This window comes from Coccidioides posadasii, chromosome 3 (assembly GCF_018416015.2).
Source record: "Coccidioides posadasii str. Silveira chromosome 3, complete sequence".
NCBI lineage: Eukaryota > Fungi > Ascomycota > Eurotiomycetes > Onygenales > Onygenaceae > Coccidioides > Coccidioides posadasii.
The window spans coordinates 1854845-2119384 of record NC_089409.1 but is presented as its reverse complement, the minus strand read 5'-3'; the positions used below and the strand labels follow the sequence as shown (position 1 = coordinate 2119384).

Sequence of the window (264540 nt, the reverse complement as noted above, 5' to 3'; positions counted from 1 at the left end):
GCATGAGAAACATGTTAGACTAGTTATAAAGTGTCTAAGGAAATACCAGTTATTTGCAAAGCTTGCTAAGTGCACTTTCAAAAGATGAATGATCTCATATCTTGAATATATTATTAATAATGAAGGTATTAAGATGGACCCAAAGCAGATACAGATAATTATAGAGTGGCTCTTGCCACAAAGTTTTCATAATATTCAGATATTTCTGGGTTTTGCAAACTTTTATTGAAGATTTATATGAAAGTACTTGATTATTGTAGTGCTGTTAACAGATCTCTTGAAGAGCAGTAAAAAAAGAAGAAAGAAAGAATCTTTCTTTCTGATGCCTGCTGTCAGAAAAGTATTTTATAAGTTGCAGACAGTCTTCTTCAGAGAGTCTGTCATCCAGCATTATGATTCAGAATATAGAATATGTCTGGAGATGGATGCTTCAGAACATGCTACAGATATAATATTACTACAGCTGTTTGAAGATAGGTGACATCCAGTTACCTACTGATTATTCAAGTTTGACCAGATTCAATAAGTCTATAGCATGCTGGATAAGAAGATGTTGATCATTGTCTGAGTGTTTGTTCATTAATGGCAGTACTTAGAAGAAATAAAGTACTCTATAGAGATTATTATAAACCATGCAAATCTTCATTCATTTATGAAGTCCATAAACAAGATGGCACAACAATGACATGTAAGATGAATAAAGGTTCTTAAGATGTATGACTTTGAGATCCTCTACTGCTCTGGAAAGCATAACCCAGCTGATACATTATCACAAAGACCAGATTATATTAAACTAGAAGAAGACATTAGTCTGCTGATGTATACACTCAAACAATATTATGTGAATAATGTTTCAGAGTGGGACCTATTTGAAGAAACTTTCTTTAATAAAGAAGATATTCAAGTACATGCTGCTTGTGCTGTTCAAAGCAGTGAGATAGAGATAGTGCAGGGGAGATCTGGTGGCATTAAGATAATTAAGTCAGTTCAGGAAGCACCAGCCAAAGATGCTGGGGAGACTTAATAAAGAAATTGCAGGAGATTCTGGATTCCCTGTATGTGTGTGAACACAGTGATAAAAAATAAAAAAATCTATAATAAACTAACTGTGAGTGTGTTAAATCTGCTGCTAGAAGTACAGAAAGATAATCCCTCTGTATAAGTGAGATTCACCAAGACAGAATCTCAGCAGTCAGAGTAAAAAATAGATGAATAAGATCTTTTGACAAAAAGCAGCAGAATCTACATCTCTAATAATTTAGCTCTAAGACAGGAACTACTACAAGTCCACTATAATGACCCATTCACAGATTACTTTAGCATGGTGAAGACATTTGCCTTGCTCCAGCAAAAATACAATTGGCAATTGATAAGACAAGATGTCCAGATGTACATACATGAATGCCAAACCTGCCAACAAGGGAAGACTCCAACTGTTACAAACATAGACCTAGACCAATCAAGCATCAGATGATGTTGGATGTTCAGGGGTATTCACATGACCTCAACACTAAACATATAAGGATCATATGATTTGTATAGATTATGGGAACCCCAGTGTTCAGTCTTCAAGTGAGAGAACTTCTATATTTTACACACAACTCTCTTTCATCAGTTACAGGCATTGTACCTACTTAGCTCTTTCATACCTCTAATTCTAAGAAAATCTATATGATCTACAACCAGTTCATCTAACATTCTGAACACTCTAACATACAATTATCTAAGTTAGTACAATGCCACCAAGACCCATGAGATGAACCACAACAACACTCCACATTGCAGACCCAACAGAGATAGACACTAATATGAAGAAGATGAATATTAATAAAGATACTGGTAGCAGTGGAGCCACCACCAGTAAGACACCAGCAGATGATATGAACAACAGAGATATATCTCTTAATACATTAAATGAAACCTGAAGAGAGAAGATCTTTGAAGAAAAGAAAACATGTCTGCAAAAGAATCTAGCAGACATATATGAACAAAACAAGATATGCAGGCTGCAGAAGCAGATAGAATACAAATAGAGAATAGTAAATGATGATTTTTCTTTAGAGTTTCTCTTACATACAAGATCAATAGAGGAGTCAGATGATTTCAATAATGTAAAGTCACCAAAAGCACCTTACTATCATGGCAAATCACTTGATGAGTGCAAATTGTGGTTAGCTTTAATAAGACAGCAGTTTTGCCTGAGGAAATCATTACAAAAGACACCAGATGTGGTCAGAATTAATTGGGTGTCCAGCTATTTTTATAATAAATCTCAGATGTATTGGCAGATGTTGGAAATAGAGAGAGAACAACTATCTATATTATGGAACAAATTCAAGATATAGTGTAAGAACAACATTGAATCTGAGATAACTTGTAGTTGAGGCACAATACAGCATTATTATAACACCATCCAACAAGAGAATCAACCCATACTCTCATTTTTTATGTATATTGCCAAACTCAAACAGAATCTGAACAGTTTATCAGATAAATTCTTTTGTATACTCTTTCTACAGATAAAGCTCAGATCAATCATCCAGGCTGAACTGGATAAACTGCAACATCAATCAAAAATAGTTGCAGAATTACAAGAACAAGCAACACTTATTAAGTTTATTCTAGAAAAGAAGAAGCAAAGTCAGTGAGACAAGAATCAAAATAAGAAGAAACAGAAAATCTCAATCTCTCAAGAGAAAGATACATTCCAACAAGATAATGAAAGAGATTATCTATAAATAAAGAAGACACCAGTAAAACTACTTCCAAAAATATCAGAAGAGAAATACAAACAATAAATGAATAAAGAGCTCTGTCTAAGATGTAGCTAATTAGATTATAGAGCAAAGTTCTGTATAAACAGCTTCAACAAGTTCCAGCAGACAGACAAAAAGAACAAGAATCAGACAAAGACTAGGGCTGCAAAGCCCATGCAAGACCCAGGTCAAATATTAGAAAGACAGGATGTTAATTCAATAAAGAAGGCAAGCAGATACAGTATATGTCTGTCAGTTATACTGACTATATTATCAGATAGTCTTACAGAGCAAGCTGCACTGTTGGACTCAGATATTACAGTGAACAGTATCTTCTACAAACTGGTGTCCCAATTGAACTGGAATCAACCAGAGACACCCATGAAAGTTATTAAGATATTGAACAGAGCTGAGACTGATTGGTACAGTATCTATAAGACTCAACTCACTATAACAGACTTCATGGGGACCACAAAGATGGTAAAACATACATTCATGATGATCAACATGGTTGATGTGAATATAGTTCTAGGCATGCTGTGGTTAGAAGATTTCAATCTGAATATAGACTGGAAGAACAAGATATAATGTTATCAATCCTCAGAGAAAACAGTGGAACTTCTGAATGCAGATAGATTTCTTCAAGTAATGTGTATCAAGAACAAACTCTTTTATATTATTTTTACATCAGACAACAATCAAGTCCTGACAGAAGTATCTGAGTAGTTGAGAAACTACAAAGATATTTTCTTCAAAGAAAAAGCAGCAGAGTTGCTGGAATTAATAAAGATCAGTTACTTAATTATTCTTAAAAACAGTCACAAGCCTCTGTACATGCCAATCTATAAACTATCACCCAAGCAGACAGAGATTCTACAAGAGTACATCAAGAATAAGTTATGCAAGGGTTGGATACATCCATCACAAAGTCTGGCAGGGGCTTCAGTGTTGTTTGCACTCAAAGCTGATGAAGAACTCAGACTCTGTGTTGATTATTATAATCTTAACACAATCACAGTGAAGAACCATTACTTCTTGCTGTTGATAGACAAGATGTTAAGCTGATTGGCAGGAGCACACTACTTTTCCAAGATAGATCTACATGATGCCTACCATCAGATTAGAATCAAAGAAGAAGACAAATGAAAGACCACATTTTATATAAAGTTTGAGAGTTTTGAGTATCTTGTCATGCCTTTCAGATTATTAAACACACCAGCAATCTTTCAGTTCTATATCAATAGAGCACTGGCAGGCCTGGTTGACATATGCTGTGTAGTTTATCTAGATGATATTCTTATTTTCTCAGTCTCAGAAGAAGAGCATAAGAAATATGTTAGACTAGTTATAAAGCATCTAAGAGAATACTAGTTATTTGTAAAGCTTGCTAAGTGTGCTTTCAAAAGACAAATAATCTCATATCTTGGATATATCATTAATAATGAAGGTATTAAGATGGACCCAAAGCAGGTACAGATAATCATGAAGTGGCTCTTGCCATGAAGTTTTCATGATATCCAGGTATTTCTGGGTTTTGTGAACTTCTATCAGAGGTTCATACAAAAGTACTCAGTTATTATGATATTATTAACAGATCTCTTGAAGAGTAGTGAAAAGAGAAAAAAGAAAGAATCTTTTCTTCTGATATCTGCTGTTAGAGAAGCATTTCATAAGTTGCAGGTGGTCTTCTTCAGAAAGTCTGTTATCTGGCACTATAATCCAGAATGTAGAATACATCTGGAGACAGATACTTTAAAACATGCTGCAGGTACAATATTGCTACAGCTGTTTAAAGATGGGTGACATCCAGTTGTCTACTGATTATTCAAGTTTAACCAGACTCAATGAGTCTATGGCACACTGAATAAGAAGATGTTGGTCATTGTCTGAGTGTTTGTTTATTGGCAGCAGTACTTAGAAGAAATGAAGTACTCTGTAGAGATTATCATGGACTATACAAATCTTTGTTCATTTGTGAAGTCCACAAACAAGATGACACAATAATGATACATAAGATGGATAGAGATTCTCAGAGCATATAACTTTGAGATTCTCTACTGCTCTGAGAAGCATAACCCAGCTGATGCATTATCACAAAGACCAGATTATGTTAAACTAGAAGAAGATATTAGTCTGCTAATGTATATGCTCAAACAATGTTATGTTGTAGTGGGGATTCCGGTACCTCATTAGGACAAAGGTTGTTCCGGTCCAAGGCACAAACCACCCCAAAGCTACTATCCTTGAGCTATATAAACCATCTGTAGCCCCTGCATCTTGCTTATTACCTTCACGCACAATGGCTCTTTTCTACACACTCATTCCTTACTACCAGTTCAGTTATTAGTTAGCAAATATGAAGATTTCTTGTTTATGAAACTTGCTACTGTTCCTCATTAGAGCTGCCTGTGTTAGTATGGGGCTCTTTAGTACTATTACTCCTTGCAAGCTTAGGCATCTGTTAGGACATATCTATCTCTACACTTACTACTCAACCATACCCTTACTATGTGGTGATTTTTCACCTTTCTTGAGCTCTCACCATATCAATCAACTTGCCTACTTTGATGAGGCATCCCATCATACCCTGCTCCATTTGGTGACCAAGCTGAGACCTGAAGATGATGATGTGGTGATTTGGTGACTGCCAAGAAAGAGAAAAACAAATTCTGAGACACATGAAGTGATACACTATTTCAAGGTAAGATCTTATAGACTAGGAACACAGTACTAATCAGTTTTTTTTATTTAGGAATAAGGTTAGAGAGCTTAGATTTGAATGCCTCTTATCTAGAGCTTGCCCAATAAACAGATTTTTGGAAGATATTGACTAATAGACAGAACATACTGTGTGACATAATCAAAGATCAAGAAACCAAGAAATTGGAATCAGAATCAACTATGGCTGAAGGTACTACAGGATCATATGCAACTATGTTACTGGGTGAGAACAAGAGAATTGTGGTTCATTCTCACATTCCTATGCCTTCCCCTGGCATGGCAAATGCACCTTGGTTTGACAGCAGAGATGCTACCCTGTTTATTGAAAGATTTTATCAGATGTGCAAGAATCATGGGGTAATTGACTCTAAAAACATTATTGAATGGTTGGCTAGGTACTGTGTTACATGAATTGGAGAATGGATGAAGACCTTGGAAGACTACAAAGAAGATAATTGGGAAGTATTCTCCAAAGAGATTATTCATGAATTTTGTGATCAAGATATTACTTACAAGATTCACCATCAGAATTACCTCTGGGCAATTACAAAGAAACTGTGTGCTTGGGATGGCAACATTCACACCTATGTTCAAGAATACACTACTATTGCCAGTACAGTTCAAGCAAATGGAAGGCTTGATAAATTCACTAAGGTGTCTTGGTTTCTTCAGGGGCTACCTGAGAAGCTCCAGAATAAGATTATTGACAAGGCCAAGCTCAATCTTTCAGACAATATGTTGCCTATTGATTTTGGGAAAGTTGTTCAGGTGACCATGGATTTGATTGACCAGTATAAAGGGAATAAGAAGATCTTTAAAGAAGATGAAATGAAACAAAAGAAAATGGAGAAGCTTGGTGAGCAATATCAATTGGCTAACAAGCCCCCTACAGTTGAAGCTCCAAAGAAAACAGCTAGTTTTGCAAAGACTGAAGAATCTGAATCAAAAGCCAAAGTCAAGAGCTCTGACAGCATCAATATTGAAGCTGCTATTGAAAAGATGACCAACAAGTTCACAAATTTGGCATTGGCCATGAGAGTACAATCAAATCAGATACAAGGGAATTCTGATCAGTATTATATGCTGCAGAGAGAAGGACCTCCAAAACCTATACCAAATTATCCAACAAATATGACTGTTAATTCTACAACTGTACAAGAGAATACTCAACTGCCAGTCAACCCCTATTTGGCTTGAAATGGCTCTTCTATAACAAGCTATAGTAGTGCTTGTGGATGAGGAGAAGCTCAAACTGGAGGAATTTCAACATGTCCCTCATGCTTCTACTGTGGAAAACCTGGACATTGTCAATCTCAGTGTTATGAATACCAATCTGATATTGTAGTGGGGATTCTGGTACCTCATTAGGACAAAGGTTGTTCCGGTCCGAGGCGCAAACCACCCCAAAGCTACTATCCTTGAGCTATATAAACCACCTGTAGCCCCTGCATCTTGCTTATTACCTTCACGCACAATGGCTCTTTTCTACACACTCGTTCCTTACTACCAGTTTGGTTATTAGTTAGTGAATATGAAGATTCCTTGTTCATGAAACTTGCTACTGTTCCTCATTAGAGCTGCCTGTGTTAGTACAGGGCTCTTTAGTACTATTACTCCTTGCAAGCTTAGGTGTCTGTTAGAACATATCTATCTCTACACTTACTACTCGACCATACCCTTACTATGTGGTGATTTTTCACCTTTCTTGTGCTCTCACCATATCAACCAACTTGTCTACTTTGATGAGGCATCCCATTGTACCCTGCTCCATTTGGTGACCAAGCTGAGACCTGAAGATGATGATGCGGTGATTTGGTGACTGCCAAGGAAGAGAAAAACAAATTCTGAGACACATGAAGTGATACACTATTTCAAGGTAAGATCTTATGGACTAGGAACACAGTACTAATCAGGTTTTTTATTTAGGAATAAGATTAGGGAGCTTAGATTTGAATGCCTCTTATCTAGAGCTTGCCTGATAAACAGGTTTTTGGAAGATATTGACTAATAGACAGAACATACTGTGTGACATGACCAAAGATCAAGAAACCAAGAAATTGGAATCAGAATCAACTATGGCTGAAGGTACTACAGGATCATATGCAACTATGTCACAGGGTGAGGACAAGAGAATTGTGGTTCATTCCCACATTCCTATGCCTTCTCCTGGCACGGCAAATGCACCTTGGTTTGACGGCAGAGATGCTACCCTGTTTATTGAAAGGTTTTATTAGATGTGCAAGGATCATGGGGTAATTGACCCTAAAAACATTATTGAATGGTTGGCTAGGTACTGTGTTACATGGATTGGAGAATGGATGAAGACCTTGGAAGGCTACAAAGAAGGTAATTGGGAAGTATTCTCCAAAGAGATTATTCATGAATTTTGTGATCAAGACATTACTTACAAGATTCACTGTCGGGATTACCTCCGGGCAATTACAAAGAAACCGCGTGCTTGGGATGGCAACATTCACGCCTATGTTTGAGAATACACTACTATTGCCAGTACAGTTCAAGCAAATGGAAGGCTTGATGAATTCACTAAGGTGTCTTGGTTTCTTCAGGGGCTACCTGAGAAGCTCTGGAATAAGGTTATTGACAAGGCCAAGCTCAATCTTTCAGATGATATGTTGCCTATTGATTTTAGGAAAGTTGTTCGGGTGACCATGGATTTGATTGACCAGTATGAAGGGAATAAGAAGGTTTTTGAAGAAGATGAAATGAAACAAAAGGAAATGGAGAAGCTTGGTGAGCAATATCAATTGGCTAACAAGCCCCCTACAGTTGAAGCTCCAAAGAAAACAGCTAGTTTTGCGAAGACTGAAGAATCCAAATTGAAAGCCAAAGCCAAGAGCTCTGACAGCACCAATATTGAAGCTGCTATTGAAAAGATGACCAACGAGTTCACAAATTTGGCATTGGCCATGAGAGTACAATCAAATTAGATACAAGGGAATTCTGATCAGTATTATATGCTGCAGAGAGAAGGATCTCCAAAACCTATACCAAATTATCCAACAAATGTGACTGTTAATCCTACAACTGTACAAGAGAATACTCAACTGCCAGTCAACCCCTATTTGGCTCGAAATGGCTCTCCTATGACAGGCTATAGTAGTGCTCGTGGACGAGGAGGAGCTTGAACTGGAGGAATTTTGACATGTCCCTCATGCTTCTACTGTGGAAAACCTGGACATTGTCAATCTCAGTGTTATGAATACCAATCCGATTTGAGTAATGGATACTGCCATATTGATGACAAAGGGAACTTATGCATGGGCTCTAAGGGTCAAAACTATCAAGCTGTCACTCCTAAACCTGGAATCCCGAACATGTATATTGTATGGTCTATGGGAGAGGATGAATGGGTGATTCTGGAGTTGACAAGCTCTAAAAAGGAGACCAATCAGCAAGAAGAGACACCTCCCGCAAATTCAACCAGTGTGAAGGTCCAAGCAGGATGGCTTGCATACCTAATGTCTGATGGAGAATCTGATTTGGATAAGGAATATGAACCATTGGAAGAAAGGACATCAGTCAATGTTGGAACAGTTGGAGAAGCTAAGAACAATCAAAGAGCTAAGATTGCAATGCCCCATACTCAGTGTACTGGACAGTTTATTACTTACTGGGATAATCAGGCTAGTGTTGATGATGATGTCATGGAAGATGTGGAACCGATCAATCAGAAGAAGCCTGAAATTCAGAACAAGTCCACAGAGAAACAAAGACCAAGATATTCTGCAACAGATTGCTTATCCTCTCAGATCTGTGATTCAACAGATGCCAATGAATTAATGGGTCGAATTCTCAATGGAAAGGTTGAATTGTCAGTCAAGGAGCTTATAGGTGTATCACCAAAGCTTCATCAAGCATTCTTCAGATCAGGCTGGAATAACAGTACTAGCAAAAGCCATGCAAGGGTTGGAGTCTCTGAACCAGTTCAGCCTGAGCTAAAGATCAATTCCAGTCAACTTACTTCAAAGCCCATGGTGCCAAAATCCAAAACAGTATATGGAATGCATTTGTTATATGCACCAGTCACTATAAACCAACAAGAATTAATGGCATTGATTGATACTGGTTCAGAAATCAATTTGTTGTCTTGGAAGTATGCTGAAATGTTGAAATTGCCAATGGAAAATAAGCCACAAGTGACCATGGTTGTTCAAATGGGAGAAGTCGCTCCTTTTTACGCGTTTTGTGACGAAGTGCCTGTTCAAATTGGAGATATTGTTACACATACCCCTTTCCTTATATTTGAGGGAGGGGATCAGCAACTTATTCTTGGAAGACCTTGGCAATTTGCTGCCTGTTGGGGGTGCAACACCTCAGAAGACAGCAGAGTGAACTGTGAAATTTATAACAAGGAACAAATGTGTTGCCTAGTTTTTGAAGGCTTTAAGCCAAACTCGAGCAACATGAGATATGTGACTGATAAATCGAACAGTGATCATTTAAATGATTCAACGGGCATTTAATCAGGCGGGTGCCCGTGGATACAAGGCCTGAGGGGGATGAAGAAGATGTGATGAAGATGATGGGTATAAGAATTAATGATGAGAAGGTTGAAGGTCAGGAGATTGAAAAGAATAGGGAAGTCGGGAGTGTTGGCAGCATTGCTGGTGTTGGTGCTTATGGCGATGAGGAGAAACATAATTCTGGTGTTGGTGAATCCAAAAGCGCGCTAAGCCTAATCAGATTGACCAGCGCGCTGGTGAATCAAATGGACCAATCAGAAGACAAGGATAATTTTGCATCAGGAGTTTGGATTTTCTGATCTCTGCTTCCTGATCCAGACAGTGTCACGGCTCACTGCAAACATTACACACGCGATATAAATTCCAGTTTAATTCGCAAACCTATTTCATGAAGTGCTTGATCAATTTATGCATCTCTGAACAAAAATCATGATTTTGTCATGAAGAAATCGCGTCAGATAGACATTTTCAATAGTGGATGGGACATTGGGCTGCCTTCTTCAGAGGTCTGAAGAGTGTGCACTGCTTATAAGTGGAAAGCTGATAAGATAAGGCCATTAGCACCTGGAAAATCTGATGGAAGCAAACCGGAAGGCCTAGATAATTGGGTGGATGTTTGTTTGGATAAGTATTACTCTGAGGAGAAATGTGTTGTGTTTAATTGTGAATTTGATGACCATATTAGGCCTAGGATCGCGCTCTTTCCTGTTGGAGAACAGCTAACAAATGAGAGAATTGAGAAACTCAAAATTAGATTTGAACTGACAAGTTGGGAGAAAGAATTTTTCATATCAGTCCTTTATAAACATGAAGGGGCATTGGCTTGGTCATTCAAAGACCTATGTGGCATTCATCCTGAATGCTTGCCTCCCCAGGTTATTCGGACAGAGCCCCATGAGGCTTGGCAGACTAAGACTTACTGAATTCCTCATGCTCTACATGATAAGCTAATTAAAATCATTCAGGACAGGTTAGAAGCTAAAACATTGGAGCCTTGCCATGGTTCATATACTAATTCCTATTTTCTGGTTGCAAAGAAACAGAAAGGTGAATATCATTTAGTTGACACAGCACATATGTACAACAAAGTTACTATTTGGGACACTTTTATTCCTCCTAATGTTGACAAATACACTGAAGACTTCAGCAGACTTGTTATGGCTAGCCTATGCAACTTATTCTCTGGATACAATAATTTTCCATTAGCTGAAGAAAGCAGAGATATGACAGCCATTGCAACCCCTATTGGGCTCTTTCGCCATACAACTTTAGTCCAAGGGGCAACGAATTCGCCAGCTCAAGCCCAATGTGGGATAATGAAGATAATATGTGAGGTTTTTCCAGAGATTGCTTGAGCCTTTATGGATGACCTTGGGGTAAAAGAATCACATGTCAAAGATGAAACTGAAGTCCTCCCAGGAATAAGAAGATTTGTTTATGACCATCTGCAGAACCTGGACTACATTCTATGGCTTGTTGAAATCTCTGGGGCCAGGATCTCTGGCGCCAAATCTCAATTCTGCATGTCTGGAGTCAATGTCGTTGGATGGGTCTGTGACTATGATGGATGACAACCTGAGGAAGCCAAGATGGCTAAAATTGCAAATTGGTCTACTCCTACAAGTGTTACAGAATTACAAGGATTCCTAGGGCTTGCTGGATATTTCCAAATACTTATAGAGCATTATAGTTGGATAACTGAACCTTTACACTATCTGCTTCAACAAAATGTTACATGGACATGAACTGAAGAGCAAAATGATGTCTTTATGCTTTTGAAAGAAAAGTTATGTTCATTCCCTATCATTCTTCCAATCAATTATGAACAGGATCCTTTGCTTATCACTGTGGCTGTTGATGCCAGTGGATTAGAATGGGGAGGATGCATTATTCAGGAGCAACAAGGAGCTTGACATCCCACACAATACAAATCTGGAGTATGGAGTGATTCAGAGAAAACATATGATGCTGGCAAACAAGAATGCAGAGCTGTTTTGAAAGCCTTCAAGAAATTCTGACACCATATCTATGGAGTGCTCTTTACCTTGGAAATTGATGCAAAAACTCTTGTTGCCCAACTTAATAAGACTGCTACAGATGTTCCAGGAGCTTTGGTTACCAATTGGATAGCTTGGATACACCTCTTCAACTTTACTGTTAAACATGTTCCTGGGACAAAACACACAGCTGCTGACAGACTATCTCACCAAGGACTAGGTATTGGGGAACAGCCTGAATCTGAAGAAGATGAAGATCTGTTTGCCTTTATGGATCCTATAAGAGTTTTAGCTGGCTGAGCTCTCAATAGTGAAGACCTTAGGATACTGGACTCCACATATTCAGAAGAATCAGAGAAAATTGCATGATACCTAACCACCCTATCAAAACCATTGGGCATGGAAGGAAAAGAGTACGTGAGATTCCGAAGAAAAGCAATTAAATATGTGGTGGAGGCTGATCAACTATTTAGGTGAGTGGGATCTGGTGTGCCTCTAAGACATGTTGTGGACAACAAAGATCAGCGCGAACAAATTTTACACATGATGCATGATGAATTTGGCTATAAAGGGTGAGAGGGAACATACTCTGCCCTACAAGCTTGATACTGGTGGTCAGGGATGTATAAAGATGTGTCTGCTTATGTGAAGCACTGTTCTCAATGTCAATAAAGAGATTCACAAAGGTTGAGTGAAGAGCTTCATCCTACCTGGGCCCCTACCTGTTGGGAGAAAGTTGGGGTGGATATCAAGCACATGCCTTCCTGTTGAGGACGAAATTATTTGGTTGTTGCCAGATGTGACTTCACTGGATGGGTGGAAGCTAGAGCCTTGAAAAAGGCAACAGCTGAAGCTGTGGCCAAATTTCTTTATGAGGATATCATCTGTCAATGGGGCCTGCCTGCCAAATTTGTTATGGATGGAGGACCAGAAAATAAGGACATTGTGGAGACCTTACTGAAGAAATTCAACATTAAACACATTGTTATTTCGCCCTATAACCCTCCTGCGAATGGTATGGTGGAAGTTGGCCATAAGCCTTTGGCTGATGGGCTAGCTAAAGCTACCAATGGCACTGGGAGGGATTGGATTAAACATCTTCCTGTGATTCTGATGGTGGATTGAATGATGACTAAGGCTAGTACTGGTGTCTCCCCTTATAGATTGCTAATGGGCCAGGAGGCAGTTCTTCTGATTGAACTTGAGATTTCTACTTGGCAAACAATTCCCTGGTGAAAGGTTTGAACAACTGAAGACCTGCTTCTGATGTGAGCACAGCAAATCAAAAGACAAGATGAGGATGTCCTGGAAGCAGCTCATCATCAGTTCCAAATGTGTGCTAGGAATAAGGAATACTTTGATGATACCCATAATATTCAGACCAACCCTCTTCTACCTGGAGACCTTGTCTTGCTTCACAATACCAAAGGAGAACAGAATATGTCTAGAAATAACACCCTGCACTTTCAATGGCTAGGACCCTATAGGGTTAAGTCCGCCAATCAAGAACTAGATGCCTATCATCTTGAAGAGTTAGACAGCACTGAACTCAAAGAATCTATTGCAGGAAACAGATTAAAGAAGTACCTTATGAAACCTGGAATGAAGCCATTCAATAATAGCCCAGCAGATTCTGATGTAGAGATGGAGAACATCTCTCAAAGATATACCACCAGAAGTCAACCTAACATTCTCTCTAGCAGTTCCTCAGATGTTAGCTTCTTGGATCAGAGTGAAAATGAAAATGATCAAGGAGAAATGGAGCAAACACAATTTCCAACTGTTATACCAGATGACTGGAGCTTTGCTGTTGTTATACCTTCACAAGATGTTTAATTTGTTGTGTTTTGTTTGCAAAAGTGAAGTTTTTTGCTTGCTTATTTGGGAAGTTTCTTTTATTTGCCTGCAAAGTGAAGTTTTTGCTTGCTCTTTCAGGAAGTTTCTCTTTCTTTGTTATTTGCTTAGCATTCACTTTTTCTGGAGATATTTAAAGGTCAATTTTTCTTTGCTGGAGCTTTTACTTTCTTTTACATTCAAGCTTGATTCTTTTTACAGATTCAACATTTCCTTCTATTCTGTTATTCTGACATTTGCAAATTTTTTGATCTCTGATATTCTTCAAAAATGGCTGGATGAAGCAACCTGCCTCCTTTAGCACCAGCAACTGAAAACCAAGGCCTGGTTGTTACCAGAGACAGTGGAGTCAACTTGGATGGCCATTTCTTCAATAACCTAACAGCAGCTATGGAATACATTGATAACCAAGCTCCGCACTGTTGATATGATCTACAAGTCGAGCTGATGAACACACTTATGTGAGTGACTGATGTAGTCACTGACTTAGTGGCCCATTTCTATCAATATGTTGAAAGATCCAGAGCTTGGCAACATGTTATGCACACCAATTTTGAAGCCAATTTTCATGATGCTTGAAAGGTTACCCTGGATGTTGAATGATGTTGCATTGATATGCAAAAGATCAAGAATAGGCTTGTTGCTACATGAGGGATAGACAGGATTGATGCCATATGGCCAAAAGTGGAGAGCCTGTGGGCCACACAAAAGCTTTGCCATACCCTAAATGTCTACAAGGATTGGGATAAGTTCGCCAACAATATTAACAGTGCAGTGCTCTGAAGACTAGATACTACAGGAGCTGGACATTGCTGGAGCTTAGCTATATTGCCAGGTGATTATACTACAGCTGACAAAGAAGTTGATTGTGCTTGTGAACTTTCTTCAAGAGATGCCCTATGCTGATGAGGACTTACTATTGGGAACTATGGTCTTCTACAGCTGTTGGCTCTTCCACAGTCATCTAGCTCTCAATGTTCAATTCAGGATATTGCTAGGAGCCCTCCCACTGCAAGCAGCCCCTGAGGTCTACTAGAAGGACCACAGTCACCAAGATCATCAAGAGATGTTCCAATGGGTGGGATGTCGATGCCACATAGCTGCAATGTATCGGGAGCCTCTATATATAGTACAATGTTGATTAGATCGCGTGGATTGGAAACTGGCCAATCACAGCCGCCATTTGGATTCACCAGTGCACTGGCCAATCCACCCAGCCAATCAGAAGCTCCGAAGCGCCGCAGTGAAAGAATCACAGCCATGTCAGCACACCAAACCCTCCAAGGCCTAGGCAACAAAGATGAGTTCATTATTTCTCCTGAAAGTGATGAGGAAATACCCCAACATGAACAAGAAGAATCTGTCATGGCAGTATGCTCTGGTACTTGCCATTGCCATGGTTTCAAACAGCAGCTTCTCCAAAAGATAAAGAGTACTAAAATGTGTTTGGAGTTGGAGCTTATTTGCATCCTGGAGCAGTTAGGAAAGGCCTTTAGCAATAAGAAAGCTGACATCTATCTATACTATGACCATGCTAAACTAATGGCTTCAAAACTTGGTTTACAGACTCGCACACTTAATAGGGAGGAGCTTCTCAACTGTTTGGCTTACATCTATAGAAATTGTTGCAACATTGGCTCAGTCAAGACTAATGACAGCACCTACCTCTGGTTCTGTTTGGCAAATAGACCAGCTAGAGCTGAAGATGCTTTAGGCATTTACAAATTCAAACATCAGCCAATTATCCCTCTGGTTGCAAACATGAGAACATTCAACTTCAACCAATACATGTGAATAACTGGAGTTAACAAGTTCACCACCAGTGATCTTCAGAAGGAATGGGAAATAACTGGGTCTGTTGTCATTCCCCAGCTAATGCACTGGTGGAATGATAAGTTACAAGGTGCCACCACCACAGTACTCACCCGGGTCAACAGCAAATACAACATGTACTACCATCATCAGCAAATGATGGGAGGTCGCAACAATTACAGATGGTTGAGAACAATGTATCACAGTATTGGCCAACAACTTATGCGCCAGGACCCTGCATACTACCTATGGTACATACTGACAAGACCCGACCATGCTTGGAAATTAATCTCCTATTCATACTATGCCAAGTATGCTAAGCCAGGGGATAAAACTGGGTTTCGCCATATTGATGTCAATGTTCCAGATGCTATTATTACTGGAAGGGGCGTTAACATGATACAAGGATTCTTGACCTTAACTGCAGAAGAGCCCGGCAACTGTACAGAAATCTTGCCAGGAATGCATAACCATCTAGAGAATTGGTGGGGATTAGTTGAAGAACAAGGCTTATCCACTGATGGCTATGTTCACTGCATTAAAGATACAATGTATACCAAAGATGATGAAAGAAAATTTGGTATTAGGTGGACTGACATCATTTGCAAGCCTGGTGATATCCAAATTACAAGCCCTCTGCTACTCCATGGAGCTCATGGTCCATGCAAAAAGGTCCGACGCACTATGCTACCCTGGTATGTGGCAATCCAAGAGGACCATGAACATCTAGAAGTCAATGAAGCTGGTACATGGTTCCAGCTCTCCACTGCACATAGAGATCTAGTTCCAGGGCCTTCATCTCCATCCAGCCATTCAAATTGTTACACATCAGTTCCATATCAATTCCCTACCGCTATTCAATTACAAGGCTTAGGAGCTATATTGGATGCCCTGGTAGGATGAATTAGGTGGGACAACCCCATGATAATTGAGGAACTTGATATTTTCTTTGGCCCTGATGACAAAAAGGCTCAGGACTTCATTAATAACTGGCGCCTAAAGGCCACGTGAATTGCTCTGGATACCATTGTCAAGACTTACCAAATTGAAAAGAAAGCTTTTGGTAATAAATCCTATTGGCATTACATGCACAACAACATTGACCCAGTGTCAGTTCGGCCTTCTCCTCCTCCCGAGAACTTGATGGAAGAAGAGGATCATGGTGATCACTATTAGGGATTGCTGCTATCACTCTCCTTATTCTTATTTCCTATGTTTTTCCTTACCAGACTGCTCATTACTATTTATTATTCTCTTATTTTACTAAATTGGTTTTGTTTTATTTTATATGTTGTTTGTTGTCAGGGGATGCCAACATTGAAGGCCAGGAGGAAATGTAGTGGGGATTCTGGTACCTCATTAGGACAAAGGTTGTTCCGGTCCAAGGCGCAAACCACCCCAAAGCTACTATCCTTGAGCTATATAAACCACCTGTAGCCCCTGCATCTTGCTTATTACCTTCACGCACAATGGCTCTTTTCTACACACTTGTTCCTTACTACCAGTTTGGTTATTAGTTAGTGAATATGAAGATTCCTTGTTCATGAAACTTGCTACTGTTCCTCATTAGAGCTGCCTGTGTTAGTATGGGGCTCTTTAGTACTATTACTCCTTGCAAGCTTAGGCGTCTGTTAGAACATATCTATCTCTACACTTACTACTTGACCATACCCTTACTATGTGGTGATTTTTCACCTTTCTTGTGCTCTCACCATATCAACCAACTCGCCTACTTTGACGAGGCATCCCATCGTACCCCGCTCCAATATGAGTAATGGATACTGCCATATTGATGATGAAGGGAACTTACACATGAGCTCTAAGAGTCAAAACTATTGAGCTGTCACTCCTAAACCTGGAATCCTGAACATGTATATTGTGCAGTCTATGGGAGAGGATGAATGGGTGATTCCAGAGTCAACAAGCCCTAAAAAGAAGATCAATCAGCAAGAAGAGACACCTTTTGCAAATTCAACCAGTGTGAAGATCCAAGCAGGATGGCTTGCATACCTAATGTCTGATGGAGAATCTGATTTGGATAAGGAATATGAACCATTGGAAGAAAGGACATCAGTTAATGTTGGAACAGTTAGAGAAGCTAAGAACAATCAAAGAGCTAAGATTGTGATGCCCCATACTCAGTGTACTGGACAGTTTATTACTTACCAGGATAATCAGGCTAGTGTTGATGATGATGTCATGGAAGACATGGAATCAATCAATCAGAAGAAGCCTGAAATTCAGAACAAGTCTGCAGAGAAACAAAGATCAAGATATTCTGCAACAGATTGCTTATCCTCTCAGATCTGTGATTCAACAGATGCCAATGAATTAATGGGTTGAATTCTCAATGGAAAAGTTGAATTGTCAGTCAAGAAGCTTATAGATGTATCACCAAAGCTTCATTGAGTGTTCTTCAGATCAGGCTGGAATAACAGTACTAGCAAAAGCCATGCAAGAGTTGGAGTCTCCAAACCAGTTCAGCCTGAGCTAAAGATCAATTCTGGTTGACTTACTTCAAAGCCCATGGTGCCAAAATCCAAAACAGCATATGGAATGCATTTGTTATATGCGCCAGTCACTATAAACCAACAAGAATTAATGGTGTTGATTGATACTGGTTCAGAAATCAATTTGTTGTCTTAGAAGTATGCTGAAATGTTGAATCTGCCAATGGAAAATAAGCTGTGAGTGACCATAGTTGTTCAAACAGGAGAAGTTGCTCCTTTTTATGTGTTTTGTGATGAAGTGCCTGTTCAAATTGGAGATATTGTTACACATACCCCTTTCCTTATATTTGAAGGAGAGGATCAGCAACTTATTCTTGGAAGATCTTGGCAATTTACTGCCTGTTGGGGATGCAACACCTCAGAAGATGGTGGAGTGAACTGTAAAATTTATAATGAAGAATGAATGTGTTACCTAGTTTTTGAAGGCTTTAAGCCAAACTTGAGCAACATGAGAACATTCAACTTCAACCAATACACACAAATAACTGGAGTTAACAAGTTCACCACCAGTGATCTTCAGAAGGAATGGAAAACAACTGGATCTGTTATCATTCCCCAGCTAATGCACTGGTGGAACAATAAGTTACAAGGCACCACCACCACAGTACTCACCTGGGTCAACAGCAAATACAACATGTACTACCATCATCAGTGAATAATGGGAGATCACAACAATTATGGATGGTTGAGAATAATGTATCACAGTATCAGCCAACAACTTATGTGCCAGGACACTGTGTATGTAAGGATTCGCCGCGAACCCCTTACACAGACAAACAGCACCTGTGAGGGCCAGAGGCCTCAGCTCGCGAGCTGCTGGGAGTTGCATGTGTCCTCACAAGGCACTAAGTCATGTGCTCACAAGCACACATAAAAGGCCATTACTGTGTGAACCCCTTGCTGGGAGCCAGTGGCAATCTTGTTTACAAGTTGTACATAGTTGCCAGAATACAGACCTTTTATCTTGTGTACTCTTTTTCCATGTATATTCCTCCTAGAGATTCATTGTCATGCTGATCCACATGTACAATCCTCACATTTTGCCACTCTTCTTTGGTGACGCCCAACAATAGTATCAACATGAAGAAGCCAACCCCCTGAAACTCACAAACCTGGGACACCAGCCAAAAACCTACCTGAAGAACAAACCCAAGTTCACAAAGAGACAACTAATCTTGACACCTCACCTCTCTCAACTGTCAATGAAACAAGCACTGTGAACTCAGAGAGAGAGTCTACCCCAACACCAAAAGACAAAATTCAACAGCTTTGTGAGGAGACCAAACTACTAAAGAAAATGGTGAAATGGCAAGAGAAGTTGAATGCTCTCCAGAACACCCAAAAGCACTTGCAAAGTGAATTTCTTGATATGGCCACCTCCAACCCAACACCTGTGAAGTATCTGTCAATCTTGAGACCACCACAATACATAAAGTGCTACCAGACTGGAATCTACACAGAATATCACCAGTTCATCTCAGATATTGAATCCATTCACAACACAAGCAAACTGAATGATGAGGATACCCTCATGTATGCCCTCACAGAACTTGGTTATATTGAGAAAGACCTTTGGGAGACCCACTGTGAAGGCAATCCATCAAAAAACAACTGGACTGGCCTTAAAGAATTTCTATGTGTGAGGCTAGAAGACCCAGCAAACCACATGCAAAACTCTTGGTGAGCAATCTTTGGCCTTCACAAAAGTTTGGATGAAACTGATTATGCCTATCATCAATAATTCCTAGAGCTCACAACAGAGATTGGTGAAGAATTTGAAGATTCCATGAAAATGAAGAAGAACCTATTTATATGGGGCTTGGATAAGCTCATGTGAACCAAACTGAATGAACAGCTGGAGATACCAGATAACATTGATAACATAATAGCACTGGCCACCTGGCTCCAACCAAGTGTGTCAGTAGTCTATGTGAAGAATGTCTCACACACAAAGTCTACCAATCCAGTTGGAAGTGCTTACAGAGGTATGAAGATCAATGACTCAAGGCTGTAAATGAATAAGAGGAGTCAACCCCAGAGGCCTGCTCAGGAAATGGGGAAGGACCTTACCAAGAATCACAAAGCCTTGAAAAAGAATGGGAGGTGCTTTGAGTGTGGCCAAAAGGGCCACCTTGCAAAAGACTGTCCCAAGAAGAAGAAGAGTAGCAAATAGAAAGTTGAGGGGCTGTGAGTAGATAGAATCAATATAATGAAGTTGTCCAAGAACAGTCTCCTTGCTCTCCCCCCTATTATTCTAGGTGCATGAAGCCCAACTGACAGAAGTATTACCTGATCAGCACTAATAAATTCAGGCTGTCAATCTCTAGTGATCAGTTCACAATTGGCCGCAAAGCTAGACCTAGAGGTGCACAAGATGTCTATAGAGATCAAAACTGCTATGGATCATGAGAATGTCACCCTTGCAGAAGGAATTGTGAATATATTCTTTAAAGTCTGTGACTCTCAGGAAAACTGGCAGTTGTTCCATGAACAAGTGATGGTCACAAACATAAGAGATGAGATGCTAGTGAGTTTGAGCTGGCTGCAGTGACACAATCCCAAGATGTGTTTCAAGAAACTAAGACTAGAGTTTCAAACTGTGTGTTGTGACCCACTCACAAAGATTAAACCAGTTAACCTCTCAGAGCTTGTGGAAGAAGGGAAGCCCATCTATATGATGACCCTCTATGAATCAGAACAGGTGGTGACAGTGGATCTAGATCTCCAGATACCAGAAGCCTACCACAAACTTGCAGAAGTATTTAGTAACAAGAGAGCTTGGGAGCTGCCACCACACTGCAAAGATGATTTGGCCATAGATCTTGAACCAGAGAAGCAGCCAGGATTTGGAAGAACATACAGACTTTCACAAGCTGAGCAAGAGACTCTTTGTGAATATCTGAGCAGTGCTCTAACCCATGGGTTCATCTGGCCTTCCAAGTCATCTGCAGGAGCACCCATCCTGTTCACATTCAAGAAGAATGGTGGACTAAGAATGTGTATGGACTATTGCAACCTGAATTCAAAAACAGTCAAGAATAGATATCTCCTATCACTGATTGAAGATGTGTTGTATAAGCTTGCAGGAGCTGCAATATTCACTCAGTTGGATGTCAAGAACACCTACCATAGACTGAGAATTTGTGAAGGGGATGAGTGGAAGACTGCATTTCAGACTCCACAGAAGCTATTTGAGTACTTGATAGTGTTCTTTGGACTTGTGAATGCACTGGCAGCTTTCCAATCATATATCACAAAGGCACTTAGTGAATATCTGGATGTGTTTGTGGTGGCCTACCTTGATGATGTGGTTGTGTACTTGGCTTGCAAGAAGGACCATAAGCAGCATGTGAAATTGGTACTTAAGGCACTCAAGGATGCAGGCCTTTATTGCAAGCTGGCAAAGTGCAAGTTCAATGCTTGTGAGATTGACTATCTTGGGTATGTTATAACACCAGAGGGTGTTCTTATGGAGAAGAGCTGTGTGGACACTATTCTTGACTGGCCAGAGCCAACCAGTAAGAAAGAGGTTCAGGTCTTTTTAGAATTCATGAACTTTTACAGATGCTTCATCCCAAGATTCTCTAAGATAGCCTGCAGCCTGACTGCTCTCCTAAAGAGAGGAGAAGCAAAGCTAAGCAGATGTGTGTAAAGAGAGATGAGGAGAGAAGCTAACACTTTTATGACTAAGAAAGGTCACAAAGCCTTCATAAGTCTGAAAAGAGCATTCACAGAAGCTGTTATGCTTCACTATTTTGATATGGAATGGAAGACCAGATTGGAAACAGATGCATCTGGCTTTACAGTGTGTGGTATTCTATCACAGCTGGTGAAGAATGACATCTGGGTTCCAGTTGGGTTTTATTTGCAGAAGATGCAACCTGTGGAGATGAACTACAGCATTCATGATCAGGAACTGCTTGTGATTGTGGAGTTATTTAGATATTGGTGCTGCTGGTTGGAAGGCTTGTGAACATCAGTTCAAGTTCTTACAGATTATGATAGCTTGCACTACTTTTAGACTGCTCAAGATCTCTCATGAAGACAGGTCTGCTGGGTGCAAAGGCTGACAGTCTTTTGGTTCACAGTTGACTATGTGAAAGAAACTAAGAACCCAGCAGATGGATTCTTGTGAAGATCTGACTATGCCAAGAAGGCTGGTCTAGATGATAAGAAGAGTTGCAAGACTGCAAACCAACTAAGAGTAATGCTTGCAAAGGAGCAAGAGACCACAGAAAAATTGAGACTGACAGTTCAAGTTTCTCTGAACCAGAGAGGGAAGAAAGAAGATGAGAATGCACAACTCATCTCTGTGAAGCTTCAGGCTGAGACCAAGAAACTACTTGTGAAGATTGTCTTGAGAGGCACATGTAAAGTGAAGAAGATCACAACACAGGTCCAGAAGACCAAAGACCTGGTCCACAAGAAGAATTCTTATGAAAAGAGCAGCTCCAACCTGTTGGCATCACTGCCAAATCTACTGCAAAGTGATGACTATGCAGCTGAGGTCCACAAAGACATTAAGACAGGCACAAAGAAATTCACAATGTGGAAAGAGGAGAAGAGTATCCTCTATAGGGATAGTTGTGTGTACATCTCTCAGAATGAGGCTCTGTGAATAGAGCTGATTAGATGTTATCATGACCTACCTCTTGCAGGGCATTTTGCTACAGCAAGAATGTACAAGCTTATAGCTTGCAAATACTTTTGGTCAAGAATGAGAGAACTGGTGAAGGAGTGTTGCAAAGCCTGTGGGGTCTGCCAGGGCTCAAGAAGAGTTTGTGGGAAGTCCCAAGAAGAACTATCACTCTTACCAATCCCAAATTATTCTTGGAAATCCATTAGCATGGATGTTATTACAGATCTCCCTGCAAGCCTGAATTTTGAGAAGGTGCAGTTTGACTGTATTCTGGTTGTAGTGGACCAGTTCACAAAGATGGCTCACTTTATTCCTACAACAAAGAAGCTGACATCAGAGAAATTGGCCCATCTCTTTATTCACAAGATAGTGAGATTGCATGGATTACCTGCAAGTATAGTAACAGATTGAGGATCTCTGTTCACAAGTGAATTTTAGGGTGATTTGACTCACATCTTGAAGATCACAAGGGCAATGAGCACAGCATTCCACCTGCAAACTGATGGTCAGACTGAGAGACTGAATAGTGTGCTGGAGTAGTATCTGCAAAGCTATGTTAATTATAATCAAGATGACTGGGTGATGTGGTTGCCAATGGCTGAGTTTGTGTACAATAACTCACAACAGGCTTCCACACAGAAATCATCTTTCCAGCTGACATATGGATTGAATCCACAAACAGAATTCTTGAACCCTGATGAGTATGGCTATGTGTGCAAGAATTCAAGGGATCAGGCAGAGGCAATGAGATTGCTCTGTGAAGAGGCCAAGGAATCACTCACAAAGGCACAAGCCTATCAGAAGAAGTACTATAACCAGAAGCACACCATAAAGATCTTCCAGATGGAAGACAAGATGTGGCTTGATCTTTGCAATATCAAGATCACACAGCCTAACAAAAAACTGGATTTGTTGAGGCATGGGCCTTGTAGAATTGTGGAGAAGATAGGCTTGCAAGCCTACAGACTGGAACTACCTTCAGGTCTGTAAACTCATAATATCTTTCATGTATCCCTGCTCTGTGAACACAAGACCCACAAAGAAATTGATAGCTCACCTCATCACAAAGTTTGTGAGGCAGATGAGGATGAAAAGGAGTACTGGGTCTGTAAGATAATTAACTTGAAGAGAGAGGATCACAAGCTGTGATACAGAGTACATTAGGAAGAATATGATGATAAGAAGAATAAGACATGGGTTTCTGTGAGCAATGTCTGTCCACTGAGAAAGCTACTCCAACAATTCCATAGTAGAAACCCAAACAAGCCTGGTTCACAAAAGAGATGGATGGAGGTAGTGGAACTAGAAAATAGGTTAGGGAGAGAAAAGACATAGTCAAACTGAACTAAATTCAATTGATTTCAAAACAAAAGAAGAAAAAACTAAACTAAGACTATGTAATTAGAGTCTCCAGCTCCTCTCACAAAGACCTGTAACAACTACCCATAATCTCACTGCTGGAAAGAGCAAGCAAGGTGCCCATGGTATAGGCAGTTGTTATATTTTTGATCCAAGCCTGTGGAGATGCACTCTGTAAAGACTATATTGCTATAGTCTTGCTGAGCTCTCTTGCAGACAGAGCACTTCTGTCCAGATGGTGGCTGGGCCCCAGTCTGAGTTATGAGAATTCTCTTGTGAAGCTGAGCACACACAGCTAACTGGTTTGAATTATCCAAACCAGCAATAAGTACAGGTCTTTGAATAGGCTTGCAACACCATGCTCTTTTGCAGACAGACAAAGCTTGTGCCCCTGTGTGGGGGGGGAGGCCTGAGAGAACCACTGGATTGGCCTGTGATGCACCAGCAAAAGTAGCAGCTGGTGGCATTTGGGTGAAGGTGGTCTGGGACCACTATTGTTGATCTTGTGGGGGGGGTACTGGGCAGTCTCAAGCACCCTGTGGGACTACAGCACTCACAAACTCTGCTGGTGCAGAGGAAACAACAACAACAATCTAAAGAAGATTAGCTGTGAACTGAAATATGATAGAGAATACTTATATTTCTGGCTGAGACCAGAGCAATAACTGTGGGGGGGGGAGGCAGAGCAGCAGAACTCTAACTTTATCAGCACATGAATCAATATTAGCTTGTGAGAAGCACTTACAGCTTGAGCTGGTGCAGAGGAGGCAGCAACAACTGGTGGAGGGAGAGAAGAGGAAACAATAATGCTCTAGAACTATCAGTTACAAACACTTTCCAAACTTCTTGCAACTACTCACCAAAGGCCCAATCTCATCTGTAAAAGAGAAGATGGGGGTCCTCCCAAGAGAGAAAAGTGAAGATGAGTTGTGAGAGGGGGGGAGAGAGGACTGCACACCAGCAGCAACTGCTAGCAAGCATCAGTCTCTTCACAAATCAAACCCCACATGAAGACAAAACCTAATGGCCATGTGAAGCAAAGGCACAACCAGGGGTGAACTCACCAGCTTGTGGTCTTTCAGCCAATTATGTGGAATGTTGAAGTGAAGTTATTTTTCTTCCAGAACATTAGAGATCTTCTGCAAGCCTGCCTCCCATGTGAAGCAGTGCTTGAAGGGTTCACTTACCTTGATAATGGTGATATAGACTAGAGAAGAAAGAGAAGAAAAGAAGAGAAAGAGAAAGCAAGAGAAAGCTCTCTCTTAAGCTAGTGTTCATTATCTAATAGTGACACAGGGCTAGCAAGAATAATAGAGACTCTCTACATATTGTTGTGTTATTGGGTTCTGTTGTGTTATTAGAGTTGTGTTGATATCACATCTCTAGTGAGGCTGTACTCTTTTCCTTATGAGGAAATTTTTATTTTTCCCAAGAGGTTTTTTGTTTTTCTACTCATGAAGATTTTTAATAAGACAGCTGCCTTGAGGGACCAAGGCTTACAAGAGAGGGGAATCTGTAAGGATTTGCTGTGAACCCCTTACACAGACAAACAGCATCTGTAAAGGCCAGAGGCCTCAGCTTGCAAGCTGTTGAGAGTTGCATATGTTCTTATAAGACACTAAGTCATGTGCTTGTGAGCACACATAAAAGGCCATCACTGTGCAAATCTCTTGCTGAGAGTCAGTGGCAATCTTGTTTACAAGTCATACATAGTTGCCAGAATACAGACCTTTTACCTCACATACTCTTTTTCCATGTATATTCCTCCTAGAGATTCATTGTCACGCTGATCCACACATACGATCCTCACACACTGAGGTAGGTGATAGATTCACTATCATGGAGACTGTGGCAAGAGCTTTGCCCCATAACTCATTGGGTAGTCCTGAGTCTATAAGTACACTTCTTGTTCACTCACAAAGAAGTCATATTCCTTGTTCACTTGTTCCATCTTGTTGAGGTGTATATGGGCATATAATCTCCTGTTGTATACCCTTGCTCCTGTAGAATTCAGCCAGTTGTTGGCTTGTCAATTCAGAAGCTCCATCAGACAGTATAGTGCCAATCTTTTGTTTGGTGGATGCTTCAATCATGTTGATCCAGTTCTTTAAGGTTTCTGGAGCTTCTACCTGCTCCTTCAGGAGGTAGATCCACCTGTATCATGTGGCATCATCCATTATAAGTAGGAAATACTTCACTCCACTGTAGCTTGGAGGATCGGAGTCTGTGGATAGGGTACGGCCGCCACCTGCAATATCAATAAAAATTTTAGCTCCAGGCTTTGTAGAGCGTGTTCTAGGTTTGAATGGATTGCGAGCTTGCTTAGCTTTAGCACAGGTTTCACAGAATCCTAGCTTCTTTACATTGACTCCTGTTGCCTTTGCATCATCTCCTGTTGATTCAGCATCATTCTGCGCAACATTTGGAGTTCACTCTCCTCCCTAGGCTCCTGCTTGTTGTTTGGCGGGCTGCCTCTGAGCCTACTCAACCACCTAAGCTCAGTTTGGGGTGTAGGGAGGTTTGTTGGAGCTTTCCAGTCAGGAGTTCAGTGCTCCAGTTCATCTGTATGGTTCACCATGGCTTTGGCATTGCCAGGTGCTCAATTTGCTTGCTAGGTACATTTAGCAGGCATTTCACTCACTCTCTGGTTGTGTGCCAGAAAGCTACAGGGTTCAACTCACTCTCCAGCTCAGTGCTAGAAAGCTACAGGGATTTGCACATATAGAAGACATCTATCTCAACATACACTCTCTTTAGTGCTCATAAAACCTCATTATCCACAAGGATAACCATTCAGGGTGTTGATCATAAGCTTCAATAACCAATTGAGCTGTAAATCAACCTTATATGCTTGCTCTTCAGCGCAAAGGGCTATAACCTGATGGAGGACTTGTATGCTTGTTCTTCACTAAGCTACCTAAAGGGGAATCTCGGCTAATCTATGTGGGTCACGTGAGCGAGGTGCTGGTTGGATTACCTAACACATACAAGTCCTCCATCAGTTTGGTTTTGCTGGATCTATGTTGCTCCGAAGCGCCGAAGCGGGGTGATCACTGTCCACGTCCACGTTTTACTTCGGGCCCCTCCATGGTCACTCCGTACTTGCGAGTCTCAGGGCGGTTCTGGAAAGCTATCCATATCTAACGCGCGGCAAAATCCATGTCCAATTCTGGGTCGCTGCACTCCCTCTAACCAGCGAAAGCTTTAAACTTTTGGATATCGAGCGATACAAATCTGTGTATCAGTTGTGATAGTCGATATGGTTGGTCAGGCCGTTCGCCAGTTCAAAATCACTCCTCAAACACGAAAGTATTGGTTGATAACAAACTGGATAAGGCGTTGAATATGGAAGCCGAAAACACGACATTCCCCGACCTGCATATTGTTGAGCCCCAAGCTCCACACACGCATACTGCTATCTTCCTGCACGGCCGGGGGAGTAATGGACCGGAGTTCACTGAAGACCTTTTCTCCTCTAAAACATCTGGAGGGCAGGATCTTCCATCCCTGTTTCCTAGCTGGCGATGGGTCTTTCCATCCTCCGGTAGTCGCTGGAACGCTACCTTTATGGAACATCAATCCGCATGGTTTGACATAGCTTCATTGGCCGATACCAATAGGCGACAGGATCTTCAAATACAAGGCTTGAAAGAATCTAGCCAATATGTCCTAGGCGTTATTGAGCGGGAAATCGAGTTGTTAGGCGGCAGGTCGGACAATATTATCTTTGGTGGGTTGAGCCAGGGAATGGCTACCGCATTGTGGACGCTACTTTGTTCCCCCGGGCGCGTCAAGGGAAGGATTGGCGCATTCGTAGGATGTTGCGGGTGGATACCTTTCACTCTGCATATCGACCAGGCAATTCAGCTTTATCGATCGAAGTATGCCTCTGAGCTCGGGACATCCATGTGCCTAATAATGCCTGCCTTTCTCCTTGGAACAACGGGGTGCCCTCCATTCGACTCAAAGCCCGAGGAGGTAAAGGCTGTGCTGTCTACGCCTGTACTATTGCTCCACGGGACCGACGATGCTGTTGTGGATATTTCTCTGGGACAACAGGCGTGTCAGCTTTTAAAGGAGATGGGGATGGATGTGAAATTTTACGAATATTCCAGGGCTGAAAATGAAGGACACTGGATTAAAGAGCCTGATGGCTTTGACCAAATTGCTGCTTTTTTGGAAAGTAAGACAAGCTAAAAGTAAAGACCATGTCGAGCGATATTCCGTGCTCGTCTAAAGAGCGGGGGGTTGGACAAACGATTGCCCAAACTGCATGGCTCTTCGAAAAGGACAGCTATCAAATCAGGTTTCTTTATCTACAGACATACCGCTAAGTGATGGTTTCAGTGTCTGGTTGCGAGACACATCGTGCAAGAAATGTGTCAAGTGCACTACTAGATTTTTTTTTACAAGTATCCGAAGCGACGGGCAAGATGTAGTTGGTCTTCTTTTTTTTTGAGTTCAAACTGCAGTTTTGCCTGTCTCATGCAAAAAAGAAACCACCGCGCGGGACAAACACGCTGGACGGCTTTCAGTACTGGTGTCAATGGGAGAATGCATCCGGTTAAACTTGGCCCCCATCGTCATTCAAGGCTCGAAAGCACCCCGTTAAAAAGTGAGAAAATCACTGGTTATCTTCCCCGTTCATAGTCCGTAGCTAATAATTCCCAAAAATTTCTTTTGCGCCTTTGGTCCGGAGTATCCTTTCTACGAACTACGGCACCAACCGTAGCCCGGAGGATGGGGCTGCATTTGTCAGTGGAAGCCCGGAGCGATGTTACTAAATGGAGGGCGAGCCGATGCAGCGACGGACATCATGGCTCACAAGCTGGGGTCGACCAGGCAGGTGACTGCCGATTGGCGCCAAACTTGACTGGGTTAGGAGGGTGGTGACAAGCCAATTAGTAATCTGGATACGTATGCATACGCAAAGGACGAGGGGATGCCCACGAGACAGCCAATGGAAGGCGGGTAATTTGAAACTGGTATGTACAGGCTAGTATCAGCTAGTATTTGTTAGCGGGCGATCGAATGCGGAAGGGGGCCAATTGCGTAAACACCACAGGGAAGGCCGGACCCGCCCGAATCGAATACGAGGCTAGCGGTAATCTAAGGCGTAACCGCGCAGCGTCCGTGACCAACACCCTTTATTTAAAACAGGTATCTGACCGGTCCGGCAGTTGATCCGGCGTATTCGAAATGTCATATTTTTCCGCGTTTTCCCCCTTCAGGACTCGGCTCCCTTCCTAATTCACTTCCCTTTTCTTTTCCCATTTCCCCCCCCCAAATTCTTGATCCATCGCGACCTTACCCAAACCTGACATCCCCAACTGCCAACGCGTTACTCAATTCGGCGTGCCCTCATCCTCGCAAACATCATACCTCTTTGGGTATCACTGTTCACTGGATCAACCACGAACATCCATCTTCGACCTTTTATTTTTAATTCCACCCACATTTTCTTCAATTATGACTGACATCACCGCTGTCGCCGATGAGAACCCTTCTCCAACCCAGGAAGACCTCGTTCCAGGTGGCAACGGAGCTGTCGAAAATCGAGGCACCAAGCGTCCCCGTCTCAGTACCGCTGAGGACGACGACGACGATGAGGACAAGCCGGGACGTGAGCGTCGCAAGATCGAAATCAAATTCATCCAGGACAAGTCCCGTCGCCACATCACGTTCTCAAAGCGAAAGGCTGGAATCATGAAGAAGGTGAGTTTAAATCGGATTTGATACCGGCTAAGCTCCAATCCACGGAACTTTACCACCTTTAGCGCCCAGTCCTTCTCATTGATACATTGTTGATAGTCGCTGATTGCTTCTTATTGTTGCGTTATAGGCATATGAATTGTCGGTCCTCACCGGTACCCAAGTACTCCTACTAGTAGTCTCCGAGACTGGCCTTGTATACACCTTCACAACTCCCAAACTACAGCCTCTCGTCACCAAGGCGGAGGGGAAGAACCTAATTCAAGTACGTTTTTCACCATTTCGCCATACATATTATTGCACTTTTTTTGATGTATACTCTAATTCGGTGATACTATAGTCCTGTTTGAATGCTCCGGAGCCTACCAGCGCCGAAAATGGCGTTGAGGCGCCCGAAGTTCCCTCAGAGACGGCCGACGATGTCTCCCACGCTAGTGTTAGCGCTCAGCAGGCGCAAATCCCGCGGCCTGGCCCCATGCATCCAGGCTATATGACCGCCGACCAGCAGCAACAGATGGCCTACTATCAAAATCTCCAACAACAACAGCAACAAGCACAGGCTGGAGGTCAGTATCCGGGGATGCCAGTTGGTGGTCGTATACCTCCGCAGCACCAACCCACAGCTTAATGTGTTTCTTTACGCTATCCCCCTCACTGCTGTTTCTATCTTCTGGCCATTGAATACTTGACCCATATGTTTATGTTCATCCCCTTACTCAATCCTGCCCCCTTTTAGCACACTTCCATGAACACTCTCCTTCATCATCGTCTCCCAACACTATCGAGATCTTTTTTAAAAACCCCCATCCCCTCCCGAATAGGCCAATTCTGTTTTGGATCGCATTTACCTGTCCTTATGCCCAATTCCTATACACTATTTGTTTGATCCCTTTTGCATTTGTTCGTGGCTTTTGTGTTTCTTGTCTAGCTTTCCGCCCTACCACCACTGGCACTAACTGGCCTCGCAGAATACTGAAGGACAAAAGACACAAATCACTCTAGCCTGTTCCGAGTATTTTACCTCTGGTTTCCTTTTGCGGGTGTTTAGACCTCCAGAGACTTGGGTGTTACTGGTGTATTCGTGGTGGGAATTCTGTTTTCATTTGCTTTTGCAATATGTGGTACACTTGCGTCATAATTATATTTCGCATCTTATTTCCTCGGGTACTTTGCTCGATGCTGCGGTTTTGCACTAGTTACCCCTAAATATTTTATGACCACCTCTGCTCCCGGCTGTCTTCAATGATCTCGGTTGAGCTGGGTAAATCTTGCCTTGATATTCATCCCGCACTGGTAAGCAACCCACGTGGGATTCCCTTCCAAATCCGTTTTTCCCCTTTTATGATATCTGTGTTTTACCCATGGAAAATGGGAAATATTTTTCTGCGACGACATGGGGGTGGAGTTATGCATCTCAGTTTTGTTTCTTTCTGCTATTCTGTTGTATCATGTGTTCTATAGGGCTTTATCTTCCTACCTTTTAGCTTTCTATGCTTCAACATTGCCTTCCGATGATGGCTTGCAGAATGTCATAGGGATTCTGTTCAAAAACTCTTTTTTACTCTCTCTCTACTTGAGCCACAACAATATCGGATCCTCCTTTGGGGGTGTGTTGATGGCGCCTATCAACATTGTCCCCGGTGCAGCATGCCTTCCGAAAGTGTTCTTGGCCTTTAATTTCTCTATCGTTGATGGTCTACGACTTCGAGGTTTAATGAAATAATATCTGGTAATAGGAAAAATTATTATTCGGGGTGTAATACTATCAGTGGATACAGAAGAAAAAAAAAGGTCTAATACAACCTTTATCGGCGCCGACGAAATAGCCGACCAAACCACGTTTCCTTGGACATAACTTCCTCCCCATCGTCGTGCTCGGTTTGTTGTGTCTCGTCCAGAGAAGCTCGTATCGCCTCCAGAGATCCATTTGGTATATCCGTGCGAGCCGTCGTCCTCGCATTCGCACTTACATCTCTCTGTATGATCGTCCTCCGACCCTCGTGGTTCTCTTCTGCCACCACAGGAGTGGATGCACGACGCCACATGTTGCCGTTGCGATGTTGGCGGGAGCGACTGCTTGGACTTGCTTTGAATATGCTTTTCCACTTTATGGATCTCTCTCTTCCGGTGACGGGGGACGATGGTTGAGGTGTGCTGATGTCATTGGGCGGAAAGGGCGCAGCGCTGCTCTTGCTGCGTTGGCTTTTGTGATGAGAATGTCGGTGACGGTGGAAGGGAGTTGGAGATGTTGGGACGCGGTCCTGTTCTTGCGTGGTGATGTTGTTGCTCTCGTCGTGGAGTTCGGCCCATATCTGGGCTGCTTCGTTGGTTATATTGATGCTGTGCCGCTGTTGAGGTGATATTCGAGAAAAGGTGGGCGTGTAACGGCGCGACGGGGTGGTTTGTTGGGTCGGTGAATGTAATAGTAGTGGCTGTCGCTCCGCAGGATATGATTCTTCGTCGGATGGGTAGATAAAATCAGTGTATGTAGGAGAAGTGGCTTGTTCTTCCAAAATGCCGAGTCCTGGAACTAGGGCGGCGGCTGCAGGGCCAGCCTCTGGCTGCGTCGTGACTTCTTCCAATCTCCACGAGAGACAAAGAACACCCGAGAGCAAAATGACCGTCCCCAACGCTATAAGCCCGGCATGCAATCCTGACAATCGTGATGCTTGGTGGAAATATATCAATCCATCCAGAATGGCGATAATGTTATAGACGCAAAATACGAATGGGTAAAGGATGCTGGTGCTACAGAGCTTGAGGCCGCGGTGCATGTAGTATAACTGGGTAAGGGCGAGTACTACCAGGCCGAGGAGGATAATCCACGACTGCCACCGATTAAATTGGTTCACTCGATCGAGAATGGTGCGAACGAGCAGCTCAACTGCCGTTTTCGCTACAAGAAGTGAATGCGCAGAAAGTATTCCACTCACAGCGCCAAAGAGGACTCCTCGAAGCGTCTTCAAACGTGGGCTGTGGTGGTGATGATGGTGATACGGAGAGTGCGATCTTGAGAGCTTCAAAAGAGTCCAGCCACTGGTCCTGCCAGGGGTTGAGACGTTTTTCAGCAAACGGGCGCCGAGGAGTGTCACCACGACAATCACAGCAGTTCCCGCTATCCATCGAAGGAACGGTGGGCGACTCAGAAGTTCAAGAAGCTGGTCCAGAGTATGCGCCGGTTCGCCGATAGCTCCAAATATTGCAATCAATACTGCCCCGACGCATACGAGAACGGTGCCGCCGAAAGAGTAACGAGTGAATGGCTCTCCCAGTATCAACGTTGCAAAGATCGTGTTGAAGACAAGCCCTGCCTGTAGTTTGTAAGCTTCTTGCCCACGAGCATATTTCATGGAATCCTGGGAGATACCGCCTGGAGAGTGGAAAGGACCGGGAGAGGTAGGGTCGTGATCTGGATCGTGCTCCCGACGATATTGGAGAGAACAAACATAAACATCCCGAGCTATTGTTTCCGATTAGTACACATGTCCTAAGGGTGACCATATGTCCATATCCATACCTGCCATCTTGCGCGTTTATACGGTGGTCTGCGATTATCGTATGGATATTTTTCATCTTCGAGGATGTGTGATTTGCGTTGGAGCGTCAGTCCGATGGCTTGAAGGCTCGTCGAGATTAGGCCAACCAAAACACCAATCTGCTTAGAAGCATAGATCAGTAAATATCCTACTAGAAACTCGAATGCTTTTGTTCGCGTACCGCAATGCTGCCCTGGGGTGATAAGCCACCGAGCTCGCCCATCTCGAGCGTTCCTTATGCATGGGGTTCCCGATTCTTGTACATACGAAACAAGAGCTGCATCCCGTTACGAGACGGACATCATAAGTATAGAATGTGGTAGAGTCATATAATGCAAGAGAAATGTGCCAGCTGAAGAGCACCTGGATGAAAGGGGACCATGTTGGATGAAGACGGCGTAGCCTGCGCTGGTCGGTGGTCTGGGTCCGCTGTACTCCGTAGTTCCCACATGGTGCGCCAGAGTTGACATCAGCGTCTCAGCATGGTGGTTTTAAAATGTTGGCAGCTCAACAATGATGTGCCATACAACTTTGCTAAGCTATTTACGGACTTTGCTATAAGGCGCCTCCTTGGTAACGACTAGATATTATCGACCCGTCTCGACGGAGTCTTCCGTACTTTCCAGAGGCCTTTCTGCGAAAACAAAACAAACAAGACAAACTAACCCAATGACGAAGCAGTCACTCTTATCAAGGCATCTTATCAGATCTCACCCAAATTACGTAAACATGATGCCAAGGCCCGAGTTGCATTCATCGATGGCGGCCCATAGTTATTGGGGTACCTGGAACTGCGTGATGAACGTCGAAGCTATCATCTGACCTATCCAGCCAACATCAATAGCTGTATAAGTGGCAGAAGTTCATTGATAGGCTCATTTTCGCATCTGGATTTGCCCCTACTGGTTTCCGTTGTTTCACTGCACAAAGTCAAGGTCACCAGCACCTCCAACCTCCCTCCTTCCGGCTCTTCTGCGCTTATTCCTCCGGTCCACGCCTACTAATTCCATCGGATACATCGTCATTCAAAATGTCACAAAGCCATGCACTATCCGACGACCAGGTATGCCTTTGTCCACCAACCCAGTCCCCCCCGACGGCCGTTCCATTCTCCCAACCGCCGACTAACCACAACCTCCCCTCAGGTCGCGGGCGAGCTCCGCAAAATGACCGCGTTCATAAAACAAGAAGCCCTAGAAAAGGCCCGTGAGATCCAAATCAAAGCCGACGAAGAATTTGCCATTGAAAAGTCCAAGCTCGTCCGCCAGGAGACTGCCGCCATCGACACCCTCTACGAAAAGAAGTTCAAACAGGCCGCTATGTCTCAGCAGATCACTCGCTCGACGCTCGCGAATAAGAGTCGCCTGCGTGTTTTGTCTGCGAAACAGGCTGTGCTGGATGAGCTGTTTGAGCGAGCGAGAGAGAGCCTGAGTGTTGTCTTGGAGGAGGGCCAAAGAAACAAGGCCAAGGAAAAGGAGAGGAAAGAGTACGGGGAGGTTTTGAAGGGCTTGGTGCTCGAAGGACTGTATGCATTGAACGAGAATAAGATTCAGGTTCGGGCGCGAAAGAAAGATTATGACGCGGTCAAGAAGGCTGGCAAGGAGGCGGCCAAAGAGTTCGAAGAGAAAGTTGGCAAGGAGGTTTCTGTGGAACTTGACGAGAGTGAGCCACTTCCGGAAGCATCGTAAGTCTCCTTTTCCCTTTTTCCTTTTTTATTTCTCTTGGTAGTTGAGAGGATTCTAATCTGCATGTTGCTTTAGCGCGGGTGGTGTTATCATCGTCGGCGGCGGGGGCAAGATCGAGATCATCAATACTTTCGAAGAGCGGCTTAGGCTCCTTGAATCAGACGCGCTTCCGGTGGTTCGAGAATTGCTGTTCGGCAAGAACGAAAACCGGAAATTCTACGATTGAAGCTTTGTGCGGAGTACGCACGCTTTCTTGCTGCTAGGGCTTTTCTTCCTTTCTTTTTTTGGTCTTTCGCTAGAGCTGAGCCACATTATATGTGATATTACGCTTTTGTTTGGCTATGTTCTAATCTTATAGCGTCTTTTTCCTACGTAGAGGCTTTCTACTGGTAGTTTTGGGATAAGAACGGGCGGGCTTATACTAGTGCCGATATTATTTCAAACATATTTTAAATACATAATATCCAGGGAATTGCTTCCTCCGCTGGGAGTTGGGGCGACGGCATTGAGTAAATCGTCAAGGTCATTACGTTATGGCTGTCTCTGGGGAGATCGCTCATAGTCGCATATCAGTAGCCTGGTCGGAGAGGTCGCCATCATTGGAATCGTTATCTTTCCCGCGGGACAAAAACCTGTCCATTAGATTTCCACTCTTCTTAATTCCACTCCAGGACTCGTCAGCCACACCTCCACTCTTGGAGGGCACAAACCAAGAAACCTTTGGACGTGGCTTTGTTCGAACGCCATATATCAGACGATAATGAAGGGCCTGCAGATACTCTTTTGCTTCCGTCCGTTTTAGATGTGAAGCTCCTGTGTCCTTGATCGCCGTGAATATGACTTTAATTTGCTCTGCTAGCTTGTCCACATCTCGATTGAATTTGGCTTCGCTCTCTTTGTTCGGAAAAGACTTCTCGGCTGTCCCGGAGCCAATTGCAACATCTAGGATGGATGTGATAGCACTAAGCTCCCAGTAGTCCAGCGGTTCTTGTCCTGTGGGCGTTGAACGGTGTATTTTGAACCGGTCGTCCTGCAACCGGATCGTCATTCGCTTTAAATCGAATACTAGCTCCGCTGGCTTATCAAGGAAGGCTTTATCTTCAAAAAAGAACGCAGCTGCTAAACGGCATCGCAACAGCGCTACCTTTGGCGTCGCTGGGGATATGTGCTTTAATAGTTGGCTTTGGAGTGCGGGGTCTTTAATTGTGTTATACAGGACAACAGAGAGTTCGTAAAGCTTTACTTGCAATTAGTATTTGTACTGCCACAGTGGGCTGGGTGACTAACAGCTAAATCTGTAAGTAAGACACCCTCTCCTAGAAGAGATGTTATTGCCCGTTGAGTTGCTGCGGACACAAAGCAATCGCGCATAGAGGTTTCATCAAGTGTGAGGCGCAGAGCGACTTTCAAAGCATAATCGCGCGCATCGTTATTTAGCCTATAGCATATCGAGTGTTGGTTTGATTTTAAAGAAAGCACAGGCAGGTGATCTTACTTTGATGCTATACCGTCTATAACATCGAGAGCAGACAAGAGATATTTATAGTCCTTCGGCTTGGGACCTAAGGAAATTAGAGACCACGGGATGAATGGGTGCATAAGATGACTTACGGCTTAAAGCATGGAAATCGGGCATGACGACATCTTGAATTGAGAGAGCATCTTGCCGGGCTCCTAGATTGCGGAACAACTGTTCAATATGAGTGGAATGTATAAGAGACGATACGCGTTTTGCCGGCGCCACCTGAGAGAGTTAGTTCATGAATCCAGTAGGAGGGAAAAAAAAAAAAAAAAAAAAAAATTAGGATACAAACTTTGATGGCACTGCAGTAAGCGAATCGGACCTCATTGCGAGGTTCCGTTGTACCTAGAAATCACGTTAATCTCAACTCAGTCTGCCAAAAAAGGGAGAACTATACAGGCATGAAAGATCCAGATAAAAATTTCGTCAGGAAGCGTGTTGCCGGATAATGATTCTCCGACTAAACCGGAGAAAAACGCCCTCTCGCGCGTCTCAGGGACTACGTAATTTGGTTAGAACAACAAAGGGAACCTTGGTGGAGGATACGATACTCGCCTGTTAGAACGGACTCCCAGGAGCCTGGAGCAACTGACTTTTCAGGAAATTTCGGTGGAGGCACAGACGAGATTGTGTCCTCGAAAAAAGACCAGGTCTTCCCTTGGTCGACTGCTTCTGTCCTATCAACTGCGGCTTTTAGCCGTTGCATTGTCTCCGTGTTTGTATCTTCGCCGACGGCCGACGCCAAAATACTATCGCGAAACATCCTGCTTCGTTGCTTTGGGGTTCTATTGACCTTGCTTGGGCCACTGTTCTCTCCCGGGCCTTTAAAAGAGAGTCTCAATCTTGATATATTGGCTTCAGTTTCCCTATCGTCTACGGCGTGGGTAACCAAATCTTCTAGGGAGAACTTATATCCGGGCGGTGTCGTAGGTATTTGGCTGGTTCCCTTCTTTTCAGACGGACGCAACGGACTTCCCGAGCCCAGAAGTTTTCGGCAGAGGTCATCATCAGACCCGAAGGAATAGATGGATTCAGTATCTTCTCCATCAGTACCGGTCACAACAACCTGACCATCCTTGACCACTCGCTGAGAGCTCCCGAAGCTTGTCCCAGAGGACGTGTGCTGTGATGAAGGGGGTGGTTTTGGGTTGCAGATAGTGGGCCCATCGTTTGAGAGTGAAAGCCGCGAGGTAAGTGTATTCTTCAGCGGACTTTGCCGTGGCGGCGGCTTTGTGGGCGACGAGAAGGTCTGTGAGGAGATATTCGATGGACAAGGGCTGAGCGGGGAGGAGGGTGGGCTTGGAGTGTTATCGGCAGCTTTGGATGCACCTGTGGAGGTCGTGAAGTAGCTGGCAATCGTCCGCTCTTTTGCCATTTTACATAGAGTCTCCCATGGAAGTTGTGCACAGTGCGACAAGCATCTTTTCCACCCTGATCGAGACGCAGCTCCAGTCGATAAGCCAACGTTCTGCGTCGCGACCGCGTTCCACACAAGCCGTCGCGAGTCCACGTGACTGAGGCGCTATTAATAATCCACCAATATATCCTTTTCTGGATATCGGTATGGCCGACGACTCGCCCGACGCCACACGACGTCTGGACGACATAAGGTTCCGTCACGGCGCACGGAGGATTGGTTCGCGTCAAAAGTGTCCTCTTCTGGCTTCCATCGCCCTATGACGCCGCAGTTTCAGCTTCTGCGATACGGAGCACAAGGCGCAGTTTACAGAGTTATAAATCGACAGACTCATTCATATAGAGTTCTTCTTCCGCACGATTCGTGAGAGCCCTGTTGTTGGGGGCCTACCTACAGGGTGGTTACTCCGTAGCGAGTTACACAGGATGAATTAATTTGCGGTTTGGGCGAAGCCAGACACTCATTGATCCAATTCAGTGGACCGTGCTCAGCCTTGCTTTGTGGGTTTTTCAGTAACTAAGACAGCAGCCACATCAAATGCTTAACTATTCTGTACATACGGAGTACTTGCTCTACAACATCATATCCTTGCTGCTCCAAACTACTTCAAATGGTCGACTCCAATGTGTAACTACTCCTGGGGGTTTATATGGCCAGTATGCAGCACAGAGTTCTCCGTACGGGGTACCAGTTGCGCCGGAAGGCCCCAGCCCCCTGGCGACTGGTCCGCTTCTGCCGGGTTGAATCCGCTCACAAAAAGTTATGTATGTCTGCACCGGCTCCACATAACCGCAGTGCCAAGTCCCGCTCGTACGTAGGCCCGGAGGCGGTTAAAAATCTGCAAGGGAGGAGCCGATCTATCCACGGGCTTCAAACGATGCCTTTGTCCAGCCGGGAAGTACGGTAACACGCAGCAGGGAACTCTTTGGGGGGGGGCAAGGTAAGGCTCGATGTCGGCGATTCGATAAGTTAAGCTTTTCTTTCGCCGCCAGCCTTGATTCCATTGAAGGATCTCCGTATTCAGCCTCAAGAAACCTTTTCTTTGGATGACGAAACACCTGCAAAGCCAATGCTGCGGTCCCGCCCGGATCAAACCGGGGCCTGATTAACGTTGTTCCGCATTAAATTAGGTGTGTTCCAACTCGTCAACGCCAGCGACCGCCTGAACAGGGCTAATACCCCGACGGCCAAACTGTGTCCTTTTTTCGGCTTCCATTTCTTCCCCCTTGATCAACGCAAACATAGGCGGCAAAGGGCGCGAATCTCCGCTTCCACAGCCTAAGAACAGCTCGCCGGCGATTATTATCGTTCGTCGTCACCTCCCAAACTGCCCGTTGTCGTTATCACTCCGCTCCCTCGATATTTCACTCGCATCGCGGAAAGAAGCCAAACTGGCAGTCGACACTTTTTTTTTTTTTGCCTCGAGGTAGACTTATGGTTGACGTGGTTCCTTTCATCCTGTCGGTTCCGGTAATTCGCTTGTCGAGATTGCCCGTGCCACTCGGCCACATCGCTCCTTTCACCTTCTCCCGCTCGTTCTCCCCAGAAAGTTCGCCCTGGATGTCAATTTCCACTCCTTTCCCTCGTTCCTAGGACCTGTAGGAGACAGTCGTCCATATAGCCCCTGATGGCGGTGGTTCAGTTCGGGAACGATGGTGAAGCAAACGTCTCGAAGCCGGTCCGCCGAATGCGATGGGCAACACAGCGACATGCGGGTTCCAGAGGAATTAAGAAGCGGGTGTCCATCATAGATAGATTTCACCGCAGACTGAACTCTAAGGAAGAGAAGCGCAAATCCGCTGCAAATGGTTTGCCCAACGGCAGGCACTCTCCGACAGGAAGCGAGTCGGAAGAGGGCCAGCGGAGGATATATTTCAACACACCGATACCGCCGGAAGATAGGGACGAAGACGGCAATCTAGTGGCCGATTATGCTAGGAACAAAATCAGAACTGCAAAGTACACGCCCCTAACCTTTATTCCCAAGAACTTATGGTTTCAGTTCCACAATATCGCCAATGTTTACTTTCTATTCATTATCATCCTCAGTGTGAGTATTCCCAAATCGCCAACTTATCCGCTCAATAAGTAACTGATCTTCTGGCGTTCCTAGTTTTTTCCGATTTTCGGTGCTTCGAATCCGGGGCTGGGTGCTGTTCCCCTAATTGCTATCTTAACAATCACTGGCATCAAAGACGCGATCGAAGACTGGCGTCGAACCGTTTTGGACAATGAGTTAAACAATTCGCCAATCCATCGGTTGCTGGATTGGAATAATGTGAATTCTACTGAGGACAATATCTCTCTCTGGCGTCGAATAAAGAAAGCGTCCACCAGGGGCGTAAAGCGAACGTGGAAGTCCATTAAACGCTTGCGACATGGCGAGCCTCACGAACTCGTTGACGAGACGCCCGACAGGCGTGGTTCTATCGCGACCACACGGCGAGGTTCCGTATATTCAACCAGGACTTCTTTCCAATCCACGCGTGCTGAAGAGGCCGACGATGGGATACCAATGACGCCCATTCAGTCGCCTTCTTTGAATAGGCGACAGACTCAATCAAGCGCATGGGGCTCAGAAGAAACTACTCAACTCGAGGACGAGTCTTCGTTGCCTCTCTCAAGTGGAAATCCATCGTTAGCTACGCATCTCGCCCCCGAATCCTTGGGTTTCGAGGGTATACCCATCGCCCCTAAAAGCTACGGCAATGTCTTGGACAAAACAAAACAGACCCCGGGGACGGCTAGGTTTGCGCGAGACTATTGGAAGAATGTCCAGGTTGGAGATTTTGTCCGTATCTATAACGAGGAGCAAATTCCTGCTGATGTTGTTATCCTGTCTACCTCCGATCCCGATGGTGCTTGTTACGTGGAGACAAAGAATCTGGATGGCGAGACGAATCTTAAAGTTAGACAGGCTCTTCATTGTGGGCGCGCCGTCAAACATGCAAGGGACTGCGAAAAGGCAACTTTCGTCATCGAGAGCGAGTTGCCACATGCCAACCTCTACCAATATAATGGTGCCGTTAAATGGAATCAACGCAACCCGAAAGACCGGGATGCACCGGTGAAGGAAATGGTCGAACCTATCACCATTAACAACATGCTTCTTCGTGGCTGCAGCTTGCGAAATACTGAATGGGTTCTCGGTGTGGTTGTCTTCACTGGTTTACAAACTAAAATCATGCTCAATTCTGGCGAGACACCACGAAAACGTGCCAGGTTAGCGAAGGACCTCAATTGGAACGTCATATACAATTTCATTCTTTTGTTTTTCATGTGCCTTGTCGCCGGCATTGTCCAAGGGGTGACCTGGGCTCATGGTAATAATTCACTGGACTGGTTTGAATTCGGTTCTTACGGAGGTTCACCGTCCGTCGATGGTTTCATCACATTCTGGGCAGGTGTCATTCTATTTCAGAACCTTGTCCCAATTTCCCTTTATATCTCTCTCGAAATCGTGAGAACTATCCAGGCCATCTTTATCCACAGTGACAATTTTATGTTCTACGAAAAGCTACAGTATCCATGCACGCCAAAGTCGTGGAACATATCCGACGATCTTGGCCAGATCGAGTACATATTTTCGGACAAAACGGGCACTTTAACCCAGAACGTCATGGAATTCAGAAAGTGTACAATCAACGGCGTTTCTTATGGAGAAGCCTACACTGAAGCACAAGCTGGCATGCAACGGCGGGAGGGAATCGACGTAGAAGAAGTATCTAGAAAGGCTAAAGAAAACATCGCCAAATCGCGGGTGTTGATGGTTCAGCAGCTTCGGTCCATCCACGACAATCCCTATCTCCATGATGATAACCTTACTTTTGTATCACCGGATTTTGTTTCTGACCTTTCTGGTGAGTCCGGAGATGAACAACGAAAAGCTAATGAGCACTTCATGCTAGCTCTAGCTTTGTGTCATACCGTTATCACGGAGCGAACGCCTGGCGATCCTCCCAAAATTGATTTCAAAGCTCAGTCACCGGATGAGGCAGCCTTGGTTGCTACAGCCCGCGATTGCGGTTTCACCGTTCTTGGGCGGTCCGGTGATGATATCAAGGTGAATGTTATGGGTGAAGAACGCTCCTATACTGTCCTTAATACCCTGGAATTCAATTCTTCCAGGAAAAGAATGAGCGCTATTGTGCGAATGCCTGATGGGAAGATTAGATTGTTTTGTAAAGGTGCAGACAGTATAATCTATTCACGATTGGCTCGTGGTGAGCAGCAAGAACTTAGAAAAAAGACGGCAGAACACCTGGAGATATTTGCAAGAGAAGGACTACGAACGCTTTGCATTGCTAACCGTGTCCTCAGCGAAGAGGAGTACCAGACTTGGAATAAAGCACATGAGCTTGCAGCCGCCGCATTAGTAGATCGTGATGCGAAGCTCGAAGAAGTTTCCTCCGCCATTGAGCGAGAGCTCACGCTGCTTGGCGGCACTGCTATTGAGGATAGGCTTCAGGAAGGGGTGCCCGATACTATCGCTCTGTTGGCCACTGCTGGAATCAAGCTCTGGGTCTTAACAGGAGATAAAGTGGAAACCGCAATCAACATTGGCTTTTCATGCAATCTATTGACGAATGAGATGGAGTTGATCATCTTCAATATCGATAGCGACGACCCGAGTTCCGCGTCGAAAGAGTTGGACAGTCATTTGGCTGATTTTGGCCTCACTGGGTCAGATGAAGAACTTGCTGCGGCTCGGGAAAATCACGAACCACCAGACCCAACCCACGCTGTGGTTGTTGACGGTGATACCCTGAAACTCATGCTGGGACCTGAGCTGAAACAAAAATTCCTTTTGTTGTGCAAACAGTGCAGGGCTGTTCTTTGTTGTCGAGTCAGCCCTGGCCAGAAGGCTAGCGTCGTTCAGATGGTCAAGGATGGCCTGAACGTGATGGCTCTCTCTATTGGTGACGGGGCCAACGATGTTGCTATGATCCAAGAAGCAGACGTTGGCGTGGGTATTGCGGGTGAAGAGGGTCGACAAGCTGTTATGTCCTCCGACTATGCTATTGGACAATTCCGATTCCTACAGAGGCTGGTTCTAGTTCATGGAAGATGGTCTTATCGCCGCTTGGGTGAAACGATTGCCAACTTTTTCTACAAGGTATGATCCCATTTCAGACAAATGTGTAAGCTAATGCTGATTCATGCTCTTTAGAACCTTGTGTGGACATTCGCTCTCTTTTGGTACTGCATATACAACAATTTCGATTTGTCCTACCTCTTCGATTACACTTATATCATCTTAGTCAACTTGGCTTTTACATCTCTGCCTGTGATTTTGATGGGTGTTCTTGACCAAGATGTGGATGATAAGGTGTCCTTGGCTGTTCCGCAGCTCTACAAGAGAGGTATTGAACGTAAAGAATGGACTCAACGCAAATTCTGGTACTATTCCTTTCCCTATACCGTGGATATCTCCTGTTCACTAACAATTCATAGGCTGTATATGCTCGATGGCTTCTATCAGTCGGTTATATGCTTTTATATGACATACCTACTTTACCAGCCGGCTCAAAACGTGACAGAAAACGGTTTAGATCTTAATGACCGCATGCGAATGGGAATTTTTGTTGGCTGTAGTGCTGTGGTTGCCAGCAACGTCTATATTTTACTCAACACTTACCGTTGGGATTGGCTTACCGTTTTAATTAACGCCATAAGCTCACTCCTCATTTGGTTTTGGACCGGTGTCTACTCATCGGTTCTTGCCTCTGGGCAATTTTACAAGTCTGGAGCTGAAGTTTTTGGGAGCCTTTCTTTCTGGGCTTTGACATTACTGACGGTGACGATATGTCTGGCGCCAAGATTTGCGATCAAATCCTTCCAGAAGATATACTTCCCGCGTGACGTGGATATTATTCGTGAACAGGTGATAATGGGCCGTTTCAAACATCTCGAGAACTTCGAGGCCTATGTTCCTCCTACGGCTAGAGCTCCCTCATTCCCAGATTCAGATCTAGGTAAACCGGTTGAGGTGACAGCGAACAAAGGAACCACAGATATACCTGAAGACGAGCGACCTATCTATCCTCCGTCGGTAGCGCCTACAGCACACACACACAACCCACGTAGTCAAAATGGCAGCGATGGCACCGGGTATACGGCAAGCCTCGACTTCAGACATCAACCTCAGCATTCACTTGATCGTAACACACGGCAGTCGCTGGATTTCCGACATTATCCACGGCATTCGATCGATAGAACGCGACAATCATTTGAACAAGGCCGGTCCTCGATGGAACGAGCTCGATCTAGCTTTGAAGCGAGCAATGACTTCACGTCGGCTGCAATGCTAGCACGTATGGAATCTACCCATGGCAGATATGATCGCCAAGGGCACAAGTCGATACCCGAACATTGAAAGTCGTCGCTCGTACATTCTGTACCCACTTTTACTACTTTGTCTGTGATTCACGATCTTTGCTGCGACCATTTAATTGTGTTAGGTTTCCCCCAACTCTTCCTTCACCACATATTCCGTTTTTGTGTTTACGCGCCCTCGAGATATCTATGAGCTACATGTGCCATTTTCCTTGCTTTCTACCTCCTAACGAGGACCCTTTTCCATCCAATTTTTTCTCTTTTTCTTTTCTATTAATCGTGTAATCATTAGAGGCGTTCTGTGACTCGTTTCGTTTTACTTGTCGAGCTGTGTCTGGTGTCTTTTCCCCCACAAAATATTGAGCCTCAGATTCTTGTCCTTTCTTCCCCCCTTCCTGAAAAGAACAGTTGGGCATGGATGGACAGCCAATTTTCTGCCCACGGTATATATGTTATTATTAATTGTTTTCCCTATTTTGACGAACCATGGTGTATAAAATTTTCCTCATCGACTGCGGATTGCTTTGTCTACTTTTCCATACCCTTCCATGGTTTCTTACTTCAATCCGCTCCTTCAAGGATGTCATTTTCATTTCACTTTGCATACCCCTTGTCTCTATGTAGTCTTTTTTTCTTCTTCTTTTTTGTTTTTCCCCTTGGGATTGGCCATTTCTTTTTCTTGTTGCTGGGAATGATATTTTGTGGCTTGGCTTGTTAACAGGAGGACATGCATATACAATTTTAAGTGAAGCTTTTTTCTCCGTATTTCGCTTATTGCCAGAATACCTTAGTCCTGTAGCTGCTGTAGCAAGATCTGATTAGCATCCATCGATATAGTAGTTCAAGAACGGCGCGTTAGAGTGGGGCCTGGAATTGCGAGACAGAGGTTGGTATCATGAGCCACCTAATCCCAATGTCAATAAAGAATTAACATGTACTCTGTATATACCTCATACTCCATAGCTGAGTACATCCCATGAATATAGACAGGACTTTACTTGGCTGCTCAAGTGATGATTGAAGTGGCATTGCGGCGGAAGCCATTCCAAAAAACTGATTTGATGGTAATATGACTATTTTTCGGATTCCGTAGTTAACCCAACTTAATCTCTGGTTAGTCATTTGCGCTGTACGGCAGACTCCGTACTCTTGTACAGAATAGTTACTACAGAGTACGCTCGTTGGTTAAGTAATAATCTTACTAGTCAGAACTGCGAGGAGCTGCATCAACACACATCACTCCGCGCAACAGCCAATTTTTTTTTTTTTATTATTTTTTTTTTTCCCTGACATATGAGAACAGTAGACTGTTGAGGCCTGTGTGGTCTTCACTTCTCTCCTACATTCCTATTCCTATTTCTCTTCTTTATCAGCTGGTGAATGCCTGCTTCTCCCAACAGCGCTCTGTGGTCGATTACTCCACTGCTGTTCACAAAGTGATCGACTAGTTAGTGTTGTTGTGCAATCATGGATGCTTCATGGGGCTTTTAAAAGGTTGCTCTTTAGAAGGATATTTTCATTCTCTTCAAAAAGGTTTCCCCTGCCGACGATTTCAGGAGGTTTGATTGAACAGTTCTTACACGCGTGAGGGCGCCTATGATATGGCAGAGTTGCTAGGAACTCTCGGGTATGATATTGCGTGAAAGTTCTATTTTCTTCTGGAAACTGACTAGCTTCTCCGCCAATGTTTTATTGATTGGATGACCAACTGTCATATAATATTCGCGCTGACGATGATGTTCTTCCATATTTAGAGAGCTTAAAGCCCTGTCGAATGAACTCCACCTACTCTGCCCGCGTCAAAACGATGATGACAGGTCGCAATACAAGGAGAAACATGTCGATAGGGAGAAATGCAAGAGAAATGACGAGGACGCGTGCAAGCGACTCGCAGAAATTCGAAAAGCGCGGGAAGAGGCGAGGATACGCCGCGAGAAATTCCTGTCATGTATGCCGCTATTGGCTTTTCACGAGGCAGAATTGATCGAGCATCAGACTTGGATATGGAATCGTCTTCAGCAAAGTCTTGAGAGCTGTGAGCTTTGCATTATAGAATATTACAAGGGCAAATCGTGGTTATGGGAGACACTTAGAGAGCACTACGAAGAAAGTGAGGTTGCGCAGTTTGGCAAGATGCTGGATGATTGGGATATAGGCCGCATTTTGAACCATTTGGATTCAGCTGCCCAGACATTAAGCAGCCTCGACCCTAGTCAGAGGTGCCCTGAGATTTTGGACAGGTCAGGCTTGTGTTCAATTTTTGAAGCACTGAACTGTCAAGCGTTGATGAAGCAAGAGGACAAATTCCGTCAGCATTTCGATGAACCATTTAAATTGGTCCAAACTCATCAGCGCCTACGAATTATGGAGTATGTCCCTGGATTGACTCGATTTATCTTTGATCCGGACCCTCTTCGAAGCAAATGGGCTGAGCTTGCTTGGGAAAAAGTGCCCGAACCCCTTACCAAAGAAGACTTCGAACAAGCAGTCAAGGAGCCACTTATGCCAGCGTTGTTTCAAGCTACCTATCAGCCTTATCAGCCGGATATCGTCGAGAGATTATGGCGGGGATTGTATCTCATTGTTCAAAGATGCGATGAGGGAATCATTACTCATAATTTAAGAGGACTTGAAATCGACATCTGCCGCCTGTCTGTCGAACACCTTGAGATTCAGGGCCCTTGCCTCCGGCCACTATTGAACACGATCCGTGTTCTTGTCGAAAAGGCGCCAAGAGTATTCTGGGATGCGATGCAAACAATTCCACCACAGGCTATTCTCGAACGCATCTTTCACAATCCACAACTCGACAAGCTTTTCCGTGAAATGGTGGAGGAGGAGCCTTTTGAGATGTCCGCCTTGAGAGGCGTATTGTTGTTTCTGCACTCTTTTGTGAGATCGCTTTTGGATGCACACCGACCGCAAACATGTCGATATTTGACGTATCAGCTACTTACTCGCATCCAAGAGTCTGAATTTCCAGAAGTAGTGAAGTTTTACTGCATAAACGCCGGCTTGTCGGTTATAATTATGCTTCTTCGAAGCTTCACAGAAGATTCCACCTCCAGGGGCTCTGTGGCGACCGTCGTTTTATCCGAGACGCTGGAAATAGTCACCAAGCATATTAACATAATATTCAACCCCCCAAAATTCGTCATTAATGGCAAACCCATGGACCTTGTACCTCTCTGTACCGATGTTGTGCGGAATGTTTTGTCTTTCGAATGCGAATCGCTGAAAGCCGACTACGGGATGATCCTAGAGAACAAGAACCTGCAACAAAATGTGAGTACTTACACTCCGGTTATTTGGGATGAGGTTGTCAGGCATCTCCACGAAGGTAATATTGCGCTGTCACGCTCCGCGTTGATCGGTTTATATCCTCTTCCGGGCTTGGAAAAATTCCCGACTAAAGGAGAAAATAATCCGGAAAAGACACATTACAATACGATGTATGGCCATATTACGCATTGTTTTTGCCTGATACTGGAAAGACTGGCGGATTTCAAGCCAGAGAAACTTGACGAGCTATTCCAGGATCCCTCAGCGCCTTTGGCCCCTATCTCTGCTCTTTTCTCCGCAGATTTGAATACCTACCAGGCGGCTATTGATCTTATCAAAACAGTCAGCGGGCAATCCGGTCGCAGAGAGGCGATTTCACACCTGTTTCAAGCCTTTTGGACATCTACACTGTATGCCTTTAGCTGGTCCTATCGTCGGATTGCCAAGATGAAAACGTTCGCTTCTGCACCGAGGATGGTAAAAACGGGAACCGATATCATTGACGTCCTTTGCGACTCTCAAACAGGAATTCTTAGAAGTCGTAAATTGGCCGACGATGCGGAGACCGCTTCTCTTCAAAAGCTCTGGGAGTATCAGTGGGTTGGGCTGACCACGATATTTAACCAGACGGAGGCATGGCACAGGACAGGAGTTGATAGGACCACTATGATGGAATTCTGCCGAGATACGATGCAATTCGCCGATCTGCTTTTTGATCAGTTCCCTATTTTTGTGACCGCCATTGTCGAGTCGAACTCCAGTATCTCTAAATCCGCCAGTGAAATTCTTCTAAAAGCGCCAACTAAGACAATGAGTGGAATGGTGAAGTGGCTTCGCCTGAAGGACGAATACCTTGCTACCACCTTGGGAGGTTTGGTGGTGAAACTCTTACGCCGCCTGGGAGAATTAAATGTAGAGTTGCCCGAGGACGCAATAAACTTCATACGGGGCGTAGCGGTGACATCGGAAGTCAAGACAATCCTCACGCAACGAGAGAAGGCAGAGCTTGTTAGGGCGCTGGAAGCTTACTATGGAGAGCCTTTAGCACCCACACAAGCTACATTACCTATCATTAAGAAGCAGACAACGATCAGGGACTTTGCGAAACCTGTCGACAGATCCGCGGTATCTACCCCGAAAGAGTCTACGGAGGAAGAACTCAGTGAGGATATTCCGGATGAAACACTCATGCAGCTTTCTTCGGCCGTTGAGCTAAACAAGGCAAGATTAGCTGCCATGTCTAAAAAGACAGAAAAGCGGATATCTGTGGCTCCCAAGCCTCTACTGAAACCGTCGCCACTAACGCAGAGTGTCCAGTCTTTCCGTGAAAAGCGAGAAAGAGAAAGAGAAGAGAAGAAAAGACGGGATAAACTGGAGGCAGATCGCCGAAAAAAGAACTCAGCTTTTCTTGGTGTTGCCGAACAGACGATGTCTCAGGGCTCTGGTCTTGATTCCATCAGTGTTAATATCACCGAGCCGAAGCCGGTCGACAGTATGATGGTTTCCCAAACTAGCTCCGAATCTGAGAGTGATGATGAAGACCAAGGAACGCTTGGACGGAAAACGCCTATGAAACCAGATGCGGTCAGAGCATATGAAGAAAGTAAGAAGATGCGATTACAACAACGTATGCCCGTCAAGAAGATCAAGGTAGCTCGCTCCGCCAAGGACATGAGGGCAAGACTCTCACCGGATTTGACTACGCTTCATAAGACAATACTGAGTTGGGATTTTTTTGCGACCGGCGACCTTCCACCTAATTGCGGTCGAACAGATTATACTCTTGTCTCAAATACCTTTACGAATGCCTTGGAGTACCAACGAACTTTCGAACCGCTTTTGATCCTAGAAGCGTGGCAGGGATTTCAATCTGCCAAAGAGGACGGTACATTCAAGCCGTTTGAGATAACAGTCGCCAACCGAGTTTCGGTCGATAATTTTGTAGAAGTTAGCACTTCTATGGCACCACAGACAGTGAAGGATCTTGGACTAGGCGAGGCAGATATGATTCTCATCTCTAAAGGCAGTAACCCAACGACAGACTCCAAAGCGCATCATTGCTTGGCTCGTGTAAGTGGCCTCATCAAGAAAAAGGGGCAGATGGAGATAACGTATCGTGTAAACCCCATGAACCCACTAATAAACACCATTTCACCCGGAGCGAGCTTATACGGCGTACGGATCTCTTCGCTTACGCCTCTGGAGCGAGAATATGGTGCTCTGATGGCGCTGAAGTACTATGACCTGAGCGATGAGATCATAAGGGCCAAGCCATCTCCCATCCTCAACTATAGCACAGAATCTGTAAAACATATTCTCGGCACGTATGATCTGAATCTGGCTCAGGCAAAAGCGGTAAAGTCTGCAATGGATAATGATGCCTTTACGTTGATACAGGGGTAAGGCCACGCACTTTCTTGGTTGCCATTCCGTGTGCCTTCAGCTAATGCCGTATTCTTTGTAGTCCGCCGGGTTCAGGAAAGACGAAAACGATCGTCGCACTTGTGGGTGCTCTATTAACTCCCACCCTGTCTGAACATCGAATTGCCCCCCCTCGTCCTGGTGATAAAACCGCGCGGACATTGGCGAAGAAGCTGCTCGTCTGTGCGCCTAGTAACGCTGCTGTGGACGAATTAGTTATGCGATTCAAAGAGGGCGTCAAAACACTACAGGGAAGAGCCCAAAAGATCTCGGTCCTTCGACTCGGTCGAAGTGATGCTATCAATACGAACGTCTTGGATGTTACGCTAGATGAACGTGTGAATGCGAAACTCAGTGAGATTGGCCAGAAAAATGGGAGTGAAAGGGATCTTCACAGCCTTTACACGGAGCATAAAGATTCGTCGAACAAGTTCAACGAAATTCGAGAGCGGATGGACCAATGTCGAGCAAAGGCCCAAGGTCTTCCAGCTGAACTCGAGAGGGAATTTGATTTACTAAAGAAAAAGAAAGCACAGCTCAGTCAAGCAATTGATTCTGCTCGAGATAAAAGCCAAGCAGCTGCTCGTAACGCAGAGCTAACACGCAGAAAAATACAGCAAGAAATTATCGATGAAGCTCATGTTATTTGCGCTACACTTAGCGGCAGTGGCCACGAGATGTTCCAGACTTTGAGCATTGAATTTGAAACGGTCATTATTGATGAAGCCGCTCAATCTATTGAACTCAGTGCACTCATTCCACTAAAGTACGGCTGTTCCAAGTGTATTTTAGTTGGTGATCCGAAGCAATTACCGCCGACTGTTTTGTCGAAAGAAGCGTCACGATTCCAGTACGAGCAAAGTTTGTTTGTTAGAATGCAGGCGAACCATCCACAGGATGTCCACTTGTTGGATACCCAGTATCGTATGCATCCGGAGATAAGCCGATTCCCAAGTGCTGCGTTTTATGATGGGCGACTTCAAGATGGCCCTTCTATGGCTAAGCTGCGGATTCGACCTTGGCATAGTACTGAGTTACTTGGTCCATACCGCTTCTTCGATGTTCAAGGAATGCATGCGAGTGCACCAAAAGGCCACTCACTCGTTAATATGGCGGAACTCAGAGTGGCAATGCGGCTGTATGATCGATTGGTCCAAGACTTTCCCACTTACGATTTTGCAGGAAAGATTGGAATTATTACTCCATATAAAGGTCAGCTAAGAGAACTCAAGCAACATTTTGCTAATAAATATGGGAATGCCATCTTTAAGGCTGTTGAATTTAATACAACCGATGCTTTCCAAGGCAGGGAGTGTGAAGTGATCATTTTCTCCTGCGTCAGAGCTTCCAACCATGGCATTGGTTTCTTGGCCGATATCCGTCGTATGAACGTGGGTTTAACTCGTGCCAAATCATCTCTTTGGGTTCTGGGCAATTCGCAATCTCTTGCTCGTGGAGAATTCTGGAGAGGGCTAATTAATGACGCGCGGGAACGACAATTGTATACCGATGGTGATGTGTACAAAATATTACAGTCACCACAAAGGAGCTTGGTGCCGAATGATATTGAAATGACTGATGGTTCAATGGATCCCATTGTTTCGGAGCCATCTTCAAGACCTGGTTCCTCCGTGACAGGGGGCAACGGGAGCAGCAGGCCTGCCTCAAGGCTTTCGAATGATACCACCAACGGCCTATCGATAGACGACGTTCCCTCCCGCAGTGGCATGCTTACACCAGCGCGGCTTCTTGATGTAGCTGGTGGCGGAGGAAATGGTTTGAATGAGAAGTTGGCTTGTGGATATTGTGGGAGTCTTTTGCACATAGCACAAAACTGCGACAATTATGAAGCGAAAACCGTCAGTCAAGGAACATGTTTTCGATGTCGCGAGGAAGGTCATTCAAAGAGAGACTGCACCGCAATGCGGTGTATGGTGTGCGGAATGTTTGGCCATGTTGCTGAAATATGCAAATCTAACCGAGTTCTAACAAAGACGGAGAAGGATAGGATCATGAGAGAAGAGCATCAATTTCGAACGCTTCAAAAAAGAAAAGCCGATATTAGAAAAGAGAAGCAGCTGGGAGACCACGACCCGAAAGTTCCTACCATCCAGGTACCAGGGACAACCCCTCGCCCGAGCGATTCCCGTCAAGGCCAACCGAATGCAGCCACGAAGATGGCTGGAAAGCGGAAACACATGGACTCGGATGGTCCTGATAGAAAGGATTCCAAAATTCCGAGATCCGGTCACAATGCTCAGCCAGCCAATGCACCCAAAGGCTTGAAGGGTAGGAAATTTGATCCACATTCAGTGGCACCACCAGCGGGTGTAAGTAACCCAATGACAGCGTAGACTACGGGTCTATCGCATACCGGAGCTAGTTAAACTGATACGCTTTGCCTTTTCCCATAGGATCTCGTGATACCTTCCAAGGACAGCCCTGGACATCGTCCAATTGATGCAAAAGGCCAGGATAAACCTACAGCGGTGGCCCCAAGCGGAAATGTATGTTGTTATCGGCGCTGATGTCCATTTCACTTTGTGCAATCGCTCTTTATAGCCCTGAACTGACCGATAAAACGTAGGGTGTGTCTGCGGTTCGAAACGGGCCGATGAAACGGCCTCCAATCCGCAGGAAGAAACCAGTAGATCCGTTCATTCGTCCTAAACGAAGGTGAACAGGCCATTTCCGCAACGACGTTACTTTTTGACATCTTGATACTTCTCTGTTCACACGTGCTTTTGGGCTTTACCAGTACATATTTATCCTGTATCATTAGGGAATTCTGGTTGGCAGGTCCTCTTTTCCTCTACTTTGCTTAAATATCCCGGATGGCGTCATTTGCGGTGGGATGGGCTTCTACTGCGGTTACTGATCGATATACTGGTTCCGGCAACGTGTTACATTCCTGACAAACACATTGATGGTTGTATTATTATAGTTGAAAAGGGGTGCATTTTTCTTTTTAAGGAGCGGCCTTGACACGAAACGGGCATGGTTGATATGAGGTCTTTGCATCTGCAGGATAGCATGGCGGTGTCGAGGGCCCTGGCGGAATTATTCCTTGCATATGCTCTCGCAGACGAACACGAGGAGCATTTCTTGTTTCTTTTTTTGCTTTCTCTTCAACGGCCCTATGCATAAAACATCTTATTCTCGACTGCCTGGTACGTAATGTAAACACCAATACTTTTCTCTGATGGCTCCTTTGGTTGAAAGGAGCAGCCCCCTCGAGTATTGCCCAGCCAGACCTTCTACTTTTTTCCGGGCGTACTACGGGGTATTCCGTGCCAATCTCAAGAATCCGGAGCCTCCGAAAAGGGTTTTCAAGGCCGGCTAGATGCAGATTCCCATTTCGCAACTTCGAATAGAACATGGGACAGGGGGCAAAGATGTATGGTTCGCGGTTACACAGTCGAATTGCAGCAACATTTCATCTCCTGAAGTAACTTACTCTTGACCAACCGTCCAGCTCCTGATAGTTTGAGGGTTTGAAAGTGAAGTATTTATTTGTACAGCAAGCACAGGCCATATTAGTAGGAGATGTGATTCTGCGCAGCAGCCTCACATAATGATACGGAATATACCGAGTATACTCACTTCAATGCATTCACAAAATTTTAACTCGTATGACAGATATCATAAATCCTCAACAATTCTAAAATTAAACATTTTAAACAACAGAAAAGAAGACTAGTAGTGCAGTGATAACTGAATGTATCCTGAGGAAAAGTTCTCCTCACAGCTTGGCCATCCTGTAGCTTCAGTGGCCACAGAGATCGGCCACAAACCAATCTTGATGAACTCATCATTTCAGGGGCCAGTGTTAATAATGAAAATCGCTGTTGTGATGGTCCCCGAAAAGGTATCAAAACAGAAACGCCATATACTGTAACTGTATCTTATTTGTTAGAATCATCCTCATGGTCTTTACCTCTACTAGTATTAATTCCCTCACACTGGTTGCTGTACGTTAGCTCTGAATGGTTGTCGAACCTCTGAAATATTCTGTGGCGTTTGAAAATTTCTGAGCCATTGTATGTGACAATGATTCAATTGCATCAAGCAGGATACTAATGACTAGGAACACACTGACAAAATTGTTGCGCATGGCCCATAAAAGCGTTATGATTATTTTGCTTTGTATTCGCACGCAGAGCAACAAAACAGAAGAATTTATAGTCTGTTAAGACTTAAAAGACTGCTCTGCTGTCTTTCGTTACTTTTGTCTGTGAACCCTGGACATATAGATACACAAAGAAGAGCTATGTTGTTATCCAGGACGAAATCAGGCTTTTGGAGTGTTCATATATCCCAAGGCGAGGTGCACTCTGCCAGATATCACTCCACCGTCCTATCTTTGTTTGATTACAGCATTCGTTAGCACCTAAACCAGTTGCTGGTCAGTTTTGGAGTCTTCCTAGTGATTCAGGTTTGTAGGCAAAATGTCAAGCAATGTTGGGACGGATGGCTCGCGATGGAACTTTGACAGACCACATGCAGCATTAGCCTTCTATACTATCGCAATAGCTGGGAGACAATACAAAACCTGAGTTCTCCCAGCTGATCGAGGTCCAATTTACTATCCCAGATATAGAACGGTTTCCGAGCACGCTGTCCCAGTTGGTTGTCTTTTTTGAGTTCACATGTCTCTATGCTTGTCATCCCCAAAGTTGATGCGCAGCTTGTAAGTCACTCATATAGGTTGAGCCCCCTGACGGCGTGTAGGAAGGCTTAGAAGCGGACATGAATGCTGCTGCCGCGGAAATGGACCCCAGACATGGCTACAACAACGTCCCCCGTTCTGAGGAACGGTCTTCTTAAGATTCCGCTCAATAACTCAAGCAATCCCGGAAAGCGTATTTGAGAATCCATGAGCACAAAGGAGACGCGAGACGCGTGTGCTGTAGTTACCGTCGTTTTGCTGGTTGGGCCGCTGCTGCTGCAGCCGAAGTTTTTAGGCGAGTCGTACGGAGTACGGAGGAGAGAGATTTTGCAAGACTGCAGTGCCGACAACGGAAATTCCTGGTTGTTATGTAGTTACTTGTAGCTCCTGGAAGGGGGCGTCGACGGCGTGGCGCTGGGTGGTTGACCTAATAGGCCTTGCTAGTTATACCGGAAGAGGAAATTCGGCGAGGTTTGAGAGTGCGTACAAGGTCGAGACAACTGCTCGGTACTTTGGGCGCACTATGGATATGCTGCAGCAACATGGTCGCGAGCCTGGCACTGAAAAGGGGCTGAGGTGCAGACGAAGCAGGGCACTTCACATCGTCACCATGCAGCAAACCAATGATGGCCCCTGGCTGCGTGCATCGACACCCATGCTCCCGACAGCGAAGGCCAAGGTCGATTCTTCCACTCCTTGTTGAAAGCCCCCTCATTCCGGGCATGTTGCGCTCCTATTTTGACAACCGTGAACTCCCATCAAGAAGTTATCGGAAAAGCGGGTTCGCAGTTGTCCATCGAAGCCGATCCGACGCCATTATTACGCCCAATTTAAGCCCCAAAGGTTTGGCGTTTGTGGGAAGATTTTGAACAAGGTTCGATGGTGTCACTGCAGCTCAGATCAGGGGCAACTTGGGCGAACCACAATCGTTTGGGACCTAGGTTTCTGTCGACAACTCCTTGAAGGTACAAATCTGAAATCCACGAAAGCATCGTACAAACGGAGTCCTCCAGACATTCGCATCCATGCATAGTAAGTCGCCCAATTCTATGGTAACCAAAGATCTCGGCCGATTTCGACATCAGATTTACGACTGGTCGCTCAAGAAACGTAGCGAAGCTGGAAGATCCCACGATTTCTCTGAGGAAAGAAGCTTAACTCTAACCTGAGCAGTTGAGTCGTAAATTTTGGTTTCAAAGCGGACCGGTTGACTGCAGAATCCTTGCTAAAATCGCCTGGGAGCTTTCTTTTCTGTTTATCTTTCCTCCGTATGCCGAGTGAACCTTTGTGACCTATCCTCCCTCATGACGTCGTTGATCCCGCGATGGAGACAGGAAGGGTTAGCAAATGACCAAAAGACACCTTATTCCTCGTTATGTACTCCGTACGGAGTACGGAGTATGGAGGACTCTGTCGTTATTGAGCTCCCCGAAGGAGGCGTCAAAGCGGCGAATTCGAGCGGCTGACGAGGATGGACTAAATTATCGCCTGTCGTCTACGGAGTATTAACTATTAGGTTATCCGAACGGCGGAGAAGCTAGAGTTGATTTCGGCTTTGGAGTCAAGCGCTCATTATTCGCGGCTTTTGGAGTCCGTCAGGAGCTTTTACATCTTCGGAGTATTTTCAAGCATCAATTTTTCCTTGCACAGACGCAAAATGTCCAGGATCTTCAGCAATATAATTCAATAAACCCATCGGCCTTTAGGTGGCAGGAAACCGGGTAACGGGAGCCTTTCCGACAAGCGGCGATCAGATCTTCGCCCTGGCTTGGTTTTGCTTTTGTCGTTATTTCTTTTTTTTATTTTCTTTTTTCTGGACTCGCCAGCCCAAGCCATGGAGGGGGAAAAAGATTCCTGAGCTTCCTGCAGAGGCTTAAAATAATACATATATATGCGGCAACCCGTGTCTTGTGCCCGGTGAAACTAGAGAGATGCAACGTAATTGTTGAACGTGTCCTTGAGTTCGTTGTCGCGATCATTTCTGGATTCGCTTTTGGGCCTTCTCTTGAGGCTTCATATTTAGGATTCGGTGCTCGTATCTCTGATCCACAACGATTATGTGCAGCTCTGCAGCTCTGTGAGCTCTTCCCATGCATTGGCACGGATTCACCTGAACGTGCCCCAAAGCCTTGTCTCGGTGGGTCGTGCGTTCCAATTGCGTGTGAGCCCTTGAGGGTTATGGTATGTGAGATTTCTATGAGTGGTTCGTCTCGAGCGACTGCTTGATGCATGGGACCGCTTTACATACGCTTCTGCATAATGCCCCTGTTTCTCACCGCTGCTAGTTGGTTCTTTTTCACTCATGTGATATCGAGCAGGGAAGCGGCTCTTGTCGGTCAAAAGGCCTGGTGAAAGGAACCGTTCTTGCTCTCTGGAATTGCCAAATTCATTTGGTTTCTGCTGTGCTCTGTATCTCCTCCCTCTGTTCCTGTCCGGCCTGCGACCTCTGCTGCGGGTATATAAAGAAGGGCGGCCTTGACGGCGGTGTTGGTCGGAGAGATGGAGACTTTCGGCGAGGAATTGGTATCGCTAGGAGAGCTATTTTCGCACGAGACATTAAAGGCGAGAGACAGAGACAATTGCAAATACACCCCCAGATCAGCAGGGTCTGTGCAGAGACCTCAGAGATCGGAAGGCCTACTGGAGTTAGTTCGATTCTTCACTGACCACAATACGCCTTTTCCAGAGGACAACTGTATGGATCTTGGTAGCGGGAGCGTCTCTGACTCTTGGGCCTCAAAAGGGCTCCATACGGCAAAGAGATGGAAGTCACACGAGGATCTTGCCGGTCAGAGAGAGTGGCAGAAACCTGGGGTTAAGTGGAAGAAAGATAGAAGCAAGCATTCTACCTCCAGCTCGGCGCCCGACGAAAAGCCCCCGCCGCCGATTTCCAAAGATATCAAAGTGCCCGACATGCTGCCGGTGCCAGCTGCCCGTTCAAAATGTATGCTTGGTGATGTTGACTGAATGCTTTTATGCTGGTGTAGGAACATTACGTCCCACCAAAGCTCTGTCTGATGATATGTCTATAATTTTAGGTCACGCAACCTCGATGTGGACGCCGCCAACTCTAGAGCTACCGCCCACGCCCTCGTCCTCTGAGTTCAGCCCGGCGACAGAGAACCGAGAATATAAGCATACCAAGGCCGACGACCTTGATACCACGAGGAAAGAAGCTCAAGGCCGCCTGTCGGCGGAACCAAAACTAGAAGAAAGGAATATCGAGATTGGAAATAGCAGTGCAGTTCAAAAACCATGTCCTCCACTACCTGGTGAGACATCAGAAGGCCTGCAGGTTAAGCTATCACAACACCATAGCAACTCTTTTTCTAACAATCATGATTCTCCTAGAAAGGAGTCTGAGTGTGTGAGCAAGATCAGGGAGGTACCGAGCAGGATGTCTGAACCTCACAAACGAGATGGCATTTGTGTTGCTGGCTCTCACCAAGCACACCTTGATACAGCAGCTCTGCTCCCTGTCTCTCAAAAGTCACCCTACATTGATGTACAGTATCTCCCAAGACGGACATCAAGCAAGAGGAATCATCCACGTGAACAAACTGACACTGGTTACCTCTCACGACCACTCTCTCCAGAAGATCTTATATCCTGTTTCCAGAAACCACCAAATGTGAACACTCCAACCTCAGACACAGAGACCTCCCCTCCATTGGTTCGCTTGCAAACAAAGAAACGTCCTATCCACCAGCCTGCACCTCTCATATTATCTCCAGATTTCCAAAACGAAAGCTTTATGGAAACCTTGCCACCAACGCCAGCAACACCATCGTGCACCATGGCCGAATCACAAACTAAATTCGCTCCCTCATATGCCAATATTCCGAGAGCCCCTCTTCCGCCAACACCTTCTGAGCCTTCTCCACGAAGCAAGGGTACTGGAAGCAAGAAAGCACGCAAACTAGCTTCAAAAGCCTCATCTCTGTGGCCTCCAAGGCTTAATCTCTACCCGTCACGCGAAAGAGTCACCAAAACCGATATTATGAGTCCGTGGCGAGGGAATGCTTTTGCACAGCTGAGTAGTTTGCCATCTTCTCCGACAGTCCCACTGGATCCGTCAGCTAAGCTCCAAGAATTGGAACGCCGCGCTAGCGAGGCACAAAATTTGCCGTCGCGAGGAAACGATACGATGACTACAACGAGTTCGGTATCGGATTCGACTATCGAGAATAAAGCGAACGAGGACATCGCTACTAAGGACGGTGAAAGTAGTGCAAATCCAAGCCCGAAGCGTCAGAGCGAAGCTACAACTATTACTGCTCGTCTAACATCACCAGATCTACGAAAACACCCTGGAGAGCCTCCGAAAATTCCACTGCCAGCAAGTCCCCCGAAATTCCGTAACCAGTCCTCCTCCCCAAACAAGGGAAGCGTCGATAAGCTCGAATTTGCAGCAAGTCAGCGACAACCACAGGTTCCTGCCACCCCGACAGTGGACGACAAGAACTCCGAACGTATCCTAAGTCCCAAAACACCCAACTCAACGAAAGCAGGGCATTCTGAGGCAACCATTCATAGACACTCCGAATCATCCTCTTATAACACCCGCGCTGCCAAAGTCCACATTCCACGTTCATCCTGGGACATGGTCGACATTGGTATCACTTCTCGCCCGGTCACTCCATCGTTGCCCTCATCTGACGATGAAAAAGGAGTTTATGCATACTGCGGCAGTGCGTCTCGTTCTAGAAAATCTCGCAGACGGCATGATAATGACACCCAGAGTCCCGATCGGTGTATCATGTCTCCTATTTCACGGAAGAAAGACAGGGATGGTCAGGGAAGTGACAATCATCTTATCACTTCACGGCCTTCGACACGTGGCTCATTCGGCTCCTCGTCTCCTCGAGCAGAATCGCTTTTGGTTCAGCAGCTCCAGGAGAAGATTGTCATTCTTGAACGACAGAATAAAATGCTTCATGCCGCTCTGTCTGCTGCACTTGATATTGGGGGTACATATGATATGAACCTTTCACGTAATACAAACTTTACACACACTGAGGCGACGCCAGCTGGTGTGGGTAGCGGGGGTAGATTGCCAATGGGTAATCACGTCTCTCCAAGTACAGATACTGGTACCTTTAATGTTGGAACTGCGGAGTGTCACTAGTAACTGTGGTGTGAGTATGGCATATCAACAGTGGTTCGCATGATGACTAGGATAATGGGTCCACAGCTTGTCAAAAAAGAAAAAAAAAAGAACAAAAAAGAGAAAAAGAGAAAATATTCCTTGTTTGAATGATGTATGTACCTAAGCGGGCTGAATCACCTGAAAATGCTGTTTCATCCACTTTGAGAATTGGTGGTGGCAGAGCCACAAATAAAGCAGCGAGGCGACAATCGGGAGCAACCTCTGTAAACCACCTTGGATGCTAATAGCACTGAATACACAATGGATAATTTTATGGCCTTGTCACATCAGGAGTCTCGAATGACCTGAAGCATGTTCGCTTTTTATGTAGCATAGTAATTTTAATTACCCTGGATAGGGATCACAACTACACAGAGCTATCCTCGGACTATAATATCGTAAAGCCTCTCTGGATTGCTCAGCTTGAAACATGGCTAAACAAGGACACGAGCAACACACTGGAGCTAATGATATGCGCGGTGCAATTACAAGATAGTCAGACACACTCCTTCATGTAAGTAGGGACTGTAGAAAGTAAATGATAGTTAAAATAGCAAAGTCTTTCCTTTAATGTGGGACATGTAACATCTCTACTCTGTAGACTTTCCTCTATTGAATGAACCTTGTATCGAATACCCTCTATTTTTGCCCATGCTGTGCACACCAGAACACTCCAGGCTAACCAAACAGAAACTCAAAAATATCGCCTGGATATTAGTCGGGCCCCAACAAAAAAATTCAATCATCAGGTGAATAATACTGAACCCATGATGAGTGGAGTATTTCGAGTAACAAACGCCTCAAAAGCGAATGATAAGAAACGGCAACATTAGCGAGACGCACCCAAGGCAGCGCCACCCATCGTGGGTTCCTCGAACTCGTCTTTCTCGGGTTCAGACTGCCTTTGCTTCTGGGTTTGGTTTTTATTCGACACATTTCCTGATTGCGTTGCATTGACCGGCGACGTTTTGACGCTGAGTTTCGGTTTTGCGGCCGCATGGCTTGATAGAGGCATCGAAGGTTGCGACGCCGCCGTCCCTATAGCACCTCTTACCCTTCTCATCCTCTGAGCACGCCCTTCGACAGGAAGACCCGTCCAGGCCGGATCGATGGCATCTGAGCGCCAGTTTCCACGGCTTGGTAATGGCGTGGAACCGCGAAGGCCCAAGCCGCCCATGTAAGGATCTTGAATGCCACCTTCGCCCCACATTCTTACACGCTGCACCCTGCGTAGCTTCAAAAGTCCGTATATACAGACAAACGCAGAGGACGCGAAGCAGACGGCAGAAACTGCTCCGAATCCAAGATCCGATTCCTCGATGAAGTTCTTTAAGTTCATTCCGTAGAGCGCTGATAGTAACGTGCCTACTGCCAAACCGAGAGTCCCTATACTGACTTTGAGTTCTAAGAGCATAAGAGAGTTACGATTGGCATCGAGAATCGCTTTCACACTGTCCTACTTGTTAGCATAAGCCAGTGAGCAGAGAGAAAAGGAGCATACATTTCTTCAGTATTGCGAATATTCGTGACCAAGTTCCCACTAGCCTGGACTATTTCATCGCACACTTTATGGTACGATTCTAGTAGCATTTCAATCTCCTGATGGTCATGCTCATCCCTGCGTACGCCCCCGGATCGCTCGGAGAGATACATTGCAGTGAGATCGTCGTCTGCTTCCAACAGATCTTCGATCGCATCACGAACCAATCTAGCTTTTTGCTCAAATGTGCCTAGCCGTTTCGAGTAGATGAGCAGATGTCTCAACTTATCACGATCGATATCTTCTTCAAGGGCACGAAGAACCCGCACAACTGGCTCTCGGACACCCTCAAATTCGGCCTCGAGCCCGCTGGTTACACTGACTAGAACTGCCTCAAGTGCTCGAAACTCATATGGTAACGCCCCCAACGCCGCTGCCTGTCTTGAAGAAGCTGGTTCCTTTTGACGTAACTTCCCTTCGAGATCGTACATAAAAAGAGATTGGGTATAAGTATCGGCCGAGCCGTAAGCATCAAAGACGAGAACGCGATTCGCCTTGATTAGCACGCGGAGATGGAGCAAACTGAGAAGGATAGCACTATGACGAACAAGAATGTGTGGTATCACCGAAGAATCGATTTTCCGAAGATCCCGAGGAAGAAGACCGTACTGCACCAGTTAAACTTCATTCTCAAGAGGCAATAAGCGCGAACATTTCTCAAAATCATGAGTACTCACTTTTGCGATTAATTCACTTTTCTTAAACTCCTCGCTTATAAGCGTAACATTCCCATTCTCATCGAACTCAGTGCATCGCAGACGAGGCTCATTTGAAGCCTTCAAAGCCAGCTTTCTCCCAGTGGTAAATGGATTGCACTCCTGGCCATCCTCGAAGGCTCCACTAGAAGGAAGATCATCCGGTTTCAAATGGGCCGGCGGACGGGGAACTTGAAGACCCAAAAGTCGCCGAAGGAAGTTCCGGTTTCTTTTGGAGGTGCCGCTGAACCAGGATATTTGCTGACTCGCTGGATGCCTTGTGGCACTGCCACGGAGGTGAGGGGGGCGTGCAGAAGAGACTTTCAGCAAAGACGAATATTTCCTCGGCTTCGGACGAATGAATGACAGAAGAGACGCTTGAAGGGTCGACGGGCATCGGACCGCGGATGATATCAGCCCGCCGCATCCAAGCTGATCACTAGTAAGTCGAAAATTCCGATAGAATCCATAATTCCCATGAGAGACGCGCGGGCGGGGGTGGTCAACGTTCTGTTTGAAGCAGCAAATATCGGATTGCGAACGAAGGAAGCGGAGCAGACGAAGGGATGGAGCGGATGGTTTGACAAAAGACGGTGACACCATCTCTCATCCTCACCCAGGGTCTACAATGTCTAGACCAGGACGGTACACCTTGAATGGCTTTGAGCGCGCTGACATGGTCAACCCCCATGCGAGCTGCAACGCCCAAACGATGGAAACAATTTTCACGTCATTGTCGGATCCGGATCAATATTGTTCCCGAACACCAGCAGACTCGGGCGGAAATTTGTCGGTCCCGCGTAGCCCCCTTCCAGTTTCTCCTGAATCTCCACAATCCAGGGGGATTCATACATATCAAACAAATATGTTGATTATGACTCGCGAGAAATAAAGATTTAGCATGGATAAGAATTTCTTCAAAAATACTTTCTACGGAGTAGGTAGCCGTTCGTATCATTAACATTTCTCCTAGAAGCCTCAAGCGGTTGGACATGGCAAATCGCGCACTCGGGCCATGTTGCATAGCACGCCTGGGTGAATGTCCGCAACCTTTGACATTGTCAGGCAAGCTTACATTACAAACTTCATATATACATAGCATGGCTTAAAACTGGGGAAATGTTGGCAAATCAACCCATATTTATAAGAGAAAATAAGCCCCATGATAATACCACTATCGACTACCCTATGGAACATGTGAAGCTCAATTTGGGGCATTACATAGCTGAACAGATCATTCCGCACTAGCAGCTTAACTTCTTTTCTTACTCTACACGCTCACAGCCTTCAATGCTATTCTGGTAGCAACCATATATTCTGCGGCTTCTTAAATCAGGGTAGTCGAGGAGCTGCTTGGGAGGCATGGAGCTGACGGTTCGTATGGGATTCCATCACCAGTCATCATCAGACTTCTCATCGTCTATGAAACCATCAGCTTTAGATCAGGAAAATCAATAGGTGCAAAGCGCGGTCCGAAACGTAAAAGAATGTTGATACTCACCGCTTCCACTGACTTTCTGTTTCCGCTTAGCCAGAGCTTCTTGAAGAGCTCCCATCATCCCACCTGCCGGAGGAGCAGCTGATGGAGCGGCTGGGGTTTCGGTTGATGCGCCTGGTAGTACTACTGCACTTCTGTCGCGTTTTTCTGAATCTTTAACCTTCCGTAGACCTCCCCCACCAGCAGCGCGAATAGAAGCCATTAGGTCATCTTTGCCGGGAACGGGCTTGGGCATAGCCGCACTACCTGGGCGTGGTGGATGAGCCGGAGGAGCTGGAGGAGCGGCACCACTACTTGGAAGTGGAGGTGGAGGAGGTGGGCCGGAGCTTGACGGCATAGGGGGCGGCGGAGGAGGGGGTGGGGCCGGAGCCGCACTTGGAGGTGGAGGAGGAGGCGGAGGGGGCGGTGGTCCAGGAGCGGGCGGTCCTGAACTAGACGGAGGTGGAGGTGGAGGTGGAGGGGGTTGTGGTGTAGTGGCGGTCGAAAATGGCGGTTGAGCCTGTCGGGGAGGCGGGGGCGGAGGCGGTGTGGCAGCTGCCCGTGGGGGTGGAGGAGGAGGGACGAGTGATGGGCTGGTCGCATGGGGAGTTTTTGGTGGCAAGGGCGGTGGTTGCAGTCGAGATGGGCCATCTTCAGGTGTCTTGGGAGGTCTTGGTGGAGGTATAGGTGCAGCTCCTGCAGTGTGCGAACCGGAAGCGGCCCGGTTCCTTGCAGCCGGCGCATTTGTATAAGCATACTTACCAGCATCTACGATCGGCGGGGGAGCTCGGAATCTTGGCCGCAGAGGGGATGGGTCTCTCTTTGGAGGAGATGCTGGTGGGGACTCGCGAGGCGGGGAAGGAGGAGTAGTATCTGCAGGAGGTTTTCGGGGCGGTGGAGGTGGCGGAGGCGGGCCGCGAGTGTTTGTGCCGCCGGTGTTTTGTGGAGTTGACGAAGCTTTGGAGGGAGGGACTGTTGGTGGAGCTGGGGGTGCCGCCTTTGGTTTTCGGACAAGCTCTTGGGAAGGGTTCTCCGCGGACTGTTGCTGGTCGTCATTTTGTTTTGATTCTATGTATGATTTGATAAAGTCGGCGTTATTCGCAATTTGTTCCTCCGTTATTCCCATCGCTAGAAGCTCATCTAGCAACCCCTTCCAAGATGGATCAACGGTATCCATGGGGGAAGCCTTTCCGTCGGGACCTGTATGATGCACAGGAGCAGGGACAAGCTCTGATGGCGCCGGTTTGGGTGGTATGATGGATTCTGCTGCTGCTGATGGTGGCGGTGGTGGTGTGGGAGCGGATGATGATCGATGTCCCAGAAGGCTTCCGAGTCCGAAACGGTGATGGGTTTTCCCGTTTGCTACAGGAGCAGGGCCCTGACCCCGCGCTGAAGCGAATGGAGTTGCTTTTGTCTCTTTGCTGGCATGCTTTTCCCGTTCTGAAACTTTCTTGAGGAATGTCTTCGCCTCCTTCTCGTCGGCGAAGGACAGTCCTGCAAGGCATTCTTCTAATTCGAATGTATGGAAAAAAGTTCTGTCTTGGTTGTATGAAAACCCATCGTAAAGCTCTTGGTCCCACAAGACACCTCTGCCGGAGGGCTATAGCGTAAGTGTACCTTGTCAGCTCCAAAAAGAAAAGTAGAGATGTGGGTAAGATAAGGGGCTTACCGAAATATCAACCAACTTGATCCAGAATGTGTGTCCGACCAGGTCGTTCGCGATGACCGCCGCACCTTGCAATCCAGTATATGTCCATTTATGCCGGTCCGGATACGCCACATATAAGCGTGCAACGGCGGCAGTAAGGATCTTATTTGAGGGCTTCGGAACTGTGCGTCTCACGGTTTCCTTGTCCGCATCGGATAGGATCGAGGGCATCGTCGGGAATTATGGGTCAAGAAGAGGATCAGAATCGGTGGCGGTCGAAAAAAGGGAGATTTGACGATTACACTGTAGCTTTGAGCATCACTGGGGCCATCGAGCAAACAGGCAGCCAAGTAGTCGGACGGCAGCTTGGTGAAGCCGAGCCAGATATGAGCCACAAGCGGCAATAAAGGGTGAGATTGGGAATAGAGGGCGCGGGTAATCGACCAACCACGAAAAGAGTCAAAATATGGCGTTAAGAGAAGGTAGGATGCGGCGATGTTTGGGTGTTGGTGGTCTTGTGCTTGAGCTACGCTGCGAAACGACGTAACGCACGAAGTTGGATCATATCAAATATTGCAGATGCCAAGAACGCCGACCCATCGGGTTGAGCGCCAGGCTTGGGTACGCAGCAACAAGAAGTCGACTCTGTGTGAAGCAGGGATTAGTTCGCATTTGAGCCCTGAGTGGAATTGATGATACAGTGAGATGTGGCTGGATCGTCCAAACTGCAACAGTGAATGGACAGGCTGTTGAACAACCCCTTGCTTCACTGGCTGACAGGATGACGACAAGGTGGAATCGACTACGGAGTACTCCGTAGTTGCATGACCTTTTACCCAACACGAGTGAGAGGAGCACAACAATCCGGATCAATATCTCCTTGCAAAACTACACGGTTTTCCTCAGCGATACTTTTTAGAGCAGATAGTAGAACACTCGAAATTTTCACTCCATCATACTTTCACTGTCTGTGCTGTCTTGACATCTTCAACGCTCTCCTCGTACTCCGCGCCACTGCAAAGTGGGCAAGGTACGGAGTAGACGTTTCTTGCCACTTTTAGCACTCTGACATAAGCGACAGTTGTTTGGCGCTGGATCCGGACAGAAAACCTTAATTGCGCCAGGGTGGCAAGGGAAATGCTGAGCTAATCCAGCCCAGATCCCCCACCAACTCTTTAACGATTCATCGGTATAAAGAGCCTTAACTGTGACAACAGCACCAGACAACGAAGACAAACTTCTTTTCTCCAACAGGACCAGCATATCGCTGTGATTTACAGGTACTTTCATCCGAGAACCCGTTGCCTCGAAGAAGCACACTCTGAGTTGCTGTTAAAATGCCGAAGAATAAGGGAAAGGTAAGGATCTTCCCCTCTGATTTTAACCCCGCGTTGCCACAATGGATGCATGCGACCACGACATCGCGAGTCTCCCAGCCATGAAGGCCAGGGATGTCTAGAGGCGAGGAGATATTCGTGATAGTTATCCACCGCCTTCTTGTGGGACGCATTCCGATTCCCATCGTGGGAAAAAAAAAGAAGAAGAAGAAGAAGAAGAAGAAGAGAATATCAGAAGCTGACCCCCTCCTTCCGTTCACAGGGTGGTAAAAACCGACGTCGTGGAAAGAACGAGAACGACAATGAAAAGCGAGAGTTGACCTTCAAGGAAGAAGGCCAGGAATACGCCCAGGTGGTTAAGATGTTGGGCAACGGGCGCCTGGAGGCTCTTTGCTTCGACGGCGAGAAACGACTGGCACATATCCGTGGCAAACTCCGCAAGAAGGTCTGGATCAACCAGGGTGATATCATCCTTCTGTCCCTGCGAGATTACCAGGACGAGAAGGGAGATGTCATCCTCAAGTACAGCGCCGACGAGGCCAGAAGCTTGAAGGCCTATGGAGAGTTGCCAGAGAGCGCGAAGATCAACGAGACTGATACGTATGTTTCGCCTTCAATAGTCTTTCACTGTTATGTTTTACTGACGAAGACTTTCATCTACAGATACGGCCATGAGGGTCTTGATGACAATGTCGAATTCGATGAAGACCGCGAGAGCGCCGACGAGAAGGACATCGACATCGACGAGATCTGAGCGATCTCACCCTTTAATTTCCGATACCGGTGGGGTCATATTCTTACCTGCGCGTATCTGGCTACTTATGTCGCCGAAAAAGCAGACGATTCCCCTGCCTGTCATACTACGGGTTGTCGTTGCATGATGGAAAAAGAAAATAAGTGTTACCCATTCCCATCACCAAAAAAAAAGTCAAGCGGCGAATTTAGACAGCCCTTGCGCCAGGGCTGGGAGTCGGACAATTTTTCGCGAAAAAAATGGCTACCATGTAAATATGAGCTCAGCCGGCTATTGCCCCCTTTCTCACCACTCGATTCGTCCCTCGCCATGCCTCGCTCCCTACTCGCATTTGCGGTGTCTCATGCCCGAAAGCTTCGCAGGTACTACGTCATCCCAGAATGACTGATCTAAAGTCCTCCTGCTCCATTCCGCCGATTTCATGTCCGTTTCATATATTCTTTTAACGCTACTTATGATGAGTTTCGTTTGATGGCCTTATTTCTGGTTTGCTCCTTCCCTTTGGTTTGCTTGTCATGATGTGGTGTTATGCTTTTCTTAAGTTGCTAGAATGAAGCATAGATAATGTGAGCACTGAAATCGAATGGAGCGAAGATCACGTAAAAGCAGCATGTTTCATATATCATTTTCCTCGTGAGTTGCCTTTAACAACACTTGTTTGCAATGTTCTTTGGGGGTATTTGCGGGTATACTTCACAGCTTCTCCCCTGGCTCGTCATCAAAAACACTTCGCCGAAAGAATTTGACAATCATCTTGGCCTCTTGTAAGCCAACTATCTCTTTCAGCTCCTCCACCTCCATATTAGCAATTTCGTGGATATTACTCGTTCTTAGCATCAAACCCTCCACTCCATGAGGTGTTAACCCAGGCACCGTTTCCAGCATGTCTTGTGGTAATTGATTGAACATTCGATACTCGACCCCGGCTGCAGCCATCAGTGCTTTGGGTCCTGAGGCGGATGGATCGCCGGAAATATCAAAATCCAACCCGATTTGGACCGCTCGAATGGGATCTGGCTCCGGATCGTTCTTTTTCAGCTCAGTGAATATCTCCGCGGTCTGATGAGGGGAGGAGGACCAAATCACTTTCAAGCGGGGAAAGGCAAGAGTAAGGAGAACGAGGAGATGTTGAGTGGATCTTGGGTTGGTGGGGTTGATAATGTTTCCAGATGAGAAAGAGGGCGCGGAGAACGAGGTGGGATTGTCAGCAACGAAAGCACTGGGCGCTGTTGATGACGTAAAAGCATCAAATGTGAATGACTTGTTTTGATCGAATTCAATTAGGAGTACGGGGGTTTTGTAGTACTGAAGCATAGTTTCAGCTTGGTTGTATAGTCGGCCGGTTTTCAACGAGCTAATCAAGTCGCGAATAGATTTTCGTTCAACGCAGATGTCTGGACTGAGGATGTAGTCGCCGACGGTCAACTGGCAGGGAACTAAGACCATGCTATGGCCATGAAGCAGTGATGCGAGCGGGCTCCTGAATTCTCGAACATCAACGACAACCGTCGGTGGAGCCGCAGTAGCAGCCAGGCGACCGCCACCAGCAATACGGGTATTCACGGTGCGAAGAAATTGTTCCTGGGGATCTTCAAGGTTTTTATCGTGTGTGAGGCTCATGGCCATAGACTATCACCAAAGTTAGCTAAATTTTGGGACGGCAAGTAAGGGTACATACCCCTTTTTCCTTGATGAGTTTTGTAAAAGCATCCTTCTCACGCCTCACAGCACTTAAATAACGTTGCTCTTCGACAGAGCCCCCATAATACATGAAGTATACCCGTACATTTCTGTCCGTGTGGGAACTGCGATATACTTCTACTCTGCGAATGAACGCTGCATCCGGTTCATACATGACGATATACCTCGGCCTCGCTTCTTCCAGGATATGCTCATCCATGTCTCCATCATACGCGTGGATGATGACTAAATCCTCCATGTCGAGAAGCTCGTAATAGTCATCCATGTCATGCAGCTCATCAACGACAGTATCCTCTTTCTCAGCTTCTTCGGGCTTAGTAGGCTGAAGAGCCCCATCAAGAAGGGTGGATACCTGGGTTGTATCATCCGTTTCTTCTTGGACTGTAGAGTTCGGAGCTCTGCCAGAGTTTGAGGCTGCAGTGCTGCTGCCCCTTACCCTTCGTCTTTTGTTTCGTGGTGCTCTTTCAGGTTTCCTGTCTTTGGTGGCAGAAGTATACCCTGGCACTTCTATTGGCTGGCTTTGTTTCGCGTTTATGCCGTAAAGACTATTCCGGACTTTGGCAAAATCCCTCTTCCATGATATGTAGTCACGAAGCTTTCTTCGCATCATGAATTCGGCTGATGGACAGCTTTCCATATCTTCTGGAGAATCCTCAACCCTGGATTGATCTTCTTTCGCTGCGTAGACTCTAACATACATGGTATGAAGATACTCACGTACTTGCCGGCATGCCTTGCGATCACTACACATGATGAGAATCGTACGATTTGAATCATCGCTCGGTCTTGGGTCTAGGTATAAATCACGATCAATTTCGTTTAGCACATCCACAAGAACTGACCATTTTGGCTGCTCTTCAAGAACAGGTTCTAAAGAAGCGGGTATCTTTGACAACGGATCTGAAAGTTTAGCTCGGGTATCAAATTTGCCACGATAAACTCGAGATCTGGCGGTTTGAAGGAGGACATGGGCAGCTTCAAGATAAAGCCATGGAGAATACGTCTGCTTCGTATACCCAGGCGGAGGGGAATGAGCTGCTATCACGGTGTCAATATACTTGATAAGTGACACGGCGTCATCCGTGAGAAGAAGACTAGCCAGCAAATCAGATTCTTGTCCACAAGAAAGATAAGACGGGAGTCCCACTGCAAGATATTCTTCAAAATGGTTAAATCACTAACGATCTGCTTGGTCTTTACGCTGACGCGATGCCAATTTGGGTCCAACTGCCGTTGGATCACAACATCAAAATTCTTTTGCAAGGCACTTTCTACATTCCAATCGTCGATGTCGAGAACTGGATTAGACTTTTTAAGTTCTCTTATGCTGACTTCAACACATTCTAGAACCGCATTTTGAATCTCTCTCATCTTGTCTGTCATTGGAATCTCGAGTTCAATAACTTCCGCTCTTTTGCGGCCCTCAAGCGATTCAGCAACGGTAACCTGAAAGCGAGGCCACAGAGAAGATTTTTGAAGAAACAAATTCCGGAGCATGTTAGCCAATGGTGAGAACCCAGTTGTGAAAGGCTCAGGAGTGTCTGAAAATGCCTTTAAAAACCCAGCTTTATTGAACTGGCGATACACTCTGATAATAAAAGCTTCCAGAGAAGTTGAAATTACCCTGACATCATGTTTTAGCAAGTTACTTAAGTAGATGCTATTTAGAGTCGCACCTTTCCGCATGTAGGATGACCATTCCTGTAATGGTTTCCGGGTCCAGGAGTTCTGAATCATATTAACAATGAGCTTGCACTAACATGCAAGAGACATACTTGATAGCAAGTCAACAATCAAAATCCGTGAGGTCACACTCAATATACCACCTTGAGCATAAAGCTTCTGTCTTTGGTGTAATTAGCACCAGGTGGCAGGACACCTATCACTCCACACATACCTCATAGAAACCGTGGCTTTGTCTGTATTGATGACCTTGAGACCTCTTGCCAATGGAGTCTTACTGACTGCATAATGTTCTGCCAGGGCTGCATGTATGGATTGAAACAGATCAGTGTTGTTTTGGAAGCGCTGTAATGCGAGTGCACTAACAGACCTTCACCAATCCACTCATTTTCACGGTCGTTTGCACCAATCACGAGAACTAAGTTGTTCCCTGCAGCATCATATGCATGCAAAAGATTTGTCACAATGCGCAAGAGCCCCAGTCCCTGAGCCAGGATGACCAGCTTGTCTTCCGCCCGAAGCTCCTGGAAGACATCTTGTTGATATTGCTTTGCGTGGGAGTCAGAGACTAACTGCCGATACACTAATGAACAAGAATGCCAGATCAGCTCATACTTACCAAAGGTAGTGATAATTTCACCAATGGACTGGTGTTTCCCGACGACATCAGGTTAGTGTGTCACCATGGTGAACGTGGTGCAGCTTGAAGGTTGACGCTGGTCACTGGCGGCGCTGACATCAACCAGGAAGGTTGTGCAAGGAAGCCACGTGAAGGATGACTAACGCCAAGCCACGTTTTCATAAAGCAGCATTGTCTCAGTTCCCCTTTTAGATAAGGGCGGCTGGCGTCAGTGCATTGGCGTAAGCAACGACCTGTGTAGCTGTGAAGGGAGGCAGGCAGGCAGGCAGGAGTCTCAGATGACAACACACTGAATCCCACCCTTTTCATTTGATGACAGCTGCAGCTCTTTGAGCCCCTAGTTAATTGGCAGATGTGCTTTGATCCTACTTTGTAATTTTTGAAAGGATATTCAGCCCAGCTCCCCAAAGATGCTGGTGTCCCTGACTGTTGGGAAGGTTGACGCAGGCGTCGCAGTCCTCCTAACCCAAGACAACCGACTTGTGCGTGCCCAATTTCACAACCATTCAGCCAGTCAGGCCCCAATACAGCTCTATTCCCGTCTTCTGCTTTCTTTTCTTCTTGGGCATCTTGCTAACCCCTGAGATTTAGATTGAGTTTCCATCCGTCCTCTTGCCTAGCGACATCACCTCTGGCAGCATTGTTGATATCACTGTATCGCGAAACCTAGCCGCCGAAGCTTCCAGTGTGTCGGCGTTCCAATCTCTTCAAAAGCGCATTCTTCACACCTATGGGATCAATACGCCATCAGCCCCCGTACTACGACTTAAAAATGCGACACAGACATCGCTTGTCCTTGAATGGGATCCTATCAACCTAGCCACAGCCTCGCTCAAGTCCCTATCCCTGTATCGCAATGATTCTAAGGCAGGATCTATCCCTCGACCGTTGGAAATGCGCAGCACAAAGATTAGCGGACTTGCCATTGACACTGAATACACCTTTCACCTTGTCCTGCGCACGTCCGCCGGCACATTTAGTTCTCAGAAATTAGTGTGCCGAACGCACAAAATGACAGATCTATCTGGAATCACTGTCACTCCGGGTATTATGCCGCCAGAGATGAGAACCTCACTTGAGAACGCGGTCGAACGAATTGGTGCGAAAATCGTGGATTCGATACAAATAGACACCACACACTTTGTCTGTACGGAAGGCAGAGGCCCTTCATGGGAGAAAGCTGTTGAGATGAACATTCCAGTTGTGCGACCAGAGTGGGTCGATGGCTGCGAGCGAGAGGGCACCATTGTCAGTGTTCGGGGATATTACTTAAATGCGGATCCGAAATTGAGGCAGATAGGGCCTGGTGTCGGTGCTCATCAAAACCGACAGCATGCTATTTTGAATTCATCCGGTGGTGCGAGTGTAAAGAGTCAGAACCGCGGGAGTATATCTCAATCGCCGCCTGAACTCAAACCAGAGCACCGTGAGCCTCCAGTAACCCCTTTCCCGGGCGGTCCACAGAATAAAATGCCGCACAACGGTACCGATTCGGACGAAGATGAACCTCCTCCGGCTCCTCCAAAAGACAACGAAGACAAAATGCGCACCCCTTCGTCTGATGCCGATAAACGTACAGCGGAAGGTAATGATGATGATGATGATAATAATGATACCGAGAAAGTCGAAGAGAATGGAATCAGTGAAGTGATCACCAACGGCAATGAAGCACCTAAATCACCTGAGCCCCTGTCCTCAAAGCCGCAGCCAGAAGAGGACCAAGGAAAGCCCCCTGAACCGTCAGACAACCGCCCTGGCTCAGCGAAGGGTAAAGACAGCAGCGCGAAAAGAAACGGAAATGGGTCAGAAGGAGAAATGGATGACGTTCCCTTATAAAATGACAATCCATAGATTTTTGTTATCTTCTCTTGTATCGCTTTCCAACATTACGCTTTTGAATCTGATTTTATGGGACGTTGTTATTAACGCAGCGACATTGGCAAGCTCCTCAGTATCGTATTCTTTAATTTATCTCTGATTCGTCCTTTGTTATTTCTTCTCCGCCTTTGTATACACATGTTCCCTTTTTGTTTATCGAGACCCTGAATAGCACCTTGTCACAGCAGATGTATTATGAACTCTTAAGCTATTCTAATATACTTATCTTTGTTTCTGTATCTAGTGGAAATGCTATCGAGAAGTAGACCAACCCCCTGCATCTGTGCATTCCCCACTTATATAACATTGCTTTGGTTGATTACTGAAGCCTTCAGCATCCTTCTTTGCCCACTCTCTTAGCAACCTCCGTATAATCTTTCCGCTAGGCAATCTTGGTACTGCTTCTATAAACGTAACTCCACCCATGAGCTGCTTATGCTTGGCGACCCGTGCTTTTATGAAAGCTTGAATATCAGCTGGTGCTATCTTGCGTTGTGCACCGGGTTTCAGGTGCACATATGCGCGGGGATATTCCTCCTCGTTCCTAAATTCGACAGGTCTGAGTTGGCTTCGACCGAACAGATAAAATCTACAGTAGAGACCGGAACTTACAACATGATTCCGACGACTCCGCCATCTTCGACATCATCATGCTCGAGGATGATTGCTTCGAGTTCTGCGGGAGCGACTTGTAGACCATTCACCTATAAGTTCCTGGATCAAACGTCTCATTAATAGATTAATTTTTGGATTCTCCGCGTCAATCCAAATTGGTGCATCGGATGCAATTGTGCCTTGGGGAAACAAGTAAGTGAGAAAGTCCGTTTTTGGTATATCGAGCGGCGGAAATTGGGGTGAAAGAGGCATTTTCAAATCAGTATTATCCCAAAGAAAGAAATACGGGGAATTTAATTCGTGAGTTTTCGAGGTGATGAAAGACCTGAAGGAGGAACTGTGCCGCTGGCACCGACGAAGATCGATCGCTCTTCGACTCACCCATCCCGAGGCAAACATGGCTCAGCTCCGGGGATATGATAATGTCAAAATGGGGCTCGAACGACCGCCTTTTCATTATTTACCAATCCAGGCTCTCAGCTGAGGATGCGAGCATTTCTCCCTAAATTTTAGTTGATAGATTGGGCCAAGTGCTTTGTAGCTGGGTTCCGCCTTGATGGCAAGGCCGCCATCAACGAAGATGTGGATTTATACCCGAATAACCGTAGGGGTCGGCGGATTCACGCCGCACGGAGGGACTACGTTCCTCATACCAACAACGGAGGGGTAACTATCCCCGCATGAGAACGGGATAGCCCTTAACCAGAGAAGTTAGAGTCCCAACTTGGCCTATTGACCTAGCGCATAAGTTATTGAAACATCAGCAAATACTAAAAGATAGGATAGAAAATAAAAGGGAGATACTCTACCCGGCATAGAGCCTTTGCCTTGGACAGGGGTAGCATTTAGTTTGGAGTAAACTGTAGCAATGAATTTCAGATATGATAAAACTTTTCTGTGTACTCCGTATGGGGGTGGGTGAGTCCACATCAAAGAAAAGCGCCTGGGGAAATGATGGTGACCCAAGAGGTACACAAACGAGAATTATCAAAAAGGAGCAAAAAATCAAGGCCAGAGAGCGTAAAGCCAAAAAAGTAAAAAAGATGATTTCTCCCCGACAGGGAGTCGAACCCTGGTCTCCCGCGCTTGTTAATTGCTAACAAATGACAAGCGGAAATCATAACCGTTAGACCATCGAGGATTTGTTGGTACACAATTAAGTTCCCTCGCTTACTTAAGGAGTTTGAAACAGTGCCCCTCATTCAGGAGGGAAGGGAAATATTTCCGTGTTCACATAGTTTGAAATCCGAGTAAACCGGCACGAATTGGCTCTAATGATGAAGCCGAAGACTAGAATTCGAGAACTCGCAAGGGCCCTCGTCTTCATGCCCGTTGCTTTCAGTGGTTTTCCTGGTGAAATTCGGGACATCCCCGCCGCTCCGCCATGAAGATCCCCCGGTCCATGCAGCCACCAACACAGAACCCGTTCCAATATTCTCCACCCAGCCCGACCTGCCTTCTTGGGCTGGAGCCCTCGATCCAATCCAATGAGCAGGGTCTCTTGGGTTGCATGGCTGATTCTATCCCGCAGCCTGGGAGGTTCTCCCAGACGGCTGATGTGTTGTTTTCCAGGCCACCACCACAGAAATAAAACGGTGAGTTAAATTAATTCATCTCAACTGTAGTTCCCATATATCCATCTTTAGAGATATAGCAAGCGGCTTTCCCACCTCGTTAGTACAGAAATTTCTCATCTTTTCTTGTTACTTCGATGCAATGGTGATTTCTGTGCGCTCTCTGCTGCAATGCATTGCATCCGGACTCTTCCTGATTCCGCTGCCTGCAACCGTTTGTGCAGGTATGTGACAAGCTAAATGCTTCGAATAAAGCATTAATTTAAATCTCACATAGTTGGTTTGGAAGGTCAGTCGTGCAAATACCCGTCATTGATTGACGCGACCGCCGAGGAGCTCCAGGATGGCTTGTCCCGCAAATGTTTTACCAGCGTTGACTTGGTCAATGTCAGTGTTAATTTTGAGACCTCATTCAATGATAGTCACTAAATGACTGGTGTATCCCGTAGGCGTATTCTATGAGAATTAAGGAAGTGAACGACACCTTGCATGTCGTCTCGGAGTTGAACCCGGATGCCGTTGAGACCGCTAAAGAGCTTGACCGAGAGCGACACAGAGAGAATATCAGAGGGTGTGTATAAATTAACAGCAGACGTTCATTTCGGTCTAACATGCAAGTTTAGTCCTTTGCATGGTTTGCCGATTCTACTAAAGGGTAACATCGGTACTCGTGACAAACTCCAAACCAGTGGTAAGTAGCGCGTGCTGACATATGTGTCCTCCACATACACTGGGTTAAACGACTAGGTGCTAATTTCTGTAAATATAGCTGGCTCTTATGCTCTTCTGAATACGAAACTCCCCGAGGATTCAACCGTGGCAAAGAAATTACGAGATGCCGGTGCAATCATTTTGGGAAAAGTAGGGCTTTCTGAATGGGCGAATTTCCGGTCTACCAACAGCACCAATGGATGGAATGCATATGGAGGTCAGGTCACTGGCGCTTATTACCCTAATCAGGACCCCAGCGGAAGCTCAAGCGGTAGTGGAGTGGCATCCGATCTTGGTTTAGCCTGGGCGACTCTGGGCACAGAAGTATGTTCTCCTGTTTCGATTTTACACCCGTATGGCTTTGTGGATCAGTTATATTAACTTTTGATAAGACAAGCGGAAGCATAGTGTCTCCAGGCTCATCTAACAATATCGTCGGGCTTAAGCCAACAGTCGGCCTGACCTCACGGTACCTTGTCATTCCAATCAGCGCCCATCAGGACACGATTGGGCCTATGACGAGAACGGTCAAAGATACAGCTGTGCTTCTCCAAGCCATTGCAGGGAAAGACAGAAATGATAATTACACCTCTGCTATCCCGTTCTCCAATCTACCAGATTATGTTTCGGCATGCAAACTCACTGCGCTAGAGGGAAAGCGTATCGGCGTTCCATCTAATGTTCTAGAATCATTCGGCAAAAACCCTACAAACAAACCTGTTCTAGATGCTTTTCGCTCTGCGCTTTCAATCATGGAGAGCGCAGGGGCTATAATTGTTAAGGATACTAATTTCACTGCCTATCAAGAATTCGTGACTAGTGACATCCCTGGCAGTGTCCTTAATGCAGATTTTATCAGCGATCTCGCACGCTACTTCTCCCAGCTGGAAGCTAACCCGCAAAACATACACAGTCTGGCTGACGCTCGCAAGTTTACTCAGTCCTCGCCCTTCGAGCAATACCCAAACCGCAACACTGAGATTTGGGACCTCGCCCTCGAGCAAGGATTCAACAACACCTCCCCTGAATTTTGGCCTTTGTATCAGAAGAACCTCTACTTCGGTGGCGAAGGCGGCCTCCTTGGTGCTCTTGAGCGACATAACCTTGATGCTACGGTGCTTCCAACTGATGCTGCCTACCCGGTTCCCGGTGTCATTGGTACCCCAGTGATCAGTGTGCCGCTTGGCGCGTATCCCGAAGATCAGAAAGTTGAGCACGAACCGCGTAGAGAACTCGTTACAGTTAGCCCTGGCTTTCCGTTCGGAATTGGTTTTATGGGAAAGCATTGGAGCGAGCAGGAATTGATTGGCATGGCGTATGCGTTCGAACAGAAAACCAAGGCCCGGGCTGAGTTGAAGAGGTACATTGAGCCCAAGTTCGAGCTGAACCATAACTAAAATTACAAAATATTCTTGGTTGTCTGGGGGCTTGCTTTCACTTCTTTCAGGCATCCCCAACCTTCTGTATACTTTGGCTTCCATGCACTGAATATACAAACACATGATATGATCTTAGATGATTTTGGTAGTTTAGATTTCTAACAGCCCCGACCTGGACTGTTTCTCTAGTTATTTAAGCAAGGGACATCAAAAGAAACAACTTTCCCCAGATGCACTCATGCATCTCTTGCCAATTTTCCCTGGTGCGCGCAACCAAACAAACAACAGAGATGGTCAGTCGCGACAAGGTTTTCGACCATGAACAACAGATCTAGAAATGTGTTAATCGCATACCAGTGTCAAACATGCAGAGGAACTCACATCTCACAGTATGAATGGATTGCATTATCCCGTAATCCTTTTCTCATTCTGTCTTGGATATCTTTGACTTGTTCCGTACTCCACTACATTCATCAATAATTTGATACTTGTGTCAAAACAATCCACTCCACAAGAAAAGAAACCATATGATGCCAAATTCTAGCATGACACCTACCATTAATACCTCTGGCAGTAGCCTTGCCGAGCAATCTTCCACCCCTTCCTCTAAATATAAGCGCATAACCTTCCCCAGCTCTTTCAACCTCGGATTCTCCGGCCATTCGCCAATCGGACACTTGAATCGATGCTCAGTAACGTCCTCAAAACCGGCAGCAATGATTTTTGACTTCGCCTCGTCAACTGTGCGGAATGATTTACAAAGAGCATCACCGGCGTCAAAGAAGGCGCGGGCCCACTCTTCCATGACAGTTCCGTCGGTAGAATGGTCATCTGATTTTGCATTGACGCTCAGTTCGGCTTGTTCGATGTATCCGCCGGGCTTTAAGTGGCTATTGAGAAGAAAACATGTCAGCACTCTTAGAAAGAGCACGGCTTTATCCATGAAGCGACCTTTTTAGGTAGAACACATACTTTATTGCTCGCATATAGAACTCATCCCAGTCTGACACGGAGCCGTACAAGCCTCGAACATGGATAAAGTCGAAGCTTTCTAGAGCATACAGCCATTCGTCGCAACAGTCGTCAATTTCGAAAGACAAATTTGGCGGGACTAGAGTTGGTTGGATTGGAGAGAGATCTGTGCCGGTTACTGCTGCGGATGGATGTCTATCGGCGAATTCTCTAACACAAAATAAAAATAAAAAAAATCAGAGCTCCTTTGTACTATGGTGTCAGCAGTAGATACGAACATGGCCCATATTCCTGAAAGGCTATTAGCTTGTAAATTAAAATCGATCTTAAAAAACTATGTGAGAGGACACACCAGTTCCAGTACCAATGTCAATTACACGCTGTGATTAAAGCATCAACACCTAGTTTTGAGTGGTGTTACGGTGTGGTTTCCCTTACTTGTGGGTTCTTCGGTATCGGAGCGAGGTATAACTTTCCACGAAGGAGAAGTTTGTAGAGATAGTGACTTATGGCGCATAGAATTAGGTATCAATTCCATTCCTACAAAAAGCAGAATTCAGCGGCATACCCGAGATCTGCGTGCCATTTGGCTTTCTCGTCGTTGGGTCCCCTGATCAATCACTCAGCCACAAGTGGATTCATTGATCTCCAGGAAGTGCCACAGAAAGGTATCTGGAACTCACCAGTATGATCCAGAATGATACGCGTGATATCTTCTTCCGTTCTCGTATTGATAGTCCATGATACTCGAACGAAGCGTTTCAGTCTCTCTTTTTAAAAGCAAGGACTAATTAGTTTGTACAATTTTTAGTCTCAAAGCACGCCAACAGCCATACGGGTATATATCCTCGCCTAGGGTGGAATCTCTGTCATCGTCGTAACTCTTGAAAAGGGACATTGTCAGCAAAAGCTATAGGTGGTGGATCCTGAGGAAAGGAAGTTTCACAATTGCGATATCCTCGTCAATTTCTGCCATCACGATCAAGTGGATGGGTGAGCATCTTCGATTCCTACATCTCTTGAAGATCGCCGTTTAACAAGCAGCGATTTTTGCCTCTTTCCTCGGTAGATTTACACACTGAAAACAATACTGCCGATGGGTGGGTGATTAAGGATTTGAATGCCAGGTGATGATGTAAGTGACACCGACGGCGTGGTTAAGCGCAGCGCCCAAGTGGGGAGGCCCGAGCTTATTCTGACAATTCCCCGCGTTGCCTGTCGGCCAACGAGAGCTTCCGTCCAGACTTTTTGCGAAAATGAAGTCCTCGCGACTTCCTCGGTGAACTCCGCATCCTGAGTTTTAATTGTATGGTACACTAATAAATGCACAAGAAAAAGAAAGTAAAAGGTAAATTTCATGGGACGATCCGTCACTCGCTGCCTTAGCTTACCGCTGTACCGGTTATCCCGAGGAAAATTCGAGAAACTGGAAAACTAACTCGCCGAGTCTCTGGTAGCGCTTTAAGCTCATCAGAAGGTTGAATCCTTGACAAATTTACTCCAAGAACACCAACTTTTCTTCAACAACTCCCTTCCTGAACCTTTAAATCTTTATGACTTCACTTCATTTATCAAAGTTTCACAGTACTCCGCACTCCGAACAAATCACAGCTCCTTAATTCTGGCCGTTGCTGACAGCAAGTTGGAGCTTCTAGAAACTCCCACAGATGGATCAACTGAAAGTTTCAGCATGAATTAACCCCAAGGGCAGTCCTTAGGCATTAGGCGGGCTTCATTGTGTGCAGAATTAATCTAGTTTGGATATGTGTAGATATAGGGTCTAGATACATTCTAACTCTTATAAAATACTATACAGCTTTATGATTCATACAGTTATACATATACCTCACGCAACGCCATCGCGGATGTGATAATACAAAATGAATGAAACCAAAGAAAAACTTTGTTCGTGAAGCTTTTCATGAAAAGCAACATTTCAGACCAGAATACGTAATATGCACATGAAATGGGAATGTAGATATATCTAGGGATGGTATCAATCAAGAGCAAAGCAGAGGAGATTATAGACACATGCCTGATCAATATGCACAACGAACAAAGATGGGATAATAAGGCAAAAAGAAGAAGGGTGCGGGAAAAAGCGACTAAAATGTCATCTGGAATCGTTTACTCGTCCGTATTCTCTCCCCGTAACGGAAAAATATTACCGGAAGCGGGACAAGGGCCAATGCAATAAATGCGAGGAGCGAGTTACCCCAACCTAGACCGAGAGTCTCATACATCCTCAGCCCACCAAGCGGCAGAACAGCGCCGATAACGGAACGAAGGAGAGTGTTGGCTGCCATTGCGCTGGCAGCATGGATGGTATATGCATCAACAAGATAGGTGGACGTCGCCATCTATACCTTGTTAGATGCTTTTCTTCATTGTTATGGATAAATCTGGGGACTTACCATGGTGACAATCATGCCCACTCCAACGAAGAAGGTGCCGATAATAGGGACGATATAATGTACCCCGTATTCAGCTGTCCAGCCATACCAGAAGAGCCCAACTGGGATGAACAAGCCGCCTGGGATAAGCGGGGGAAGACGGTATTCCGGCTTCATCTCGCCACTCTTTGCGGATAGCTTTTTGAGAAGCCGATCCGAAACTATAGAGATAAATCCCAAACCGCCCACGCTTCCGATGCCAATACCGAGGAAAGCAAGGCCGACGTTTCCTAGACAATCCATATTAGCTATGCTCGACGAACTGTGGTCTCGTGTTAGATTCACCTTGCGAAAAGTTATATTGGTCGTGAAAGACCGATGATATAGTAGTGAAGAGGAGGTAGAGGTAGCCATATACAACGGCAACATAGAGTGAAAGTAGAAACACAATAGGCGAGCAAAAGAGCATTTTTGTGGGGCGAATGATGGACTGGAGGATAAGCTGCTTGGGTTCGATTCCCCTGTCTAGAGCTGATCTTAGATTCTGATTTCCGGTCTCCTTGATGAGCCGTTTCGTCTTGCGGGCCAAAAGAATGGGGTGGTAGGATTCTCGCATGAATATGAATGTATTGATTGTGATCGCACCAGACTGTCAGAAAGTCAGCACCAATCCATATAAATCAGCCTTTGGGGGCATTCCGTTTGGACTTACAACAATCGCAAGGACCCAGAAAGTCCATCGCCATCCTTTAGCCTCAGTCAGGTATCCTCCAGCAATAGGTCCGATGACAGGACCCAACAACGGACCCAAGGCCCACGCTGCCATCGCTGCTCCACGTTTCTCTTGCCTGATCATATCCGCCATGGAACCTGCACCAATAGTTAAAGGTGCAGAACCAGCGACACCGGCAAAGAATCGGAACACGATAAGAGAATCAAGGCTGTTCGCGACAGCGCAGGCAACATTGAACACAACGAAAAAGACATTGCAGACGTGATAAACCGGTGATCGGCCGTATAACTCGGACATAGGCGCGAGAATTAGCGGACCAAACGCGTATCCCAACAGATACACTGAGACGACAAAAGAGGCGAGTTCTGGACTGTGGCTTTGGAATTCCCTCATCACATCTGCAACACCCGGCGCAAACATGGACGATCCGAGAGGCCTGGCAGATTGGGTTAGAGCTGTAATCGAAACGAACCTAGGGTGAATGCGCCAGGGGGGAAAGAACTTACGTGATGAATGTGATTATCGCTATTGAAGAGACAATCATGACCTTCTTCTTAATCGTCCAGTTTAAGGGGTTTTGAGGGTCGTCTGGGCCATCCCAGTCGACGATATTTGGATCTCGGGATTCTTCTGGTACCTTCACATCTTTATCTCCAACATCAGAGATGGCAAGCTCAAGATCAACGGTGTTATCGCTGGATTTCTCTCCTCGGTGCACTGAGGGGCTTCTGCTACTCGATTTCGGCTGTTGATCTGTCCCGCCTGCTTCGACCATTGTCGAAGCTCCTATATCGGACGAAAGTCCGTGATTTTTAGCAATAAGTTATAAACCAGCATTTAAGAAGAAAACCCATACTGCTATCCGCCATTATAGTGGCTCCTGCTGATCAGCCCTATTTCTTTCTGTGTTTTGGGAAGGCCTTATGATGAGACTGAGAACTTGCAAGTTACTGCACGAAATATCACAGATCACAGCTTAGACTGCCATCATAATGATACCAATATGGGAATAAGTTTGTTGGTTCGGTTTCCAATGTCAAAAATGGGAAAAGACGCCCAGATTTGAGCCGACAAAACGACCTGGTTTCGGGTGCATCCAAGGTAGATATAGTGCAGGTAACCCCGTCAAGGAGCAAAAGAAAATAAGAGGTGCAGGAAAATAATTTTCTTTGCATAATGTGGAATATTATGACGGATTTTATAAATTAGCCCCTAACTCCGTACTCCGGCGAAGCTATGTACCGCACTCCTGCGAGCCTAAGAAAAAGCCGTCTTCGACGCCGCAGACCGGCCGGTCCCGAACTCCCGAGAAAGCCCAAGGGGATGGCAGCCACCGCGAGTTAAGCGTTTGCATTTTCTGTCCTGAAAGCTTAGCGGGCCCCCTAGCTGCCTCGGATCCTCGCACTCTCCGGGGCTCTCTGCGCCTTTAAGATTTGGTCGATTCATTGCGGATATTCCTGTCCATTTTGCGGGAGGATATGACACCTGTCAAACTGGCGTCGCGAAATAACAATTTATCCACCTATCGCAGGGGAGCAGACCCCGGGTGGACGGTCTCCATCGGGCTCGGAAGGGCCCCTCCCCCCTCAAATCCCCAATCATTCCTTTCAGCTCGCGAGAAGCTTTAACCACGGGAGCGAGTTTGGGCTGGAGGAGCGAGAATAGGCTTTGGATGTTATTGGTAACTAGCTCATTTAACATTCAATGACAAAGCAGCTCCCCGCACTAGCCGAAGGCAGTATGGGCGTGTGTTCGTGTTATGCCGAGTTGCCGTCGGGTTCCCCCAGTTATGCAGCTGAATACTGCACATCTCGACGACTCGACACGCACATTCATCCATATTTTCCAGCCTGCATGTGGTCGGGTTCGAAGGAGGTATCGGAATTAGTGAGTCGAACTCCGGACCTGGCAACGCATATGAAGCGTGAGGGTTTCAAATCCAGAAACTTCTGTCTACAGAACCTGTGTCGTCGTGTTGGCGGTTCCTATCAAGCGGGACAAACATTCCAGACGCAATGCTAGCCGTCTCGCTTTCTGCTCATGCGAATGGGTGCACAGAGCACGAGGCAGCGGACGGCCATTTGGTGCAGTAACGCCGCATCCGAAGCCCCAAACATAGCACAGCCCCACTTGTCTCGGGTTGGCGTTGTGCAAGTTATGCATTGATTATTCATGAAAATGGCTGGGGCATAAAATGTGTACAAAAGTCGGCCGCCCCAGACTTTTTTGTGTCCTTTTTACGAACCTCCTCCCCTACCCCTGCCCCTGTCTGGCCTGCTCGACCCCTTGAGTCTTGACGATATTTATATCAGAACACGAGAGAACCGGATGTGCCTGCTGCGACTCGGTGCCTGAAGGGTCCTCGTTTGCTACTTGGTCCGCCAAGGTGCTTGAAATTCCTCCCCCCCTTCTCTGACGTTAGGGGGAGAAGACACGGGAAGCCGTCATCATTGATCGAGCGTTTGCATATTCCAATATCCAATACTTGCAAGCAAAAGCAACAGACAAGATCATTCAACCTTTCATACCCCGTACAGCTGCATCTAAGGGCAGTCTAAAACACCGTTCCTTTAGCCCGCTTCACATTCTTCAGCTGTATATCCCTCCACATTAAAATCCACACCATTGCCAGGGGCAGCACACATAGTCCCACAATCAGCATCCGTCGCTGACCTACTTCATAGGCAGACATTATTGCCTGGCGCTCTGGGGAGTCCATCGGGTATGACAGCTGTTCCTCCAGAGAGTCGTATATCTCCATTGCCTTCCACTTTGCGGATTCGGGTAGGTACATCTGCAAGTATTGCGGAATCGTATGGGTCCAGATGGCACCAGCGATCGTCTGTCCTATCGCGCTTCCAACGCTGCTGAAAAGCCCAAGAAGAGCGAGAGCGACGGCCACTTCTCCGTGGCTGACTGCTGCCATAATCGCAATCTGTTCGCAGATTACCATCGTACCACCGGAGAGGGCAATGAGAACTTGACATAGGATAATAAACCCTATGTCTGTCCCCGGTTTCCGAAACCGGATCATCAAACTGACTCCAATCATCTGCAATGGGATCGCAGCCAGAGCAAGATACTTGAATCTGCCGGTGGCACGGATTATCCTGTGAACCTCTTTTTAAGCCGCTGTCTTTCCGCAGGTTGAGGATATCTGAGCAACTTACGCCCCAGTCGCAAGGGACCAAACACAGGTCCCGATGCTGTAGATATTTCCTATGTATCCTGCGTTCTGGATTGTTTGACGGTGCACCACCTGCAGATAAGACAGGAAGTACACGTCCCAGCAGCTACAAGGTGGATTGTCAGCGCCCAGATTTTGTTCAAGCAAATGGAAGATTTGGAGCATTACATACTAGAAACTGAGAAACACGGTTCCGGTAACCAAACACGCTCCGACGACCGTTCTATCGACAAGAAGATGGAATGGCGCGAGACACACCCGAGCACCAAACCGCTCCCAGAGAACAAAGGCGGCAAGAGAGCATCCTCCGATGACTAACATTGATATCACCGCTGGTGACTTCCAGTTTGCACTTTGATAAGTGGAGATGCTAAATGGAAGCAAAATTAATGCGAAGGCAGCGATGAGCAATATCATCCCGATAACTATTTTAGTTTTTGGTTGGTTACTGGCTTTAGTACAGGGGATACTCTGGCTACCTACCATCAAACTCGGCGAAGTAATGCTTTACTGATTGTATTAGGGTTCGACCGCTCCTCTTCTTGGCCAGGTATCCTAGCTCCATCGCCTTTCTCCGGCTCTGAAAAAAGATGCCGGCTACTGGGGCGGAAGCAAGGGGTAATACGATCGAGAAAGTCCCGAAAGCCCATCTCCAACTGCTGAAGCGATAAAACGCATGAGCAGCTGCCGGCCCGGCAAACGTGGTTGCAATATAAGGGCTGGTCGAGAAGGCGAACAGCCAGCCTCGGTTCTTCAAACTCGAAGTGTCTGCCAGAAAAATATCGAGGACATACGCCATGCCGTTATGTCCGACCCAGTAAAATACCTATCAACCTCCAGTCAGAGAAACCTATTTCTTTCAAGACTGGTGAGTTATCTTTTGTAACGCACCTGTGCTGCGGCGTACATCTCCACAGAGTTGCAAGAGGCCATCATGACTAAACCTATCGGTAAAGGTCGGTTGCGTTCGTTATATGGATTTTTTTGGCAATGAGTTGCTTACCCAGAGTGCAGCACGAAACCATCAGCAAGTACCCTTCAACCCTACCCCAGATATCCATGATCTTTGCCACTGGAAGTCTGACGGCCGCGCTAATGATGCTGGAGATTACGGTCGTTGTGGCCAACAGGGTGTGCTTGGAAAAGGCGCTTGTCACATATGCGGTCAAATTCCCCGTGATCTGTTGCTGCAAAGAAAGGACGAAAAACACCAGGAAGATCCTTCACATTCAAGTTAGGCATCCAGCTTATGCGAGGCAACGTGACTCGAGGGCTCATACCCAACGTACGCTCCCACGAGAGCAGTCTTGGTCCATGCTGCCGCCACAGCCTTGGCCTGCTTCACGCCATCTTGTAGTTTTCCGAATCAGTGTCGCTACTACCGCTGAGCTTCTCCTCTCCTTGCGGATGGGCAGTTTCTGTCTCGACTTTCTCACTCATTGGGACAACGCCTTTCTCATGTGGAAGACCTTGGAGAAATCGCTGGAAAGATTGGCGAAACGCATGTCGGTGCTAATATATTCTGTGTGGAGACAAAAGAAAAAAAGGGGGTGAAATGAAAATAATGTGTGGCTCACGGGACAGAATATGTCTATCGTCATATTGAGTCCCAATCAGACGGTTCCTGCCGCAAGAGCCATGGTACGATTCGATATCCGGCTGACTCCTTGATGAAGCTTTACGATAAACCCTGCCCAAAGTTGAGAGCCGCAGACACTCTTTTTCAACGCTATTGCAACGACATTCCTTCCTTTTGGCCCGCACAGTTGACGTCAATATCACGTATTCGTTTAGAGGAGCCAAATGCAAGTCAGAACCTCGAGTAGCTCGCGCTCCTGTTAGCTATCCATAGTGTACAGCCGACGTTTGTCAACGTCCCAACATAAAGTCTATTTCATGAAGATTCTGGCAGGGAAAAAAGGAAGGAGAAAGGTGCTCTTTATCTCTGGGACTTTGTGCAGAGCGCCTGGCAGGGCAAAGTGCGCTACAGACAAAATCCCTACACGCCTCAAAGTCATATACTATCCCCACCCAAAAAAAAAAAAAAAAAAAAAAAAAAAAAAAAAGGGAGAGAGGGGGGGGCGTGCACATCAAGCTACTTCCCAAAACAAGAGGGTCCATTATATCTGATCAAAACCGCTTGAATGAACCGTAACACACACTGTGCTTTTGAAGGGTGTGCTTCAAGACTGCTGGGCCAGGGGAGAATGTGTTCGATGTACCTGCGTCGAGTTGGTGCCAATCAAAATTGGCGTGCGACTTTAAATTCCGCTGCTTCTTTGCTAGAATCTGCTCAGGTTCCCACCTGGCATGCCCGTCCATGTACATGAAGTCAAGCCTAATGCTCACCCAAATTGTCCTTAGCCTTGGGTTCAAGCTGGGTCAAGGACGACTTTATATATCCACAGTGTTGATGGATTGGGATTATTTTACCAAGACTAGTGTCAGCCAGTGTGATAAATTAAATTAGTGGCAGAGACGCACGTTCTTTCAGATGTATGTGTATATACACACATACATACATACATCCTGCTAGGTCTGAGCTAGACCCCTCAAGGCCCAACGTCACTGGCGCATGAATCAGCGTCCTCCATCTCATAGCATGGTGATTCGAATTTGAGGCGTTCGGTCTCCTCCACTTCCAGGAAACTACGGCGTCCTTGGACCATTCATCTACATTTGAGAGGTCGATATAACTCACCTCATTCTGTGCTGGGTTAGTTAGCTTTGTTGGCTGCTAGTGGGAGAACTTGGGGCGTGACTGGGTTGGGATATATATGCATTTCTGAGGTGAACCATTCAAAGGGTTTGCGGCTCTTCCGTTAAAAGAGCCGGCGAATGAAAGCCTTTATGCGCGTTGCGTACATTTTGCGAATGCCGGATTGGGTATTCAGATCGCCGACAGGTGAAGCTCCGGGAAGTCCAGGAGACGAACAGAGGAGAGACGGTGGCTATTTGTACGGGCGGCTGCTTACCTCACTTCTATGTCAGCGCAACTGAGTTACAGAAAGAAGTGACTCCGATGCACTTCCCGTTGGGGCAGTCACGATGGCGTCATGGTGATAGATTGATGAAAGGGGCATCCCAGGAGTCGCTTCTGACCGACTTGCCACCCACTCACTCGCTTCCGACAGCCCGATCGTCTGACCGTCTCTCTCGACATTTCTATCTTCCATCTGGCTCATCATGACGCCTAGAATCCCGCAGCCCGTTCTCAATTCAAAAAATCACCTTAGCTAATGTCGCCAACTTGGCTCCAGGCGACTACCCAGGTTTTAGCTCCCCGTGCTTCGCAGAGCATATCATCAGTGACAAGCTACGCGCTGGACAAGTTAATACTGATATCACTGTCGATCAACGATCTGTGCTCGCGACTTGGGTTAAAGCTTTTATCTGGCTGTCAATCCCCATGATCGAGCCAGCCCGGCCTTTTCTCCGATCTCTCGGCCACTGGGTGGCGATTCACGTTAAAAGGTTTGGGAGCACGCTAGGCAAAGCGTAAGTTCCCCCTCTCCCCAAAAGGATTGAACATAGCCAGTGGAAATAGCATTCCACGTACAGCCAATCCATCTCTCCAAGCCATTCCTTTCGCTGGATTGGCTAGTTCTTTGTCCTCGAGATTACACAGCGCTTGTTCACTGCGCCAAGGCAGATTATCTGCTCTGTTTTATTTTTCCAAATCCAATGAGCTTCATTCCTCACCCATCAGTGCTTTGCCTGGGGATCATACCAAAAAAATTTATTGCTCATCGCTAGTGACATAGCACAGTACGTACCACATGAAATGGAGCACCGGAACGGTTTGCAGGAATTAGCCTAACCCATAGTTAGCTCCTCTTGTTGTTTCCTCAACGAAATCAGTACTAGATGGTCTGAATGATACTACCCCATCTCCGAAAGAACGACGCACGCCCCCTGACTTACCTCGCCGCCAGTGTCTTGCAAGGACCACCCCCAGAACCGGTGCTCCGTGATCCTCCGCGGATAACAGAGGTTCTAGCCCTATCATTCAGTATATTTTACTCCATAAGAGACCGCCGGACTTAGCCGGTGTGAAGTCCATTGCACGAGACGGATACTAGCATTTACCAGCCTTTTCCGTCCGATGCGGGTGAGATACGTATTTATGTACGTTCCCAACTTTGGGTGTCTCCTGCAGCAAAGCCCATACATACATATACATATGCATGCGTCTGTCTTTGCGGTGAAAATCAGACCGTCTTTCCTCACCACCAAAGCGGCCTTTGTAGAGCGAAAATCTAAAGGCGAGACTTGACCGCCTGGGATTTTGTGCGGTCAGGTAAGTTAAGTATTTGTTAGGTTTAACCACTTGTTACCTATAGTTTTCGAGAGGAAAAATGAAGAAAAGGAAATTAAAAAGAGCCTTGCGACACACCCGTTACAGGGACACCGTGTACTACAGATCAACCTTATTTGTGTTTAGGGGACGATTTCTGACCTAACTAATATTGCGGATTCGCAAACAAAACGCGGAATGTAGCCGTCTCTAAACTACCAACAGGTGAGAATCTATTTCAACATTCTGATTATTGGATCAGGTCCTCTTCGCCCTAGGGCATCCATTAGACAACCCCGTGGAAAATAAAATAAAACAAATAAAATAAAATAAAAGCCAAAGATAAAGGGGGAAAAGGGAGGAATAGAAGAAAGGAAAGAGATAAAGCCCTTTATCTCTAGAAGCCGTTTTGCAGCCAACGCACACGAACACCAAGATTGAAATCCGTAGCACCTAAACCTCCTTTCACGAAACGCCATTATACAAGGAGAGCCATATTATCCGAAAACATAGCAAGCCCCAGTCCCCCACCGAAAGAGGTATCAAGGAAAAAAATATATCAAATATTTCAAAACTCATTTTGGAGACATCCAACCGCCTCCTGGCACAGGTATCCCATCAATCGGATTCACCAATTCGCACGACGGGCCGGTCGATGAGGCCGTGCCGGTGCTCACGTCTTCCCTGGCATCTAATGGCTCACTTGTAATTTCAATCGTGGTTTTCTGATATACTTTTCCCATTCCGAAACCCAGCATCTCTAGGTCCGGCTGCTCTTGTATGATATTATCTGCCGAGCCTCGACGGTGTGTACGCTCCGTATCCCGTCGTCTATGGTGCTGGTAGGACCGACGCGAAAGCGCACGGGATGCCCGATTTTCCGCCGTCACGGTCGCGATGTGGTTGTGGTTTTGTTGGTGTCGAGCCGAGGCGTACGTTCTGTCGATATTGGACGGTTGGAAGTCCACAATGAGCGCTCGACGAGTCATCGCGTACATGACTACGTCAACAAACCCGGAGCTGGCGATCAGGGCCCCCGCGACGCAGAAGTAGACGACGCTTAGCTTGTCTCCACGGGCCATTGCCATGCGGCCGGCTGCGAGCGGAAGGGACAGGACGATGTATGCGAGCGGATAGAGAACCATGTAGCCTGTGACGCGGCGGAGACGGCGTAAGTGTTCTTTTTGCCCTCCGCTTATGAGTGGAGAAGCGGAAAGTTGTCGTCGTAGGTAGAAAAAAAGGATGGAATACATCGCTATAGAGCCAAATTCAGCAACAAAAATCCATAGATAGTGTCCCCAGAGACGGGCTGCCTCGAATTCTTCGTCGATCCAGCACTAAAAGTCGGGGTTAATACCGATTTTAGGATGGTAGGTTGTCAGGGAACCCATACCCAGGCACCACTTGGAGCAAACGTTTTCCTCCCATACATTGCCGTAGGAGTCAAGACGAGGAGGAGGCAAAACGCCCAAAGGCCAACCACAAAGAAAATAAAGGTCCGATGGGACATCTTCCTTCCCATAACAACAAGTAAGAAGGTATGAACGGCAATCGCCGTGACAAATATCCCACTTGCTGGGTCACCAATCTGCAACAGCCAACCTTGAGCGGGGCATGTCGGGGATTCGACGCTGATATGATTCCGGGCAATCCATTCTATAGAAAGAAGGAATCCGAGGGCTTCTTGAAAATCAGCGATGAGAAGGTTATAGATCAGAATGATGTATTGGTTGAAGCCGATATAGTTGGGGTGCTGCTTGCGCCAGAAAACCAGACGATATGTGATGAAGAGGAATAGCCCTACTGTCGAGATGGCTGACAACAACGATGTGACGCCAACGGCGATGAGTCCCCGACGGTGAGAGACAGGAAGAGGGTCAATGACTTTTGGGGTCATTCGTCGCTGGATAATGGCATGTCCATCGTTAATACGCCTCTGCTCAAGGATGAAATGGAGAGCGGTTCGTAAAATCATGGTATATTGGTTTGTGTCGTGCTCGTTACATCTGAACTCACACAGTCGAAGATGGTCCGGGGACAATTAAGGTGGCCTCCGGGGGGGGGTTAGGTAGGGGTCAAAATAAAAGCAGGTGTAGATTGTGGTACTTAGGTACCAAAGAGAAAACGGGTCCTCTTTTTTTTTTTGCAAGGGCAATAATGGGATTACATACGTGAGGAGCTCTTCCAAATGCAGAATATAGAGCTTTCTGCCTTATTCCCCCTCTGCCCTAAGGACAATGAATCTAATTGTCCGGTAAAACAGGGATTTACATCCCAAAATATGTCACAATCCGGGGTGTTGATGCTGAGTGGTGGCTCTAAGAATTAGAATTTAGAGCCTGGGTAACCCAGCGGAGAGGATCTGAAGGGCTGCTTGCACAGGGACTGGGAAAGGAGCATGGTCCTAAGCATCGGTCAAGGGACTATATCTCCAACATCCACTATCGGGGCCCCGTAACTGCCCAGATCCGGACATATTGACATCCCCAATGCAGTCCACTTTTGTCGGAAAAGTCTCCCGTTCTTCCACGACGGACAAAAGTCAAAAGAGTGCCTTGAAGCTAAGACGGAATCCGCTTTCTGAATCCCTGTTCCCGCGTTCAGATAGAATCTGGTTAAACTGAAGCCCACGTCCTTGTCTAACAGCCGCATGCATGCGAAACGTTTGACAGCTCAACGATCAGGCCTCTTTGTCTGAAGAGAGGCGATAAGAAGAAAAACAAGGCTCATGCCAAACGTTCTCTAAGCTTACGTTGAATCGACCTGGGGTAGTCACCATGTAACTGGGAGCTCCGAGCAGACAAAATCCAGCCTCAGGTCTCTGGCCAGATGGCCGGGGTGGACCGACTCAACTTGGCGCGGTTCCGAGATCCATTCGTCACGGTTTTTACCTGTGAGCCAAGGGTGACACAAGTCTCTGTCGCAGTCAGACGGTGACCAACCAACATAATCAGTTACTGTCGGTCAGAGCTCTCACTGATTTCTCCAGGCGAAGAATGAAGTGAATTTGCGCTGAGAGGAGGGCTGTGTGGGGGCCGGCCATTTCTTTCAAAAACCAACGGTCGGGAGCCTTCATCCAGCGCGATCAAAGTTTGCCTAGAAACGCACTTGCCGGGTTTTAAAGTGGAAGTTTGTGGCGTTGATTGCTGAGGGACAAGATCACTTGATTATGTTTCAGTGCCCGTGTCACGAATAACAGCTGACCGCGAGCAGCCAGATTGAAAACTCGCTGGATCGTCTTTTAAGCAATCTGTCTATCAGATTAATCCATACAGAACTGATAGAGTGGAGTGGATGCTCTTGTGTGGGGAGGATCTGACCAGAACCCCCTTGCGGATTGGGCCTCCTCCTTGGGGACGAGGACGAGGACGAGGATGAGCATCCGCTCTGATATCGTGCAGTCTGGCCAGGCAACTTCGCCAATCCTTCTCGAAAAGATCGAAAACCAGCCTGCGTGGAGTGGCTAGTTGCTGAAGGAAACATCCCCAAAACAGTGATCATTGGCGGCTGGTTAGTTGATTGTGGTCAATAACCCCCTGAATTTCGTGGTTTAGTGGTACAAAACAAACCCACAGGTTGGGCTCTTGGGCTAAAGTCGTATGATTGATCGGCCACACCAATAGCTCTCCGAATTGCGACTTTTGATATGAGATCGGCAATTGTACTTGCAGCATCGGCCATCAATATGTTTGGCTGTTGATACTTGGATAGTTATGACGGAATACTCCGTATACGGCCACGGAAAGCTCGCTTCAACCCTCCTATCAAGCGAAATTATGACGCCGAAGGCCGAGAGAAATATCATCTTAAGCTTTGCAATATTCGGAATACCTTCTGACCTTTCGGTTGAGCAATGCTGTCAGTTGGATCTCCCGCGGAGATGTCCTTGCCATAGATAAAACAGCAGAAAAATCAGGCACGCGTCGATTAGCTCTTTTAGGAGATCTCATCATTCCACCATCTCGGAGATTATAGATCCCATACAGTGTAACTGCTGTGAGTTTTGGTCATCACGGCTTTCCGCTCGCCTTCTTGCAGTTGCACTCCCTTTCATACGCACAAAGCGCTTATCCTGCCGGTCATCTAGCTTTTGAAACATGTACGGAGTACCGTAAAAATATTTGAAGAGCTCCTGGCTAGTTGCATCGAGGTAGATCCTCATTGTTCAAAAAAGGTCCGTATGCTTATGCCTCTTATTCCGGAAATGTTATTAAGGCGTAGCATGCCTCTTGGGCCCACTGGGGATGTTGATCTCTACGAAGTGTGTAGTGGACTATATTGCTTCTATACGTATTCCCAAAGAACCTGCAATTAACACAATTGCATAGCATATCGAAATCCCTGTGGCCGGCCATAAAATCCAGTCTTATTCGTAAGATAACTAAACATGGCACGCTTCGTCGCCGAAATAAGCATCTGAGACATTTTCTCAGGAATAAAGCAAGATCTATAATGGAGCCACTATCTCCCAGCTAGGTGTACCCGCGTGTCTGCTTCCTGTAGATGTGGTGCGCGAGCCCGCGTAGCTAGTTAATTTTACCTTAAGCGCAGCAATACCTCACGTGCACGTCAAACTCATTTGAATGCATCATTCTCTACTACCAGGCATCAAATGGGGGCGCTCTCAGGGTCGTGAGTCTGGAATATTATTTATAACACAGTTCCATCCCTTCGATGAACTGCCGCCGGTAGATTGGAGCCAACCTAGATTAGTGGCAGAGGAGATCCTCGAAGATGGGGAAGCTCCAAAAAGCCCGTTCGGATGATGGAAGCTTCATCTTCGCCATTCATAATCTGTTAATTTTTCGGACATGCATTGTAGCTGTCCCAGTTAGTTGCGTGGTTGACAGTGATACAATAGATATTGCATCCAGCTTGACTAGGTTACAACCGCACGTTGAGCATCACTCCCAATATTTTACCCTTAAACTTATCTAACGAAGTCGGTTCTATCTTCCCACCATGTCCACTGAACCAGCGTTCAAGGAGATCTCGCGCCAGAAGCTAGCCCAGCTCGACTCAAAGATACCCAAAGAATGGCGCCTTCCAGCCAAATGGATCCCTGCTGGGATGCATTCGCCTGAAGAGTCGGTTGCAAACACGAAATATGATGCCATTAATGTCATGGATATCCCGAGACAGTGCGGGCTTTTAAGCACAAAGCAATTGGAAATCACTGAGAAGTGGGATGTCAAAGGGCTATTGGGGGAGATGGCCTCTGGACGACTGACGGTCACGGAGGTGTGCGAGGCCTTTTGTAAGGTAGGTAGAAGACGATGAGCTATATAGACTCTATGCCAGTCGCTGGCATCCATTGGCATTATAATATACCTTCCCGAATTTTGGAACTATACAGATATGGTCTAATGTTCGATGACAGCGTGCGGCCATAGCTCACCAACTCACGCGGTGCCTCACCGAGCCTCTCTTCGACTCTGCCCTGAAACGTGCATCTTTCCTTGACGCTCATCTCAAGCGAACCGGAAAGCCTTATGGCCCTTTGCATGGCCTTGTTGTTTCAGTCAAAGACACATTTGATGTTGAGGGAGTTGACTCCACCACCGGCTTGGCCAGTCTTGCATTCAAGCCTGCTAAGAAGAATGCACCTTTGGTGGACCTTTTATACTCTCTTGGAGCAGTTATCATTACGAAAACCAACATTCCCCAAACTCTTGCGGCTTTGGACAGCGTAAACAATCTTTTTGGCCGAACCCTGAACCCGTTGAATCGCCAACTTACGGCAGGAGGAAGCTCGGGTGGTGAAGGTGCCCTCGTAGCCATGCGAGGCTCTATGATTGGAATGGGCACTGATATTGGCGGCAGTATCCGCATTCCGGCAATGTGTAACGGAATATATGGATTCAAACCTAGCAATGGACGAGTTCCTTTTGGCGGCCAAGAAAGTGCCATGGTGCTAGGCAGAGGGAGGACCTCGATCCAAGCCGTGGCTGGGCCGATTGCACGATCCATGTCCGACATCAACGTTGTGATGAAAGAGATTGTTCCACGATCAGAATTATGGGGTGTAGATTGTATCCCCGGGAAATGGGCGAGTGAAACGCCTGCATTAGGAGAAGGCGAGCCGCGGAAATTCACCATTGGAATTCTGCGTTCTGATGGCCGTATTCCTCCGCTTCCACCAATTGCTAAATTACTTGATGAAGTCGCCCAGAAGCTTGCCGGCGTTCAAGGCGTTGAAGTCGTGGAAATTCCAGTTCCAAAAGCACTTGGTGACTGCCAAAGCCTCGCCAATGCGCTGATGGCGGTTGACGGAGGCGGTTTCATGGTCGACCTTATCGAGAATACAGGCGAGAGTCTCATTCCTTGGCTCCAGGGCAAAACCAAACGAGGAAAACCGAAGACGTTGGCACAGGTATTCGACCTCCAAGCCAAGAGAGAAGAAATCGAGAAAGCCATGATGGAGATGTGGACGAGGGGTGCAGATCAGACAAGAAAGGTCGATGCGATCATCCATCCCGTAGCTCCGCATCCAGTCCCAGAGCTGGACAGATATAACGCTGTCGGTTATACATCGAGCTGGGTTCTGTTGGACTATCCGGCTGGTACAATTCCGGTGCGGAATTTCAACGAAGCAGACCTGGACCTGGGAAAGGAGATGGACTCTAAGATTTTGACAAGTTGGGATAAGAGAAACAGAGAGCTGTGTATGTTCTTGAAGCCTCCTGTCTCTCTTAGCTCTTGTCCGTATCCTAACAATCTTTTCAATTCCAGGGAATTCAAATACCGTGAACCGACGCGTCTACCTTAATTCACCACTCAGCATTCAGGTATTGACGCCCAAATTGCATGACTACGACTTATATCATGCCATGGATTTGATTGACAAGGCCCTGAATGGTTCGAAATCTAGCCCGGTAAAGCTGTGAAACCCGGCACCTATGACACCTCGTGACAGCTGAGGTTTATCAAATATTTATATATAACCGTATCTAAGATGCGATTCAATCTTACTAGTATATATACGTCTATACCGATGGGAGGGCAGCGGATAGCCTCGAGATATAGGGTATTCGTCTAATCTACTTCCAAATAGTAATGGGTGTATATACCTAAAGATATCAAGACGGTATTCGTCCTATATTTACATCCGCCCCTTCAAATGCGCGCCACCATCCGTCGTAATACAGGCTCCGTTAATATGGCTGGCTGCTCTGCTCGACAAGAATACCACTAGGCCGGCAATATCCTCAGGCTCGCCCAACTTCTTATTAGGGCTATGCTCTGCCAATTTATCCTTTCCCCCCTGGATCTTCATGAGTTCGTTGGCCATTTTGGACGGATAAAACCCCGGTGCAATTGCATTTGACAGGATGTGCCGCGGTCCCAGGGCGACAGCAAGGTTCTTGGCGAGATGGATGGCGGCGGCCTTGGAAACGGAGTAACTGAAGGTGGCGTTATTCCCCATGCTACCGACCATTATTCCGGCCACGGAGGCTGTAATGATGACACGGGAGGGATCTTCAATAGTGGCACGAGCCTCGAGGAGAGGAGCGAATCTAGGATCCTTGTTAGTTCAACCAAGGAGATAAGGCCGGGGATCAGAGAGGCCTACTTCTGCACACAGTAGAAAACGCTCTTGACGTTCAGATCCATGACCTTCTGGAACGCTGGCTCGGGATGTGTCTCGAACTTCTCTCCCCAAGTGGCTCCGGCGTTGGCAAACAGGATGTCGACATGGTCAGTTGTTTTCTTTACTTCGGCAACTAGTCGCTCGATCTCTGATAACTTGGAGCTGTCTGCAGGGATCGAGATGGCCCGGGCACCCGGACGCTTGTTTGGCAGGGCATTCAAAGCGGCAACAGCTTCTTCGCATGCCTTCGCTTTGCGTGAAGTAATGTAGACTTTGGAGCAGCCCGCTTGGAGGAGACTTAACGCGAATCAGTATGAAAAGAGCTACAGACGGGAGGGAAAGAGCTCTGTATGGAGATAGCAACAAACCCGCTCGCAGAGTGTAATCCCAAACCTCGAGAGCCACCGGTGACGACTGCAACCTTGCCCTCAAGGGAAAAGATGCTGTCAAAGTTTCGGAGTTTGACTTCTTGCTGTGCTGCTGCCATTGTGAAACTCAAGGGTAGCTCTATTCGGAACTGTACACTGAGTCTATAAGATCGTTTGAGAAACTGGGAATACAGCAAAAGGATTCGTAAGTCAACGGGGAGGGAGAATGTGATAAAAGTCTGGTGCTCGGGCAAGGCATCGTGGAACAAGCTCGGCCTAGCAGCTCTCAAGAAGAGTCGAGCCATTCGGCTTGCGGGGTCAACCTTGACCCGTTCATTATGCTCTGGAGGCGTTGCCGAATTTACGGCTCGGATATGTCGTAAAACTGTATCTTCCTCGGGATAATATACAGTCAGGATGGGAGGCTTCACGGACAGTCAAACGGGCGCAAACTACATAGTAAAGGCAATTGCCATTTGCACCTATCACGAAGAGCATAGTGAAAGATCAAAGAGCAGTTTGCAGAAGCGCTCCCAGCGTCCTGTCAAGGCTGCTCTGGCGGTTTTCGGTGATGCCGAGGTTCAGCCTCAGGGCCAGCCCGGCGGATTCGCGCCAAGGCCAGTATTAGTCAGTTTTCGGGCCGTGGTTATTCCGCTGAAACCAAACCTTGGAAACCAAACCTCTTAGACCATATTGGGCAAAAAAGGCCAACCGCCTGGGGGGTGTGTTCGGTTATCCATAATACGTCCTCACCTCCAAACTCGGCCTCTCGGGTGTCTTTTTCTGCTTTCAGGCCAAGGATAGTTGGTGTCGGTGGCTATGACAGTCATGCAGTGACGGTTTACGAGACCGTCACCCCTCCGCCTCAGAACGGAGTTCAATTCCTTGCCGCTGCTACTGGCGTCAGTATATCGCCGGACTGCAGTGGCCCGCACCACCCATAATTATCACAGCGACATTGGTTGTATTGTGGACAGCTGTTGATTTGATGAGTTAACAGCCCTGGTTATGAGTCGATGTTGATGTCGATGGGACAGACTCTCAGGGACGAGGGAAGCTGATGTACTTACTAAATAGCCTCCATGCCGAAGACGATATGCCACACTTTCTCCATCACCCAACCTACACCAAAATCATCTGTTGTCTGCGTCTCTGCAACCCATCTCAGCATCCGTTCATAGTCCCTTCTTGGCCTCCTCAGAATTTGTTTCCGACTAACGGCGAACTGTGCACAGCAGACTCCACCAATATGTTTCGGCACATTTTCGCGAGGAACCGCAAACAAGTCCATATAGATCTCCGCCAGATGCGCCCGCACATCGTCTCGACTAATATCGTTCTGTGTGGGATTCAGTGGATTTGCGCTGATTGGGCATCCGGGATTTTCCATGCAGCGCAGATTAACATATCCTTGAGCATCGACAGCCTCATAGCGGAGATGTCGGAGAACGTCTCGGGTTCTGGGTCCAAAGAGGTCATTGTGCCATTGCTCTTGATTGGCGTGAATGAAGATCGAATATGCAGGGAGTTCGTGGTAATAATCAATGATGAAAGATAGGTAAGCGGCTGCCTCGCGGCCTCTAGCCGATCGCGGGATCAATAAGTCACTCTCGGGCGGCGTCTCGGTCGTATAGATAAACGCTGTGTGGTTTCTAGTGATATAAGCTAGGTAAGCAAAAGGAGAGAATGGGGATATTGGCGCTGGAGGCATGAACGTACAATTCTGAGCAGGTATCATGGATCCACCGTATGTCTTCTGCCTTCGTCTTTGCTGCTATCAAAGCCTTGTGGATATTACTCTCTCTATAGCTGGGTGTATCTAGAAAGCCATTTCCAAACAGGGCTGTTAGCTTAGATATCTTAAATCTGCATAACCGCCCCACGGAGAACCACCTTTCATAAATTTCCAGTGGCACAATGTGTATGTGAGGAATAGCATGATGCATGCCACAAGAATGGACCTGATCAGTTTCATCGTGAGTGCATAGAATGTCATTTTCCATTGAAATGCATCTATGTACATCTAAATTGAATCCACTTGCCTCTCTTTCTATTCGTGTTGAGTATTGCCTGAGTTAGCTAGCTGGAAAGATCTCTGACGTAGTTGAACTTGAGGAACGGCAATGTAGGGTAACCTCGGATGGTTGCAAGTCAGAGTTCACAATTATAATTAACCGGCCGCTTCCAGGCACAAAGAAAACTCAAAAACGGAAGAGAAGCAAGGCTTTTGCTTTCAAGCAATATGGATATGCGAGGGTTGAAGGTATGAAGCCAGGAAGAGAATACAAGCCTGGGTATCCAAAATGCGGCAGCGCCTTGCTACCTACGTGGGCCCGTCGAAACCCCAAACTTCAGACCTCATTCTTTCCTTGCGCCAACTATTTTTCAGCCTTCTAAGGTAGAAATTGTGGCATGATGCATGGAAATGATATACCGATCCCCGTGGTTCCGGTCGCGACTTCAAGGTTAGATATAAGCTTCTTTCAAAGTTGGTTCCTATATTCGGTTCTCCACTCTTGACTGTGGAGCTTCAACTTGGGATCATCGTCAGGGCCTAAATAGCTGCAGGAAACAGGCTCTCATCTTACGGAGTGCTCTTGATATGCTTATCCTTTCTTCTTTAGCTTCTTCCTGGACCACTGGCATCAGCCCCCTCCTATTTCAATTTTTCCTTCTAAAGCTACGTTAAGGCGGATTGATCAATTTCTTCCTTTCCAACGTCAATCCATATGCAGTTTTCCCGTCTTTCAGCAAGCTCGATGGGGTTTCCTCCGAAATCTCTTAATTCTAAGAATCCTGGATGGATAATATTATGTAGTCAAAGATCGGTAACCCCGAAATAAGTGCCGTAGTTCCGGGAATCCTTCCCATGTAGCTCCAGCCCCGGCTGAGTTCGGAGAGATCGCCCGTTAGAACACGGCGAGAGCTATGGTCATATGCCGATTAACGAGATAAATCGGCATTGCGGCTATTTGCTGAAGTGGGATTTTGCCGATTCCCTAGTTTTGAACTGTTGCTGCGGAGTAAACTACCTGGTTAGTCCACTTCGCGGACGCCGGCATATGGACTAAGCTCATCTGAGGACCCGTTCCGGGTTCCTGCCCCAAGCACATCTGTGTGGATAAGATAATCAAGAACATCTTAGAGGCGGTGATGCTCCGAGCGCATATGGGACATCCCATAAGTCTACCCTACAAGTCGGGATTGTAGTGGAAATATCAAGAATCCTACGGAGGCTGTTGTTCTTTTGTCTACAATTTCAGAACACAGCGCGGCTTGCCGGCTCAGCCCTCATCACCCGGGGCTAAACTCCGGGCCGAGTTGTTGCGTCACACGACGTTGATTCGTATTTGTCAAGTTTGGTGCGAGCAGTACTTAATTGTGCCATATTCATCTCATCTCATATTGAAACCCCGACCGCATGGCATTTTGGTATATATAGGAACCCGGAATTACACAAACAAGGATACAAGGGGAAAAGCATAACGCCAAACTAAGAGTAAAGGAAAGGAAAACCACAAACAAAGGAACAAGATGGCTCCCTCCGTCGTTGAGGCACCTGCAGCATCCCCCGTGCCCCAAAAGCAGGGCCACGCCGATGACGCCAACCCTACTCAGAGCAGTGAGCACGGACAAGTAATCGAGCAAGTTCAGATGAACAACCGGACAGTCGCGGGCAAACAGCTCCGTATCAGAACCTATCCCAAGTTCGACACCCTCGAAGACGAGCGTCTATATCGCAAGCAGCATCTAGCAGCTGCATTTCGAGTATTCGCAGATCGCGGTTTCGACGAGGGTGTGGCAGGGCATATTTCAGTGCGAGATCCAATACTGACGGATCATTTTTGTATGCGATTTGTCTCTTTTCCCCATGGCGTCCTTAGGCAGAGAAGTAAGTCGCATAATAACCGCATCGAGCTGTAGGGTTGAATCCGCTTTCACAGCACTTTTCCCAAATATGCGTCTCTGATCTCATTTTGGTCAACGAAGACGGAGAGGTTGTCATCGGCGATGAGCCCATCAACTCGGCAGCATTCTCTATCCACTCCGAGATCCATAAGGCGCGGCCAAATGTCAATGCTGCCTGTCACGCCCACAGTGTGCATGGAAAGGCATTTTCGGTGTTTGGAAGGGAGTTGGATATGATGACACAAGATGCTCTCCGCTTCTATAAATCCCACGCAGTGTACGACAATTTTGGAGGCGTAGTGCTCGATCGAGAGGAGGGAATTCGTATTGCGAAGGCGTTGGGTGACGGGAAGGCCGTGATTTTGCAGAATCACGGACTGTTGACTGTTGGAGAGAGTGTGGATGAGGCGGCATTTTGGTTCATCAGCTTGGATAAGACTTGCCACGCACAATTGTTGGCAGATGCGGCGGCAAATGGATCTGGGTATAAGAAGATCATGATCAATAAAGAGGAGGCTGAAATTACAGCAAAACAAGTCGGGGGGCCAGAGAAAGGTTGGCTGGCGTTCCAAGGGTACTATGATGAGCAGATCGCAAAAACGAACGGTGCATTCTTGAAGTAAGCACCTTTGTACACCGGTCGTGCGAATGGAAAAAGCATCAACCCCTATTGTGCATAAGCATATCATAGTACACAATGACTGATGAATTAAACAATGCTCCTGGCTCCCGTAAGTTGGACCCCAGAAAAAATTAAAATCTGTGGGGTACTGTTGTAAAGAATTCCCACAATGTCTTATTTAGGTTTTGTGCTGTTGACAGTTAAACAGACGCAATTCATATCCCATAAATGGCGGAAAGCCAGATGCCCAAAAATTCATAAACAGGTTAAGAATCCTGTTTCTGCACAAGTTGGTCAATAAGCAGTTATACATCGGATCCACATGCCTCCAGGCTCCGAGCACCGCTGGTAAAATCAATCCTAAATATCTAGAAACTATGAACCGAACAAATACCGGCTGGCCTCTTTATATATTATTATCAATGTTTAAGGGAATCCGCCCCGCAGCAATGAAAAAAAAATGGAAGTGCTCAAGTTTCACAAGACCCAGCATTAAGCTGTTAGAGGTCGCCCAATTCGGCAATTGGATATTTGGGTTGGCGGGACTGATCCGAGTCGACAGGGCTGTATTTCTTCACGCTGTCGGGAGTAGATGAACGAATGGACGATATGGTATGCCTCTTTAGGTTATAGCTGGTTGTTGGAAGTGGCCGTGCGAGGGGAAATTCGGATGGTTGCTGCGGCATGGCGTTTGATTCTTCATCCCTCTCAACGGTAGGATCAGGAATATCAATCCTGAAGGTGTTTTGAGTCACATCTGGACTGGGTGCTCGATCAGAGTTCTTCGAGAGCAGTTTGAGCAGTTGTCGTCTCTGCAGCTCGGTGTCATCGAGGCGGTGGTCTCTGCGCCGTCGCCGCTTCCTTTTGAGTCCGGACGCTGAGAACTCATCACGCCAATGATAGAGGACGGCTATAGCGCATCCGACTGTGAAAATGGAGCATATAACGATGGCGGCGATGGCCAAAGTGTCGAGGGGTAGACTTCGAAGGACGGTATTCAAGACGAGATTTAACAGACCGGTGATACTTGAGCCGAGGTAAGCCCTGGGAAAAATCAAGTTAAATGTCACTTTCCAGATGAAGCAGCATGGGTAGGGGGTGCATACAAAAAGATAGAATCCACGAGCTCATAGGCCTTTCTCCATCTCACACAATATATTACGCAGTTAATCGATGCGACGACAACCAGCGCCAGAGATACCGCAATCAATGCTTGTCTATTTCCTCCTAAATCCGAATTCTCGTAATCCATAGAAAGAGGGAAAATCAGGAACCTGAAAGGTCGGTAAGCAATGGCCCATCAGAGGTGTCTTGCTGTCCGCAATTACGCTGAATCCTTTGGAACACGTACCCAGCCAAAAGCAGCCACGCTGAACCGCTTGCGAAGAGCTTCCAGTACCATGGCAGCTGGTCACCAAATATTCCCAGGCTGCGTCCAAGTTCTGAATAACGATGGGAGCCCATCTTTGTTCAGCGTCACGGCATTGGCATCTGAACGAAACGAGAGACGATGGGAGCGTCCTGGGTGGATGGAGGTACAGAAGTTGCGAAGCGGGGCTAACGAGCGAATCTTTGAGTAACTGAGGCGGATCAATCAGTGATAAGGGATGCCCATCGTCAGGAGAAAGAGAGGGGGGACGGGAGTTCAACAGGCGAGAGAGGGTGTCTCTTCCATTCCAGCCGTGAGGAAAGGAAAACGTCCCTGGATCTGACGGGCAACGCAAAGGCTTATGACCGCCTTAGTCATGGAAACGGATCGCAGTTGGCAGGCAGCGTCGCTTCTGCTGCAGCCGACAGGGTTCTGCGAGGTTGGCAAGCTAACCGATTAACCAACTAGTGGACTGCCAGCCCGTCAAGGATGCAGCTGAGCCCGTCGGGTGGCGTAGTGCGTCGTCACGACAGGCACAGAAACGGAGCACATACATACATACATACATGCATGCATACTTTTTGTAGGTATGCAGATAATAATAACCGTGTGAACCTGGGCAAATTTGGGGAGGGGGAAAAGAAGAATAGTAGCGCGAGAACGACGAGTCCTTCACCAAAGCGCCATTCAGCGGGACCGGTCTGGAGCCGCTGAATGGCGCTAGTTATTTGAAGGCTACTGTACTCCGTACGGAGTACTCCGCACTGCGATTCAAATAGCGCCTATCTTTGCGATGCCATAGGCCGGGCTGCCAACAGCGGTTTCACACCCGACAGCTGGACGACGAAGCGTCGAGGGACGGTGAGCCCGATCAGCCCGCGAACTTTGCAGCTATCCATGTAGCGTGGCTCGGGATGGACCCTCTTTTCTCCTCTCATCGACATCGTCAGCGTGTTTGAGTTTTCCATACTCACTAACTCGTTAACTCTTCGTAAGGCTGACGAATGGTGAGTTCTGTGAGCGAGAGTCTGTTGGTCACTGGCACAGCGAGGGCTCCACGCACCTGAGCCCCTCGCTGAACCTTTCCCAGCAGTGCCTTTGACTGTCGAAACACCGGGATATACTCCGTACACGCAGTACATTCATACGGTTACATCATTCCACCAAGTTCACACCACTCCAGCCATCGTCGCAAATGATGCTAATAATGAGATACGAGAAAGGACTTCCCCGATTTTGGCGCTGTATTCCACCTGCAGACGTCTAACGATGGCTCGCAGAGAGAGCTCCGTGATTCCGGGGAAAGGCAGTCAATGAAACTGCAGGCGGCCTGCAATATATGTGGTTATGTACATAGCACATGCCGGTCAGCCTTGCATCCCGAGCTCCTCTCTTTATGACGTTTTATTGGTAGGGGTTCCCGCTTTTAAAGTCTAATCGTGAAGCCCTTGACATGAATGCCGCGGATTCTGCACCCTCACACCAACAGCGTCCGCCAGCCCGCTTGAAATCATCGGTTCAGCCCTCGAGGATTTAAAGGCAGTCAATCCTCCCACATCCTCGGGATTGAAGCAGGGACGTGACCAATCTGATAGGCTTCCAGACTGCGATGCTCTCATTAGGCTTTGTCTTGCCGTAAAATGCAAGGCAGCTGCCACCACCCGCCAGCCTGGATGGCCTCAATTCCCGTATAGCCGGAGGACCGCGGAACCTGCAGCGGAGGCGTAATTCCGGAGAATTGCGATGCGTGCGGAGCTTCCAGGCTAACTTTATAATTGTGATACACCATCCGACGGGGGTCGTTCTCAGTTTTCTTTCTTCGTTGTGGCCAGCAGAGGGGATTCGGCATGGTTGCGCTCGCTACATATTTTTCAAGCTGCAACTCGACAGATTCCCACATGTGGATGCATTACAGGCCCGTTCTCTCGTTCCCAGCTAAGATTGGATTTTTCGCTGGGTCACCCAGTTTTGGTCGGGTAACGTTATGCACAATATTTCATTGCCCCAAGAGTTCATTCACCTTAATGGAAATCAATATAGGAAATGGGCTTCTATGGAGTGCTTTTCAATATCTAATTGATTAAGACAGCCCGGATGGAGAAAAGAACTAATTTTTTTTTTTTTTTCCCATCAAGGGGAACAGTGAAAAGCGGCGACTTAGCTTCTGAGCAAAGCAGTTTGAGCCTGCATCCGTTACACCGTGTTGAAACTTTCGTGCGATATATCCGCACACAGATTAACCTCTGCTCGCATATTGTATCAACAGTCTGAGCTTGACAACTCCATAAGCAAGTTCCTAGTTTTCAGAAACAGTGTTGGACAGCTAGAGTCTAACTTTCAATTACCAAAATGCTGCTCTATATTGTGTTACACAGCCTGAAATTCAGAACTACCCTGTGAGATGTCAGAGGACTTCACCCTGGACACAGGAGTCATCGAGACCTTTGTAGATCGTCATATGGGATACGGGCGATAACGAGGCCCTACGCCTGGAACAGGTGCTCCCCTGCCCTTCCGCTCTCCGCTACCCCTTCTCCAATTACGGCCTCCTCCGGGAGTCCTGGAGACCGCGGGTTGAATATAAAAGGCGCAATGGTGCCGCAATCTGCACCGCATATCTTTGAATCTTCTCGCTGGTTTGCTACAACGCTTCCTTTGGTGTCTTTCTTTAGCTGGCATTATGACGGTAAATGCCGCAGACGTTGAAACAGGATCTCATCCCCAGACTTCCCATGGAAGTGAAATAACCTCAGAAATAGCAGCGCAAGAGTCTTTGCAGACAACTCCTGAAAAATCCAATATTGTTGACTGGGATGGACCAGATGACCCCCAAAATCCCATAAACTGGTCTTCCGTTCGAAGATGGATGACGATTACAATAGTTTCTGTCGTTACCTTTCTCAAGTACGTGAAAAATTTGCCTAGAAGCGGAATTCTCAATAACCCATCTCGGTAGCGCTTTTGGATCAACGGTCTTCGCACCCAGCGTCCCCGAGGTGATGCATGAATTCAACATAGACAGCGGTGCTCTCTCCAGCTTCACTGTCTCTGTTTTTGCCATTGGTTGGGCTGTTGGTCCGCTGGTCTTGCCCCCATTAAGCGAGTTGTATGGGAGGAATCCACTATACCACGCTTCCAACTTATTTCTTACCCTCTCCTCAATGGCTTGCGCTCTCAGTAGCAATTTGACCATGCTAATTGTATTTCGGTTTTTTATGGGACTAGCTGGATGTCCATCGCTTTCTCTGAGCGGTGGAACAATAGCTGATCTGATCCCGTTGGAAAGGCGGGGAGTCGCTTTGAGTGTGTGGGGTATGGGGCCCTTGATGGTGCGTATATTTTACTCTGAGTTATTTGGGTCCTGTCTAATAAAATGAGCGAACTCTATGCTTTTATCTGCTGATCGATACTGTAGGGCCCGGTAGTTGGTGCGAAGTCAACCATGATGTGAAACGCTGTGCTCGTAAGCTGACTCCTTGTTTCAGGGCCAATTGTAGGCGGCTTTATGACTGATAGCACTGGATGGCGTTGGGTATTTTGGATGATGACAATTGCAGTATGTTCTAATAGCCCCCGACGCTGAAACCGTGTGCTGTCATTGATGATGACAAGAGTGGAACACTCACCATTATATCACTATTGCTACTGCGCGAAACCTATGCTCCGGTCATCTTGGGCCGCAAAGCCTCCCAGCTAAGACAAGAAACTGGAAATATGGAGCTGACCACGAAATATGATAAAGGCGAAACCCCTGGGTATCTCTTTAAGATGGCAATCCTCCGCCCTACCAAGCTACTTCTCTTCTCGCCGATTGTCTTTCTCATGGCACTCAAAATTACCATCTCATATGGTTATAGCTACTTTCTTTTCACGACTTTTCCCTTCGTCTTTGGAAAGCAATACGGCTTTAAGCCGTCTTCGATCGGTCTGGTATATATAGGCATCGGCATAGGATACGTGGTAACACAAATCATTGCAGCATTATTTTCTGACCGATACATCGCTCGAATGAAAAGGGCCAATGCCAATGGTCCTCCAAAGCCAGAATGGCGTCTTCCGCCGCTCGCGTTGGGTGCCATAGTCTTGCCACTGGGCTACTTATTTTATGGCTGGACCGCGATGTACCGTTTGCATTGGCTCGTTCCAATCTTTGGCACGGCGCTCATCGGGGCCGGAACGTTATGCTACTTTTTTTCGATTATGGCATATCTGATCGATACATACACAATCTACTCCGCAAGTGCCATCTCCGCCAACATCGTTCTTCGATCCATCGTCGCCGCGACGCTACCCCTAGCGGGGACCAGGTTGTATGAAACCTTGGGCATAGGGTGGGGAACGAGTTTGCTAGCGTTCATTGCGTTAGCCCTGGCCCCGATCCCCTTTTTTCTGCTTAAATATGGGGAGAGAATCAGAACCCATCCTCGATTCCAGGTGAAGCTTTGAGTTTTTGGTGTGTGGGGGGGGGGGGGGGGGGGGGTGGTAGCCTGTCTAGGGCTGAGTGACACATCACGTTGACGGGATATAGTAAAACCTCACGGTCTACGGAGTCCTCCGTTCTTATATTGTATCTTATGGTGTTGAAATATCCGCCGCGGGAGAGAGGTTACGCGGATCGAGAATTAGCCAGGATTTTCCGCTCCTTATGCTGTGCTTATCTATGCCAATGGAAGCCATGCGGCAACCCAGGTGGCGGGGGGTTCAAAAAAGGGTTTCATCTCACAATGTATGTATGTACTGTACAGGCATACTCCGTACGGAGGACATACATTATATATGTGACTTATGAGACCAATGGAATTTCCCGGTCAACTTCGTCTAGATTTGATATTTCTTTCCAATGACTTCGTAGGCATGAAAAGACACGAGGTTCTCCCAACGGCTCCTTCTGAGGCTGTGTATGCTTTTAACATCAGGATCTAACCCCGCTCCCCCAGCGGGCCGTTTATATTTGATTCCCGTTGTATGTAGGGAGTATGTGCACATGGATGTGTGTGCAATGTGTGCTGTGGAATCTTTTCGGCTACTTTTGACGCGTACACACACGAGGATATCATAAGGGAAGATTGCAGTCAAATGGGAAGCAATCGAAGGAAAATAGGAAATTTCATGCCGTCGAATACCCTTCAACAAGAGCGTCGAATGAAGGATCGGGATCCCGGGAGAAAACTTAAGGCAGGGTCCCCCAGCGAGCTTACGCCAAAGTGGCGTGGATTGAAGCGTGAGCGGGATGATTCCGTTGTTTCACAGTTCTCATGCTTGTTGTTCTGGCAGGCCTAACCCAGGTATTCTCGCGCACCTTTCATATGCGTGATTGAAAGCTTGGTGGTGTCCTTGGTCACCTTGGTCCTTATAAGCTCTCAAAACCAACTGCTTGTCGCGCACTGGATCAGATGATGAATGTGGAAGATCAGCAGCCAATTCCCAAGGAACGAGATCGAGCTAAAGCTAATTCAGCAGCTGAAACGTCCGATTGACCACGAAAATCCGATCGCCGTTGTTTTGAGCCAAAGACAAGTGGCTAGATGCGGAGGAGGCATGCTCGTTTTTCTATCCTGTGAAGAGAAATAATTCGCCTTTTGGAAACACCTACCAACGGCCTGAAACTCATAATCGACCTACGTATCTTCTCTCTTCACATACTCCCGACTGACGAATACTTCCTATGTCAAGGGGTGAAAAACGAGGGAAAGATGTTTAGACAGCATGACTAAGGAGTCCAAGTTCTAGGGCACTATCCGTTTCTAGTTAGCGCCAACTTGGGGAAGACTCGGCGTCACGTGTTAACCTCAACGTCGCCCTTCACCAAACAAGTCAACGATAAACATCCGTCGCAGCGATCGTCAGAGGTTACTAGCCCCTGTAAGGGCGATCTGTTGATTAGGCGAGATTTAAGGATACAGAACACGCGAAGCAAAGAAAGGTACTTTGCATTCTCTCTCCGGGCAGGGAAATAATTAACCCGAAAAGCAATTTTGCTCCGCAGGCTGGGCGCATCACTGCTGACAACATATCCAGAGGGCATCAGCACTGTTTCATGTTGAAGTCGAGAGCGATAGGATGACCTGGTGCCATTCGTTTCAAATCATTGGTTTCCCTGAAGACATTCAATCATGATCCCAGAAGAACAATGTTTCGCGTGCTCTTCAGCACCTCAATTGAATGTCGATTTCCCCATTGCTTTGATATCCTTGATCGACATTTGGTAGGGCCTAATGGGAAGAGAAGCTTGCATTCGTCACCATCAAGCCTATGGGATCAGGGGTATGAAGCTCGCAATGGGTCTTTCAAGCGCGTTAACAAGACCTAGAGTTGGCTTCGACTATTCCATCTTTGATGGATGAGAGGGGTTGAAGCCAACCCCGCAGGCAGAGTCATGGCCTGATCACCTCTTAACCAGCATTCAACCTCATTTATCTTTGAATGCTAGCAAGGACATCCTTGTTTCACTGCCATCTGATTTCCCTCCTCTCAACTCCGAAGCGCTGTCGAAACTCATATAAGGAGCCTTCTTTCTCCCTCCAACTTGAGCCTGCCAGGACGAAACAACCAAGCAAACGATAGTGCATGAGGACGGCCTAAATACATTTGCTTCTCTTTCTTCTTTGCCATTATCCTTTGATCTTTTAGCTGCGGCTCTTTTTCCATCATGCAGTTTCAACTTGTTGTGATGGCCCTGCTGGCTATCGGGGCCATCTCGGCACCTACTTCGCACACTTCTTCAGATTACAGCCTTGTCAGACGAGTCGCTCAGGGTACGCCTCCTCCAGATTGCCCTCCATGTGGCCCTCCCGACGGTCCACCCGATGGTCCCCCAGAGTGTCCTCCATGTGGTCCTCCAGATGGGCCTCCAGACGGACCTCCCGATGGTCCCCCAGAATGTCCTCCATGTGGCCCTCCTGATGGTCCTGGTGGCCCAGGCGGTCCTCCAGATGGGCCTCCAGAATGTCCTCCATGTGGCCCTCCTGATGGTCCTGGTGGCCCAGGCGGTCCTCCCGGTGGTCCTGGTGGTCCAGGTGGTCCTCCCGGCGGTCCTGGCGGTCCCGGTGGTCCAGGTGGTCCTCCCGGCGGTCCTGGTGGCCCAGGCGGTCCTCCCGGCGGTCCTGGTGGCCCAGGCGGTCCTCCCGGCGGTCCTGGCGGTCCCGGTGGTCCTCCCGGTGGTCCTGGTGGTCCAGGTGGTCCTCCCGGCGGTCCTGGCGGTCCTGGTGGCCCAGGCGGTCCTCCAGATGGGCCTCCAGAATGTCCTCCATGTGGCCCTCCTGATGGTCCTGGTGGCCCAGGCGGTCCTCCCGGTGGTCCTGGTGGTCCAGGCGGTCCTCCCGGCGGTCCTGGCGGTCCCGGTGGTCCTCCCGGTGGTCCTGGTGGTCCAGGTGGTCATCCCGGCGGTCCAGGTGGTCCTGGTGGTCCTCCCGGTGGTCCTCCCAGTGGTCCTCCCAGTGGTCCTCCCGGCGGTTCTGGCGGTCCTGGTGGTCCCCCCGGCGGTTCCAGTCGCCGTAGGGTCCCCATTGCATTCTAAACGCATACCAGCTTCGAAGCCTTCCAAACTGTGTCGAAAGTGAGTTTTTCCTATCTCTTTCATTTCTGTGATTTGTTCTTACCTCCGTCCACCTAAGAATTAGGAAAACCCGGATAGGGCCAAAGTTATGCTCGAGACTTCGAACCGATTGCTTGAACGGGGCCTTAGCTCGGCTTCAAGGTCATGGAATATCCAGGAAGGCAAAGCAATAACATATATTCTTTTCTGAGTTGTTTTCAATGTGCCATATGCAAGCATGTTTTCTTTTTAGTCTTATTGAATATGACCTTGCTCTTATTGTCTTTTAAGGGTTCACCTGGCTGCATGTTTCTTACATTTTTTTGCCTTGAAACTTTTCTTCGTGTGAATATTGCATTGTGGACATCTGAATGAGTCCATCTACAGTGAAGAATACCCTGACTAATGGATTTCATCCTTTACAACTTTCTTATCATCAAGCACCAGGTCATCACTCCACCCTTTTGGCCTAGCCGAATTTATCCTAACAATATGACTGAATTCTTCGAACATCATGCCGAATTACACACAGCTCCATTTTTCACTGACTGGCGAGCAACTTGGCTCTCTTTCCCTCATCTCGACTGCTTTCATACCTTACTTCGTATTCCCTAGTTTGAATAATACCATTGTCAGTCAAATTTTCCGCGCTGGGGCTCCTCGGTTCATTATTCCCCCTACTCATTAACCCTGTCTTCCGCCGGTCCTTCGGCTTTCTCGGGTTGTTTATCTTACTATTGTGACCGTATGAAGCATATTTCCCGATCCGCGAGTCGTCGTTTGCAAAGTGAAGGAGATTTTCACAGGGATGTTCCCTTTTGACACCGGTTCTAGGGTTTGAGCTTCCACTGTGGGTGCCGGAAGTATAACTCTCGCCTGCACCACCGGAGACGGAGAGTTCATAGAATTCGGGGACGGCACCGGCCATAAGTCCCGTTCGGAGATCAGCAAGGACGCGTTTGAGGCCAGGAATACTGGCGGTGACGATGGAGAGGCACAGGTTGACTTGAAGCCATATCGATGGTGTGACAGCGTGCCATGGTTGATCGGTAGGGTTAGACTTGAAAAAAGGTTGTATTTTGGCCAAGGATATTGCAGTGAATACTGCGACACTGTTTGGGATGGTAAGCAGGGTGGTGTACGTCTCCCAGGGAGTGACGAGGGCAATCCATACAATATTCGGGTCCCGAAAAGAGCAGCGACTGTCATGCGTTTCTTAAAGGAAAGCTGCACTCTCCATACAATGAAACAGGGCAAGATGACTGTCGCAACGTCGATGATGATGCTGCCAACACCAAGGCTAACATGTAGGGCTTGTTGATTCAAACACCGGCCTGGTGTAAAGTCCCAGGGCCTTGGCCGATCACATTGGAATGAAAGGGTGAAAACGCCAATAATGCCCCAAAGGTAGATAAACCCCAACACCCCATAGCATGCGAGGAGAAATTTATGGAATGGCTTGATGGAGATGATAAGAACGACCATAGACAGCTTGGTGCATGTCAAGGAGACATGTGCGAGAATCTGACTGGCATAAAGATGCTACTTTCTCCCAATGAGCCGCTGGACAGGTATCCAAAAGGGGGCAATTGAGAATACTTTACTGTACTGTTCAAAGGAAGCGCCACTAAGAGCGTTCCTATGGCGCCCAAGTCCATTCAAGCAGGCATATCTCATACATACACCTTCGACAAGAAATATTATCTAGCTCAATAATAGTGATTAGTCGATACCACCGATGGTTAAAAGCAAAAGGAAGGCATCGTACTGTCGCCAGGAACAGGAGCCAGTCACTCATCAAAAGCCGGCCGACAATTTTGGTTCGTGAAACAAACGCTACTCCGACCACCAGCAGGGTCAATATTATGAGAAGAACGCTTGTAACGACAACATATCCGCTATTATCGTTAGGAGTGATGGGCAAAAGAGGTGGCAGTAGGATATCCTGATCACTGTTTGACATCACGATGCCATGAGCAAGAGAAACTCAATTTTCAGGATTTGCACCAATTTTAGATAAAAGAATCGCAGGAAACGGATGGAGTCGAAGAGTAAATTCACGAGACTCCATCTTCACATCCACTCTGGATCAATTCAAGACCAGAGGGATATATAACCGGATATAATCTGACAAAAAGTTCACTTGCCACGATACCCATGAACGACTGGGTTTATTTTATTGAAAACTTTCTCCGAAGCTCCATATTTCTTCAACTTCTCTCATGACTTCATCCAACAGTTGGAGCCACCCGTATCCCACCCGCAGGAACGACAGACATATGAGTTAGTCACAAACTTCCCCGAGCAAGGGAGCTGTCGAGAGATTGTCGGGACTGGGACGATTGAAATTGCATGAGTGACGAATCGGAAGCTCGACTCAGACACTGTGATACCCAGGATAAGATCGCAATCCTGCAACTCCTAGGATCCCGAAACAAAATCCAATTTCTTCAGGGCCCGTGGAACTGGATATCCCAAGTCTCCCGACGCTGTACGAAGTAAGGCGTCTCAATAATCATAGGAGCTGCGAAGGCCGAAAGGGATGCCAAGGAGCGGCGTCTCGGAACGCGGATCCGAGTCCCACTCGCAGCCAATTCTGGCGCTGCACTAGCCGCACTCGGAATAGCGTTAACTGCCGCAGCTCGAGGCTTGTCCGCTAAGTCTGAAAAGGGCCTGTTGGTGCCAGCCCCAAGGTCCCTACGCACCTTGGAAACCACCAGCAGTCTCGTCACTCAATGGGAGCTCTATGAGTTGATTTCTTCCGGATTTATCACAAAAAGAAGCAAAAACAGAACAGCTCGCGTTCGGTGGATCAAGCAGCAAGGAATATTTCATGCACGGGATGATAAGCGGGCATGGATGCAACATCCCAGGATCCTGTGCGCGGGCGACACTGGAGCAACCAAAAAATTGAAATCTAACCAGTCATCCTTCGAATTACGCGGGTGTGGTGTGACCTTTCCCAGATTGGACGTGAGGAGAAGGGAATATGTCTTTAGTTCGATGACTGGCCGCGACCTTTCCAGTCGGTTAACAAATCTCTCCTCAATCCCAGTCCAGCATTTTCCCGCCACAATTATTTTTGCATGGTTGTGCCACAGTCTTTCTGAATCATGAATGGGTGACACTATTCCTCCGCAGGGTTTTCATATTGCCGGTACCCTTGCTCATGCGACTGACTGACCGTCGACCATTCTGTGGGATGCACAGCGAGAACCATCGTCAATTGACTGAGGGGTTCTGCACACCGGTTTGACTTCTTCATCATTCCTCTTTCTTCCAGCTTCATTACCGCGCTTTGCTTGGGAGGGATCGCCGTAAATAAGGCATTTGGAATTTATTTCTGTTCCAATCCTCATTTACATTGTGTCAATCCTTGCACGACATCATTCGTCTCATGAAGACTGGTCAAGTTTCATGAACCGTCATTATGGAAGATGCTGAATGCTACAAGCTGGATGTCCATTCCCGTATCCAGAGCATAGACTCTCCAAAGGAGAATGAAAAGGTCTCCTCCGGAGGCTATGGCTCGAAGATCGTGGAAGACCAGACGAGGATAAAGGTATGACGTGTATAGCGACGATAATCGAGTGATCTCTAATGCGGCGTTTATAGAGGCTGTTTAATTTTACTCAAATATTCTTTTTTGCCTTGACCTTTATGTCCAGTTGGGAGACAATGGCTCTGTATGGACATGATATCAACCAACTATGCAAAATATCAACTACTAATATTAGCTGTAGCAATTTGACGGCTGTGTTCACAAATGGAGGTCCGCAAGCGTTGGCTTGGGGTATCCTCGTTGTGGTTTCCGGAGCTCTAGCGCAATCTGCTTCTCTCGCGGAAATGGCTGCCATGCAACCAATTGCCGGTGCACAGTATCACTGGACTCACCACTTGGCGCCACCGCGTCAAAGAAGGTTCATCACCTGGATGCAAGGTAATTATTACCCAGATGAAACTGCAGCTGTCGAAGAGTTTTTCCTTTTGCTTATATTCGCATTACAGGCTGGATTACGTGGTTCGCCTGGGTCTCTCTCCTCGCTGGCGTCGCAAACACTACAGCAAACATGATCCAGGGTTTAGCCATCATCAACTACCCGAACTATCAACCAGAGAGATGGCATCTTACCATGATCATGTTTGCGATGCTTATCATCGAGGGGTTGATGAATATGTACACTTTCTGGCTTATTCCGTGGGTTGAATTGCTGGCTGGTATATTGCATATCGTCCTTTTTATCGTCTTCGTCGTCGTCCTGGTGTGTCTTGCACCCCGTCATACAGCCGACTTCGTATTCGCCAAGGGAGCGTCAGCTTCGGGATGGAATAACAGATACGTTTCGTGGAACCTGGGACTTCTCACTCCAACCTGGGGCTTTGTTGGTATGCTATGTTATATTTTCTAAAATTTCATGTCCCTAGGGAGATGTTGACTCGCTTAGGTTTCGATGGCGCCGTCCATATGAGTGAAGAAGTCCGACGTGCCAAGAAAGCCATGCCACGGTCCATCTTCTGGACTGTTGCGACAAACGGGGTCCTCGCTTATGCCATTATCATCGTGATCCTGTTTACTATGGGTCCCCTGGAAAACGCATTGCAATCAAGCTTCCCTATCATTGAGATCTGCCGCCAGGCGACAGGCTCTGTCAGGGCCGCCACCGCTATGGTGTGTGGGCTATTGGTTATATCGCTAGCTGTTAACCTTGCTAGCATTGCATCCGCATCACGGTTAACATGGGCATGGTCTCGAGACGGTGCCCTCCCGAGTTGGTTCTCATATGTAAGTACTCGTGGGGCTGCAACTTTCCCGGAAACCCTTTTTCTAATACTCTACTTTTGAGATTGATCGCAAACACTGCGTTCCCGTTCGAGCGGTCTGGCTCCCGATTGCCATTGTGATGGTTCTCGCGTGCCTAAATATTGCCAGCGTAACCGCTTTCGGTGCGTTTATTGCCCTATCCTCTATAGGCCTATTCACTTCCTACCTAATTGCTATTGGATGCATGGTCCACGCACGGTTCTTCCAAACACACACGCTGCAATTTGGCGAGTGGAATATGGGCAGGCTTGGATTACCAGTGAATATCTTTGCTATATGTTACACCATCTACGTCATCATCTGGCTTCCGTTCCCATCCCTCCTGCCGGTCACCGGGGAAAATATGAATTACTGTCTCCCAATTTTTGCTGCAAGCACGCTTTTTGCATTGTCGCTATGGTTTTTGCGGGCTAAGAAGCATTGGGGAGGACTAAATAAAGAGGTTATCCGCCTTGTGGTTGAAGGAGGGGAACTCAACCTTAAATGAGCCACCTTTTTTTCACTGCCGTTTTCGGCTCAGACTGAAATAGCTTTTTTTGAAAGTGTTTAAATTTGTCGCCTCAGGAGCAGGAAAAAAGAGGGAAAACAGGACAAGAAAAGCTCCGAGAGTAAATAAAATAGGTTAACAACTCCTCCGCACATAGAACAATGGTTTTATATGGTTCTTATCTGGAAGAACACGCTCTCTATCAAGGAGAGCTCGGCGTCTTCAAAAAGGAAGTAAGAAGATTATATCAAAAGCTAATTTGTATCATATGAGAGACCTAACATTCATTCAACTACTGACTAATTTATTAGGTTGACACTGGCATCTGCGACTCTCAGTTTGTCTATTCAGTAGGGGATGGTCCGACAGGTTGAGATGGAAGACTTGCTGCCAAGATGCTCCTTGCTTCAAGGACGAGGATTACGCTCTGTGCCCAGTCAATCTCCACGTGGATAAATACATTCTTTTGGATCGATTCAGTCGCAAGCGAAAAAATTCAACTCATAAGGAATAAAACAGTGTCCATGGAGCGCTTAAAAGTTTTGAACACGGACAATCAGTTCAATCGGAAAAATGCAGATGGACCAAAAAACAAGATATGATTTGCATATATCTCCTGTTTGAAAGAATGCAGGTGCTCGCAGCCGGTAATAACTAGCATGACTTGAAACAATGTTGTTTCGAAAGCAGGGTGTTACTCCTGCAGACAGGATATGATGAAAAAGTTGCTCCCATGCATTAGTTTCCCAGTGACTATTGAGGCAGTCGTCTTTTATCTTATGCGCCTGGTACCATGGGGACCTACGGATGTCGGCTTACAGTAATGGGTGTGCCGGCTTAAAAGCTGTATAGAGAGAGTGTTCAAAGAGATGATAAATTGATGGAGCAAATTGAAAATGAAGAGGAGTAAGGGTGTAAACTATGGCCAACCCAACGCCCTGCCGGGTTGGGCTCCGGGGAAAATCCAAAAGACGCGCAGTCTGCGTAGACCTCTCTGAAACAGCCAACCTGATTAAAGCTTCACATGATGATAACGGGCTTCTGCCCAGCCCAGTTAACCTATGTATGGGGTGGGTATGTGATCCCGATTGAGAAAAGATTCGATGGTTCGAATCGCAACAGCTTTCAGAGCAGAGAAAGATATTCTCGAAACCAATAACGTCCCCATTGGCCCTAGCGGCGACAGAATCTCAACAATCTTCCCGCCTCCCTTACGAGGATCCTAATAATATGAAAGAGACGCATCGCAAGACGTCCATCCATGGCTTTGTTCCGAGCGGACTTGGCGCTGGGGTGGAAAGGGGGATGAACACGTGACTGTAGTGGAAAATGACGCAATATGTATTAATCAGCGCGGAATTGGGCCCCACTGCGGGGTTATTTCCATCCCGACTGTCCGCCAGCGCCGCGTCGGCAGTCTTGGGGCAGTCCAGCTGGGAGGGAGGAGACTGTTGACCCAAGATAGGACCCTGGCAATTGAGCTTTGCCTCGGGGCTCAACAGCTTCATCAACTCAGCAAAACACTGCTGAATCCCTCGACACTTCGCTCCCAGCCGTAGTTAAACCACATCACGAACTGACACAGCCATGGGAGATACAATGCGAGCTGTTGGTATGATCGATCTTCCAGATATCCCTAATTAACAATTACTTGCATTCGAATATTCGCTGACAGACATATTCTCCTTAGACGTCAAGGGTGGTACGGGCCCAGCCTCTGCCCTCTTCATCAATCCTTCTGTTCCCAAACCGAAACCTTCCGCTACGGAATGCCTCGTTCGTGTCAAGGCGTTTGGCCTAAACAGAGCCGATACGCTTCAACGACAAGGCAATTATCCGCCCCTGCCTGGTATTACTAATATCCTAGGTTTGGAGGTCAGTGGTGTTGTAGAAGAAGTCGGCGCTGGGCAAGGAGAGGATGCTCCAGTGTGGAACGCGGGAGACGAGGTGTTTGGCCTACTGTACGGCGGTGGATATGCGGAGTATGTGGTCGTTGATAAAAAGATGCTGATTAAAAAGCCAAAAGATTGGAATTGGGAATACGCTGCGGGGTTGTGTGAAGTGTGGTTCACGGCCCTTCAAGCGCTCTATCTCGTCGGTGGTTACGATTCTCAGCGGACGCGCTCCATCTTATGGCACGCGGGCGCCTCCTCTGTTTCTATCGCAGGCATCCAGCTCTCCAGAAACGCTAACCATAGCTTGGACAGCGCGACTACGGCTCAGAATCTGCCATCGGCACCAAAAGTGTTCGCTACATCCCGGACGGATGCCAAATGCACTTTCTGCATTGAAAATCTACACTGCACCGGTGCAGTGAACACCAACAATCCCAACTGGGTTGAAGAGATCAAGAAACAAAACGACGGTAACGGTATCGATCTTGTGATAGACTTTGTGGGAGCCTCGTATTTTCAATCAAATCTTGACGTCTTGGGTCAAGATGGTCGAGTCGTCATACTCGGACTTATGGGCGGTGTGATTCTGCCAGACAAAGTTAACATCGCCCCGCTCTTGAGGAAGAGGGCTAGGGTTGAAGGAAGCACCCTTCGATCAAGAGATTTGGAATATCAGGTTCGATTGAGAGATTTATTTGTGGAAAAGGTCATGCCAGGCCTCATCGATGGGACATACACACATCATACGGAGAAAGTGTTTGACTGGGCCGATGTCGGGCTTGCGCATCAGATGATGGAGCGGAATGAAACAAAGGGAAAGCTGATTTGTATTATTGGGTCGACCTGATACAGCTGCCAGGTTGTCTTGATTCGGCCGTCCGTACTCTACATCCAAGGTACTGAAGTGCGTACATGAAGGAGACGTGTATATGACCATGTCATCGCATCGAAATACTGAATATATATATTTTTCCGGAACATGCTATGCTTTAATGCCTTAACAAATGCAAGAGATTGCGCCGAAATCAATGCATAACAACCCCACGATTCTATCCTCATGAACCGGCCTCTGTGTACTCCTTATTCATTCGGACATTCCATAGCGCGACCAAAACAAACGGCCTGACTAACCAATGGCTAGAGGGTCCCACACAGAGAGCTATAGTACTTTCTCCACTGCATCCAACGACAAAGCTTTCTCGTCATTTTTGGCCCTGTCACATCTTGCTTCATCCTCCTCTTCTCTTCTCCGCTGCTCCTTTAACTCCTTCAGATGCTGACAAAACTTGCTATTCGCTCGAATCCGCGTCCCATATTTGATATACGTAAACGGAATCACCGACATCACCAGGCTACAGAACGCCAACAGGCTACATGACCAGTTGGGGCCCAGCTTGTTGAACATCGGGACGGCTGCGATAGGAAGAGCGGCGCCAAATATGCTCCGGGTACAGCTCGCTGCAGACTGTGCACTGGCAGAAAAGGTTTCGTACGCGTCAGAGATATAATTCAGAATCGCCATGAAGATCAGCAGAAAGCCCATGCCAAAAGGGATGCCGGACAGTGCCGGAACAACCCAGTGAATCTCTGGCTTTGCTGTCCAGCCGAGCCAAAATAGGGCGATGACATATAATGGTCCGCCTAGGCATGCTAGCGGAAGACGTCTATATTCTTCGACTGCGGCCCAGCTCGCACCTCGGGCCTTTGCTTTATAAAGAATACTATCCCACCACAGAAAGATACCCAGAGAAATAAAAGCGCCTCCACCAACTACCAATCTGTTAGCTCTAAGACCATAATCTTCATCTGGTCGATGACTCACTCATCAGATACATCAATCCAGATTCACCAGGGGACATGTGATAAATTCCTTGAGTATTTAAGCATTAGCGATTGATGTACGGCAATTGAAAGGTATTCAACAACGGGTAAAAGCCATACCTTGAAATATTACCGGATATGCCTGGAAGAAAAGGAAAAAAATAGCATATACCATCGCAAGATACAAACAACTAAATAGAACAATGGATTCGTAGACTAGCATCCGTATCGGGCGTGTTAAGGTTACCGTTAGCGTGGCTTTCAAGTCTCGCTTTTCGAGGTCAATTGGGGCAACGATGTTATTGTTTCCAGTCTCTTGACGCAATTTCTTCGCTCTTCTTTGAAGTAATATCGGAGCATATGTTTCAGGCATGAATACCACGAACGGAAGAGTGATCCCCGCGAATATTAGCCCTACCCAGAAAGCCCACCTCCAACTAACCACGGCGACATATCCGCTGATAAACGGAGCGGCAACAGGTCCAATCGTCGTCGCCTAAGGTGGTTAACGTGGTTATGGGATATAATTAGGGGGAATAGGCTGACTTACAGCCATGAAATATGCCATTACTCGCCCGCGCTCCCTCGGATCATCGTGTATATCGGCAAACAAGCCGCCAACCACGGCCACTGGGGCGGATGCCACCACCCCGACAAGGAGCCTCAACACCAAAAGTGAAGCCCAATTCTGGCACACGGCGCACGCAAGTGTGAATGCCATGAAGCCCATGAATCCACCGACAATAATCGGCTTTCGTCCATAAGCTTCAGATAACGAGCCACATATGATAGGACCAACAACGTAACCAATGAGGAACATAGAGATGGGCAGGGCCAGTTGCTCACTACCTTCGATCCCGAAGTCCCGTGCGATATAGAGCACTGCGCCACTGGGGAGAGAGCTCCCCAGGGTACTGTTAAGGACCCCCAAGACTCCAGATGTCAGAACAAACAGTTTCTTTCTCTGTATCAGATGCATATTCTTTAGCAAACATGTACACGCAGGCATAGTTCAGAGCAGGGAATCCCATATAATATTACCATTGACCAATTGACAGGATTCTCCGGGTCCTGGGAGCTAAATGAAACCACCATCTTCGAGGCCACTCGCCGGAACTTATAGCCTCCAGATTCTCCTCCATCCACAGGAGAGCAAATTCTTCCATTCACGCCGTCGATTGAAGTCCCGGACGAACTTTGCGAAAGAATAGTTTCTACATCTGCTAGTTAACTCCAGGCCCCGAAGATCTTAATGTCTGCCACTTTCTGTGCTGCATTTCAATTCACAAACCTGTGGCTGCCACCATACTCGCTCCCATTTCCTTGTGTCCACCAACAGTTCTAACCCCAATGCCTGACATCGCATCATGCGACGCACAAGATGATCGCGCACAGGCAACTGCGCATCCCAAGAACAGCCGATGAACGGTCTCTGGGCGAGAGAGAAGAGGATTAAGGGGGAAAAAAAAAAAAAAGGGAGTGGAGAGACAGGTCTCACGGAAGCGTGGCAAGGAATATTCTCAAGTTTTCCGGAGGTGGCGATGCTCCCACCTATTTATTGCACAAAAGTAAATAATAAAAATGTTCGACAGAGGCGAGAGAAGAGCCATGTTTCCTTTTGTGCTCTGCCCCACAGCGCGAGTTGGGGGGATGGCATGGAGAGAGCAGAACTCGGCCAAAAAAGAACATTCTTGGCCTTGCTGCTCGAGACGGGACAGCGAAGCACCGCTCTTCTTCGAGGCCAAAGGAAATGAGGACTCGACCCGGGCTAAGGTCAGTGCTCCATATACCCCGGCTTCCCGGTGCCAGTAATGAGCGTGGGGAAAGCCAGCTAACGTGGTTAATGGGGTAAGAGAAATAGGTGAGCGTCCGGATAACACGGCTTCAGGTGTGAAAGTCAATTCCTGACTCGCTAGCGCCCCAGTTAACGGTGCTTCGGGATGGCTGCCGACGAAAACGTGAGAGCTCCGAAAGGACTTTTTTTAGACGCTCCGTGATCAGCAAAGTTGGCGAAAACGTAAAGAGGGTTGCGCCACATAAAGTGTGCTGTTTTCGAGATTACATAGTAGGATCTCTAGGTTTTCCTTTCTTGCATTTTTTCACATACTCCGTACGTGGATGCATGTTCAAGAGTGACCGACAGAGCGTCGGCTTCACCAGACCCAGCATCCTCTCATAGATGGTGAAATGCAATTCTACCCGAGTTTATGTCGGCTGGAAACCTTCTCGAGATTTGATATCGTGCGTGAACCTTGACGCACGTGTTGTGTGCAACCAAGCAAGCTGGTTTGGATCGCAATCCCGCTTCGTCGTGGTCGAAGAACCTTTTCTCTTTCAAGAGCGACTCGACAATCTACAATGAACTAATAAGTGATTCCATACCTGGCTCCGCGTGGATCCCATAAGATACTGCACATTATATTATCTTATCCCAATTGCTATCGGCCAATAAAAGCTTTAGATCATATTCGCGGATACAGATATCCTTGAAGAGGCTCCTGCTCAATAACTGACTTTGCGTTAAACATGCTGCTTTAGACCTAAGTCGCCTTTCTGAAGCTGGCTAATACCAAGTAGGGTGTTGAGGGGCATGATCGTCTCGTCTTGTCTTTAAAAACAAGACAACACGTTCTACCTGAATTGATGCGCATTTTTGACAGGGAATTTGTCCCTGCCTTGGGCCTCTGAACTAACCCAAATGCTCACACTCTTGGGCATAACTCCAAAGCTACCGTAACCCAGGCGGTTGATCTTAACGGAACCACCATATTGCCCATAGATCTCGGTCCACTTTTCCCCCGCATGATTTCTTCCGACGTACATGAATTTAAACGAGCGCCTCGTGCTGCTCATAACGCAAGCAAGACCGGATGGGTGATCAGCATCCCCGTATCTTACGAAACCTGGGTTGCCGTTTATTACTCATTAGCCATCAACTGATTTAACGCGGAATCAGAAGGCCAAGGCAAGGAGTCAAACCAATGCAGTGCTTTTGAAAAAAGTAGTCACGTTGCGATCCGTAAGCGTAAAGGCTGCGCCCAAGTGCCAGAGACCCCAAGTTGGGCAACGGGCCTTCAGCCGCATTTAGAAAACCAGCGTTGATACCATAAAGGTCGCCATAGAAAAGACACGGATACCCTTCTTTGCGGAGGAGTATCAATGCATAAGCAAGGGGCTTAAACCATTGCTCCACTGGAAGCTATGATGTCGAGAACGGGCGGGCGAAGAATTAGCATGGACACTAGCTAGGGCGAAAATAGAAGGGCGCCGCCCTTACCTCCAATGACTGCCCTAGTTGCTAAACAGGAGTTAGCCAACTTATCACAACACAATGTCGTCGTAGGGGCGTACGACATACCGTGTCATGGTTCGTCACAAACGTCTGTCGACGGTCAGCACATCGGATATCGACAGAGTATCAGTATTACTTACTACGGCATACTCGGGCCGCTTTTTCAGCAAGGTTTCGTGGAATACCTTCCTGAGGTCGGGTTTCCTCGCCCGGGAAAGTCTAGAAATATTGTGGGCCAACGGCACATCGAAGAGGGATACCAAATTCTTCGTCTGTTCCAAATAGGTCAAGAGCTCATTTATGTCATTTTTCCAATACTCGGCGACGAAAAACCAGTCCAGTCCAACTCGATTCTTTATGTGGAGGATAAACTCGATAAGAAAAGACCGTGAGTAGTGTTTCACAGCATCAAGCCTAAGCCCGCCGATGGGAACCTGCTCACTGAGCCACTGAATCCAATTCTTAACATCATCTTTGACATCCTCATTAGAAAAGTCGATATTTGCAAACATGAGATAATCGAAGTTCCCTCGTTCTTTGCTCACGTCTGAGGCCCAGTTTTTCCGGCCGTCGCCAATAATTTTATAGATACCTCTAATTCCCGTTTTAAGGTTGTGGTCGATACCGTTAAAATGGTACCAATGATATTTCATCGAACTGTAGACATTGCCGCGCCCGGGAAACTCGAATCCAAGCCAAGATTCGATTTCTATCGGCTTGTTCCCATGGGTGCAATTTCGATCTATAGCGGAACGCTGAGTCAGATGAAGCGGTAAATTTCTAAAGGAACCAGCAGGAAGCATAGAGGACACTACCATCTGAATCCACCCTAACCGCCTGGCATGTCTCTGTCCTGTCTGCGCCGGCCTTGTGGTTGAGCACTGCATCCCACAGGATCTTTATATTCATTTCCTCGGCCTTGTTGGCCAAGTCCTGCAGCTCCTCCTTTGATCCCCATTTCGTGGGCACTGAGCCTTTCTGGTCAAACTCGCCGATGTCGTAAAGATCATAGATGTCGTAGCCATTACGGGCAGGAGCCATTCCCTTGCAACCCGGAGGAATCCATATAGCGGTAACACCAATCTCTTTGAACCAGTCAAGAGCCGCAGTCAGACGCTTCCAGTGCTGGTGATCAGCCGGAGTGTTCCACTCGAATGCTTGGAGCATCAACTGGTTCTGGTTCGACTGAGTTGTGGCTTTTTTTCGTTTTGAAGAATAGGATGAGCAGCAGTCAGCAAACACTCACGCCTATAAACCTACAGCAGGAAAGCGGGGTCAGCTAACTCTCTGCTTGTTTATCAGTCATGCTGTTTTGTAGCTGGCTGGTCAATATAGGATATCAATGCAGCTGTGTCGAAAGACCAGGTGTTTGGTTCAACAAATCAACAATCAAAAAGCTAGGATGGAAGCGTAGTGGTTAAGCCTGCACAAGAGACGTTTGACAGAGACAGTTGACCGTGTCCTGAGCAGCAGACAACAGATCCTGTGCGTCCATAACACAATGAATAGTGGGCATGGAAGGGATGCAGGAAGCATCCCTTGCTGAGGAAATGAGGCATGTCACGAGGAAAGGAAAGACGGGTTCACTCCATCGTTGCTGGCACGCGAGCCACAACGCAGCAGTTGGTTCCAGGGGAAGCACGACTATCTCAAAAAGCCTGCGGACTGCAATTCCGAAGGAGCTCCTTGGATCTGTGCGACGAGAACTCCGTGCCCTTGTACGGAGTATGTACATCGATATTATCAGCATGCATACGGAGTACATGCTCTGTACAAGCAGAGTTCCAAGCAAACAGGGCAAACACACCCCGAACTTACTCGCCCCAGCAGCCGCACCACGTGACCGACGCCGCGACGCTTGGACCGTGACGCCCCATGTCACCTAGCCACATCCAATGAAGATTCGGCAGTGCCCTGGCTTGATGGAAGTCTGAAGAGCTCACCATCCGCCGCTTTTCGCGCCCGTCAATGACTCTGGGCCATCTCCTCCGTACTCCGCAAGATTGATGTTCGGCTTGCATCATCCGGGCACACTTCGTCAGCACACGCTGCTTCACCGTGGCTTTTGCCCGCCCATCAACCCAGACTTAGCTTCCGTCATCGGCTGTTAGGTCACTCCGTCGTCACTCCTCCGTTCCGCCACCTCTTCAAAGGAATGCAGCGCTTTTCAACCTCTTTGGTCCCTTTCACCCTTCCGGAATCCCATTTTGTCAAGTCCATGGAGCCGTTGTTGTGCTAATCTGTGCTGGGACCTGTGCAATGGCTTCGGCGGGCAAACCGAACATCGACGATGGCAGACGGGGCACCAGTTCTCCGAAGCTTAAAGGACGCGGTAGGCGCACACGACCACTCCGTCGAAAAGTTTTCATCACCTTTCCCTGGATGGAGCGGCTAATCGTCTGCATGGCGCGATAGATCACGCGAAAGACACACTATGTCGAAATGTGACCATATACGGCCGCTGTCGTTACGAAGATAAAGGTCCTGGGAGATCCCCCCCTTGCTTTTACTCAAGATGTGTCTCGACGCTGAACTGACAGCTATGAATTCAAAGGCTGCGTATTCAACCATGATCCGTCACGGGTCAATGAGGCCCAGCATCCGGAAAGGTGAGATGCCCCACCTGCCTGCATGATATGCCCCGGTACACCTCTGAACTCGACCAAATACCTGACTGAGATGGCTTTTCTTCGTCGCAGTAGAAGTAGCAGCAAGAAGCGCTTTAATGTGGACTCACCCAGCTTCACACCATCCGCTACTCCCCTCAATGGCTCCTCCGGCTTAAAGAAGTCCGCTACCATCTCTCCAAAGGCCGCCAATGCTGCGCCGTTTCTTCCCAAAGGGGTTCTTTCGAGTATGTTCATCTGTTCGCTTCGGACTATAAATTATGAGATGTTGATCAGATTCGTTAGGATCAAATGCTGCTACGCCTCAGAGCCAACCGGAGACCTCTACACCTGAGTGGTCCATAGGCGAGATCCAAGATTTCGTTCCGCAAGGGTTCGACTCTTCGCATGTTGTGAGTTCATCTCTTTATTTGGCGGGGCTTGAGATTCTAGCCTTGCTTTGTCTGTTGGTCATAGCTATTGCACTAGCCCCGCTGGAACGTATCTGAAACTTAATCTAATCGCATGTGATGTAGGAAACCATACATGGACACGGCAATGGAGTCCTTTCAACTCCTGCTTATGATCCGTTTGTCTCTTCTTCCACACCGTTGGGAGCTTCTGGTGCTGTCACCCATCAGGTGCAGCCTAACCCATACTCCCACGATCCATCTGCGATCGGCGGGGCGGCCTTTTTTGGAGCCCAAAACGCGTTCCAGCAGCCGGTATGAAAAGGATCCTCCATTCAAATTTCCTATGCTAATGAATTGCTTAGGTTCAATACCACTTGTATGCCCCAATTGGACCACATAATCAAAATATTTTAGGTTACCAAAGGAACATCCATGACCTGTTTCTTCCCAATTCCTTTCGAGAGGAATTGCAAAAGAAAGCTGCAGCTACCCTTCAGACACTACCTAGTGAGTTCTACCCTAAAGCAGGAGGCTTTACTTGCTTTCCCAATTATTGATCGTCTCCAAGATTCGCAGCTCCCTACCCAGATAGATTACTTTCACTCTCTTGTCCCGCTTGATCTCTCCCATCAGAAGAACGCTGCCATTTTTGGGTACCCGAGTTGGGTTTATAAGGCTCAATCCAGCAAAGATGGAAACTTTTACGCTCTCAGGCGTCTGGAAGGTACGCTTTAAACCACTGATATCTCCGAACCATAAGCTCAGCTGCTACCCTGCAGGTTTCCGTTTGACAAATGAAAAAGCGATCCGATCAGTGCAGAACTGGAAAAGAGTGAGCTGTGGCAGCGTGGTCACTGTGCACGATGCCTTTACCAATCGAAGTTTCCAAGATAGCTCCTTGATCTTCGTTACTGACTACCATCCGTTATCTAAAACCCTGGCGGAGCAGCATTTAGCCGATGGGCAAGGTCGCTACCAGGGTCGTCATACCTCCGGGCATATTCCAGAGCAAATTCTTTGGAGCTATGTGACGCAAATTGCGAATGCCCTGAAAGCGATTCATAGCGCGGGTCTTGCTGCTCGCGTCATCGAACCAAGCAAAATTCTGCTTACCGGGAAGAATCGAATTAGATTGAATGCGTGCGGCATTTTGGACGTTGTGCAATTCGATTCTCAGCGACCCCTGGCTGATTTGCAACATCAAGACCTCGTTAACTTCGGACAATTAATCCTCACACTCGGGGCCAACTCGCCTTCACTAATGCATAACCCAACGAAAGCCACGGAGCATTTCAACCGCAGTTACAGCGCTCAGCTCAACAATTCCGTCTACTGGCTGCTCAGTGGTATGCAAAAAGATCAAGAACGGACTATCGATATATTTATCTCCGGTATATCTTCACAACTTATGTCGACCTTTGATTCGTCGCTTCATCTTGACGACCAACTTATTTCCGATCTAAGCCGGGAATTAGAAAATGCCCGGCTCGTCCGCTTGCTCTCCAAACTCAACTTCATCAACGAACGACCAGAATACGAACACGATCGTCAATGGTCAGAAAATGGAGAACGTTATTTCCTAAAATTATTCCGCGATTATGTGTTCCACCAAGTCGATGCGCAGAATGTACCTGTGGTGGATCTAGGTCACGTATTGACCTGTTTGAATAAATTGGATGCGGGAACCGATGAGAAAGTTACCTTAATCAGCCGCGATGAGCAGTCGTGTTTCATTGTGTCGTACAAGGAGCTGAAGAAAGCTGTAGAAGCGTCTTTCCAGGCGCTTCTCAAACCAGCGCGGAGAATCTGATGATAGACGTACCTCGAATGCTCTCTTGGCAGGACCTAGACATCCCTTTGTTAGTAGTGAAACTGTTGTGGAATGAATTGGCAGTGTTTGAAAAGCTGCAAACCATATGAGGTGCTTATTTATTAAGCATCTACGTTGTTCTGTCTCTCTAGCTATATGCGTTTTGAGAATGTCTTTCTATATTATACCATGCAAGACAAGAGAAACCTGGGGTCGGAACCTTTTTTTTCTTTTTTTTCCTGATTTATGCAGGAACCATGCAAAATTTTGGAAGATTGCAGATGTTCAGGAGGGATGATTTATAGTATGTTAGGAAAAAAATTGAGAAAATATAGTATAAATGTTTCTTATCTTCTCTTTCGATACTTTCGCAGACCCCACTATCATAGATGCAATGCTTCGTCATTGCAGTGGCTTCATCGAGAAGTGTAGAATAGGGCTTACGTCGACTCCAAGGCAAAAGTATCGTGCGAGCGTCGTAGGCGCTTAACAGAAGTATGCGTATCCTACCACAAGAGGATGGCCAGTGCACAGAATCTCCAAATTTCCCGCTTCCCCTCTTTGCTGCAAGGGAAAGGCACAAAGGTTATCAGTGCAGGGCAAACTCTGCTGTAAAAGCTTTTGGCTTGCTGTGTGCCGGGCGGGTAGAATTAGTAAAACTTTCCTGGAGTGTGTCTCGATGCAAGCTACGTGGCAGAGGTTCTGGTAACAGAGGCTGTTTAATTTTTTCTGAAGTAGAGGATATCAGGCACATCTTGTGGAAAGGAGGTTGATATTATGAAATTTTGGCCAGTTGTGGCTTGATTCGGCCGGCGGTAAAGGCGGGATTCACCCCGGAGAAATTGTGAGCTGAAGATCGACGTGGCCCTGGGCTTGAAACCTGCATCCTGTCACAGGTGTCACATTAACTAACTACACAGTTACCTTTGTGGTCTATGCACAATTCGACTTGGATGCCGGAGAAAACCTCCTCATCATCAGATATACATTGTACTTCTACAGTTTGACGCAGAAACAGAGAACACTTATGCTCCAGCCTTCACAGCAAACAATCAGTTACATTGCATTTAGAATCCAAACCATCCAGCTGATGGCGAAGAACTCTGCCCCAAAGTTTGATGTTGTAATACTTCACGGCGTGTCTGCTAAAAGGCTCCCAATCGAAGGACTGGAGGATGGTTTGGTGGATTTCCAGCCATCTGAAGACAATGGCTCTGTGATGCTCTGGAGTAGTCTGAGTTAATAATAGTGTTTACTGAGCACAGTTCACCCCAATGATATCGATCCCGACCAGCCATTCGGCATGCCGCATCGAGCGCCAAGCTCATTCCGCCCCGCCACTAAAGTAGATCTAGGCCAATAGGACCTGACAATGGGAACTCGGTCAATTTCTATTGATAGGAAGCTGCAAATGACTAAGGATAATTGGTCACTTTATTGGCTCTCGAGCTGCTGCGTTTCTTCAGTCCGGCGGTTCGACACCGATGATACAGACCACGCGAGAGCATGCATGCTACCATCTCAAGACGGGAGAGAGATGTGATGATCACATATAAGGCCGTCCTGGTATGGGTTTCAGGATGTGGACTTCATATCAATTTACCCGTATTTCTCTTCACTTTAATATTTCCTTTGTTGGCAATTTGTTCTTCGCATCTCCTTATATAAGTATTAATCCTTCCGGGAGCTGGTCTTCCTGCTGATATATATAACTATCAACATTGAGACTGTGATTCACGATTGCAAACGATGGGCCGTTTGATGTTGATTCTTCTGGCTCTCACCTTGTCAGTGCTTTCCCTACCTATCGACCGGCCCCAAGATGAAGCCAAATTCCGCTCTGGCGTTAGCAAAGAAATCCAAAATTTTCCAAAACGCGCCGAACTTGCCCCAACCCCACGATGCGACCTCTCTCATGTAAAGCTTCCACAGAGCTCTGAGCCTTTTCCAGATATCCCTCAAGGACAGAAGCTTCTTGCTGTGGCTGTTGGTCGAGGAACCCAGGTAATATTGAGACCCCTATCGCTTGTTATTAACTCGTGGGCACTGTGGATATGCATTTGCCACGAACTGTGATTCACTTGAGGCCAGGCTGACAAATCGTGATGGGCATAGAATTACACATGCGAGTCTGAGTCCGGAAACACGAAGCCAAAGGGGGCTCTTGCAACCCTGTTCGACGCTTCTTGTATAGCGGCAAACTCTCCACCTCGTCTAAGGGCTCTTGTGAATACCGCTCTTACCCAGCAGCACCATCCAGAGCCCATTTCCAAGACCCCAATGGGCGAAATGCCGTTTCTGGGTCGCCATTTCTTCAGTGATGACACAACGGCAGTATTCGATATCGGCGACCTAGGCTCCTCACTAGTCAGAAAGGAGGGGACAGTTGATGCCCCTAAAACTGCGCTGAAAGGAGTGGGCGGCCAGATGGATGGTGCGGTCGCATGGTTATGGCTCAAATCAATCCCAGCGAGCACTGGCAAAGCAAAAACCATATATAGGGTGAATACTGCGGGAGGAATGCCCCCTAAAAATTGTGCAGGCCAGCCAAAGGAGATGGCAGTCCAGTACTCGAGCGAATACTGGTTCTATGGCTGAATCAAGGGTTCATGATCTCTGATTTGACGGGTATATATGTATGCGGGGCCTTAGAATGGAAGTTTTGAGTAAAGAAAGAGGGCGGCCTCATGTATCAATGTATTTGCCGATAATCGGTTGCACAGAGTAACGTGACATAAAGCTTTTAAGGTTCAATTCCGAACTGCGGAGGTTTGAAATGCGTAGTCGAGACTCTGGAGGAAAGCAGCGCCGCAAACGGAAATTAGGGCAAACGCAGCTCACGTGCGCCAAAAAAGGTACAATCACGTGATATGGTGTTTTGACCATATGGAAAAACGCCAGTCTAACGATATTGGGCTAGCGCAGAAAATCGATCTCATAGAAAGCTCCAAAATTTCATTTTTTGCTTGGGATGAAGGGACTCGTCAAACCATTCTTCCTAACTCAACACAACCTGTTGTGAGCCCTCATTGCCACTCAAAAATAGCATCTTAGGGCTCATAAGTCGGATCTGCATCTCCGACCCCGCCATCTTGCGTTTTTGACTGCGGCTTCCAGCTCCTCTTAGTCGATTATCGAAGCACTTCGTTCTGTGGGTGATTTCCCGGTGCGAGTTTGTCTTGGACAATATCTTCCAAACTGAGGCCCCGCGCTATTATATTAATTGCGATTGTATAAAATGGCTTTCGGAGGTTCGCGTGGTGGACGTGGAGGACCCCCCCATGGAGGCCGCGGAGGTCCTCGCGGAGGTGGACGAGGTGGTGCCAGAGGTGTGTACTGTGATACCCATCGTCATACTTTATCCTTTGAATGGCATTACACCATGGTTGAAGGGATGAATGGCTCTCATTTGGGCCCTAGCCCTGCGAATGGCTTGCGCGGGATAGTAGAATCTTTGCTAACAAGCTTCTCTTCCAACCAAAAGGCGGATTAGGCTCTAGAGGTGGCCGTGGAGGTGGCCGTGGAGCTCCAAGAGGTGGCAGAGGCGGCAGGGGTGCTCGCGGTGGTGGTCGCGGTGGAAAGCCTGGTGCTAAGGGTGGTGCTAAGGTCATCATTGTGGGTTGTCTTGAATTCCCTCCACACGGCGATGCGATATCGCCGGTTTGTGGGATCACATTTGACTGGACGCTTACCCGAAATTCGAAAGGAACCCCATCGTCATGCCGGTGTCTTCGTTGCGAGAGGTGGTAAGGAGGATCTCTTGGTTACAAAGAACTTGACCCCCGGCGAAGCTGTCTATGGCGAGAAGCGCATCTCCGTCGAAGCTCCGGCCACAGTGGACGGCGACAACACCACGACTAAGGTCGAATACCGCGTGTGGAATCCTTTCCGTAGCAAGTTGGCTGCTGGTATTCTCGGTGGTCTGGACGAAATTTACATCAAACCTGGCGCCAAAGTTCTCTACCTCGGCGCTGCCAGCGGCACATCAGTCAGTCATGTTGCCGATATTGTTGGCCCTACTGGAACCGTATACGCCGTTGAGTTCTCTCACCGTTCAGGACGTGATTTGATCGGCATGGCCACCCACCGTACAAACGTCATTCCGATCGTCGACGATGCGAGACACCCACTCCGCTACAGAATGCTTGTTGGAATGGTAGATGCTATATTCGCCGACGTTGCGCAGCCCGATCAAGCCCGTATTGTTGGTCTGAACGCTCACTTGTTCTTGAAAGCTGGTGGCGGAATCCTTGTCAGTATCAAAGCCAACTGTATTGACAGCACGGCGAAGCCCGAAGTTGTTTTCGCCAGAGAAGTCCAGAAATTGAGAGAGGAGAGAATAAAACCAAAGGAACAACTGACACTCGGTAAGAACCTTTTATGGATATATTTCCCAGCAAAAAAAAAAAAAAAGAAAAAAGAAAAAAAAAAGAAAAACTCAAGAGCTAACGCGTAATTTCTCAGAACCGTTTGAGCGTGATCACTGCATAGTCGTTGGCGTCTACAGACCATCTTGATTGGATTAATGCTTGGATGTCTCTTGTATGGTGTTTTTTGATTCTTGTTTAGTACAGGCGTTCTATGTGTGGATCCTTTTGGTTGCAATTTACTTCATACACTTTTCTCTGATGATGGGCCGACTAAAATATACGTATTAGATTCAGCATCTGTGCGCTTCCATATCCATGCATCTACTCCGTTCATCTTGCTACATCAGTTGAATGCATGATTCATATCTGCACTCACGACCCCAACTCCTAATAGGCTATCCAGCCTGTAATGCCATGGGATCCGCGGCAGAAATGCGTACATACATTGATAACTGCAGAACAGAGTTCCCTCGGGATGCTTTTTCCGAAATAGACATCATTTCCAACCCCGCAGATCCGCCGCGGGATTTCTGGAGTAAAACACTTGTCAGCGCTACCAACCTGCCACCAACTTATAACAGATATGCAGGCAATATATTAAAAGGCCTGCAAATATATAGAGACACTTGCCTGGCGAAATGAGATCTATTGCTCTTGAGAGTCGTGTCCATTTTGGCCACTGTGGGACTATTGAGCCTTAGTTATCTGTTGAAACAATGTCCATTCTTATTACTGGAGCGGCAGGTTTCATCGGTCAAGAGCTGACTACAGCGCTCCTCAAGTCTGCCCCTTCTTCCACCCGCCTTACGATAACTGATGTCACGACTCCCATTATACCAGTTTCTGCCCAGGAGCATGCATCGCAGGTCAAGTCGGTCAAGGCTGATCTCACCTCCCGTTCTGCTGTCGACGGGCTCATTTCGAAATCTGCAGCATACGATGTCGTCTACCTTGTCCATGGAATTATGTCAAGTGCATCTGAAGCTGATTTCGACCTGGGAATGTCAGTAAACTTCTTCGCAACGCATTATATCTTGGACCGGCTTCGTCACACCATGCCAGGCGTTAAAGTTGTTTTCACATCCACATTAGCTGTTCATGGCCCCACGGCTGCAGGCTTTATCATCAACGAGCGCAACCTACCGCAAATCCCGACATCATCGTACGGTACGCAAAAAATGGTAGTTGAGTTGCTAATCAATGATTACTCCCGGCGGGGTTTTATCGACGGGCGATCTGTCCGACTGCCTACTGTTACCGTTCGAGCGGGAAAACCAACCCAGGCAGCTAGTAGCTTTGCGAGCGGAATCATTCGCGAACCATTAAATGGGAAGAGAAGTATTTTACCTGTCAAACGCGATACGGAACTATGGATCTGTTCCCCATACACCGTTGTGGAGAATCTGATTCTCGCAAAGGATATCCCCAAGGAAGCCTTTGGTGATTCCCGATCCGTCAATCTCCCGGGTGTAAAGGTAACAGTGCAGGAAATGCTGGATGTTTTGGAAGAGCTTGCCGGAAAGGAGCGAAGAGAACTGGTGGAGGAAAATTACGATCCGGCAATTGATAGAATAGTGTCAGGGTGGTCACCTAATTTTGATACTTCGTGGGCAAAGTCACTAGGATTCAAGGAGGATATGCCTTTTATACACAATGTGAAGAGGTATATAAGAGATACTTCCTAATATCCTCTCGTTCCAAAGTGGCATTACAATCAAATTTTATTTTGTTACTTGCAACGTCAACCGCCCGTCAGAGGACAAATACAGTATGTCAAGCGGACTTTATGGGCATCTTTCGACACTGTGCAAAACTCCTGCAAGGTCTGTCAACGAGCTCTTCACGATGACAAAAATATGACGTCTTCCTACATAGTTCCATAAGATGGCCAGAAAGCTATATGGTCCATGTTAAGTTTCAGAATTATAGTAGAAAGTATGGGAGAGTCTCCAAATATCGGGGAATACCTTCCAAGCTGTCGAACAAAAATCAAATCTTTTAATCAATTGACAAAGGAAATTATTGAGTATCTCAGTGGATGGTCTCGAGTACTGTACAAGATGGACTACATATCGTGGCTATCAATCATGCTGCCTATCTATCAGAAAAGTTCGCCGGGGAGCGGCACTACCAACGGAAACGACACAAAAGAAGGGGATTTTTGAACATTTTTTTCCTTCATGCCGCATTTCGGCTCATGTCGTTGCGGATTCTCTGGTAGTCCAACATGCCTTCAACGCTGCCGTAAGCACTGACGGCAACATCCTGATCCCACAGCTTGCGCTGAGCGAAGTCCATGACGTCCTTTTCAGTGACCTTGTCAACGGCACGCTCGATGTCCTGAGGAGACATGCGGCGGCCGGTAGTGACGATCTGGCGGCCAATATCTTCGGCGATGGCGGTGGTACCATCGAGGGAGAGGAGAATTGAAGCTTTAAGTTGGGCCTTAGCACGCTCGACCTCAGCGGGAGTGACGCTGAAGGATAGTCGAGACCATTCGCGGAGTGTGAAATGGACGAGGTCGTCAAGAGCTGTCTTATTCTCGCTCACAAGGTAGATACCCCAAAGACTAGAACTTTTCGTCAGCCCACTATCAAAATTCCAGACACCGATACGATACTACCTACCCAGTGTCGCTATAGCTTGTGGAGAAGCTCATAAAGCTGTTGGCAAGGTTGTTATGGCTGATGAAGGTGCTCAATTTGCTGCCAAGGTACGGAGAGTTACCCATTGCTCGATCCCAGTTCCCGACGATGGCTTGCGTGACCAAAGCTGGGAAATAATCATCATCCTTCCAGCTAACGCCCTCAACCGCAAGAGCAATGTGAGCGGTTGGTACGGTGTCATCACGGATTCTGACATCGGAGCCGATGAAGTCAGGAAGGCGCTTCTGCTCGGCTGCGATTGCGGATGCAGCCGAAGTTGGGGGTTGGCTCGGGATGGAGCCAAAGTGTTGCTCGGCAAGCTTCACTAGTTGCTCGTGAGGGATACCGCCAGCACCCACAAGCACCATGCGATCAGCCGTGTAGTTTGTCTTGATGTAGTCAACAAGATCCTGGCGTTGGATGCTTTGAATGTTCTCTTTCGGTCCGAGGATGGTCCGGCCAAGAGGCTGGTTTTGGAAAGCGGTGGCATGGAGATGATCGAAGACAACCTCCTCGAGCTGTTTGTCGACTTCTTCCTGTTCACGCAAAATCACATCCCTCTCCCGTTCAATGGCGGCGGGTTCTAATTTCGAGTTTTGAAGAATATCGGATAGGATGTCGACGGCCTTCGGAACATCGGCATTGAAGGATTTGGCGTAATAGACAGTATTTTCGCGCTACATAAATGTGTTAGGAGGATATTTTCATAAAATGCAGTATCAACGGACGGACCGAAGTGTAGGCATTGAGATGTCCTCCCATGTTCTCAATCTCGAGCTCCAATTGGTGTTGGGTTCTTCTGTTGGTTCCCTACATTAAGTCAACACCATATCGATTTCTCTCTATGACAGTATTCTGACGGAGATGGAAAAATACCTTGAAGGCAAGGTGCTCAAGGAAATGCGCGGTGCCATTAGTTTTGTCCGTTTCCGCCCTGCTACCAGCGTCGATCCAAACTCCGACTGTTGATGTCTGAGCCCACGGAGAATACTCGGTCGCGATCTACAAGGGGTCAGCAATCGCAAGAGAAGTACCAGACGACCGATTGACTCACCGTCAAGCCGTTGGAAAGCGTCGTTGATTGCGTTGTGGCAGCTGTGGAAACCGGGGTTGCAAAACCTCGTTTAGCCGGTCTCACAGCCTGTAGAGCAGCACGGCTCCGAAGAGCGCCGTTGAGGCTAGAAGCTAGTCGCCGAGATGCCATGGCGAGGGATATCTGGAAGGGAAGGGAGGAATTGGCGCGTTGTGCAGGACAGAATGCCTGAAATCAAGCTGGATTGACATGTTGAAAGAACGGTCGAGGAAGTCAAATTATCGTCTGTTGCCGACCAATCACATGACCTCGAGTGCGAGAAAGATCTAAGCGCTTCCTATTGGCTGGTGGTGAGCCTTTCGACCAGCCGAACGACGACGATACTGACTGCATCGACAACGGCTTTTCAGGGTCGATGGGTGCGACATTTGGACACGTCGTTCCGCGTGCTCAGCGCCGTACTCGGCATGGCGACTGCTGGCAACGCCGTTCCTTCGCCAAACCGATTCGGCCAGCCCAATCTACAAGTTCATCCACCGTCGTATCCATGCTTTCGATAACCAGCTACGGAGTACTGACCGTTTGAAGCCTCTCTTGATCCTCATCACAAAGGCACGAGTCCGATAGACCCCCCAATTTGACCTGGTGGTTGGTATTTCTGGGCGATAGGAATTGCCCCCCGCTGCACGGAGATGGCTAACTACAACGTCGAGTCTCAATGGATGGGAGGAAATATGACGTTCAATGGACCTCTCGTGCAGTTTCGAGATGAAATGGAATGCGACTCCGGTTTTATTCTTGGTTACTAATTTTATGGACACAATCTCTAATAGATGAATTTTCTGGCTAAGAGATTAACTATATCTCAGGCCCGCATCGCACCCCTACACCGTCCAGCTCCCAAAGACACGAGTTGTTACACATTGCGTGGAGGGACCGGAAGGGACGCTGACGAACAGGTGAATCTTTCCGCTACCGATGAGTGAACAGCACCTGAAACAGACACATTGCCGGTTTCCAATCCTAGCCTAATATATAGTTAAGAAAGTAAAGGCTCATCAACCCTTGGAAGTGTCTTCCCGGGTCGGACTAATGCACCTTTTCGTTCCTCCACACCTGTCATCGGCTACGAAGGCTGAGAAACCTTTTTTCGAGCTACCCGCCAATCTATGTAGTGGTGGCACCCGAGCTCCATTTCACTAGCATTAAGGCATTAAAATGCCAGAGAACCATTTGTTTTGGACTTTTAAATCACTACTCCGTAGTTACCGTCTTGCCCAAGATAGATGCTTTATCATCCAAGTTCGCCGGGCTCCTCACTTCATACGCCGAAAGTCAATTTTTCATCTCATCTTGAATGGTAGCGTTCCATGTCGTACCATTGGGCTGGGTCAAAGACTACTTTCTATCTGTTACTTCACCCATCTGCTCGGCACTCGCGTATAGCTCCAGATCGAAATCATGGCGAGAAGGCTCAAGTTCCATTTTCTCAGCCTGGCTGGAGTACTCTGTACTCTGTACCTCTTACTACGAAAATGAACGGATTGCCCCGGACGGCAGTCTAATAGTATTTGTGTGCCGTTCGCAGCAGACCTACTCCGTACATGAGATCATAACGGCCAAAGCAAAACCTTGACAAAGGTGACAAAGGCTGGGACCAATGCGAGCTAAACTCTTTGTTGGACAAGCTGTCTAGCGATTCTAATCTGGACCAAAAGCTGAGCAACGATGAGAGCCTGATCAACCACGATCTGCAGATGTGGCTGCCTCCGACCCTTGACGGAGCAATCCATTCGGATTCTTACTCCCACTTGAGCGGTCGTCTCATTGCTTCCATGGAGTCCGGGCGGTCAACCATCACATCCCATTGGCGAATTTCATACCGAGAGTTTTACCGAGTACGATAAAATTGGATTTGAAAGCGCCCAAATTCCTGCGGCACCGATGGGATGACGGGCCTCGAGATCTGGCAGGGGTGAATGAGCTGATTCTACTGGTGTTAATGCGTTCTGCACATTAGCATCATCAGGTTAATTCCCGATTTAGCATGCTGATCACCACTGGCGGAGGACGATGTGGGAAATACTCCATACGGAGTACGGAGTACATCGCGCAATGAAATCCATTTTCCCAATAGGAACTGTTTTATGCCGGCCAATTGATTTCCCCTTTTCCCTGTTTACAGTTTTCATCCCTTTCATTTCATTCTGGGCGGATTCGCACAATAGCCTGTTCAGAGTTGCAATGACAGAATATGGTGCTTAGCACTTTGCACTTGATTCATAAGGGGTGAGGTGCTCCGAGATTCTCTTTTTTATGAGACGGCTGCAAGATTATGTGCCCACGCCGCTACCCGTTCATTGCTTGATGCATTCCTTTCCTATAGCACGATACTAAACACCGCCAACTGGCATCTGAGTTCCGGGCTCTTTTACGGCGAGACTTGCAACGGGCATCATTGATGTCCCTTTCACCCCGCTCCCTCCATTAGTTTGCTAAATCGGACTTTCGTGCATAATGGATGCAAGTGATGGGACACGTCCGGTCTCCCGCTCCTCTTACTCCAATGGTTCCGAGGAGCCTCTTATCGGAAAGGTCAATGACGAAGGGGGCTTTCAATATCCGCGTCTCTCTAAAATTCGATCGGTTTTGATCATAGCAAGTTTGGCTGGGACAAACCTTTCCAGCAGTATGTCCCACGGCCTAATCACCGTGGGTATACCATATATCGCCTCGGATTTGCTGTTGCCAGATCATCTTTTATTATGGTAGTTATTGAATAATCCACTTATCTCGGGGTAGTTTGCTAACATGAACGGATCATTTAGGCCATCGTCTGTCGCTGCGTATGTTCATTATCTACGTTCACACTATCAACTTTAATTCAGCACGGAAAATCTATCTAACAAGTATCTCTCACACAGCTTGGCGAGTGGATGCTGTTTACTTATTGCCGGAGCACTAGCAGACCTAGTTGGCGATCGACTTATCAATATTATCGGCACTATATTACTTGCTATTTCCGCTTTTGGGTCAGCAATGGCTACGTCAGGCTTTTCCATGATTGGCTTCCGCTTGGTCGAAGGCATCGGCGTTTCCATGTGTCTTCCAACCGGGGTTAGCGTGATTACTCGGTCGTTTCCACCGGGAAGACGACGGAACGTTGGGTTTGGATGCCTGGGCTTGTCCCAACCCCTCGGCTTTTCCCTGGGAATGGCCCTTGAAGGCGTATTCGCGACTGCTCCAAATGGCTGGCGATACGGGTTTTACTTCTGCGCGGGGATCGGGCTTGGTTTTGCCGTGTCCAGCATCTTAACTTTGCCAAAGGACTACGAGAGACCCAATTTCCACTGGCGCCGGGTCTTGTACGATATCGACTGGATTGGTGCTCTTGTTGCCAGTGCTTGTTTGGGTATCATATCTTATATCTGCGCGTAAGTTTTATCCAGCCTGTTTGTGCGGTGACAGTGGCGTCTAAAGTTGTGTGTTCCCATGCAGTGTCCTCACGGAAGACATTTCAAACCTGTATCAGGTAAAGCAGATCGTGTTAATTCTCATCGCGATGATTTTGATACCTGTGTTTGTATTCTGGATGGATTTCCAAGAAACCCGTGGAAAGCCAGTTTTGATTCCAAATTCATTGTGGAGCAATACAGCGTTCGTCGCCATCTCAATAGTGGTGTTCATGACATGGGGCGTTCTTCAAGGGTCGGAACTCTTCCTAAGTCTATTGTATGCTCGGGAACTCCCTTTGCTCTATGCTGTGAAGTTTCTAATGATTCCTTAGCTTCCAGAAAATCCAGCATTTGTCTCCCCTGGAAACATCGGTAAATCTGCTCCCGAATATATTTATCGGTATAGTATTGAACGTCACTACTGGGTTGATAGTGCATGCTATCAGGGTCAATTACCTCATTGTTTTAACGGCTACGCTTGCCGCGGTTTCGCCATTGTTGATGGCCTTTGTTGACCCGAAATGGAATTACTGGACCTGTGCTTTTTGGGCTGTTCTTCTGGGACCGGTGTCCGTCGATGGTATGCCACCTCGCCAATGTCTGAAGATTCACTGTATTTTCCGTTAACGCTAATCATTTATATCTTTTTTCCAGTGGTTTTTACTGTCGCGCACCTTCTTATTACCGATATATTTGCTCCTTCGACACATGCTCTGGCGGGGGCCGTTTTCAATACTATTGCGCAGCTCGGGACCTCAGTTGGACTGTGCGTGATCGCTGTCGTATCGGCGGCGGTGCAGCATTCTTCGAACTATCCCAAAGATTCTCCCGATGCACTAATGTCGGGATATAGAGCAGCATTCTGGACCTGCTTTGCAATGATGGTAACCACCGTTATCATCTGCTCTGTTGGATTGCGGAATATTCGTAAACTGGGTGCAACGACCACTGAAAATTGGAGTTGAACGTCAGGGAAGTTGAGTTGGAGATAGGAAAAAAAGGCATATTGCATTAACGGTTTGCGTCATGGGTTGCTCATTGGCTAGTTTTGCCCGGGTTTCAACATGTGACTATTTATTCGTAGATCGTCTCGACTAAGATGACACGGCTACCGTGCGGCTGAAGGGGTCCCCAATGCTACCGGGAAATATGAAGTTCAGCAACACAGCGTGACCAGGCTTGACGTTTCCTGCCAGGAGAGGAACGAGATATGTTCACTGCTATCTGCATCCGAATATTGCATATCGCCGTGGCTGGGGATCCAAATGGAGTACGTGGTGGACCATCACTACGCCTTTAACAACCCATAGTCGATTAGCTACTAAAGTCGCGTTATAAGACCCGGCTTCATTGATTTGAGAGTGTCTTCCGGCTCCACCAAGAATCCGTTGAAATATATGGAGTTTGGGTCGAGTAACGGCTCCTTCGTCGAAAGTCGACCCAGTAGGTATAGCTTCATGAAAATATTTCTCAAATGTATGAGCGATCCAAACTGTCTACATTATCAGGTGTCCGGACCTGCATACGCAAACCAGGCAGAGCGGGATTTCGCTCCCAACTTTTCAAGCGATTCTGGTGCTCTAGCTTCCTTTCTCGTCACTTTCTTTGTCGAGTCCGCATCGCAACGTCTTGGTTGTCAGTAGAATTTACTATATCTCCTTGAAAGCATCCAGGCACTTCTTCCTTTCACCGAGAACACCATCCATGCGGGATGACAGAGGCGGTCTCCTTCCCTCAAACCTATCAACTGGCACGCTAACTACTGAGCAAAAATAGGGTAACACCTCCAGCTAGCATTGTTTGGAGATCTCGGTAATATTCCGGGCTGGAACTTTACGGCGTATCTCGTTTCTGCGGTCCTTACAAAAGCAAGCAGAGCGCGGAGGACAGCTGTTCACTGCGGGCAAGACCGGCGAATATAAGGGTATAGGCAAGGGAAAAGAACACTTGATTCGTAACCAAAATGTTGGGGGCAGACCTTTGCCCGGATTACAAGGGAGCACCGCTAATGGGTTCATGACATGGGCTTGGAGTCATTTGGAAGATATCTTGCAGCCTGAAGTAGCTCCTTGAAAGACAGGCGCGGGTAACAACTACACCTGTCCTTCACATCGTGGCAACCTTTTGATTTTAAATCCATGAGCTCTCGGAGCCACATTACTCCGCTTCGCTAAGGGAGCGATACCCAATGCAGTCGCGGCCGGCGGACGAACATGCAACAAAGGAGCGCGAGGGAAATTTGTAAGAACTCAAAAAGTTGTCCCGAGGCAACTGGCCAATCGCTACCTGCAGCCCTTGTTAATTCGTCTGTTATGATTCTGGGTCTACGAGTAAATCCCTACCAGTTAAAGGCCTTCTGGATTTGCGGCTAACGGGGATCGCGAGGACTTCCACTGCACGGCGACCCCCTTTTTTGGTCGTCCGCAGCAACGAGAGCACCACTGCGCCGTACAGTCTCTTGGAACATGCATGTCGCCATGGCGTAAACACACTTTCCGGGTCCCGGGTTCTGGAGTGTACTCGGCCTAGATGACGTTGTTGAATCGATTTCTAAGCCTTTGCTCCAAGCTTGTCTGGGCATTGACGCGCCCCTCACCTCTCGAGTGCCTAGGTTCATTCAGAGAGAGTACCTTGAGACTGGTATATATATAAGGATACAATCCAAGCGGTATTGGGCAATAATACTGTGCTAGTTTTCTTTTTCCTTAGCTTTGTCCGAATATTCTCCTGCTATCATCTTTGCTTGAAGCGGAATTCCCAGCGCAAAATCGTTTACAATGGCTACGGAAAACAAGGCGTTGTTCTATCAGAAGGTCCCCACCGAGTTTCCTGTACCCGGTGAGCACTTGACGATTGAGAAAGTGCCGTTTGACCCTGAAGCTCCAGCTCCCGATGGCGGTCTTACCCTTCAAACGTTGTACACGAGCTTCGATCCATATATGCGGGGTGGCATGCGGCCGGCTCAAGTCAAATCCTACCGTCCGGCATACGAAATAGGAAAACCACTTCCTAGCATTTCGATCGTTAAGGTCCTAAAATCGAACAATGACAGGTTCAAACCAGGCGACATTGCAATAGGATTCATGCCCATCCAACAGTATATCGCTGCACCCGCAGAAACTGTCCAGGCCCTTAGGCTGCTGGATAACCCACTTGGGCTGGACGACCTCCGCTACTTCCTTGGCGCTCTGGGGATGCCCGGCCTCACCGCATATTCGTCCCTGATGGAGATTGGAAGGCCGAAGAAGGGAGAGACCATTTTTATTTCGTCTGCGGCCGGAGCCGTGGGCCAGGTCGTTGGTCAGATTGCGAAGCACGAAGGTCTCAGGGTCGTTGGAAGTGTTGGATCCGATGAAAAATTGAACTACATTATTAATGACCTTGGTTTTGACGCTGGATTCAATTATAAGAAGGAAAAGCCCCGTGACGCTCTGCAGCGACTGATCCCCGAAGGCATCGACATCTACTACGAGAACGTGGGTGGCGAGCATCTGGACGCGGCTATTGAGTCAATGAATGACTTTGGACGCATCGTTACCTGTGGAATGATTTCCCAGTATAACGTCAAGCCGGAGGACCGGTACCCGATCAAGAATCTTTTTATGGTAGTGACCAAGAGAATCACGATGCGCGGCTTCATTGTATCTGATCCCGGAATGGGAGACAAATGGGCCAAGGAGCACCGGGAGCGTGTCTCCCAATGGATCAAAGATGGCACCTTCAAACCTATGATCCATGAGACCGTTGGCATCGACAATGCTGCAGAGGGACTCGTGGGCTTGTTCCAGGGGAAGAATTTCGGCAAGGCTGTGTTGAAACTTTGAAAGCAGAGAAAAGCATTTATTCTTTAAAGGGCCTGGAGATCATTCACAGTAAGGCATGAGACGGTTGTGGTTTGGATAAGGACAACGGAGTTGCGATGTAGACTGGGCGCTGCAATTTGTCAATATTGTGATGATCGCAAGATGGTTGACTAGATCCTTGAATAATGCATCTGAATAGGGCCCCCTGGTGATGTCCTTTCGCATCTTCCGTCCTGAATTCTTTGGCGAAGCAGAGTTTCCAATAATTACTCCGTAAGAAATACATAGCAAATTATCATCAAAAACCTTGTCGCGGAGGGAAATCACGGGATTTCTCGGCTGAAGAGTTATCCTCCCAACCAATCAGGGGCCGGCAATTGTGCTGACAACCCGGCGTCCGAGGAAGCTGTTCCGAATTGGTGAACAAACCATCGAAAGCTTGATCCAGCGCCCGTTCATCGCTCCGCAACGCTACTTTATCGAAGATATTTCCGTTGTATCTGCTGAGCAGCATCACATCACAATCATGGCTTCGATCATCCGCCCTTCAGCGCCAGCGCTGCGACAGACCTGCTTCACATTCTCCGGTCCCACACGACGGGCAGCGTTTTACTCCACAAAGTCACCTCTCGCGGCCCTAACGACCGTCAAGCCAGTGCAGGTCCAGAAGAAGGATGGCTCGATGAAGATTGCCCAGTTCCATGCTTCTAGCAAGAGAGAAATTTTACCTCCGGAGCCACGTGAGTGTTTGTCCTAGCGGGCATTCGATGGGCCGACGCCACACGATGTTCGTGCAAGAGGTTGCCAGGAACTTGAGGCTAACTGATAGTGTTATTTCGGTCACAGAGGTCATCAAAGGAACCGGTACGTCTTATTCGATGCTGCGAGCCGCGAATTGAGTCTCCTGTATTCCATGAAATTTGGGAGAATGGAAGAGATCGTCGTTGAAAGACTGAAGAATGCTGACGGGATCTTTAGTCAACGATGCTGCGCCAATTCCCCCTACATCCCCCACCCACGGCAGCTACCACTGGGATTTCGAACGGTATGTGAAGACGCACCGACTCCGGAGAAGGTGGAATTAACGTGGCTCATGACAGAATCATTGCTATCTCTCTTATCCCCTTGACCATCACCCCATTCGCTGCTGGATCTCTCAATCCAGTCACCGACGCCATCCTTTGCGGTGCTTTGGTACTTCATTCTCATATCGGTTTCCAGTACGTGTATCCGTGATTCCGACTCCCATGGTTTTAAGTACCATTTCGCCATGTTCATGATGCAGGATCTGACTCGCTCAATTTCGTTCTAGGGCTTTGATTGTCGACTACCTTCCACAGCGCCGTGTGCCCAAGACAAAGGCCTTCTGCACTTGGGCCCTTCGCGCCGCCACATTGACTGTGGCCGTTGGTTTGTATGAGTTCGAGACGAATGATGTCGGTGTGACCGAAGCTATCAAGAGAATCTGGAAGGCATGATTTTGAAAACTGTACATACATAGGCATTTCCTTTTCCTGTTTATATTACATCTGTCGTCGTTAAGTTCAGGCATTTCGTTTGGTTAGGCTCCTCCGGCTTTAGGGCACATGTCTACGACGCGATATGATTGCCCACATCCGGGTATCTTACGCCTGGCTGCTCTCTACCCAATGTCGACTCGGGCTCCTTAGACGGAGAGCTCGACTCAAGCAAAAGAAGGATTGAAAATATGTATACACATCAACATATCGTTACTATTCTTCCTCCGATAGCTCATCCCCCAGCAAATCATCATCCTCAGCCTTGGCCATAGCCTTTTCAATCAGCCTCAAGGTAGCGCGTAACGGCAGCCCAATCACATTATCATAGCTCCCTTCGATCCTTTGGACCAAGATCGATCCTAGGCCCTGCATCCCATAGCCGCCTGCCTTGTCCACTCCTTCTCGCGTCCTCACGTATGCGAGAATAAGTTCATCTGTAACGTCCGGATCAAACCTGACTTTCGTCTCTTCCACCACCGTCTCCAAAGCGTATCCCGGATCGCGGGCACTTTCCAGTGGCACGATCGCGGCGACGGCAGTGTATACCTTGTGGTCCGACACGTCTCTCAGCAACTTGAGCATACTTATGTGATGGGCCTCCGAGCGCGGCTTCTCCAGGATGTCTCCTGTTGATATGTCTACTACGATCGTATCGGCAGCGAGAATTAATGCCGGCTCACCCTTCTCCAGATTGTTCACCTCTTGCTGATATACCGTGATGGCCTTGTGAGTAGCGGTTTGGAGAACATATTCGAACGGTGTTAGAGTTTTCGGGAAGTCTTCTGGTGTGTTGGAAGGGATGATTTCGACATTGCGTAGGCCGAGGAAGGAGATTATTTGTTTGCGACGGGGAGAAGCAGAGGCGAGGATTACCCTTTTTGAGCGGAGTTCGTTGAGAACGGGGAGCGAGAGCGGTGGGGGGCGCGGGAGTGGTATGGGATTGGCGTTTGGGCCGCCCGTGCTTGAGGCGGCTGTTTCGTAGGATGGAGGAGGATCGGAGGGAGCGGGAGGCTGAGGATTCAAGTCTGCTTTCTTCTCAGACATGGTAAGACTGGAATGCTCTATGATTGCGCGGGGTGACTGGGCTGCAAATGATATATGAAGTCCAATATCTTCCTTAGATTTCAACTTATTTGTGTCACCATTTTCCCCTCGAGAAACTTTCAACACTGTGTTGAGTGATCGCCGAGTGTTGGTGACGCAACTCCGCCTGTGCGCGCTGAGGCCGTTTGGTGGGGTCACGAACTAACGATCTTTTCATCCCAGGCGAAACCTCCGCTTTTGAATGGAAATCGTTGCACATCTCGTTGGGTTGAGGAAAGGGACTAACAGGGAAGTACTGAGTATGGCGCATAGCAATGAGAGTATTGACGGGGTTCTGAGTATGTATGGAGAAATATATGCCTAATAGTTTGTATGTATGAACATCCGGGATGCGAGGATATTGTACTAGGGAACTGGAAATCAAACTACTCCGTAATGCACCAACATATCCATAGCAGAACAAATTATGATCAACTATCCCGCCATCCGTTGGATGACCGCCTGGTAATGCTATTAAAAACCACCGGCTTGATGAACTCCTTGTGGCACCCTAAACTGTTATTACGTTCCAACTGCTCTAATCAGGCACAGGATTGTCGAGCCATGGATCACCGTCTGGCTCGGGAGAATTATCCAAATTTGTACCACGAATTCCACTTCGGTAGAGGACAACTTTAGCTGGAACCTCGCCGGGCGGCTGTATGAGGAAGAAGAGAAGTCTCGGATCATAGTCCGATATATCGAAATAAATGCCGTTTTGTACTTCTAGAGAGCCGCTGTCTAGTAATCTTAACGGGCCGCTCGCGAAAGCAATTCGTCAACGCCGTGAAAGCAATCATCACCTGTCCTCTGGCCACTTTTATATAGAGTATAACTTGCCGCAACGTCGAAACCGGGGTATTCCAAAGTTGTTGTCAAGTGTTTTCCACTATATTGCGTGCCCGACCATCCACCGTTCCCCCTCTCTTCTCTATCTCTTCGATCAACTCTTGTCTCTCTTGGAGCTTGACACGAATAAAGTCCACGGTCTTTCGCAGAACCATGCCTTCGCTGCGTCCTTGACCGGCTAGGCCAGGAACAAGTTCCGTAAGTCTGTCAAAGCCTTCGCGGATCGCCGCGCGACGCTTCTGCTCGGACGCAATATGGTTGTTTTTCTTCTCTTGTTCCGTCAATCGAGGCTTTTCTCGCTCTGGAGGCCCCGCTGAAGTGAGTTTAGGGGAGGCAGAAGATTTGTCGGTGGCAGCGCTATTTTGATTCGCGGACTCTGTAGTATTTGTCTGGGAAGCGGGTCCTAGAGGCTGCATGGATAATAAAGGGGGTGAATTTGAGGGAGGCATGGGACCAGGGAAGGGTTTGGAGGAGGCGAGTATCATGGATGAGAAGCAGGCGAAGCAAATGTCGGAATCGCCGCAGCGTTTTTATCTTCCTTGCCCAACCCAAGAGAGAAATATGAATGTGGGAAATAAAGGAGAGACTTTGTTGAAAAGTTGAGTTGAAGCCATCGAGCGTTCTTCGTCGCCCAGCTAGTTGAACCGTATTATTATCTGTGCTCCCTCCCCGGATTGTCTGTTTCGGCTTGATTCTTGCCAAGACAACCCAGAAGCTTGTTGACGTCAAAGCCCGAAACCTTTCGTCCCAATCTCTCATAGCCTGAACCAAAGGCACTTAATTCTCTCTTCTTCTTCTTCTTCTTCTTCTGTAAATCCCTCACGGTTGCCAAAATTGCTGTATTTTTTTTTTCGACCTTGTATGATATATGAACTGATTCGCTCCCTAGCGTTTTTCACTTCGGTTTTGATTTTCGGCGCAGCATGAGTCGTGAAAGACCACTGAGAGGCGGTTGTTCATGTGGAAGAAATCAATATGCCATAATTGTACCTCCGGATTCTGCGGAGCAAGCCGAAGTTTACTTTGATACAAGTAGCGAGCACAGTATGTCCCGAGGCAATTGGACAGTCCTTAGCCGTAATGTCTCATCGTTTGCTGACCCTGCAATTTCGATTCTCGACAGGGCGGACCCAAGGGGCACCGCTAACAGCTTGGCTCCGCGTTCCCTTGCTGTGGTATCAGTCTTTTACAAGATCCTACTTCCCTGACGAAACCCATGCTGCTATTCGCCGCGTTTTCATCCCAGAGACCGCCCCACACAGCAGACGTGTCTTCTGTGGCTTCTGCGGCACTCCGTTGACTTTCTGGACCGAAGATCCACCAGAGGAGGCCGACTACATGTCTGTCACTGTCGGGAGTCTTTCAAGTGAGGATCAGGATATTCTTGAGGATTTGGACCTTCTCCCAAGGGATCCTACGAATGAAGATATTGCTAACACTAGCTCTTCTACATCCGCTTCTCCGCCTACGGATCCTCTTCAGCTTCGGTCCAGGGAGCCTCAAATCTCAGTAACCCGTCGAGCGGGGGCCATTTATGGCATTCCTTGGTTTGAGGAAATGATTCAAGGAAGCCGTTTGGGCCGTATTGGTAAACATCGTCGGGGTTTCGGGGCTTCACCAGACAGATCGGTGCAGATCGAATGGGAGGTGACCGAATGGCATGACACAACTGGAGGTCCGACCACGCAAAAACATGGTTCAAGTCCAGATCGTGTAACGATCTCTTCTAAAAGAAAGAGCCCAGAGGTCGGTTGAAGAGACATTGATGATTCGGAACAACCTCCTGGTTTTAGCTTGGTGTTGTTCCCTTTCCATACGATATGAGCACTAGCTTACTTTCTATACAAGCAGGAATAATCTGCGGTCGTTCTCGAAATCTCACGCTGCGGTATCATTGGGCTAACAACTTCAGGAATGTGTCTAGAATAGTCAGAGGCTCTAACTTGCTTTGCGGGCGTTGCCTTCGCTCTTTGCTGCTCTTGGAGTTCATACCAGTGTTTCTCCATGTACTCTACAATACTTGGCTGGGTTCCGCTTCCAATTGTGGCCCAGCCTAATATACCGTAAGGTTCTCCCGATATCTAGTATCAGGTTCGCCATTCCATGCCCCTGTAACTTTGAACTGCTGAGCTCTCCTTGGCCTCAAGTCAGATGCTTAACATCATGTCTGGTGCTTCAAGAGATCCGTTTATTTTTATTAACAGTTATAGCCCGTCCGGCGAATCTTCGACGAGCTCACAGGATGTCCTTGAGATTTTGAATCTATATTTGAGTTGAAAACACGCTCGCCTTTGCTTCGGGAAAAGCCTCCCTTGTCCCAATGCTCTTGTTGGGATAAGTATAACTCCTTTTTTTTCCCTTTTTCCGCCCCTTCTGAACTGTTGAGGTTTGTTGCCATGGGCACACAACTTTTAGATGGGTACCGCGCACCAGACTGTGAAATGGGAGTTTGGATCAATGGGCGTGGATGTTGATCCCATTTCACACCTTAGGGCGAGGATCATTGAGTTCGGAGAGCAGAAAGCTCTCTAAGAATCATGCAAGCTGATAAAATGCATGCTGCTACATGATTCTTGCTATTTCTCATCACATTTCATTGCAACAACAATACAAAGGATATGGTAGAAGTACCCTTCTTCTAATTCAGCTTACCACCATGGTCAAGTCTGACCAATGTTCTTGTTACTTTTAACAAGGATATTGTACATTTGATTCTGATGTTCTTATATCACACTATCCCTTTTAGGACCCTCACGTGGTCTCTCGCGCATTTGCACCTACACATATTTACCTTCACCAATATCAGCCTACAAACATCAGGATCTAATAATTCTGACAGGTTGGAACTTAATATCCAATGGTGAGTTTTGGAGCTCTACCTCATCCTATAATCACTTGCCAGCTGCAGTCATGGCCACAGCTACTTCTAGGCTCGGCGCAGACAGTCCTTTGCCTGATAGAGCCAGTGCCAATGCTCGCTCTGATAGTGCGACTAATCAACGTGTCGATGATATTTCCCTATCCTTTGTCCCAACTTACAGATTTATGGCTCCAACATTTTCTTCTTGTTTGCGCCCTCCAAAAAGAGCCCCACAGGTGCCGCCACCATTTCCAGAGACCCCTACACCTCCAGCTCGCCCCTCCGCCCGCTCTCGAGCCAGGAGTTGGGCCGCAGCAGCTGTGAAAACCGTGAAAAGTGTTGAAGTTTTGCGCTCTAGGAAATCATCAGTTGCCCTCAAAAAGGGTGCTGATAAACGACGTGGTTCAACAAGCGAGTTAGGGGTACGTAAATCCGGATCCCCTGAGCATAATGACGCGAAGCTTTTCCCTAATTATTTTTGCAGGATAAGTACCATCTTATTTCGATTGCTCATTCAACTCCGCGTTCATTCTCTTCAGGAGCTATAAACCTTCGTGACCCATACAAAGTAAGTTTGGCGAGTCACCCTAGTTTCTATACAAGCTGCTGGATGAGCTAACAGGGACTAGGATATACCTCCTGTTCCAAGTCCTTGGGTGGATAAAGCCCTTCCATCCGAGAAACCTCTTCCTCAGACTCCCGGTGCAAATCCGGATCCCAATCTTTCTCCAGTCACCTCCCGCAGCCTTATTGACGCGGAAGAACGCCCTCTGTGTCGGTCCCCGCCAGGAATGCCTGGGATAAAAGAAGATTGGCCGATATTAGCGCCTACCAAGGCAACCGAGTCTTTAGACAGCGAAATCAGTAGAAGTCAATTGACACCAATGGCTCCAATGGCACCCGAAAATATTGAGCGTGGCGTTAGAATGTTTAATGATGCGGCGGATAGGCTTGCTGGCTCTTTCGGAACCGTACCCACTCCTCCACAGGATTCTACATCCATGGATAATGAAGTATCTATCACCACAGACGCGTCTTCTCCACGTCAGCCAGTGTCCACGACTCCTGAACCAGGCACCGTTAATATATCAAAGGCTTCTGCTTTGAACCCCTTCAGGTCCAGATCTAGAGCTTCAGATTTTCCTGGTAGCTCCCCTACAACACCTGTGAATCGAAACTTCTCCTACACATTTGACTCCCAGCGCCGGGGTGGTATGACTGACTCCTGCAGCTCTTCAAAGTGCGAAAAGCGTGAAATATTTTCGGGCAGAGGTTCCATAGCTGAAGATTTGCCTTCATCTGGAAGGAAGAGCTCCGCATCCAAAATTCCTCGCGTTTCACCGGCGGTTTCGCCATCAAGTCCGACGTTCCCTTCTGGTGTAGAGAGCAGACCAATGTCCCCACTACTTTCTCCAACCCATCGCAGCTCGATTCCCCTTCCAAGCCGTTTCCTTCGCAGTCACAGAAGCGAGCAAGCGCCAATTATCCCTGCCCGTAGAGCCTCGACTACGTTTGGGAAGCTTGAGAAGAGTATTGTCCCCGCCGCGGGAAAATCAACCCAACCAGAGATGGTTAAATCTACCGGGCATGATACCTCTGTGGAGCTTGGACTTGCAAGCGATACTGAAGAGTCCGACCCTGGGGCTAAGGTTGACACCGAATACATTACGGAGGGGGGTGTTAGAGTTAAACAGCTATCCCATGCATCTCCGTCTGGAGGCCCACAATTGCGAATCTCTCCAGAGGCCGAGAAAGTTATAATGGGTGACGACAATACACAGCCAAGTGAGAACAAGAGAAACTCAGCTCAGCGTCTCTGGCGGTTAGAGAATCGACGTGAACTTAGGATGTCTACCGACAGTTTGTTCGGTGGTTTTGGAATGAAACGTGACGGTAACCCACGTGCAAGGTCTTCGTTGGGCAATGTCTCAACACCGGACTCCCCGCCGAAAGATGCGGCTTTGACGAGGATTCCCATAGTGAAAAGCGCCGACCTCAGTGTTCATTCTCCTTCGCCTCCCGGAAATGATCAGGGGTCCAAAAAGCTGGTGACAATGGACGTTGGTTCTTCACCAGTGGTAAAGACTTCGAATAACCCGTTCTTTAACAAGGTCCTGTCAAAGTCTTCCTCCTTTACCGTTAGAGAGGAATGTAAAAACCAAAAATATGTCCAGAACAACTTTCCATGTAGCGCAAAGTCACCTCAAAAACACGAAATACCGCAGAATGGGCCGCCCAAGGGAGATAGCGCACGCAAAGATAGCCCTCAGCATATAAAAAAGAATGAATTCTCACCGTCTAAAATTAAGCGAACTCCGGAGCGATTAGAACTCCGAAAGCATTCCCATGTCGTGAGGCGAGAATCCCCTCGAATATCGCGCCCTCACGAAGCTCCCAATCGCTTCCCTGATAAGTTCGGCCGCCCACACTTAGACGAGGAAGCATACCAATCAAAGTTAAGAGCTGTTCGGATGACACCAATGCCTGTCACTGCACAGGATACTGATCATACTCAAGGTATCAGGTGTAGGGATGGAGCTTCTCAGGGTCGTCACTCGCACCTCCATGCACTTAATCACGCATCTCAAGATTCGACCAAACAGAAAGTCTCTGGAACGAAAGGAGTGTTGTCAAACTTCCGTGGCCTTTTTACCAAACATAAAGCAGAGCCTATCAAAGAAAATCCAGCTCCTACTCCGTCCGGTCAAAGAGAACGACTCTCACGAAAGTCTAAGGCCTCACTTCACGGAAGACGGTCCATCGCGAGGAGCCCAGTTCGGTATTATCAGGCAATATTTGGCACCGATCGTGAGGTTCAAGCGTCCCGTGAGCTGCAGAATCGCGATGTCCCTGTTTCTGCCAATAATTCCTTTACACCGGTGGCACCTGCATTTTTAGACACTCGAGAAGTTAGTGGGCTGGCTATGGAAGTACTCGATTCAGCTCGCACTGAGCCAGACACAAGAAACAAGGAAAGACTTGTCAAAGTGAGTATATCTATTGCAAATGACGATGTTGAGGACCTGCTAAAATCGTCATTAGCTTGGTAGTTTTCTTATCGAGGCAGTCAACAACTCCAATGATGCGGAAAAAGCAATGATAACTGCCATTCAGGCTGCAAAGCAGGCCGAGATTTCATGTGCTTTAGCAAAGGAGAATGCCTTGCGGATTGGTCGAGTTGCTCGTGAGTGGCTAGGAGAAACCATTAATGGGACCAGAGCCTAGATGTTTCCCTTCCTTGAATTGCCTTCTGGTTTGCGGTGAATGTTTGACCTGGGGTTGCGCACACACTGGTTCTGGCACTTATGCTTAGAAAGAAACTAAAAAAAAAAAAAAAAAAAAAAAAAAAAAAGAAAAGGGGGAGAAAAAAGGAAAATTATCCTCCGGGTCTCTTCCGGTTTAACGTTATGTTGATGATTATCTTTGCCTTTGGCTCCCACAACTTTAATCCCTTGGGGTTCCCATTCTTCGGCTTACCATTCTCCGCCAATGCTGCCAGCCCCCGCAGCTTTGGGACCTGCAAGGCTTTTTAGCCATAATGTATCCTAATGAACCTTAATGTTTGAGTAAATGATCATACTTTGCCATCTCATGTTAGTTCCTTTGAATTCCTTAAATTCTCGCTATATTTTTCCTTATAGCCTTTGAAGCTGACATACTATTCTTATAACGCCCTAAATTCGCGATTGGTAAAACATATTTTGTGGCGATAGCAGCGGGTAGCGTTGATCTCAAGCTCGAGGTAGGACTTCTTCGGCATGCGGCTGATATAAGGCACTGACTTGGAAGCTAGTTGAAGATACGCTACTTACTCATGCACCTCGATGTAAAAGAACAATAATTATCTACGGTTATTAAGTGAGTGAATTGAGAGACCCAGCCCAAATATGTACTTTTCTGTAATCGTAGTATTCAGGGGCTGGATTGACCAACGAACAACCGGGCCAATGACCGGTGTGGCGGCGGGTGCTGACTAATATGAAAGCTTATTTGAACCTCCCTTTTCAGTAATGCCAACCTCGATGCTTAAACAACAGAAAACTACTGGGATTGAGCGACCTTGCTAGCGAATAAATACAAAGAGCGAGGCGATTTCAGGGACAAGCTAGGTGGCAGGCTTTAATGCCCTTTTGATATCCTATAATGTTGCAGTTAAGAGCCAACACCTCATGTGCATTTATTCTGATTTACGTATTTTGAAGAGGGATCAAAAATCTTCAAAAGTACAAGTAAAATTTTCGGCTTCCTATGGCTGCCAGGATGGATTTCATTCCATGGTGTATAACTCTTCAAAAAAGGACTTGCCTGATGCTGTCCTGGCATATATTTTTTGAATTCCCCGTCCGATGGACCTGTATGGGATGGTATCAGCGCAACCGAGATCAGATACATGCTTTGCGGAGTTTTCCCAGGGCACACATCCAGTTGACAAATGAGTATGAAGATCATGTCGTTTGCTAAGTCTACTTGTGTATGCACACTGTAATTCCTGAGTAGCTCTCGTTTGATCTTACGAGGCTTATTACACCAATCAATGCACTACGGAACTCGCCTGTGTGGGCTGATCTGGTTGCCATGTTTATCTCACTAGCGCGAACTTGAGGGTATAGATTCTTTCTCATAGCCCCCTCTTTGCTTCTAATTTCTTTCTCGTATCTACAGTTCTTCAACAGAAGTTGAATTCCATTCCTCTATCCTCCCATCGTTTGCATTAATGGCTCTTCGACGGCTTTACTGTCAGGGTCTTACTATTGCTGTCTTTCTTTTCTCAAAAAGTCGGAGCATAAGCACTTAATCTGTTGCCCTTGTCTTTAAACTATCAATTTCTACCTTGTCGTTATGACATGTTCGTTTTTCACCCCTCTGCAAAGGACAAAAGCAGAGAGGGGGCAACATTTCCTTTGCTGCTCTGCCACTACGTTTCCTCGACCCTACGAAGCCAATGTTTGTTTCCTTTCCTGCCGTTCGTTCTCCTTTGGTTCAGTCTCTTACGACTAAGCTCTCAGAACTACTTTTCTTTAGGATCAATGCCTGGACGCTCAATGCAATATTCTTGTTTTACAGTATGTGACCCTCTCGCATTGAATCTTTCTCCTTTGCCTGACAGCTTAAGAGTATCTTGGACGACTCCATCTCGTTCTTGCTAAATCCATACGATGATGTCGTGTTGACGTTTTAATCGTTTGTTGTGAATCTCACAACATGGTCTCGACGCGGTCGTCGAATTACCGCGTATTTGCTCTTGGAATTTCTTTTGCTCTCTCACCCCACATTTCTTTACGCTTGCAAATCTTTCCAGCCCAACAGCTGGTCGATATTCTACGATTTAATTGATTAGTCGTCGCGCAAGTCAACTAAGTCACTGTAAATGTGCCCGCTCCTCCTGCCTGTCGGTGATTGCTGACAATTCCATCTCCTAGAATTTTCCTTTCCTTTTCGCGATCTTCCCCGCTCGGCAGGCCACTATTTTTCCCAGTTTCTCCGTTGGCTCATAGATGGAGTCTATCGCGTCATTCACCCAATTTTGAAACCGTTCTCGAGTATATATTTCATAAAATTTGGAAAACTTCAGGTTTGTACCCAAATACTTTCTCATCCTTAGAATTAATATTTAACGCCTGAATCGTAGTTCAAACCTTTCAGCAAATCCTTTCTCAGAATTGAACTCGACAATTTTTCAACATCACATCCGCCGATTATCTTGCTCTGCACGCCGTCAACACCAGGTTTGGATCAGCTCTTGACGCCATTTATTCCTGGCTGCTAACTTCTTTAGCAGCCGTTTATCCCAATTCTGATTTATTGTTTTTGCATCAAGTTGCAGCATACGTGCATTCAGTGATGCGTCTTCGACGCGAATGGTAACTACTTGGAGCCTTAACCCTAGCGATTATGCTTTCTAACACCTACAGTTCCTCCAATCAATGGCAGCCAAGCCGTGATCAGTAGGTGGCAGTCTGACTCTGTCTTCCTTTTTGGTATTTCAAGCTGATTTTCGATCCAGTCTAACTAAAATGCCGCCAATTCTCTTTCAGAAATCGTGGATTGCCCCTTCGATCGGTATTCTGATGGAACAAACGAACCCACCAAGATAAATAAATAAACATTAAAAAGACAAAAAGAAAATAAGGAAAAAAGAAAAAGATTAGAGAAAGAAAAAAAAAAAAAAAAAAAAAAAAAAAAAAAGGTATAACAGAAAATAAAAAAATTATATGTTGGTTTTAGAAAGTGTTTGACTATTGAGCCCCCCTGAGACGATATGAAGCGACGAGCAGGCTTATGGAAACACCTCGTTGAGTGATTTCAGTGGGAAAAAAAAAAAAAAAAAAAAAAAAAAAAAAAGGAAAAAGAAAAAGAAAAAGAAAATGGAAAAAAAAAAGGGGGGAGAAAGAGAGAGAAGGGAAAGGATATCCAGCAATGATTATCAGCTTATGCACCCCTACTCCCCGCTACTGCTGTGTTCTGGCGCCTGCTGCCTGCCTGTCCTGCTTTCAATGCGTGTCACCATTTTATGCGTGTTTTGATAAATGTGCCTCCCACTGTCTCGTCTGGCTTTTGTCTACAATCCTTCCTGTGGTATTTGCTTAGGTCCTTATGTATCCTATGCTACATCTTTTGTCTTGCCTCGTCAGTTTTGGTCATAGTCACCGTTCCTTTCGCTTTTATTCTTGTCCTTTTTCTGAAAAAGGCCGTTATTCCTACTCATTCGTACCACAGGGCTACTCGGCGCGCGTATCCTTACCGCATATCTACAACAAACATTGAGTGAAACTCATCTCCTAACTCCTACAGCCGTCATGATCTCATGCTAATATTTATTACAATACAGTGACTCCTCAACATAGCGCCCGCAATCTATAACCGATCGGCGGCAATGGCGGCTGATGTGGCGTGGGATAGCGCACTGGTTTCCTTCGATCGCTCTTGACTTGAGTCAAACGCTTTATGCGGTTCACGAGCTTCAAATACCTGGTTTCTTTTCCGATTGATATAATCAAAAAGACCTTGGAAAGATGCTGACAACCCTACAGTACCAGGCTCCTTGTCTCCTTCTCTTCGGCTGCCTTCCAATCCATTTTGACCATAATAATCAACTGACGGCTCAAGGTCGCTCAGGGTGGCGTGGTGGACAAACAAGGACTTCCGAACATATCTTACCCGCGTTTATTTCTATAAGCTTTAGCTTCTATATCCGATCATATGCTGTTACCCTAAAAGTCTACTTAATTTTTATTGCTTCGCTAAGCCCCACAGACCCAATGTACACACTCTTAAGGTGTTTTGAGCTATACTAATGTCATTTTTAGAGTAACAGATGCGACGCCTTATATTCGCGTTCTTGGGTCTTATAACCAAGCATACCTCTGTGTTATGCTGTGGCGTGGAGGATATCTTTCAGATCCCATCATTCGATCCCATCTCTGACTTGCTCAAGCATTGATCCGGTTTTCCTATTAAACAACACTGGTTCAATTGTTTCCTTCTACTTACTGACATACTCGAGCACTGTTCTTCTCTTTTCAATTGGATTTCTGTTTTCAATGAAGCTGACATGAAGAAAGGAAATATGGGGTCTATAACCAGCCAGCAGTTCGAGGCTTCCTGGCGTGGCGTGGTGGGTCATACACTCGAATTTACATCTTTTAACTAGTACGGCAATTATCCTGTTGGGCCGAAAAATGGCTTAACTTAGCAGACCATTTCCCTCCCTCTTTCTGGAAATCCACCGGCTCACCATTTGACCAACGTCAAACATTCTAGTGTCCACAAGACAAAACGGTGGCGGAGATGTCTGAACATCTCGACAAATATAGCATTCGAATCCAGGGTGCCTTCTTTTGGCTCATTTTGATTCTATGAGACATTGGCTGACAGACAAAATGTCACCTTTCTAGGCTAATCATCTTATCCTCTACCTCATAGAATGACTTGAAATAACTTGCCAAGGGCTCTGAGGCCAGTGGCGTTGCGTGGTGGGATTCATCTTTTGATCAGAATATTTGCTCCGATTCAGCATTAACGTGATCTGTAAAAACACGGCTTCATTTTTTCATTTTTTTGTTTTTCGCTTTATGCAACGATTCTTGCTGACTTCCTCTACATCTTTTAGGTTCATATCTAGGAGTATATTGGACCATATAACCAGTCAGCGGCTCGAGGTCGCATGATATGGAGTGAAGGGATCGAATTACAGCGAAAATCCTTAAATACCTGGACTATTGTGCCTCGTTGGAGAGGCTTCGAAACAGCGTCCTATGCTGTTCCATTCTTACAAATTACACAAGATAAAGTTGGTCTCTTATATTTCAACTTGCTAACATTTGTCTATTACTAGGGAATATCTACAGCTCTCGAAAAGTGTGGGCGTGGACGATACCTAACATTCATTTCGAACATACGTTCTCTTTTATTTAACAGCTCTCTGACAAGAAGTTCTTTGAAAACTCCAGTCTGTTGAATTTGTAATCCATTAGTCGCCCAACTGTGACTTTCTCAACGCAATCACTATGAAAGAAGAGCGAGATACACTCATATCGAGGGTTTATATTTTACATTCCCCGTGTTGTTTCTCCCCAGTTTATCTTCGAATGAGGATCCACTCGGGCCATCCCGCATAAAACTTTTCTCTTGCCAATTCCTCCTTGACACCAATACCAATCGCTAGGAAACGTTTCTCTTGGGTTCTTCATAACCAGTTGGTAACTCGGGGCTACCAATATGGCGTGGGGGAAATGTCTGTTCCACCTACGATTCGAAAATGAAATTGTTCTTCGGAATAACACTATTCTCCTTCCACCGAAATCAACTTTTCTGGGATTTTATAACCAATTGATAGCTCGAGGTTATCAATGTGGCGTGGAGGTCATAACCTATCTTTCCTCAGCTTTCCCGATTCCAAGAGGTCTCTACCAGATCTTCTAACGCGGACACTTGGGCACGTTATTTTCCTAGGGTTTTATAACCAATTGGTGAGCTCGAGGCTACCAATATCATGTGGAGAACTCCCTTTCCCACTTCAGCGAAAAGATCACTCTCTGTCCTTTTTCGACACCTACGTTTGGACTTCCGGATAACCTACCGATTGCTCTGAGGGACTTGGCGAGGTGTGGGAATGGTCCTCTCTCTCAAGTTTCCGCGGGCCCCCATCCACCCGACGTTTAAAGAAAGCCCCCGAAACTGTTTGAATCCTATCTTCATTGAGTAAGCGCCATTAAAGTGTCGCGCTAGGCTCTATCACACTCATGGGCAGATCCATTTTCTCCAAAACCCGTCTTATGACTCTCTTCCATTTGGTGGCTCATGGAGGAAGTCTTCTTTTGCTGTTGTAAAGGGGGAGGAGGTGCTTGGTCGATGGCTTGTATGGGCTGGAACCAGTATAATCTTTGGGTATCCTGTATTTCCCATATATTATATCCAATGGTGTGAAGCAAAATTTGCCACCTGTTATTTTATTATTCTTTATTCTTCATTTCATTTTGTTCTTCCACAAAGTTATACAGGTGTATCGTTGGCAATGTTGATGTGCAGCCTTATCGCAACTTTACCTCATTTAGCACCCTAAGCACAACATATCTACTACACGACTGCTCCTACATATCCATGAATTGATTCAGATAAGGTTATATATGTGTACAGAGTACAGCACATCAGTATGAAGCATACACATAATTACTCCATATAACGATGTGACGGTTAGCCAGCGGCCGAAAATGGCCATTTTCCATGCTGTTTTTGGCCGCCTGCTAGGGCATCCATACCGGAAAAATGAGCTTTTCGGGCAACCGTCGGAAAACGTTTATCCGACGCGACCTGTTGAGCCATGGATTGCAAGCTTGAAACTGTAGATCCACCATATATTTACAATGCACATATAAAGGGTCTGAAACATATAGAATTTGGAACATATAATGCACCAATTGAGGGTTTTGAACCCAATTCAGAAGCTTTTTAATTGCTAGAAATTAACTACTAAGTGTTTACAGAACCACCCACACAACCTGAATCATAATGAATTTTTTTTTTTTTTTAAATTTCAGGAGCCTCCTCACTGGTCAGAGTCTCTGGTTCAGGGACAGGGTATAAAGCAAGTGCAGAAGAATCATCAGGGCAAGCTTATTCAAGTTACTTGATTATACTTTTAAGCAAATCAGCTCCACTGTCTCCAGTTGGAGACAGATCTGATGCAGATAGGTTCAGCTGCAACTGAATAAAGAGAGAAGGCATGATTAGAGTGAGGGAGGGGGAGAGAGAAGCAGATGCAGCAGAGGGCAGAGCAGCAGCAAATCAGTCTATCTTAACTGCTGATTTATAAATGATTTCTTCTGTCTTTCACTTTTTCTGTCATCAAATATCAAAGTTAGTTCAATTTATCCTGACATTACATCAAGTATACTGACTGCAGAAGATAAATAATTGAACTTTAAGTTCTGGCAGATATCAGTCAAGATCCTTTCAATATTCTATATATATAACTGCATTAGCATGAGTTGAATGTATGATCTTCAATCAGTTCAATCTATCTTGACAGAGCAGAATGTGTGCTCCACAAGCTCTTTTTATTTGGCTTGGATAGATACAAGCTTTTTCAACACTGTCAAAGTGGCAGCACCAACTTCAGTGTTAAAAGAGGGAAGAGAGGGGGAGTTGTCAGTTTGAACCAATGAAGGTGCTATTTTAGCAAGCATTTCACTGAGACCAGCAGCCCATTCTGCCATGCTAGTTTTCAGTTCTTCTTGAAGTGTTGTATTCTTAAGTCTGAGAAAATCATTATAATCAGACAGCAATGCTGCCACTTTCTTCTGCATCTCTGAAGAGACAGAAGTACAGGCTTTTTTATCTTCTGCACAATTGGTGCAGGTCTTGGCAGTTCCTTGCTTGCATGAACAAGACTTGTTAATGTGTGCTGTATATACAAATATTAAACAGTGACCACAGAGTGTATCACTCATAGCAGACTCTTCTTTAACAGCTGAGGGCTTTCACCCTGGCTTCTTCTTTGCAGATATCAGGGAGTGCTTGTTCTGAGCTGCTGCTAATTTACATGTTTGCAGAGCTATTTTTTGATATTTCTGCATATATTGTTCTTCAGTTTGCTGCAGTTCCTTATTTTATTTGAAATCCATCACTTACCTCAATATTGGAACAGGGGGGAGAGGTAATGAGAAATATAATAAGCTTAAGAGAAGGAAAAAAAGAAAAGAAGAGAAGAAGAGAGAGATTTTGTGTGGGAAGAGATTATTATATCTAGTGTGTCTACTTGATTGTTTTGAATTTCCTAATCAGGACATGTTTATTTATACATTACTAAGTGCTAACTCATTTTGCTTAGAGCTCCTATAGCTGATTACAGCAAACAATAAAGAGATATATATTGAATATAGTAAAATTCAGCTCTTGCAAGCATTGATATAACAGAGCATTGCATTGAAGTCTAGATATCAAACCTCAAAATCTATTTTGAAGCACAAACTAACAGTCAATTTTGACTCAAGAAGACATCTTTCATGTATTCAACTAGAATCTGTGTCTCTTTCAGAGTTTGTGACCAGTTGCAGCTGGTGCAGGTCTCTTTGAACAGACAGGCCAATTTATTGCAGTCTCAAAATAATTCTCCATAATGTTCTGCAAAGAATTCCAATTCTTCTTGTCTGAATCATCATTCTCTGGCTCCTGTGAGGCTTGCACTGCCTGAGCCAGATATGAATCAGATTCCCTGGACAGCATACTAGATGTCAACTGGACCATATCCAGAATTCCTGACAAAGTCTCAATATGAATAGTCTTTGGCTTTCTTGGTTGGATCTTCTGTTGGGTGAAGTCATCTGAATTAATATCTCTCAGTCCTGGTTTCTGTGTCAAGCAGTCCCAGAGCTTGAGTACAGAATCCCAGGTGTAGATCAACAGAGTGAATGTATCCTGTTTCAGACTGTTGTCATCAAGATATAGCTTCATGTATGCTGCTAAATTTGCATACATCTCTATTGCCATAACTATCAGAGCAGAAATCATGGCAATTAAGATTTATTATTAACTTACATTCAAAATACCATTTCCCTTGTGGAGCTGACTTCTCAAAATCAACACATGGCTTGACCCAGTAAAAGACTTCACAGAATTGGTCCCACTTGAATAATCAGGCAAAATAACTGATCAGCTTTTGTTGATCAGTTATTTCATGAAGTTCAAAATCAGAATTCTCAGTCAAGCTGAGTTCAATACATTTCCTGACATGATCCTGCAAATGAGATTAGTTTATACCATAACTAGAAGTTTAGAGACATTGTTCTAATCTTCAAGCTACTTAAGATCTTACATTTCCAATCTTTACAGAGATCCAACATGCATCTGGAAACTTCATAAAAATATAAGTCATTTCTGGCTTCCCAGTTCTCAAGGCTCAGCATCTCCTGGATGGTATCTAGAATCAGGTCAGTATTTAATATTAATATATAGGCCCATCACACCTGATTTTGTATCTCATGCTCCACCACTCAAACTCACTTTTCAATCTCTGTATGATCAGAGAACACTTCAGTTTGGGTACTTGTATTTGAACCAAATAATGCTTCTTGAGTCTTTGGCATGCTGTGCAATTGGGGCCATGGAAATGTGCAAGCTGTCTTTTTTGGTACTGGCATGCTCTGTGTCTCTGACATTTTGGCTATCAGATTGCCATGGTTCAGAGTGAAATGAGGATGAACAAGAGTGAATGCTTGAATTTTGGAGGGATTCACTATCTATTATATAGTTGACTTGGAGTGTATTCAACTGCCCAAGTTGCTATTCAGATCCATATCTATATTCCCCTACATTCTAAAATTCAACACCACTAAGTGATTGATTTCTTTGAAATAGGCCAATCACTCAGGACAATGCAGATCATTACTGACCTTGCATCCCTTAGAGCTAATTACAGATCTAGGTAATCAGAATATTACAGTTGGTCTGTGGCACAGTTGACATATTTTGTGGCTGCTCTAACATTCAACTTTGCTATAATATGTCTGATTCCCCAATTAAACAGCAATTTTCTTTCTAATTTCTACATACTTTGTCCCAAAGAAATTCTGCAGTAACTCTTACTGTTCCTGCAACTTGAAACTCAACCACTGCAGAAACCAGCATATAAATCTTGAGCAAACATGCAATGTCTGAGATACATGAGGCACATACAGGACTATATATTTTGGAGAAGATGACTTCATTTATCATTTCCAGTCTTGCAGTTTTGAAGGCACAGACAGCATGCCCATTTGTTGTGGGAATTGCAAGATTGCAATTGTGTTTTATCTTCAGTGGAATCTGACATTCAGCCAAACAATCAAACTGAGAAGTCAGGGTTGAATGTAAGATCTTGGATTCTCTGTCAGTCTGCATCATTCTAATCACTGTGTACAGAATGCAGCAAGTCTTTCAGATGTCTCTGATGCTTCATTCAACACTCTATCTGACACTCATTCTGAACCAGAAGATATCAGGGTACAGGAGATTATACAAGAAGCAGTGGCAGCTCTATCTATAGGATCAGTTAATAACAATGAATCACAACAGTATGAAGAGCCCAAATCTAAACTCTGATTACAGACTATGTTACATCCAGTGCACTCAGTTGGCAATGGAGATTCTGATTTTTATTCACAACTAGAGAATTTATTGGATGATCAGCCAGCTGAGACCTACATCCTGACTACAATGAATGACCTGTTGGAGGTCCTAGTTCATGTGTGTGTGGAGTCTGATGAAATGCTGGACCACTTCATGCTTGCTTTAGGATTATGGTGCAAAAAATCAGAAATATCTCACCAACACTATAAGACACTGCAGGAAGTCTTACAGATTCCTGAAGACATCAGTGCACTGAGATCTTTACTATTGGAGCTGAGCATGTTGAAGAAGAAATGCAGAGCTCAATTCTCTATACTTCCCATCCAACAGGCATCTATACTGGCTGTTCCATTGAAAATGCCAACTCTTTCACCTGCTGAGAAGTGACTAATACAGATATCTCTCACATCTAATTTATTCTTTCAGAATTCTGTGGCTCTTTTGTCATTACTGGCAAGGTCTCCTGTATTTTGCAAGAAGATACATATTGGTATGGCTGACCTAGTTGACAACCTGACTGAATTATGACAATCATGGAGCTGGGGGAGCTCCATTAGATGTTCATTGGGTGACTTTGTATGGTACCCTGACAGAACACCAGTCTTTTCTTCCAATTTTGTTTGTTTCAGGTGCAACAATGCTGCATGTAGGTGCACTTGGAATGAACAAGAAATCCATATCAGAAGAATTCAATTTGTGGGTCAGAATCAGAGACTGGCCTGCACAAAATCTGGTGAAATTATTCTTATTGTCCAGTACAGTATTACTGCCAACAGCTTTAATAAAAGAATTCATTTTCTGAGATCTCCACTTTGCCTGAATGAGCTGCTCTTACTAAAAGATCAGGAAACTCACATCATACATGAAGACAACATTCTAGCTCAACTGGATGTTCATCTTGACTATATCTTTGACAGATTGGATAGCTACAAACCCTCAGAAACAAATGGGCTTTTTGTATGGCAAGTGATGAATATAATTTGTGATACATCATCTGTACAAGAGCTCTGACTTAGCACTCTGCTCCAGGGTGAACTGGAAATCACAGCATATGGGAGAGATATGCTGATCAAGATACTCTGCCCAGGCAACTCTATCAAGAGAACTATATTCATTCCCTTCCAGCTGTTTATTGATGGATTTGATCTATATCAGAACATGTACCAAAATATAACTGGCTTCTATATGATTCCTGCAGAACTTAATGATTCTGAAAGAAGACAACAAAACAATGTATATATAATTACTCTCAGGCCTCATGCTACAAATTTTCCCAATATTGTGGAGGCATTGGCTTCTGGTTTACAAGCAGTTGAAAGAGGATTTGACATTGTGGTAACTGGTGAAGAAACTGTCAGAGTTATTGCTTCTTGTATTGCTTATCTTGGTGACATGCCACAGCAAAATGACAATGCTGGGATCAAACACTCTACTGCAACAGTCTTCTATCAGAGCTGTACTGTCTCCAATGCAGAGAGGTTCAATATGAATTTCAACTTGGTGAAATGCGGCCAATATCATTACCAGTTACTCAATTTGCAGGCCAAAATTAAGACAAAGCAGACTGTTTGGGAGCAAGAAGCACTCTGAAAGACCCATAAATTAGTCAAGAAAAGTCCCCCAGTTTTGAAGATCTGCCCAGTACTGAATCTGGTGACATTTTTCCTCTCTGACCCTTGTTATAGTGAATTTTCAGGCCTGTCCAAAATTGTGCATACATTATTGATATCACATATATTGATACCTGAGGGGCAGAAGAAATACTGCCAAACCCTACAGAGATTTTCATTTCAGAGATACTGGGCCCAACTGCAGTTCTTAATTACTCATCTGGAGTTCTATCAAATCCAGAAACACACTCAAGCTTCAATTGTGATCTCAATTATACTTCACTTTACTCTAAAGCCTGACTGGATTCAGACTGTTGTTCAGCAGGCTCTCTATAACTTCTTTGGTGAATAGTCAATTGATCCCAACATTCCATGTTTGTTGCTTGCTAAAATCTTTGGTGCTATTGCAAGAAGCAATTCACTATTGACTTCTCAGACATCTGTCAGGTACAATGAACTTAAAAGTGTGGTTGCCAACACCCAAACTATGCTTCAGAAAGTGATAGATGCTACTATCATGGCTGCCAAGACACCACAGTCAGCTAGCCAGACAGTATGAATGCTGAGATCATGGCAGAATTCACCAGTGTTCAATCAGATTATTACACCCTCAACAGAAAATATTTTAATCAACACTGTCAGTATTGCTCTGAAAGCAGATAAGATGTTACATGCTTTGAAACACCAACCAAACATGCATATCAGGGTGCACTATGCCAACCAGGCAAAGAAGTATGCTGTGCCAAATAACTGCAATGTACTGATCAGGGAGGATAAATATCATGAATACAAAGCATTTGTGCAGCAAACTAACAAGCATGATGTTAAAAAGGTTTTACTGATTCATGAGAGCTTCAAACACACTATATTCTTGACTCTTGATGGGGCTCTTATGGAATCAGAACCCTATATCATCAGCCAGATAAAGCAACTTCATCACAAATGTTCAATTCTCATGCAAGATCTCATGTGATTGGAACACAATGAGCAACAAGATGATGATGAGAATGCCAATAAAGCTGATGACTCATATACTACTACCCCCTTTCATACCTTAATCAATGCCTACTGCTGACTACCAGCTAGCCACAAAGTCATGGAATTGCTTGGTTTATAAAGCACACAGCTTTTCAAACTACCAGTTACACATTTCTTTTTGCAAAAGCTCTGACTTTCATACAGCAGTGATTGGGCATATCAACATATGCTTGGCAGAGATTCAACCCCAATCCAATTATTTCAAAAGCTAACCTTTACATTCAATGGAGATGTGCATCACACTACATTGAAACTCAATAATCTGGTTGAGTATACTCATGCATTGGGCACCAAGATCAGATAAATAAGGTGCATATTCACTCACAACCAGGGCAGCAGCTGGAGGGTTTTTTTTGCCATGTTCTCTGCTTATGAAATTCAGTGTGAGAGGGTACTGGATTTGCTGATTTTACAGGTGAATTGGGATGAGATTCATATAATCAGCCTACCTGCAATCTGCAAACCAAGTCTTTACACTATATCTGTCAGTAAAGATTCTGAAAGACTTGAACTAGATTCTGCTCTGCTAACTATCTTTCTCAACTGCACTTGGAGCATTTCCTTTTTATAGGTGGATTGGGTGGTTTGATGTATGTAGTATTGTGCATTAGTTGAAATCCAATTTCTCTCTCCAGTGTCTGCTGGGGTAACTATACTATAATGGTTTCTATACTATAATGGTTTCTATACTATAATGGTTTCCCTTCACATTTATAAACCCAAAAAGGTATCCTGAACATTTCTAGATATATTTGTTGATCAGGGGTTTCAACATTTCCTGATTTCTACATTGAGGATTGGAAGCTACATTTCCAAATTCAGAATGTATATATTTTTAAACTTCCAAACAACTGTGGATTCGGATAAACATATATTCTGATGTAAACATATCAGGACTAGTGGATCTACGGTTTACAAATCCTCCCCATTTCTGCTATGGATCCCTTCAATAATCACGTGAATCAAGCACCACGGCCGCTTGTTTTGTGGCCATCATTCACCCTCACTCACCCGCTCACTCACCTTTGCCCGGGGGGCCATTTTTGACTGAGCAAAGCATCAAAATGACAATCATGTTCTCTCCAGTTCCAGATCCCATCATGCTGACTGTCTCTGGTCCTGCTCCTGTTGTCTTTTGCAGCTGCCACCATGTATCAAAACACTAGTCTCTATGTAGTTAGCCTCCAGCTTAGCGGCTCAGATCTTCTTTGATCTGAACGCAGAGTTTTCATCCTGGTTCTCATCTCAACCAAGAGTCTTACAAGGTGGGAGACCGAGGGCACGAATGTATGGGCCCTTCGAGACCATGCCCGCGCGGAACTTCGGAGGGTGGGGACGTGTCCGAGGTTAATTTAACTTTCAACTTATATAAGTTTATGTGGAGAGGACGGGGAATATATAGCCACGAAACAGCAGGGATGGGCTTCAAGAAGCGACTGAACCTAGAACAAGATAGATATCAAGTGGAAGGACGATGACAAGGAGGAAGAAGACTTGGGCGACAGGCAGCAGGTGAGGGGCAGACTGGTGCCTATTCATTCTTCCCATTGGTGGCGGGCCACGTCCTGGATGCTCCCACACCAACAAACAACACCTTCCCATCAGACCAGCAGAGCAGCAGAAATTCTCAATGGTAGCCCGTTATGCAATCAGAAAGGGATTCATTCGATTCCCCGGAGAAAGTTGGCTGGCTCATGGCGGCCCTTTTTCGGCTTTACCTCTCCTACTCGTCAGGCTCGTTCCGGTTTGGGTGGCTACAAAAGACGGTGGACCTCAAGGTGCGTTGTAGGGACACCACTAGCGATAAGGCAGTTTTTCCAATATCCTCGGATCTCCTAAAGGCCATCCATAAGTGTGAGAGAGTTACCGCGCCAGAGAAATCTCGGGGCCTCCCAAGTGACTGGGGTTTCTCTGGCTTCATGAAGACCGCAGCCCACCAGGTTCTAGACGAAGTTCCCTTTACGCAGTCTGAAGAGTAGGATAATATATCCTTTATTTATTTTTGTTCATCCTCTGACGTTTTATCAGATTCCATGGCCCACTCTTTAGATGGCTGGGCGTTGGCATCATGATCAATTCCTACCCCGCCATTAAGGGGGTCCAAATCTTCATCATAACCAATGGAGCTGCATAATTCGGGATCTTTCGAGCGCATTCGACACAAAACAGCAAGAAAATCGCAGAGATTACCTTCTGAAAAGTGAGCTACTCGCAGTCACTTCGATCTTCTACCGCCAGATGAACGAGGTGGTGTGGCTTCCTGAGGAGGACCGGTATATGGCCAAGCTGATATACAAGGAAGGTTTCTTAATGGTATGTTCACCCTTTCTCTCCTTTGCACTTCCTTCCCATTATTCGTATCCATGGAATTGTGCGAATATTGACAGGACCCTCAAGGCCACGGTCGTGACATTCGTCCATGGGAAAGTACGCATAATCCAAGCGACCTGCAACCCATCGGAAACGTACCCAACGCTCACCTTGACGCTGAGGGCTATATATAAGCTCGGCGAGGACAACTACGATAAGGAGGTGGCCTTTGATGTTCTGAAATGGATTCTCAGCCCTCCCGAGCCGGCCAAGCAGCTCTCCTTGAGAGCAAAGAAGTAGGCAATTTTGTCATACATATAACCAGGCATGAAATGCGTGAGGCGGTTTTGCTAGGACTGTGATGATACGAATATTTGGCGATTTTATTTACTTTCTTTTTGTCATCCAGGCTGCTCTCATGAGCGTTACTATGACGAATTTGTATCCCACTCGACGGAGCGTATTGAGCATGTTATTTGCAAATATTCTATTCAAAACCACATTGCTCAATTGATATGCCAGCATTTCGAAAGTGGCCTTCGGCACTCGCCTTTTTTGCGCCGACAGAATCAACGCACCGTTGAAGGAAAATACCGAAACCCTGGCTAGGGCCTTCCTCATATAATGACCAGTTCTTCTTAACGTAAGCCTTCAACTCAGCAAAGAATTCCTCTATTTGGTTCAAATCAGGCGAGTAAGGTGGCAAACATAGTAGCTTCACACCAGCATCGAAGCACATCTGCTTTATCCTGGCCGAGCGGTGGAATGATGCATTATCCATAATTAGGACAGATTTTGGTTCCGGCCACCGCCCACAGTGCTGAAGAAGCTGCCCAATAAAATCTTCAAAGAAAGCCGCATCAGTTGAACCGGTAAAGACACGAGAAAGGAGAATGCCAAATCAGGCTCTGTCAAGATACACTGGACGACACATCATCCCCGTGGTTTGCCCGATAAAGATACTTCCACACGATATTGCAATGAACAAGCTAGGTTGATTGGCACTGTGGTTGAGGGTGACTCGCAAAAATGTGGCCCTCCCAGGCCTCGCAGATGTAAATCAGGCCAATACCAGTGGGATTGGAAGGAACGGAAGGAATCAGCAGACCTGCAGGTTTGCTCCAAAAAGATGGGAAAGTAAATGGTAAGGAAAATGGAACACGATAATATGTGCCTTTGTATCTGGGTGTTGCTCATAACATGCCCTTAACTATGTCTTGTTCAATGGTCCTATCCACGGCCGGAAATATTCAAATATTGGCATAGATTTTCATCTTTGCCACATACATTCCAATACCTTCCTGCCTCCGCCTGCAGACCATTCAACAACCGACCATCGACCCCCATCAATACTAGGATCATTGGATTCGGCTTTCCGAGCTGATTTCCCCAGCCGGAAATATCCAATATTGGCAGAGTTATTCACATTTCTTTGCCACATACATTCAGTACCTTCCTGTTTTTGCCTGCAGACTACCAACTATATGAGTATCTTTATAGATCTCATAAACAACTATCATTCTATTCGTTGACTGATATATTGACTATCATTTCCAGTAGCTGGCTTTCTAGTCAGTGCAAACATGTAACTAGTGCCATAGTCTTAGACTGAATGCACTTATTGAAGTAAAAAAAAAGTCTTGTGTCTCCCATTGCCTACTCATATTCCACGCTTATCTGTCGTCGTATGTAGAGAATCGTTGTAATAGCCGCTGCAACTACAGAACCCACTCTACTTCTTCAACGCGCTAAGACCCTTTCTACACTCAGGCGGCGGAAATCCATCGGAGAGCTCAGTGAATAACACGCGCAGCTCTTTGTTTGGAAGAGACTCAACATCCTAGCCGTCAGTCATCATCAAGACGAGAGTCTTCCCCAAAGCAGTCAGTCCACTCGCCGCCATCGTCAAAACGTATCCAGTCAACCAAGAAATCCCTCACCTATTAAAGAAGAGTAGTATTCTAGCGATGGGGAAAGGCCTCGACAGCGCGTCTCATTTAACCCACCAACCAGATCATCTCCTCAGCGCTTGGAGGGAGCCTCATCTCGTCGCCCAAGTTCCACAGATCCAGCTCTCGCGAAACCTCAGCATCATGTAATCCTGTCAAGGTCGTCAACAAGATGTGTCCTGTTCTGAAAAGAATTAACTACACTTGAACTGGTCAGATCCCAAAGAGCCTCATCAAGAACAACTTCCGAAAGTATTTTGATGTCAAGAAGCTTGTAGACCTTATTGGAATTCCACACAGTTAAGGAAAGAGAGCTGCTTTAAGGCCAAATTCAGCTGCAACATGGCCGCTGGTTTGTTGTCGAGAGAAACAAGAGGAAGACAAGGCTCAAGACGGCAAGAAGGAGGGGTTTGATATCTTGAAGGAAGTGGCGCGTCAGACTTAAATACTCTACCCTCTATAATGAAAATATCATGTAAGGCATCTGACGGATGCGAAAAAGGTGATTTGATGGATTTCCAACTGACCCGGGCGCTCAAATTCTACATTCTTCCAAGTGCCGGCTTCGCCTCCCACAATTGCATTCAAACTTCTGAGTATGCTTGGCGCAAGGCACAGGTGGAATAATTGTTTTTCCGGCCAAGATCTTGAACCTTGGTTGCCTGGAAGGTTGCGACCTCCAGTTGACACGCTAATATCGATTCCACCACGCGCGATGAATCCCCAATCCCTTCCTGCTAGACCTTTGCCATACAGCTCCTAGGGAGAATTTTTGATGCATCCATCGCTCATTTTGTCTGCGTGACCCCTTGGCATTTTCACTCAGTAGAGTTTTGCTGGAAAGTTCTTAGGCGACTCCCCGCGATCTCATAATTTACCGTGGCCGAGCGCCAGAGTTCACAACGCTCTGTTTTAATATGGCGAACCTTTCGCAAGACGATCGAATCACCATTAAAAAAATACCCTTTGAACAACTCCCTGGATCATTTACAGGACTTGCTTCAAGATACAGAGAGGTTCTACACCACACACCTAATTTCTTATGATGGTGCTCTCGATGGCCTTGATGAGGCCTGTCAAAAGCCAGTATCATGACTTCTCTCTGCTTTGCAGGGTACAGATGCAGCTCTTGTTCTTCAGTCAAGGATTAGCAGTGGCAATGTAGCATCAGAAATGGCATGTCTATTTGAGCATGTTCAAAAAGATAACTTCAGCTACACCTACTACCACCTCCTGGTGAAGCTTGTCATCCAAAAAGCATCTGACTTTGACATCTGGAATGCTGTCCTTAGCCTTATTGCAACTTCCTCACAGGCTACTTCTCCACCCTGCCCTATTGCATTCCTTCAACAGACACCTTGGCTGTGCAACACCAACAGTTTTGTCAACTCAACAGAATACTGAAAGCATGTTAACACTATATTAAAAGAGGAGCTTGGGGACCTTCATATGGATATCTCTGGTTTTCTTGAAGTCTATTTTGGGAATATCTCAGGTCTTGATTTAATCACATGTGTTGTCTTCAATAAGTGCAAGGAAGAAGATCACCTGCTATATAATGAAGAGAAGGGGTGGAGGGACTGGCCAGAGCAAGCAGTGGAAAAGAAGATGCTAAAGTGGCTGACAGATGTTATCAGAGAGCTTGTGCATTTTGTGGAGACATATGATAACTCAGAAAATTGACTGGAGGCCTCTCACACAGTCTACCCAGTCTCTAGAGAGATCTATTGCAACACAGAAGCTTGATATTGGCTTTGTTAATGATTCAAGTGCCACTGAAGACTCCATATGTCACTGGTCTGAGATTCTTGTACCTGGGGAACTGAAGAATGACCCCAAATATTACAGCCTCTCAAGAGCATGGCTTGACTTAGGAAGATACACCAGAGAGGTTCTAGCTGCTCAAAATTCATATTGTTTTGTTCTGGAATTCACTCTCTGCAGGCCATTCCTCTGTCTGTGGGAATTTGACCATCTGGGGGGGATAGCATCAGAGAGCTTTAATATTAACACTGGTCTCAGATTCATATCTAATATTCTTGAGTTTCTTCTGATGAGCCTGGAACAACTTGGATTCAACCTCACTATCATCACTATTGGAGGCCAACATTACATTGAGATTGAGAAATATGGTGGAAAGGAAAGACTTATTATTGATGATGTAATTAGGCAGGCATGCTGTATTACTGGTCAAGCTACAACTTGCTGGAAGGTACATCACAAGAATGACTCACAAACCCCACTGGTGATCAAGAACTCATGACAGTATCCAGAGTATGATAAGAAAGAGAAGCTTTTGTGCAAAGCAACAGAGAGTGATGTCACCAATATTGCTAGATACTATTATTATGGGACCATCTGCATCAACAACAAGAACAATAATATCTTGAGTATTTGAAGAGATCTAAGCATTCTGACATTGAAATTCAGACAGAGCAGTATGAAGCCAATCACTAGCTGAAACAAATTATACTAAGAGTGAAAGAATTAAGATAGTGCTTCTGAACAGAAAAGATCTTCTGACTGTGCAAATACTCTGCTTTTTTCTTCTTCCAGCAAATATACTCAGTCAAGCTCTCTAATCAAATCTTCTGCAAACAGCATTCCACTGAATTGAGTGCACTGCTGTGTAATTATCCAGAACTATAGGAAGCTAATCTATAAGAGCAGTTCAAGAGTGACCCTGCTTGCTGGACTAAAGGGCTGTATCAAAGAGTATGATTCTCTCTATCAAAACACTGGGATGATTCAATGTGATATCTTCTCTTGAAATCTACTGATGAATGAAGATGATGATAACTCTTTCTGGCTAGCTTTTTTGATTGATCTTGATCTCACAATCAGAGTGGAACAGAATGACTTCTCTGAAGTGTGAGATAAGACTGGTACTAGGGCATTTATGGCTATTGATGTGTTATATGATGAAAAGCATTCCTTCATGCATGATCTTGAGTCATCTTTCTGGGTGCTCTTCTGGATATGCATCCACTATAATGGCACTGGGAAGGGAAGAATTGTTGAGAACTTTGAGGAGTGGAACTATGTTAACACAGAGAAGCTGGCCAATGAGAAAAAAGGGTTATAGCTGATGAAGGGGATTTTCTCAAAATTGCTGAGGAAAATTTCACTCCATACTATTGACCCTTGGGCTCTTGGGTCAACTGATTATGCTGGGTCGTCTTCCCTGATGGTAGGCGGTGGAAAAAATTGAATCCGCATCTCAGTTCAGAGATGATGGACGTCCTTCGGCGTGCACAAAGCGATTCGAAGGTTATAGACCAAGGCTCCTAATGAAGTAATTTTACTTATTGTTTCTCTCACCAGGCCTTTCGGCACCATGCTGTTGATATTGCTCAATTGTCCAAAGTTCGACATTCTCTTCTTTGCGTTATCGGGAGTCGTGGACATATGTGGTGTGCTCAATGTGCTCTGAGTGCGAAGTTGGCGTGGTACGCCTTGAGCCAGGGAAGTACACCCGGTTTATGAGTGATCAAGTGGTCAATGCGCAATTGGACTTTCTCGTTATCTCAGTGCCAGAAGACGCTTTCAATATTCAAAGTCAATCTTCTCGACATCTCGCGGTGATCTCCATACCCATACTGGTCATCTCGGTAGCTACTCTGGCCATTTATTTCTATCGTACGGTCGATTGTTCCAGGTTTCTGGTAAAGGAGGCAACAAGGCAGGTAGTACACCTCAGGTTTTGCTGCGCAAGAGAGAAAAGGTAAGGACTAGGGATTGGACGCGTCAAATCTGGCAAGCAGATGGGTTGTCCAGTCTAGTATCGTCCTCTTCTTTCCCACCGTTTCTGTGGCTTCGGCTCCCCAAAGACCTGCTCCTCCACATCCAGATCGATACCCGTGTCGCCAACTGGGTGATGTCCTCATCATTCTGTGCAAGATCTTCAAACTTCCTTGTTGTAAAAGTTTTGACAATGTGTGACTTGTTAATATCACTTCAAAACCCATCCACCCCAGCCTTTATAAGAACAGGTAACACTCTTTGGGAGTGGGTTATTTCAAAGGAGTTCTATTTTAGCGGAATGCGTGGAGAAGGGTGGGGGGTCGCTCAGCGACCAGCCTGTCAAGTAATTGCAAAGAAAAAGATAATGAGAGGGTTGTAGGCTGGATATATATCTGTATAATCTAGATGTATATGGGTATCTAGATAAAGTAGAAATATAGAAGAGTGGAAGATAGCTGAGAAAGAAGAGTAGGAAGGAAGAGGAGCAGAGAGGAGTATGAGGTCAGGGGGATTTCCCGTACCCTCGCCAGTTTGAGAAGGCCAAAGAACGTCCATCGGGTATCCTGGTTGGCAACTTGTGCTGCCAGCATGGCAGAGTTATTCCAAAATGAATATAATATTATCACTCGATAGCCCTTAAGCGACTCTTTTAATTCTGTGCGTCGTCTGCTAGAAGAGGCAGAGCACACCCGCCAAATATCCTCTGATGGCGCTCCCGATGGCCTTGATCAAACACGTCAAGCGACGGTATCTAAGCTCCTCGTCACCCTAATGGGCGAGAAGGCAGCTTTCAACCTTCACCCACGAACCGGCAGCAAAAATGTTGCGTCAGAACTATCAAGATTATTTACACGTGTTCAAGAGGGAGACTTCGTCTATGAAGAATACCACCGAGTACTGCGCCTGATTTTTGAGAAGGCACCAACTGCTGATATCTGGAAGGCCATCTTAATGGGATGATTTCGTTAAACATTAATATTGCTATTGGTGGTGTATATCCAGCTTAGCGTTGCTAGAGGATCAAAACACCGGCTCGCCCCCAGCTGGTTAACTTCTCGGACTAGTTAACCAACCAGTGACGTCCCCGCCCCCTCTGACAATCCACCGACTCACCACTCAACCAACGTCAAACATTCCAGTGTTGACAAGAAAAAATGGCTGAAAAGCGCGCTGTATTTACGGAAAAGGGTGTTCCACCACTCCCTGTTTTGTCCCAAGCCGTTGTTCACAACGGAATGATATACTGTTCGGGTAGCCTCGGCCTTGACCCGGCCACAAAGGAGATGGTATCGGGAGGAGTTGGCCAAAGAACCGTGAGACAGTTACCTCCTCTCACTTGCAAAACATGGGCAGTTAATCGGGATCTTTTAGGCGCAAGCATTACAGAATCTTAAGGTTGTCCTTGAGGCTGGTGGGAGTAGCGTCAAAAACGTCGTGAAAGCCAACGTGTTTTTGACCTCGATGAAAGATTTCGTGGAGATGAACAAGGCCTACGAGTCTTTCTTTGCAGATGGAGTTAAACCAGTATGCGTCATTCTTGAAATCTACAGGCATAATGCTGGTGAATCCCTGCTAATGCTGTTTAAAGTGCCGCACCTGCGTAGCAGTGAAGGAACTGCCTTTTGGAACTGATGTTGAGATTGAATGCATTGCATATCTGTAAGTTATGTTGTCATTGTTTCATTGTTCGATGTCTGACACGCAGCATCGCAGGGATAAACCACATTCAAAGCTCTGAAGCCTCTAAATGTACAAACATATATCTTGTATATATGATGTTTCAATCCGAATACCCGTTTTCAATTGGAATAGACCGGAGTTTACAATTCTTGACAGTTTTGGTGCTGTATTCTATCATGGATTCATGCCCAATAACTATGTTAGCAGTAGAAAAATGCTGATTAGTTTTTTGTCAATTACCCATGAAATCAATTGTTGTCTATGTGTCAGACCCTCTACAGCAAGGAACTTCAGCCAAGTTAGATCCGCAAAATGCTTTGCCTGGAAAGCATATTCTATCGTGAGGGTGCCCTATTCCTGGTGCGAGAACACCGCGTCCTTGCTGGAAGCCAATTTAACTAATAAGCTATTAGCGACGAGTCCATTTTCGGCCTCCCATAACATCCGCGTGCATGAGATTTAATACCAACATGGACTGGAATAACCCACCACTGTCTATGATGTGAAACACCTTCACCATAGATACTTCTCTTAGTTCTTCCTTAGTTGCGTAACAGATCACTTGATCCAGCAAACCCTACGGATGACTAGTCATTAATCATGGCTCCCCTAGAGCTGCTTGCAGTGACTGTGATAACTCTGGCTTATAAGTTTCACAACTGCCTCTTTCTTTACTCCACAACTTCTTTTCTGTTGTTGTGACTACATTCAATCCCATTGCAGTCTGTACCAAATGTATCGCTCTTTGTTTCGAGGCAAAGCACATTGGTCCCTTGGCCTTTCTCATATAGCCACAATCTACTACATCATGGTCAGGAAATTCCTCTACAATGCCTTCATATTATTTAAAGGTGACATGATGCCTCTATGCTTTCCCACCATGTCACATGCAATGGGCTTATTGGCACAGCAATAGCAACAAGGGTGCCCATTACATGATCAAGTGTCCATGAGTTTTGATACGGGATGAACCGTGGAAATTTTGCACTAAACTTATTCAAGACTTTCAAAGCTTGCATTGTTTACAATTTTGCCTCTCTATATCTCCATATTGGTGTTTCCCACATCGTCTCCCCCCCAAACCCCAAATGCCTGATACCCAGCTTTATTACTCTTTGCATACCCTCAGGCTCAATAGGGTCTTGCATTTATAGCCCATCGTTCATCCCTCATTTTACTCAATGGCTTCGACAATTGACCAGACTGGGTCTGAACATCAAGTACCCTCAAACAAGAAAATGAAGACACAAGCCAAAAGAAAGGTACGGTTCTTTTCCTCGTAATGTTCCTTTCCTAGCTAACAAATAAAAGCAAAAAAAGACTCGAAAGCGAGCAGATAGTGCTCAGAAGTATTCTACCCCAAAATGGGAGGGAAATAATAAACATACTGGATTTATCAATCAGAATGAGATGTCCCATGTGGCACTATATGACATCAATGAAGGCGTCATTGTGGATGAAAACGGGTACTATTGGCATATGGGATATACTGGGTACGGCTTCCAAGATGGAGAGGAAGTCGCCAGCGGCTGCCCCGGGCCATGTTGCTGTGCCGACTGCCAGAAATACTATGGATTCTACCCGGCTGTAAGTCTTGACTCATTGCCAACACAGACGGCATCGCTTTCTCACCCCTGCTGACGGTATAGAATCCGCAACCTTGGTATGCATGTTGGCCGCATGAATTCTACGCTCCCGTGTCCAACAACAATGCGTTTATGGTTCCGGTAACAGCTACTGGAGGATCACGTCTTCGCGCTGAAGCACCTGAATTTGTTCCTGCATATCAATCTTTTTCGTCAGGCGATAGTGAAGTTGCAATTCAAGTCGATACACTGGGCCGGACGGACGGTACTGCTACTGCAGAGAGAATGACCGAGGAACCGACGCTGAGACGCAACATCACCATTTAATGAATACGGTTGTGCCAGCCGGAAGTGGGCGTAAGTTTGTCTCCTTAAAAGGCACTCCTATTCATAATGATTTTCTTATTTGGGTTTGTTTTTAATTTCCTTGGTTTGTCATAATTTACAACAATTGAGTCCAAAAAATTTGATGATGTTGTCCCTTTTTGATATCAAGCACATGTGTTCCCCCGCTCTTCTATGTTGAATATCTGTTGCTTTCCAAGTTGTTGATGTAGTGAAAAGGAACCTTTTATGTTTCCCTTTTATTGTTTTCCTGCAGTTTTTGTCATTTCCTGGTGAAAATTTTGTAAAATGGTCCCTGAACACAAGCATGAACAAATAACAGCTAGTTTCCTGTTGGATTTGAATCTTGGTGCGTGTAAATTCCTGCAAGGTTTGAGCCAAGTTAAGACGCAGCAGGGGATTCAATCCAGTCTTGTGGAGTACTCTGTACTCTCTGGAGCAAAACAAGACAACGGAAATGACCACGAGGCATCGAGCATTTCTGGTAAAGACAGGGGCTCAGCAATGTGGTAACGAATACTTCATATAGGACTTTGGTAATCAGTCGAGCGCCGGGCGACCACATCGACTCAGACTCGACTATCAGGAATTTCAGCCTCATTGATGGGTCCAAGGCGCTACGTAGCTCGGGAATGTTTGGCTCAGCGGCTGAGTATGTATTCCCACTTCTCGCTGGCCGTCTCGTCGATGAGACCATCTCAGGGGCTAAGTTGTGGCTGGTTCTCGTTTCAGGGGGTCGGAAAGGGGCTGGGTGTAAGACTAATCCCAAGTTGGACTAGCCTCAAATTGGTGTTGCTCGCACTGCATTCCCCATTGGTCTTAGCGCGGTTGTGAGACTGTCCAACGAACGTGCAGAGGGACTGACAAGGATACGGGAGAAAGCGCATGTCGAACGTACTACGGAGTACATGTGTACTTCATGAGGTCGCCAGTCGCTTCGAAATATGAAGCGCACAAACGTCGAGACGTCGGTGGTTGGAGATGGTTCTCTAACATTCCGGAGTACAGGAGCTTCCACCTGCCATTGCCGGAGCAGAGACCGTTGACTGTCGATGCATTTATCTTCTTGCGTCGAAGGACCATTGAAATCAGTGAAACCATCTTATTAACCTGACTTCTGAATTTGTCAGTTTACTTCCATTCCTGTTGGCAATCGGGGAGAGCCATGGTCTACTGTGGGAAGCCGAGCAAGGGTTGTCATCGGTGTAGACGCAGGAAAATCAGAGTAGGTAACTCGATATTCCCAGCCCTGCCGGGACCCCATCGAGTGCTCTTTTAGGCGCTCAACCTTACTTCGCCATACACTAATTGAGCATACAGTGCGATCAAAGCGAGCCCTCTTGTGGTCAATGCCTTCGCGCCAATCACATCTGTCCCGGCTACCGAGACCAGCTGGATCTTTTATTCCGAGATGAGACCCCAAAAGTAACAAGGAAGGCTCGCACGACCTCGAAGCATGCGGCTTTAGGCCGATTTCAAAGCTCAGTGGCAGATCAATCGTCCGCCATTGTGGAGATTTCCCGGCCCGAACAAGTTCCGCCGATACCCGCAAGGCCATATCAAATGACGAACGGCACTGACCCATTTTCATCACGACCACTTTCTCTAGACCTAAAACATCAGGCGCTCTGCTTCTTTGCATCCAGCTATGCACCTCCTCCTCGCAGTTTTGAGACAGATTATTTAGGCTATACGCCTTTGGGACAAAATGTAATTGACAATGAAACTCTCACCATTTGCATGACAGCAGTCGGTCTGGCCTCACTATCCAACATCACCAAATCACGATCAATGCGGCTTGCCGCCCAGGAACAGTATGTACATGCTTTGGCATTAATACACGGCAGGCTACAGAACCAAGAGCATGCGAGATCAATTGTAACCCTCGATGCTGTTATGCTCCTGGGGATGTTTGAGGTAGCCAATACTCCAATTTTCCCGGAAATGGTATTCTGATGGCCATATAGGTGATAGCATGTCGTGGCGCACGATCCCTGCACACTTGGAGAAATCACATGAGTGGAGCAATTGCTTTACTCAAACTCCGCCTGGAAGATCTACCGAATTTTCGAGCATTTATCCAAGTCCGCGCCCAGATTGTAAGTTGATAACCAGGAGAGCTTTAACGGTCAATCCCCTTCCACCCGACTTGCTGTTTCTATTTTCGCCACTACTTTAGCTACCGACGATCCCCTTGTCAAAACCTCACACGTCTGGTAGAGATTTCAACTAACAAATAACTTTAGATTTCCGGTTGCCTTTTATCTGAGACTTATTGCCCTCCTTTGGTTGGAAACCTATTTGAAAATGATCGTCCCAGCATACCCAGTGCCCAAATTATTACGGAGAAACTGACGGGTCTCTTGGCAAAGGTCGCCAATTTGCGCGCTTCCATAAAGGAAGGAGTAGTTTCCTCCCAGTTCGAGATTCTTAGCATGGCTTTGGGCTTAAGAGACCGTCTTCTTTCCTTTGCACAATCGCTGGAGAAGGTTTATCCATTCCACAAGGCTGGGGATCAAGACAGACAATGTGCATTTCTTTCTCCCGAGTTTGTTTATGGAATTCATTTTGACGTATACCCCGACTTTTATGCCGCGAGCATATGGAATGGCTACAGAGCCGGCCGCATTACACTCAGTGCCGCAATCTCAAAGTATTTCTCACAGCTCAACAAGACTTCTTTGCACCACCCAGGCTGGGACGAAATTAAAGCAAAGGTCGGAAATGATATACGCGAAATACAGCAACTCGCGAGGGATATTTGCGCCAGTGTCCCATTCACATTGGGGATGATACACTGGGATTCAAATACGGTTTCCGTTAAGTCTACTAGCACCAATGCACTGGGTGGCTTTTACATGCTGTGGCCACTATACCTTGCGGCTGAGGCGACTGATACAATGCCCGAAATTCAAGCTTGGGCTGCTCGTCAACTCGAATATATCGGACATTCTCTAGGGATTAATCAGGCGTTGTGGATGGCAAGCATAATTAAAGAGAAATCCGCTATAGACGAGGTGTTGGCTTCCGAATCTTTAGCGGATTCGGACTTGTGAGGCCAAGCCCCCAAAATCTTGACGCCGGTCTTGCACATAGGTGCAATTGCATTACGGTCTATGTTCATTAGATTTCTAAGGTATAAACTCCGAGGTATCCAAGCATAGGGAACTAGACAATCAAATGTATCTACGGGAACTTTGGAGAAATATGAGGGTCTCTACATCTTCGAATTATGAGGAATATGACGCGACTTGGCTTATATGAAGCGGCAGGCTGGATCTAGGTCATAGAATATGAACTGCTAGATAGGCTATGAATCTAGGTGGAACTAGTAATGTCGCTCAGTCTTAACGAAGACACGCTGAGGCAGTGGTGTTTACAAGGGTGGCCTCATAAGTTGATAGAAGCTGATGCAGAGTCATGCCTTATCGACAGAACCCGTTCGGTTTAATCTAGTGATATACTAGAATCTTGCTGAATACAATCCCAAAAGCATATGGGTGACAAGAAAATTGCATCTAGAAGGTGATCTTACAGGAGCGATAGCACATAATAACATCAGCCGTATAACTATGAGAGGCCCCTTTTACTATATAGTCGCCATTCTTCTTGTGTTGGGGATAGTTGCACTCACCCCCTAGGATATTGGCCCAGGTGGTCTACTATCTTGCTAGCATTGCTCTATACAACAACCAATATCCTAAGACTGGTCCTAGACTCTACTTTCCGATCACCGTTCGCGAGAACCATGGCGGGCGATGGGCATAGGCTTTCATCAGACTGTGTTTCTGCTCCCGTTGCTAAGATAGCATGGCCAGATAGCTGTGAAACAGCTCCATATGACAACGCAACCGCCAAACGCTTCAATAAGGATCTTACAACGTATTTGACAGCGGAGGAGCTGAGATAAAACATTCTCTGTGTCGGGATGAGGTGGTGGGAATGCCAGAGCTTTTTTTTTGAGGGAGTGCGGGCATAGGTAGCATGCAACAGGGCCCTTCTTTTGATCCATTTTGAAACAGACGTTGGCATCGGAGTTGGGAAAAATCCAACTTGTGCGTTTGAGTCAGGGAAACAACAGCCTTAACAAACCCGGTCAGGGAATACACCGTCTGTTGATGATAAGATAGGCTTTTCCTTGGCCCGACCAAGCATCTCGGTTGTCCCAAGGGTTTAACCGGGCCCAAGCAAGTTCACCCCGGAAAGAAAAGCCAATAAGCTTCCCATTGATTATTCGGGCTCTATAATTCTTCAGACATGGTTGGGGCCGATATGCAGCAGGATATAAAGATATGCGTATAGGACAGGTGATTATGAATCAACAGATTCGTCATAATCTGGCATTGAATAAGATATTCACAAGCGACAGCACCTTACTGCGGTTCTGAGAAAATTCGGCGGGTCAAAATCAGCCTGAGCCGCATGTCGCCGCGGTGACAAAAGATTGTGTCGATAGCAATGGCAAAGCAGCGCCCCCTCCCTCCCCTAAATGGCGACTTTTTACCCGCTTTGGAACCTGGATCGAAGAAGGCCGGTGACAGGTGCATGGAGGCGAAGAATCAAGTGCCAGAGTGTTCTGTGGTGCCGTGTTTGCTGGCAGTTCCAATTCGAGGAGTGAAGGAGGCTTGGAGTGGCGGTGCAAGCGAGACACTAGTTCACACCGCGAAAGTCCACCTGCAACCAGTGCAACGGTCGCATCCCAACGGCGTTAATGGATGGATGGCAAACAGACGGTCTCGCGGCAGGACAGCCAGATGCGATGCACGACCCATAAAAGCCTGTTTGCCGTCTGTAACTTGGTCCCCTGAAAATCGTTTGCCACCCGAGTTATCGATTCTGCCCTGGTAAAGCATCCAGATAATGTCAGCTCCGATACGGGTGACGAACACCTTCGTTATCTGCCTTGACTCTTTGAGCGACGGAACTTGGAAAACCAAGCCATTATATAAATATAACTATTTAATGAATGAAGCAATGGTTGGAGTAATTATTACTTCTTTCAATTCTCTTAGAGAAGCATCCTCTGCTCACTTGGGTTTACCAACATTTTTCTTGCCTGCATATTTGCTTGGCACACTCAGCCGCCAACACTCTTCAACTCAAACCTCCCTGTTGTTTAACCGCCGCGACTTGATCCTTTAGGATATATTTTCTGATACCACTTTGACCACCGGCTTCTAAGTTGTCTGCAAGCGCAAGTCGCTGAAATGGGCATGTTCAGCTCTTCCAAGTCGAAACAATCGGGCCTGCGTCCGGACTCGATCTTTTCACGCGGATTATCGCGTCGGAGTCGTAGTCGCAGTCCCGGAGAGGGCTCCCAGCAGTTTCCTCGAGACCCTCGGCAATGTTCGAATGCTACCTTAGAATATCCTCTAGAAGATCCCCCAGCTTATTCTCCTCATGCTGAAACACCTATGCCTGCTGCTGCCCTGGGTTCTGATTCACCTTATGCATTTCTAACGCAATTCGACACAGTTTTTCTCATCGACGATAGCGGAAGCATGGCTGGACGTAGCTGGAGGGAAACTGAAGCCGCGTTGGTTGCCATTGCGCCGATCTGCACCGACCACGACGCTGACGGTGTTGATATCTATTTCTTAAATCATACCAATCCGCGCTCTTCTCCGGGCACAGGCGCGTACCATGATGTTACTTCGCCCGTTGATGTCCGTGAGATATTCACCGCCGTGGCCCCGAGAGGCGCAACTCCAACTGGGAGAAAACTGGGACGTATTCTGAAGCCGTACCTTGAGAGGCTGGAGCACTTAGTCAAACTTCACCCTTCTGCCAGCTCGGATACGCTGGTTCGGCCGCTCAACATCATTGTCATCACCGACGGCGTCCCGACTGACGACGTGGAAAGCGTTGTTGTGAGTGCGGCACGGAGATTGGACCAGTTGAATGCCCAAGCATGGCAAGTTGGGATCCAGTTTTTCCAGGTTGGGAATGAGCCCGATGCTGCCGAGGATCTGCGTGAACTCGACGACGCCCTTGCAGGCGAACGGGGTATCCGGGACATGGTGGATACGGTGCCATGGTCCCCACAGAACGGCGGGACACTTACCGCAGATGGTATCCTGAAGGTGGTACTCGGCGCTGTGCACAGGAAATATGATCGTAGGAACGCTGCGGGAAGGAGAACGTAGAAACCAGCAGTTCTTGAAAATTGGTGGATGCTTTGTTACCGGTGATCCGGTGGAGCACGGAGTAATGGAGACCAGAGGATGGATTGCGGGCAGTGTAGTTTCGTATGCCGCTCCGCTTTTGTTTCTATTTGATTGGCAAAGCCCATGCGGTATGCCGTTGTTAAATATACATAATTCGACTCCTGAGCACATCTGGATGGCGCCACCTCCTGTTCATCTGCATATGGGGGCTCTGTTTCTTTGAAATTAAGGGTTGGTTTTTTTTTTTTTTTTTTAATATCGATTGCAACAAACATGTATGTCAATTCCTTCTCTCCACTTGCGGCCTTCGTTCCATGCAAAGTGTGTAACTGCTCCGTCTCTATAACCATATATGTACTCCATACAAAGTATGTGCAGTACATACGGAGTACATACATCCATATAATATATGGGGCTTTAGTACTACATACTCCATACATTCAGATGAGATGGCAACGGCGAAGGCACCACTTTCTGGCCATCGCAATGCTATGTTTTAATTAGACAGTCAGAGCTCGAATTACTTTTGACTTCGGCTCGGAGGTCGCCATGAATTTCTCCGATTGGCCAGATGCACTCGATTGCAGAGTGGACCTGCTTACCCGTTTGAGCAGCTGAGCTGCACCTTTCTGCCTTGTGATTGGCCTATCTAGCTGAATCAGCACTAATTTTTAATCGAGTCTGGCCAATCGAAATTCGGGAACGCCTCCATTGGCGCTGCGCGGAGCCGCCCCGGAGCACGTGCACGCAAGCAGGCAAGCCTTCCAACTGGCCGCACCGATGAACCTCAGGCTCGAGGCCATTCGTGGACTAAAAGTTAGCGGACAGCAAAAACAGGTTTGCGCTGCCCAAGCTCGACGTTGCCTAGGTTGCTGGGGCTTTATTTTTGGCGCCATGGTGTTTTCCTCTCAAACTCGAACCTGGGATCTCTTCCACCCTGGGGGAGGTTGTGCTGCTTACTCTCCGTTTCAACAGCCGCTCGTGACGTTTCAAGCAGAGCTTCGCCCTCCGTCCGGAAATTATGGTATTTTGACGGAGGAATTGACTCCAGTAAACGTGTTGCCTTGGCTCTGAGCACAAGGGCCTCAAGTTACGCCGTACTCCGTCCCTGGTGCCGAGATATTCTCCCAAGCGCCGGTCGTTGCTCCCGAGATCGCATCGTTGATCCATCTTCCTCCCGAGCCCCACAGCGTGTGGAATGGGTTGCCTCTCTCAGGAACCTGAAGCAGATTTCATCCCTACTTTGAAACACTCCAAGCTGTCTTTGACGATAAAAATAACAATCGAAAGCTCGTTCAGCACTCCTTGCCCTGTTCCACTATAATAATATAACCAGCTTGGCCCTGAATGATGCTCTGGGTTGAAAGAGCTTGAAGCGTCCTTGAAGCGTCATTGTTGAAACTTGACTCGTTCCTTTTTCTTTCTTTTTGTTTTGCCTTTCTTTCTTTTTTTTTATTGTGCCGTGCTCCGTACAATCTTTCATGCTGGTTCTATCATTGTTATTGTAGCGTTCGTGCAGTTTCTGTGACTAAAGTACGGAGTATATAGCATTTTTTCGGAGTTCTTCCCAGTTTCTTGGAGTTCATTCGCCTGGCTGGATCCGGTCACATTAATTCGTTTAATATACCCACCTAATCGCCAGAATGGTTTCGGCATCTGCAACAACCCTAATAACATTTATGCTGTGAGCTTGTCTTCCCTCTGTGCGATTCAGAGTCTCGCTGACCGTCGGTGTGATTTGTGCAGCCGAACCCCGCCGAATACAAGTTCGGTGAAGCTACTTGGGTCGTGGGACAATTTCTCGAAAGAGTACACCATGGAAAGGGACACAAGAATCGGAGCGGACCATTGGAGAGGATGCCACGTATTCACAAATATAATCTGCGATGGTAATCTCACTGCTACACAGCCGGGTCGTGACGGTGGGCTGAAGATGGGCGGCACATATTGGTACTACGTATGTAAAACTCCTTTTTGCGTTTGCATGATTTTATGTCAATTTATCTGACTTGGGGCTTTTCTTCGACCCAGTATCGTCTTGACAACGATGTTGATTACTATGATGAAGCTGAGCCGTGGACCACTTCCTGTCCGCTTCTTCCTGGCCAACCAATCAATGTCCTGAATGTCCCAATCCATCTCCCTTCGATCGACACCCGACGGCATAAACGTGAGACCAGCATGGCATCGCAGCGCTCAATTCCCCAGACGATGAACCCCGATGACAAATATCTTAACCCCAGGCCTCCACCGCGACCAAAGCTTCCTCGTCTCCTTACATCCACGGGGGCCACTCGTATTCGTGACGCATTGACTTCACCTATATTAGCTTCACCTCAGCATCCAGTTCACGGGAGGAGTGCATCACACCCGCGAGAGCTTGCAGAACGTCGAAGGTTACGGGTTCCTGCAAAATTGAACCTGGATATGAGTCCCTCATCCGAATCTTCGACAAGGAGTAATGCTCTTCGGACTGCTCTTTGGAACTTTAAACCCCCTCGCTCAGGTGGAAAGGATGAAGACAATGGTAAACCGTGGCGCATGAATGAATCAGAGAGCAATCGAGGTAATAGGGTCGACTATTCCAGAGGGAGGAGCCCTCGAGGCAATGCGTCATCCCCTTCGCATAACTGGCCGGCAGCTGCGCGTTCAGCGCAAAACCTGAACGTCCCAGCCGAAAGGTACGGGGAGAGGAGGGCTGTCTCGCCCTGCGGAAGCGAACTCAAATCTCGAAGAAATCGATCCCCCTTAAGAGCCCCAGTCAGGTTTGACAAAAGCCCTCTAGCCGCAATTCCATCTCGTGGCATTAGTCCGGACCGAGGAGATTCCAGAGCGTCCAGAGAAGAGCTTGACCCAGATGATCCGCCATCGTTGGTCGTGCCTTGCAAATTGGACATCGGAAGCACTGTAAATCTGAATGAGAAGCGGCTGCCTACACTTCCGAACAGTCCGTCGTCGGTCCTCGATGAAGAGCTACATAGAATAGGTGCCTTCCGATCCCCTATGCTCGATATGGAAGCCTTGCAAAGCCACTTTTCGGCATCTACTGCCGCATCTCCGGATACATCACCCGACTCCTTCCTACATCCTAATGTCAGTCACTTCTCGGAATGCAGCACCGACACCGACGCTGTATCGCCGAGTTCAATGACTTCCAGTTCGACGTTTTATAATGATAGCTCTCTGTCTTCTAACCAGAGCGTTGGGACCAGCGAGGCTTCAGAGCCTCCGCTCACTGACAAAACTCTCCCAAATTTTGCCGGTTTACGTATCACCGACGATTTTAACCTGTCTTTACCTCGTATCTGCAAAAACGACATTCCATCGTCTCCCACCCCCGTCGCAGAAGAGTCTTTACCTAATTTTCGGGTCTCGGGGCTGCATATTACTAAGAAGCCACAAACTGCGTATGGTCCGGTCTCAGACTTGAAAGCACATTCTCACGATCGACAGGTGCTGGACTCTGGGCTTCCAACACCGCGAGCTAGTGGAATGCAGTTAAAACCGGAGGTGGAAGCAGGCGGTGCCCGACTTCCTTCACTCCATGTGCAGACCATGATGCAAGAACTGATGGACGAGTTGAGCTATTTAGGAAATATGATCAATGTTAATGGGAAAGGCAGACATTGATTCGTTTGAAGTATATACAGTGAGGTTGTATAGAACCTGAAGCTGCTGTCTTGGCACGTCTTGTAGCTTGATATCTTGTCTTTTGTCTCGGGCTTTGGATATAGGTACATGTTTTTGATATATAGGTGTCTGTGATGCTGTTCAAGTAGCATTTATATGCTCTTGTAATTATAGGCGTCGCGCATAGAGAGCATTTAGCAGGAAAATTTAATCATAATTTAACAACAAGCATGTCGTGTTTGTCGTTTACACCGTGAACCAGAGTAGGGGAGGTGGAGTTAAGTACACACGCTGAGAGCTGGGTGTGGGTTGTTATCGATAAGATCGTGTAAGGTTGAAGCTTAAGCTCAACTTCCCCCGGTCAATGCTTCATGCAGACTGAACCCGTGTACGAAGTACTCCGCGACGACTAAATATCCTCTAATGTTCAACTCTTGAATTAATTTAATTATAGAAACTCAGATTCATGACCTTCAATTTGGCACCCTCAAAACTACCCATCCCATGCAGGCACCCGAAGACGACACTTGGATATCAAGGCAAGAAAATGAAGATGCTGAGGAAGAAACGAAGCCCGCCCAGCTTGCTTCGGTGTCGGAGAAGCAGTTAACCGCAAAGTGCAAGCCAGATATCTTGACGTACTGCCCTACTATGGACTTGGTCGCGCTTGCGACGGAAGATGAGCAGGTTCATGTTTTCCGGCTGAATGGGCAGAAGGTGTTTGGCGGGTTTGCGCGTGGCGGAGGGGAGGGACTGAAAGTGAAGGCGCTGAAGTGGAAAGCCAATGGTGAGGGCTCTTTCGAAGTTCAATTTGTTTGATTGTGTGGATTTTGGTTTCATATTCAAACACGCAAAGTTTCTTTTGGGTTTCTCGCTTCTGACTCGTGTTGTACAGGTCATCTTCTCGCTGTGGGCACTTCGGATAATAATGTCCGTATTTTAAGTGCGTACAGCGGAAAGACCGTGCATGTTCTGGCGTGCAAGCCGGCCCCGGCATATGGTCCGGGAGTTTCCCCGCGGGACCCGGGCTCCAAGTTGTCGGCCTCGATTTGCTGCTTGGGTTGGGGGGTAAACCTGACGGATAGCAAAACGGCTGCAAGGACTGTGGAAGACTCCCAGGGGCGGGTTACAGTTGAAGATATGCTTGCCCCTGAGACACCGTTATCGAAGATTCCATACATCAAGGCTGATCTACCGCGTGAGTTGGCTTTGTTGGATATAGATCGCTCTCTACCGAAATTGAGCACGTTACCCTCCACGGGGGATGAGTAAGTATATAGTTTAGTTTACTTTGCCCTTATCCAAGCGTAGAATTGATAGGTATTGATATAGAATTAACGATTTGCTAGTGATGATATATTCAGCTCTCGGGCGTCGATTGATTCGGTATTTCATTCGGGCAATAAGAACTCCGACTCTGTTGATGTCTTACTTGTAGGATTCAACGATGGCACTATTCATATACGGATATTCGATTCATTTGAAATAGGCTCTATAAATGTTCGAAAGTCATTTGATAACTCTGCGGATGCACGCGCCCTCGTTCATGCATCCCACCCAATGAGCTCGACACATGCTTTTCTGTTTGCCACCAATCCCCGAGAAAGCGAGCGCCTATGGATCTTTTCCTTGGATCTTCTATTTATCACTAAGTCCGGAAGATATCTCTCTGTGCTGGCCTCTAAAGTGACACAGTTACAGAACCTTCTACGGTATATTAAGCAAGTGCAGACACAAATTCATTTAGAGTGGAAGAATGCCCAAGATTTACCGGGGCGATATCTCAGGAACATAAATGAAGACTTGCAGGAAAAGCTAATGTGCGATTTTGTCACTGCTGCTTACCATTTGGCTGTCACTGGCGACTGCTTCGAGCCTCTTAAGGAATTTCTGGTGGATCAAGTAGGCGAAAGGGTATGGGGACTTGAATGCTTTTTGTATTGATATAGTTATTTCCTGAGCTGACAAATTATTATCAGGGTCATAAACGATGGGAAAAGGCAGTTCTTGGTGGGTACGAAACGACCAGACGCTTGATTCATGAGTGCCTTCTACCAGCGCTAGAGAGGTGCAGTGTTCTCCTTAGCCGCTTGATAGGGCTGTCGAAGTTCCACAAGCTGAGCCCAGTACTGGGCCTGGATACGACAGATCTCAAAGAATGTCTCGCCACAATTGATTGCCTCACGCTCCTAGGACATAAGGTCATGGTAAACAGCGGACACGAACTTGTTCAATTCTTCGCGTTTTCTCGGTGGTTGCGATATGAGATCGACCTTCAGGGCGCGGATCCTCTATCTTCCACTGCGGAAGAACTAATGGAAAAAGCGGATGCAATTGACCATGCGCAAACCTTGAGTTATATCCAAGGGGCTTTGACGCGAAGTGCTTTACTCGATTTTATTCAACCAAGGACACTAGAACCGGGCAATAATCGATGGAGAAGTGTTGATGAAGGTGGTGTGTTCTATGAGATTTACAAGAAGATATTACAGAAGCTGGACAAGCGGAAGGCCGGAGAGGTCGTGGAGGCCCCGATGCTGAGTGACCTTACCGACCGGCTAAGCGTCCAGTTCGAAAGGGTATTCAGGCGCATCGCCGAAACACAACGAAGGAGCATTTTAGAAAGAAGTATCCTGAGTTTGGGCAAAGACTTCGGCCAAGAAACTGTCGACATGACGATGAATTATTGGGTACGTGTGAAGACCGCTCGAACACTCGTTTGGCAAGTGGTTAGGATTCTAACAAGGTTACAAGAATGACGAAGGCACACCCGCGGTTTCAGTTTTCGCAGCAGCGAGATCTAAAACATGCCCTTTCATACGTGAGTACTCCCACAGGCTCTATCCTTATTCCCAGGCCGCTGACGGTATCTTTTAGTCTACCTCGAGCGTGCTGTTCTCACCACTATCAATGGGGTGAGCTCGACAGAGACTCTTCTTACGGCGACGATCAGTCTCCGACAAGGCACTATCATGGATGTTAAGTTTGTTGAAGACGGAACGATCATGCTCCTCTGGTCCGATGGAAGTAAGTCCGACCCATGTCTTTGACCGGTTTCGTTTACTAACCCAGTCACCAGATATACCAGGGGCAAAGTACCTCATTCATTTTCCATACCAACCTGATAAGGATCCTTTATTCTCACCCAAATATGTAAAGGATGGCAACTCTGATCAACCGCCGCCATCGGATCAAATCACTCACCTCGACATATTTGATCCTCGATCGCACCACGTGACCTTTGTGCGGCATACATTTCCACAAGATAAAAATAGGGACCCGCTGCGCATAGAAGTAAACGGCCGCCCGGGCAGGAGAGTTGTTTGCGCTCTGTACTCGGACAGACAGTGGTATTCTGTCTTTGACATCGACAGCATGGACGATAGAGATGATGAAGAAAAAGACGCCAGTGGAGAAGAAGAAATGGGAGAGAACTTCGATGAGCAGGCGGATGAACAGAGAGATGATATTATGTCCGGATGATCACTTCCACATAGCTACGATAGAAAAAGGCCCCTCTATGACACATCCAAGCTGTCGCGAGTGTTTCAGCATTTTCTAACGGCCATGAGAATCAGAATACGCTTGTCCTTACGCTGGCCAAGCTCCCATGTAATCCAAACTCTGGCGATACGTTTAGATCATTGGCCTGATCTTCATATCGTACGCCAGTAAGGTGACCAAACTGCTCCTAGATCCGAAAGCTTCAAGGTTGATACTCCTTTGTCTGGTGTAGTCTTTGGCAACCCTACGTATCGAAATCTTTTCTTTTTTTTTTGAACGGAGAGATCTGGAGAAGGAGATGAAGATGATTGAGTAACTAAATGACGGTCGTGGGAGGACTGGCAACTTGCCCCTGGAGGGAGAGTGATGATTAGATGGGAGACGGGGAGCTCCGTCAGACTCGCGGGGGAGGGCTGCAAGACTTGGCAGGCAACTGCTGTGACACAAAGCCGTGGGCACAGTCCTTTTGCTAGGGACACCCCCATGCAACTGTTGCCTGCACTCGCGCCCTGGTCAAAGGGATATTTCCACTAGAGCTTAGGTCTTAGGTGCAGGGTTTCTAAGGATGTAATCTACTGCTCGTCGCGGCCCCCCAAACGCTCGTATGATGCAGATTCTAGAAGAGGCCTTCAGCCATCTGGTTCTTTTCCCAGCCCTTTGATAGGTTCGCCTGCGTGGAGTTAAGCACCGCGGGGGAGCAAGTTTTGCATGCGCCAGGCCGGATCGAGTCTAGGTGCCGTGTGCACAGGAAGCGGTGCGTGGGCATAGGCGCTCCTGGTGACTGACGGCGCTGAAGGGCGAAAGGGCGGTTGATCTGGCCCACTTTTTCGCTATCTGCTTGTTTACTCTTTTCCAACAACCACCTCTTGAGGCTGCTCTCCCAGACAGATCACCTCAAAAAGCCACTAGAACTTCACTGTTTTATCATTTTATCTTCGACCCTTTCTTTTTTCCCACTTCCTTCTTCTCTCTTAGTTTGACTTCTGGTATGTTGTGGAATCCTTAATCGTGCGGAACACGGCCGTATAAAAAACAGGGTTTCTGAGTCTCTTCCTCGCCTTTTATTGCAGGTTGAAAAAAAAAAAAAAAAAAGGCACATCTAAGTTCTGAGGACCAGCCATGGATGTCAATCAGGTGCTGGCTGGCACCCTTTCACCAGGTATGCTATGTCCTCCCCTCCGATTGAGTCTTTCAAGAAATTATGCCGATCGACTAACCCGGCGCTTCGCCCTTCAGATGCCGCAACTCGTCAAAACGCTGAACAACAGTTGCTACATGCTGCTGAAGTCGACTTCGTACGTCTCTCTCTCCATGTCTCCCCAATCGTGGTCGGATACAGTTGTATTTTGGGCCTCCCGCGCCTATATCTGGTGTCTGTCGCCTACTTGGCTAACTTAAATCCACTTTTTTGCTTTTTTTGATCGATAGGCTGGATACCTCACTACCCTAGCAGGTGAACTTGCAAATGAATCTGCGGCTCCCGCTATCAGAACAGCGGCTGGTATAGCGCTGAAAAACTCCTTTTCATATCGCGATCTCGCCAGATTGAGAGAAGTTCAAGGGAGATGGGTTCACCAGGTTAATCCACAGGTTAAAAGCGGGGTGAAGGACCTAGCTTTGAAGACTTTGGCCTCCCCTGATTCACGAGCCGGACAGTCCGCTGGTCAATTTATTGCTTCTATTGCGGCGATCGAACTTCCCCGAAATGAATGGCCTGAGCTAATGAATAATCTGGTTCAAAATGTTAGCGGTGGATCGGATCGCTTGAAACAATCCTCCCTCGTTACTATTGGATTTATTTGCGAATCTGAAGATCCAGATCTCAGAGAGAGTCTGAATTCCCATTCAAACGCCATCCTAACTGCGGTTGTGCAAGGAGCAAGAAAAGAAGAGCCGAATAACGATGTTCGGAATGCGGCCATCACAGCATTGAGCGACGCCATAGAGTTTGTGAGATCCAATTTTGAAAATGAAGGAGAACGCAACTACATAATGCAGGTTATTTGCGAGGCCACACAGTCAAACGATGTTAGAATACAGAGCGGCGCGTTTGGTTGTTTGAACCGTATTATGAGTAGCTATTACGACAAGATGCGATTTTATATGGAAAAGGCTCTTTTCGGACTCACGGTCTTGGGAATGAAGAGTGAAGAAGAGGATGTTGCCAAGCTCGCCATCGAGTTCTGGTGTACCGTCTGCGAAGAAGAGGCTGCTATCGAAGATGATAATAGACTGGTGAGTACAAGATCATGTTCTTCACCATCAACATTCATATGACTGATTCACTGCCCCTAGGCGAAAACCGAAGGATCGTCGATTATTCGCCCATTCTTCAACTTCGCTCGCATTGCTTGCCGGGAGGTCGTCCCAGTGCTGTTGGAATTGATGACCAAACAAGACGAAGACGCTTCTGATGACGATTATAATATCTCGCGGGCCGCTTACCAAGCGCTTGAATTATATGCCAGCTGTGTCCATGCTGATGTGATACCTCCTGTTCTAGCATTTGTGGAAGCCAACCTTAGAAATGACGACTGGCACCGTCGTGATGCGGCCGTATCATCGTTTGGTGCCATCATGGAGGGACCAGAATTTGAAACTCTCGATCCGCTTGTTAAGCAGGCCCTCCCTGTCCTAATTCAGATGATGGATGATAAGGTCATTCATGTAAAAGATTCAGCTGCATACGCCCTTGGTCGAATCACCGAATTCTGCCCGGAGTCAATTGATGTCAGCATGCACCTGCACCCTCTTATTTCATGTCTGTTCAGCGGTTTGGCAAGTAGCCCCAAGATTGCTGGATCTTGCTGCTGGGCGTTGCAGAATATCTCAGACCGCTTTGCTGGTGAACCCGGCGCTGAGACCAGTGAATTCTCTAAGCATTTTAAGGATAGCGTCAGCTCATTGCTTGCCGCCACTGAGAGGTGTGTGAACCCAAGACTATTCTTGACGCGATCACTAACTTTTCTGTATCTAGACCCGACGCGGACAACCTTCTCCGAACGGCCGCATATGAGGTTCTCTCGACATTTGTTACAAACGCTGCCACTGATTGTCTGCCTGTGATTGTCAGCCTGGTCGACGTCATCATGGAAAGACTGGAGCGCACTGTTCCTATGCAACAACAGGTAGTCAGTGTTGAAGACCGGATCACACTAGAAGAACTCCAGACGAGCCTTACCAGTGTCCTTCTCGTAAGTTGTCCTCAACCCCCGAGAACTCACAATCTTTTGTCGCTTACTTTTTGTCAAGGCTATTGTGCAACGGTTAGAAACCGAAATAAAACCACAGGCAGACCGGATCATGCACCTTATGCTTAAGGTCTTGTCCACACTGCCTGCGAAATCCAGCGTGCCTGACGTCGTGTTTGCCACTGTCGGTGCAATTGCCAGCCCCGTAGAAGAAGACTTCTTGAAGTACATGGAGGCCTTCACACCATTCCTGTACAGTGCTCTGGGTAACCAGGAAGAACCTGGTCTATGCTCTATGGCTATCGGCCTAGTAAGCGATATCACTCGAGCATTAAACGAAAAGGCCCAGCCCTTCTGCGATACATTCATGAATTACCTCCTCAATCTACTGAGAGTAAGTGCCTTCCGCTTCTCCGTTATGAAATGCGCTAATAACCGAATCTCAAGAGCACGACGATTACCAATCAGCTGAAACCTGCTATTCTTTTGACATTTGGCGACATCGCACAAGCTATTGGAACTAATTTCGAGACATACTTACCAGTCGTGGGTCAGGTTCTTCAACAGGCGTCAGGCGTTACTGTCGGCAACGATTTATCTCAGGACACCCTTGACTACGTCACTTCTCTTCGTGAAGGCATCATGGATGCTTGGGGTGGCATACTTCTTGCCTACAAGGGTACGCCCAATGGTGAGTAAACCCTTAACTTATTTTACCAAACATGAGAACTCACGTTTACTAGCTAATAACTTAACACCTTTTGTTGAGTCGATATTCCAGCTCATTAGCCATATCGCTCACGAGGGCACCAGAAGTGAGGGTTTGATGAGGTCCACCATGGGTGTAATTGGGTACGTTTCTCACTTCTCACATATCGGTCTTTTTCTAGGCTAATGGGAGCAAGTGACTTGGCCGATGTGTTCCCCAACGGTGAATTTGCATCCCTATTCCGCAACGAGTTTGTCTCCGGCCTTGTAAGAGAAACCCGATCCAATCGGGACTACGGTGGTCGCACAATTGAGACTGCACGATGGGCCCGTGAACAGGTTAAACGACAAGTCGGCCTCGCTACTGCGGCTGCCATGTCATAGATATCATTTGCGATAACAGTGTTTCCCAGTATCTCGGGTCTATTGTGCCTAACTTACAGGAAAACTGTCACTTAAATCCCCCTGTAATGGTCTATACCACTAGTGGAAAGTGACAGCCGAGTTCGTCCAACTCTTGAGGGTGACAGAAGAGCCGCCCAGAACTGCTATAAAGGGGTTTCCTGAGCGGCATGCAGATTGGAAGATCCAATATCTTTTACAGCACAGGAGTTTTGTACATGGACTCATAATAATAACCCCACCCACCAAGCAGATCGACCCCCTGTCTCGCCGTCACCCTGAACACCCACAAGCCCGCCCCCACGCCAGCAAGCATTCAAGCATTGCAGCCTTTCCACCTCGCAATGACCCTAATTCCTTTGTCGCACGACCCCCCTAGTATGATATGTTGATGCTTGTTTCCAGAAAGGGTTCCGCCCCCCAACCTTACGTTTAAATCATGTATGCCCCTAAGTCATGTATCTTCCTTACGGCCTAGTATTTATTCACTTGGACTGGGTTGTTTGGAAACTAAAATATTGATTTTTGTTATTCCGGCGAGTGTGGAGAAGCGAAAGGACGACGGATGGATGGCCATTTGAGAGGATGGAGGAGATTTTACATTGCTTTCTCAGCCTCTTCTTTTCTCCCTTTCCCCAGTCTTTTCCCCTTCGCCTAATTCCCCCCCTTCGATTTCGCTTACCCTATTTTAGACATTGGCACAGCACTTGATTGCCCCTTCGAGCTTGAATTTTAGAGCAAATTGTAATATCATCCAGACCATGTACTTGCCCTCGCCTGTGCCCTTACTTTTTGCTCCACTTAGACGAAGAATATTCTATGGCCCTGATATATGACAATGTGCAGTTTACCAACACTGACAGGGACGTGTATGATATCGTTCAACCCTCATGATTCCTCGTCCCGCCTGGCGCCAACTTCTATATCACGTGATAAGTACTGTATAAGGTTAGAGCTAGGGCACGAGGGGATAAGCCCTAAGCCGTGCGCGCTAAGCCGGTTAGCGCACCCGACCTCCACTCGACATCGAGCTGGTATCGGAATTTTCGACAATCTCCAGTCCCAACGCAAGACCACCGCCGTCCACGTCAATCGAGGTATGTAACTATGACCCTTCATGTCGCAATCTGCAATCCAATACTCTTCAGCTAGCTTGGGAAGAAGCAATCATCATGCCGTGGGACTGATGGGCAGGACATGATGATACGCTTCTTCCCTGTGCTCCATGAGCACGGGCTGAAGAACCCTCTTCTCTTCCCGTCTAGCGAAGGGGGCACTCTTTGCGCTCGATAAATAAAGCTGGCTGGAGGCTAACATATATGCGCTTTCTTTCCCCTTTGAAATCCCTTTTCCTATCTTTTGCCTGAGATATGGGGAAGATAGGAACGGGATTTCAAACAAAGGGGGAGAGTCTCGCCCCTTTATATAAATTTAGATACCTCATCTCCCAACGAGGAAAATTTCTTCGACCCGTTCGATTTGAGAATCTCCACCGGCGAAAGCTACCCTTTTCTTTAAACCGCCAAAATGGTCAAGACTAGCGTCCTCAATGATGCGCTCAATGCCATCAACAACGCCGAGAAGGCTGGAAAGCGTCAGGTTATGATCAGACCTAGCTCCAAGGTCATTGTCAAGTTCTTGTCTGTGATGCAGAAGCATGGTATGTGAGATTTTTTTTTCCCCGGGGATTTGCGATTTTTCCTTCAGAGGACACAGCTGCGGGTCACTGTTTGACATTTTCCCTTTTCTTTTCGGGTTGATAACTAGGCGGATGTCTCGACTTTTAAACCACACCACGATTTCTGCCCTTTAAGTGCCCGATATATTAATTTTGCGATGATCTTACATGTTCCAGTCGCATTGTCGTTTGCGATTTTGCTCTATTTTTCTCTCTGTGATTGGTAACTTTTAATTCGTCGCTACATTTCACTGACAAGTTCTCTTTGCAATTTCAGGTTACATTGGCGAGTTCGAGGAAGTCGATGACCACCGCTCTGGCAAGATCGTCATCCAGCTCAATGGCCGGTACGTTTCTTGACATATAAGCATTATAATTAGGTCACGTAATACTGATATTTAATGATGTTATAGTCTGAATAAGACTGGTGTCATCAGTCCCCGCTACAACATCCAGCTCCGCGAGCTCGAGAAGTGGGTCGTCAAGCTTCTTCCTTCCCGTCAGTTCGGTTACATCGTCTTGACCACCTCCGCTGGTATCATGGACCACGAGGAGGCCAGACGTAAGCACGTTGCGGGCAAGATCATTGGTTTCTTCTACTAGAACGACCATTTAAAAAATTTTCCGAAATAATTTTTTTCCGGGATTCATGGCGTTGTACTTCTCGCTTCATGACGGAGTCCAAACGGGCTACTCTGTATGGATAGCAGATTTCCTTTTGGTCATGTGTAGACGGGGCATATAGCAGTATATAAGTACATTGTATCCCGTAAATCTTTTTCGCGTGACAACGTCCTTGTGATACTTCGTACTCCGTGCTCTTGCGCAGACAATGTAATTATCAGATCTTGGTGAAACCGAGCCGAGGTGATTTTCTTCACCGCCAAGTTTTATTGATTCTGCCACATCCGATAAGTAGCAGCCAGGAGCACCTAACGCGACGGCAAGCACATGAACTTCTCGCTGCTGGTGAATCACTTTGCGGAACAGGAATAGTCACGGCTCAGGCAATAACTTACATCTTTATAAATGCCACTCGACACGATCTACATCACCCGGCATGGGGTAAGCCAATTCCGCGCTTGTCGCTTCCCCCGCTCCACTCCGTTCCATTCTACAATCGTCACTGACCCGGAACCTGTCGTTCTTTGCCCTGCAGCACCGTCTAAACTGGACAATAGACTTATCTACGGGTACCTACCATGCGACCTACCCAACGCCGACCGGCATTCCTGTCGACCCGACACTCACGCAGCCAGGTGTTCGGCAATCGCAAGAGTTAGCAGCGCACTTTTGCCATGAAACATTCACGACAAAACCATGCAGGGTGTATTGCAGTCCGTTTTATAGATGTCTGCAGACCATCCAGCCGACAGTGGAAGGGCTGAAAAAAATCCAAGAGGCAGAGAAGAGGCCAGATATCAACTTGACGGTTAGAATCGAAAACGGCCTTGGGTAAGACCACGACGCCGTGCCGACTCTTAAGGTTGATTTTGCCATATTCAGGTCGCTAGTTAACAGTATTCTGATTCAGAGAATGGTTCGGCTCCTCATCCTTTTTCACTCACCCATCCCCTTCAACTCCTGAGGTCCTCGCAACCCACTTCCCAACCATCCTCTCTCCCTCTCCGTCCGAAACCCAATACAAAGCAAGGATAATCCCTTCTCCCAGTGGTGAAACTATCGCCCAACTACACGACCGTGTAGCCACAACGCTCTCGCACATCATCGCCACTGTCGATGAAGAACTCGCGGCCTTCGCTGAATCTCATCCGGACGATCCCCGCAACCATCAAAGTCACTCCATATTGATATGTACGCATGCTGCGCCATTGATTGCAATGGGCAGGGCTTTGACAGGGAATATGCCCGACGATTCTTCAGAGGAGGACTTTAAGCCGTTTACAGCGAGTGTAAGCACGTTTGCAAGACGGAAGTCTGGGAGTCGGACGGGCATCGAGCAGGACGTTGTAAATGGAAAGACCGAAGAAATTTGTGGAAAGAAGATTCCCCACTGGAGAGGTGGACGAGGAGTTGGTGGAGGCTGGGACTGCGTACAGAATGGTGATTGCTCGTTTTTGAGCGGGGGAGAAGAGAGGGGCTGGTATGTGTCGATAAAAGATCTGGGCAAGATATCCTTTCGATGGCTAACTTCTACTTTTTCTGTGTGCGTAGGCATTTTAATGGCGAGGAAGACTTCCTTTCGATGCCTACTCCGCTTGTTGCTAGCGCACCCAGTGGTGCGGCAAGCGATGCCGGCTCTGCGGGTTCTTCCTCTGCAAAGCTTTAGTTATACATCTCCTATGGATGTTTTGCACGTTAAGTCAATCGGTTGCTTGTTTGGCTTGTTAATAGATGTGCCACGGTTTCATCTGCTGTTCGAATATACCCCGGACAGGTGCATAGAATTTCGATTCCCAACGTCCAAAGTCGGCGCAATTTATATATATTAATATATGGCTGATAAAGGCGAGAGAAGTAGATAAATCAAAGCAACCTCTATAATTAGCTATCTCTCGTGGATATTCAACATGGATTAAAAAGTAAATTGAACGACAAAAATAGCCAAATATTGGCGCTTACCTTCTGCGTCAAATACACGCTTTTGCGACATGGCTAGTTCTCTGGGGCATGTAAAAATGCGCCACTTGAGTGAAACAAGCTAGACCCAAGAGAAAACAACATGAAGAAAAATAAGTTCAGAAACCCAGAGAGGGTTAATTCGAGCTGAATGTCGATCATGGACTTCATTTTAAAACAAGAATACAATGATGGTAGAACGCAATGCATGAAGATCCAATAAATCACTCATTAACCCCGCAGCTCTTGATCTGGCTGCTGGTGTTGTGGAGTTTCGCTCATGTTGGCCTCATTAGATGATCTGACATCCGATATGTCAGTGTTGTTCTCAATGTTAACACCATCAGTCCCATCAGGGGTTTCCTCAGGGCGTTGATTGTCTGCCTGCTGTCGCTGTTCTTCTTCATTCCGCCGTGCAGCTTCTGCTGCATTTCTAGCCGCGATGTGACGCTCACTTAAACCTGGAACGAAACTCGCAATGAATATTGCAATGGATCGCTCCAAACTGCGTAGCCCTTCCCACACTCCGCCTTGCTCACCTTGTGCAGCGACAGTTTGGCCTTGGCCAACGTTGGCAGACTCATTGCGCAAATTAAAGTTGGCATCCACTCCTTCAGGTCGCTGGGTGCCATTGACTTCTCGGGCCTGCTGACCATCGACAGGCAGAAGATTCTCCAGATGTCGCTGGACTGGGCCGAGCACAACCCGCTGAATCCTTTGAGGAAGGCTGGTTTCTGAAAATATCGCAATAATAGCGGATCCCATTACAAGAAATGTACGAAGCCACGATCCACGAGCACTGATAAGATAGCTGAAGAAGTATAACCGTATAAACAACCAAAGGCTTCGAACGATAGCGACAAGGTTTATTGGTCTAACGTATTGCCTGTACCGACGCCGGACCAATGGTGGCCTAAAAACACGATTCGCAGGAAACCGGCCTGTGGGACCAGGCGCCCCTAGCTGGGCCATATTACCACCAACAACGAGACCGGGAATATTAGGCGCTAGCCTTGATGTGCGGTATCGAAGAGTTGACGCTGTAGGTTGATTATTGGGGCGCATCACCACGTACTGGTCGCCGTTTGGAGCCTTAAGGAGGTACGCCGCCGTGGGAGTAGGGCCGGCCGTGGCAGACTCTAAGCCGGTGTGATAATTGCTGGGTTGCCAATCTCTAGCTTTCATGATTCGAAGCTGGTCTGCTCTAGTAGCAACACTTATAATTCGACCTAGCCAGCCTTCCAAGGAGGCATCTCGGGGTTTTAAAGGGTTTCGATATTCCTCGTCCTGTATTTGATACAGTTGAAACCGAATTCTCGAAATTTCATCCACGGAAGGACTTATACCATGATCAATTTGATCCTCCATTGCAAGGATGCGTTGCGAGAGAAGTGGCAGTCTGCTTGTCCCCGCTTGATATTCTCCGCTAGTAGGCGCACTAGAAATGAACCGTGGAACCGGATTACTCGTAGTTCTGAGTTCCGGGCCACGATGCGTACGATGCCGTCCCAAATTTATCGAGGACGCGGTGGAGTTCCCCATCCCGGAATTTTCGTGCAATCCTTGTAAGCCTGTGTGCGAAGGCCCCGGCTCTATCACGTCAGAATCGCTCGAAGCCTCCCGCTTAAGTCTCTGTATTGGTGAAATATTTGGTCCAACTCGAGGTAGATCGACGGCATTCGTAGTACTAAACGTAGCATTTCCACGATCATCCGACTCCTGACCAGTCCCACTGCTCTGTGTCTGGGAATCATTGAGCTTCGAACTGGATGATGCGCGAAAAGACGCGTTGCAACCAAAGATCCCTTGGCTTGTGGCCTCCCGGTTGGATTCGGGATCTAGCTCTGGAGGAGTCAGGGCCGGGTTCAAAAGATCTTCGATTCTCTGAGATCGGAAGGTTCTCGATTGAGGGAGTGAGGCTTGTACGCTCCTGCTCTGCGCCTCGTCTGATTTGAAGGATGGCTTAGTATCGGAAGTTTCTAACAGCGGGGTTCCTGGTGGGAGAACGAGATGAATCGAGTGGGTTTCGCCCTATTCACAGTGAGCTGCGCCAACAACTAAGCACGCCACCCATATTGTTATACGACTTACATTTCCCAGCTCAAGAATTTTTGTGAGCGTTTCCTGGGTATTTGACAGCTCTCTGCCTCTATAAATCAATCTCTGCGACTCCGGAGGTGGTCGCGTCGCTAACGCGGTCGTTATCATCGTCTTCAGCTCCGAGACTGTTGTTGTAGGGCGGACATGATTGAAAGATATTCGAGCAGATGTTCTAAATGATGGTGAGAGTATCTGTAAGCTAAGCCCATTGACATCCGGTGTGCTCGAGTGGGCATTGATGTCTGCATCCGCTTGGCCTGGGTTAAGAGCCATTGCTTCTTCAACAGCCAATGTTCGGGCGCGTGGAAAACAACACCAGAACGCGATTAGCTACCCAAAGCAGTGGCTCTAGAGAGAAATATGCTGGCTTCTTCAGGGGCCTCTTCAGAAGGGTCAATAAGCGAACAGGCAGCGCCGAGAGTGTTTGTCTGAGATAGTCTGGAAGCTCTCAGACCATACGGCGGAAGGGAGGTGGTGTGCTCCGTTTCCGGGTGTCAAACAAAAGTGATCCGGAAAACCCTAGCCCCTCGTCAACTTGCAAAAGTATACAGACAACAGTTCCATCAACGGCACGCACAGACTCATGATGACAACCCCAGTGTCCAGACTGAGACTCATCGTTGTCCGCGGGTGCTTGTCCGGCCGCCGGAAAATCTCTCGGCCCGCGACGATCCGCTCCGGAGGTCCATTGCACCAAGCTTGGTTCTCGGGCATTTTCTCCCCTTTCATCACCACGGCACTGCAGCCATGTCCTCGCTCTTTTGACCCTGCTCGATCCGGCCCAGCCGATGTAAAGCTCTACTGAATCATGTCGCTCCTTTTTGTTACGCGGAGAACGGTCTTGAGCAGACCGATACGCTTTTACCACACATTAGAGAAGAGCTCTGTTGACCCCTTAATCTACAGCCATATGGGGAGATATCCCCGTCTGCGCCGTCAGTTTTCCTCATCGAGGTATTGGCAGCGTGGATCACAGAACCAGAATGAACGTCCTAATGGAAACCAGTCATTCTGGGCCAAGCTGAGCTTTGCTCTGAGCAAGACTAAGGTTGAGTGGTACTCCATTCCGGTTGGACTGGGAATCGCATATCTTGGCTTTGTTCAAATCTACAAAATCCAAAAAGCTGAGAAAGAGAAACAACTACAAGAATCAGGAGAAGGATATGAGGAGGTTCCACGGAGGAAAAGAGTACGACTTTCCGGGCCATGGCAAGTGCAAATGATGTCGACTTTGCCCCTAAAGGCAATGTCTCGTTTATGGGGACGTTTCAACGAACTTGAGCTGCCTTACTGGCTTCGTGTTCCGGGATTCAAACTGTACTCCTGGATTTTCGGGGTTAATTTGAGCGAAGTGGCCGAACAAGACCTTCACGTCTATCCCAATCTCGCGGCGTTTTTCTATCGAGAATTAAAGCCTGGTGTACGACCTCTAGACCCTAACCCAAATGCTATTCTATCTCCGTCCGATGGTCGTATTCTGCAGTTTGGTATGATCGAAAAGGGGGAAGTCGAGCAGGTAAAAGGCGTGACTTACAGTCTCGATGCTCTCCTCGGACGAGACGCGGGGACTCCAAGGTCAGAGCTCGCGCAGCCCGCCCTCAGATCATCTGGGAATAGCAACACGACGGATGCCAAAACCGACAGCGATAACATGGAAGCAGACGAGGAATTTGCTAAAATGAACGGCATAAGCTACACTCTACCCTCACTTCTCTCCGGAGGGAAAGACGGACACACGGACAAGAGAGCCAGCTCAATGGATGCATCAGTCGAGTCGAGCTACAAATCCGAGGTGAACGTGCAGGCCGATCTCGCAAAAAGTGAAACTCCATGGTATATGCCCAAGCCAGCTTCGAATCGCGCTCTATACTATGTTGTCGTCTACCTCGCACCGGGAGACTACCATCGGTTCCACTCGCCAGTTCCATGGGTCGTCGAGAGCCGACGCCATTTCGCTGGCGAGCTCTTTTCCGTCTCACCATATCTTCAACGAACACTTCCAGGCCTCTTCACTCTCAACGAACGCGTCGTCCTCCTTGGCCGGTGGAGATGGGGCTTCTTCAGTTTCACGCCGGTGGGCGCAACGAACGTCGGCTCCATCAAGATCAACTTTGATCGTGAACTACGCACAAACAGTCTTACGACGGACACCGAAGCTGACCGCCAGGCAGCTCTTGCAGTCAAGCGCGGAGAAGTCTACCCCGGTTATGCGGAGGCCACGTACCACCTCGCTAGTAAGACTCTGGGCGGCCACGCATTGGAGCGGGGTGAGGAGATGGGTGGCTTCCAGCTGGGTAGCTCGATTGTCTTGGTCTTCGAGGCACCGATGGGCGAGCCAAAAAATCTAGAACTCGGTTCGGGCGGTGAGAGAGAAGGTGGCTGGGTGTGGAAGATCGAGAAGGGACAAAGAGTCAAATATGGTGAGGCATTGGGAGAAGTGAAAGCCTAAAACACGCATTGACGCAGAGGGACTCCCTTTTCCGCTTTTTTCTTTCTTTCTACGGAGTATGGTATGCGCGGCAAAGTGTCCCAGCCTTCGAAAAAAAAAAATGCTTTTTCTGCTTCAACATGTATCCGAAAGCTTTTATAGCTTCGCTGTTAATGACCCGTCTTGAGGCATTTTGTATAATACGTTGGTGTGCAGTGCGTGTCTCGGTTAGAGTGATACAGACTGGTGTTTCATGCCTGGATTCTGGCTTCTCATTAGGCAAAAGCTTCACTGATCCTTTGGGGGGCAATAAAAAGAAAATCAAGCCTCCGCCCCATTTGCTTAGCTTCGTCCGATAAAAAGCTTAAAAGGGCATTCCTAAATGCCCTGGAGGGAGAAGAGGTCTGATGAGGGGAGCGAACGTCGTATCGCAGAGTGTTCTTCGGCCCCTGGTGCACTTCTCCAAAGACCTTGGCTCACTCAAGAGGCAGTTAGGCTGCTAAGCCTGTTTGCTAAAGTGGCATCACAAGTACGGAGTAAAGAGGAGTTATCCAACTCGCAACCCGCCAGAATTTCTAGCAAACAACACCAAGTGCCGGGAGCCGGCTTGCATTGGTCTGTCTTCCAAGGGAGAAAGTGTTTCCTCATCAATGTTTTACTCTTGGAGGGTGCCGGCTGAATTTATCAGAGCCACAACCATCGGTTTACGGGCGTCCGCCATGTCGAACATGATGTCTCTGTTTGTTCCTTTTTATAACCTGCTTTTTTTATGGCCGTAGCCACAGCCACCGCCATAAATCTCGAATTTCTCGATCCTCCTTGCCACCACCACTACCACCAAGAATTTACACATCGGCTATGGTTACACATCTCGAGTAATTCCATACATGCTGCATAAGCTGGAAAGTCTTTAGGGGATGTTTATTCGACTGCAACACATCCCGGCGTGGGGAGAATAAAGTTTGTACCACATTTGTATGTCATGCACAAGAACACAGCACACGCAAGATACCTGGGAAGGTCGCTGATTGCTCTGAGTGACACGGAGCTACTGGGAATGTACCCGCTATACGGAGTACGGAGTCGACGATAATCCAACAGGAGGCAATTGGACCATTGAATGTGGTAATGAAGTTTGCAGTTGATCCAGACTGCTATTTAGAGGACGAGTAAATAATCAGGCCCAATTGCACGAATAGCGGGGTGTTTACGCGATTGCTTTTCGGGTTCGTCAAAATGAACCTAATTATGGGGAAAATACCGGGCACCCACTCATACATATGAACGTCTTGCACAACATGGAGCGGGCACTGCGGCTCAGGACGAGCCCGTGGTCCATGGAATGGGAATCTGGCGGTAAAGAAATTAGTTAGTCTCGCAAACAACAAGCGATCCCCCGCGTGAGCATCTTGGCGAGAGGCCGGGAGCGGATGTTCACCCGAGGGGGAGGAGGGGGGGGGGGGGGGGGGATGGATCTCGTGCTTTTTTTTCTCGCATATGTAACTACGTCTGAAGAATTAGCAGCGAGTTAAACGGGTGTTTAAAGCGAGACTCCGCGGGGCCATTCAAGAGGGAGCTTATCGTGTCCAACGAGCAGCTATTCCGTAGGATGTCGAGTGAAACCAAGACGGATAAACCGTCTCGATGTATTTTCGTCCAAACGCAGCTTATGCTCGATCGGAGCCCCATATCGAGGCAATGCACATTAGATATCAGCAAGGCGTATTCCCTAGCGCATTTTCTTTCATGTGTTCGGAGAAAGATGATGCAATTTCTTCTCCTTTTTTTTTTTTTTTTTTTTGAAATAACGCCAGCTCCCTCGTGCGAATCACCATGTTATCGCCCAGTCTGGATGCCCCTGTGTATCCGACCGTCGCTAGATTGACGATCTGTGGACGGATAATTCGCCCTTTTTTTTTTTTTCCCCCGAGGAAGCTATTGGAGGGCCCCCAGTCAACGATAAGCATTGAAGCGTCCACCGTCTTGGATTCCAATCCAGCGAGGCTCCCTCCTTTTTGCCCCGATCGGCGCTGGGGTCTCAATACGGAGTACGGAGTACGGAGTAGTGGAATCAAATAATTAACTTGTGAACAGCGAAGCACGAGCGAGATTTCCCTCAACGGATTGTCGGGAGGCCGCGACACTATCTGCCCAAGAGACAAAAAAAAATAAAAAATAAAAAAAAAATTCCCGCAGTCGTCAAAGATCCGATATTTTGCATTGGCAAATAGGATTTGTAGTATATTTTTTTTTTCTTTTTTTTTTTTTTATTTTTGGCAAATCAATACAACGACTAATCTGGGTTTAAGTACTACTGTACTCCGGTAGGCCCCAGGGCAAATAGCGTCGACTCTCCGCTGCCCAGCACTGCGTCTGTACGCCGAGGCCATCCGGGGCATGACTTACATAATTACCCATTGACCAATTGCACGTTCCTTTTTCAAGAGTCGCAAGCAACTCCAATTCCTGTTTCCCTCCCCGCCAGTAGGACGGAGTGGTGGTCATACACAGTCAGTCACAGCCTGCGCTGCCAGTCCTTGCCAGGGAGCGCAGATCGTCTCCAGCGATGGACCTGGCCTGCAGACGATCGGCCCCGGGCGTGATGTCAGGCCTTATCACCGGTGGGGCTTATCGTCACGTGTAGCTAGCCGGTGTTGCCAAGTCCCGTCCACTGCTGCCAAGAGCCGTAGTCCGCTTGGCTGTCGTGCAGGGGTCGTGGTGGTGGTGGTGGTGGTGGTGGTGAAAATTTGGGGGGTGGTGGTGGTGGGAAGCGTTGGGGAGGCTCGAAGGAGAGCCCGCGGTGCTCCAGGGTCTCAGGTGGGTGGCCGGGCACGGCCGGCATGGCCAATCCCTATGATAGGGCTGCATCCCACGGGCGGAGGAGGCTTTGCACCACCGCAAGAGCGAGCTCGAGGAAGAGACAATGGCGCACGTGGGGAGGACAGACCCGGGCGAGAAGATCCATCACCCTCCTCCTGCGGGCTCGAAATAACAGCGTTGCCCCGCGATGGCGAATTAACTTCACCCCTGTCAGTAACCCAAGCTGAAATGCCCGGAGACTAGCTCGTAGGTGCAAGAAAGGGCCAAAGGGAAAAAAAAAAGAAAGGAAAAAAAAAAGGAAAAAAGAACTAATTTGGAACCTTCTGGACCAAGAACATCCCTGACTTTTCCTCCCCCCATATGCAGCGGTTGAAGCCGGCTGACGATACGTTATCGTGTCCTCGTCCAAAGCTCCGTGGGCAGCAGGAGGTTCGTGGAGGGGTTCGTCTGGCTGCGCGCCCCGCCAATGACATGCCGCCGCCGTCTGAGGTGCGTGCTCATTTGCTCCCTCCGAGGCCGCCAAGGTTCGATTTCGCCAGGCCAAGGAATTCCTCCGCCATGGATACTTCGCCAGTGGCTATGTGAGCGGCCCAAAACCCGAGCGGAATAGTGGGGGGTGGGAAGGGCACGGGTGGACCGTGGTAACTCCGAAACAGTCACCATACGCGTCGCCGTGATTGGCAGAGGACCGGAAATCCCAGTCTGTTTGCCTCCCAGTACGCCCGCCGGTGCTTGGATTTGCGGTGTGGGCGAAACTTACCATGACGAAGGTGGGGATGCCTTCGGGCGACCGCTGGCCGTTTTTCGAGAGGCGATAGAGTTACATAAAGAGTCACTCCCGCCCGCCCCCCGGACGCTCTCGAAAAAAAAAAAAAGGAAAAAAAGGAAGACAAAGAAAAAAAGGTCATTGTCTAGATAGACCTGCTTCAGGAATCTCTCCACTCTCAGTCACTCTCGTTTCCTCCCTTGTTGATAGAAAGAGAGTAGAATCAAGCTTTCTGCTTAGACTCTCCAGCTTGCTTTCGCTGCTAACCACGACATCCTCAACGGTAGCCCACACTCAGTACTCGCCATCTGTCCCGGTTTATGGAGAAAACCCCCCAGACGCAGGGCCCTGGCCAACAAGGCCATGGGATCCTGTCCAGCCCTGCACACTGCTTGACCTATGAAGAAGCAATTCGAGAGTTGACCACTCATCCCGATGACGGGCTCACGGCGGAGGAGGCGAAGAAGCGCCTCGAGACCTACGGCCCCAACATGCTTGACGAAGGTGAAGGCGTCTCCGTCGTCAAAATCCTTATCCGTCAAGTAGCAAACGCAATGATGCTAGTTAAGCGGCCCATTTCCTTTCTCCCTGTTCGGCCCAATGTCACGTAGAACTCTGTTAGTCTGATCCATTGGCATTCGCAGGTCCTTATCATGGCCATGGCTGTGAGCTTCGGAATCCAGTCCTTCATCGAAGGAGGAGTCGTTGCTGCTGTGATTATCTTGAACATCATCGTGGGATTTTTCCAGGAATATGCTGCGGAAAAGACCATGGATTCCCTACGCTCCCTAAGCTCCCCTACTGGAACGGTCTCTCGTGAGGGCCAGACCAAAGTTATCCCCTCGACGGACATCGTTCCCGGAGACATGGTAGAGCTTAAAACCGGCGATACTGTTCCCGCTGATATCAGGTTAGCAACTTGTCAAGAGTTTTTTTTTTTTTTTTTTTTTCCCCAGAAATGCGTGTTATCTAACAACGTTGTATTAGGCTTGTTGAGGCTGTCAATTTTGAAACAGACGAGGCACTCCTCACTGGCGAATCCCTTCCTGTTCAAAAAGATGCTGAACTTACCTTCAAGGAGGATGTGGGCCCGGGAGATCGCCTTAATATCGCTTATAGCTCTTCCACCGTCACCCGAGGACGCGCCCGCGGAGTCGTCGTGGCAACAGGAATGAAAACGGAAATCGGTTCGATTGCCGCTGCACTTCGTGCCTCTAACAGCAAGCGTCGTCCAGTGAAGCGTGGCCCTGGCGGTGAAACGAAGAAGCGCTGGTACTTGCAGGCCTGGGCCCTGACCGGAACCGACGCTGTGGGCAGATTCCTCGGCGTCAACGTCGGGACCCCTTTGCAACGAAAATTGTCCAAACTTGCCCTGATTCTCTTCGGTGTTGCTGTTCTCTTTGCGATTATTGTCATGAGCGCCAACAAATGGAGCGACTCAAACGAAGTCATTATCTACGCAGTTGCTACTGGCCTGAGTATGATTCCCGCCTGTCTTGTGGTCGTCTTGACAATCACCATGGCCGTCGGTACGAAGCGAATGGTGCAGAGGAACGTCATTGTTCGAAAGCTCGACTCCCTAGAGGCCCTCGGTGCGGTTACCAACATTTGCTCTGACAAAACTGGCACACTCACCCAGGGCAAGATGGTTGCCAAAAAGGCGTGGATCCCGTCGATGGGCACCTTCTCGGTAGGCACATCTAACGAGCCCTTCAATCCAGAAATCGGCGACCTGGGCTTCGACAACCTTCCGCCTTCCCAGATGGACCCGGATGCCCCTCTGAGTCCTATATCAGCACAAGACTTCGTGGAGAACAATGCCTTGGAGACCTTCCTTAACATTGCTGCAATGGCGAATCTGTCCCACGTCTATAAGTCAGAGACCGGTCAGTGGCATGCTCGCGGTGAACCAACTGAAATTGCTATTCAAGTTTTCGCTTCTCGGTTTAATTGGAACAGAGATCGATGGACCAAGGGCCATGATGCAATCTGGCATCAGAAAGCAGAATTCCCATTCGATTCCGACGTGAAGAAGATGTCCGTCATCTTCCACAAGATCACCCAATCGGAAGACCGGCAGATGGTGTTCTCCAAGGGAGCTGTCGAGCGCATTATCGATGCTTGCACAACCATCGTTTTGGACAAGGATACTGGTGCGGTCCCTATGACCGATGAGATCCGTGACCAGATCCTTGAGAACATGGAATCTTTGGCGAAACAGGGTCTTCGTGTCTTGGGTCTCGCTGCTCGTGAATACACCGGGTCTGTCCTCGAGGATTCAGAGATCAGCCGAGATGACGTTGAAAAGAACTTGCGATTCCATGGCTTGATTGGATTGTATGATCCCCCTCGTCCAGAGACTGCGGGTGCTATCAAGGAATGCTACAACGCCGGAATTGAAGTCCATATGGTTACCGGCGATCATCCAGGTACGGCTCGTGCTATTGCTGCACAGATTGGCATCATCCCGGCCGATATGAGCTCGGTTTCAAAGGATGTCGCAGACGCAATGGTTATGACCGCTAGTCAATTTGACAAATTGTCTGATGAGGAAATCGACGCTTTGCCCACTCTCCCGCTTGTTATTGCTCGATGCGCGCCTCACACAAAGGTCCGTATGATTCAAGCATTGCACCGACGTGGACGTTTTGCTGCTATGACTGGTGACGGTGTCAACGACTCTCCGTCGTTGAAGCATGCCGACGTCGGTATTGCAATGGGCCAGGCCGGATCTGATGTTGCCAAAGACGCTTCCGATATTGTGTTGACTGACGACAACTTCGCTTCAATCCTTAACGCCATCGAAGAAGGCCGCCGTATTTTCGACAACATTCAGAAGTTCGTCCTCCACTTGCTGGCTGAAAATATTGCCCAAGCCTGTACACTTTTGATCGGATTGGCGTTTAAAGATCAAAACAATCAATCCGTCTTCCCACTCGCTCCCGTCGAAATTCTGTGGATCATCATGATTACTTCTGGAATGCCGGACATGGGTCTTGGTATGGAAGTTGCCGCACCTGATATCATGGACAGGCCACCGCAGAGCGTACGTTGTCCCCGTTAATGCTCAATTAGTATGCACATCACGTTAACTCATTTTTTTTTTTATAGAAACAAGGAATTTTCACTACGGAAATCATTGTTGATATCCTCGCATATGGTATTTGGATGTCCGCTCTTTGTCTCGCCGCATTCTCCCTTGTCATGTTCGGTTTCGGCGATGGAGATCTAGGAGTCCATTGCAACGAGGAGTACTCCGAGGTGTGCGACACCGTGTTCCGCGCCCGAGCAACAACATTTGTTTGCCTGACTTGGTTCGCTCTCTTCCTCGCCTGGGAGATGGTTAACATGCGCCGCAGCTTCTTCCGCATGCAGCCCAAGTCCAAGAAATACTTCACTCAGTGGATGTACGACGTGTGGCGCAACAAATTCCTCTTCTGGGCCATTATGGCGGGATTCATCACCATCTTCCCTCTTCTCTACATTCCTGTCATCAACCATAAAGTCTTCAAACACACCGGTATTACCTGGGAATGGGGGATCGTTTTCATCGAGGCTTTCCTGTTTTTCTTGGGCGTTGAAGCCTGGAAATGGGGCAAGCGCATCTACTTCCGACGCCGCACCCAAAGGCAAGAGAAGGTTCCCCATGGAGTGGGTGAACGGGTCGAAGACGACGAGCAATGACTCCTGCTTAAAGCTGGATTCCCACTCCAGCATTTTTCGGCTGATCAAGGCGCCTGGCTGATAGGTACGCCGCACATAGTGCTATTTGAAAATGCTGACTTGGACATTGCACATAAGCATCTTGCGTTCTGTTTTTTGGAGAGCATGAAAGAGGTATGTATATGGCTGATTTCATCGAGTATGGATGATCAAAAGAGCATACGACAGCCCGATAGGGGATTTTGTGTAGCTCGCTTTTCAGTTGATGATTGCTGTAGTGGATACCCAGTTGATTTCATAGATGTTGGAAAGGTAGAAATAAGAGTAGTTTTAGGTAGCTATAAAAAAAGTAATTTTATCTTGCAATTCCTCTGTCCTGGCCTGTAAATTGAGACACGTCGAAGTTGTAGAAATTCGATTTCAGATGCCCTGATGTCTTTAACAACGGTGGTGAAACTCGAGTGGTGGGGTGTTGCTGCCGACGAGCGGGAAAAAAAAAGCAATTTGGGCATCGAGCATCGAACACGCGACTTTGTTGAAGCTCAAGAACCCAGCTATTTTTAGTGGCTCCGCAGGGCGACCGGAGACATCGCGATCGCTGGACGAGCAAATGTTTTCGTTGGACATTTTTTGAGCCCGTAAAACCCGAACAAATACGTATACCCACGCTTCTTATCCCTCTCGATGCCGAGACCCAATCCCCGACGACCGATCTTCCCCAGCGAAGACGGCGCATTTGCGTCAACAGCAAGAGCCGATATACCGCAGCTAGTGTCTCCCAGGCCACCGAACAATATCACCGGCTCAGCAACCACCACTGCTCCATGGCAACACCAGAACCACCACCGGCGAGTAGCAATCGGGCCGTCTGGACGAGGTTTAGCGGTGCAAGGCGGGTTGCTCGCTGACAACCAACATTTTCAACACGCGGAAGAGCCTTTGGGGAGCTTGGAAGACGAGGACTTCGATGAGGACGATGACAACGATCTCGAAGAAGATGAAGAGGACGAAGGGATAGTAGACGATGAGGATTATGATATGCAAGATGACTGTATGTCCTTTTTTTTTTTTTTCTGGCCCGCTTTTCTTTTACATTTACTATCCTCCCTTCTCATGCCTATAACCAACCCTACTGATGAGACGCTTCACTCACTGTTTTCTAGCCAAGGACGTGTCGTCTCCGATCCCTCCAAACCTCCGCGAGATCTCCTCTTTGGCTTCATGGACCGTATCAACGCACAAGCCTGGCTGCGGCGTCACCGCCCTACGTCACCCTTCCCCGTCCCAATTCTGGCAATCCGACGGGCCGCAGCCCCATACCCTGACCCTGCACTTTTTTAAACGCGTTGCCGTGGTTAGAGTACGCGTCTACCTCGACTTTGAGCTGGACGAGAGTTACACACCGACTAAGATGGTGTTTTTGGCGGGCATGGGTGGAAATGATCTGGTTGAATTTGCTACTTGGCAAGGTGAGGCGCCGTGCGGCTGGGTAGATATTTCTTTGGATGGGGTTGGTGGGAGGCATGAGCGACGGCCGAGAAGGAGAAAGAGAGAGGTCAAAGGGAAAAATAGCGTTCTGAAAAGTTCGAGAAAGAAAGACCACAGGGAATATGATCACCATGTGGACGCCGGGGGAAATAGCGACAGTGAAGATGACGGTGACAGCGATGCTTATGATGACCTTTTTGATAATGATGACCCTTCTGCAGGAAATGTCCTGAAAGCCATGGTGATTCAGGTCCGGATCTGCGAGAATCATCAGAACGGCAAGGATACTCATGTGCGAGGCTTCCAGGTTTTCGCTCGTGATGACAGATACTATACCCGCACACGAAGAGACAGCACTCGCAAATCTTTACGATCAAGCGGTGGAGCAAGAAAGGATGCCGGTGACCTGCATCCCACTGAGAGCGATCAAAGGGGCAATGACCTGGAAAACGGGATGGCAACAATTGATGAATCCGAGTGGTTTCTACAACCTGAAATCCGTTAGGATTGCGCTCCTAAAATACGTTTCAGAGTTGGGACGAGCCGCGAGTGTGCATTTGTTTTTATTATGGTGCTATTTCATTCCTGTTTTGTGATACCCAAATGCATTCTTAACATGGTCGGCCCATATTGGGCTCAAAGATGACTATTATTTTCATCGCATATGCATATCCAACCCTTCAAACATTATGCAAGGAAATTACCAAAGCTATGTGTCAGGGTCAATACCCTTTTTTCCCTTCCCGATTTCAGAGAGATTTCTCGAGCTCTGCTGCAACTGCATCACCGACTTCGCTCGTGGTTGCCTTTCCACCGATATCTCCGGTTCGAATTCCAGCCTCGATTACCTTCGATACTGCATCCTCGATGGCCTTTGCTTCTACTGGTCGATTCAGGGAATATTGGAGCATCATGGCCATAGAAAGGATGGCAGCAACTGGGTTAACGATACCTTTTCCAGCAATGTCTGGTGCAGAACCTATCGGATTTTCATATTAGTTGGATGGGAAACTATTCGAGAAAAGGGGCATGTTGCATACCATGGATAGGCTCATAGATTCCGTTCACTCTGGACTTCCCATCTGGGATTCCACTCAAGCTCGCGCTAGGGAGCAAACCCAAGGAGCCTGGGATAACGCTTGCTTCATCACTGATGATATCTCCAAATAGATTGCTGGTGACTATGATACCGTTGAGCTTCCGTGGGTCTTTGACCATCAACATTGCCGCACTGTCAATGAGGTGGTGGCCAAATTTCACTTGTGGGAATTCCTTTTCCATGATCTCGGTCACCACTTTGCGCCATAAGCGGCTTGTTGCGAGCACATTAGCCTTGTCCAAGCTCCATACTGGCAGCGGGGGAGAATGCTGCAACGCGAGATGACCTGCAAGACGGGTAACTCGTTCAATTTCCGCCCGTGAGTATGGTTCTGTATCCAATGCTGTGCCATCACCGTTGTCTTCCTTTCTTTCACCAAAGTATATTCCACCAGTGAGCTCGCGTACGATGTTGAAGTCAACGCCACGGCAAACATCGGCCTTCAGCGGGGAGATATCAACGAGCGAAGGGGCGGCAAAATTGCAGGGTCTAAGATTTCCAAAAGTACCCATTTCTTTCCGTAAGCGGAGGATCCCTTGTTCGGGGCGAACAGCGCCTGTTCCCCATTTCTATTCCTCGAAAGGACTCGTTAATCACTCACAACACCCTATGGAACCTTGCTGGGCAGTGAGGGACATACAGGGCCGCCAACGGCTCCGAGGATCACACCGTCTGCATTCTTTGCCGCTTGGAGAGCTTCGTCTGTCAGGGCGGTTCCGGTAGCGTCTATGGAGGCCTGAAATATCGTGGTAGGTAAGCGAATTGTTCAGTTTGGAGCTTGACTGACGGTTCTGTCGGCCAACAGAGTCATCGGACTTACGCCACCAAGCAAATGCTCTTGGAAATTAAACTCGATATCGGTCTTTTTTTCTACTACTTTGAGGACCTGGCTCGTGAAACTGGGACGTCAACCCTTCTGTCGCCATGCTTCCGCTTAATCCTGTAGTATTTACAAGCTAGACCCCACGCACCTTGATTGCCTCTGCAGTTACCTAGGATCAAATTTATTGTTAGTAAAATCCCTAGATAGTGATTTCTCAAAAATTGCAAGCTATCCACTTCATAGTAGAGGTCCTCACCTCTGGTCCACAGTAGTCCCCCGCGAAGACGACAATGTTGAATTTGGCCATGATACTTTTCCGTCCTGATGCGGACAATTAGACTCTAGAATACAACTAAGGACACAATTTTCAATTTCTTGAAACAAGCCTGGTATGAATTGGTGATGATGCGAGCTGGAAATCTTGCTTGGTGAGGATTTGGAGCTCCTTGCCCCGCTATCCGATATCGGCTTTGGTGGGGAGGAACTCTTTTATTTGCTAGCCGCTTCTGGAACCCTGAACTACTCCCATCCAACTCCGTATCGATCCCATTTACGATCCTGCCATCACACTGTTTTGCGCCGTTCAGCTCACCCCTCGTTTACCATTTCTGAAAGTTTCGATATTGCTTGAGGATGAAGATAGGACGTCCACGAAGGTGGAAGCTGCTTGCCCCTGAATAACTAACGTCCTCCAACCTTAGCGCTGGCCATGCTAATGTGGGCATCGACGATTCAACTACAACTATTCCCAAGATACCCTTTGGAGATAATTTGAATATAGGCCCACGAGAATAAAATCCACTTTTCGAAAGATAAAGAACCAAAATGACTAATTATTGCGTACTGTCCTACCTATATGCGCACTCGAAAGAACAGTTCTCGATAGTCAAAACACCGTTGAACAAACCTTAGGTCTCCATGGGCTTTTGCCCGTGAATGAAATGGAACTGGCTATAGAGGTGGTTTTTCGGGTCTTTGAACTCTGCGCGGACCCCAGCAATCAGTACTTCGGTTTCTTCCACAGTATACCCCATCACCCTGGTATAGAGGGCCATCATGAATGGTTCCAGGGAAGAAAGAACTTGTACTAATTGATAGCATCCAAGCTTTTTCATTTTCGGGTCCTTGGGCCAAGATCCAATGGGAATCTGAAGCATATGTCAGGTTGCAAATTTCATCGGCAGCAAAAGGCTCGCAATGATAAACCCTTGCCTCACCTTGTAAACATCATCCTTAACGTTGACAAACCCGGCATCGATCAATCTCTGTTTGTGTGTTCCTGCCACATTAAACTGCTTCCCGAATTTTGCACTGGCTTCGTCTCCCACGCGCTGAAACTTTTTGATCAAACGTGCGTTGTCTAAGCTGTTGTCGTCGGAATGCACGTCTGTCTCATATTCTTGCATTTCAATCCAGCCTCCGGGTTTTAAGTGTTGGTACGCCCGTTCGTACAGCTGGTCCCAATTTGCAATGCTACCTCCCATCCCACGTCCATGGATAAAATCGAATTCCTCTCCCGGTTGATAGGGCCACTCGCTCTCGACATCGTCCACGTAGAATTTGCAGTTGGGCGGGATCCACGTCGGTTGAATTGGGCTCAGATCAGTGCCAATGACCTCGCTACTCGGAAATTCGTCAGCAATATCGATCGCCCATATTCCTAAAAGACACTCCTTGTCAATAACTTCTCATGCGACCGGTTGCAGTTGGAGGCCGAGAAATTAGGATCGCATTCACCTGTTCCAGTTCCAAAGTCGAGGATTCGCTGTGGGTTCGACGGGAGAGGCGCACGATATAATTCACCGCCGAGAGTCATGCGGAAGATGTGGTGCAAAAGATCTAAACGGTCTTGCTCCTTCTCATCATTCGGAAGAAGGTCTGTCACAAAGGTCTTTGGTCAACACCCTTTGAAAGAGCAAGGCATCTGATAGAGCCCGCCTGGAGACTAGAGAGGCTCACATTCACCGGCTCGATAGGCGTGATAACGGCGTCCATTTTCGTATTTATAATTGAATACAGAAGAAGCTATGCTTGTGCTGGTGTCTGAATCGAACGATTCTATATCGTCATCGCTGGTCTTGAACAAAGTTAGACAGCGCACAGGCCCCGTTGGATAAATGAAAGACACACATCAATCGCTATGTCGGTATTTGGCTCGACCGGCTGATGGTCGCTTCTGAGATCAGGCTCCTAACAGTTCATCAATGGAGGCTCCTGCAAGCTTTGGCTTTCTGTTGAAGATCATTTGAAGTCCATTGTAAATACGACGGATGGGGAATACCTTTGCTTCAGCTTGAACGGCGCTCGCCATAGTACTTGCTTTGCGTGATATACCTGTTAGGGAATACAAAATGGGGAAGTTTGGGATAAGTATCGATAGAGCCACTTTTTATTGAGGGAGCATTACGAATAATCTGGAACGGGGTTTGGAGGTCAGCGGTTCAAAGAGAATACGGGGTATAGAAAGCGAAAGTTCCAGCCGCAGGGGAGACTGATCCATGTCCGCACTGGTATTTCAAGAAAACCGTCGAAGACAAACGTTGCGACATGGATTGATAGCGCTATGATGAAAGTTCCTGTCACAAACCCCGGGCCGCTTGCGAAAGACGTTACAATGGCTAACACGCGCCAAGTTTAACAGGCGCTTTTTAAGTGAGTTACCCTACTCCTTGACATATTACTCGAAGGAGTGAACCCGGACAAAGTTGCAATCTTGAATTTACTACTTCGAACGGAGTATGGAGTATCCAAATCGGCAAGGGACGCCTCTGGATTAGTTAGTTAGGTTGCGGGAGATCTTCGTACTCTGACCACTCCGTAGTTAGTGAATTCAACACATTGCAAACACCGCGCTACAATCAAAACTGGAGAGGCCGTTAACCGACAAAATTTTTGGTAACAGGGATGATCTTAACTCGAATCCGGCCCATGGGCGAAATACGACCCGTGCGAATGTTTTCGGTAAAAAGGCACACTTGGCCGAGGAGGGGAAAATGACCATCCTTGAAGGGAGGAGATTACTCCATACGGAGTACTCCGAACATGCATTCGGGCTCATAATGACCTAGATGAAGAAATGCGTCTGTTTCAACACTTGCTGGTGAGGCTCCCATGTGCGTATAATTTTGGGATGCGCACTCAGCACGCCAGGATACGACGATGCCTTACCTGTCATATTGCTATATACTTATATGAGTACTGATAGGGCTGAACACAAATCTCAAGGTGCTTGATAATCGTGGGAATTCTATTCTGAGTCCTAAACGTGCTTCTGTCCCCCCCAACCTCCGCCCAGGACCGGCCTTTTATAACTCCTTGAATTGCCGCTACCCTCTCCGAAGCATATGCGCATGAGTACATCCATCCGTAGACGAGGTTTGGACCATCTCCAGTCCAAGACGGGATGTACCTCTCGAAAGCATCTCTTCTCCAACTCCAGACTAACCCTTCCGGTAGTTCATGTTTCGGTACCGGACAGATCCCTCCCCAAACCGAGCGTCGTATTTAACTCATCCCCAGGGGGTGTGTGTGTGTGTACGTTTTCCAAATCGTATCTACTCCATAAACACTTCGGTCATTGACCCTTTTCACAACCCATCAGGCTTCTTGGGTCAGCAATGTACTCAGAAATGACCCGTTTCCGCTAAAGGAAGCGAAAAGATCACCTAGTTGCTGTCTAGATACTCTGCACGGTGTTGCCCATTTCCTTTCATTTCTTTTTAGCCTAACCACATAAGTCACACAGTCTCAGCGATCGGTCGCGCAGCGGCGACACCATGTATCCCCGAAAACGCCTCAGATACTAATCCAGTTTTCAAACTCAAGTCGGACTAGACACGATTCCGACAGTTCCGGACCACAAAAGCGACTCAAGCGTTCCGAATAGCAAGATTGTTCTTTCATCCGACGTCGTGAACCCGATTATCCCCAGCTTTTTCCCCGCGGAGAGAGAAAAAAGAAATCATACAATCTTCCGCATAAATCCGGTGAAAAATCGATCTGATTGGTATAAGTATCTGAGCGTCGATTCCGTTACTCACTGCTAACCTCATTGGGTCGGTATATACAATAATACCTAACCATCTTCCCATCCACCGAACCATGTGGAATAGCCCATTAATCCAGCTTTCCGATCGTCTATATGATACAGGAATAATAAGAATGCATTGGAGGGAAAAATAAAAGCAAAAGAAAACATAATAAACTAAAAGAAGGTAGCTAATTTTGCGTAGAGAACATCAAGTCAACAGAGTAAGAAATAGGGCAAAAGAACTGCAAGAATAAATGAGTATACACCCAAAAGAAAAGGAGCAGAAGGGAGAAACATGTTGCAAAGTTCGCGACGGCACCTGTCCATGGACTCCAACAATAAGAAGGGAGATATCCCTTGCAATTTGGACGAAAAACATCATTTCAAGAGAGTAAAAGCAAGTTAAAGGTTAAGTGGAATGATAACGTTGTCACGTATCTGACGGAATGAAAATGTGGGGTTCAGCGGATGTCAAAGGCACTCATTTTCAGATCACAACGGAGGGTGTGGAAGTGTGCCGATCCACGAGGATTTGAAAAAGGGCCTTCAAGCTCTCAAAGATTACTTGGTCTTGGACAGGCCTAGCTGGCGGCGGCGGGCAAGGTCGCCTTCCGCAAGCCACTTGCTAGCCTTGACCATCTGAACAATGTTAATGAACTGCTTAGCAGCCATAATCGGAGCGGAGATCCCGGTGATAACCCAGGGCCAGAAGCTGTCCATCTTGTTGGCTCGCGCAAGTTCCAAGGCACCAGCGCTCCAAGGACTCGCGAAAAGAGTCGAGATTGGAGGCATGGCTGGTGTGCCGGGTTGCCCAGATCCTGCGCTTGTACCATCACCGACCGGCTGGAGGAGCGATGGAGAGAGAGTCGGGGATGAAAAGGAGAGCAGGTAGAGGCCAATGAAAAATAGCTCATTCATAGTGCAGAAGACGAACAAGACCATCTACAGCCCCAGGATGTTAACAATCAAAGACTTGGCACCATCTGGGCAAGCTCACCTTATTATTATAATATTGGTATAGGATCCAACTCCTGCTTGAGTCCACTTTCTTGTGGCTCTGGCCTGATCCACCCATGGTCAGCGTGGCATACATATGCATGTAATGACTGGCGAGATCCAAACTGATCAGGCCCTGGAACAGAATCGCCCAGCGAGGCCAAGCGGAGCTCAAGAAAACCAGCAGACAAGCCGTTGTACATCGATCGGTAACCATATCCAGCACCGCCCCAAAGGTTGTGGATTGGTTATAAAAACGGGCCGCATATCCGTCAAGTGCATCGAGAAGACAGGAGATGCTATAGAGTAGGGAGCACGTTCGAGGATGGAGAGGCATGTAGTAGAGAGAGGCTATCGCCAGCACGACTCGAATATAGCCTGTCGCCAGTCACAATTGAGATCAGTACACGGGAAACTAGGCCACCAGAGCAGACAGATTCACAAACATACCAATTATGTTAGGCCAGAACAGGAAAATATTCTCCTTCTGTTCGCCCCGCGTGGATGAAACTCCTTTATGTTTGGAGCCCTTGCGAATTGTGCCGTTGGTATCAACAGATGCGCTGTCATATTGAACTGGTGATGGCTCAGAAGCCTTTTGCTTTTTCCCTCGACCGGTCATCTTCTGCTGTATTGCGGTGTAGTAGGTAGTGCGAGGTTGTTGCTGACGACTCTTATGTTATTGAACAATGTGCAACTCAACCAAGCTAGTGATTCGGACAACACGATACCACTAATTGTTGATAGACAGTCTGGAAAGAGTTCGCATGCAGGGGTAGCAAAGAACACTGATCGCTGTCTGGAGGAAGGGTGTTGGTCTATTGCGGTTCCTTATGTAGTTGCTGGATGCACCTATTCGATCGTGGCGAGAACAAACCGTCAGCAATGACTTCTTCTGCCAGCACATGTCCTTCTTCATACTTTGTAGACAAATGAGAAACAAGGTTCCCTCTGCACTATCAACTAAATACAGAAAGGAGGGGAAATGTACGCACCGCAATCAATTCCTGTTTTAGCTGTCTGACTCTCAAGTTCCTAGAGGGCCCAATATTCAATCTCAGAGCTAGTTCGTGAAGACACCAAATCAAATTAGATGTAGAGAAAAGAAGTGAAATGAGGAACAGAATAAAGGTTGGTTAAGTAATTGATAAAAAGGAGTGATTAAAATATGCCTTGCTGGGGTACAAATAGAAGCTGTAAAAAAGGAGCGTGTCGAAAGGGATGCTGGCTTGATGACAGTATGAAGTTCAAGAAGACATCGACCGAGGGCACAGGCGGCTTGGAGAGTGGGAGTGCCAGTTGAGATTAAAAAGGCATATAGCTGCGCGGTAGAGAAATTAGACGAATGAAAAGAAAAGGTGTCGCTTGCTCAGGTGTTTGCTCTCTTCCTGCATGTCCAGGTGTGCGGTGCTGGATGATGTTTTTTTTGGGTTTGCGGAGCTTGGAGATTGAATTTTGCCTAGCGGGGCCGCCCATTCCGATTGCTCCAACGCGTGCCTTGGGGGCCGTTGAAACTCTTTTAATCTGCGCCAGGATGATCCCATGCCTCTGCGGAATTCATGCTGTCATTAAAAGATTATTTTATGTATGTACATACAATGGTATCCGGTCTATAAGGAAATTTTGGTAGGAATATAGTGCACGAAAAAGAGTTATCTTGCAGGATCCAAGCCAGAAAAAAAAGGATGTAAAAAAAAAAAAAGAAAGAAAGAAAAGAAAATGAGGCATTCAAGCAAATAATCATGAACACATTTCGTAAGTATGCATGGCGGAAGAACAAAAAAACAAATGTAATGGCAATCCAAGTACGGAGTATATGGGGTAAAATCTATAAACCCATTTGAAAAGTGGTCAAGTTGAACGGCGAAGCTGCTTTTCTCATGCTCGTCGCCCTCGCGGAACGGAAGCCTCCTGTTTCCGCCAATCTCTCGACTCTTTTGTGCCCATACTGCCCAGCCCCCCTTCTAGACGTCGTTCCCAACCTCCCAATCGTACCACCAGGCATGTTGCATTGTCGCCATCTTTCGATACCTCGGTCGCAAAGTTGACGACTTCGCGAGCACCAGCGTCTGGCGTCCTTGCTTCTTTGATGATGTCCACGATCTCCTGGTCTGACAAAGCGCCGCTCACTCCATCAGACATCAAGACCATGAACGAATACTCCGCGGGCCCCATTTCAACCCGCCTGGTCTCGGGCTCTGCCGATATTCCGATGCGCTTCGACTGGATGTCCCCAAATGCTCTGCTGTTCGCCAGCCCGCTAATGCGCTCTTCTCCAAAAGAGTCTGTGACGAGTGAGGTGGCATAGCGCCGCAACCTGTTACTCTCGACTGGAGAGGAAGGATGATGGTCTGTTGTTAGTGGAATAGCGATACCCGTAGCAGTAGAGCATAATAAAATTCGGGTGTCGCCAACGTGTGATACCACCAATGACGATGGTGCCGAAGGGTGCCAAAAGGGAGCCGGTGTGGGGGTGGAGATCATGGCAATGCTGCAGGTGCTTCCACCCTTGAACCGAGTCGATCCTCCCACGACGGCATGTCTCAGTCGTCCTGGATTGTGAAGGATATCGAGCTCATTTAAGGGCCTTTCGGCGCGGGCGGAATCATCGTCCCGTTTGAAAGCTTGGGCACTAATAAAGTCATAATCGGCCTTCAAAAAAGCGTATTCTAGCACCTCTTCAATAGGCACGCCCATAGTCATGTCTAGTCCGAGATTGTGCCGTCCAGGCTTGAATCCGTCAGTGTGAAGGTCGTCCTCCCCGAAATAGCAGAAATGAGCAGGCCTAAAGCGTCTAAAATACCCGCCAACCAAGGTTCTCCAGTCGGTAACTAATGCTTTCTCAAGGTTGCCGATTGCCAACCTATTTCCCGGTTGCAGTATCGGAAGATCACCGGAGAGCATAGCGTTTCCCCCGTGGGCTTGGCTCGAGGACGCAAATGTTGGCTCGAGGTCATCAAATCTATGACTGTAAGCATTCTGACTCTCTCGAAAAGCCTCTCTGTTCCGGATAGGCCTGGGAGGCAACGCTTTTTTCTGTGCATTCTTCCCAAGGCTGGACCCCAACTCAAACGCTATCGCAGTCTCTTGAATATATCCATGTAGTCTATCCCTCAAGAACTCACTACACACCGTTCCTCCATGCCCGTCGAACACGCCGAAATAAAACACTTGAGGGTCGCCAATTGCATTTTCCGCAACCGGGTGTTCCACATGTGCATACTCTTTGTCTCCGGACCGCTTGCCAATTGTCAGGGAAAGCGGAGGTCGCTTTGCAAATGCTGGGAGTTCAATGACACCTGCTTGATATGTATCTTCATTTGTCGGACGAGACCCTCGCGACACGGATGCACCGAAATGATGTTTCGCGCTCCGGAGGGGAATGCGTACAACTGTAGTTTCCCGCGATACGCCGACAGGCGACAGGACGGTGGCGGGAGATGCGCCCTCAGAGGAGCTTATGTGAGGAGTGGACTCTGAGCGAGGAAGATGGTGAGGTGGCCCGGCCGACACGCGGGAATCCGGGTGGAGAGAGGAGACCGGTAGGTGGGTTACGAAGTAATCATGGAAATATCGCCGCTCAGACTGCCTGGCTGCGGCGGAGGCATGCTGAGGGGGTTGTTGAGATCTCGAGCCTGAGACGGCGTCAGTATGCTGGCGGCGTATGAATGTTGCGATAAAGCCTTGTGGTTGGGCAGTGAGAAAGAAGGTCAGCAAAACCTAGTCGGCTAAAAAGCAGGTCTGGAGCGGAAGGCCGGACATACTGTAGGTGTCAGCAAGTGTCCAAGCATGGACTCTCGCCGGTTTCACAAGCCGTGAACTCATTGAAACATCGATACAAACAGCGCCTTGAGAGCTTCAGAGAGAGGAGAAGATGGTCAGCACTGGAGGGTTGACATGTCTCCCAACCCTCCGGATTAGAGGCTGACCTTGCAAAAATAAATTATACGGATCCTGCAGTCGATCTGCAACCTCATTAGTCTTGCATGCATGGATAGGCTTGGATGGATGGCTTGGATGGCCGGGCATGCCAAACTTCGCTGCGCCGTCTACCCAATCCTGCCAGCCGGCTAGCGCCTTGGCGGCCCATCCTCACCAGCGAGTGATCCTCGTGGGCCGGCCTCATAGTTGAGCCCTCGCCAATCCGAAAGTTGAAACGAGGCGTTTCCAAGCCAAAGGTCTATCGCAGATGCTTGTTTGTCTGAAAACCCCATACTCCGTGATGCGAATGTCATCGCCGGACCCTTATGTGATGCGGAATTTCCATAAACACCTCGACATCGCTGCCGGTATCGGGCTGGGCATCCATCATCCTGTTTGTTCGGGGTTTCTGCCAGAAGGAGACCTCTCCCACCGCGACTTGAAATGCCTACGAAGTAACTACTAGCTCTTTGGCAGGCATGAACAGGTACAGGATGTTAAATGATTCATGATAGCTTAATTGAGTGACCACCAATTCTCTTAGACAAGAACTTTACGCCGCCTCTTACTCATCACAGCCCATTGGAGAAATGATCCATATTGCAGAGAAGGAGATCCATAGGTGGAACATACATACAATTCCGAATCAATCTACATAAGCTTTCCTCCCCTTATTTCAAATCCAGCGAATGATGCCAGCACGAAAGAATAGTAGGCAAACTCTTGGACATGAAAATAAAGCAGTTCTGCAACAAAATATTTTAGACCTTCCGGAACAAGCTTGAGCGATAGATATTCGCTCGGGAAGTGTTTGCTCAACATATTGAAGGTCTTACAAAATATATGATTTCTTGGATATTGCCATCCAGTCCGTGCACTCTAAACTCCGTATGGAGTACCGAGTGAATCTTTGTGTTTCCTCATTTATCCATCTCATGGAGTGTTTAAGGAAGTCCTGGCCACATTTCCTTTGAATAGGCCTCCTTTGAGCTACTTTGATTCCAGATACCCGCAACGATGAACTGGTTTGGAACCACTTTGAGAGGGTCTGGGCGAGCACGTCCTATCCCGATTATCCTGCCTCGCGTCACTTGAAGGTTTGAGGACAAGCTTGATAAAGGGCTAGATGAATGATGGAACTCCTGCGCCTTCGGGCGAAGTTAAGCTTAACTCCGAGGTTAGATGTTGCACGGAGTATCCGTCAAATAATAATATTTGGCGTAGTTTCCAAGGGACCTGACCAGCTCAAAGGAGAAATTCCGCTATTTCATTGATTTCAAGCACTGAGCTACGCTGTCTGGATTGAGTGTATTGCACGAGACCTTTGAATATGCCAGTGCATTGTATAGGTCCTGGATAATAAGGGTCAATATTTTTGTCCCTGGCACGAATTCGATCGATCTTCCTTGCCATGTGTCTCTACCTATCTAAGATCTCAGCGGACCTGACTCTGAAGACAGGGCGGCTAAAGACATAGTAACCAACGGCCCAGCACCAGCAATCTCCAACTCCCGATATGCATATGTGGTTATGTTCCGGCTCTTTGTAGTTCATCACCGCGCGCACATCGCCCTTCGTCTGCCGATTCCCTGTATCGCATCAGCCACTAGTGCCACAAGTATATACAGGGTGCTTTCATGACTCACCCAATTTCTGCATCGGTTTGGTGGGCAGCAGTTAGGGTTATCAAGGCAGTCCTGGTAGAGCTCGACACATTGGGGAGCTCGCATTTGAAGACTGGTACCAGTGTCTGCGCCTGGGACAGCCTCCACCCGAGCAACTGCGAGTGTGACGCTAGCGAAGAAGAGAAGCACGCCGAATTGCATGTTTGCGAACCGCCTATACTACTGCAGTCAGCATTGAACCGTCTAGCCTAGGTGCACCGTTCCAGTGAGGTTTGTGGATCAATGTGTGTGTATGGGTTCGGGAAGTGATACTCAAGGCTCCTGATCGAGGATTAAGACATTTCAGGGAAAGTTTACTGGGGCTCTCTGCTGGCTTTTATATTACATCAAAACGATCAGGATCTGATGAGGCATATTCTGTTAGCGTACGGCGTATGCAATATGCATATTTAGCTATCTGCTGTGTTAGTGCAACACAACGCATGATCGTCCTTGTATGAGCATTCTTAGCTACGGAATGATTACTGCTACTGTCAATACAGCACCAAGCAGGACAAAAAAAATAACCCTGCTAAGAAACATGCGTCATTGGCTCTTTTTGTCGGGATCCGCCGTCCCCGGATGGTTAGCTAAATGATAAAGTAGACGCTATTCTAGGTGTCTGAAGTCATTTTTACGAAAACATTTCGCTGACCTAGAACAATGTGGTCAATACGGAGTTCTATTCAACATTATTAAAAGCAAGTGAAACATGCTAGTATGACGCTTTTGCCCCCGCTGACCATGTACACCAACTGGGTTGGGTTGCACATCGTTCACCATCTACCATGTCCAACGCCCGTGATCGGAGATGGCCCCCAGTATATACATAATCTTTTTGGCGTACAGATTCGAAGGGGCTAAAAGAGGTGTTACAAAGCGGGAATAGAAATTTCGGCTGGCAAGTGGTCCACGGGACGTTTGCACATACCACAATCACCCGTTGAGCAGCTCAATAGCAATCACTGACTCGTTTATTTGCTTGAATCCAAGCCCCCGATTGCCGGGAATATTGGGTGGATAAGGCGCCTTCTAGCGCGGAATTAAACCGTTACCTGGGGCTGTGTGAGTCAAGTCACTGCGTTCCCAACCATCAGAGAAATCTCCCAGATACGTTGTTTCTGAGATGGTAGGACGTAGAGAGACTATGACTTTTCTCGCCTCGGTGCTCCCTTGTGAATTAGTGACGTGTCACCGGGAAACGCGACGGCATAAGGGATAAATTCCAGCATGGTAAGGGGTTGGCCATTGAAGGATGAGAGGAATGAATCAGGCCCTTAGGCGTACTATCCACGGGCTGCATCCTAAAAAGACAGGCAATGGTTAATCGCTGGGTGGAAGCATAAGGGCAAACTTGGAGACCCACACAATGGCAGCAGGAGCCAGGAGGGAGGCCTGGATCGTTAAGACCGGTGAAGGGGCCGTACGGCTGGAATGATTTGCAAAGTGAAGAGGATAGCATGGAACCACTGTCTAAGAGAATACTTAAGGCTCACACGATCGGATATCATTTGGGGCAATTAAGTGTAAGTTGGACGCGTGCGGCCTGATGCACCATAGCTGCATGCCAAACAATCGAAGCACCAAGACACTAGGCTGCCTTTTTTGCCGCTCCCGCGCTCCCTTCCTTCAACTCGAGCTTCCCAAGCTGAGCGGGGGCAGAAGAGCTTCGCGTCCTCCGTACTATCTTTCCCTGGCGTGCTGGGTTTGAAGGTGCTTTCACCAAGGGCTTAGCTCTAGGCATAGTTGGCCTTGGTGGTGATGCTTGCGGCCCCGCCTCTCCAAGGGGCGTTTTCGAGGGTCCTCCGGCGGTAAGATACCCTCCCTGTTTCCTGGAGCTTTCTAGCTAACGCTGGCAGCGGAGCCAAGTCCTTTTCAACCACGAATTCTCCATCTGCCACCCGCCGCAACTGGCCTGGAAACTGAATATTTACGTTGCGGAAGCCGATCTTTGGCGTGATATTTAACGTGATAATTCGTGGAGTCCCTCCTTCAAAGCGAACGTTGACTGGACTGTATTTGATATTGAACTCGTACGGTCCAGAGTGCATGTAAAGAGATACGTTGTGAGCAGCTTTCATCACTTTAGCCAGGTCAACCCAGGCCTGGGTTCCCACGGAGTAAATGAATGGAGAGAGCTGCTCAAACAACGCGTTGGTATTCTCGTTCATGCGCTTGTGGAAAAAGTTTTCGAAAAAGAGCCGGTTGCGAAGACGCAGCACTTGCAATCCTATTGCGCCATAAAGTGAATCACGTCTTTGGGCATGAAGCTCTACAGCATAGAAAGGAGTTAGCAACAGAGTTTATGGTGAGAAAACCTTAGGCTAGGCTAAGAAGAGGAAGTGAGCTTACCATCAGGAAGAAGCCTAGACATTCGCGAGATATCCATGTCGATTTCTCGATCAAAACCTCTGAAAACATCCAAGCACAAAACCGATCTCATGAGGAAGGTGGCGATAACCTTGGTAATCGCCAGGAATCGGTTTTCATTTAGCAGCAACAAAATTGCAGATGAAACGTCGGCAACAAAGTCTAAGTTCACTCTGAATTCATCACTCATGGCGTTATAGCCGGTGTCCCAGTCATCTCGCGTCTTGGAGTATTTCTTCGCCCAATCTTCTATGCTTCCGAAAAGGGACTTAAACTCCCTAGTGAAAAACTCGGCAGTGAAGATTGGGTCTCGGATCGTGTTGTCCTGTGGCCCGGCAAACAGAGACGCGAAAGTCGTTGATGTCGCACTGTTCGTCGCGGCGTTCGAGTCGGACAACCGTGAGCTCGCTTCGATCGAGGTACCGGTGGTCGTCTGTTGTGGTTTCGACCGAGCTCTGAGTTCAGCGGGCAACACAACAGTGCTGAGGTCGATTTCCGGCGGAAGCTGTTCAAAGATTCTCTGAAGATGCGAATTCTCCGAGTCCGCTTCGACATCAGTCTTGGGGGAAACACGTCTCTCAGACTTTGCAAAGCGAGCAGCACGTTGTAGCCACTTCTTAGGTTTGAGCACCAAGGACTTCAAGCCACTTGATGACTTCTCTACCTTCTTGCTCGCGGTGGTGTCGTGCAAGGAGGATTCCAGCTTGAGAACCTTGCTTTGCAAGGCGAGAATAAGATCACGATCTCTTCTGCCTTGGGCTTCCGCATGACAGAGCTGTGCATTTAAACGCTCCAACGCTTCGGTGAGCCGAAGACGCGACTGCTCCAGCTCGCGGACCAGCCTCAGTTGCAGAAGAGCTGATACCCCTCGAAAGGATGGATTCGAGTCCATCTTCCTAGGAGCACCTCACCCTTTCAAAGAATGAGCTTGAAAGTTCGAAAAAGAGAAAAGAGAGCTTTGAAGGAATGTTTGGAGGCTTATATAACCTATAAAATTGCAAGGTGGTCACGGAGGAGGGTAAGGACGGAGAGTGAAGATAGATGTCAGCAGTGAAGTTGTTTGTTGCATAAAAAGGCGTAAGTTGTCACGGTGGCAAGATTCCGGAAGATGCTATGACTGTAGGGAGAAATGCGATACTTCTTCCGGCGTCAGGTGCTTAGTCGGCGACATTATATGTGAATGATGCTGTTTCCCTCTCGCTCAAAACTGCACGTTTTCAATCAGCGTGCTGCTAAAATGATACTTATAGCCCCTGTACAATGGTGGCATATGGACACAATGGCACAATGAGAAACTCATCAGAGAATATCAAGTCCAGAAGGCCCGCATATTGACTCCTTTGAAAGACCAAAGGGGAGAGTATGGACAAAAATGGGTATTGTAGAAAGCAATGTGGGATGAAGAAATGAACAAAGCCAGGGGACCTGGCTTCAAATTGCCGTCACTCAAGTATGCAATCACTTCAAGGGGGTGAAATACTTGGGGGATTAGCCGCACATCACAATCAGTGAAGTTAAATCTAAGCACGCATATGTGTCGAAAGTCTCCGGACCGATTACACCTTGCTCGGGAAGTAGCTGAAAGTTAGAGGAAGGATTTGGACCATTTATGGAATGAAACCATGCATTATAGAGAAAGCTTAGAAAGAGAACAGCACTAATTCATTGAATGGGATAAATTACAAAGACGGGTTGCTCACAAAACCAGGTGATGGGATGAGGGTCATTAAGTTGCAATCAATGGGTATGTAATCCGGCGCTTGAACTGGATCCATACTTTTGAGGTAATCGAGTTAAAAAAGACATGAGCGAAACCTAATCCAATGTCAGATATCAAACGCTCGGTGATGCTGGGGGAAAATTTGCCGATGTTCTCCAGTTGCGCGACAAGTTTCCGCCAAGTTTCCTCATGGCAATACCTACCACGCCTCTTTCTTAACAAGGAGGTAATCGGGGTCTGAAAGGCGGTGACTAAATGGCCTTCGTGCGAGAGAATAGGCTGCTATATACGGCGTCGACGACAGGTTGTGCGGTGATTTGGCGTCCACCAAAGAATCGGCCGTTCAAGCCTTTGATAGCATTCTCTCCGCCCTGGACACGGTCAAATTTGAGATAGATATCACCTTGCGCGTTCGGGTCTAAAGCAATGTGGACAACATGGCCATATTTTTCCTCACACTCAGCGCGGACATCGTCTTCAAGTTCCTTGACCCAACTATCGCCTTCTTCCCTATAACAAGTGTGAGTAATGGAGCTGTTGAGGAAAGAGGTGGAGCTGGACTTACTCAGTAGGATCAAACATGTTTCGGAGTAGCACGCATCTGCTTGCCATATTGACACTGACCGGCAGTGGCTTAGCCTCTGGACGAGCTTTCGGTGCCTTGCGTTTGTCGTCGGCGGTAGTATCTGCAGCAGGTTCATCTGTTCTCGCAAGTTTCCTCATCAATGCGTCTCTGCTATAATTGTTGAAGTTCACACCGGCAACATCTGTGTCATCCAAAGCACTGGCGCCTCCAACGCCTTTGTCGTTGTCGCGGCCTCCCGCACGATCAAAATTGCCCCCAAGCGCAGTCGCAGCCCCACGGCCACCTTGACCGTAGAGGGAATTTTGCTGGCCCTGGGCTTGAAGTCGCATGAGGTTCGTTGCGGGATCGGAACTAAATTTGTCATTACCAAGGCCAACACGAATAGGTCGACCAGCGAGGTCAAAACCGTTCATTTTCTCCAACGCTTCACGGGCTTGGTTAGGATCACGGAATCTAGCAAGGAGGTTAGGACGGAGCCAATGTCGAGGGGCAATGGCTGAACTTACTGCACGAATCCATAGCCTCTGCTACGGCCGTTTTCATCTTTTTGTAGTTGAACAAAGTCAAGTTCGCCAAAAGGCTCGAAAACATTCTGTAAATCGCTCTCAGTGATGCTGAAATGGATATTACCAACGTATAGTCTGTGAAACGGAATCGAGTTCTGATTCCCGCTCACATGCCCCTCGGTATTGCGGGCGGCTTTATTCTTCTCAGCTTCGGTAAATTGGGCGATGATGGGAATTCCTAAAAGTTTCTGGCCAGTAAGCTGGATGGCAAGTGGGACTGATTCTTCGTTTTTGAACTCGACGTAGCCGACACTATAATTCGGATATACGTTAGCACTTCGATAATATATCGCTGAGACTGATACCGAGAAACGTACCCTTTAGACCTTCCGCTCACGCGGTCTTTGACGATCTGAGCATCTTTTACCGGCCCCGCTTTCTCAAAAAATGCAATCAATTCCTTTGTTCTCAACCGTGCAGCTAGCTGCTGCACAAAGACTGTACGCTTATCACGTTCATCCTCGGTAAGCTGTGGTTCTGGAGTTTTACTACGACGCTTAGCGCTCAGTGACCGCTTGCGCCCATCCTTATCACGGCGGCTACGACGTCTATCATCATCACGATCATCATCGCGGCGTGATCGACCACTCGGCCTATAATATCTGTCATCGTGAGGTGATCGGGAACGGGTGCGAGCACGACCGCCGCCTCGGTAGTAGTCGCCACCCGAAGAGCGATAGTCATCGCCATAGCGATCGCGTCGGGAGCGGCGTCTGTCGCTGTCGCGGCTCCTGCTTCTTTTTCTACTTCTGTAGCTCCCGTTAGCACTTGCGCGATCGCTCCTTGGACTTCTCATCTCTTCGTCTCCATCAGCATCCTTTTCCGAACGACGTTCGCGACTCCGGTCCCTGCGCCGGCGGTCCCTATCGTGGTCACGGGATCCATCTCGGATTCGATCTCGGTCACGGTCTCGGTCGCGGTCGCGGTCTCGACGATCACTACGGTCTTTCTTGGAATCGGAGTCGTGGGTTTTGCTTACTGCCTCCTCAGTCTGCTGCGTTGGACCAGGCTCAGCAGTCGACTCCAGCAGAGCTTCAACGTCGATACCTGACATATTGGAAATGTGTTGGATTTAAACCCTGAGGTGCGAATGCAGAGAAAGTGGATCACTTTTGCTGTCCGTTAGAGACGCGAGACGAAGAGTGGCTTGATTGAGCGAACCCTTGTTGCTTGTCAAAAGATACTTTCGAGAGGGACTTTCCACCTCTATCACCAGTGTTTATTTTCACTTGATGAATAAAATCTCACTCAGTATGAAGGAGTAGGCTAGTCTGTTTCCTCTTGCGAACTGATGCCTTCCAGGTGGTGGGAGATTGAAAAATCGCTCTTCGGGCGCTGGACGCACAAAATCGCCACCGACCAGCGTCGGCTGACATAAGCAGGATCGCAACTTCGTCTTCCTCGCTAAGGCTGATAATTGGGGAGCTCTGCCTTCAACTGACCGACTGCAGAGTATCGAGTTCGTATCAGTCTCAGTGTCCTCTCTCTCGAATGGTAGGAGGCTGGGGCTGGGGTGGGCTACACTCTAACGTCCACTACTGATTGCGACATCTTATTTCGACAGTCATCGGTGCATATAGAATTAAAGTGGTATTATACGGTGTACTCCATACAGTGAGATGAAACGCCCAGATCAAACCCCGTCCACTGTGGTTTCATCGCCCGAGGATATCATTAAAGGTGTGTAGTTGCTAAGGCTAGTCGAAAAGCAAGAAATAAACATATGAGAGCCAGCAGTAATAGAGGTACGGCGAAGAAGCTCTGAATAGGGCGCATTAAAGCTCCTTCCAGGACATTGCACGCTTGCGCACGCCGGCTGGTGTTTCAAACAAGCAAAAAGCAAAGTAAAAGTGAAAATCGAGGATTATCAGAAAGTGACCTACTATAGTTCAAGGTTACATACGGCAGGAAAAGCAGAATTCGGTACCAGTCGAAGCGGTACCATGGAACGGGAACGGGGAAATTTCATTCGGCCTTCGCAGACGGAAGTGGAGGAAGTTCTGTTCCAAACACCCTGTCCCAGAAGCGGCTGGTGACGCCAAAACCGTTTTCATAATCTGCAAAGTGATGCTGTAGGTGATATTTCTTGAGCTGGCGGTAATAGGCAGGAAGGCTAGGTGTGGTGTAGGTTAGAAACAGCATACGCAATCATATTATCCTTTACAAGAAATTGATACGTACTTTCGGTGATGCAGAAAGTAATGCGTCGTGTCGTAACACACGTATCCGAAAATTCCTCCACAATACACCAGCACTGCCGCATACCAGTTGTAGAAGAACACGAAATGGGTAAGCTTGTAGAAAGGCGCGGCTAGGATAAGGAACAGCGCAGGTGGCATGACGAGGCGGTATTTGTCCATAGGCAGGTAATGGTGAATTCCATGAAGCAGGAAATGAAGGCTGAGTCCAACACGGTTATCTGGGAGATAACTATTTTATTTGTTAGCCAGTTCAACTAAACGAACGGAAGAAAAGGGGAGAGTAAGAGTAACGTACTCGTCGATATGAAAAAGGCACCGATGCATGCCGTACTCCACCAATGTCCAGATGAACAGCCCAGTTAACCAGTACACGCACCCCATCAGTACGTTCCGGAGACCAGCAAATCCAATCGCCATTCCGTATGCTACGCATGGAAACCAGACCATCGGAACAACCCACCATGCGGTTTTGGTCAAAGGCTCGAGGAAGTTGCCAAACAAGGGGGCAGAGGAGCCTCCATTGTAGTGCCGTGGGCGATGGACCTGCTCGAGGTAGAACGCTTTCGAGAATCCGCCAAACCAAAGTTGACCAAAGAGAGGCCTGCTTAGATCCAAAAACTTGTGCTCTTTATAGTCTGCAGTAGCGTCGGTGTCGATGGAGAGGTCTTCTTCGCTGGACATTCCGGTCGCAGCGTACACTCGTCGCCCATTGCTTTGGATTATGCACCCGTTTGGCTGGCCGTTCATAGTGCCATTAGTGTCTGACTTGGACGTTGACTCTGAGGTCATAAAACCGATATGATATTCTTCCAATATCTCGTAGGCAGCCTCGCTGTGCTCGTGTGAAATGGTATCCCGCAGGATCTGGGAGACATCCCGGCCTGCATGCTGCAAAATCAAATCACCACCACCTGGGTGGTCATCGACGAAGGAGGTGACATCGTAGACCTTTGATCCCCGTGTCACCCAGCACGATTTCGCGGTAGAGTGCGATTTGACTTCAGAGGACGTGAAGGTCGGCAGTGTTCGCCCAGGCATGGCTGTGGATGTTCGGGATGTTGGTAACGCTGGCAAAACGAATGAACAGGCTTTGAGAAACGAAGGAAGGTTTGTTCATAACATGCGAATAGTGAGTGAGGGAATCCGGGCAAGCCGCTCGCAATGGTTTGAAGATGTGAGGTGCTGGAAAGAATGACAAGGCGCTAGTCGGGTTTCCGGGATGGGGTGACTTCGCGGCCACAAAGTTGTACCTGCGCGCCAAAACTCAACTCGAAACGAACTTTCGTCCCTTTTAACCAAACGATCTAGCCCGAAGAAAACTCTAATGCGGACGTTGATTGGGTTGCCGACGGGCCGCTTGCAATTTTCTCACCTTTACCATGGATCAAGTCATCCTGCCCTCTTGCCCTGGTGTTCTGTATTCAGGGTTTTCTTCGAGGACGGACATTCCCGTGCTATTTTCTTTGGTTGTGCCGGAGTACTCCGTACTCCGTAAGTACAGGGTAAAGGTGACCAACGCCACCCTCCGTATACAGACTGGGCTTCTCATCATGAATCAGTTAACCCGGAGCTACGACAGACCGGAAAAATAACAGCTCCTAAAGCCAAAATGTGGGTGCCGGATTTTAGAGGAGAAATTGAGAGTGCGAGGAGTGTTCTCTTCTTTGCTAACTCCGGAGGACTTCTGTAATCTATCATCTGCGGTCTTCGGTCGCCAGAGTCACACGGTGAATCCCGCTCATTATGCTACGGCGATAAATCCAGTATGACAAATGCTCAGTCTTACTTTGCATTCAACTGAACGACTAGGTATTGTTTGAGAGTTTTACTGATTCGGATTGCCAAATCCCCGTACTACTTGGAAACATAGCATATATTTATGCAACATCCTTAGGCATGTGATGGGCAAGCCAGGGCCCAAAAAGATATGCGGGGTGCAAGAGACGATTAGCCATGTTCTAACAAGTTACAAGCTCACGAGCCGTTGGAGATTTCCAGATAATCTCCAACGTCATCTCAAACTGTCCATCGACTGCTTCAGTGCCGTCAATCAAGCCCGCAAATTCTCAGATCACGTGGCTTGAGCGAGACTCGTCTCTTTTGCAGTAGGGTCTACTTCAAAATCTCCCACGATTGCTTGTTAACAGAAATCTTGTCTCAAGTTGGGCGAGCTTGGTCGATAGAATGTGGTTGATTCACCGCGCATTGCTCCTCATCGATACAAGTGCGATTTGGCGTCCTCTATGTGGACATTCGGTGGAATTCCGTGGCACAGGCACCAGTCGCTATGAGGCGAAGAAAGGGGGTAAGGGATGCAGTTGTTGGATAACTCCATACTGAGCAGGATTGTGTTGTTGTCTGTTAAAGCCTAATTTTGTCTCTAAACACACCAAAACGTCCTGCTGACGTCTTAGGTAGGAGAGCAGAGTCAGCTCTGGAAGATGCTTCCTTGGTTGTCGCCCACTTTGAAGATAGTTAGCCATTGGCATATGTTGTGTAACTAATCTTGCCACCTTAATCTGTTGTAACATCTCTGGTTAAACCCAAATGGAGTTGTCACCAGAGGCTTTGGCTGATTGGTGAACCTTAAGTCAACTGTCTGAATACGATGAATTGCGTTTCCAAGTAGCTACTGTTGGCGAGAAGGTGGGCGTGATAATAACTGTCCGCGGTCTTGGTGAAACCCTCCCTGGGCCTGGATCTCTCGGGACCGAACGTTTTTGGGGCGGACTGAGACCGAGGGACATCTGGTGTTGGATCATGAAAATCACCCAGAATCGAGGACTGACTCTTGAAACAGCATCGCACACTTGACAGCTGACGACAGCGAATGAGCATCGGCAGTTAGAGATCGGGAGAGGTTGAGCTCTTTTGACAAGGAATGTGTTTCGAGAACTCTGCCCGCAAATGATCTGCTGATAGTCCGGTCCAAGCAGGACAAATCAAGGCGGCTCACCAAGGACCTCGACCAGCAGGGCAGCTAAGCCCTTTGAGATCGGGCCCACCAACCGTCCACTTTGAATTTTCCTTGTCGATGCAGAACGAACATTTTGTAATAATCTGGATGCCTGGCCCCAGGAACAGATGCATCGCCAGCAATAAGCACCCAATGAAGGGCCCGACTAGCCGAGCGGAGACATCAAAGCCGGTGCAGCGGGCTGTCGAAGCGGGCCTCTTCGCCTTCACACAAGCTTCATGCTGCCCTGTGATTGAACGCCTCCACTCGCAGTGTATCTCTGAGATCATCGCAAGGAAAAAACAAAAGTTGGCAATTGGCTGTCACGACATTCTCCCTCTTCCGATCCCTTGTCCGCACCGGGGCCCTGGTTCAAAAATGATGTGATAAGCTGCGAGTTCCCACACTAGCTCGTCCCACCGCGACTGCACGGACGAGGGTGGGAAGTCCCATTACATATTTAACACATATGTAACTATTATCGGCCCTTCGTGGGTGACCCTGTCATTGCTGGGGAGGATGCAAAGGGGATCATTAATATTAGGGGATCCTAAGAAAACGCTGCAGCCGCCGTCCCGTGTCCAGTCTGTCAAGTCATAGTCCCGACAGGGACCAATCAAGGGCGGGCGAGCACGCTTCGAAACAAGGCGGTTGCGCGACGAGCCCATTCTCAGGCGGTCGTTAAACTAACCTCTAGGCGTTGCAGGGTGCAAAGAAATTTGATTTTTTTTCCCCCCCTCGGTGCAGGCGATCTCCGTGACTTCTCATGACACGTCTCATCACACAGATAACGTCCAATTCCTGGGTCGTTGCGAGTGAGACTACTTAATACTTTTGGGCCCGTCGATATCCCGAAAGACCCGTCTGTAGGTTTCATTGAGAGTCTGGAATTAGAAACCTGAATTTGCTAAATAAGAGGCCAGCAGCCCGAACGTCACACCCGCAATCAGGCCAAAATGGACGATCACATGTCCCCTTCAAGCCGGAATCCATTGACGACGTACTTACGCCAACTCCGTCAAACCAAGACATCCTTACCCCATGGCGAGCTTGTGTGCGTTTCAGCGTCTCCAAACATAAGCACGGTGGCCGCTCTATTAAGACTGGCTTGCGCCGTTGGCCCATATATCGCTGTTTTACAAGTACATGCCGATATAATCGACGACTGGTCGCCTGAGGCCGTTCGAAGGCTAACAAATGTTGCAAAGAGATTTAGCTTCTTGATTTGGGAAGGCGGGCGGATTTTGAATACAAAACGGCGGCCAACGGGTCAACACGCACTGTCGAGCCATGAGATAGCCAGAGACGTCGCTATGGCACGGAAACGTTACACAAAGGGAATCAATGTAGCAGCCTGGGCTGGATTGGCCAGTACGTGGGTTATTGGATCTGAAGGACAGGATAAAGGTGGCTCTCAGCTTATTCCAACTCTTCGTCGGGCTGCGCGAGAGACTGTATCGCGGATGACTACGTCCGTCCGCACAGAAATCAGCGGAGGACAATCGCCAGGTATAGATGGAACTGACGATGATGATTGTGGGGATAGCCCTTGTGAAAATGAAGAACAAGACCAAAACACCCTTAATACAGCGCTGGAAGATTTGGATATCTCGCCGCCGCTTCGGAAAAGCTCGGTGATATCTCTCACAAGGACGATTACTCAACACGAAGAACCTTCAAGACCTCCTTTAATTGAAGTGGATGATGACTGCGATTGTGGTGAAATCAATTCAGAGAATGAATCGGCATTAGCCGTAACTGTGACTTCACCGCCGCTTCTTTCCAGGGGGCTCCTGATTTACCTACCGAGCAATGGCGATACGCAATCTAAGTCTCTACACAGACAGGCCGCCATTATTTCAGGGAAAACTCATAATGATTTTGTGGTGGGATTTGTGACGGAAGAGCCATGGACGAACGTTCGGAGAGACCAAGCCCTCGCAGAGAGTTTACGCCGGGCATGTTCGGATGAACAGGATGACCTCGACGAAGATGATGACGAGGAGGGGGAAGATGGGAATGGCAAAGATGAGGGGAATCTCAACAATGCGGAAACTTATGCGATATTCAGTCCGCTTGAAAATGATCATGTTGGCTGCAGCACCAATGTTCATGAGCCACGTACAAGCGCCGGGGAGAGCCTATCATCACAAGGACAACATTCGTCATCCCGCCATAAATCAGGCTTGGGCACACAAGCTCAGCAAATTCGCGCATTGCATCAGCTTGTCGCCCAAGCTCTATCACTTCTATCAACCATGAGCCCTGCTGCTCCTCTGAGCTCTTCAGATGCAAAGCAAGGTTGTCCAGATATCCTATACATCCCCGTCATTACTATGAACCTTTAATTTTCCCTTCTTGCATTTTTGATGCTCGATACAGCCTCATTTTTCTCTCCAGATAATTCCTCCTTTGAATATGCATATGATTTGCCTATAAAGATCGATGTCATTGATGAGCCTAGCATTTGTTAGAGATCCTTTTATCCATACCTTCAAATTTCGTTTTGGTGATTTCATTCTATATTCGGTGCGCGCTTGCGATCACTTCGAGATTCCCGGGAAATGATATGAGCTTTATGTGTTTAACGAGGTAATATGCGATGAAAATGATTATATGAGTTTCAATGATTCTTCCTTCTATCTCGCTGGAGCGTGACCATCCCGGCGTAAGCTTTGTATAGTCATACCGTCCCGATATGTCAATGACGCACAGACCTTGCCCTCGACATCTTCAGATGTACTACGAATCAGCGTACCCGCCCCCCTTTCTCCCGCTCCTGATGAAGTTTTTCGGTTGCACATGGGCTAAGGTGCAAGGTATTAACCTCCATCCAGTCGTCAAACTGCGGCAGTAGATCTCAAAGTAAAGCAACATGGGATAGGGAGAATTATGTTTCAACACATATACTGCCTACAGAGTACGACGTACGGTATAGCATACTAGACAATCCGCGACATCCAACTAGCAACAAACTAACATTGAGTAGTTGGTTAATGAACCAATGGAGAGTCTAAATTATATACAAAATTCATGTCGCCATCCCGGAGTCGCAAATGGCAATTAAATCTATTACCTAACTTAAAAACAATCAACTTGCTTCCACTAACATCGGTCTTCCCTTGATCTCATCCAGTCCGTACCATACAATAACCGCAGTCCAATCACTGCGGCAATCGCACTAAACACTAAGGCCACAATCCCTCTCGGCTGGAATCCAGGCGCCAACGGTGGCGGAGGCACATTCTGATTCGACAAATCCAGGAAATTTTCCGTATTTCCACCGGCATTGCCTTCATATAGATGACGAGCTGCACGGCATGTCGCGTAGTGTGATTCCGGAATGGGATGGCGTTTCTCGGATTCGCGGAACTGTAAGGGAGCTTCGATTATGGTTGCCATTCTATATGATAGTGAAATAGTCATACTCCAGGATTATCGGCCTTGAAGCGAAGCACTGCATTCCCGTTTGCATTCACGAGGATGGTATCTCGTCGCATTGGTACTTTTGGGAATGTTGGGTTGATAGAAGTATCGAATGGTCTGCCGTCCTTGGGGGAGCGGTAAATGGTTTGGAAGTTATGTCCATGCAAGTGGAAAGGATGCTTGCCTGGATCATTATTGTTGAGGATAATTTTGACGGTCTCACCATATCAAGGACAAATGGATTAACATAGGGACTATATATCATTGGGTTTGTGACTAGGTTTTCTGGAGCTGTGAGAGCTGTGAGAGCTGTGAAAAGCGTGGGAACCTTATGTGGAACATAAGTGATATCGTTGAACCAGGCACTGTCTGTATACTTTAAGCCACACTGGCAAAGAACATGGCCAGTCTGAAGATTTTTGGACTTACTAGTTTGCTCCATCCCCAAGATTCTCCATTTTCACATCTAATATTATCGTGTGACTTTATCATACAAATAATATACTCTGTTTATGTGGTCAAGCACTCCCTTTGTTTTCTGATTTACAGTGGGTGATCTCTACTATATCTATGGAGTGCTTGTGAAAAAGTTAATCAGCCAATCCCAAAAATAAGAAAAGAAAAAAGGGAATGGGAAATTAAACAGCAATCCACAGCCAGAGAGTATTCGCTGTTGCAGTTTGGTTGTTGCATACAGTAGCTATCCAGCGGGTTTGTCATGGCTGGGCTGCAACCTCTACTCACTGAGCTGCATCTAGAGGTCAAAGACAAAAAAAAATATGATTCTGTAGAACTATACAGAGCTAAAAGCACTTTGCGCCATATTTATTGTTCACTCAATCATATAACCCTCTGCGATACACTTCACATCCTTTGAGAAATTGACTCCTTCGCCTTCCATTTCTACCAAGGAGACACCGAGAACGTCAACGTCAACAAATGGACTGGGCTTGTTGAAACGGACAGTCATAGGGAAGAATTCGTTTTCGTCACCGTCAGGGTTATTTGATTCAAACTCGAAACTGCCCGAATTGTTAGAGTCGTCGACATTTCCAATGTTCCAATCTATGCTGTCTCCGGTAACTTCGTATACGGCGTCAAAACTGGAGATACTCGGCTCAACTGTGTGGAAAGGAATTGTAACAACGACATCTTTTAGGCTCTCGGAGCCGGAGAGCTCGTATTCCACCGTTACTGTAGTAGAATCAGATCCCTTGTTAATCCAGGCAGTGAACGTAATAGGTAGCAAGTCGGCGTCGTCGCTGCTGGCGACACGCCACCGCAAAACTCCAATAGAGTTGTTCGCTGGAAATCGTTTTGACGTGTCTTTAAGCTGGATGGTTTTCGAGTTGGTAAAGAGCGCCTTGTCCACGTTCGGGTGAGTACGGTACTGTGCGCCGTGTGTTGGGTTGGCTTTGAGATCAAGCTTCAACTTCGTGAATGATTGATCGGAAATGCGGAGCTGCAAATCCCCCTTCACTTCAAAAGATTTCATCGCACCATCCCGAGATAGTTTGGCAGAAACCGTTTCGGCTACAGTTATGTGTACTGCCTCGCGGTCGGTCGACACGGATTGTCTGGAAGATACAGGTGCTACTCCAGCAACGGCAGCAGGGGTTGCGGAGACAGGAGCAGATTCTTCAACTTCGGGTCCAAGGTCTCCGCGGACTTTCTCATAAATGTCTGTCGTCTTCGATTTCTTACCAAGTTGCATCCCTTTACCTCGGGATGGTAGAGCCCTACAAAAATCAGTGACATGAGCAACGATACGGGCATATGGGTGGTTTGCACTTACTTTGTGAATGTTTTCTTCTTCTCTGCTTCATAGGTATCCAGGGTATCGGGAATGGTGGGTCGGGTAGGCTGACTGTAGACCGGATAGGATGGGGCACGAGGGGCCGTTCCTTTCGCCAACCGCGCAGCCTCTTTGCGTTGCATCTCAAGCTGCCTTGCCTTTCTTTTCCTCTCTTCGCTCGCTTCAAGTTCCTTGTTCTACAGGGTGCAGATGTTAAAAATGGTGACAGCCAATTATTATGGATTTGAGGACATACCCGCTCAATAATTTCCGAAATACGTTCATCGTGACTCTCCATTTCAAGGAAAGTCTTTATCTGAGATAGTGTGAGATTCTCTCGGTAGCCCAGCGTAACCACCTCATCGAAGGCCGAAAGGAGTTCGAAGGCATTGCGTAGAATCTCGCGTTCATCAAGACTTTTGCAAATGCTCGTGACCACCTGAGCAAAAATATGCAAGCTGTCGATATCCTGGAGAATGTTTGATTGTTTGTTCGTTATCAGAACGATGTAAAGTTCGTCCAGAGGCTGATATACGAATCTGACGTTATCCTGTTCGACGGTGGTGTGTTGCGTTCCGGAATCGGCAAGTTTGGGGAACGATGCGAGGAGGGCCTCGATTCGCGATCGTGCAATTTCACGGAACTGCCGCGAGAGGACGGCTTTGCCTCCGCGGGTGCATATCGACGCTGCGAGAATGACCTAGGAGCGAGTGAGTCTGCTATGGACCCGATTCCGCCCTGCCTTTCAATTGACTCACCATTTTTGAGGAAATTAAGCATTCAGCATTCTAGTCAATCCAAAAACCTGTAATCAGAGGAGAAGAGATAGCTGTTAAGAATGAGCTGGGGTTGTTGGTCATGGCCTCCAGGGTGAAGTTGAATGTTGTCTTGATCGGTCTAATTGAGGTGGTCCGTGCATACCTAGACTCACTCCTTAATAAGCATTTCGCTTATGAGAGGAACTTCTTGTGGCGGCCTTTTCTCTCTTTAACCTCCTCTCAGCTCAACTTCATCCACACCCCGTCCTCATCTGGCCTCTTTTCACATAGTACAGGGCACATCTTTCCTACTTCTGCTACTGTATTTCAAGCTGCTATTTTTAACTATACCGCTGGCGTGGCAACCCTTCTCAAAGGCCCATCACACGAAGATTGTATTAAGGTGGTTTCCTTTAGGATGGCCAGATAGCTTTGCGAGGCACTGTGAATAGCAGGGTACACTCAATAGACCAAGAACATGGAGCACTCTATGTTTGATGACAGCATGGAGGTGACATCCAACCATCCCGAGATCCCTGCCGATGACGATATCGAGATAGATCTTGACATTTACCAGGATCGGGCAGAGAACAGTGATAATGATGTTGTTGTGGAAGATGCTTCTGCGACCGCATCACACCATCCTGATATGTCAGAGGACTATGATGAGCATGCAAGGGATGCAGATATGATCGATGATAACTACTCGGCAGCTCATTTACCTGATCCTGACGACCCATCAAACCGAGGCAATCGCTACGGTTATGACGAGACCAAGTTGCCCTCTAATCAACATGCGTATGAGGGCGAGATGGTGGATGACTATGAAGAAGATATTGATGCCCCGATCCCCGGAAATTTTGACGAAGAAGAAGAAGAAGAAGAAGAAGGAGGAGAAGGTCCTTCAACCCTTACTGATGCCCACCCCCCTGACCTAAACGAGCCTCAACCCTCCAAGTGTGACGAAGGTATAGAAGATCACGAAGCTCAAGAGCGGTTCTCCCCTGTCATTTCTCAAGTATCGTCTCCTCCACAACCTATACACGATGATTCAGCGGGTCAGGAGAATGAAGATGTCGCTACAGGAAACCGAGAAGCTCCAAGCATTGATAATCCACAAAATTTTGGCGATGGACAGGCGTCTAGTAAAGCAAGCCCGGAAATAGAATCAAGTTTATCCCCGCCTAAAGAGGAAGGGGATGGAGAAGCTGTGCCCAAAGGATCCGACCAGATCTCTGCTCAAGATACGACCGGGCCACCTGAGATTGTTAACGGCAACGGCAAAGCAGAAGATTCCGAGGCCACTGCGGCAGCATCTGCCAAGGTAGACACTGAGAATATCGATGAGCAGGATCAAACGGACGAAATAAGAAACAAACTTCCAGCGTCGCACCCACCTGACGATAAAGAAGATGGAGCTGAAACTGGAGATACTGCGGATTACATACCCCTGCACAGAGTAACCGTTCTGTATCAGGACAGTGAGATGTCCCTCTTTCCGCCGAATGAGAGCGACCCATCGGAGATGTACCTTTTAGAAGACGAGGAGTTAGCACATGCTCCCCTTTATCAACTTTTTCAGGCTTTTCGTAAAGTTCTTGGAAACAATATGTCCGATGAAGACGAGTTGGTGGCTTCTATTGACTGCCTATATATTCAGCTAAGTGAAGTTAGTTGATTTGAAAGTATTTCATGCAACCCACCAATTTGCTAACGGATTGAATAGGTCGCTACTCAGTCCTCAGAAATTAACCTATCTCAGATTGTGCAGCTATATCTCGACCTCTCCCGTAATGATGGCGTTGATAATCCGGAACCTCTGTACATATGCCTCAGTTCGAGACCAATTTTGGACGCTGAGTTGGCTGCCCTCCAAGCTGCAGTTGACCAGGGCAAAGGACTGTCCCATCTCTGGGAATGGGACGGTGTTGAAGGTCATGATATTGACGGTCCAGTTGAACATCCTGAAGTCATTGAGGATGGATTTGGGAACGGTGATAACAGTACTTCACAAGAAGATCTAGGGTCTTCCAAGGAAATCCCCGTTTTAGAAGAATCTCTTTGCGAAGAAGAAGATCGGATCGACCACGCGGCCATGCCCCATGTGACTGAGGATCAACCAGCTACCTTTGAAGATCAGCAAAATGACAGGAAAAGTAAAGAAACCTTAGAGTCAAGGCCAGACGAGTTTCCGGATGAGGAAGAATTCTCTCCTGACGTCCTGCAAGATGGTGACGGTGAGGAACAAGGTAAAATCCCAAGCCGGTTTTCTCTCTTTTCTTATGCTTGCGCGCTTACATGCTGCTAGGGGAAATTTGGGAAAATGGTGAAAATCATATCTTAGGGGAAGTTGACGGCAATCCGCATAATGATGATGAAAAGCCGCTGGACGAGCCAGTGGCTCAGACTCTACACCTCGATGAAGCAGAATCGGAGGAATTTGAAGATGGGGAAATTGCATCACAAGTAGATGATGACATCCCAGCAACAGGGACGCCAGAAGACGAAAGCTATACAACTTCCCTATCTAAAACTCCAATTCCTGCAGAACCTACGAGCTCTTCTGCTGCAGCAGAGGACCAGAAAGTATTGGAAGTCATCAACACAGAGCCTGTCCAACTTAGCTTGGAAACGGCTAGAGATAATATTGAGCAAAACGATGTCGTTGGGCCACATGCTACTGAAACCGGAACCCTGTTGGTCTCTGAAAAACAACCCGAAGACGTGTCCCCAGTTCGGGATCATGAGGTCCACGATGTTTCCGCGTATATTCGGCATTTAGATCGGCAAATTACCCCAGATCCTAGCCTCAATGCTTTTGAGGTTGACGTTGACCTTTTCAAAAGTCCTGTCGCAGAGCAGTGTGAGCTTGTATACCCAAAGACCACAGATGTTCGAGATCTTGGCGATGAGGAATCCCTCGAAGTCGATTTCTCACATCATGAATCGCACGAAATGGCAGCATCCGGTGAAACTCAAGATGACTTCGAAGACTGGGATCTTATAGAACAGGCCGAGGAAAATCAAGTCCCACGTCATGATAATAGTCCCAAGGCTGTGAAACGCCCTCGTGCAGACGACGAATGCAACGACTTGGAAGCCCCAGTGCCTGATCTAAAACGGCATCGTTCCGAATAACGATAACCGCCCCAATTCCACCGAAACCCTTTAGTCCATACGCCATGCACATGATCTATATGTTTAATAACTTTGTGATTGTAGTCCTATACTAACCGCATTAGTTTTATTCTCCTACTTTGAGCGACACAGCAGCACGAAATCTGCAACAAAACTCAGGTAAGTCAACAAGTCACCTGTATCCATTCTCCGTTCCACGAACGGACTGCGTCGGTTTTAAATATTTTCCCGCTTTTATTGGCGGATTCATCTCAGAATCTCTCGCGACCACCCTCATTTCAGCGTCGGGGGTATTATGCTCTTCCCAGCTCTATTCCATCCGAGGAACTAGCATGCATTGTGCCTTGTGGTAAACTGGGGCTAGGAACACCCAGCAGCTATCCACACATCAATGTTCTGAGACCACTCAAGTCTCTATATGTCGCCACTTCCTATGACGGACTGCCATGGTGACGTCGTCTCACCATCTGGCTCGAGATCATGGGTCTTTGGGTTATCGTTGTTGTGCCTCTCTTTCCATTTTATGGACATCCGCCAGAACCCATATGCACGCGCTGGTCAAAAGAATGGACCGTTTTAACTTTTCGAGGGTGTGTTTGATTACATTGCTGGCTCAAGCCTATTTGCAACCCTTGTCCATGCCCATGCTGGTATATCCAAACGGTTGAGATGGGGTAACTTCAAAGGCGAGGCCTATTAACAGGCAAGATATTGCAAATTTATCTCATTCCATTTCTCTGCTTCAAGCTAATTCGAACCTTGCAATGTGTCTGCTTGAGCATTTTTGCATGTATGATTGTTTGCTATTGCCACCATAGGCATCCAGCACTCAGTCAGAGTATTTTGTTTCGCATGAGTCTCTCAAGATTCCGAGCGTGCTTATATTCTGTTGGTCCCATCACTGTGCTTCACCCCATGTTGTTCAGTTCCATGTTCTCAGCAATCATGCATCAGACAGTTCTTTGTACCATAGTCACATTTTAGGAGCTTGTTTTAAGTAAGGCTAACAATGCAGAAAGCTTTATTACTTTCATTCGAGGAGAATTACATACTTTGTACGCCGAGACAGGCAGCTGCTCTTGTTTTGGAACATTTCAGTTTTGAATTGATAAGCCCTGAAGAAATGGGAACCAGAAATCACGGCACACTATCCACTACGGTCTGTGTGCTGAGTCTAAAAACTGCCATTCCCATTCAGCATTGCTTTGCTTTACTAGCAAAAATGTTCTGTATATGGAATGGGTGTAACTACACCGTGCTCCGCACATAGATTGGGACGAGACAAATTCATGTGACGTTCACAACCATAACCATTCATGCCACGGCTTCATCCCAAAACCCCACCAGGCGCGCAAAAACATTTGACAGGATGGCAGACGGCCATTTGCTCGGCCTGGGTCTCTGAAATCTACTCAGGATTATGCTGTTGAACCCAACTGCCCTTGAGATTACCTTGCGTTACTCGACCTCATACCTATACCAGACCGCTCCTCTCCTCGGTAGTCCTTGTTATTCCTTTCTTGGTAATTATGGCGGCATCAAACCCTCAAACGGGTCTTTCGCCCAATGCATGGGATAGCCATATGCACATCGTTGATCCCGACCGTTACCCGCTAGCCCCAGACGCGCAATACAAGCCTCAAACCCACACTCTCTCGGAAGCCATGGAGTTCGAATCTAGTGTCGGCATCTCTAACATTGTTCTCGTCCAACCATCTATATACGGGTATGACAACTCCTGTTTACTAGAAGGACTACGTGAAATTGGGCCTCAACATGGCAGGGGAATCGTCACTATTGATCCACAGAGTATCCGGCCTGAGAAGCTCTTGGAATGGCATCGGCTGGGAGTCTGTGGCGTACGGCTCAACCTCCAGTCAGTCGACAAGCAATTGACCCCCGAGGAACTAGCAGAATCTGTCCGCCAGCACGCGCGAGCGATTTTTCATCTCAACTGGGTTCTGCAATTATACATCCCGCTCAGCAGCGTCCCGGCCCTACTGAGCGTTGTTCCTGATTTAGGCGTGCGCATCTGCTTTGACCACTTCTCCAGCCCGGCGTTACCGTCTACGGATGTGGATCCTGCGTCATTTGATCCTTACTCGCTGTCAGGCTTCAGTGAACTTGTGTCCCTTCTCAGACAGGGGAGGACTTACGTCAAAATATCGGCGCCATATCGGCTAGGTGATGACCCGGAACTGAAGTTTCTAGGTGTTATAGCAAAGGAACTGCTGCGGGTTGCCCCGGAAAGGTTGGTGTTTGCAACTGACTGGCCGCATACGAGGTTTGAAGGGCTGGATATCAAACCATTTATTGCAAAGTGTCTTCACTGGTGTGGAGGGAATACAGAGCTCGTTCATAAGCTGTTTCGTCGGAATGCTGAAGAGCTTTGGGAACTGTGAGAAGTATTAAGAAAAATTAAAACACATAGGTAGTCTACATCAACTCTACCCCTTGCATCACTTGGAGGCATTGTTTCTCACAGTGGACACTACAAGTAACTTTGAATGATTTATAGTTGGAAAGAAGGCTTATTGAATGCGATGTCGAGTCCTCTTCTGGCCTGGGTGATTGGGTAGAAGCTTTTTTCCTATTTACAATTCGAAGCCGGGCTCAAGATGGAATGGATTAAATTCTTGTTTTCTCTTCCTACCACAAGTCCGGTTGAGAAGGGCACATTCTAACATGGAGGAGCCACAAAAAGTGGAAGCTGATAAACTATATGTCTTATTCTGTAACACTTGTTTAGTTCCAAGATAGTGATGTATTCGCAAATTGCGAAGACAGAGATGTATAAATTCAAATAAGGGCTCATCATAACTCATAAGGTACATGTGTGATATATACAGCCTTGATTTCATTGCCCCTTTGTTCGGATTAGCTTCCGGAAGACGGCCACCCGGTATCGAATCCACCTTGGCCAACATTCGTTGGCATAGGTTCCACGTACGAGAAAGCTTCGAAAAGTTCTGGCGCTATATCGTACATATGCTCTTGAGATAATTCCGACGGGTTTAGTAGAGAAGGATCCATTGTAAAAGAGGTGTCCGAGTTTTGTTCTGTGAAAGGTGGTGGCGTGATGCTGAATGCCCCGTGGGGAGGAAGTGTATAGTTAGATGGAGACTGAAGGGTGGGCTGTTGATGCTGTGGTTGTTGATGGTCTGAACGGGAAGTATCCTGGGATGACTGGGGAGGTAGACGAGATGACGTGGGCTGGGGATCGGGATGTATCGGCGCAAGAATGTTAATGTGTAGTTTTTGTAACTCTTTTTCAACCAGGCCAAGCGCAGTATTTATAACTATAAAGGAAGTTGAATAGGGTGTTAGCCACAAAAGATCTTCTCCACACTATTGTAGAAAACTGAGGTGAATATGGGTGACGAACCTGGGTTTGCGGATCTAACACGTTCCAGTGCGACAATACAGTATCTAAGCTTCTCTAGTGTCGAAGCAGAGGCATACTTCAGCGCCTGTATCTCGAGCAAAAATATCGAGGATGCTGTGTACAGGCTGTATGCGAGGGAGAGAACAACATGAGAATCTCCGAAAGTTCGTCTGTAAAGGTCGTAGAGAGAGATAATGGAAGTCGCGGAAGAGAGACATTGGACCAGGTGCTTTGCATTGTCTGCAGCATTTTCCAAGCTTCTGAAAGGCTTCGAACAGAGCATGGGTCGATGGAGGAGGATGTTGGTGATGTGATATATGCAACTATAAAGACGTAAGAGGGGTGATCCTTAAGCAAAGAACCAAAGCTTACTTTAATGTGACAATATGGCTCGGGGGACAGTATGCGGGTAGATCGTTAACGATGAGCTTCAGGAAACTAGGTAACTCGGTCCACCATTTTTCGAGGTTCTCGCCTTGTTCATGCACACAGTTGAGGATCTGGGTTTCTGTGCTTTGCCGGACTGGGTCGTATATGTGTATTATAATCTGGTTCAAAATTTCGGAAAGCGAGCACATTCTCATAAAGCAGGATGTCGAATGAGCCTGTGTTGGCGGGTAATGTGTACCCTCTGGAAATACGACCCCGTGCGGTGTCCATATTTCTATTTCGGCAGTGTCGTCCACTATATTTAAGTTTGCGTTAATAGCGGCTCGATCAGAAGCCGACAGGTGAAGGGATTAGCTTACGAAGAATCTGGGGCGGGCTGACTGGCGTATCTTGAATAATAGGAGATCGGCCAAAATACAACGAAACCAGTTTATCCCAGAAATAACAGCTCCAAAAAAGCCGATTCCGGATCTCAACATCTTCATCCGAGAATTGCACGGAGCCTGAATATTTCCGGCTATCAATTGTGATACCCAGGTCTTCCACTAAACGGAACGCCATCCCGCTATAGAGCCACGCTTGAGTCCTGTTTCCACGGCCACATTCCTGTGCACTCAGTAAAAGTAAGGACTGCACGATTGGTATTTGTCCGTTCCCTTGCTTAAGGCTCTCGTATAATCCATCTACTGCTCTATTGAAGAACTGAGTACCGCCGTCATATGGATCCAGGAGTCGACTGATTTTCGGCTCGCTCTTGCACCATCGGAGAGAATGAGATAGTATGGCATTCAAAAGTACGTCGGAATAGTATGGACCGTTCATTTTCATATCGCCTATTGAGAGCAAAAGCAAAATCATAAGTCTCGAGAACTATACTGATTCCTGACTAAGGCTCTGCAACTCACGTGTAAATGCTGGTCGGTATACAAAATTAAAAAGAGGGTGTATCCAGCACCAATGGGAATCGAGAAGGTAATGAAAAGGTTCCTGGATACAAATATCAGTGACCATATCCTATTTGCGCAAAGCTGCCACGAAAAGCCATCTTACAGGGATAGTTGCAAGCTGTTCAAACGCTCGCTCTCTCCACGCGTTGTTTATGAGCCTCTCTTTCCGGCCGTCTAGCTCCTGCGTTGATTTAACGGGATTTAGATCTTCCTGAGGAATCCCGCTGGGCAACTGAAATAAGCTGGTGGGTCCGTGGAAAGAGATGCGCCCATCGTCCTCCATTTTCAACCCTTCGATATCCCGGGCCAAGTCCAGTGTGTCTCCCCCATCTTGTGACCCGTTTGAATGCCTGGCGAATCTTTCTAGAGGCACTTTCGTCTCGACCTCCTCGACCTTGGGCTTCTGGTCGGAACTCTTTTGATCTTTGTTTTCGCTTCGTACAAGGTCTAGCTCCGCCTCTAATTCAGCAATCCGAGCTTCGAGGGATTTTGTGTACGATAGTGTAGGTGTTCTACGAGGATCAGAAACATGGTGGAGATTCCTGAGCTAGCTAGACTCACAGGCTATAGACGCAGGTCTCCCCGCGAGCAGCACATCGGGAGCATGATGGACTGGCGCCGTTACATTTCACCTAAATCCCATGAAGCATGGTGTCAGCTCGAACAGGTCCTTTCTTTTTATTTCTTTTCTTTCTTCTTTATTTTTTATTTTTTACTTTTTGTTAATAAAAAAGGGAAAACGAAACAGAAAAAGTTGAGAAAAGAAAAAAAAAGATAGGCCAATCCTAGAGTCTAGAAAGGATCGAGGGATCAAACCTTGCGTTTCCGACATGCTTCGCAGGAAAAAGCGCTTTTCCTGGGTACTGGCTTCGAGTTCGTCTCAGGCATTTGAATCACGAGGAGAAATAAGAGGCACACACAAGAGATCGTGGGCTAGATCACCAGCCATTTGCCTGGCAGATGTAGATATTGGCGGGGTGCTGTGCCTGTGCGTTAATGACTTCCTGCCGCTGTCCTTGAGTTTCGGTAAGGTGGAGATAACACAATTCAGAGTCGCTGGGAGTGCGGTGCATGTCTCAACAACTTCGCAACAACGTCCAGAAGATGCGCAGGCCTGTGGCGGGGAGGGAAAATGACGATTCCAGACTGGCGTCGAGCTTGTTCGCTGTCGCAGCCACCCCTCATTGGAAGGCAAGCCACGTTTTGGAGCCAAGCACTAATCCGTAAACGGTTAGACAATCCCCTTAGTGTCTCGGCCCAAGCTTTCTCCGATCCAGCACGGGCCGGACCTCATGAACTCGACTCGACGGCTCAAGGGACCTCGATCAGATGAAACTACGGAATGCGAAGTAAAGCCGCTGAAGTTGGTTCGGCTTTGGGCACTGAATTCGTCAAGGGAAATAAATTTCAGAATCAACTGCTGTCCAAGAAGTGATATATTATACAAGTGATGCGCTTACAAGATCCAACTCAAGCGGGCGGGAAATGCTATGCTGGAGAGACAGATGCATCGAGGCTACCCTTACCAAAACTCCTTCTCCAGCTTTATCAACCAATCGTACACATCGTCTGCCTTCATAGTCATCTTAACTGACCGGCCATCCGGGGATATAACGAAATCCCAGCCGGGGGTATTCTGTAACCATTGCTTGATTTCGGGCGGACTCCTTCCTCCCAATAGCCCGGTAAGATCAACGCCGACACTACCGTTTGATACATCCGACGGGCCAATAACAAAAACGAGCTTGTACTTCCTGCCCATCGCTTCTCTGATCTTTTTGCCAAGAGACCGCGAAGACGTATCAACATCAATCTGGAAGGTGGCCTGGGCGGGATACAGCAGTCCAGGGGTAGCAACCACTTCGCTTTCATTGAATGTAAGGCTCTGATAACCGCGCATCCCTGAGGCGACGGTCTGCGCAGTCCGCAGCACTTGAGGGTCGTTGTTCACAGTGAGTATTATCCCCTGACGTGGTGAAAGCCAGAATGGCCATCGACCGTTATAGTGCTCTGCTAAAAGCGCAAAGAAGCGCTCCAGAGAACCAAATATTGCCCTGTGAATCAATACCGGCGTGGCTTTTCTTGGGCCATTGACGTCAGTTTCTGTCCCAGGGACCACATACTCCAACCCGAACCGTTGAGGAAGGTTCATATCGAGCTGAATTGTGGATAGTTGATGGTATTTCCCACGAGAATCTCGAATCTGAAGGTCTATTTTGGGTCCATAGAATGCCCCGTCACCCTCATTGATATGCCAGGGCTTCCCACTCTTATCCAGAGCATCTTTAAGCTGATTCTCAGCATCATTCCATAGCGCTAGGCTCCCCAAATAATCCTTTTCCGGCCGAGTGGAGAGGACGAGCCTATAATCTTCCAAACCAAACGTGCTCAACACACTTTCCGTGAACTGCAGCGTTAACTCGATCTCTCTCTCAATCTGCTCCGGGCGACAGAATATATGACCGTCGTCCTGGTGGAACCTTCGAACACGGGTCAATCCTGACAACGATCCCGATATTTCATTGCGGTGGAGAGGGCTGAATTCTGCAAATCTAACAGGAAGGGATCGGTATGACCTTGTTTTGGATGCGAATAGCACGCAGTGGCCAGGGCAATTCATCGGCTTTAGTCCATACTGTTCGTCTTCACCGATCTCCACGTCGACGGTTTGCCCTGTAGCACCACGCCCACGGACCTCGTACATATCGTCTTTATAAATATGCCAGTGCCCAGATTTTTCCCAAAGGGATTTTTTATACATGGTTGGTGTTATGACTTCTTCAAAGCCATATTGTTTATATTGTGCTCGGAGAAAGGACATGAGTTTATTGAAAATGTGCGCGCCATCGGGGTGAAAATAGGGGGAGCCGGGGCTGAATGGAGTCGACCCAAAGAGATCTTGGTCGGTTCCAATTATTCTATGATCGATACCGGTAACAGAATCTATGGGGGGTGCTTCATCGTCTGGATGCCGAGCGCTTCTAGCTGTCCTACTGTTGGGACGGGTAACTTTATCTCTCCTCTCCCTGTATGAGTTTTGAGCGGTTCCAATGGCCTGATTATCAGCATTGGTAACAATATCTGAGGGCAGTTCATTACATGGATCTTGAGCGGTTTCAATTGCCTGATTATGGGAAATAGGATCTGAGGGTGCTCCGTCGCATGAGGGGATCGACTGAGATGGCTGTGGTGCCCGGGAGTATGACCTCGTCACTGAGATGGCCGATGCAAGGCGGCTAGTTCTCCATGGAGTGGCCTTTGGTACAGGGCGCTGGGTCGAAAACGAGCGCCATGCTCTTGCGACGACGTTCGGCCGCATCTTGCGTGCTGATCAACCCCCGTTTGCCGTGTCTGGGGAGCTCGGGATGCTCTCATCCTCAGCGAGAAATTTTTGCTGGGTTCACGGCAACCAAAGATCCCTGATGTTGCTTAGTCATCCAAGCATCGCAGCGAAACATTTCACGCGCGGCGGCCTCGCGGAGAGTGATCCGCTGCCCGAGTTACTGTATGTAGCTATACACGCGACATTGTTACTTAGTCCTCATACATATGAAATGCCCTCTATGCATCCTGCAACTGGCGTGCCTTGGTGTTCATACTTCCGGGCGTCACAACGCTCCCCACAGACGGGTCCTCCTCCGCCACCCATCACGTGATAGACTGGCCTGTCGCCTAATTTGAGTTCCAACGGCAGAGCCGGCAGAAGTGCGCTGCAACCACATCCCTGTGGTTTTTTCCGCGAGCTGGGCTTGCTGAGTTGTCGCTGGCCTGCAGAGTCGCTCTCCTCAATCACCCGGCATGGGTCTTCATCAGAGCCGGAACTCGAGCCAGTCATTTTGAAAGGTTCGTGCAGCATCGGAATCTTCTCAACGAGCGAGTCCGGGGTGAGCGGGGATTAAGGGCAGCTTATTGGCAGACCAGTTTCTCTCGAAGGTGTTGGAGCACTGGGCAATCTCCTTAGACGCCAGTCGCCAGATAATGGTGGGGGTAGTCACGACATGCGGCTTTACACCATGAGGCTTGCAGGGGCCCCTATCACTGTTACCACGTCCATTCGTATCATTCGAAGACGGGACATAGCAATTTTTACGAGTACCCATGGCACTGGCACGGTGCAGACCTTTCCGCTGGGACCGTTCCATCGGTCCCTGACTTTGCTGCGCTTGGAGAAACTGCCCAGCAACCAATACCTGGATCACATTCAAGCCAGCCGGTAACGAATATGGAGAAGTGATGGCTGTGATACATCAGGATCCCTTAACCCAACTCCACTTCTTGGCATTCGTCCTACGGCCATTTCGGTGAAGCTTTTCCTTGAAAACGATGCGTACGTATATGCATCGTTTGGATGCATGTATGGATGTCCATACGTAGTACGTCCATACATGTACGCTGTCTAGGTTTGCTGCAGTCAGACGGCCAATAATAAACGAAGCTCCTACATGGAGTTCATTCGAGTGTCTTTGTGTTGGCAATAACTTGCAGCACGGAATACTCCATGCATTTTCAATATGGCTCCGTTGACCAACCCCACATTGTACATACATGTTGGCCAGGGTCGGAAGAGAGTTTCTTTGAATCCATCGACAATAATAGCAGTCATAACGCCAGGTCGGCTCTTAATTATGTGGCCTCCAAATCCGACAAATTCTTCTCTCCCTGGCTGGCTTTTCCTGGGAATCCATTCCATGCTTGATATAAAAGATGTTTTCCCTTGATCCAGTCTTCTTGAATAATGCACATATTCTATTTCATAATGCATTATTTACACTTTCTTCGAACAAACCTGCCATTTTCGTGATTAGCGCTGCGGTCCTTTTCCTCTGGCGACTATTGAAGGACATTCTCTTCAGTGTCAAGGCCCCATATGTCGGTTATGAATCGTCTTGGGAGCCGACATGGCTTATCAGCCGTCGTTTTTCACGCGAGGCGCCGGGACTGATTGAATATGGATATCAACGTGTAAGCCCTTGAGAACCCTTACCGTCTTGCTCTGTTCTCTTGCGTTAACGTGCTGTTTTGCGTGCCATAGTATCGAGACTCGATATACAAGCTTTCAAGAAGAGACTCGGACATTTTGGTGATCCCACATAAGTTCGTGGACGAATTGAGAAGCCTTCCCGAAGAACATATCTGTGCCATGGAGGCTCACATTCAAGTAACGCGCGCGTTCTCACCACACAATAACACCAGGAAGCTCTAACATATCGTTGCAGACACTTCTAGGCCCCATTACAGGAACAGACATCCTGCTTGACGGTGACCTTCACACCAAGGTACTGCAAACAAAGCTGACTCCAAACCTTGGTCATCTCATCGGGCCATTGAAAGAGGAGCTCGAGTTTGCTATGTCCATGGAGCTCCCTGATTGCAAAGGTACCTCGAGGATACCGTAAAGATTTCCTACATGGAAATTTAGGAACTGATGACCTCGAGAATAGATGAATGGGTCGAGATTCAAATGCATGGAATCATCCGACGGTTTGTGGCGAGGCTCTCAGCCCGTGCTTTCACTGGGCCAATCGCTTGTAGAAATGAGGAGTGGGTAGCAGCCAATACTGCTTATCCAACAAACATCTTCACGACCATTGGACCCTTGCGCATGTTTCCGTCCTTCATGCGTTCGTCCGTCGCTCCATTCCTATCCTCATACTGGCGTATTCGCTCCAATATCGCGACGGCGAAGCGCGTGATTGTCCCGATTATCAACCAACGCCGCCGAGACGAAGCATCCGGCGACCCTAATTATGAAAAGCCCAAAGATCTTTTGCAATGGATGCTGGACACTGCTAAACCTAAGGATGCTGCGCCTGCTTCGCTTGCCCATCGCCTACTGGCTTTGAGCTTAGGTTCATTAAACACGACGACTACGGCGGCTGTGCAGACTCTTTATGACATCTGTAATCACCCGGAATACTTTGAGCCGCTGAGAGAAGAGCTTCTCGATTCTCTGACGGCTAACGGTGGATGGGATAAAGCAACACTTAGCAAGCTTCACGGTTTTGACAGCTTTATGAAGGAGTCTCAACGAGTCAATCCGCCAAGTTATTGTAAGTTTGCTTGGAGAGCTTTGGCAGACTACACTTACTTACTTTTCTTTCCGTCTTCAGTGTCCTTCAACCGCGTTGTCCGCAAGCCTCTCACCCTCTCCGACGGGACTAGGTTTCCGAAAGGAACACACTTCGGCATGCCTGCATATTCAATCCTTCAGGATCCCTCCATCGTCGAGAACCCTACTAAATTCGACGGTTTCCGGTACAAAAAGATCCGCCAGCAGCCCAAAGAGGCAAACAAGCATCAGTACGCCTCCACAGATTCCAACAACATTCATTTTGGCCACGGGAAGTATGCGTGTCCAGGGCGGTTTTATGCATCTCACGTAGTGAAGCTTATCGTTGGCCATTTGATTTTGGAGTATGATTTTAAGTTCCCCGAGGGCAAGTGCCGGCCACGGAACCTCAATATCGATGAGAATGTGTATCCGGACCCTTCGGCGACTTTACTCATTCGACGACGCCAGATGGCCTAATAATTGTAGGTAATGTGAAGCTTTTTTTTTTCTCCCGCTGGATTCGTCGTTTTCTTTGAAGGTTCTGATGGCCTTTGTTGTCGGGGGTTATGATACTTTATCAGGATTCCCCCTACTTCTGGAGCACTTGTGTGTTTCTGGGATAGTTGTGATCTCCAAATCCCTATTCTAGTTATTGTTAGAGTAATACACGTTAAAGTAAATTGTGCAACAATGATGAGAAGCTACTCTTAAGATAGGCTGATCATACCGTAGATGTATGGGATTGGCCCAAACAAATGGGCCATTATCAGCCATCTCCAGGAAGGTCCTCATAGCTACTCCGTACAATCCATTGATTCCACTCGCGATTATCCCTCAAACTCATTTTAAACTCAGAATCAAGGGACTGAGACGTATGTGCTTAGGGTAGTCTGTACGACGCCAGGTCGCAATGGAATACGTGACCGGTGCTTTAGCCGTTGGATCCTTAGGTCTCGACTTTGGGAACTAGAGTCGGAGCATATCGATTCTCGTCCCAGCCAAAACATTGGAGCACTGTTTGCTTTTCCGCCGACGATCGTCAACTCAGCGAGGAAGCCTGGGTCGTGTTACTTGAGCCATCTTCAGCTCGCAGTCCAAACCTTCACTGATGTACCAGCAAATTTGACCGAAACGAAGATGCACACCACCTTGGTTGAGTTTCTTCCTGCTCCCAAAAGGGAAAGCTCTCTTTCTCATACCATCCCCGATGAAAAGAATGCTGCTACAGCTTCAAGTGGGACAAATCGCACGCACGGCGCGGTTCACCTTGATATAAGTTTGTGAGATAGGTTGCTCACTCCTGCACGATGCGAGACGGTAATTGAAACCAAATTTATATTTAAAAACCAGCCCTCTGTGGCAGGAGATCATTTCATATATCAAAGCCATACTGAGTGAATTGCTACCAGCAAGAAGGCTTTGCTTATGCAAGAGAGACGAACAAACATGCCAGAACGTGCGACGAGAGAAACAATGGATGCACGCGCATCCGTAGAATGGAGAAGTTCGGTCAGCTGGCTTTGGGAGGAAAAAGGATATAAAGGCGGAAGTTTTCCTCTCCCCAGTGAGGAAACTCTGACGTGCAATCCAGACTGTCCTGCTCACTGAAAAAACCTCAGGAAGAGTTAATTCATTATATGAGCTTTATTTTGATAATGAAGGTCACTCAAGTTGCTGTCACCTTTGTTTCCCATGATTGCTGCGCCCGACACTAGACGCATGCAGATGTGTAAAGCTTTGGACAAGAACGAGTGCACCCATGTCAACCATAGCAGGGGCATGTATATGTATGTATGTATGTATTTATGTACAAACCCCGCCTCTGCTTGTAAGTGCACATCATATGTAAAAGAACCCCCCTGCTTTGGGCCTCGCTGTCCTGCAGCAGCCGTAGACGTAGGCGACATAGACAACAGAAACCACGTAGACAAGGCACACACAACATGGACAATATGGACAGTATGGACGACACATACAGACAGCCATTTGTTCAGTTTATTCTGACTGCGGCAAATGCAGTGTCTTGAGGCCACCATGGGCTGCTGGATCTTAAACCAGGCAGGATGGTCTCGCTTCCCCTTCCAGGTTGCCTCCATCCTCTGCTGGAGGAGAAAAGGGGAATTGGAAAGTCTATATCACCCCGTACAAGCTCTATCCCAAGGCCGATAATTTGATTAATTATCCACCCGTCCAGTCTCATGTAGCGATATACAGGGTCGGCAGTCATTTATCTCCTATCTAAGGGTACGATCCTCCAATCTCGCAATATAGGTGATGGTTTTCTGGATTGGAATATTTTTTTGGTTAAAGCTTCGTTGTTGCTGTGACCTATGCCCCTTATTCTTTCTGGAAAATTCTTATAATATGTGGGACATAACTACATATTTTATTACATATTTCTCTCTCTGAACTAGTCTGCACAGTTTCTTTCACATTCCACCTAAACTTATGGTGCAGCTTAGTTTCCATCAGGATGTTGCTTCAAACAAATGTTCAGGACCATTCGATTCCTCGCGGGGAAGCATGCATTTTCTGGTAACATGGTAAGGTGGCTCACCACTCAATGAGCCAAACCACTCAACAAGCCAAATTTTCGCACCATCAAATTTCTTCAATGCTCAACTTCAATATGCAATAGCATGGTCAACAATGAAGCAATTAAGCTTGCAATTAAAGATCTTGAATTGCAAGAGACTCCAAATTACAGTGTGACTGCAAAAAAATATTCAGTCAGCTGAGAGACCCTGCACTGCAGCATCAAGATCTATAAGTTAATTGCCATGAAGCAACCTCCAGACATAAGAAGAAGCTCACCAATATACAGAAGAATAAGCTTCTAGAGTATATAAACAAGCTCTGTAATCATAGTCTTACTTCTACATCTCAAATCCTTCAAAATATTATGCAAGAGATGATGAAAGAGAATATGGAAATTAACTGAATGATATGATTTTGTGAGCACCATAAGAACAAGATCAAATCTGTTTATCTCAAGCCACTTGACAAGAATAAACAGATAGCAGATAATTATCACTGCTTTCAGCACTTTGATAGTCTTGTACTTTAATACTTTTTTTACTTCTTTGCAAGTATAGTTGTTGAATTTGACTAACTTGTTAAGTGCTTGTGCTGCTGTATTTAGTTGAGTAAGAAAATCAGTCAATATAATATTACATCAGAAAACATATATAACTTTAATAAAAAAGAATTTCTTTTAGACTTCTGTTATATCTTAAAGTATCTTGTCTCTATTAAAGCTCTACAAGCTGATAAAAGTATTATAACTTAGAATGAAAGCTGGAAATTTCTCTTACTGCTCTGTTCAGTCTTTACAGATAAGATTACATTGTCTTCAGCTCTTATTTATCAGAGTGAATCCAGAGATCTTCAGAATATATAGCTGGATGATTTTGATAGAAGTAAATATATCTACTTTGCAGTCTTAGTAAACAGCTGAAGTAATAATAAATATAGTCTGGAGTAGTTGCAACAGATTTTTAATCTGTATATAAAGATAAAAGCAGATAGAGCAAGATATCTGCTTCTACTAGATGGACATTCTTTCTATATAAATATAAAATTTATTGAATATATGAACTGTAAAAGAATTCTGCTGTTGATTCTTCCACTACACTCTATCTACTGTTTGCAGTCTCTTAATATTGGTGTTTTTAGACTGCTGGGCACGCATACTATTCCAACAAGCTGGAATCTCTACTATACTGTGGACTGAGCTATATTTAAATGACAAAAAGGGATTTCTGGAGATTATTCAATGCAGTATGGAAGAAGACTTTGACAGATGACAATATATATACTGGCTTTGCAAAGACTGGAATTTATTCTCTGAATCTCTAGTGTTAATTAAGCTGATTTGAAACTGCTGATTAACAAGATCCTATATTACTAGTTAAGTCTTCCATTTCTATAAATATACAGAAGCTTTGTCAAGAGATTAAGAGTATTTATCTTCAGCACAGCTTAAATTCACAGAGTATTAAATAAATTATTAAAGCCAGCAAGCAATTTGCAATATGAAATGAATTGCTAGAGTATGAAAATTAGACTCTAAAATTAACTATTGTAATGAAGAAACAGCATTGCAAGCAAGACAAGTCTCTAGATCTACTTAATTATAATAATCTGAGCCAGATCCAGTTCTGAAGTTCTACAAAAGTCCTGCAGACTTAGGAACATCAGAATAAAATAGAGACTGAGAAAGCTTATAAAATTACTTAAATACAAGAGACAAAGCTTCAACAGAAGCTCCAAAGAGAGCAGACAGCTAGAGAAACTAAAGAAAAATAGATTGAATAAGAGACTGTCTGTATGAAGATCTGCAAGTAACAAGAGACTGAAAAGCTTGAATATACTATATAATAAAAGATCCAGTGTGTTATCTGTAAAAAGAAAAAGACTTTACAACAAGCAAAAAAGAAGAGACAGACTGTTAAATATGCTAGTAAATACTGGCAGTCAGAGCTTCAAGCACCAGCTTTAAAGTACTGTCAGCAGGGTCTTTCTATAAAAGAATCTTATTGTGGCAAGTCTATACAATCTTTCCAAAGCAGTAGTAAGAGCTCTACAAGCCTCTCTAACAAGTCTTTAGACTCTCTAGCTGAGAAATCTACTGCTGACATTCCTTTACAATCTTTTCTATCCACTCCCCATATCTCTCACTCTGGCCACAATATCAGGCTGTCCACATGTTTATTTTCATAGCCACACTAATTTTCATACTTCAAAGAACACACTCATTTAATATTTAATAGCTAGTTTAATAATAATAATTTGTTGTTGAGATAATTAATAAATTTGTAGCATGGAGCATTGGAAGGAATTTGGCTTGTTGAGTGGTTTGGCTCGTTGAGTGGTGAGCCACCTTACCGGAGTAGTGGCTGCCACCATGCCATGTTTTATACACAGTGCCACATGTGGGTTCATGGCGGGCAATGCATTTCAACCAGCAGTCTGAGAACAGTCTGCATCATCTCGCATTGATTTGCTTCCAAGCGTGAAAGAGGTCTCGGTGCTCAGTCTAATAACCTTGAAAGATGGTATTTCTGGCAATAAGTGACGAACCCAAAAATATTTTATACTTGACTGTATCCTGCATGCAAGTAGAGAAGCCACGCATGGCTTCCCTGCCAATGCATCTGAGATTGAGAAGATGCCTGTAAGACGTTCGAAGGACTGCTGTTGCGGTTGAGGATGACGCGTGAAACTAAAGCCTAGGCTAAACAGCTCGCTGACTAGTTAGTCCCGGAACTTCGGTTGGAGAACTCCGGGACGTTCGGCAAATCGAGGCATTTCTGCCGGTGGAGAGAGAGCAAAGAGAATCATCACCAAACACACGAGGCCTCTTGGACGTTGGCCGGCGTGTCCGTACGTACGTACATATGCACGCTGGACTCCCCCGGATAGAGTAATTCGTTAGATAACTGGCCCACCCCACACGTTGCAGCAGCATGCCGGATGTTGCACCCACGAAACCCCCTTCGGTGTGGAGGACTCTGTCCAAGCACCGAGTTGCACGGTATCACCAAGATCAAAATCATAAAGCGAACGATAGGACCCCAGTAATTGTGAGCATTCCTCCATGCTCCATTCATGCATTGGATCCTGTGAGGAATCCCGGGTCTCATGTGCTGTTCTTAGTGTCAGCTCGTGGCTGATAAGTGAGCATGGCTTCAAGCACATGGACCCCCGCAGATTTAACCTTGGGTTCCCCATCCCTGAAGCTCGGCTGTTCGTGGAAGACGGGATGCTGCCACCCTGTTACGGAGTCCGGAGTTTGAAGTACAAATATCACTAATCCACCACTAAAGCATTCGGCTCCCAGTGGACCCGTAAGGCAGTTATCGACCTCTTTAGTTAGTTGATTGACTGATCACATCAGTCTGCACTCGTTACCTTTCGAGTCTTTCATCACCGTCTCATCCTTTTACGGCTCCTTCAAACCATATCTACCACCCTATCCTCAAGTCTACAGAGTCGCTGCCACCCACGATGGCCTCAGTCACCCTTCCCACGTCTTACGCCGCCCTCCCTACGCAGCACATCAAGCTCTCCCATGTGCCTGCCACGTCCCCGACCCCCACACCCATTCTCCTCATGACACTCAACCGGCCTGACAAACTCAATGCGTTCACGCCAACTATGTGCAACGAAATGGTGTCGATATTCAACACGGTCGACGTGGATGACCGCGTCAAAGTGGTTGTCGTCACGGGTTCGGGAACAAAGGCTTTCTGTGCCGGCGCAGATCTGGAGCTCGGATTTCCAAAGGGAAAAGGAAAGGATGGGCATACAAATCGAGGAGACGTGACAAGGCCTAAGGATCATCGGGATGGGTGAGTTCTTCCCCGTCCCGAACTATTTGTGCGAGTTATAGGCAAATACTGACGCGCTGATTGTTTGTGCGCAGTGGCGGAAGAGTCACTCTAGCGATCCACAACTGCCGCAAGCCCACGATCATGGCCCTCAACGGCTCCGCCGTCGGAATCGGAATTACCATGACGCTCCCCGCCACTATCCGTCTCGCTACCGCTAACACCAAAATCGGCTTCGTTTTCGCTCGCCGCGGCCTGGTCATGGAAGCTGTATCATCCTTCTTCTTGCCCCGTCTCATCGGCCACTCTCGTGCCCTCCACGTCGCCACCACGGGTGCTACGTATCCTCCGGACCATCCTTTGCTACGCGACCTGTTCTCCGAAGTCCTCCCGACGGCTCAGGCGACCTTAGATCGCGCTCTCGAGATCGCAGAGGACATTGCACAGAATACTTCCACCGTCTCAACCTCTCTCATGAGGGATATGATGTACCGTGGGCCAGATAGTCCCGAGGGAGCACACCTGCTCGACTCAGCGATCATCTACAGTCTCTTCGGTGGCAAGGACAACGAGGAAGGTATCAGGAGTTTCTTCGAGAAGAGAAAACCGCAATTCAAAGCTTCAGTGACGAATCCGGACGATATGCCATCTTTCTATCCCTGGTGGAATCCGATCGATCTCACTCCACGGTTGGAGAAGGCTAAACTCTAAGCTAAAAGCGTCAGCAGTATTATGGGTATGAATATAAAGGTAGATTCTGAAGAGCATTTATTGCAGCTGTAGGTAATAAATCCGTCTTTCTACTAAAAATGTTTTCCAATATGCATATGCAAATAGCCCAAGGAGTGTAACTTCTATCAAACAATATAAACATCGAAAGATATCCCAAGATGGAGTGGAATCCATGATTTATCTCAAAGTGACCTATCTCCTTATCAGCCTTGCATCGAACCTTGGGTTAGGAGGAAGCTCGGGTGGGAGGACAAAGAGCACTTACCAATTCTTCAGCAGATGTAGGATGAATAGCAACACAGCTATCAAAGTCTTTTTTCGTGGCACCCATCTTCACTGCGACGCCAAAGCCTTGTAGCATCTCGCCGACTCCGAGACCAAGGATATGTAGGCCAACAACCTTCTCTTCAGGACCCGCGCAGATGAGCTTCATCTCGGTCGGGTTATGAGCTTTTTCTTCTGGGGGCATCATATCATAGAACATAGCTGTAAATTTAGTGTGGTAAATCTTGAGGTTGTCTTTTCCGTACTTCTCCACAGCCTCGGGTTCTGTTAAGCCGATAGAGCCGACTTCTGGATGAGAGAATACGACGGTGGGGATATTGTCGTACGACAATTTGGATGATCTCAGTTCGGGGGGCCCAAAGAGACGGTTTCCAAGTTGGCGGCCAGCAGCAATGGCAACTAAATACAAATCAGTAAAGAAACTTTCTAACTTTTTTTTTTGTCGTGGAAGAGACATACCTGGAGTCAGTTCCGCTCTTCCAGTAACATCACCGAGCGCGTAGATGCCTTCGACAGAGGTGTTCTGGAAATCGTCAACAGCGATATATCCACCGGGCAATTGTTTTACACCAATCTCCTTGAGACCCAGGTTGTCAACGGCCGGTGATCGACCAATGGCCCAAAGCAGCTCGTTGACTTCTATCTCGCTGCCGTCATGCATGATCAGCCTGAGCAGCTTATCTGCGCCTTTGCCTTCACGTAGAAGCTTGACCTCCTTGACTCCAGTGAAGTTCTTGTGGATCTTCATTCCGACATCCTCGTATCGCTTTGTCATGGTATGCTGGATCATTGGGTCAAACTTTCGCAGAAACGTCTCATGGCGACAGAACAGATGCGTCTCGACGCCGGCAGTGTGCATAACGCCCGCCAATTCAACACCGATGTATCCAGAACCGACAACGGCAACCTTCGGCGGCAGATCCTCGATTTCGAAGAACCCATCACTAGTGATTCCGTGCTCGGCACCGGGAGTATTGGGGACCTTGGGGTAGCCGCCGGTAGCGATCAGGATGTGCGGAGCGGTGAACCGAACCTTCCCACTGCCATCTTGCAGTGTGACTTCGAGCTCCTTCTGTCCAACAAAGGTAGCTGTTCCGTGCACAAGGTCGATCCCTTCACGGTTCCAGTTCCGCTCGTAGATACCGTTCAATCGCTCAATCACAGCATCGCGTTTTCGCTTGAAAAGATTGTAGTCTACAGAGATGTTCTTGGGGATATCATAACCGTAATGCACACCGTCACGTAGTGACTCTGCGATCGAGGAGAAATTCCACGTCATTTTCTTTGGAACACACCTATTCATTTCATATTAGTTCATATATACCTCTTTTTTTTTTTTTTTTTTTCCTTTTTTTTTTTTTTTATTATTTGTCTCTCGCAGAGCGGCAGGCGGCGTGGAAGGGGGAGGAGAAGAAAATACCCGACATTGACGCAGCACCCTCCCGATCTCCCGTTTTCAATGATCAATGTCTTCGCTTTATACCACCCCGCCGCTCTCCGTGCAGCACCACTGCCTCCGCTCCCACCCCCGATCACGATGTAATCATATTTCTTTACCTCTACACTGTCGATTGGCGCCATTGTATCTGATATCTTGGACAGAGCGGGGGAGGCACTCGAGAAATGCCGTGTCACCGATCCGAGACGGGTGGAAATCGCCAGTTTTCGAGGGGTGTTGTTCTTCGTGGGAGACAGCCACGACCTTGTCGCGTGAATTCTACGGCTCAATTGCGGCGAAGGATGGACTCGCAGTGTGGGAGAGACAGGTAGAGAGGGTACCGGTCGTTTGTTGGAGCTGCAGATTCGAATTAATGTATTCGAGGGACGTGGACAGAGGACAAGCATTCCTCCCTGCACTTTCGGGGGGCTTTCGGCGGGGTGAGGAGGGTGTTTTAAAATGCCGCAATAAACGGAACTGACAGAAAGTGGCTAGGGGCGGGGGTGAAAGGGGAGGGGAGGGGAGAAGCGAGCGGAAAGGTATGGGGAACGGATGTAACTGTTTTATGTACGGCGATTCCCTGATTTCCTCCCGCAGCAGAAAAAACGCCCGCAATTCGTGGGAACTATGCTTTGTCACCGGTGGCTACAGCGGCGGGGATTTTTTGCCGCTGCTCCGCCTCGACGCTAGGCTCGGAGTGGCGATG

The 264540-nt window shown here is 47.1% G+C and overlaps 77 protein-coding genes and 1 non-coding gene across 81 annotated transcripts; 44 read left to right on the top strand and 34 right to left on the bottom strand.

The window, feature by feature from the left end:
• Positions 1-27477: 27477 nt before the first annotated feature.
• D8B26_005646 (uncharacterized protein) lies at positions 27478-28329 on the top strand (the record flags this gene model as incomplete). Its single annotated transcript, XM_003069214.2, has 1 exon — positions 27478-28329. One exon carries the CDS (start codon positions 27478-27480, stop codon positions 28327-28329), a length of 852 nt encoding a protein of 283 aa, XP_003069260.2.
• Positions 28330-29601: 1272 nt separating this feature from the next.
• On the top strand, positions 29602-30820 carry MCM1 (transcription factor of the MADS box; the record flags this gene model as incomplete). Its single annotated transcript, XM_003069213.2, has 4 exons — positions 29602-29847; positions 29975-30109; positions 30185-30410; positions 30813-30820. The coding sequence occupies 4 exons, from the start codon at positions 29602-29604 to the stop codon at positions 30818-30820; spliced, it is 615 nt and encodes a 204-aa protein (XP_003069259.2).
• A 417-nt stretch (positions 30821-31237) lies between these two features.
• D8B26_005644 (uncharacterized protein) lies at positions 31238-31567 on the top strand (the record flags this gene model as incomplete). The annotated part of the gene is made up of 1 exon (XM_066124945.1): positions 31238-31567. The coding sequence occupies one exon, from the start codon at positions 31238-31240 to the stop codon at positions 31565-31567; it is 330 nt and encodes a 109-aa protein (XP_065981026.1).
• A 27-nt stretch (positions 31568-31594) lies between these two features.
• Positions 31595-33735, bottom strand: D8B26_005643 (uncharacterized protein). Its single transcript, XM_066124944.1, has 4 exons — positions 33562-33735; positions 33362-33499; positions 33212-33304; positions 31595-33155 (listed from the first exon to the last, which is right to left on the bottom strand). The coding sequence occupies exons 1-4, from the start codon at positions 33601-33603 to the stop codon at positions 31650-31652; spliced, it is 1779 nt and encodes a 592-aa protein (XP_065981025.1). The 5' UTR covers positions 33604-33735; the 3' UTR covers positions 31595-31649.
• A 675-nt stretch (positions 33736-34410) lies between these two features.
• VMA4 (V-ATPase V1 sector subunit E) lies at positions 34411-35291 on the top strand (the record flags this gene model as incomplete). Its single annotated transcript, XM_066124943.1, has 3 exons — positions 34411-34443; positions 34526-35064; positions 35141-35291. The coding sequence occupies 3 exons, from the start codon at positions 34411-34413 to the stop codon at positions 35289-35291; spliced, it is 723 nt and encodes a 240-aa protein (XP_065981024.1).
• A 330-nt stretch (positions 35292-35621) lies between these two features.
• On the bottom strand, positions 35622-37962 carry D8B26_005641 (uncharacterized protein; the record flags this gene model as incomplete). Its single annotated transcript, XM_003069210.2, has 7 exons — positions 35622-36302; positions 36353-36503; positions 36561-36627; positions 36677-36809; positions 36880-36932; positions 36985-37086; positions 37134-37962. The coding sequence occupies 7 exons, from the start codon at positions 37960-37962 to the stop codon at positions 35622-35624; spliced, it is 2016 nt and encodes a 671-aa protein (XP_003069256.2).
• Positions 37963-39416: 1454 nt separating this feature from the next.
• D8B26_005640 (uncharacterized protein) lies at positions 39417-45103 on the top strand. The gene is made up of 4 exons (XM_003069209.2): positions 39417-40054; positions 40118-43120; positions 43175-43404; positions 43459-45103. Exons 1-4 carry the CDS (start codon positions 39632-39634, stop codon positions 44378-44380), a joined length of 4578 nt encoding a protein of 1525 aa, XP_003069255.2. The 5' UTR covers positions 39417-39631; the 3' UTR covers positions 44381-45103.
• An 11443-nt stretch (positions 45104-56546) lies between these two features.
• On the top strand, positions 56547-60136 carry D8B26_005639 (uncharacterized protein). The gene is made up of 3 exons (XM_066124942.1): positions 56547-56893; positions 56998-57656; positions 57751-60136. Exons 2-3 carry the CDS (start codon positions 57212-57214, stop codon positions 59838-59840), a joined length of 2535 nt encoding a protein of 844 aa, XP_065981023.1. The 5' UTR covers positions 56547-56893; positions 56998-57211; the 3' UTR covers positions 59841-60136.
• A 290-nt stretch (positions 60137-60426) lies between these two features.
• MRS2 (magnesium ion transporter) lies at positions 60427-62785 on the bottom strand. Its single transcript, XM_003069206.2, has 3 exons — positions 62079-62785; positions 61363-62009; positions 60427-61312 (listed from the first exon to the last, which is right to left on the bottom strand). The coding sequence occupies exons 1-3, from the start codon at positions 62697-62699 to the stop codon at positions 60691-60693; spliced, it is 1890 nt and encodes a 629-aa protein (XP_003069252.2). The 5' UTR covers positions 62700-62785; the 3' UTR covers positions 60427-60690.
• A 373-nt stretch (positions 62786-63158) lies between these two features.
• D8B26_005637 (uncharacterized protein) lies at positions 63159-65824 on the bottom strand. The gene is made up of 3 exons (XM_003069205.2): positions 65243-65824; positions 63598-65173; positions 63159-63516 (listed from the first exon to the last, which is right to left on the bottom strand). The coding sequence occupies exons 1-3, from the start codon at positions 65450-65452 to the stop codon at positions 63488-63490; spliced, it is 1815 nt and encodes a 604-aa protein (XP_003069251.1). The 5' UTR covers positions 65453-65824; the 3' UTR covers positions 63159-63487.
• A 734-nt stretch (positions 65825-66558) lies between these two features.
• TIF11 (Translation initiation factor 1A) lies at positions 66559-67312 on the top strand (the record flags this gene model as incomplete). Its single annotated transcript, XM_003069204.2, has 3 exons — positions 66559-66579; positions 66821-67158; positions 67222-67312. The coding sequence occupies 3 exons, from the start codon at positions 66559-66561 to the stop codon at positions 67310-67312; spliced, it is 450 nt and encodes a 149-aa protein (XP_003069250.1).
• A 693-nt stretch (positions 67313-68005) lies between these two features.
• Positions 68006-71363, bottom strand: D8B26_005635 (uncharacterized protein; the record flags this gene model as incomplete). The annotated part of the gene is made up of 8 exons (XM_003069203.2): positions 68006-68941; positions 68991-70107; positions 70161-70637; positions 70690-70741; positions 70789-70859; positions 70911-70998; positions 71067-71244; positions 71316-71363. The coding sequence occupies 8 exons, from the start codon at positions 71361-71363 to the stop codon at positions 68006-68008; spliced, it is 2967 nt and encodes a 988-aa protein (XP_003069249.2).
• A 208-nt stretch (positions 71364-71571) lies between these two features.
• On the top strand, positions 71572-73420 carry CHS5 (Chitin synthase, class 5). The gene is made up of 2 exons (XM_003069202.2): positions 71572-71818; positions 71928-73420. Exons 1-2 carry the CDS (start codon positions 71747-71749, stop codon positions 73170-73172), a joined length of 1317 nt encoding a protein of 438 aa, XP_003069248.2. The 5' UTR covers positions 71572-71746; the 3' UTR covers positions 73173-73420.
• A 1459-nt stretch (positions 73421-74879) lies between these two features.
• Positions 74880-74970, bottom strand: D8B26_005633. The gene has a single exon. It is a non-coding gene; the product is annotated as a tRNA-Asp (tRNA).
• A 575-nt stretch (positions 74971-75545) lies between these two features.
• D8B26_005632 (uncharacterized protein) lies at positions 75546-77619 on the top strand (the record flags this gene model as incomplete). The annotated part of the gene is made up of 6 exons (XM_066124941.1): positions 75546-75627; positions 75681-75790; positions 75853-75974; positions 76027-76094; positions 76173-76438; positions 76507-77619. 6 exons carry the CDS (start codon positions 75546-75548, stop codon positions 77509-77511), a joined length of 1653 nt encoding a protein of 550 aa, XP_065981022.1. The 3' UTR covers positions 77512-77619.
• Positions 77620-77787: 168 nt separating this feature from the next.
• Positions 77788-79441, bottom strand: D8B26_005631 (uncharacterized protein; the record flags this gene model as incomplete). Its single annotated transcript, XM_066124940.1, has 11 exons — positions 77788-77824; positions 77875-77957; positions 78050-78383; positions 78466-78675; positions 78744-78756; positions 78818-78845; positions 78904-78970; positions 79034-79075; positions 79149-79235; positions 79302-79348; positions 79412-79441. 11 exons carry the CDS (start codon positions 79439-79441, stop codon positions 77788-77790), a joined length of 978 nt encoding a protein of 325 aa, XP_065981021.1.
• Positions 79442-80431: 990 nt separating this feature from the next.
• D8B26_005630 (uncharacterized protein) lies at positions 80432-82535 on the bottom strand. Its single transcript, XM_003069199.2, has 6 exons — positions 82448-82535; positions 82098-82377; positions 81571-82027; positions 81204-81507; positions 80880-81148; positions 80432-80825 (listed from the first exon to the last, which is right to left on the bottom strand). The coding sequence occupies exons 1-6, from the start codon at positions 82458-82460 to the stop codon at positions 80571-80573; spliced, it is 1578 nt and encodes a 525-aa protein (XP_003069245.1). The 5' UTR covers positions 82461-82535; the 3' UTR covers positions 80432-80570.
• Positions 82536-83802: 1267 nt separating this feature from the next.
• Positions 83803-86218, bottom strand: D8B26_005629 (uncharacterized protein; the record flags this gene model as incomplete). Its single annotated transcript, XM_066124939.1, has 8 exons — positions 83803-84701; positions 84762-84884; positions 84951-85203; positions 85262-85604; positions 85670-85722; positions 85782-85999; positions 86059-86128; positions 86161-86218. The coding sequence occupies 8 exons, from the start codon at positions 86216-86218 to the stop codon at positions 84146-84148; spliced, it is 1674 nt and encodes a 557-aa protein (XP_065981020.1). The 3' UTR covers positions 83803-84145.
• A 3029-nt stretch (positions 86219-89247) lies between these two features.
• Positions 89248-91050, bottom strand: D8B26_005628 (uncharacterized protein; the record flags this gene model as incomplete). Its single annotated transcript, XM_003069197.2, has 2 exons — positions 89248-90412; positions 90469-91050. 2 exons carry the CDS (start codon positions 91048-91050, stop codon positions 89651-89653), a joined length of 1344 nt encoding a protein of 447 aa, XP_003069243.2. The 3' UTR covers positions 89248-89650.
• Positions 91051-94037: 2987 nt separating this feature from the next.
• D8B26_005627 (uncharacterized protein) lies at positions 94038-95997 on the top strand (the record flags this gene model as incomplete). Its single annotated transcript, XM_003068926.2, has 3 exons — positions 94038-94337; positions 94456-95740; positions 95808-95997. 3 exons carry the CDS (start codon positions 94038-94040, stop codon positions 95960-95962), a joined length of 1740 nt encoding a protein of 579 aa, XP_003068972.2. The 3' UTR covers positions 95963-95997.
• A 92-nt stretch (positions 95998-96089) lies between these two features.
• D8B26_005626 (uncharacterized protein) lies at positions 96090-97291 on the bottom strand. Its single transcript, XM_003068927.2, has 3 exons — positions 97035-97291; positions 96649-96963; positions 96090-96592 (listed from the first exon to the last, which is right to left on the bottom strand). The coding sequence occupies exons 1-3, from the start codon at positions 97151-97153 to the stop codon at positions 96178-96180; spliced, it is 849 nt and encodes a 282-aa protein (XP_003068973.1). The 5' UTR covers positions 97154-97291; the 3' UTR covers positions 96090-96177.
• Positions 97292-97451: 160 nt separating this feature from the next.
• On the top strand, positions 97452-97721 carry D8B26_005625 (uncharacterized protein; the record flags this gene model as incomplete). Its single annotated transcript, XM_066124938.1, has 1 exon — positions 97452-97721. One exon carries the CDS (start codon positions 97452-97454, stop codon positions 97719-97721), a length of 270 nt encoding a protein of 89 aa, XP_065981019.1.
• D8B26_005624 (uncharacterized protein) lies at positions 97651-98892 on the bottom strand. The gene is made up of 2 exons (XM_066124937.1): positions 98105-98892; positions 97651-98011 (listed from the first exon to the last, which is right to left on the bottom strand). The coding sequence occupies exons 1-2, from the start codon at positions 98770-98772 to the stop codon at positions 97912-97914; spliced, it is 768 nt and encodes a 255-aa protein (XP_065981018.1). The 5' UTR covers positions 98773-98892; the 3' UTR covers positions 97651-97911.
• A 1676-nt stretch (positions 98893-100568) lies between these two features.
• On the top strand, positions 100569-101566 carry D8B26_005623 (uncharacterized protein; the record flags this gene model as incomplete). Its single annotated transcript, XM_003068929.1, has 2 exons — positions 100569-100881; positions 100959-101566. The coding sequence occupies 2 exons, from the start codon at positions 100569-100571 to the stop codon at positions 101564-101566; spliced, it is 921 nt and encodes a 306-aa protein (XP_003068975.1).
• Positions 101567-102004: 438 nt separating this feature from the next.
• D8B26_005622 (uncharacterized protein) lies at positions 102005-103029 on the bottom strand (the record flags this gene model as incomplete). The annotated part of the gene is made up of 3 exons (XM_003068930.2): positions 102005-102609; positions 102672-102839; positions 102917-103029. 3 exons carry the CDS (start codon positions 103027-103029, stop codon positions 102066-102068), a joined length of 825 nt encoding a protein of 274 aa, XP_003068976.1. The 3' UTR covers positions 102005-102065.
• A 2585-nt stretch (positions 103030-105614) lies between these two features.
• D8B26_005621 (uncharacterized protein) lies at positions 105615-107380 on the top strand (the record flags this gene model as incomplete). The annotated part of the gene is made up of 6 exons (XM_066124936.1): positions 105615-105838; positions 105891-106009; positions 106160-106263; positions 106350-106362; positions 106420-106427; positions 106505-107380. 6 exons carry the CDS (start codon positions 105615-105617, stop codon positions 107378-107380), a joined length of 1344 nt encoding a protein of 447 aa, XP_065981017.1.
• A 2203-nt stretch (positions 107381-109583) lies between these two features.
• D8B26_005620 (uncharacterized protein) lies at positions 109584-110450 on the top strand (the record flags this gene model as incomplete). Its single annotated transcript, XM_003068932.2, has 1 exon — positions 109584-110450. The coding sequence occupies one exon, from the start codon at positions 109584-109586 to the stop codon at positions 110448-110450; it is 867 nt and encodes a 288-aa protein (XP_003068978.2).
• A 97-nt stretch (positions 110451-110547) lies between these two features.
• Positions 110548-112461, bottom strand: D8B26_005619 (uncharacterized protein). Its single transcript, XM_066124935.1, has 4 exons — positions 112237-112461; positions 112068-112172; positions 111643-112010; positions 110548-111580 (listed from the first exon to the last, which is right to left on the bottom strand). Exons 1-4 carry the CDS (start codon positions 112429-112431, stop codon positions 111010-111012), a joined length of 1239 nt encoding a protein of 412 aa, XP_065981016.1. The 5' UTR covers positions 112432-112461; the 3' UTR covers positions 110548-111009.
• Positions 112462-113241: 780 nt separating this feature from the next.
• Positions 113242-115930, top strand: D8B26_005618 (uncharacterized protein). The gene is made up of 5 exons (XM_066124934.1): positions 113242-114154; positions 114212-114408; positions 114477-114854; positions 114914-115251; positions 115313-115930. Exons 1-5 carry the CDS (start codon positions 114129-114131, stop codon positions 115775-115777), a joined length of 1404 nt encoding a protein of 467 aa, XP_065981015.1. The 5' UTR covers positions 113242-114128; the 3' UTR covers positions 115778-115930.
• A 1254-nt stretch (positions 115931-117184) lies between these two features.
• Positions 117185-118519, top strand: D8B26_005617 (uncharacterized protein; the record flags this gene model as incomplete). The annotated part of the gene is made up of 2 exons (XM_003068934.2): positions 117185-117389; positions 117468-118519. Exons 1-2 carry the CDS (start codon positions 117365-117367, stop codon positions 118517-118519), a joined length of 1077 nt encoding a protein of 358 aa, XP_003068980.2. The 5' UTR covers positions 117185-117364.
• A 312-nt stretch (positions 118520-118831) lies between these two features.
• Positions 118832-120943, bottom strand: D8B26_005616 (uncharacterized protein; the record flags this gene model as incomplete). The annotated part of the gene is made up of 6 exons (XM_066124933.1): positions 120785-120943; positions 120535-120707; positions 120044-120457; positions 119614-119989; positions 119495-119542; positions 118832-119442 (listed from the first exon to the last, which is right to left on the bottom strand). Exons 1-6 carry the CDS (start codon positions 120852-120854, stop codon positions 118832-118834), a joined length of 1692 nt encoding a protein of 563 aa, XP_065981014.1. The 5' UTR covers positions 120855-120943.
• A 992-nt stretch (positions 120944-121935) lies between these two features.
• Positions 121936-123952, bottom strand: D8B26_005615 (uncharacterized protein; the record flags this gene model as incomplete). The annotated part of the gene is made up of 6 exons (XM_003068936.2): positions 121936-122396; positions 122473-122692; positions 122771-122791; positions 122852-122875; positions 122926-123527; positions 123601-123952. 6 exons carry the CDS (start codon positions 123950-123952, stop codon positions 122125-122127), a joined length of 1491 nt encoding a protein of 496 aa, XP_003068982.2. The 3' UTR covers positions 121936-122124.
• A 781-nt stretch (positions 123953-124733) lies between these two features.
• Positions 124734-127660, top strand: PAN3 (PAB-dependent poly(A)-specific ribonuclease subunit 3). Its single transcript, XM_066124932.1, has 9 exons — positions 124734-125117; positions 125201-125266; positions 125340-125394; positions 125488-125639; positions 125698-125804; positions 125928-126116; positions 126167-126311; positions 126373-126528; positions 126584-127660. Exons 1-9 carry the CDS (start codon positions 125045-125047, stop codon positions 127612-127614), a joined length of 1974 nt encoding a protein of 657 aa, XP_065981013.1. The 5' UTR covers positions 124734-125044; the 3' UTR covers positions 127615-127660.
• A 1663-nt stretch (positions 127661-129323) lies between these two features.
• D8B26_005613 (uncharacterized protein) lies at positions 129324-130348 on the top strand. Its single transcript, XM_003068938.2, has 2 exons — positions 129324-129618; positions 129730-130348. Exons 1-2 carry the CDS (start codon positions 129364-129366, stop codon positions 130210-130212), a joined length of 738 nt encoding a protein of 245 aa, XP_003068984.1. The 5' UTR covers positions 129324-129363; the 3' UTR covers positions 130213-130348.
• Positions 130349-130584: 236 nt separating this feature from the next.
• NOP1 (rRNA methyltransferase NOP1) lies at positions 130585-132338 on the top strand. Its single transcript, XM_003068939.2, has 4 exons — positions 130585-130943; positions 131099-131229; positions 131321-131981; positions 132079-132338. The coding sequence occupies exons 1-4, from the start codon at positions 130853-130855 to the stop codon at positions 132129-132131; spliced, it is 936 nt and encodes a 311-aa protein (XP_003068985.2). The 5' UTR covers positions 130585-130852; the 3' UTR covers positions 132132-132338.
• A 286-nt stretch (positions 132339-132624) lies between these two features.
• D8B26_005611 (uncharacterized protein) lies at positions 132625-133669 on the top strand (the record flags this gene model as incomplete). The annotated part of the gene is made up of 1 exon (XM_003068940.2): positions 132625-133669. Exon 1 carries the CDS (start codon positions 132701-132703, stop codon positions 133667-133669), a length of 969 nt encoding a protein of 322 aa, XP_003068986.1. The 5' UTR covers positions 132625-132700.
• Positions 133670-133923: 254 nt separating this feature from the next.
• D8B26_005610 (uncharacterized protein) lies at positions 133924-135905 on the bottom strand. Its single transcript, XM_003068941.2, has 5 exons — positions 135684-135905; positions 135506-135631; positions 135362-135439; positions 134612-135306; positions 133924-134553 (listed from the first exon to the last, which is right to left on the bottom strand). Exons 1-5 carry the CDS (start codon positions 135831-135833, stop codon positions 134163-134165), a joined length of 1440 nt encoding a protein of 479 aa, XP_003068987.1. The 5' UTR covers positions 135834-135905; the 3' UTR covers positions 133924-134162.
• Positions 135906-137431: 1526 nt separating this feature from the next.
• D8B26_005609 (uncharacterized protein) lies at positions 137432-141406 on the top strand. The gene is made up of 6 exons (XM_003068942.2): positions 137432-138374; positions 138465-138508; positions 138587-139096; positions 139161-139394; positions 139450-139697; positions 139772-141406. The coding sequence occupies exons 1-6, from the start codon at positions 138180-138182 to the stop codon at positions 140080-140082; spliced, it is 1542 nt and encodes a 513-aa protein (XP_003068988.1). The 5' UTR covers positions 137432-138179; the 3' UTR covers positions 140083-141406.
• Positions 141407-141894: 488 nt separating this feature from the next.
• Positions 141895-142941, top strand: D8B26_005608 (uncharacterized protein; the record flags this gene model as incomplete). Its single annotated transcript, XM_003068943.2, has 1 exon — positions 141895-142941. One exon carries the CDS (start codon positions 141895-141897, stop codon positions 142939-142941), a length of 1047 nt encoding a protein of 348 aa, XP_003068989.2.
• Positions 142942-143446: 505 nt separating this feature from the next.
• On the top strand, positions 143447-144398 carry SDH4 (membrane anchor subunit of succinate dehydrogenase, Sdh4; the record flags this gene model as incomplete). The annotated part of the gene is made up of 5 exons (XM_003068944.2): positions 143447-143660; positions 143767-143784; positions 143899-143965; positions 144021-144140; positions 144233-144398. The coding sequence occupies 5 exons, from the start codon at positions 143447-143449 to the stop codon at positions 144396-144398; spliced, it is 585 nt and encodes a 194-aa protein (XP_003068990.1).
• A 255-nt stretch (positions 144399-144653) lies between these two features.
• Positions 144654-145595, bottom strand: D8B26_005606 (uncharacterized protein; the record flags this gene model as incomplete). The annotated part of the gene is made up of 1 exon (XM_003068945.2): positions 144654-145595. The coding sequence occupies exon 1, from the start codon at positions 145482-145484 to the stop codon at positions 144654-144656; it is 831 nt and encodes a 276-aa protein (XP_003068991.2). The 5' UTR covers positions 145485-145595.
• Positions 145596-146398: 803 nt separating this feature from the next.
• D8B26_005605 (uncharacterized protein) lies at positions 146399-146857 on the bottom strand (the record flags this gene model as incomplete). Its single annotated transcript, XM_003068946.2, has 1 exon — positions 146399-146857. The coding sequence occupies one exon, from the start codon at positions 146855-146857 to the stop codon at positions 146399-146401; it is 459 nt and encodes a 152-aa protein (XP_003068992.1).
• A 320-nt stretch (positions 146858-147177) lies between these two features.
• Positions 147178-148453, top strand: D8B26_005604 (uncharacterized protein). The gene is made up of 3 exons (XM_003068947.2): positions 147178-147416; positions 147496-148118; positions 148224-148453. Exons 1-3 carry the CDS (start codon positions 147296-147298, stop codon positions 148227-148229), a joined length of 750 nt encoding a protein of 249 aa, XP_003068993.2. The 5' UTR covers positions 147178-147295; the 3' UTR covers positions 148230-148453.
• Positions 148454-149282: 829 nt separating this feature from the next.
• D8B26_005603 (uncharacterized protein) lies at positions 149283-152457 on the top strand (the record flags this gene model as incomplete). Its single annotated transcript, XM_003068948.2, has 4 exons — positions 149283-149654; positions 149717-149800; positions 149862-152219; positions 152275-152457. The coding sequence occupies 4 exons, from the start codon at positions 149283-149285 to the stop codon at positions 152455-152457; spliced, it is 2997 nt and encodes a 998-aa protein (XP_003068994.2).
• Positions 152458-167128: 14671 nt separating this feature from the next.
• On the top strand, positions 167129-167619 carry D8B26_005602 (uncharacterized protein; the record flags this gene model as incomplete). The annotated part of the gene is made up of 2 exons (XM_003068949.2): positions 167129-167460; positions 167514-167619. 2 exons carry the CDS (start codon positions 167129-167131, stop codon positions 167617-167619), a joined length of 438 nt encoding a protein of 145 aa, XP_003068995.2.
• Positions 167620-167723: 104 nt separating this feature from the next.
• On the top strand, positions 167724-168095 carry D8B26_005601 (uncharacterized protein; the record flags this gene model as incomplete). The annotated part of the gene is made up of 2 exons (XM_066124931.1): positions 167724-167798; positions 167883-168095. 2 exons carry the CDS (start codon positions 167724-167726, stop codon positions 168093-168095), a joined length of 288 nt encoding a protein of 95 aa, XP_065981012.1.
• A 6510-nt stretch (positions 168096-174605) lies between these two features.
• D8B26_005600 (uncharacterized protein) lies at positions 174606-175284 on the top strand. Its single transcript, XM_003068950.2, has 4 exons — positions 174606-174801; positions 174860-175012; positions 175077-175147; positions 175202-175284. The coding sequence occupies exons 1-4, from the start codon at positions 174643-174645 to the stop codon at positions 175224-175226; spliced, it is 408 nt and encodes a 135-aa protein (XP_003068996.2). The 5' UTR covers positions 174606-174642; the 3' UTR covers positions 175227-175284.
• A 1065-nt stretch (positions 175285-176349) lies between these two features.
• On the top strand, positions 176350-177081 carry D8B26_005599 (uncharacterized protein; the record flags this gene model as incomplete). Its single annotated transcript, XM_003068951.2, has 3 exons — positions 176350-176430; positions 176480-176755; positions 176818-177081. 3 exons carry the CDS (start codon positions 176350-176352, stop codon positions 177079-177081), a joined length of 621 nt encoding a protein of 206 aa, XP_003068997.2.
• Positions 177082-177972: 891 nt separating this feature from the next.
• On the top strand, positions 177973-180371 carry D8B26_005598 (uncharacterized protein). The gene is made up of 4 exons (XM_003068952.2): positions 177973-178324; positions 178420-179016; positions 179067-179198; positions 179346-180371. The coding sequence occupies exons 1-4, from the start codon at positions 178265-178267 to the stop codon at positions 180153-180155; spliced, it is 1599 nt and encodes a 532-aa protein (XP_003068998.1). The 5' UTR covers positions 177973-178264; the 3' UTR covers positions 180156-180371.
• Positions 180372-182306: 1935 nt separating this feature from the next.
• Positions 182307-183245, top strand: D8B26_005597 (uncharacterized protein; the record flags this gene model as incomplete). Its single annotated transcript, XM_003068953.2, has 1 exon — positions 182307-183245. The coding sequence occupies one exon, from the start codon at positions 182307-182309 to the stop codon at positions 183243-183245; it is 939 nt and encodes a 312-aa protein (XP_003068999.1).
• Positions 183246-184138: 893 nt separating this feature from the next.
• On the top strand, positions 184139-187119 carry D8B26_005596 (uncharacterized protein). The gene is made up of 3 exons (XM_003068954.2): positions 184139-184950; positions 185013-185223; positions 185298-187119. Exons 1-3 carry the CDS (start codon positions 184910-184912, stop codon positions 186894-186896), a joined length of 1851 nt encoding a protein of 616 aa, XP_003069000.2. The 5' UTR covers positions 184139-184909; the 3' UTR covers positions 186897-187119.
• Positions 187120-187377: 258 nt separating this feature from the next.
• On the top strand, positions 187378-190463 carry D8B26_005595 (uncharacterized protein). The gene is made up of 7 exons (XM_003068955.2): positions 187378-187683; positions 187792-188164; positions 188246-188810; positions 188876-189586; positions 189651-189717; positions 189774-189923; positions 189976-190463. The coding sequence occupies exons 1-7, from the start codon at positions 187401-187403 to the stop codon at positions 190377-190379; spliced, it is 2553 nt and encodes an 850-aa protein (XP_003069001.2). The 5' UTR covers positions 187378-187400; the 3' UTR covers positions 190380-190463.
• An 840-nt stretch (positions 190464-191303) lies between these two features.
• KAP95 (karyopherin beta) lies at positions 191304-195557 on the top strand. The gene is made up of 9 exons (XM_003068956.2): positions 191304-191559; positions 191637-191695; positions 191829-192635; positions 192696-193324; positions 193378-193594; positions 193653-193985; positions 194039-194282; positions 194335-194443; positions 194497-195557. Exons 1-9 carry the CDS (start codon positions 191520-191522, stop codon positions 194681-194683), a joined length of 2625 nt encoding a protein of 874 aa, XP_003069002.1. The 5' UTR covers positions 191304-191519; the 3' UTR covers positions 194684-195557.
• Positions 195558-195726: 169 nt separating this feature from the next.
• Positions 195727-197169, top strand: RPS22 (40S ribosomal protein S22). Its single transcript, XM_066124930.1, has 4 exons — positions 195727-195798; positions 196137-196361; positions 196657-196726; positions 196793-197169. Exons 2-4 carry the CDS (start codon positions 196229-196231, stop codon positions 196980-196982), a joined length of 393 nt encoding a protein of 130 aa, XP_065981011.1. The 5' UTR covers positions 195727-195798; positions 196137-196228; the 3' UTR covers positions 196983-197169.
• A 239-nt stretch (positions 197170-197408) lies between these two features.
• Positions 197409-198669, top strand: D8B26_005592 (uncharacterized protein; the record flags this gene model as incomplete). Its single annotated transcript, XM_003068958.2, has 4 exons — positions 197409-197444; positions 197539-197834; positions 197914-198483; positions 198555-198669. 4 exons carry the CDS (start codon positions 197409-197411, stop codon positions 198667-198669), a joined length of 1017 nt encoding a protein of 338 aa, XP_003069004.2.
• Positions 198670-198894: 225 nt separating this feature from the next.
• On the bottom strand, positions 198895-203789 carry D8B26_005591 (uncharacterized protein). Its single transcript, XM_003068959.2, has 2 exons — positions 201051-203789; positions 198895-200990 (listed from the first exon to the last, which is right to left on the bottom strand). The coding sequence occupies exons 1-2, from the start codon at positions 201330-201332 to the stop codon at positions 199191-199193; spliced, it is 2082 nt and encodes a 693-aa protein (XP_003069005.2). The 5' UTR covers positions 201333-203789; the 3' UTR covers positions 198895-199190.
• On the top strand, positions 201769-203842 carry PSD1 (phosphatidylserine decarboxylase 1). The gene has a single exon (XM_003068960.2). It carries the CDS (start codon positions 201868-201870, stop codon positions 203506-203508), a length of 1641 nt encoding a protein of 546 aa, XP_003069006.2. The 5' UTR covers positions 201769-201867; the 3' UTR covers positions 203509-203842.
• A 2289-nt stretch (positions 203843-206131) lies between these two features.
• On the bottom strand, positions 206132-206512 carry D8B26_005589 (uncharacterized protein; the record flags this gene model as incomplete). Its single annotated transcript, XM_066124929.1, has 1 exon — positions 206132-206512. Exon 1 carries the CDS (start codon positions 206327-206329, stop codon positions 206132-206134), a length of 198 nt encoding a protein of 65 aa, XP_065981010.1. The 5' UTR covers positions 206330-206512.
• A 211-nt stretch (positions 206513-206723) lies between these two features.
• D8B26_005587 (uncharacterized protein) lies at positions 206724-211076 on the top strand. Of its 3 annotated transcripts, XM_003068961.2 has the most exons (4): positions 206724-207636; positions 207718-207983; positions 208061-210119; positions 210185-211076. In XM_003068961.2, exons 1-4 carry the CDS (start codon positions 207394-207396, stop codon positions 210755-210757), a joined length of 3141 nt encoding a protein of 1046 aa, XP_003069007.1. In that variant the 5' UTR covers positions 206724-207393; the 3' UTR covers positions 210758-211076. The 3 variants fall into 3 exon arrangements, with proteins under 3 accessions (XP_003069007.1, XP_065981008.1, XP_065981009.1); XM_066124927.1 differs by having other exon boundaries at positions 206724-207983; XM_066124928.1 differs by having other exon boundaries at positions 206724-210119.
• A 344-nt stretch (positions 211077-211420) lies between these two features.
• DOC1 (anaphase promoting complex subunit doc1) lies at positions 211421-212729 on the top strand (the record flags this gene model as incomplete). The annotated part of the gene is made up of 2 exons (XM_003068962.2): positions 211421-211787; positions 211900-212729. The coding sequence occupies 2 exons, from the start codon at positions 211421-211423 to the stop codon at positions 212727-212729; spliced, it is 1197 nt and encodes a 398-aa protein (XP_003069008.2).
• A 244-nt stretch (positions 212730-212973) lies between these two features.
• On the bottom strand, positions 212974-214453 carry LEU2 (3-isopropylmalate dehydrogenase; the record flags this gene model as incomplete). The annotated part of the gene is made up of 6 exons (XM_003068963.2): positions 212974-213203; positions 213265-213892; positions 213964-214059; positions 214144-214209; positions 214295-214315; positions 214403-214453. 6 exons carry the CDS (start codon positions 214451-214453, stop codon positions 212974-212976), a joined length of 1092 nt encoding a protein of 363 aa, XP_003069009.1.
• A 320-nt stretch (positions 214454-214773) lies between these two features.
• D8B26_005584 (uncharacterized protein) lies at positions 214774-216457 on the bottom strand (the record flags this gene model as incomplete). Its single annotated transcript, XM_066124926.1, has 6 exons — positions 214774-215294; positions 215364-215806; positions 215884-216024; positions 216106-216223; positions 216277-216336; positions 216428-216457. The coding sequence occupies 6 exons, from the start codon at positions 216455-216457 to the stop codon at positions 215055-215057; spliced, it is 1032 nt and encodes a 343-aa protein (XP_065981007.1). The 3' UTR covers positions 214774-215054.
• Positions 216458-218737: 2280 nt separating this feature from the next.
• PIS1 (CDP-diacylglycerol-inositol 3-phosphatidyltransferase) lies at positions 218738-219794 on the bottom strand (the record flags this gene model as incomplete). The annotated part of the gene is made up of 3 exons (XM_003068965.2): positions 218738-219118; positions 219174-219550; positions 219623-219794. The coding sequence occupies 3 exons, from the start codon at positions 219792-219794 to the stop codon at positions 218738-218740; spliced, it is 930 nt and encodes a 309-aa protein (XP_003069011.1).
• Positions 219795-220965: 1171 nt separating this feature from the next.
• On the bottom strand, positions 220966-223142 carry D8B26_005582 (uncharacterized protein). The gene is made up of 3 exons (XM_066124925.1): positions 223102-223142; positions 222937-223028; positions 220966-222855 (listed from the first exon to the last, which is right to left on the bottom strand). The coding sequence occupies exons 2-3, from the start codon at positions 222995-222997 to the stop codon at positions 221051-221053; spliced, it is 1866 nt and encodes a 621-aa protein (XP_065981006.1). The 5' UTR covers positions 222998-223028; positions 223102-223142; the 3' UTR covers positions 220966-221050.
• Positions 223143-224352: 1210 nt separating this feature from the next.
• On the bottom strand, positions 224353-225118 carry D8B26_005581 (uncharacterized protein). Its single transcript, XM_066124924.1, has one exon. It carries the CDS (start codon positions 224917-224919, stop codon positions 224647-224649), a length of 273 nt encoding a protein of 90 aa, XP_065981005.1. The 5' UTR covers positions 224920-225118; the 3' UTR covers positions 224353-224646.
• A 1375-nt stretch (positions 225119-226493) lies between these two features.
• On the bottom strand, positions 226494-228019 carry D8B26_005580 (uncharacterized protein; the record flags this gene model as incomplete). Its single annotated transcript, XM_003068967.2, has 2 exons — positions 226494-227029; positions 227110-228019. The coding sequence occupies 2 exons, from the start codon at positions 228017-228019 to the stop codon at positions 226494-226496; spliced, it is 1446 nt and encodes a 481-aa protein (XP_003069013.2).
• Positions 228020-228779: 760 nt separating this feature from the next.
• On the bottom strand, positions 228780-231215 carry D8B26_005579 (uncharacterized protein). The gene is made up of 4 exons (XM_003068968.2): positions 230317-231215; positions 229940-230251; positions 229413-229886; positions 228780-229357 (listed from the first exon to the last, which is right to left on the bottom strand). Exons 1-4 carry the CDS (start codon positions 231051-231053, stop codon positions 229099-229101), a joined length of 1782 nt encoding a protein of 593 aa, XP_003069014.1. The 5' UTR covers positions 231054-231215; the 3' UTR covers positions 228780-229098.
• Positions 231216-231505: 290 nt separating this feature from the next.
• SCS7 (fatty acid alpha-hydroxylase) lies at positions 231506-233400 on the bottom strand. The gene is made up of 3 exons (XM_003068969.2): positions 232496-233400; positions 232181-232429; positions 231506-232112 (listed from the first exon to the last, which is right to left on the bottom strand). The coding sequence occupies exons 1-3, from the start codon at positions 233236-233238 to the stop codon at positions 231965-231967; spliced, it is 1140 nt and encodes a 379-aa protein (XP_003069015.2). The 5' UTR covers positions 233239-233400; the 3' UTR covers positions 231506-231964.
• Positions 233401-235808: 2408 nt separating this feature from the next.
• D8B26_005577 (uncharacterized protein) lies at positions 235809-237575 on the top strand. Its single transcript, XM_003068970.2, has 2 exons — positions 235809-236022; positions 236080-237575. Exon 2 carries the CDS (start codon positions 236113-236115, stop codon positions 237502-237504), a length of 1392 nt encoding a protein of 463 aa, XP_003069016.1. The 5' UTR covers positions 235809-236022; positions 236080-236112; the 3' UTR covers positions 237505-237575.
• A 612-nt stretch (positions 237576-238187) lies between these two features.
• Positions 238188-238656, bottom strand: D8B26_005576 (uncharacterized protein; the record flags this gene model as incomplete). The annotated part of the gene is made up of 3 exons (XM_003068971.2): positions 238188-238225; positions 238267-238528; positions 238585-238656. The coding sequence occupies 3 exons, from the start codon at positions 238654-238656 to the stop codon at positions 238188-238190; spliced, it is 372 nt and encodes a 123-aa protein (XP_003069017.2).
• A 750-nt stretch (positions 238657-239406) lies between these two features.
• On the bottom strand, positions 239407-241233 carry D8B26_005575 (uncharacterized protein). The gene is made up of 4 exons (XM_003068972.2): positions 241136-241233; positions 240634-241077; positions 240378-240574; positions 239407-240321 (listed from the first exon to the last, which is right to left on the bottom strand). The coding sequence occupies exons 1-4, from the start codon at positions 241136-241138 to the stop codon at positions 239415-239417; spliced, it is 1551 nt and encodes a 516-aa protein (XP_003069018.1). The 5' UTR covers positions 241139-241233; the 3' UTR covers positions 239407-239414.
• Positions 241234-241401: 168 nt separating this feature from the next.
• Positions 241402-244323, top strand: D8B26_005574 (uncharacterized protein). Its single transcript, XM_003068973.2, has 3 exons — positions 241402-242804; positions 242862-243384; positions 243444-244323. Exons 1-3 carry the CDS (start codon positions 241614-241616, stop codon positions 244271-244273), a joined length of 2544 nt encoding a protein of 847 aa, XP_003069019.2. The 5' UTR covers positions 241402-241613; the 3' UTR covers positions 244274-244323.
• A 1479-nt stretch (positions 244324-245802) lies between these two features.
• Positions 245803-246907, top strand: D8B26_005573 (uncharacterized protein; the record flags this gene model as incomplete). Its single annotated transcript, XM_003068974.2, has 1 exon — positions 245803-246907. One exon carries the CDS (start codon positions 245803-245805, stop codon positions 246673-246675), a length of 873 nt encoding a protein of 290 aa, XP_003069020.1. The 3' UTR covers positions 246676-246907.
• Positions 246908-247022: 115 nt separating this feature from the next.
• Positions 247023-250168, bottom strand: D8B26_005572 (uncharacterized protein). 2 transcript variants are annotated; one of them, XM_066124922.1, is made up of 8 exons: positions 249812-250168; positions 249557-249627; positions 249099-249507; positions 248954-249035; positions 248408-248881; positions 248031-248343; positions 247659-247981; positions 247023-247572 (listed from the first exon to the last, which is right to left on the bottom strand). In XM_066124922.1, the coding sequence occupies exons 1-8, from the start codon at positions 249881-249883 to the stop codon at positions 247151-247153; spliced, it is 2166 nt and encodes a 721-aa protein (XP_065981003.1). In that variant the 5' UTR covers positions 249884-250168; the 3' UTR covers positions 247023-247150. The 2 variants fall into 2 exon arrangements, with proteins under 2 accessions (XP_065981003.1, XP_065981004.1); XM_066124923.1 differs by lacking the exon at positions 249812-250168 and having other exon boundaries at positions 249557-249689.
• Positions 250169-250387: 219 nt separating this feature from the next.
• Positions 250388-252348, bottom strand: D8B26_005571 (uncharacterized protein). Its single transcript, XM_003068976.2, has one exon. It carries the CDS (start codon positions 252312-252314, stop codon positions 250518-250520), a length of 1797 nt encoding a protein of 598 aa, XP_003069022.1. The 5' UTR covers positions 252315-252348; the 3' UTR covers positions 250388-250517.
• A 1351-nt stretch (positions 252349-253699) lies between these two features.
• Positions 253700-255733, top strand: D8B26_005570 (uncharacterized protein; the record flags this gene model as incomplete). The annotated part of the gene is made up of 5 exons (XM_003068977.2): positions 253700-253957; positions 254028-254153; positions 254212-254371; positions 254437-255045; positions 255106-255733. 5 exons carry the CDS (start codon positions 253700-253702, stop codon positions 255522-255524), a joined length of 1572 nt encoding a protein of 523 aa, XP_003069023.2. The 3' UTR covers positions 255525-255733.
• A 5273-nt stretch (positions 255734-261006) lies between these two features.
• Positions 261007-262090, top strand: D8B26_005569 (uncharacterized protein; the record flags this gene model as incomplete). The annotated part of the gene is made up of 2 exons (XM_003068978.2): positions 261007-261400; positions 261475-262090. The coding sequence occupies exons 1-2, from the start codon at positions 261057-261059 to the stop codon at positions 262088-262090; spliced, it is 960 nt and encodes a 319-aa protein (XP_003069024.1). The 5' UTR covers positions 261007-261056.
• A 20-nt stretch (positions 262091-262110) lies between these two features.
• Positions 262111-264334, bottom strand: GLR1 (Glutathione reductase). Its single transcript, XM_003068979.2, has 4 exons — positions 263817-264334; positions 262856-263691; positions 262377-262795; positions 262111-262303 (listed from the first exon to the last, which is right to left on the bottom strand). The coding sequence occupies exons 1-4, from the start codon at positions 264239-264241 to the stop codon at positions 262289-262291; spliced, it is 1695 nt and encodes a 564-aa protein (XP_003069025.2). The 5' UTR covers positions 264242-264334; the 3' UTR covers positions 262111-262288.
• Positions 264335-264540: the final 206 nt, after the last annotated feature.

Excerpts from the sequence above, each read along its gene's own strand:
- D8B26_005624 (XM_066124937.1), bottom strand. The coding sequence starts at position 98,772 with ATGATACCTGCTCAGAATTGTACGTTCATGCCTCCAGCGCCAATATCC. Across the intron at positions 98,012-98,104 it reads TTCGGCATGGAGGCTATTTA|CTGTCCACAATACAACCAAT; the intron begins GTAAGTACATCA and ends TCAAATCAACAG.
- D8B26_005574 (XM_003068973.2), top strand. The coding sequence starts at position 241,614 with ATGGAGCACTCTATGTTTGATGACAGCATGGAGGTGACATCCAACCAT. Across the intron at positions 242,805-242,861 it reads TATATATTCAGCTAAGTGAA|GTCGCTACTCAGTCCTCAGA; the intron begins GTTAGTTGATTT and ends CGGATTGAATAG. Across the intron at positions 243,385-243,443 it reads TGGTGACGGTGAGGAACAAG|GGGAAATTTGGGAAAATGGT; the intron begins GTAAAATCCCAA and ends ACATGCTGCTAG.
- D8B26_005577 (XM_003068970.2), top strand. The coding sequence starts at position 236,113 with ATGGACGATCACATGTCCCCTTCAAGCCGGAATCCATTGACGACGTAC.
- D8B26_005572 (XM_066124922.1), bottom strand. The coding sequence starts at position 249,883 with ATGCCTGAGACGAACTCGAAGCCAGTACCCAGGAAAAGCGCTTTTTCC. Across the intron at positions 249,036-249,098 it reads AACAGCTTGCAACTATCCCT|GAACCTTTTCATTACCTTCT; the intron begins GTAAGATGGCTT and ends ATTTGTATCCAG. Across the intron at positions 248,344-248,407 it reads CAGCCCGCCCCAGATTCTTC|TGGACGACACTGCCGAAATA; the intron begins GTAAGCTAATCC and ends ACTTAAATATAG.
- D8B26_005643 (XM_066124944.1), bottom strand. The coding sequence starts at position 33,603 with ATGGGCGAGCTCGGTGGCTTATCACCCCAGGGCAGCATTGCG. Across the intron at positions 33,305-33,361 it reads ATAAACGCGCAAGATGGCAG|CTCGGGATGTTTATGTTTGT; the intron begins GTATGGATATGG and ends CGGAAACAATAG. Across the intron at positions 33,156-33,211 it reads TCCTTTCCACTCTCCAGGCG|GCAGGGCTTGTCTTCAACAC; the intron begins GTATCTCCCAGG and ends TACAAACTACAG.
- D8B26_005575 (XM_003068972.2), bottom strand. Across the intron at positions 240,575-240,633 it reads TTTCGGAAATTATTGAGCGG|AACAAGGAACTTGAAGCGAG; the intron begins GTATGTCCTCAA and ends TGCACCCTGTAG. Across the intron at positions 240,322-240,377 it reads AAGAAGAAAACATTCACAAA|GGCTCTACCATCCCGAGGTA; the intron begins GTAAGTGCAAAC and ends TGATTTTTGTAG.
- D8B26_005618 (XM_066124934.1), top strand. The coding sequence starts at position 114,129 with ATGTCCAGTTGGGAGACAATGGCTCT. Across the intron at positions 114,155-114,211 it reads AGTTGGGAGACAATGGCTCT|CAATTTGACGGCTGTGTTCA; the intron begins GTATGGACATGA and ends TATTAGCTGTAG. Across the intron at positions 114,409-114,476 it reads GTTCATCACCTGGATGCAAG|GCTGGATTACGTGGTTCGCC; the intron begins GTAATTATTACC and ends TTCGCATTACAG.
- D8B26_005619 (XM_066124935.1), bottom strand. The coding sequence starts at position 112,431 with ATGTCAAACAGTGATCAGGATATCCTACTGCCACCTCTTTTGCCCATC. Across the intron at positions 112,011-112,067 it reads CCTTTGAACAGTACAGTAAA|CATCTTTATGCCAGTCAGAT; the intron begins GTATTCTCAATT and ends GGGAGAAAGTAG. Across the intron at positions 111,581-111,642 it reads CTTTTCGGGACCCGAATATT|TGTCGCAGTATTCACTGCAA; the intron begins GTATGGATTGCC and ends CATCCCAAACAG.
- PAN3 (XM_066124932.1), top strand. The coding sequence starts at position 125,045 with ATGGCTTCGGCGGGCAAACCGAACATCGACGATGGCAGACGGGGCACC. Across the intron at positions 125,118-125,200 it reads TCCGAAGCTTAAAGGACGCG|ATCACGCGAAAGACACACTA; the intron begins GTAGGCGCACAC and ends ATGGCGCGATAG. Across the intron at positions 126,312-126,372 it reads TACCCTTCAGACACTACCTA|ATTCGCAGCTCCCTACCCAG; the intron begins GTGAGTTCTACC and ends ATCGTCTCCAAG.
- GLR1 (XM_003068979.2), bottom strand. The coding sequence starts at position 264,241 with ATGCTTGTCCTCTGTCCACGTCCCTCGAATACATTAATTCGAATCTGC. Across the intron at positions 263,692-263,816 it reads GGGTGCTGCGTCAATGTCGG|GTGTGTTCCAAAGAAAATGA; the intron begins GTATTTTCTTCT and ends TGAAATGAATAG. Across the intron at positions 262,796-262,855 it reads AAGAGCGGAACTGACTCCAG|TTGCCATTGCTGCTGGCCGC; the intron begins GTATGTCTCTTC and ends ATTTGTATTTAG.
- D8B26_005640 (XM_003069209.2), top strand. The coding sequence starts at position 39,632 with ATGGCGGTGGTTCAGTTCGGGAACGATGGTGAAGCAAACGTCTCGAAG. Across the intron at positions 43,121-43,174 it reads TTGCCAACTTTTTCTACAAG|AACCTTGTGTGGACATTCGC; the intron begins GTATGATCCCAT and ends CATGCTCTTTAG. Across the intron at positions 43,405-43,458 it reads TGGACTCAACGCAAATTCTG|GCTGTATATGCTCGATGGCT; the intron begins GTACTATTCCTT and ends AACAATTCATAG.
- RPS22 (XM_066124930.1), top strand. The coding sequence starts at position 196,229 with ATGGTCAAGACTAGCGTCCTCAATGATGCGCTCAATGCCATCAACAAC. Across the intron at positions 196,362-196,656 it reads GTCTGTGATGCAGAAGCATG|GTTACATTGGCGAGTTCGAG; the intron begins GTATGTGAGATT and ends TTGCAATTTCAG. Across the intron at positions 196,727-196,792 it reads GTCATCCAGCTCAATGGCCG|TCTGAATAAGACTGGTGTCA; the intron begins GTACGTTTCTTG and ends ATGATGTTATAG.
- D8B26_005582 (XM_066124925.1), bottom strand. The coding sequence starts at position 222,997 with ATGAGTTCACGGCTTGTGAAACCGGCGAGAGTCCATGCTTGGACACTT. Across the intron at positions 222,856-222,936 it reads GACACTTGCTGACACCTACA|GCTTTATCGCAACATTCATA; the intron begins GTATGTCCGGCC and ends CCCAACCACAAG.
- D8B26_005581 (XM_066124924.1), bottom strand. The coding sequence starts at position 224,919 with ATGCAATTCGGCGTGCTTCTCTTCTTCGCTAGCGTCACACTCGCAGTT.
- D8B26_005609 (XM_003068942.2), top strand. The coding sequence starts at position 138,180 with ATGGATGCAAGTGATGGGACACGTCCGGTCTCCCGCTCCTCTTACTCC. Across the intron at positions 138,509-138,586 it reads AGGCCATCGTCTGTCGCTGC|CTTGGCGAGTGGATGCTGTT; the intron begins GTATGTTCATTA and ends TCTCTCACACAG. Across the intron at positions 139,698-139,771 it reads GGGACCGGTGTCCGTCGATG|TGGTTTTTACTGTCGCGCAC; the intron begins GTATGCCACCTC and ends TCTTTTTTCCAG.
- D8B26_005591 (XM_003068959.2), bottom strand. The coding sequence starts at position 201,332 with ATGGCTCTTAACCCAGGCCAAGCGGATGCAGACATCAATGCCCACTCG. Across the intron at positions 200,991-201,050 it reads AAATTCTTGAGCTGGGAAAT|GGCGAAACCCACTCGATTCA; the intron begins GTAAGTCGTATA and ends CACTGTGAATAG.
- D8B26_005637 (XM_003069205.2), bottom strand. The coding sequence starts at position 65,452 with ATGCCCTCGATCCTATCCGATGCGGACAAGGAAACCGTGAGACGCACA. Across the intron at positions 65,174-65,242 it reads TCAAGTTGGTTGATATTTCG|CCCTCCGGCAGAGGTGTCTT; the intron begins GTAAGCCCCTTA and ends CTTACGCTATAG. Across the intron at positions 63,517-63,597 it reads ACAGAAAGTCAGTGGAAGCG|ACGATGAGAAGTCTGATGAT; the intron begins GTGAGTATCAAC and ends ATGGTTTCATAG.
- NOP1 (XM_003068939.2), top strand. The coding sequence starts at position 130,853 with ATGGCTTTCGGAGGTTCGCGTGGTGGACGTGGAGGACCCCCCCATGGA. Across the intron at positions 130,944-131,098 it reads TGGACGAGGTGGTGCCAGAG|GCGGATTAGGCTCTAGAGGT; the intron begins GTGTGTACTGTG and ends TCCAACCAAAAG. Across the intron at positions 131,230-131,320 it reads GTGGTGCTAAGGTCATCATT|GAACCCCATCGTCATGCCGG; the intron begins GTGGGTTGTCTT and ends GAAATTCGAAAG.
- CHS5 (XM_003069202.2), top strand. The coding sequence starts at position 71,747 with ATGCTGGTGTCCCTGACTGTTGGGAAGGTTGACGCAGGCGTCGCAGTC. Across the intron at positions 71,819-71,927 it reads TAACCCAAGACAACCGACTT|ATTGAGTTTCCATCCGTCCT; the intron begins GTGCGTGCCCAA and ends CCTGAGATTTAG.
- D8B26_005610 (XM_003068941.2), bottom strand. The coding sequence starts at position 135,833 with ATGGCATCTCGGCGACTAGCTTCTAGCCTCAACGGCGCTCTTCGGAGC. Across the intron at positions 135,632-135,683 it reads CGCTTTCCAACGGCTTGACG|ATCGCGACCGAGTATTCTCC; the intron begins GTGAGTCAATCG and ends GACCCCTTGTAG. Across the intron at positions 134,554-134,611 it reads ACAAGCTATAGCGACACTGG|TCTTTGGGGTATCTACCTTG; the intron begins GTAGGTAGTATC and ends GAAAAGTTCTAG.
- SCS7 (XM_003068969.2), bottom strand. The coding sequence starts at position 233,238 with ATGCCTGGGCGAACACTGCCGACCTTCACGTCCTCTGAAGTCAAATCG. Across the intron at positions 232,430-232,495 it reads TGCCTTTTTCATATCGACGA|TTATCTCCCAGATAACCGTG; the intron begins GTACGTTACTCT and ends CAAATAAAATAG. Across the intron at positions 232,113-232,180 it reads TACTTTCTGCATCACCGAAA|CCTTCCTGCCTATTACCGCC; the intron begins GTACGTATCAAT and ends CACCACACCTAG.
- D8B26_005587 (XM_003068961.2), top strand. The coding sequence starts at position 207,394 with ATGGAGAAAACCCCCCAGACGCAGGGCCCTGGCCAACAAGGCCATGGG. Across the intron at positions 207,637-207,717 it reads TAGCAAACGCAATGATGCTA|GTCCTTATCATGGCCATGGC; the intron begins GTTAAGCGGCCC and ends TGGCATTCGCAG. Across the intron at positions 210,120-210,184 it reads TGGACAGGCCACCGCAGAGC|AAACAAGGAATTTTCACTAC; the intron begins GTACGTTGTCCC and ends TTTTTTTTATAG.
- D8B26_005600 (XM_003068950.2), top strand. The coding sequence starts at position 174,643 with ATGGCTGAAAAGCGCGCTGTATTTACGGAAAAGGGTGTTCCACCACTC. Across the intron at positions 174,802-174,859 it reads GAGGAGTTGGCCAAAGAACC|GCGCAAGCATTACAGAATCT; the intron begins GTGAGACAGTTA and ends GGGATCTTTTAG. Across the intron at positions 175,148-175,201 it reads ATTGAATGCATTGCATATCT|GGATAAACCACATTCAAAGC; the intron begins GTAAGTTATGTT and ends GCAGCATCGCAG.
- D8B26_005604 (XM_003068947.2), top strand. The coding sequence starts at position 147,296 with ATGAGTCGTGAAAGACCACTGAGAGGCGGTTGTTCATGTGGAAGAAAT. Across the intron at positions 147,417-147,495 it reads TGATACAAGTAGCGAGCACA|GGCGGACCCAAGGGGCACCG; the intron begins GTATGTCCCGAG and ends GATTCTCGACAG.
- D8B26_005630 (XM_003069199.2), bottom strand. Across the intron at positions 82,028-82,097 it reads GCGATAATCACATTCATCAC|GCCTCTCGGATCGTCCATGT; the intron begins GTAAGTTCTTTC and ends CCAATCTGCCAG. Across the intron at positions 81,149-81,203 it reads CCAATATAACTTTTCGCAAG|GAAACGTCGGCCTTGCTTTC; the intron begins GTGAATCTAACA and ends TGGATTGTCTAG.
- KAP95 (XM_003068956.2), top strand. The coding sequence starts at position 191,520 with ATGGATGTCAATCAGGTGCTGGCTGGCACCCTTTCACCAG. Across the intron at positions 192,636-192,695 it reads TCGAAGATGATAATAGACTG|GCGAAAACCGAAGGATCGTC; the intron begins GTGAGTACAAGA and ends CACTGCCCCTAG. Across the intron at positions 193,325-193,377 it reads TTGCTTGCCGCCACTGAGAG|ACCCGACGCGGACAACCTTC; the intron begins GTGTGTGAACCC and ends TTCTGTATCTAG.
- D8B26_005595 (XM_003068955.2), top strand. The coding sequence starts at position 187,401 with ATGCAGGCACCCGAAGACGACACTTGGATATCAAGGCAAGAAAATGAA. Across the intron at positions 188,811-188,875 it reads TGGATCAAGTAGGCGAAAGG|GGTCATAAACGATGGGAAAA; the intron begins GTATGGGGACTT and ends AATTATTATCAG. Across the intron at positions 189,718-189,773 it reads TAAAACATGCCCTTTCATAC|TCTACCTCGAGCGTGCTGTT; the intron begins GTGAGTACTCCC and ends GGTATCTTTTAG.
- D8B26_005613 (XM_003068938.2), top strand. The coding sequence starts at position 129,364 with ATGGGCCGTTTGATGTTGATTCTTCTGGCTCTCACCTTGTCAGTGCTT. Across the intron at positions 129,619-129,729 it reads CTGTTGGTCGAGGAACCCAG|AATTACACATGCGAGTCTGA; the intron begins GTAATATTGAGA and ends TGATGGGCATAG.
- D8B26_005596 (XM_003068954.2), top strand. The coding sequence starts at position 184,910 with ATGGTTTCGGCATCTGCAACAACCCTAATAACATTTATGCT. Across the intron at positions 184,951-185,012 it reads ACCCTAATAACATTTATGCT|CCGAACCCCGCCGAATACAA; the intron begins GTGAGCTTGTCT and ends TGATTTGTGCAG. Across the intron at positions 185,224-185,297 it reads GCGGCACATATTGGTACTAC|TATCGTCTTGACAACGATGT; the intron begins GTATGTAAAACT and ends TCTTCGACCCAG.
- D8B26_005579 (XM_003068968.2), bottom strand. The coding sequence starts at position 231,053 with ATGTCAGGTATCGACGTTGAAGCTCTGCTGGAGTCGACTGCTGAGCCT. Across the intron at positions 229,887-229,939 it reads AGAGGCTATGGATTCGTGCA|ATTCCGTGATCCTAACCAAG; the intron begins GTAAGTTCAGCC and ends CCTCCTTGCTAG. Across the intron at positions 229,358-229,412 it reads AACATGTTTGATCCTACTGA|GGAAGAAGGCGATAGTTGGG; the intron begins GTAAGTCCAGCT and ends CACTTGTTATAG.
- PSD1 (XM_003068960.2), top strand. The coding sequence starts at position 201,868 with ATGTCGCTCCTTTTTGTTACGCGGAGAACGGTCTTGAGCAGACCGATA.
- D8B26_005571 (XM_003068976.2), bottom strand. The coding sequence starts at position 252,314 with ATGCGGCCGAACGTCGTCGCAAGAGCATGGCGCTCGTTTTCGACCCAG.
- D8B26_005626 (XM_003068927.2), bottom strand. The coding sequence starts at position 97,153 with ATGGCAGCAGCACAGCAAGAAGTCAAACTCCGAAACTTTGACAGCATC. Across the intron at positions 96,964-97,034 it reads GGATTACACTCTGCGAGCGG|TCTCCTCCAAGCGGGCTGCT; the intron begins GTTTGTTGCTAT and ends ATTCGCGTTAAG. Across the intron at positions 96,593-96,648 it reads GTTTTCTACTGTGTGCAGAA|ATTCGCTCCTCTCCTCGAGG; the intron begins GTAGGCCTCTCT and ends CAAGGATCCTAG.
- D8B26_005598 (XM_003068952.2), top strand. The coding sequence starts at position 178,265 with ATGGTCTACTGTGGGAAGCCGAGCAAGGGTTGTCATCGGTGTAGACGC. Across the intron at positions 178,325-178,419 it reads GTAGACGCAGGAAAATCAGA|TGCGATCAAAGCGAGCCCTC; the intron begins GTAGGTAACTCG and ends TTGAGCATACAG. Across the intron at positions 179,199-179,345 it reads TCCAAGTCCGCGCCCAGATT|ATTTCCGGTTGCCTTTTATC; the intron begins GTAAGTTGATAA and ends AAATAACTTTAG.
- MRS2 (XM_003069206.2), bottom strand. The coding sequence starts at position 62,699 with ATGGTGTCACCGTCTTTTGTCAAACCATCCGCTCCATCCCTTCGTCTG. Across the intron at positions 62,010-62,078 it reads AAAGTGAATTAATCGCAAAA|TACGGTCTTCTTCCTCGGGA; the intron begins GTGAGTACTCAT and ends TAACTGGTGCAG. Across the intron at positions 61,313-61,362 it reads ATTCGCAATACTGAAGAAAT|TGTGAAAGCGATTCTCGATG; the intron begins GTATGCTCCTTT and ends CAAGTAGGACAG.
- D8B26_005639 (XM_066124942.1), top strand. The coding sequence starts at position 57,212 with ATGGAGACTTTCGGCGAGGAATTGGTATCGCTAGGAGAGCTATTTTCG. Across the intron at positions 57,657-57,750 it reads GCCAGCTGCCCGTTCAAAAT|GTCACGCAACCTCGATGTGG; the intron begins GTATGCTTGGTG and ends CTATAATTTTAG.